The 288358-nt window shown below is 36.4% G+C and overlaps 1 pseudogene; it reads right to left on the reverse strand.

Moving 5' to 3' along the window:
* Positions 1–287865: 287865 nt before the first annotated feature.
* Positions 287866–288358, reverse strand: part of LOC149229255 (protein IN CHLOROPLAST ATPASE BIOGENESIS, chloroplastic pseudogene) — a 922-nt pseudogene continuing 429 nt past the window's right edge.

The following is a 288358-nucleotide window of genomic DNA, read 5'->3' on the forward strand; positions in this document are numbered from 1 at the left end:
TGATCACCCAACTCTGCGGGAAGGTCTCCGTGCTCTCTAGGCCATACAAGTGAAATGAAAAAATGACCAAGTACTAATATGCCTTCAGCAGTATCTTCATCTTATAACCTTGGTTGGGTGTCATCTTGAACTTGGCTGGCTCCTTCACCCAGCTCTTCAAGATATCCTTGGAGTTTGCACTGCTGCTGGGTCTGCTGAAGGGTGTTTCCATTATGATCACTGGCTACAGCAAGTGGTACATCTGCTGATAGTCCTATTCCCTGAAGGTAGAAATATCTGTCCCGCTGACACTTCTTAACACTATCATCTTGGGATCAGTCTACGAGATGATCCAATGTATCATGTTCGCGCATGGAAACGCAGGATACTTGCATGCAATCTGGTATAGGCCAGACTTATGAATATTCACATAGACCTTGCGGTCTTCCAGATCTTCCCCAAATGTGCCTGAGAATGTATCATTGATGTCCTGCCATTTCAACTTGATGTCTTTGTCTACGAGCAACTTGGTGTCTTCATAAATCGGAAAACTCATAGACACTTGTTCAACTGCATCTCCAATTGCACTTCCGTTGGTGTCCTTTGACCCTGCTCTCTTGGAGGCCATTGAACCTGAACTGCTGAGAGACAGACGAACACCTACTATACTTGGAGACATGGTGACATTCATGGCTAGTAATCTCTTAGTTGAAAAACAAAGAAAACTTGAGGACTGGCATGCAACATACTTGGGAGACTGATGGCAAGGATTGCACAATTTTCACCGGGAGGTCAGGACACTCACTGATGGAACTATGAAAAAGACAGTTCGGATTGTCGGGAGGCTGGTTGGCTACTATAATTATGTAATTCTCAATCCAAGCTGACCTGCCGGGGGTTGAGATTGCGCAATGCACAATTTCAATTAGCAAGGTATGCATGCCCAGGGACTGCATTGCGCAATTTCTGGGCCAGCAGAGCAATGCCTCCCAGATTTGTGCAGAGAAGGCCAAGAGGACAGTGCCTATCTAGTTTTGTGCAATTTCTAGGAGGAATGTAGAGCCTTCCCTCTTAGAGATGTGCAATGTTGTCTGGGTAAGGCAAGGCCCGAGCCAAAGTTACCTAGAACTGTCGACGGGCGACTGAAAACATATGAAACTTCGAATGCATGATGAAACTGAGTGTAAGTAAGAGTGAATGATCATGAATTCAAACAACGAAAGCAAGATTCAAAAAACGAGAAAACATGCATGTGTGTGAAACGGGTTGCCGCAACGACGACCGTCGGTGCAAAAAAAATGTCATGCATGTGACAACAGTGAGATGCAAATGAAAAATAAAATGATGCTTGTATAGGCTAACATGCATTCAAATGACAACAAGCATTCACAGAAATCAAGCAGACAACACTCACACAAGCCAAAACACAAAAAGCGACATAAAAGTTGTAAAAGACATGTAAAGCGGACCTACCTGAAAATTGCTGAGTTGAATGTGCCGATGACTCCTAGATACGACGTGGGATGTTAGAGCTCCAAGATCAATGTGAAGAATGAGCTCTGCAACACGTGCATGCCACAAATCTAGGAAAAATCGACACTTGGATGGCAGTGTCTAAAACGATCTTTGCATGTAACCTCTAGCTGCTAAAAATATATCCCTAAAGTCTAGGGATGCTTTTTGCATGTTTCTTTTTTTTATTTCGGGAAAAGCAACCTATGCATGCAAATCAGGTTTACTGGGTCCCAGAGGGAACGGTCAACTTGAAGGCACATGCATTGGTCTGCGAGCCTGGGATGAAAATTTGCGTAGTTTCTGGGTTGAGCTGAGTTAGCTGTCCCTGAGGGATTGCACAATTTCTGGGGTGAGCAGGTGACTGTCTCCCAAAATTGTGAAATTTCTGGGCTGAGGCCCAGTGCCAGTCTAGATTGAAAAGTTTTTTGTGGGAAGCTTGTCTGAATGTTCTGCACAATTTTGAAGCCCAGCAGGCATCCCAATAGATTTGCACAATTTCTAGAGGGAAAGATGGTTCCCCTCAAGAATTGCACAATTTTCTGGGGGAGCTACTCAACCAGTAAATAGCCTAAGTCCAAAACGGTAGCCTATGAAGGGAGTTAAGAAAACTGACATGCACAGGCTGGCAAGCCACTAAAAATCAGCTGAAGCCTATGTACTTGACAGTGCAAGACATGCTGCTAAGGATGGTTGGTAGGGAGGATCCAAAATGAAGCTAAGGAAAAATTTTGGAGGGTGATTGTAGTCGCTACAACAAAATATAGAAGTATATTCAAACCAATCAACGAGTAAGGGAGTATAAAACTCTTCAAGATTAAGGATTAATGTAACTTGTAATACATAAGAAATGACGAGTAATAACAATTCCACTAGAAACAAGTTTTTTAACTCTTATATGGTAAGTTAGTAATGTAAGTCAACAAATTTTTTTTAAAGGGGTTTAATAGGGAGATATTATAAATGGTATCAAAGCTATGGTTCCCACATTGTGGCCTATTTGTGCAGATCAAGGAAATAACAAACTATATTTTTCTGCTCCACAGAGAAAAATAAATGAGGAGATGAAGTGGTTTTATGATGAATACTACACTTGAGGAAAACAACAAGGTCTAGTTCGATACCTATTCTTGGACCTAACCTGGAAATGTGGATCCAACTAGGAGAAGAAACTCAGAATACTACTGCTATGTTATTAGAAACTGTACAACAAATGATAAAAAACATGGCAAATTTGAGGGAAGATAATGAGTTTCTAATGCGAGAAAAATAGTGAATAATGAAAATTTTGATAGATAGACAAAATCATAGGAATTTTGTCCCCTCACTTGACATTGGGCATAGAGCAGAGCCACACTAAAAAAGGGAGGGCAATTTACCTGAAAAGAGTCATACGCAAGAATCAGAAGGGAATAAGAATGTGAATGAGGAGGAATCTGAAATTGTCTCTAGGAAGAAATGGGAAAAAAACAAAACATAAGATTACAAAGTGAATTCAAGAAAATAAAACCTCCAACATTTGATGGGGAATTAAAAGAGGTGGCCAAAGCTTTGTTAATAAATATGAGTAAATATTTCTAGATTTATGAATATGATAATAACTTGAAAGCTCATTTGGCAATTTAACAGCTCCAGGGAAAGACCACCTTATGGTGGGAAGAAGTTAAAATTGTGCATGGAATTGATGAACAAGGAGTAGTTTGGGAGGATTTTTAGAAACATTTTAAAAACAAGTATTTAGTTGAGCGATTTTACGATGATAAAGCAAGAAAATTTCGTGACCTTAAACTAGACCAATTAACTATGGATGAGTATGTGACAAAATTTATTTCTCTGATATGTTCTATACCTATGAGAAGAGAAGGATAAGGTGTAACGTTTTGTAAGTATTTTACTTGCAGCTATGAAAGAACAATTAGATTTTGATAACCCTAAAACTATGAATGAAGTTGTTTGTAAAGCATGAATATGTTATAAACGAATAAAATAGAAAGGAGGTAGTAGTAAGGTTTGGACTAGCAAGAAAGAAGAGAATAATTTTCAAAATGCAAACAGTGCAAAAAAATCTAATACTAAGAATTTATGTATAAATGAGCAAGAAAAATTTGTGGGGAAAATCCAACAAAAGCCTCAGATTCAAAAAAAATCAAAATTAGTGGAATTACCAAGCAAACCTGAGATTGGCTAACCGCAAAAACCTCCATTGTAGTGTTGGAATTGTTTGGAACCACACTATGTTAAAAACTATCCTTATTGTTGGAGAACAAAGTAAGCTTTGAATGTGCAGGAAGAATATACCGTAGGTGAGGTGGCGAGAAGATTGCCTAAAATTAATGTTGTACTAGAAGATCATCAAGATGAATATCAACCTACAATGATTGAGTTTGAAGGTAAGATGTTCAACCATGCTGTGTCTATTTTAATAGATCTCAGAGCAAGTTTGAGCTATATCAGTCCTAAAGTAGTGGAGATGTGTTATTTACAAGCTAGTACATTTAAAAACCCATAGCTAGTATAGTTAGGCACTGGGGAAAGATGAGGGTAACAACAAAAGTGGAAAGTTTCCCTATTGAGTTAGTTAGTTATTCAATAGTAGTAAGTCTGAATATGCTACCTCTAGCTTCTCATGACATTTTGACTCACATGGATTGGATAGAAAGACACCGACCCTTTGTTAATTGCATAGATACGACTATTAGTTTTATTAATAAGGAAGGTGTTAGAAAATAAGTCTAAGTAATAAGGAGGCCTATTAAGATGAGACCCATTAAAACCTCCCAGTTGGGAGAATGTATTAGGAAAGGGAATCAAATTTATGTAGCTCAGGTGGGATATACTAAATTCAAGGATAAGATAGTTACCTTAGAAATTTTTCCAATTGTCTAAGACTTTGTTGATGTATTTCCAGAGGAAATACTAGGGTTGCCTCTTAAGTGAGATATTGAATTTACAATTAAACTAATTCTAGGAACCACCCTAATATCCAAGGAACCCTCTCGTGTGAGCATACATGAACTTACTGAGTTAAAGATGCAATTGCGGGAGTTGCTTGACAAGAAATACATTCGCCCAAGTGTATCACCTTGGGGAGCCTTTGTAATTTTTGTCTAGAAGACAGATGGTGCTTCAAGATTTTGTATTGATTACAGACAACTAAATAAACTAATTGTTAAAAGTAAATACTTATTACCTAGAATTGATGATTTATTTGATCAGGTTAAGGTTGTTGTGAATTCTAAGATTGATTTATAGTCGGATACCACCAAATATGAATCAAGGAGGAAGACATATTGAAAACAAAATTTAGAATTCGTTATGGGCATTATGAGTTTTTCATCTTCCCGTTCGGGCTTACTAATGCGCCAACTACATTTATGAACCTCATGAATGTTATATTGCACCCTTATCTTGATAAATTTGTTTTGATTTTGTTGAAGACATTCTTATTTATTCGAAGAACATGGTGGAACATAAAATACATTTGCATATAGTACTAAAAACCTATGATAATTCCAATTATATGCCAAATATAGTAAGTGTGAATTTTATAAGGACTAGATACAATATTTGGGACACATAATCGCATAGGGAGGAATAACCGTGGATCCAAAAAAAACTAAAACGATTACGAAGTGGTCCATTCCTAAAGATGTTGTTGATATCTGATCTTTTATGAGCTTAGTAAGCTATTACCACCACTTTATAGATTTATTTTCCTAAATTTCCTACCCTATAAATTCCTTGCAGAAGAAAGGAAGGACTTTTAAATGGACATCAAAGTGCAAACATAGTTTTGAATAGTTAAAACATCTACTAACTACAACCTCTATTTTACAAATTGGAGACCATGAAAAATAATTTGGCTTTCACACAGAGGGGCATGACAGGAAGGGATATGAGGCGCATTGATGCAAGAAGGTCATGTAGTTTCCTATGAGTCTTGAAAGTTAAAAGAACGTGAACATAGATAATTTTCTTATGATCTAGAATTAACAATAATTGTTCATCATTTAAAAGTTTGGTGACATTATTTAGTAGGCAAGAAGTTTATTTTAATGATAGACCATAACAACTTGACTAATTTCTTCAAACAACCCAATCTTAATGCTCACCAAGCACGATGGAGCACTTTCCTATGTGAGTTCGATTTTGACATAAAACATTTCAAGGGAAGGGAGAATCGAGTGGCAAATTCTCTAAGTAGGAACTTGAATTGTGTGTATGGAATTTCTTACAGTCAAGTAAAATTTTACTTTACAGTTTTGATTAAAGAATCATCTTTAAAAGACCCAGAATACCAATTCTTATGTCCACAAACTAAACAAGAGATCAAATATGAAAAATAGTGAGATTATGATATTAATGAAGATGGTTTAATGACCTACAGACACAAAATTTATGTTCCCAACCAACAAGCTATCAAGCTAATTACTTAAAGATGAATATCACAAGAGTCCTTATAATGCTCATTTTGGTTATAAAAAATGATTTTTTGCTTGGAATTAAAAAGGATGTAGCTGAATATTTAGCTAAATGCCTAGAGTGTCAGCAGGTCAAAGCTGAACACTAACACCCAACATGTCTACTTCACCAATACCCATTCTTGAATGGAAATGGGAGATTATCACATTGGATTTTATTATAGTTCTACCTAGATCAAAGGGGAAAAATTATTCTATAATGTTTGTTGTGGATAAGTTGAAAAAAACAACACATTTCATTAATGTTCAATCAACTTATAAAATTGTTTAAATCACTAATATATTTATGAGGGAAATCTTTTGTTTACGTGGTATACTTAAAGTATAGAGATGTGAAGTTTACCACTACATTTTGGAAGGTTCTTTTACAGGATTGGGAACATAAGTACAATTTAGGACTGATTACCATCCATAGATAGATGGGCAGTGAATCAAGTGCTGGAAGATATGTTAAGAATGTATGTTATGCAACAACCAACCAAGTGAGAAGATTATCTCCACTTGGTGGATTTTTCCTATAATAAAAATTATCACGCTTCATTAAAAATGAGCCCATTTGAGGTACTCTATGGAAGAAGGTTTAAAACTCATATAAATTGGAGCAATCCTATGAACAAATTGTTGTTAGGACCTGATATGTAAAAGAAATGGAAAACATTGTAAGTATGAAAGCTGCTTAAGATTGGAAAAATACATATACACATAAAATGAGAACCTACTGTTAGTTTCAGGACGAAGATCACGTGTATGTGAGAGTCAAAACTAAGAAGAGCACTCTAAGATTTTGTGTTCCCTTTCAGATATTAGCTCGAATTGGACCTATACCATATCAATTTTCCTTACCCTATCATATACATTTACATAATGCGTTTCATGTTTCTTTGTTAGAGATTATATATATGATCCTAGGCACATGATAGGTTGATAGGATATACATGGAAAGATACATGTGTATGCACATATGAGGTTAAAATGGTTATATATATATATAACCATTATATATATATATTTAAATTGAAGATAATTATTGAGAAAAAACTTATATATATATATATATATATATATATATATATATATATATATATATATATATATATATTTTGAAGATAATTATTGAGAAAAAACTAAGGACAATTTAATGATGTGTTTGCATGAAGAATTCTTGGTCAAACCCTTGCATATTCTTGATCGAAAATAAATCATGTTACAATAGCGAGATATCACCCAGGTTAAAGTCCAATGAGAGCACTTTAGCCCAGAATAGGCGATATGGGAAGATGAGAATTTAATACAAGAATCATATCCTAGCTTGCTCTGAAGGGGCAAAGATGACAAAAATAGGTGATATGGGAAGATGAGAATTTAATACAAGAATCATATCCTAGCTTGCTCTGAAGGGGACGACAAAACAACACTGAGGACGATGTTTCACTTGATGGGGGGATGATGTAATATCCCTTAGTGAAATGTAAATATTTGATTTACTTTTACCGAAGTAACTTGGCTGGCATGAATAGACAATAAGCATGAATGTTTATTTTTATTTTTATTAATTGAAACTGGTTATGGATTACCAAAGAATTACTGAAGGGAAAAAATGCTAATCGAGAGTTTTACCTATGAGATAGTTAAAATATAGTTATTCCTCTCCCTAGAGATAAATTATCTCAGTTAGGGAAAAGAGAGCCAAGAGGGCGGGGAAAAACCCAAGGCAACCTAGAGATTTGGAACCCGGTTGGAGGAGGTCCAAGAGAGGAAATGAATTGATTCCTCAAACAAGACGTTGTTGGTCCAAGAGAGGAAATGAATTGATTCCTCAAACAAGACGTTGTTGAGGAAGGGCAAGATGCTACCAGAGAAAGGGATTCTTGAACAAGTTGGCTAGTAGACTACCCTGTCAGTCCAATAAGGTCTAAACAACCTAGACAGAACTGGTATGGTCAGAAAGTTCTAGGAGGACTTATTTTGGTCCCTATCAAAAGAACTGTTCTGAACGTGGACTGGCTCAGGAGGAGTATGGTTAAAGGTACCTGAACTCATTGGTTGGGTGGAGCAGTGTTTTATTCTTAGTAATTTTGTGGTAGCCTAATTAAATTGAGGGGAGTATGGGTAAAGGATTGGTTGGGTGGAGTAGTGCTTTATTTTTAGTAATTTTGTTAGGGAAAAGAGAGCCAAGAGGGTGGGGAAAAAAACCCAAGGCAACCTAGAGATTTGGAACCCGGTTGGAAGAGGTCCAAGAGAGGAAATGAATTGATTCCTCAAACAAGACGTTGTTGAGGAAGGGCCTAACTAAATTGATGGGAGTATGGGTAAAGGATTGTTTGGGTGGAGCAGTGCTTTAGGTTTAGTAATTTTGTTAGGGAAAAGAGAGCCAAGAGGGTGGGGGAAAAACCCAAGGCAACCTAGAGATTTTGAACCCGGTTGGAAGAGGTCCAAGAGAGGAAATGAATTGATTCCTCAAACAAGACGTTGTTGAGGAAGGGCAGGACGCTACCAGAGAAAGGGATTCTTGAACTAGTTGGCCAGTAGAGTACCCTGTTAGTCCAATAAGGTCTAAACAACCTAGACAGAACTGGTACGGTCAGAAAGTTCTAGGAGGACTTATTTTGGTCCCTATCAAAAGAACTGTGCTAAACGTGGACTGGCTCGGGGGGAGTATGGGTAAAGGTACCTGAACTCATTGGTTGGTCCCTATCAAAAGAACTTTACTAAACGTGCACTGGCTCGGGGGGAGTATGGGTAAAGGTACCTGAACTCATTGGTTGGGTGGAGCAGTGTTTTATTCTTAGTAATTTTGTGGTAGCCTAACTAAATTGAGGGGAGTATGCGTAAAGGATTGGTTGTGTGGAGCAGTGTTTTATTCTTAGTAATTTTGTGGTAGCCTAACTAAATTGAGGGGAGTATGGGTAAAGGATTGGTTGGGTGGAGCAGTGTTTTATTTTTAGTAATTTTGTGGTAGCCTAGCTAAATTGAAATTAGATAAATATTTTTCTACAGTGTTAAGTTTCTATTGGAATGAGAAAATTTCTTTCTATGCCTGTTATATTCTTATTGGATAATAATGGATTTTTTATAAATGAATCTTGGAAGAATAAAAAAAAGAATGTTTCAATATTGTTTATTTACTATATATATGTTTAAAAGTAACCATTGTTTATAAGTAAGGGTACGAGCTAGGTTAGCTCCAAGTCGGAACATGGCTTGGCCCGTTGGCTTGGAATAGTCCAGGGCCTAACTAATATAATCTGGAAAAAAATGCTGGTGGATCCCTGGGTAGGAGCCGACCAAGAAATTCCAGATTTAATATATAATAAGTATATATATAGAATATAAACAATTACTGGCTTATGCACATACAAAAAAATAACATGTACTGGTAATGCAGATACAAAATATAAAACTAATCATATTAACCTTTCGAGAAACAATAAGCCTAGAGCTTCAATCTGATACAATAAATATGAAAGTTGCAAATACGACAACATGCCGAAGAAAAAATAAGTCAATGATCATTACATAACCCTTTTAGTTCTCAAGACAGGACAAGTCTGTAATATAATCGATATTCCGATTCAAAACACAATTAAAAGAGTCCTCAATGAGAGGTTGAAAATAGTTAAACATAAATAATCTGAAACAGAGCCAACGACCAAATTCATAGTAGCATTTCTATAAATTCAATTAACCATTCGAAATTTCCAGCGCCCTTAAATCATGATTGAGTTAAGTCAACCTGTAACAAAGAAGAAGGGAATCCAAGGTTAGATGAACCTGTAAAGAGATACATTAAATATAACTATCGCTTTCAGTAACATTCTCAGTGGATACCTGCACAGTTGTAAAGGAAAAATTAGGAAAACAATACAAATAGTGAAGCGAACGATACATGAAATTTTAGAGAGTGATGCAACTAACAAATACCTAAAAATGGTCTAGAAGCACCCATGAGGAAACCTTGTAGACACCAGTGGAAACGATTAACCTTAAGACCCAAAATAAATACTTGTAGCATCATAAGGTAATCGAGTAGGAGGGTAGTTCGCATTACCCTGGCAAGCTAATTGGAAGAGAAAAAGGTATATGCGGTCCAAGCAATCATGAAACCCTCGACAAAATCTCTGGCAGTTTCGCTGGAACCCGCTAAGGGAGTAAATAAATGTAAAACAAGAAACAAAATAAATGCAGAAAAAGTTAACATTATAGAATCATGACAACATAAATAGTCATTTACTTACCATGATCGGCGGTTTCACCTGACAATGGAATTACTGGAGGAATCAAACCCTAGGTACTTGCCGATAAACCAAATAAAACCCTACAGAGCCAAGAAAAGACCTATAAGCACAGTCCAAAAGAATTAAATCAAATCAAAAGAACTTTTACAAATTGTTTACAAAACTGGATGATCTATGAACTCGTCGAAGCAAATATTGTTTGAAGGACTTAATTCATACCTTCAGAAGCACGTCGTCGAAGAGAGAGGCCTCCCATTGCAATGGTATGACACAAGTATGGTTTCGAGTTACAGATCGATCAGGGTAACAACGAAGGAGAAGAATGAGTTAGAGGGAACACGAAGAGCAAGGTGTTAGTTACCAAAACAAAACCAACCCACACACACCGTTAATCATAACCCTAATTCGATGGGCAGTAGCTCCATCGCCAGTTCCAACAGTCCGTAGATTGGACACATTAAACAATCGATATATGACAACTCACGCATCTAGAGAGTTCAAAAATTAAGACTGTGTCGTGGTAAAAGGACTAGTGGAGTCATAATTTCATAATAGAACATTATACCAGGTATGCCAAGATTATATCCATGCTAACATAACATAAAATCATCTATATCACACATCGGAGTAAAGTGTAGTGGCCAGATCAATATCAATATAAAAGTATATTCAAACTAATAAAAAAGTATGGTAGTATAAACTTTAAAGTCTTTATGATTAAGGATTAATGTAACTTGCAATACAGAAGAAAGGACGAGTAATAATAATTCCACTAGAAACAAGTTTTTTAACTCTTATATGGTAAGTCACTCATATAAGTCAACAAATCTTTTTAAGGGGTTTAATAGGGAGATATCACAATACGATAAATCATTAAAAACATAGCATTTAGTGTTATAAATTTAGTATTTAACCTTCCATTATAGATATTAGATATATATTATTGAACGTTTTTTTAAAGATAGATTATTGAATGTTACTATTATCATGGGGATACGAGATAGGGAGAAGCCAAGATATATAGTCTTCATGGGATGTTTAATATTTATGATATTAGTTCACTATTAGTTGAAGGTTTTATTAACCGTATATTATTAGTTGAATGTTTTATTAACCGTATATTTTCCTTGCTAAGATGATTAAGTATTTTAATTTTTTTTTTACAACTTTTTAATGGACGCACTATGTAAAAGGATTTTCTCTCTTTTAATATAAATATCATTAATGATTATGAACATTTTAATGATGGACATTTCCTTGAAGGTGTTTTAATAAGTAATATGTAATAACGTACTCTCCAAGACGACCAACGTTTAAGTGGTGAAAGGAAAGTTTCATATCTATTGTGTTGAGGATATGATGTAGGAGTATCATTCTAATTTTACAATTGACTTATTGATTTTTAGAAAGTTAGTTAGTTTTACTAATGAGATTGGTTCAAGATGACTTAAAGTTTAAGTGATGAGAGGAAAGTTTAAGAGCTATTGTGTTGAGGATATGATGTAGGAGTATCATTCTAATTTTACAAATTGAGTTATTGATTTTTAGAAAGTCAGTTAGTTTTACTAATGAAATTGGCTCTTATGAATTTAAAATTTATCTTTTTATTGATCTAAATTAAGGGATTTGATTTCTTTCAAATTATATAGATAGTTAATTGATTATGAATAAGGCTAGATAGGTTTTTCTATATTTGGGTAGTAGATCCAATTTCCATAGGTCTAGATATGTTTAAGTTATTTATATATGTACTTGTAAATATTTTTTTGAAAAACGTTGGAGAAAAATGTAGATTTGGGAACAAATGCATTTATAAATGAGAAATAAGATTTTCTTTGTTTTCTAATGAAATTTCATGCTGTCTATAGAATACTTGTATCCTGAAAGAAAAAATGGAAGAGTATTTATGTTACATGTGCAAGAAAATGTATCAAATCCTTTGCATTTATAAGTGGATTTGTGCATTATACAATCTTTGCATGTAACTCAAGGCGACGAAGACCATTTCATAGTGAACTTAGATAATTTTTGTTGTATTATGGTTGAGTCAATGTTACCCGTGCAAGAAAATGTATCGAATCCTTTGCATTTATGAGTGGATTTGTACATGATACAATCTTTGCATGTAGCTAAAGGTGACAAAGACCATTTCATAGTAAATTTCTACAATCTGTGTTGTATTATGGTTAAACCGATTGTTATAGTGGTGAACTATTTATTTCCAAATTCCATTTGAAACACTTGTTGTAAGCGCTGAAATTGGAAAATGCTACTAAAATAAAATGTTTCTAGATTTATTATGTATTGTTGGACTTTGTCAATAAATTGTTCAAATCTAATGAAATAGTTCATTCATAGGAGAACCGCATAAATAATCTCAGGCGTTGATTTTGAGGGATCAACAATAGATAAAGCATACTGTGACGACTGCAATTAAATGATTTAGGGTAGGTCCGATTCCAATAAAAATCCTATTGAAGTAATTCATAACACCCATATTATAAAATCTCGGTCATATGAATTGGAGGATTGAGAAAAGTGTTAGGAGTCAATCATTTTATGTTAATAAAAATATATTAAATACTTATTTTGTTTATCCATGCCTATAAACATAATAATATTAACCAAGATTAGGGAGAGATTCAACAATTTATAACCAAATTTTAGCTTTACTCCTATATGTAGAGGAGAATATATCTTTTGCCTACATCATTTATGGTATCAAAGAAAAAAAAACACCGTGTGTTAATATATAGAAGTGATCATCTGTGATAATTCATGGCCTATAGAGTTTGTAGACGAGGTCAAGTTGGTCAGAGAGGAAGGCAAATAACAAATTGTAGGACTAGAAGAAGAAACAAGAAAACTGCAAGCTAGGTCGAAGACCATTGAAGCTGATAAACAAAGAGATATTGAAATTGGAGATGTGAGTGAGTTAGAGGAGGAGTCTCTAGAAGAAGCGAAGCAGTGGAGGAACTAGTTGAACTCAGAATGCTAAGAGTTGTTCTTGGATCTACTTCAAGGTCCATGCCTAAAGTGTCAACTTACAGTGGCAGTATGAATCCTGAAGAGATTGTGGGTTGGATTAATGAAATGGATATCTTTTTAATATGAAGAGATGGATGATGAAAAAAGGTAAAGTTTATTCTCACCAAGTTGAAGGGGCATGTAACTTTATGGTGGGATGTTATGCAGGCCGAGATAAAAAGAAATAACAAGTAGAATATAAAGAGATGGGGCATAATGGTTGGAAAATTGAGAGGTATTTATTTTTCCTAAATGCTACCAACTTTCATTGTTTAGACAAATGTAGGATCTAAGAATAGGTTATGTAGAAAACACTATAGAAAAGACTATTAGGTAAATAAATGGCCTTATATTGGACATTCAAGATGAAATAAACATGTTGTATCCTAAAATTGTAGAAGAAGCATAGAAAATTTCCTGAAAGCTAAGGAGAAGCTCACGAGGAAGAAGTCTAGAAGAGGAAAGAGTTTTGCTAGTGGAAGATCTACATCAAAATGAGATGGAGATAGTAGCTCAAGTCAACAAGAACAATCAAGAGGTGACTCCAGGTGTAGAAGATGCTCTTCTATAAGAAGAAGTAGAGGTAGAGAAAGAGAGTTTACATGTTGCAAGTGTGGCAAGATGGGACATAGATAATTTGAGTGTTAAGAGAATGAAGGTACGAGTGAGAGAAATTCTATTGTTGCTTAAAAAATATATGGAGAGGTGAAGGCACAAGAAGCAAAGAATGTAAGTAAGACTTAGGAGTCCCTATTGTTAAATACGTTGCTATTGTTGCCTAAAAAGGATGTCATTAAGCTAGCTCAGAGGAAAGATTTATTTAGGATTGTTTGTAAAGTCAAAGGGAAGTGCTGTAAGGTGGTTATTGACAATAGAAGTATAAATAACTTAGTGTCTGTGTAGGTGGTGGAAAAATTGAATTTGAAAAATTTTAAACACCTAACACCCTATAAGGTGTCTTAAATTCAAAAAGGTCATCAACTGTTAGTGAATGGTCAATGCGAAGTGGAGTTGCAGGTGTGAAGCTACAAAGAAAAGATCTTGTATGATGTCATGCCAAGGGATGTGTGCCACATTCTATTGGGAAGAACATGGTAGTTCAATAGAATGCCATGCATGATGGAAATACGAATAATTATAGGTTTTTGAAATATGGGATAAGTCATACAATAGTACCACTATAAGATGAGGGTACAATAGAAAATAATGACCTGAAGGCATTGTTGCTGAGTGAAAAGGATTTTTATAGTAGGTTGAAGAAAATGAGGTAAATTTTTCTTTAGTCTACAAACCTATAGTAATACTTACAACTACTAAAATTATATATTTACCAATTGAAATCTAGGAATTGCTAAATGGGTACAATGATACTATTATGGATTACTTGATCAATGAATTACCACCTTTATGAATCATAAGTCATATTGATTTGATCCTTGGCGCAATTTTTCCAAAAAAGGCTGCATACAGAATGACTCCTTAGGAAAATGAATAAATTAGGAAGCAAGTTTAGGAGTTGTTAGATAATGTGCTGATTAGAGATTGTCTGAGTCCAAGTGTTGTGCCAACAATGTTGACCCCAAAAAAAGATGGTGGATGGAGAATGTGCACAAACTCAAGAGATGTTAATAAGATCACAATTAGCTACATGTTTCCTTTTAACCTCATATAGATGATTTATTAGACTATTTAAGTGGTGATAAATATTTCGCCAAGATAGATCCAGAAAGTGGATACCATTAAATCAAGATTAGAGAAGGAGATGAGTGGAAGACGACCTTTAAAACTAATGATGATTTGCATGGGTGGCTAGTTATGCCATTTGGTTTGTCTAACACACCTAGCACCTTTATGTGATTAATAAATGAGGTGTTAAAGGAATTCATATGAAATTATATGATTGTGTATCTAGATGATATTTTGGTGTATATTTAGTCTAGAGAGGAGCATTTAAGACACTTGGGGTATGTCATGAAAAAGTTGCAGCGGGAAAAATGATTAATTAACCAAAAAAAATCATTTTTGAAATCAAAACTTGTTGACTTGGGATTTTTTATATATAGGGATGATTTAAAAATGGATCCTGAGAAGGTAAGGGAAATTATAGAGTGGCCTTCTCCCAAGAGTACATTTGAAGTTAGAAGTTTCTATGGAATGTACTTGAGACACAGGGGTCCCTATTGTTGAATAATGAGCTATTAAAGCCTAAAAAGGAAGTCATTGAGCCAACTCAGAGGAAATAATTATTTAGGATTGCTTGTAAAGTCAAAGGGAAGTGTTGCAAGGTGGATATTGATAGCGACAATACAAATAAATTTGTGTCTACGTAAGTGGTGGAAAAATTGAATTTGAAAATTTTTAAACACCTGACACCCTATAAGGTGTATTGGCTTCAAAAAGGTCATCAACTATTAGTGATTGACCAATTTGAAGTGGAGTTTAAGGTGGGAAGCTACAAAGACAAAATATTGTATGATGTCATGCCAAGGGATGTGTACCAAATTCTATTGGGAAGGACATAGTAGTTCAATAGAAATGTCATACATGATGGAAAGATGAATACTTATAGGTTTTAGAAAGATGGGATAAGTCATACAATGGTACTACTACGGGAGGAAGGTACAATAGAAAATAATGACCCAAAGACACTGTTGCTAAGTGGAAAGGATTTTTTGAATCAGGTTGAAGAAAATGAGGTAAATATCGCTTTAGTCTACAAACCTAGAGTAATACTTACAACTACTAAATTTGCATATTTACCAATTGAAATAGGAATTTCTAAATGGGTACAATGATATTATTATGGATGAATTGACCAATGAATTACCACCTGCAAGAAGCATATGCCATCATATTGATTTGATCCTTGGGGCAAGTTTTCCAAACAAGGCTACATATAGAATGAGTCCTTAGGAAAATGAAGAAATTAGGAAGTAAGTTTAGGATCTGTTAGATAAGGGGTTGATTAGAGAGAGTATGATTCCAATTATTATGCCAACAATGTTGACCCAAAAAATAGATGGTGGGTGGAGAATGTGCACAAACACAAGAGTTATTAATAAGATCAAAATCAGGTACATGTTTCCTTTTAACCTCAAATAGATGATTTATGACAATATTTAAGTGGTGCTAAATATTTCTCCAAGAGAGATCTAGAAAGTGGATACCATCATATCGAGATTTGATAAGGAGATGAGTGGAAGACAACCTTTAAAACTAATGATGACTTGCATGGGTGGCTAGCTACGCTATTTGGTCTGCCTAACACACCTAACACCTTTATGCAATTAATGAATGAGGTGTTAAAGGAATTCATAAGAAAGTTTGTGATTATGTATCTAGATGATATTTTAGTGTATATTTAGTCTAGAGAGGAGAATTTGAGGCACTTGGGGTATGTCTTGAAAATTTGCAGTGGGAAAAATTATTAATTAACTTTAAAAAAGTTCATTTTTGAAACCAAAACTTGTTTATTTGGCCTTTTTATATCTAGAGATGATTTAAAAATGGACCTTGATAAGGTAAGCGAAACTATAGAGTGGCCTTATCCCAAGAGTATATTTGAAGTTAGAAGTTTCCATGGATTGGCTAGTTTCTATAGAAAATTCATTAGGAATTTTAGTAGGATAAGTGCTCCAATCATAAAAACTATAAAAAAGGATAAACAACCATTATTGTGGATTACAAAAGGATAAAAATGATTCCATTTGTTGAAGAAAATATTGCATATATCCTATCTTAGTGTTTCCATATTTCAATAAACCCTTGTAAGTAAAATGTGATGCAAGTAGTGAAGAAATTGGGGCTATGTTAAATCATGAGGAGAAGCCCATAGAATATTTAAATGAGAAGTTGAGTGAGGAAAGGAAGAAGTACTCATGTTATGATAGAGAATTATATGTAATTTTATAAGGATTAAAGAAATGGAGACATTACCTAATGTCTAGAGAATTTTTTTTGTATACAGATAACCATGATTTACATTAAATAATGCAACAACCAAAATTGAGCCAAAAACATTTTAATTCGGTAGAATTCTTTTAAGGTGTTAAATTTGTATTAAAACACATTAGTGGCCAAGATAATAAAATGTAGATGCCCTAAGCAGAAGAAGTATGAGGACACATGAAAGCCAAATACAGGTAATGGGCTTTGATTTTATGAAAGAAATGTATGAGGATGATGCAAATTTTAAAGAGGCTTATGAGACATGTCAAAATTTAATAATTAGGGATAGAATTAAGTGGATTGAGTATATGTTGCAGGATGTATTACTATTAAAAAAATTCAACTTTGTATTCCAAAGAGTTCTATGAGAGAAAAATTAATTAAAGAGAAACAAAATGGAGGACTAGCTAGGAATTTTGGGCATGATAAGAATTATGAGTAGCTGAAACATTTTTACTTTTAGCCAAAGATGAGGAATAATGTTTAGAAATTTGTGAATAAATGTGAAATTTGTCACTATGGAAAAGAGAAGATTCAAAACATAGGTTTGTATACCCCATTACCAGTCCCAAACAAACCTTGGGATTCAGTAAGTGTGTATTCTATGTTGGGTTTGTGAAAGACACAAAAAGGTAATGACTCTACATTTGTAGTGGTTGATAGGTTTCCAAAGATGAATAATTTTTTTCCTGTTTTAAAACTAGTGATGCTACAAATGTTTCTAACTAGTTTTTTTTAAAGAAGTGGTAAGACTACATGGGTTGCCTAAGAGTATCATATTGGATAGAGATACTAGGTTCTTGGGATTTTTGAGAACCTTATGGAAGAATTTGGGCACAAAACTGAGTTATAACTCAACATACACATACATAATAACATATTGAAGTAGTTAACAAGAGCATGAGGAATATTTTGAGGAGTTTGGTTGGAGAACATCCCAAACAACAAGATAATGTTATTGTTGAGGCAAAGTTTGCCTACAATGACTCTCCAACAGAAGTAAAAAGTTTGAGCCCTTTTCAAATTATGTATGGTATGCATCCAATAGGTGTTTGTGAACATATCAATTTGGTAAAAGCTAATAAGAGAAGTGTAGATGGTGAATACTTTGCTATAGTTATGCATGAGTTGCATGAACAAGTGAAGTGAAAGCTATAGGAAAGTAGTATTAAATACAAAGGAAGATTTAATTTGAAGTGAAGAGAGGTAAAATTTGAAGTAGGAGATCTGGTGTTAGATCATTTAAGAAAGGAAATATTCTGTAAAGCGACAAATATAACAAACTAAAATGGAAGAAGATAGGACCACACATGATTTTGAGAAAGTGTTTAGCTAATGCACATGAAATTGAATTTCCAACTGATGTAGGAATATATCCCATCTTTAATATTGCATACTTATATCCCTATGATGCAAAGGAATTAGAACAATCAATAGAGAATGGTGAAGAAGAACAACAAATTCAATGGAAGAAGTTGTTGCCAATAGCAAATCTTATAGAACCTAAGAAAATTTTAGACAAGAGATTATGTAAGAAGACAAGAGGCAAAGAAAATTTGAAGTACATGGTCAAATGAAAGGATTGTCCAACTGAAGATGCAACTTGGATGACCTCCAAAATGGTACAGAAAAGAGATGGTACCATTACTTTGTCCGATGGAAGTATGATGCAAGAGGAACTTTCTAATTTTACAAATTGGATTCTAGAAATTCATTTTAGTTTTACCAATGGGGATTGGTTCCCATGAATCTAGAATTGATATTTCTATTAATTTGAATAAAGATATTTTATCTCTTTTGAATCATATAGATAGTTGGCCAATTACGAATATAGATAGATATGATTTGCTATATTTTGGTAGTAGATCCTATTTCCATGGATATAGATAGGTTTAAATTCTCTTTATATATATTTGTAAATATTTGTTTGAAAAATGTTGGGGAAAAGTAGAGATCCGAGAACAAATGCATTGATTAATGAGAAATAAATTTTCTTCATTTTCTAGTGAAATTTCATGTTGTTTGTAGAATATTTGTATCTTGAAAAAAGAAAAATAAAAAAATTGGAAGAGTCTTTGTGCTACTTGTGAAAGAAAATGTATAGAATCCTTTACATCTATGAGTGGATCTATGCATGATACAATCTCTGTATGTAGTCCAAGGCGACATAGTCCATTTCATAGTAAGTGTCTACAATTTGTGTCATGGTATTGTTAAATAAGTTATTACAATGGTGAACTCTTGATTTTCAAATTCCATTTGAAACCCTTATTGCAAGCCCTGAAATTGTAAAATGCTACGTCTATAGTAAAATGTTTCCAAATTTATAGTGTATTGTTGGATTTTATCAATGAACAATGTAGATATGTTGAAATATGCCATTCATAGTAGAACCACATAAATAATATTAGGTGTTGATTTTGAGGGATTAATTGTGTATGAAACATACTCTGGCGACTGTAATTAAATGATTTAGGGTAGATTGGTCCAATACGAATAAAAATCCCAATGAAGTCATTAATAACACCCATATTGTAAAATCTTGGCCATATGAACCGGAGGATTCAGAGAAGGGTTAAGAGTCAAGCATATTGCTCTTATAACACATATTTCAAATACTTATTTTGTTTGAGTTTTATGCGTACCTATAAACTTAATAATATTTGACCAAGATTAGGGAGAGATTGGCTAATTTATAGCCAAATTTTAGCTTCACTCCTATCTGTAGAGGGGAATATATCTTTCACCTGAACCAGAATAGCAAAATATAATTGAAACATCTATTTTATATTTTAAAATTTAAATGATATATATATATATATATATATATATGTTTTACTAGAGGAATTGGTAATTGGGCTAGGCTCATACTCACATGACACGAGGTCGATTTGGATAACTACCACTATAATATTTAGGTGAACCACGTCAACACCCAAAATGGGTGATGGGCCTCTAAATTAGACATAAATTAAGGCTCATGCCTCCAAATTAAACATAAATTAAGGCCCATATGACCCATCCTTTTGCACATTAAACCTCTCTTTTTGCATTAGATAATGTATATTTAACTTTAATATGTTCATTAAGAAGGTTTATGGATAATTGCATATTTGTGCCCAATATTATTTATTTTTGTGGAATATTGTGAGAACATTGGGCAGATTATGAAGATTTGGAGGAGGAGATAATTTAGGGACTTGTTCCCTACTACAATAGGATCAATATTAAATAATAAATCAACAATATATTGTGGAATTATGGCACAAATTATGGATCTCCAATGATTGAGAAAATCTAGGAATGTGTTTAGTGCCATTTAATGCAAACTCCTAGTATTGGGAGCCAGATCCACTAATCAAGGGATTTTGGTGGGGAAATATTCCTCTTTTCACTGGGAATGATTACTAATAATTTTGTATAAGTACCAAGTCGAATTTTCCTCTAGGGGTAGATTTTTATTAGTCTTCTCGTGTAGAGAACTTGTATTTTTGCAGCTCCATTGTCATTTCTTGCAGGGATGCAATTGTATTGATTGAAATAATGAATATTGGTGTCATGTTTATCTTCTAAACCTTGGTCTCCTTCATAGGAATATGATTTTCCTTGGGCTTGGCCATCCCAGGATCCTCAAAGCCCTTTTTTATCATTTGCTTTTCTTCTTTTCACTTCATATTCACATGCATCTCTTGTTCTTGTTTCTTTCTATTTCTACATTTAGTATTAATGATTTCTTGTAGTAGGATTGGGTTAAATGGTCCATGTAAGTTATTTTCCAGGATAACTCATCCTTGGAAAATATTTTGAAGGTCATAGTAATCATTGAGCTACTTGGATTAGTTTTCTTATTCCCAATTCTAGATTTCTGGAACTCCTTTGTGGAAAATAACAATAAATTTCTGCTATTTTTTAGAGCATCCTAATGAGCTTCAATCGAGTTGGTTCCACTTGCATTAGATAAAAAAAAACATTATAGTTAATAAAACAAATTACCCCATTGTATTTTCACTTGATTAGGTTAGTCATTTGATAGATTTACTAGCTCACTAGTTCTTGAATTTCTAGATTTTAGATTAGTAAATTTCCGCCATTTTTTAGCATGGGTTAATAGAGGTAATTTTGAGCAATTCCACTTGGAATGGAGACCTAAGGCATCCTAGTAAATAAAATATTCTATCCCATCCAATTTTGATTTGATTTGGTTGGTAATTATATGAATTATAACTCCCTGTAGTAGCCTTCCAACATGAATATTCTTGCCTAGATTCACTCAAGAAGCTTGGTTATTATCCCTTAGGGTTGAATCAAGACCCTAGGCTCTAAATCAATGATTAGGGAAGACTAAAGAACACTTAATACTTGCCTCCTTACCCATGCAAAACATATCATTGATTTGGGTTAATGGACAGATTTATGAATTGGATAATACAATGATGATTTTCTTGATTGCCACATCCAATCAACTCTGTTGATGGATATAAACTCTTTGAAATGTAACGGTTGACATTTATTTCATGATATTTAATTTATGCAATTAGAATAGGTTTCTTTCATTTTATTTTCTATCTTGCAATATGTTAAGGTTTCCATTTCGAGCATTTCATTGTCTACAATCAGTTTGGGAGTTGATTTCATTACATGCACTCCTTTACATCATGACAACCAAGGAATGACACATTGTATTTTGCACATATAGTGCCGATACCTCTTAAGTTTGTACGAACCCCGAGTTGATAATTAAAGTTGGTAGCCTTGGGAGTTGTAGCATTCTTGTTGCAATACCGAGGCTCATCACCTTTTGGCACCGTTATTGGGGAGGTGTCAAAGTATGCATTGTTTTCTTCCCTAGTTGATTCATTTCTTTTTACTTTTTGCAAAAACAAAAAATATTTTCATTAGGCATATTTCAGTTCAAAAATAGATAAGTGCATTGCATTAGTGTTTTTAGTGAATCATAAAAACAAAATAAAATAAAATCTGCGACACCAACCCACCCCCCCATTTGATCACATGGTGTAGTAAGAGTCACATCACCATCCACTTTTTCAGGTAGAAGAAGAAGAGATGGAAAATAATGTACAAGAAATGGATAGACGTGATGAAAATGAGGATGATCCTCTCATATTTCCCATTCAAGATACTGATGGTAGTGTGCACATGAAGAACATCCCTCCATGTTTTCTTCCAAAAATTCATGGTCTAAGGTCAGAGGATCTGGAAACCTTTCTCTCTGAATTTGAAATTATTTGTAGATCTTATGGTTACTTATTAAACACTAAAAAATTGAGATTTTTTCCGGTGACATTGAAGGATAGAGGTCTTAAATGGTTCATGAGTTTAGGGACTAATTCAATAAGATCATGGAATGATATGCAAAATATATTTCTAAAAAAATATAAAGATCATGATCTTAAAGAAGAAATATTTAGAATGAATAAAAAAGAAGATGAGAGCTTTGAGGATCTAATAGAAAGTTTCATGTACAATGTTAAGAGGGGAAAATTACATCATTTAGGATCCAACACACTAAAAACCCTCTTACTTAGAACAATTAGGGACGAGTGGATTGATATTATTGATCTCAAGAGTAGAGGTGATGTATACCAATTATCATTTGAAGAAATTTGTGAAACATGCAAAAACATATCAAGAGGAATGACATCAAGATCGGTAAGTCAAGATAAACTTGAAAATTTTCTTGATAACTTTAAAACATAAATTCTTATCAATCTAACCAAACAAGTAGAAATGTTAAGAATACAAAATGAGAAAAAAGAAGATGCTGATATTTGTGTCGTCCATGCAGAATCACATGATTTTAAATTTTTCTCCTCATTACCAAGGTTGAAGGAAGTTTACCAAGAGGACAATGGAGCAAGTCGATTGCCAATGCAACTATGTTATGTAGCCGCAAGAGGAACGTGGAAGCCTATTCAACCTGATATGATGCAAGAGCCTAATTCACAATTTCAATCTTATGCACATCCATCTCAAAGTAATTGGAATACACCCTTTCCTTGGCAACATTGGCCATCTCAACCCCAAAACCAATCTTGGCAACAAGGTTGGCAAGGAACTTATGAGATCCATCCACAATATCCTCAATATTATCCATACCCAACTCCATGTTATCCCTACCATTCACCTCCACCACAACCACAACCCCAACCACATCCATATCAAATATCCACTCCCACTCAATTACCTGAACCACCATTTCCAAACCCACACAATGAAGTAGCTTAGCCCACTTACAATGCTGAGGTACAACACTTCCAAATATCTCCTCTTGATCTCAATTGTATTCATCTCAACTCAAGAAGAAAATTACAAAAAAGAGGTTCTCTTGATGCCATTGAAGGACAACATGTAGAAAAGGAAGATTCAAAATAGAAGATCAAAGAATCATGGGCTACACTTGATGAAGAGAAGACATCAAAATTAAAGATTGATAAAGCTCCCTCATGGTTACCATCAAACCCTCCATGTGTTCAAGAGAACAATCAACAAAAAGAGGAAGATTTGAAGGTCATGGTAGAAGAAGACATGAAGAATGATCCAGATAAGAAATCAAACCAAGGGAATCAAAGTTATATTGAGGTTTGGTTCCAGACAGTCACTAAGTTACAACAACACTCTCTTCTTTAACTGTGCTTGATATCATCAAAGTCAAAGAATTTGACCTCTCAAATTCAGGTACATGTCAAAACATACATTTCAAGCCTACACATTAGTTTGTATGTCATCTTGATGTGCACTTGGCTCCATTGGAAGTATTCTTATACCTAAAAGAGATTTTCTTTTTCAAGTAGAGTAGGGTAAAAAAAATAAAAAATAAAAAGAAAAATAAGAGAAAAAATAAAAATATCAATTGAAAACCTCCTTTGAGGTGCCTTAGATTGGCTCATTGATTGAAAACCTCCATGAGGCAGTCAATGGGTTAGGAAAAAAGAAAAAGAAGAGAAAAAGAAAAGATCTTAGGTGAAAACCTCCTTTGAGGTGCCTAGGTAGATCTACGAGTTGAAAACCCCATTGAGGCAACTAGTAGGCCTAGAAGAAAAAAAAGGAAAAGAAATATATATTCGCTCCATGTATCTCTTTGATGAATGTAGGTTCTCTCCAACATCTGCAATCAACAAAAACAAGTTGGCACCAAAGAAAAGAAAAAAATGGGCAAAATTCTAGTCAAAGGAAGTCAAACTTGGACTTTCTCCTCCTTTTGTCAGACGCCCCAGAAGGACCAAGTCCATGCAAATCCATCACCCTCATCTATTCTCGTCATCCACTCATCATTCCTAACCTTTTACCACTAATTTTCCTTGCTGTCCTGAAATACTACAAGAATGCTTTGTTTTACTACAGGAAACATAAATACATAGAGCATAAAACTATTTTTGTCATATATTGAAAACCATGCATCCATTTGGCAAGTTGTTTTAGGTAGAGATGTACATGGATGATGGTAACTCGCTTAAGAGATTTAAAAAAATTCCAGTGCACAATTTTCGAGAAATTGGCCTCCATCACCTACATCCATTTTTTAATTTTCTCGGTATTCGTGCATCCATTTAAAAAGTTGTTTCATGAGGAGATGCATATGGATAATGTTAACATGCCCAAGAAATTTCAAAAAATTCCAGTGCACGGTTTCCAAGTTATTGATCTCCATCAACTTTAACTATTTTTTATTTTTCTCGAGGTTTGTGCATCCATTGGCCAATGTTTTTTTATGGGGAGGTGCATAAGGATGATGGAAACATGCTTAGAAAATTTCAAGTCAATCCATTCTACTGTTTGGGAGATATGGACAAAACAAGGCAAATCTGCTCTTTCTTATAGTACTACTATAGGATGTCCTAGTTCTACTATAGGATGCCCTGGTTTACTACAGGAAACAAGCTGAAATATTAGGAGATGGTAGGAAAGGTAGAATTAAGTATGGGAAAGATGTCTAATGGTGGAATAAGGTATAGGGAAGGTGACCATCACCCATGGACAAGCCCATCACTCCAAGAATGCCAGATTTGGCTAGGATAACTTGCTCATGCTAACTGGAAGACAGAGGATTATAATCACCAAGCTACGAAGACTTGTGAAGAAGCAAACAAAGGAAATTATCACCTCCAGAGGACCATGGATCAATCATCAACTCAGCATCAACATGCATGTCTCTCCAACAACCATCAGATAGGTACATGTATGCAATATTCTTGACCTCTTCTCTTGAGAATATTATAGTTAGATTTTTGTTGAAAATGCATGGGAGATGAGGTCTTATAAGCTAAGGATGTGTCAACAGTCTCAACCACCTTCAACTAGTTAATTGCAGCTCACTCCACTCATGCAATGTGGAAAAACCAAATTATGAAGGGTGATGATTTCGAGGAATGGGGATAATAGTTAAAAGAGGAAATTTGTGCAAAGGCCAAGTCACCAAAGCACACCAATCCATCCATCCACTTCATATCCACTATCTATCCATCATTCATCCATCCCATTTCATAAGGAAAAAATTAATATTTTTCAAAGAACAAACCCTACACTCTATCTCACCTTGAAAATTTCTTGAAAAAAACAAACATAGCACATCCTCTCCATTTTCAAAAACCTACACTAATCCCTATGAGCCCTAACATCATACTTCAAACCCTCTACATCATTTCTCATCACTCTCATATAGTTAGAAGACCCTACAAGAGAAGGAATGGTTGCTACAGGAAGACAGAATGCTGCTACAAGAAGGAAGAAAGAAACAAATTGTGCTAAGAACCAAAATGATAGCACCTAAGAGAGACCTAATCAAAACAGAGAAATCCAAGGCCATTAGGAAATCATATAGGCCATAAAAGAGAAGAAGAAGGTAACAAAAGGAAATAAGGCATTCACCATCAAAATAGAACCCAAACTGCAGTGATGAAAAAAGGCTTTCCAAGAGGCCTTTAATCTCTTTTTAGCTTTTGTCCAAGGCCTAAAAGATGTTATAGAAAGGGGAGAAAAGCATGGAAGTAAAGTTGAGGGCCTACCCTAGGCTATGGCTATCATTTATGCTCAAAAAATGTTTAAACAGGGTTTCCTGTAGTACTACAGGAACTGCTATAGGGTTTCCTATAGTACTACAAGAACGGCTACAGGGTTTCCTATAGTTATTACAAAAATTACTACAGGATGTCCTAGTTCTCATCTAAAAGAATTTTGAAGGTTCGAGAGGTGTCCAAATGGTGGAAAAATGTAGCAAAAGGTTGGGAAAGGATGTGGAAGACCTTGCCAAACTGAAAATATTCAAGAAGCCATCTTGAATAAGGGGACAAAGGGAGGCTAATGGTCTCAAGAAACACTGTGATTTTTTCTATGCACAAACAATTTTGGAAAAATGAGTGAAAATGGAATGAAGGTTTCAAGGGAGAGGATATGAATGAAATGGATCTATAAGCCAACAAAGTTCACTTGCAAAGAGGAAAGCTTTATTTTTTTGCTTGAAAGTTTGTTAAACAATCATGAAAAGAACAACTACATTTTTGGGCTTGCCCTTGCAGCACTTACAACCAAGATTCTTAAGAGAAAGGATTGAGGAATGCACAAGAGAGAGGCCACCATGGCCATGAATGAAGCACAATGAGGTCACTAAGTTTCTTAGAATATGAGCAACACTTTCAGTAGGGGGTATGATGGGCCTCTAAATTAGACATAAACTAAGGCCCATGCATCAAAATTAAACATAAATTAAGGCCCATCTGACCATCCTTAAACACATTAAACCTCTATTTTTGCATTAGATAATATATTTTTAACTTTAATATGTTTATTAGGAAGGTTTATGGATAATTGCATATTTGTGCCTAATATTATTTTTTTTTTTGGAATATTGTGAGAATATTAGGAAGATTATGAAGATTTGGAGGAGGAGATAATTTAGGGACTTGCTCCCTACTATAGGAGGATCAATATTAAATAATAAATCAACAATATATTCTAGAATTATGGCACAGATTGTGGAGCTCCAGTGATTGAGAAAATCTAGGAATGTGTTTCGTGCCATTTAATGCAGATTCCTAGTATTGGGAGCGAGATCCACTAATCAAGGTATTTTGGTGGGGAAAGCTTCCTCCTTTCATGGGGAATGATTCCTAATCATTTTTTATAAGTACCAAGTTGAATTTTCTTCTAGGGGTAGATTTTTATTAGTATTCTTGTGTAGAGAACTCATATTTTTGCAGCTCCATTGTCATTTCTTGCAGGGATGTAATTGTGTTGATAAAAATAATGAAGATTGGTGTCATTTTTAGCTTCTAACCTTGATATCTTTCATAGGAATCTGGGTTTCCTTGGGCTTGGCCATCCCAGAAGCCTCAGAGCCATTTTGCATCATTTTCTTTTCTTCTTTTCACTTCTTATTCATATGCATTTCTTGTTTTTGTTTCTTTCTATTTTTGCATTTAGTATTAACGATTTCTTGTTGTAGGATTGGGTTAAATGGCTGATGTAAGTTATTTTGCAGGATAAAAAGCATCATTTAATCCTTAGAAAATATTTTGAAGGTCATAGTAATCATTCAGCTACTTGGATTATTTTGCTTATTCCCAAATCAATATTTCTGGAACTCCTTTCTGGCAAATAACAATAAACTTTTTCTATTTTTTAGAGAATTCTAATGAGCTTCAATGAAGTTGGTTCCAATTGCATTAGATCAAATTTTTTTTATAGCTAATAACAAAAATGACCCCATTTCATTTCACTTTATTAGGTCAGGCATTTGGTAGATTTACTAGCTCACTAGTTCTCAGATTTCTAGATTTTAGACTAGTAATTTTCTGCCATTTTTTAGCATGGGTTAACAGAGGTATTTTTGAGTTATTCCACTTGGGATAGAGACCTAAGACATCTTAGTCAATAAAAATTTTTTCCATCCAATTTTTGTTTGATTTTTTTGGTCATTCGATGAATTATAACTCCGTATAGAAAATCTGCTGTTTCCTGTTGTAGTACTACAAGAAACCTTGTAGTAGTACTACATGAAACCCTGTAGTAGCCTTTCAACATGCATATACTTGCCCAGATTCAATCAAGAAGCTTGGTTATTATACCTTATGGTTTAATCAATACCCTTAGGATCTAAATCAATGATTAGGGAAGACTAAAGACCACTTAGGACTTGCCTCCTTACCCATGCAAAACATTTCAACGATTTGGGTTAATGGACAAATTTATGAATTGGATAATACAATGATGGTTTTCTTGATTGCCACATCCAATTAACTCTGTTGATGGATATAAACTCTTTAAAATGTAATGGTTGACATTTAGTTCATGATATTTACTTTATGTAATTAGAATATGTTTCTTTCCTTGTATTTTCTTTCTTGCAATAGGTTAAGGTTTCCATTTCAAGCATTTCATTTTCTACAATTAGTTTGGGATTTGATTTCATTACATGCACACCATTTAATTCATGAAAAAAAGGGAAGGAAACATATAGTACCGATACCTTTTAAGTTTGTACGAACCCCAAGTTGATAATTAAAGTTGGTAGCCTTGGGAGTTGCAACATTCTTATTGCAATACCGAGGCTCATCGATGGGGTCCCTACCACTATAATCCTTAGGCAAACCATGTCAGCCACAACATGGGGGCATGGATTAGCAATCAGGGATTTGAACATGGAACCTAATACTCACATTTACTTTACATTTAATTAGATTTTCAAGTGAGCTGCAAAAGGTGAGGGTTTAAAGTAGATTTTGGATTATAAATATATATTGTTGGTATATTTTGCATGAGTAAATTTAAATTATTTTGTGGGTGATTATATTTATAATTTTTACTACTATTAAATATTTGAGATAGATTTTGTTGATAGTGCAATTTTTTTATTTATTGTGTCTATGTTTTATAAAGTCGTAGAATCTATTTGTATAGTAAAGATTCTCTTCAACCAATTAATCCCTAGTTTGATGCGTGGTTGAGATATTATCTTATATGATTATTAGTTCACTAAGATATTCCATTTATCAAAAGTTAAATATTTATATATTGATATGTAACATTATTTTATATTATCCAACCTGGATCCATCTTAACTCTGGATCTATCAAGTGTCAAGAGGGATCAAATCTCTCATGGTGAAAGCCTTTTTTTTAATGCAAATGAGATTTGATCCCTTTTGACACCTGATAGATACAAAGTTAAGATTGATCTAGGATAGCTTAATTTCTATAAATAAGGAGCCTTTCCCCATTTAAATAGGCTAAATCCCACATGAATGCCATGGGACATGGGTTCTCATAAACCTGGTGCTAAAAAATCATTGATAACTTAATTGAGTTAAGTTTACCTTAACTACCCAACAAAAAAAATAATAATGATAATAATAACATAGAATTTTTTTATTTTTATGATTTTACTTTGAATTTATTTTTATTTTAATGTAGGGTTATTTTTATTTATTTTTTATTATTAGGTCTGGAGGTGCTCTCTAGCCCAGTATGGAAGATGTTGTAATGTATTGTCCTATCTTGTTATGTAAACATTTTAACTTAGTCAAATTTAAACAAAAAAAATAAAATAATAATAATAATAATATAATTAATAACTAAAATAAAATTGAAGTAAAATAGTCAATTTACCATTAGAGTCTTTTGTGCTCCAGGTTTTGAAAACTCATGGTTTTTCCAATGGAGGTGCTCTCTAGCCCAGTATGGAAGAGATGTTGTAATGTATTGTCCTATCTTGTTATGTAAACATTTTAACTTAGTCAAATTTAAACAAAAAAAATAAAAAAATAATAATAATATAATTAATAACTAAAATAAAATTGAAGTAAAATAGTCAATTTACCATTGGAGTCTTTTGTGCTCCAGGTTTTGAAAACTCATGGTTTTGCCTATGGTATTCTTATATCTATATCTATATCTATATCTATATCTATATCTATATCTATATCTATATCTATATATATATATATATATATATATATATATATATATATATATATATATATATATATATATATATATAACCGCACAAAAGACAAAACAATCTCTCCAACGTCGCCATATCAAGTGTGTTTGTATGAAGTGCACCAATTAGGATTGATTGATTTCCAGGATTACAACAACAAAATTTTCGCTTGGAACGGATTTCACAAAACCTTCTCATTCATGGGGTTCACATATTTTTAATTCTTCCATTTTATTGGATGGGATTCTCGTTAGTTGGGGCTAGAGGAACTCCTATATATATATATATATATACATATATATATATGTATATATATATATATATATATATATATATGTATATATATATATATATATATATATATATATATACATATATATATATACATATACATATACATATATATATACATATATATATATATACATATACATATACATATACATATATATATATATATATATATATATATATATACATATACATATACATATACATATACATATATATATATATATATATATATATATATATATATATATATATATATAACCAACCAACATAGATCCTTCTTAACTTCGAATCTACCAAGTGTTGAGAGGGATGAAATCTCTTTTCACTATAAAAGAGGCTTACACCTCAAGAGATATGATATATGGGTGAACATGGTTGACTTTAATTGACAATGCTTCACTATGATTATCCATTATTGACTATGTTTTGCAATGGCTGACATTGATTAACCACGGTTAACCATATGTAACTATGGATGACCAAGTTTGAATATTGTTGACTATCATTAATTATGTTTGAAAATCGTTGAATATGGATGACTATGTTTGAACATGGTTGGGTTTGATTAATTATGGAAGATATTCATTTATTTTAGTTGAATTTGATTGATCATTATTGAATGCAATTAATTATGGTTAACCATGTTTGTCAATGGTTGACTATAGTTTACTATGTTCAACTATGGGTAACCATGTGTTACTATGGTAAGCTATGTTTGCCTAACGTAAGGCTTTTTTGACTATAGTTGGAAATGCTTGAATATGTTTGAGTATGGTTGGCCATGTATGAGTGTGGTTTACTATAATATATTAGGGTTGACTATGTTTTATCATGGTTGATCATGTTTGACTATAGATGACTAATTGACCATGTTTGGATATGGTTGACTACGATTGATCATGTTTAACCATGGTTGACAAATTTTAGCTATGGTTGACACTAGTTGACTATGGTGGACCATGTTTGACTATGGTTGACCATGTTAGACATTGGTGAATATGGATGACCATGGGTGAATAAGGTTGAATTTATTTGACTACATTTAACCATGGTTGACCATGTTCAACCATTGGAAATCATGGTTGATAGTAGATGACCATGGTTGATAATAGTTTGAGTATGGATGACATTATGGTTGACCATTTTTTACCATATGTGATTATATTTTACTAGGGTTGGGCATGTTTGGTCTTGTTCGACTCTGCTTAATGATGGGGAAAATTGAAGGATCCATACTTGTTTTAAAGTGTGAAAATGTTGGTGAACTTTAGAAATTCTTGAGATTCCAACTATAAAATGTTTAATGACTTCTCACTAAAAATATTCAAATTTCTAAGGATTTGTTATGGTTTTCAAAAAAATTTGGTGACTCTAAAACATAATAATTTTATATTATAGAAATTGGTAGTTTTTTTTAGAAAAAATGGAAATTGGTGAATTTTTTGGGAAAAATCATGGGAAATTAGGCCGTGCATAAAATTTATCCCCTAAAGTTTCCGTTGCTATAATTGCCGATGGTAAAATATGATTAATGATGTTCTACTATGGTTGATAATGTTTGAATAAGATTGATTACGGGTGGCTATTTTTTTATAATGGTTAACCATGTTGGATTATGTTTCACTTTGTTATGACCATGTATAGCCATGGGCGAATAGGTAATGTCCCCAATTAAATTAATTTTGCTAAGATGAATTTCTCTTTTTGTAATTGGGTGTTGGGAAATATTTTGGCATGCAAACTTAGATAAAGTGGATGGAGGGAGTCCCCACTTAATTTTTGGAGAGATGGAGGCCACAAACATTAGGGAAAAGGAAATATTAAATTGCTAGTGGAATATGGGGCCTACATGAAGTACGCACTTAGCGAAGAAGGAATTCAAATTCCTTGAGGAAAATCGAGTTGGTGGAGGGACCCACAAGGAATTCATGGAAAACAATTATAAAAAGGAATGAATGAGGGAGTGTTGTAGTGGCTACAAACACCCTCCAAAATTTTTCCTTAGCTTCGTTTTGGAGCCTCGCTACCAACCACCCTCAGAAACACGTCTTACACTATCAAGCATATAGGCTTTAGCTGTTTCTTAGTGTCTTGTTAGCTTGTGCATGTCAGTTTGCTTTACTCCCCTCACAGGCTATCTTTCCAGACTTAGACCATGTGTTGGCCAAGAAGATCCCCCAGAAAATTGCACAATTATGGAGGGGAACCAACCTTCCCTCCAGAAATTGTGCAAATCAGCTGGCCATCCTGTTGAGCTCAATAATTGCGCAAATCAGTCTATCAGGCTTCCCTAAAAAAATTTCACAATTCTAGAGGGAAACCAACCTTCCCTCTAGAAATTGTGCAAATTAACTTGGCAGCTTGTTGGGCTCTAGAATTGCATAAAGAAATTAGGCAGTCTTCCTCTAGAAAATTGCTTAATCTAACCCAACACTGCTGCTCAACCTAGAAATTGCACAATTTTGGGAGGAAGTCATCTACTGACCCCCGAAATTACACAATCCCTCTAGGGTAGCTAGCCCAGCTCAGCCCAAGAACTGTGTAAATTTCCATCCCAGGCTCGCAGACTGATGCATGTGCCTTAAGGTTGACCGGTTCCCTCTGGGACCGAGAAAAACTGATTTGCATGCATGGACTACTTTTCCCAAGGCAACATGCAAAAGAATCACTATATTTAGGGATCTATTTTTAGCAGCTAGAGGTTACATGCAATGCTCATTTTAAAAACTTCCTGCCAAGTTTCATTTTTCCTAGATTTGTGGCATGCATGTCATAACCTCGATTTTATAAAAAAAAATGAACCGGATGCTACAAAGCTCATTCCTCACATAGATCTTGCAACTCTAACATCCCACATTACATCTAGGAGTCGTCGGCACATTCAACTCAACTGTTTCAGAGTAAGCCCTCTTTGCTTGTCTTGCGTTGTGTTTCTGTCGCTTTTTGTGTTTTGGATTGTGTGAGTATTTTCTGCTTGATTAATATGAGAGCTTGTTTTCTTTTGATGTATGTTAGCTTGTAGAAGCACCATTTCAGTTTTTGTTCACATCTCACTACTGTCGCATGCGTGACACTGTTTTTGCACCAATGGTCGGTGTTGCAGCAACTCACTTCACACACATGCATTTTTTCCCGTTTTTTGAATCCTGGACTTGCTATTTGCATGCATGGTTGTTCACTTTTGTTTACACTTAGTATCACCATGCATTCAAACTTCTCATGTTTTCAGTCGCCTGTCGGTGGGTTTGGGATGCCTTAGCCCAGACCTTGCCTTGCCTGCCTAGCATTGTGCATTTCTAGAAGTGAAGGCTCTGCCTTCCCTCAAGAAATTGCGCAATTCTAGCCCAAAACTAAACTCCAGGCTTGAATTGTGAAATTCTGGGAGGCAGTGCCTTACTAGCCCCAGAAACTGCGCAATGCAGTTTGCTGGTTTGCATGTCATTGCTAACTGAAATTGCGCATTTCACAACTTTAGTCCTCAACAGGCCAGGATGGAATATACATTACATAGTTCCAGTAGTCAGTCAGCCTCCCGATAGCCCAGACTGTGCATTGCACAGTTTTTGCAGTCAGTCTCCCAACCTCCCGTGAAAATTGCGCAATCTTCACAGAAAGTCACACAGGTATGTTGCATGTAAGTCCTCCAGTTTGTTTTGATTTTTGACTGACAAATTGCTTGTCATGTGTGTTTCTATGTCTCCAGGTATCATAGGTGTTCATCTGACTCTTAGCAGCATAGGTACAATGGCTTCCAGGAGAGCATAGTCGATGACACCATTCATAACACAATTGGGGATGTAGTCAATCAAGTGTTTATGAACTTGCCTATATATGAAAGACATCAAGTTGTTCATGGATGAGGATATCAAGATGAAATGGTAGCAGTGTCACATCAAGCAACACCATCAACATTAGCAGAAGGTATCACACCTACACACGACAAATGCAAGAGGAAGGTTGTTGACAACACAAAGGTGGAACAAAGTTGCAAGATCAAGCAGATTCACTTATGATGAAAGAAACTTTGGAGATTGAGGCTATGAGGCGATGTCGGGACAAGAGGATCACACAAAGGCAGAGAGAGAAACAGAGAAGGAGTTGCAAGTGTTGAAGCAACAACTCAAGGAAGAACAAGAGCTGCACAGACGAGATAAGGAGTTGTAGTAGGAACATGTACAACAAGAGGCACAACATGCAGAGACTGATGAAACTGCACCCATATAGGTTATGGATCCACCCAGAAGCTGGCATGGAGTAGACAAGGTGAGCAGTGCTATCGATCGCATTCAAGGGTATTCTAGAGCATGGATGTCATTGCCCGCATGCATGCGATCTCACCCATTTGGCACACTCACCAAAGAGAAGACAAGAAGCAAGTCTGACTAGAGCTGAACATGTATTTTGACAAGTTGATGTGCATGGTCACCAACACACACTTGGAGATCAACAAAGACACTATGCATCAGTATTTGTATGGTCCAGTTGCACTCAAGTCGATGATGCGCACGTTATCAAAGGAGTTTGATAGAGGAGCCATATCAGTGTACCCAGATGCAACGAAGGCAAGAGTTCGCTTTCAATAGGATGTCACCATTGAGCACACAGACACCATCATAGATGACCAAGCTTGGAATCAGTTCGCCACCGTCGGTCATAGCAAGGATGTCAAAAAGTTGGTCTTACCACAACTATCTGAGTGTTAGTGATGTCTTCCATGGCTTGCTCAAGCCTATTTCATCTCACATGGGTACATGTGCAGATTATATGTAATGTCTTGTCAAGTGGAAGTTCAAGTGTCAATAGCTGAATGTAACAGTCATATAGTAGTTGAAGAGTCATGAGGGTAGATGAACAATCACAAAGGGGAATGTCAAGGGCCACCCCACGCTTTGCTATATATAGTACCTCATAACTCATTTTAGATGCTTTTGGTCAGCCAAGCTTCCGATAGGAGTATATTAGAGAAAGCTTGGAGAGTATTACAACAAGCCTTGGCTTCTCCACAGTGCAGAGCTAGTACATCTCTTTGGAGGAGCAAGCGGTAGTGACTCTAACGTTCCACTATCGAGACTAGTGGTCAATCATGGTTGTACTGTACGATTGGAACTTTCACTTCTTAATATAACAGAGCTAGCACGTTTCATGCATATGTTGTTATTACATTTCAAATATCTTGGTTACTCTAATGATATATGTATCTATTTACTTACGCATGCATGTATGGACTCTTTTTGTATAAGTATGTATGAATCTTATTGAGATGTGTTGTTGGTTTAACCATCACTTGGAATTGTTAGCTTACTTGCTTTCCTGTTTGTGATGCATATTCCCTCGTGTGTTCCCTTCCAAGCTGCATGCTTCCACAGGTTTCCAAAGGGTGCACTCACCTCACTTCCCGTGTGTTAGAACTGTTCATGCACCTTCCTTGGCTTGCTGCACATGTCACACCCTTGCTACCAACAAGGAAACCTTACTTGCCTCTATGCGTAATTGCATCCAAGGTGATACCATATGATCCACTTCTGGGAATCGTACACCAAACGGTTGAGGCCTAGTTGGGACTTCTTACTGGGGAGATCCCCTAACATGTTGGCTGGTCCAACATCGTCAACAGGGAGTAATAGAGGTATTTTATCTATTTGAAAATCGAATTTGCCTTAGCTGTTTAGTTGAGCCAATATTGTGTTGTTTAGCACACGAGTGTCTCCGAGTGGAGATCTCAACCCTTTCTTCGGTGGACTTTGAGTGACAGCCCTAGGAGGGAGGTTTACTTCATTCCAAGTTGTACTAGTAGTAGCGAGTCAAGTTACAATAACAGTAAGTCGAGTTACAATCATAGGGAAAGGAATAGCAAGAGGGACGAGTTACAGTCGCAAGGAAAGGAGTAGTAGGAGGGTTGAGTTACAGCAGCAGGGAAAATAGCAGCAAGGGGGATAAGTTTCGGCAACAGGGAGAGTAGCAGTAGCATAAAGTAGGGAGAGTAACATTAACACAAAGCATGGAGAGTAATATGAGTGTAGGGACTATGAAGTCATTGGAGTGATATTTGTTGGGACAACATTATCTCGAGGATTTTGGAGCTTGGGAGCTGGGAGATCATTTGGAGGGCCATTGAGTAGGATTGCTGGAGTTGGGAGTGTAGAGATTGATAGGATCAGTCACAAAAAAATAATTCGTTTTCGTATTTGGAGGAGGGCTAAGCTGTGAAGGCTCAATTTTTGAAGGTTGGAACCAAGGGAAACCCTTTGTGAGTTTTTTTGGGTTTTGGGCAACGATTACAATCCTAAATTCCTAGAATTTTATGGGCACTCTAGAGTGGGCAAATCAAGGGGCGAAGTTAGGCAGCAGTGCGGTTTTAGAAAGCAGTGTCGTTTTCTGGACGAGCTGGTTATTGCAGCCATTGGAATTTCTTGTACTCATCACATGGTGCTTGTATCTTGCCTTGTGTAAGCCCATGTGCACTTATCCCAACTCTTTGTACCACAAGATGATATTATTAATAAAATCTTGGCTAGTTTTGGGATTTGCAGAAATTTTTGGTTCATGTGTATTTGTTTCTAAATTTTTTTGTGTTATTGTATTTGCATGTCTTTGTTATCATTGTAAAATTTCCATTAGGAACATTACAGTGGTATCAGAGCATGATCTTGGCTAATTGTGGAGTAGCTAGCAAGATCATGGAAGATTTGGGCATGTATGAACTATGATGGATGAACTATAGACAAACCCATGGCTTGAGGGAGAGTGAGTATCATTGAGGGAAAAATGATCCTCACCCACTTTGATGGTTCAACTAGGAGTTCTGTCAGAAAATGGGTACAAGAGTTGGATACATATTTCCAGCTAAACCCAGTGAGGGAGGCAGATGCTATTATACATACCACTTTACACTTGGACGAAGATTCTATGGAGTGGTGATACCAAGGGTTGATCCCTTTGGGTCATGCACGTATCACATTGTATGCAGAGTTCACATGGAGGCTCGTGGATAGATTTGATCGAGATGACACCAAACCCCCTCAAAGGGAGTGGATTAGATGGGGATAGTTAGAGGGTGAGACCAGAGGGTGTTTCTGTTGGTGGAGACCAGGATTTAGATGTCAGGATATTGAGGAGGAGTTTGGGCATGAGGACATGCAGGATGGTGAGGGGCACATCGATATACCCGATGTGGCACAAGAGTCACCACTGTTGGAGGCCTCTTTGGTAGCTCCAGCTCATACCTTAGTTGAGGGAGTAGAGCATACACTCGAAGGACCATCTACTGATGAGATGCCAATAGTTGGTGAGTTACCCAGTGCTATGACCCAATTTCTAGATGATGGCTGCCCACAACGAGTTGATGAGGTGCCTGAAGGCATACTTGTCATTGAGGAGGTACCAGAAGAGATAGAGGGGTCTAGAGTGGTGACTGAGTTTATAGAGGATAGTCACCCTCCACAGTTCCATCAGTTCCGGGCTATCCTTTTAGCGTTTTGGAAGAAGGCCATGACTGTGCGAGAGGCAATTTTGTAGCAGAATGAGGAGTTGGAGGGCATGAGAGTGGTTTGTACTGAGTCAGTAGCCAAACTGACTTGCATTGGGGAACGTTTGGTTTCCCTAAAGGTTCAGATAGAGTGCACATTGGAGTAAGGGGGAAACCCTACTCAGACATGCATAGATGAGGCCAGTAGCATAGCAAGTTACCACTACACATTAGAGAGGAAGAGGCAGAGTCACCTCGACATATTTTATGTGTTGAACAGGATGGTGAGATGAGGCAACATGAGTTGCACAGGGTGCATCCTCGGCAGGATGGAGGGTTAGTTATGTGTACATGAATTTTTGCTCTCGATCCTTCCCTTCGATTTGGATGGCGAGAGATTATGAGTTGGTTCTTGATGGAGTGGGATAGGCATATGGAGTTGGTCATAGGTTGGAGTGAGATTTAGTAGGCACATTCAGGCATCGAGGATATTGGAGACCCAGGATGGCATTGGGATCCAGGTGGCACTCCCCATCACTTCATGGATTGGGATAGTCATGGGACTAGCAGGATGGTGGCTCTGATGATCAGACTCACCACCATTTTCATATTCCCATCAGAGATCCAGACCACACCAATGACAGGTTGGGCTGACAGGGGATCCAGTAGACTCTGTGAGTCGTCTTGGCATGTTGGCCATGTATGGGGTCATTGGATGATCAGTGTACCCTTGCAGGAGGTTTTTAGAGGAGGTGGCATCTGCAGGCCACTAGATAGTTCCTCGTATGGAGGGGTGGATTTCCCATGCATATATGGGGCACAATGGTCACCGAGGAGAAACACCCTAGTGACACCACCATAGGCACATAGGGAGATTTTCCTATTAGAAATCTCAGGGAGGATTAAGAGGGAAGGTCCACTCACCTGAGAGTATGGAGATGAGAGGGTGGATATGATGGTAATGATAGGATGTGGGTTGATACTTACAGACATAGTTTTAGGCCATGGCACCCAGGGGTGTATAGGGGCATGCAGTGGTGCACAATGATATGCAGTGGTGCACAATGATATGAAGTGGAGCTCGGAGGTGCACGATGGTGCATAGTGGTGTCCATTGTCACACCAGGTTGTCAGAGGAGCGGTTTGCATCATAGTACTTTACCTCATAGAGTGACAAAGACATGTGCCTCTACTTCAGTAGGGATTGTTGGGATCCTGAATGAGTAGGGGATACTATGTATAGCTGAGGCAATTTTACAATGGGTATCTGGGCTTCAGACACTGTATTGGCACTTTACCGACGATGTAGATGGCATACTTGGTGGTGATGCTTAGATGGAGTAGGTCAGGTCTGCATACACAGAGGCAGTCAAGCGCATCAAGAATCTTTCTATTGGCTGCATTTAGGGGGTTGCTATTTGACACATGTGGTTTCCAACAGTCATCAGTGCTATGCAGTGGTAGACACAAGGCAATTTAGCATGCGTCAGATTAGTTCATGATATATGGAGCCTATATATTGATCACATGTTGGGACTAGAGACAAGGCACAGATGGATTCGAATAGTTGTTAGAGCTATGCTGCAACAGGTCTAGATATGGGATCCATGGGTTCAGTTGGTTGATATATCACTATGTCTCGTGATGAGCAGAGTAAGGGCAGATAGTGATCTAGTTCACTCATGGGCTGACACATGGGGTTTCAGGGAGGCCTTCATTGTATGGCGAGGCAAGCTTTCCCTATTGCTACATAGGTTTAGGGTTAGCTTTGTTTGGGTAGGCTTTGGAATCATTGAGATACATGAACAAGACGTATTTGGTATTTATTTGTATTTCACCATCAAGTTCTAGGAGAGGAGGATACGATAAGGGCACGATAGGCAGTCAACTGTAATTAGAATAATGTAGCATTAGTGTGGTGGCATCCTTTTAAGATTAACATGGGACCTTGGTATCGAGGGATTCATTCATGATAGGATGGTGCACGGATTTAGAGTGACCTGGTGGTACATTTGGGACCCCAGTATTGTGTGCAGTGACTGTTTGGGTCATCTGATCGAGAGGGTGCTTGTTTAGGCATTGCTTAAGGATAAGCAATTTTTGGTGGGGAGGACTGTAATGTCCCCAATTAAATTATTTTTTCTAAGATGAATTTCTATTTTTGTAATTAGGTGTTGGGAAATATATTGGCATGTAAACTTACATAAAGTGGATGGAGGGAGCCCCCACTTAATTTTTGGAGATGGAGGCCACCAACATTAGGGAAAAGGAAAGATTAAATTGCTAGTGGAATATGGGGCCCAGATGAAGTACACACTTGGGGAAGAAGGAATTCGATTTCCTTGAGGAAAATTGAATTGGTTGACGGACCCATAAGGAATGCATGGTCAACAATTATAAAAGGAAGGAATGAGGGAGAAATAGAGGTATTTTGTCTATTTGAAAATCAAATTTGCCTTAGCTGTTCAGGAGAGCCAATATTGTGTTGTTTAGCACACAAGTGTCTCCGAGCGGAGATCTCAACCCTTGCTTTGGGGGACTTCAAGTGCTAGCCCTAGGAGGGAGTTCTACTTCATTCAAAGTTGTACTAGCAGTGGTGAGTCGAGTTACAACAACGGTAAGTCAAGTTACAGCCGCAGGGAAAGGAGCAGCAGGAGGGCTGAGTTACAACCGCAAGGAAAGGAGCAGCAGGAGGGCCGAGTTACATCAACAGGGAAAATAGAAGCAGGGAGGCTGAGTTCTAGCAGCAGGGAGAGTAGTAGGGAAAGTAACAACAACACAGAGCGGGGAGAGTAACAACAACGCATGGACTGCACAGTCATTGGAGTGAGATTTGTTGGGACAACATTATCCCAGGGATTTTGGAGCTGGCAAGTTGGGAGATCATTTGGAGGGCCATTTGAGGAGGATTGCTAGAGTTGAGAGTGCATATATTGACAGATCAATCACAACAACATAATTCATATTTGAAGGAGGGCTAAGTTGTGAAGGGTCAATTTTTGAAGGTTGGAACCGAGGGAAAACCTTTTTGGAGTTTTCTAGGTTTTGGGTAAGGATCATAGTCCCGGATTTCTAGAATTTTCTAGGCACTATAGAGTGGGAAAATCAGGGGGCGAAGTCAGGCAGTAGTGCAGTTTTGGAGCAAAAACGCAGTTCTCTGGAGGAGTTGGTTATTGCAGCCTTTGGGATTTCTTGTAGTCATCACCTGGTGCTTGTAGATTGCCTTGTACAAGCCTAGGTGCACTTACCCCAACCCTTTGTACCACAAGCTGATATTACTAATAAAATCTTGGCCAGTTTTGGGATTTGCAGAAATTTCTGGTTCATGTGTATTTGTATTTGAGAATTTCTGTGTTATTGTATTTGCAAGTCTTTGTTATCATTGTAAAATTTCTATTAGGAACATTACAAAATATGGTTGAGCATGCTTGTTTTGGTTAACCATATTTGACTATATGTGGACATTGTTGTTAAATATAGTTAGATTTGGTTAACTATAGTTGTTTACAGTTGAATTTTATGAAATATGTTTGTTGTTTTGGTTTATTATGATTAACATTTATTGATCATGGTTGATTATGTTTAATAAAGTTGAACTATAGTTTATTTTAGTCGATGATGTGGTTGATAATACAATAATGTCACATATCAACACTAAGAGAAACATGATAATAATAATTACAATATTGGTTGTTCAACTTTCTATCATATCTAGAAGATTTGGGGCTAATAAGTATGTTGATGGTGAATAGAAATTTTGGTATCACTCCAAAATTTAGCGATTTTTACACTAAATATCCTAGATATTGGAATTGGTGGCTATCCATTATGTATACAGGTTGGTTATTTATCATTCATTATATGTACATCTAATTATTTCTTATTTATATAAGATTTGGTTAAATTATCTTTGTTAATCACCCAATAAAATTGGATTTATTGTTTGTACTACATTACGAAATTCACCTTGGCTAGCTTATGTTGAATTGCTATATTCCTTAAATGTTATGTCATATTATGCCATTCATTAGCTATTATGTTATATTATGACATTCCTCAAGGGTTATGTTAGATTATGATGTTGTTAAATGGTTATGTCACATTTTAATATACAACTTGGTTAACTTATCTCAAATTTTTATGTTTATTAATAGTTATACACATTGAAATGTTCATCAAGGGATGTTGCATTAAACAATCAATTGATGGCTATATGGTATTGTAATATTTCTCAATGGTTATTTCACATCATAAATTTCCTTAATGGCTATAGAACATTATGACATTCATAAATGTTTAAGCGACATTGCAATATTCATCAAGGGTTATGTCCCATTTTGGCTTTCATCAATGGTTATATTGCATTATTACCTTCCTTAATGGACTATCACATTTGTAACTTTTATTAATGGTTATGTCACATTATAATTTTCCTCAATAGTTATGCCATATTATGACATTTCATGAGGGTTTTGTCATATTGTAATGTTCATTAATGATTATGTTTCATTTCAGCATTCATTAAGGGTTATTTTATATTGTTAATTACTTAATGCTAGGTTGCATCACAATGTTGGTCAACAATTATGTTGGATTAAGTTATGTATCATATTATACATTTTTTTTCGATAGAGGAGAGTTGATTTTGACTTGCTCGCTGCATTTCTACATAGTGAAGAGTAATAAAATAAGAGGTTATATTTAAGGTTGATATCACTGTTATGACACATTGTGATATTAAGTGGTTGACATCATGACGCTATGGTTTTCCATAATATTATATAACATTGTGGTGTTAACAAGTTTACTATAATATTATATCACATTCTGATGTTCATCAAGGGTTGGAATCCATTCATGAAGATTAACTATGGTTGATTCCATGTTAATTGGTCAACTTTGAATCACTTTGGTTGACTATGGTTTTTATAGTTAACTATAAGGTTTCTTTTGTTGTTGAGTATGTTTCAATATGGTTATATTTGGTTGATTATTGCTTAATGTTGATTATCTATGCCATTAACTATTTAGAGTGTTTATGATTGGTTATAGTTGAATTCAGTTAATTATGCTTGACATTAATTAATTATTATTATAAATGTATATGATTGATATTTGTTGATTATGAATAACTCCAATTAATATTTATCTCTATTATTGGATAAATAATTTGTTAAATATATTTATTTTTGTTGGATTATTTATTATTTTGGTAATATCATTATAATGTAATTTTCTAGGGAAATAGTTAAAAATTGTTGTAACAATTCAATTGATTTTACAATTATTAATTGAAGTCAACTTTGTTACTTTGTATATATATATATATATATATATATATATATATATATGATTGATTTTGGATAAATATATTTATATTTTAATTTATCTTTAATTTAATAAATATATTCAATGTAATATAAACAAATTTACTAAAAAATATTCTTTCATATTATTATTAATAATTAATAATAAAAATGATTTGAATATAAAAATGTTATGATCATTTTTCCTTAAAAATGATAAGAAACCAATAGTTACAATCCTCTTTTAGGAGGAAACCTCCTTTTACAATGAATATTATATAGAAGACAATATTTCATGATCCTAAGAGTAGGTCTCCTTAGTGTATATATGTTAGATAAACGGTACATTTATAATAAAATGAGGCCATGAGGAGTTCTATCCTACATAACAATATAACAATAGAAATGTAATCACCCAATATGTAGGGCTTAATAAGTGGTTTTTGGGTTAACGAGGGGTTTAACACCTTATAGGGGCAATAATACCTCAGAGCTAATTTATTATGTTTCTTTTGTTTCTTGAGGGACATTTATTTATATGGTTTTATTCTCACAAATATTCAATCTTCTACTTCAAATTCTATTTCACTATGATGTTGACTTCTTATTTCATCCTACTTTTTTCTATAACCAAGTTTCCTTTCAAGGGTTTAAGAACCTATTTTTGGTGTTCTATGTGATCCTCTATTGCTTGAGCCCTTATAGTCCCTTTCAAGGTGATGTGATGGATGGATGATGATATCCATAAATTTCCATAAATGGTGACATTTTTGATGAATATATATGGAAGGATGTGTTTAACCACCATTATGCCAAACAAAACCATTTGATCCATTGTTTCTGTTTATAAGATGTTAAGCAATTTAGATATCTTTCTAAACATTTATTCACAATATGAATTTTCCCATTATATTGAGGATGGTAAAGATGAGCCAAGAGCCAATTGAGTACCCAAAAATTAAAATAATCCAATAAAAAAAATCAGTGAAAAAGTGATTTCTGTCACTTATAATAATCTTCATTATTCCATGTAGTTTTGGACTATTTCCATGAATGCAAACCTTTTCCCAATGTTTCCTTGGTATGGATAATGGGGTCTTGATAGTCTCTCGTTTATTTTTTTGGCATACCACACATTCCACCTCAAACTTTTGCACATATTCTTTAAGACCTTCCCAAAAAAGATCTTTCTTGATCCTATGGTATGTCTTTAAGAACCCTGAATGTTCTCCTATAGAAGAAATGTGTAATTGCAAAAGGAACTTTTGTTTGAGTTGAGAATTATTACATAAGAAATCTTGATACCATAACAAATCAAAATTTCACTTAAATTTTTCTACTGCATCGGGGTCCTCCTGTAATTATTGAATGATCTTGGATATCTTCTCATCTTGCTTCCATTCTATCCTTTCTTCTTCCACCAAATCGAATTGTGAAATGGAAATAACACATAGTAAACCATTTGTGTCTTCCTCTTTCCTTGAGAGTGTATCTACAACAATAATTTGTTCCCTTTTGTTGATAATTTCAAAGTCATAACCCAACATCTTTGTGAACTGCATTTATGTTTCTCTTCTGAAGACATTATTTTCTCCAAGAAGTACTTTAGACTATCATGATATATTTTTACTTTGAAGTGTCTTCCTATTAGATATGGATGTCATTTCGTAACTTCTTGTAGTATGGAGAAAAATTCTTTTTTCATAGATGTGTCTCAATAATTTATTTCCTCCAAGTTCACTAATTTAAAAGTAAATGGAATTCCTCCTTGCATAAAAAATACACCAATTCCATGTCTTGAGGCATCACGCTTGACAATGAATAGATTTGTGAACTCAAGTGTTACTAGATGGGAGTTGTACACATAACCTATTTAAGTTCTTTAAAATCTTTGGTTGCTTCTTTAGTCAAAGAAAATGCCTCCTTCTTCAATAATTTTGTTAAAGGTGCTGCTATTTGACTATTATTCTTAACGAAATTGTAGTAATATCTCATCAATCATAAAAATCCTATGAGTTTCTTCAAGTTATTGGGGATTGGCCATTGCCTCATATCTTTGATTTTGTTAGGATCCACCATGGCACCATCATGTGGTATAATGACCAGAGATTTCTACTTTTTGAACCCCAAAGGCACACATGGAAGGATTTGCATATAGCCTTTTGTCTTCTAATAATGTCAAGACCATGTCAACATGTTATACATGCTCTTTTCAATTCCCAATATTTTCTATAGATTAGTATGTCATAAAAAATATTAGCACCAATTTTCTAAGGGTGGGTTTGGAAACAGAATTCATCAAGCTTTGAAATGTTGAAGGTGAATTTATAAGTCCAAATGGCATAAACAAAACCTCAGAATGACCTTCATGTGTTCTAAAGGCTATTTCGGGAATTTATTCTTTCCTCAGTCTAATATGATGATATTCAAAACAAATATCCAACTTAGTAAAAAAATTATTCCATGCAATTCATTTAATAATTCATCAATAACTGAAATAGAAAAATTATCTTTGATTTCTATTTTTTTGAGTTATCTATAATCCAATCACATACATCATTAACCATCATTTTTTATAACCATCACCATTAGCGATGAGAAAACACTTTGGGTAGGTTTAATGATTCATGCCTTTAACAGTTCTTGAACCATACCCTCAATATCACTGTTTTGTGCACGTGGATATCTATAAAGGATAATATAGGTGGTGCACTTTTAGGCTGTAAATGAATAACATGGTCATGATCTCTGAATAGTGGAAGACCCTTCAACATTTCTCTAAATAACATAGCAAAATTGTTGATCAAATTTTGGAGATCCATTGGAGCAATAAATATAGATGTTTGAACATCTAATGAAAAAAAATGCAGAACTACATCTTGGTGTCCCTTTTCTAGAAATTTGTCATTCTATTAGATCTTATCACTATATTGAGTTTCCCTTCCTCAATTTCCTTTCCTTTTGAGAAAAAACTTATGAAAATATCTTAAAATTAAGGGTCGTTGTTCCAAAATTTGATTATAACCATTGCAACTGTAATAGAACATAAGCAATACCCATTTGGATTGTAATCATCAGACCAACCAATAAATACTCTTGGATATTCAACTTAGTAGTATGGCACTTCCATGAATAGTTTATGGTACCTCTATTTGTAGTCATCACTTGAAATTTTGATGTTGGATATACAAAGCAATTAAGATTTTTTTCCAATTTTTAATTGATGAAGTTATGGGTACTACCTAAATCAATCAATACTTTTACCTTTTTATTTTTGATATATCCTTCTATCTTGAGGTATTTTGGAGTATTGATGGCAACCAATTCATGACAAGATATTATTGGAGTAGTCCCTTCTAGCTCCAGGTTTTGTGAAGTTTCCACTTCTTGATCTTCATAGTCTATGTAGAATAATTCCTTCTTATTTCATTTATGCCCTTTATTATACTTGTCATAATTGAAAAATAGTACCTTTTCTCTTCTTTCATCCACTTTCTAAGGAGTCAACCTTGTCAATTTAGGGAAGGGAGCATGATTTTCTCTATAGTTATTAGTGACCAAATTTTCTAGTGGCCATATTTCTGCTTTCAACTTTCCTTTCTATATAGAAATCATGCTCCAAACATTTAGTTTCAAGATATGCACCTCATTTTGGATGCTTTCTTTTAGTGGTCGTACAAATAGGTCTAACTGATTATCCTTTGAAATATTCTTTACTTTGAGGCTCAATTTTTGGAATTATTGAATGTGCTTTGTAACTTGACCTTTCTGTCAAAGATTACCAATTGAATAAAGAATGTGTTGCTATTAATATCCCCATAATTTGATATCAAGGCTTTCGTAAAAATGGACCAGTATACAAAAAATCCTTTTTTTTTTCTTTCACAAAGCCATTGATACCTTACATATTGGTCTTTTTAGAAAAACATGGATGTGATATTTACCTTTTTTAAGGATGCCACTTGGTGTATATCAAAGTATTTATCCATCTGAAATATCCATGTTACAAGTTCATTACCATTACATTTCCTCATACTGATCTTTAGAATGCAATATTTTCTTGGTGTTGGCTTAAAACCTGATGATGTGGATCATGGATTGACAATTCATAATTATGGTTTCATGATTCAAAATTTGTTCTCTCCAATTGTAATAACATATTATCCATATGAAATTGATTCTAAACAAATTGTTTCTCCTTATGTTCATGATTTATTTGGATCTCCACATGCCTTTTAGGAAGCCTCTCCAAGAGAATATTTTCCCTGGAATTCATGGATTTTTATATTTCTTCCTTATTTTCATTCTTCATCTTTTATATTTCTTCTTTATTTTAGGTCACATTGTTTCCATTCCTTCCTTATTTTCATTCATCTCCTTTTCCCTTTCTCATTTAATATTTCTTAAGAACCTAATAAATCCTCTTTTTCAACATATTGCCATCCATTTCATTAACTTTCCTGTCTAATTAAGATAACCTAAATTCTAAGTCACTTTCTTCATGAGTCTAGGATGGGCCTTTAATAGATTTAATTGGTGTAGTAGCTTTATTTGGAGGCATGTTGGAAAATAATAATATCACTCCTCTTTATTACAACTTTCAGCCACAAAAAAAATCTTCTAACCAACAATTATGTCACAACTAAGTTATGTACATTAATTTAGAGAATAACATAGTTACGGAAGTTTTATTGATATATCTCTAAGATTTGAGGTCTTCTAGATGTGAAGTTTTTTTCTATAATACTATTATGTGTATTTTCTACAATTCCACATGTGTGAAATGAGTTTGATGTGTCAAGTGAAAGTTATGGTAACTTTCCCAAAACTTTCTTATATTTGGCCTCTTCCAATGATCAAACTTGTATAGTGTGCCACATGTCCAATTATTCAAATATAATTTTTAATTTTGTACTTGAGGTACTTCTATATGTCTCTAGAAATACCTAAATATTTCATAGTATGAAAAATATGAGATATTAAGAAATAGCAAAAACACCAAGCTAATTTGATTAAAATTTATTCTAGGACTATTCACAAATCCTAACTTCCATAGGGTATAACTATGAAATTATATTGAACCAAATTATAAAAAATTGAACCAGAAGTTCCCCGATATTTCTTCTTAATATGGTCCAAACTTCACTGTTTAAACCATCACATAACAAAAATTATTGCAAAAATACCAAATTGGCTTACTGGAAACTAATTTTAGAAGTACACAAGAACCTTTACTTCCTTAGAGCAGATATCAAACATAATCGTGAATGAAGATATGATATGTGAACTAGATGTTCACTAGGATTTTTCCTCAATGTGATCCAAGTTTGACGGTTTGAAACCTCATAGAAAAAACATCATAGAAAAATATTGAATTGAATTTTTTGAGACAATTTTCTAGAGCATTCATAAACCCTAACTTCCTTGGAACATATATCCAAAAATATAGTGAAAGAAGATATGAAATTGAACCAAATATTTCTTGATATGTCTTCTAAATATTTTCCAAGTTTCACCATCTTAATCTTACCAGAAAAAATGTTATAGGGAAAAATCCATGATAACCTACTTGATGTAGAAAAACCTAGGATCATGAGCTCCAATGCCAAATGTTATGAATAAAAAAACCCATAATTCCTCTTCGAGGGGGGAACTTTCCTTTTGCAATGAATACATTGTATAAGAAAATATTTTATGATCCTAAGACTAGGTCTCCTTTGGTGTATGTATAGTAGACAAAGGGTAAAATTATAATAAAATGGGACCATGAGGGGTTCTAGCCTACACCACAATATAACAATAGAAATGTAATCACTCAATATCTATGGCTTAAAAAGGGGTTTTTGGGTTAACTTGGGGCTTAGCAGTAATCAATATAAAAGCTTCCAATTTATCATTTACTTTATCATATAGATATGAATGAATTTGAATAAAGATATTTTAATCTACCATTAAATTAATAAATAATGATGATGATTAATATTTATTGAGATTATATTTGATATGGTGAAGCTTAAATAATGTAGGGAATCACTTGGGTTTCTTTAGAATTTAATTTTTATGCTTAAGAAGCATTAAGAGAAGTGTTCCCAAATCCCTTAGTTTTAACGAGTTAAAATGTTTGGAAGGTGAAAATTGTGACAAATGTTTTGAAATTGTGATCCAATGTGAGAATACATTAGACGATATAAGATAAAGTACTTTACATCTTCAACTCCCTTTGTCTCTCAAATATGACAATGATTTTCAACCCATAATGTTTTGGGAAATATCCAATATCCCATTAGAGTAATTTTAAGGTAAAAAATAGGTCTTAAAATAAAAATGTACCAAGAAAAACAACTTTAAAAGATCCATTGGGATCCAAGAAGAAGATGTCAACCATAAGCAGAAATAGTTTTGGAAGGAAAGGAAGAAAACTATATATTTTTAATTTTATTTTTGACTTATATCCTTATGATTTTACTAAAATTTCAATTTGTAATTTTGTAGCAACCACGAGTTAAAAGTTAATGTAATAAAGGTTAATAAAGGAAAAATAAGACCAAGGTCATGGGACACATATTCCAAGCTGAATGTTGGGAAAAAAATCCTAATGGGTGTCACATTCAATCTCTTTTTGGCTAAGGAAATTGGCAAAGGCATTGGAAAAGGCAAAGAGGCAGTATTTGGCATTTTCTTTATGAAAGTAAAGGAATATAGGAGAAAAATGAGATGAAGGGTCACAAATTTGCATGAGATGGAAATTGAAGGAAAATGAAGAAATTAAAGGAATCAATAACAAAAAGACATTAGAGGATCAATTTGGGGAATTTTGCTAGTTTTTCTTTAGAATTAGTTTTAGAGAGAGAGAGAAGAGCACCAAGAGTAGAAAGAAAGAAAACAAAGGAAAGACAAGGAAATAAAAGGAAGGAAAAGGAGAAGCAAGGAAAGCAAGGAGAAGGTTGGATAATCGGCTTCAGTAGGAATATTTTGCAATGGTTTTAGTCTTGTGTTGTCATTTCCTGGATAGACATTGTGTGATGGGATTATTTTTTGGTTGAGCTTTGGATTACAAGAAGGTTTCGGAACTAGGTGAGATCGTCTCAGGAAAATTCCCAAGGATTGGGGGTGGAGGTGCTTTAATCTCCTGGAAGCCCTTGGCAAGTGGGTGGAGACAAGAAAATTCCTCAACATAATAGTGAAGAAACTCTGAGGCATCCAAGCTTATTTTGGCTTTCTGATCTCTAGATTGGTTTTGGTCAGATCACGATAGCTTGAGGGTGGAGGTGGTTTAATATCAGGGAGGCTCTAGTTTTTTATGTATCGAGATCCCACATTCATGATTGGAATATGGCACGGGGGTGATTGGATGAAAGAAAGATTTGGTTAAGCCAAATCTATGGTCGAGTGGTACATGGAAGTCCCTGACTTGGTTGGATTTTGCATAAGTCAATAAGAGTTATTTTCCTATCATAATATATGAACACTTGCACTTGTTATTACAATGATTTGATGTGTGTTATGTCATGGGTAATAATATGGTTATATGTTGGTTATAAGCATGGATTTGCAATGTGCTCTAGTTATGATTTCTTCAGGATTTGATAAGTATCTGTTGGTTAATGAATAAATGGGATAACACGGGTTATTTTAGCTATTATGAGAGGGAATTAGACCTTATTTTTGATTCTCAGATAAGATTAAGACTCCTATAATCAGATATGAATTCATGACATATAGCCTGCATTTTCATTATATGTTTCATGAAATGATTGTCATGGTTAGACTTGGTTAGGTCAAGTTCTTGTTTAGGTTTTGTATGTTGAGCATTATCCTTATGTCATTTATCCTTATGAGAAGTCTCAAGCACTTCTGGGAAGGGGTGTGGAGGCTATCCTAGAATTGTGGCTCAGATATCGTGACCATAGGCACTGAATTGAGCAATTTAGGTCACAACTGCATGTAGCAAGGCTTGTGAGTGTGGTTGGAGGCCTTCAAATGCATGCAGGAAGTGTTAAGGGCATGGTTGGGAGTCTAGGTCATTAAAACAAAGTTATAACTCAGGGATTGACCACCTAGGGTGTTTCTTCAACTCCTGGTGATCTATAGTCCTTGTCTGATGTCAGCTTGTGGTTAGTAAGTCTCAGTTGTAGGCCCCACTTCCTTAATTGGAGCTAGGAGGTTAGGTCATGTCATAGTGACACTTCATTTCAACTTTACCCAGAGGGCTTGTAAAAGCAAGTACATGTGGGAGGGGGCATTTCAGAGTGGTACCAAAGCATGGTTCAAATACTTGGACTAGATGGGCTAGATGCAGGTTGCTATGCATGCATTGTCATGGTTATGGTTTTCATGCATAAGGTCCTTGTATGCAATTAGTGTTATCATGCATGACGTTTATATTGATATAATCATATGTGTGTGTGTGTGTGTGTATATATCGTGATAATCTAAGATGATTTTGCAGATGAGATAGTCTCCCCTGAACTTCATTGAGGTATGTTGATTATGTTTATATTTGGTTATCTGACATGGTATGTTTGTAAGAAGAAGATAAAAGATGACTAGCATAATGGTGGATTATAGTTCATGAGACTCTCCTTATAGATAGATCAACAACCAAGAGATGAGTACTCTCCTAACATAGAATATACCTTGAGAAGTTTAAAGGCAAAAATAAAAAGTTACAAGGTGGATAGTGACATAATAATTCTGTCGTAGGAAAGAAATTCCAGGGCATAGGAAAAGAAAGCAGAAGTCAATGTAGTGATCCTTAAGAGCTATTCATATTTGCAGAGATAGGGACAACCAAGGATTAGTTATGGACATGAGGACAGGACAAATGGGGCATATGGTATTAGGTATCATGGATGGTACATGTTGGAAAGGGATGACACAGTCAGAGATGGTAGGTTCTTGGATACATCTGACATGAGAGGTAGTGGTTATGGGTTATATTATAGTTAGTGTTCATACATGTATGATGGTCATCATCTCTATCATCCTTACATGAGGAATGAGAGGGGATACTTGCTAGATGAGTTCAAGAAAGCCAAGCCTCCTACATTCGATGGAGAGATGAAGAAACTGAAAGACGCAGTGGTAAGGTTTCTTGGGATGAAGAAGTTCTTCAAGATGGATGACTATATAGAGAACATGAAGGCCAAGATAAATATTTTTAGTCTCAAGGGAAAGGCCAATATTTGGTGCAAATATGTGAAGCATGTCAGAGGCATCACAATGGAGGAATTGAGTTGGCATGAATTCAAGATACCTTCCAAAAGAAGTATTTGTCAGAGAGGTACTATGACGGTAAGGCTATGGAGTTCTATGAGCTGAAGATGGGATCTATGATGGAAAAGGAGTACAAAACTAAGTTCCTGGAGTTGTTGAGGTGTGTGACTTATCTCAAGGATGAGAAGAAATTTTTCAAAGGCTTATTAGTGGACTGCCATTAGCATTCAATTATTGGATTGAGCATGATGAGCCTTTATCTCTGGAAGAAGTCATTGGAAAGTTGAAGCACTATTATGAGCAATCAAAAGGCCTAAGCATGATTGGAAAGGGAATGACAAGACAAAAAGAAAGTGGCCACCAAAGTGAGAAAGACCTCAAGATGCAAGCGAGAAGGAAAATGTTGCTCCTTACAAGAAGTTTAATGCGGTAGGGAAGGGACATGGACCTTAGTCTGGAGAGCAATAGAATAAGGTGGTGGAAGAGAACCATTAGAGTGTTTTATTTATGGCAAGGATCACCACAAGAAGGATTGTTTGTTGTATCAGGGTGGTAGACCTCAGATCTATAGTGTTAAGGAGGTGTAGAAAGTTGGGCATGTTGGCCAGAGCATTCCTCGGATCTATCCAACATTTGATAACAAGAAGGAAGATCACCAGGAATCCATTATTAAGATGGAAGGTAAGCTCTATGATCAAGTTGTTTCCATTTTCATTGACCTTGGATTTAATGATAGTTATGTTAACCCTGACCTGGTGGATAAGTGTGGTTTAAGAAAAGAAGTGCACACAGAGTCTTGGTTGGTGTAGTTCGATATAGGTACTAAGAAAATAGTTCATCATTGGGTGAGAGCTTATGAATTTGAGCTGAATGGTGTTGGGTGCAGGAATTGCAGTTCAACAAACTCATTCAACGCTTAATTTTTCAACCCGGGGTTACGTAAACTTAGAGGCATAGCACAGGAAATGCCAAGAAATGATATGAACATTCACTAAATCTATTCCTATCTTTCCTAATTACATTTTTTAGAATAAAAAAATATCACATGACAAATAATACCAAGAGAATGCTGGTGTTGGAAAAAAGTAAGTATTTTGCAGAAACTTAATAAAAGGAACTTCAAATCAATCCTGATCAATGAAAGGTAAATATTTGAGATTAAGTTCATTGTAGTCATAAGACAAAGAAATAGTTAAACTATTAAGAACATTTGTCTTTGTTAAATATTTTCCTTCCTGCACTGGACCATTGTTCCTGCACCGCATCATCGTTCTTGCACTGGAATGATGTTCCTGTACTAAAGTGATGTTCCTACACTGGAAGTATGTATTGTGCATGCATTGAATATTTTGACCCTTATACAAAAGCTCTGGATTCTTGTACCAAATCACTCTGTTCCTATACCAGGATATCAATTCTTGTATCGAAACAATGGTTCCTGTACCAAGAAATTAGTGTTCCTATAATGGGTTTCCAAACCACTTGCAGAAAATGAAAAGGGTGTTAACTAAGATTAAATACAAGGCAAACAAAGCTGAGAAACTTTTTCACACATCTGATCCTGATGATGAACCACAGAGGTTGGTTCGAAATGTTGATACAATAAAATCATGGATGCGATGACTCCAGAAAATAACACTACACAAAATGAAGATCGCGAAAGCCTCAAATCTACAAATCTGAGAAAGTAAACACTCATACGAAAAATACCCTTTAACTAATCATGCATTCAGAAATGAAAGGTACTTCGAAAGTTAAAGAGAAAATATTTGCTATAACAAGGAATTTATTTCATGTGAAAAACAACTATCTGATTTGAATACCAGTAGGCTTCTTCCTGAGATGGCTATTATTATGTAAATTAGATCTGCACTTATTATAAATAAAATTTTTAGCTTAAAGGTCCCTTTAATAATTTCAATGTTAAACTGAGTTACTTCCACAAAGGAAATGAGTGCAAGTATAGATCTATATAGTGCAAAAAGTGTTTCATTAGAGCTCATAAAGATAAATTCATTCTAAAATGAACTTCCATGCTGAGAATGCTTGGAGACTCACTCAGAAATAAAACACAATTTGCGAAAGAAAGAAAATGAATCTTGCAGGAAATAAAAGATCTTGCAGAAGTAAACTAAGAAACCTTCGCTTGTAGAAATGAAAATGCACCGGTGCAAGAAACCAAAATGCACTTGTTTTGTGGAAAGGAAATTAATCATGCACCAAAGGAAAGCAGGGTTAACCCAAAAAGTGGGAAGTAAACACACCCAAGCTTGCACACTTTGGATCTGAATCACAAAACTTACATAGAATTTAAAGCCTGTTAACTATGAAAGGATGAAATACAATATGCTCAAACCTTGCATAAAAATAATTTTAACATGCCTTACGAAAAAGGGAGAATGAGCTGCGTTGGCTGGGCCCTAGCCAACTAACTTGTTTCCCTAGTATGAGATCTGGAACTTTAGGTACTAAAATAACACATTACAAATACATTGAAATAGGAAAATGCATAACTGGTGCAATCCTTTGTATTAAACTCCAAGAGTTGCAAATATACATCGTGGATTCTAGATCCAGTGCATAAGATATGGCGACACAAAAATATTACAATGTCTATAAAAAATTCCTCAGTGTATCTCTTCCTAGCTTCCACTAGAAACCCTACTAATATATAGTTTTGGCTCAAGGCCACAACAGAAAGTAAAACAAGATTTTAAATTGGGCCTCTCGGCCGTTTAAAAAAGACTAGACAAGGGCTTTCGGTCGAAACCCTGGTCTTCACATCTCGCGTATTCCTCTATGCTCTGAGCCCAACAAAGATGACTGATATTTTGGCAAAGAATCCACATAGTTTGTCAAGTTGTCTTGACCGTAAGTGGTGAACCAAGTTGAAGTTGACAGCTGCCTCAGAAGTGCAAGAATGACAGATGGTACAAGAATCATTCATGCACCAACCAATCTTCCACATTTATTAATACTTTCGCCTTATCGAATTACTTTAGGAAAGAGAATATATCAGTTGTAAAGGAAAATAAGATATTAAATCTATTTAATTAACAATCAAGTTCATATATAGCCCTTAATACGAAAACCATGAAAGAAGTGTAGGAATGAGTACAAGTTTAAGAGAAGTGCAATAATAAATAAGCTTCCAAGGTTAAAACAAAGGCTTAGGTAATGTGTTTAGGCTAGGATAGAGGTTAAAAATAGTACAATTTTGCTGACCAACATCCTCCCATCCCCATCTTGTTGTGTGTCCTCACACAACCTTACCTTCTGCAAAAAAACGGTCAAGAGAACTCCCTTTAATCCTTTATCTGAAAACGGATCCCTGTCTTCCTTGTCTTCAACTTCTTATTATGAGCCTTCTTAATTTGTTTGACCACTTTCCTAAGGCGACCATAGCATTTAGATTCTCAAAATTTCCACACCTTTCCCTATCACTTTCGCTCTCACACCTCCTCCATTAATTCAACATTCCTTCTCTGCAACGCTGTGCTTCATTCCTTCATAGCCTGGTTCAATATCTCAAGTCCATAAATATGTTGTTTCAGTTCCTCGACCTGGCTATGCATGTAGAGAGCAGGATCTTCCTTATTATACTCCTTTGGTGTCGGAATTATTTCAGTAGTAGACTCATAACAAGTGTCAGTGTCATCAAGGGAAATGTCACCTTGTGTTTCAATACACTACGTTTCAATGTCACCTTGATCCAGTACTGGTTTCTTCCCCGTGCTCGCATCAAGTGTCTCCAAAGTCTTCCTTTTATTCATTTTTCCAACCAAAAATGATATAGGAGTGTTATGGTCCTCCTCTATATAACCTGCACTAAACACCGAATGAACTGCAACAACTGTAAGAAGAGAGAGATTATTTTCATTTCGTGAACTAGGATATGAATTTTCTATATTTATTGGAGAAGTTGATATAATATTGCCTCTCTTTGAGGAAGCAAACCTCTTTTTGACATAGCTTCTGGTTATTCTTCTTGACGGGCCTGAGGTTTCAATCACGGGTTCCTACTTTTCCTCCAGTACTAGTTTCTTGGACATGGTTTCCTTCTCCTTGGTCTTACTAGTCTGCGGGGTTAAGCATTTACCCTTTCAGTCAGGTTTCTCTTTAGTGACCTTTCCCTTATTTCCTGATGATTTCACTGTGCGCCCCTCTTGGAATTATTTCATGAACTCTTCCCAAGTCATGTTCTTCCCCTCTAACTCCTTTTTAACGAGAATTTCAATAAACCCATAATGACATAATTTGTACCCAGTTTGGTTTTCCCAACTTTTCTGGATGCTTTTAGACATATTTTATAAACTCTTCAACAAGAAATAGGGGAAGTTAATTAACTTACCCAATTCAAAATGCAGTAGCAACCAAATGTGGTACAAGAAGGTTAATGAATATCGACCTTCACAAGTGAGAAACTTTTGCAAGATATATAGCAAATAATTCCACTTCTCTATCATTGCATTTCACTATAACCCAACCTTCCAGTCCACCTTTCGATTCTTATTGACCATGAATCAACGCCAAGCTCCTTTCTTGAGTTTTTCCTTTTTGAACCACTGCTCCCCCATGGCCACTAATCCTGTAGCTTGTGAAATGGATTTCTCAGTTACTTCGAACTCCAAGGATCCCACCTTAGCTCTTCTTCCATCAAAGGTTCGAGCAAATTCGAGTGCAATGGAACAGACCCATTTCCCGCAACAGAGATAAACTATCCTTGTATTCAAATGTTTGCTCTAATTCTCTTGCAGACCATGGTTCAATTCGAATGGGTGCCATAATTGTTCAAGCTTTACTTGATTTCTCAAAATTATGAAAAGCAATCAGTAGGAGAGTTAGGACTAACACAATGTTTGAAATAATTTGCAGTTATCGAATTAGCTATATTAGCATTTTTCAGTGGTCACACTCTCATTGTGGGAATTTCAGTCTTGAAAAAGGTGCAATACAACAATGTGCATGCAATTGATGATTGGTAGAGGGCAACAGTCATGGAGAGGATTTGTTACATAAACAACGCAAGGTGTCATTTAGGATCAGGTCATCATTAATTATCGATAAGGCTCAAGGGTGAACGTTAGATTATAAAAATATTTCTCACACACCCCCAATCAAATCATGATTTCACATAGGGTACATATGATACTTATATAGAGATAAGATTTCATAACTAAATTCCTTTTTACTTAAAAAAAAATTCTTTCCTAATTAGTCATAATAAAACAAAGTCTAATCAAATGTAGGAAAAATTAATGCTTGCTGTAATTTAAAATAGTGCATCCATTTATGCATGAACAAGTTACCTGTACTGAATGAAGTTAATATTTCCCTGCTCTTGGACCGAACTCTTGTTCCAAGAATGCATTCCTATAGCAGACATTCCTGTACTACAATGCGCGTTCTAACTTCTTGCACTTAGGAATATTTGGTTCTTGCACTAAGACACACATTCCTGTACCGAGGACTACCATCGTTCCTGTACTAGAACACATGTTCTTGCACCCGGGAGTGCACAACAATGTGTATTCTTGCACTAGAAATTCCAAAATTCTTGCACTGAAGCACACATTCCTGTACTGAGGAATATCGTTGTTCCTACACTCGAAAGTGTTGCGACATATCTGAAGAAAGAGCTTTCTAAAAAAATACAATATACATGCGAAATCTTGGAAAAATTGTAGAGTTTTTCAAAGGAGGTTTTATTCGCCAGTTCTTGGTAATATCATATGCCTTCCAATCTGATCCATGAATTCTTATCAAATCTTGCAATACAGTCCATGAAGGAAATAAATAAGCAGTAAAGGGGTAAAGTTTAGAATGGTAAGGAGATCAATCAAGGGATTCAAGAGTGAGACCAATCCAAGAGGGATATGTGGAAAAAGGGATAGGGAAATTTTTTTCAGTGAAAAGAGGGAAAAAACGAAATCGGATAGGGACCATTTCATTTGAAGAAAGGGATGGTCAATATCAATAAGATAAAAGAAGAAGAATTAGAGGGACATTTACAAAAAATGAATAGAAGAAGGGCATATTTTCACCTCAAAATCTGTCTGAATAGTGCTGAACCAAAAAAAATAACTGCAGCGAGAATTAAGTGTTCCTTGCATAAATTTTTTTGTGTTAGTTGTCTCGAACTTAGATAAGGGCTTCGTTCCTACACTTGAAAACTTGCTTCTTCTCAGTGACAGTTACAAATATAAAGATAAAGAAACATTCCCATTTTATTAAAATTTGATCCTCTCACCATCATGTTGGTTTTCAGGCTGATCCTTCTGTGATCATGTCAGTAAACTGATTTTCACAATCACAGGAAAATTTGTTTCTTATTTTTTATTTTTTTTTAATTTCCTTTTTATTTTATTTATGGAAAAGAAAGAATAATATTTGCAATAGGTTGGAACAACCACCTACCATATTTAGTTCAGACTGCTACTACACTTGTCGCATGAAATCTTCCTTTGTGAGAGGCTAAAAATATACTTTAAGTCTATGCCCATTCACAAGGAATACTAACTCTCACCCATCAATAGTTTTGATTTCTACAACCCCGTTTTCAAAAACTTTAACCACTTCATAAGGTCCCATCCAACGTGTATGAAATTTCCCTTTAAAATGTTTAAATCTAGAGTCATAAGGAAGTACCCAATCACTTAGTTGGAACTGCTTATTTCTGATCAACTTATCATGCCACTTCCTGCATTGTTGCTGCACTAACACATTCTGTTGAACAACATCTCTTCAAAATTCATCTAACTCATTTAATTGCAATAGACAATGTTGTTGTGCTTCTGAGAGATCTAATCCCAATTGAATTGCAGTTTAGAAAGTTTTTATCTGGAACTCGATTGGTAAAAGGACTTGTTTCCCGTATACTAGGTCATATGGTGTATGCCCTGTGTTGTTCCTCCAAGTGGTTTGATAAACCCATAAGGATTCAGGTAATCGGCTGGCCCAATCCTTTCTATGAAGGTTCACTATTTTGGTAAGGATGGATTTGATCACCTTGTTGGTAGATTCCACTTGGCCATTTGCTTGCGGGTGATACGGTGTGGTCTTCCTATGCCGAATTTTATATTGATCTATAAATTCCTGCACCAGATTAGAAACAAAATATGGTGCATTGTTAGAAACAATCTCTCTAGGAACAATAAATCTAGTAAACATTTCACTAAACAAAAATTCAACGACATTTTCAGTAGAAAAAAAAACAACTTTAGCCTCTACCCATTTTGTAACAAAATCTGTACAAACCAAGATATGATTTTTATTCAAATATGTTGGATTTATAGGTCCTAAAAGATCAATAGCTCATTTTTCAAAGGGCTCAATCATAACTTGAGGAAATACAGGCATCTCATTAGCTTGGATAGGTTGACCCATTTGTTGACAACTATCACATCGCTTGACATATTGTTTGGCATCCTTAAACAAGGAGGGCCAAAAATAGACAACTTGTAAAATTTTATATGTAATTCTCTTATCAACGAAATGGTCACCATAAGGTTCATCATGGGTATATTTAAGAATGTCAAACACTTCTTCCTCTCTTACACATCTACGAATAATGAGATCTGGTCTGGTGTAAAAGAGGTCTCCCTGAATCTAGGAATATCCAACACTTTTCTGTATGATATTCCACTTTTCACGAGTGGATAAGTGAGGTGGATTTTTTCCAGTGACTAAACAGTTCACAATGTTAGCAAACCATGGTGATTTTGTTGACACAACAAAAATATGATCGTCAGGAAAATCATCATCAACAAGAATTACTTCACCAGGATTATTTAATCTAGAAAGATAATTAGCTACAACATTAGATTTTCCTGGTCTATCAACAATAGTAACATTAAATTCCTGTAAAAAAAGTAACCACCTAGTCACTCTACCACTAGTCAATGGTTTATTCATTAAATATTTTATAGCAGAATGATCAATATGCACAAAGACTTCATATCCTGTAATATAGTTCCTGAATTTATTTATAGCAAAAATCACGGCTAAAAATTCCTTCTTAGTTACTGTGTAGTTTAATTCGGCAGGTGACAAGTTTTTATTGATGAAGTAAATAACATAGGACTGTTTGTTCTCTTCTTGTCCTAGAGCTGTGCCAATGGAAGTATTTGAGGCACAGAGGAAATATGAAATGGTAGGGACCAGTTGGGCCCCCGCAAAATTGGTGCTTGTACTAATTTTTCCTTTAATGTCTCAAAAGACTGTTGGAAAGTTGTGGACCAAGAGAACTCACTATGTTTAGCTAATACTAAAAAAAGGGGGGTATCTATCCTAGAAAAGTTCTCAACGAATCTCTAGTAATAGCCCACATGTCCTAGGAATCCTCTCACTTCCTAGTGTGTTTTGGGTGTAGGAAGATGCAAAAAAAATTCTATTTTAGCCGGGTCTACGTAGATACCTTTGTCAGAAATCAAATGACAAGGAACTATCCCTTCTTTGCATATTAACTTGCATTTTTTTATCACTCAAAGCAAGGTGAGCTTCTTAGCAACGAGAAATTACTTTTTCTAAGTTTTTGAGGGCTTCTTGGAATGAGTCACCAAACAGTGAAAAACCATCCATGTAAATCTCAACACACTCGAGATCAGTAAAAATAGCCAACACTTCCCTTTGAAAGATGGGTCAGGCATTACATAGCCCAAAGGGAAACACTTGGTAGGAGAATGTCCCCCATGGGCATATAAAGGTGGTCTTGTCTTGATCTTCAGGTGTGATTTGGATTTGGTTATATCCGCTAAAGCCATCTAGAAATAAAAAGTATTTTTACCGGTAAGGGTATCTAGCACCTGATCGATAAAAGGAAGGGGAAAATAGTCCTTGAGAGTGGCCTTATTCGATTCCATGTAATAAATGCAAATGCGACATCTCCCATCTTTTTTCAGGACCATCACCAGTGGAGAGACCCATTGGCTATCTGATATAGGATAAATGAAATCAATGTCTAAGACTGTTTATAATTCTTCTTTCGCAACTTCTCTTAGCACAGGGTTCATGTGCCTTTGGGGTTTTCAAACAGGTTAGGCCCCCTCCTGAATATAGATATGATGAGTACAGGTTTCGGGAGGTATTCCTTTCATATCCTCATAACTCCATGCAAAGGCATCAAGGTGATCTCGCAACAAGCTAACAAGCTGCTCCTTTTGGGATCAATCCAGGTCTGAGATGATGTGTAAGGATTTGCCTGGACTAATCTCAACAAGAGTGGTATCAGGCTCAAGAATATAGGAAGATGCTGTTGGAATCTGCAATAAGGGAGGTTGAGAACTATAACTTTCTTGAAAATCTAGACTAAAGATTTGACGAAGTATGTCGAAATTTGGCATTGTGTCTTGATTGTTCAAGAAGTCCCATAACTCATCCTCCTAAGTGGACCTGGTACGATGATGGATCAAAGACATAGATCAAGTCTTCTCATCACTACTATCATAATATATCCATAAAGTATCTTTGAGCTCCTGAATGGATCTAGCTGGTGGGTACAAGGTGATTTTCTTCCTATTGTTTCCATGGGAAATGTACATATCACCAGAGCGACATCTAATAGAAGCATCGACTGTGGCAAGCCATGGTCGTCCCAGGATCAAGGGATGTCCACCCACAGGAATTTTAGGATGAAGCAGAATAAATCCGTAGGATATTCCAACGAATCAATAGAAATGACCACATTATCCAACACACCTTCTAGATTTATTTTGGATCTATCTGCAAGTTCAAGCACAATACAAGTAGGACAAATATGGACCAACCCAATTTGATCCATGGTCCACCTAGTCATTACATTAATGGCCACCCCCAGGTCTATTAATACACTAGGGACAAGGATGTCACCTATTTGGAAAGAAACAACTAGGTTTCCAAGATCAATATATTTCTCCATTTATGCACATCCTATCATCAACTCGGCTACTCTGCCAACAAACTGAATGGTCTGGGGTTCTACTCTCTTCCTTCCTGGCTTCTTAAGACAAATTTTCCTAATGATTTTTTTTTACAGACGGGGATTTCTTTAATATCTTGTAGCAAAGGGACCTTTATGCAAAGATTCCTAAGCTCAGAAGCCAGACTAGACGCGGGAGTGTGGTCATTTTTCTCCATAACTAGCCTCTCTGGATAGGGAGGTCATTTTGAAGAAGATAGCAACTTCGAATGTGAAGGAATGGGTCGAACGATGACATCTTCTTTCGAAAAATCAAGAGTTTCCTCCTAATCATCGTGGATTGTTTTTGTTTTTCTGGTTGTACTACCCTTCCCGATCTCAATTGAAGCTCATGAATCTCAACTGGCAAGGTATTATAAATGGGAGAAGGGAGCAATCCAATATAATGAATCAATTGTACTACTTTATTATTAGGATTCGGTACTAGTTGAGTAGGTAGTTGGGGTGGTTGAAAGGGTGGTGGTAAAGGTAATGTTGGCATTGGTTGACTTTGCTGAGGTAAGGAGGGTAAAGATGGTTGTGACATGGGATAAGGTGTATATGCAGGAGTATATGATTGCATAGGTGCAAGATGGGAATAGTGAGAATGATTTGACCCCCTCCATCCTTGTTGCCAAGGTTGAGGAGGTTGTCCATATTGAAAGTGATTCCCATGCTGCCAAGGTTGAGAGTGATTTGCATTATGATAGGAATATGGTGCTGCATTATAACCATAAAAATGTGGTGGAAGTTCAGGAACCATACCTACACCTACCTGAGGCCAATTTCTTCGTGCTCCCATAGCATGCAATGGCTCAGGTTTAGATTTCTCTCCTTCGAATGCTACTTTCAGTCTCGGTATAGAAGGGCACTCCTCGGTGGCATGTTTTCCTACACAAATCACACATTTATTAGCACCTTTAACATCAGTAGGACATTCTCTTAAAATATAATTTTTCCTACACTTTAGATAATAAATAAACAATGACTCTTGTTGTTCTACCACTTTCTACTGAAATTTCAAAGAGTCTATTGGTTTGCTAATAATATTCATAATTTCAATTTTCATATTGTCCATTTTATTTTTGAAACCAATAATCATAACATCTGTAGATCCAAGTTTATTAGTTATACTTCGCTTTCCTCTACTGGATCTAAATTAGTTCTATGAGAGCTTCCTGCACAAGTCACAAATTTGATCAATTTTTTTTTGGCAATATCCCCTTGTCCTAATAAATTCAAATTATGTCTAGAATCTTTAGTAAGCCCACGTAAGAAAAATTTCTAATAGTACTTATCTCAAATTTATGTTTTGACCTTTGGAGGATGTATAGAAACCTCTCTAAATAATCCTCCAAGGTCTCATCATCACCTTGCACAATAGTGAAGATCTCGTCCTGCATTTCTCTAGTTTTACAATATTCCTGATATTTGGTCAAAAAATTCTCTTCATTTGGTCCCAAGAATTTATAGTATCTCCTCCTAATCCCATGAACTAGCGTAAAGCTAAATCCTTGAGAGTTGCAGGAAATAACTTTAATTTCTGGGCATCTGTAGAGTAATCATAGCTTCTGCATAATATATCAAATTCAAACAGAAAAGAATCTGGATCCTCATGTACCTTACCATGGAAATGAGGAAGAGATGATGGTAGAATATTATTCATTTGTACAACTGTTCCCGAATTCATGATTGGAAACCCAAAGGTGGATTGTTCCTCATTTACCTGATTCTCGCCTATTCCTTCAACATGGTCCTCATTTTATTCCATTTTCGTACCTCCAATCAGACCACTCCTAACAGAATCAAAAGGTTGACTATGGTTTAAATTAGTCTTTTGATCACCACTAGTTTCCTTCTTCCCCTTTTTGGGTTGTGTCACACTTGAACTGTGTTTCCATAATCCAAGTAGACAGTTACCGTGTGGTGGGTTTGTGTCTATTTGGACTTTATACCTATAAAAGAAGGCCCAAAATGAGAAAAATATTTAGATTTATCAGTGTTTCTTTGGCCCTTATTGGGCTTCAGACCCCTACCCTTTTTAGGCATTCATCTTAACAAAAAGAATGACAAAACTTTTAAAATTACAGAAAAGAGAAAAAAATCTCAAATCAAATGTTGCAAAATAAAAGATCAGCACTAAAAAATCCTTCAAGCAATAGAAGCACACTATAGAAAAAAATAATAGTAGACTTATCCCTATTGCAAAAAAAACAGAAAGTTCTTACCAATCTTAAATTCCTCCCCAACAATGGTGCAAAATGTTGGGTGCAAGAATTGCAGTTCAACAAACTCCTTCAACACTTAATTTGTCAACTCGGGGCTACATAATATTAGAGGCGTAGCACAAGAAATGCCAAGGAATGATATGAACCTTCACTAAATCTATTCTTGTCTTTCCTAATTAAAGTTTGCAGAATAAAAAAAGATCACACGACAAATAATACCAAGAGAATTTTGGTGCTGGTAAAAATAAAGTATTTTGCAAAAACTCAATAAAAGGAACTTGAAATCAATCCTGATCAATGAAAGGTAAATACATGAGATTAAGTTCAGTGTAATCGTAAGAAAAATAAATAGTTAAACTATTAAGAACATTTTTCTTCGTTAAATATTTTCCTTCCTATACTGGACCATTGTTTCTGCACCGTAACAATGTTCCTGCATTGGAAGTATGTATTGTGCATGCACTGAGGATTTTGACCCTTATACAAGAGCTCTGGATTCCTGTACCAGAGCACTTTGTTCCTGTACCAGGATATCGATTCATGTATCGAAACAGAGGTTCCTATACCAAGAAATCAACGTTCTTGTACTAGGTTTCCAAACCACTTGTAGAAAATTAAAAGGGTGTTAATTAAGAATAAATTGCAAGGCAAATAGAGCTGAGAAAGTAAACACTCATAAGAAAAATACCATTTAACTAATCATGCATTCAAAAATGAAAGGTACTTTGAAAGTTAAAGATAAAATCCTTGCTAGAACAGAGAACTTCTTTCATGTGAAAAATAACTATATGATTCAAATACCAGTAGGATTCTTCCTAAGATGACTGCTATTATGTAAATTAGATCTTCACTTATTATAAATAATTTTTTTAGCTTAAAGGTCCTTTTAACAATTTCAATGTTGAAATAAGTTACTTCCACAAAGGAAACGAGTGCAAGTACAAATCTATATAATGCAAACAATGTTTCATTAGAGATCATAATGATAAATTCATTCTAAAATGAACTTCCATGCTGAGAATGCTTGGAGACTCACTCAGAAATAAAACAAAATTTTTGAAAGAAAGAAAATGAATCTTGCATGAAATAAAAGATCTTGCAGAAGTAAAGTAATCAACCTTCGCTTGCAGAAATGAAAACACACTGGTGCAAGCAACCAAAACGCACTCGTTTTGCATAAAGGAAATTAGTCATGGACCAAAGGAAAGCAGGGTTAATCCATAAAGTGGGAAGTAAACACATCCAAACCTGCACACTTCGGATTCGAATCATGCAACTTACATAGAAGTCAAAGTTTGTTAACTATGAAAGGACGAAATACAATATGCTCAAACCTTGCATAAAAATAAATTTAACACACCTTATGAAAAAGGGGGAATGAGCTAGGTTGGTTGGGCCCTAGCCAACTAGCTCGTTTCCCTGCTATGAGATCTGGACCTTCATGTACTCAAATAACACATTACAAATACATTGAAGCAAGAAAATGCATAACTGGCACAGTCCTTTGTATTAAAATTCAATAGTTGCAAATATACATCGTGGATTCCAGATCTAGCCTAGAAGATATGGCACATAAAAATATTACAATGTCTATAAAAAATTCCTCAGCATATCACTCCCTAGCTTCCACTAGAAACCCTATTAAATATACAGTCTCTACTCAAGGCCACAACAGAAATTAAAACAAGAGTTTAACTTGGGACTCTCGGCCGTTAACAAAAGACTAAACAAGGGCTTTCGGTCGAAACCCTAGCCTTCACATCTCACGTATTCCTCTATGCTCCGAGCCCAACAAAGATGACTAATATTTTGGCAAAGAATCTGCATAGCTTGTCAAGCTATCTAGACCGTAAGTGGTGAACCAAGCTGAAGTTGAAAGTTGCCTCGGAAGTGCAAGAACGACATACGATACAAGAATCATTCCTACACCAACCCATCTTCCACATTGATTAATAATTTCGCCTTATCAAATTACCTTAGGAAATAAAATATATCAGTTGCAAAGGAAAATAAGATATTAAATCTATTTAATTAACAATTAAGTTCATATATAACCCTTAATAGAAAACCATGAAATAAGTGTATGAATGAGTACAAGTTTAAGAGAAGTGCAGGAATAAATAGGCTTCCAAGGTTAAAACAGAGGCTTAGGTAGTGTGTTTAGGATAGGATAGAGGTTAAAAATAGGAAAATTTTGCTGACCAAAAAATGGTATGCCTACACTAGTGCATCTAAATTTGCTTCCTTTGGGTTTTTATAGTATGCTTTTGGGTATGGATTGGTTGTACCTTCACAAGACTAAGGTAGATTGTTACGAGAATGCTATAGAGTGTTTGGATGATGATGGAGAGAAAAGAATATGGTTGGTTAAAAAGAAGCCTACGTCAGTGAGAATGGTTATAGATATGTAGGCTAAGCACAATTGTAGGAAATTATGTGTATTATTTGTAGTGCATGTTTCCAGTGAAAAAGGGAAGGATTTTGAGGATGTTGAAGTATTGAAGAGGTATCTGGTTTTGTGATAATTTCAGGATGTAATTCCAGCAGATATTTCAGAGTTTCCTCCTCATAGGGAAGTGGATTTCTCTATTAAGTTGGTTCCAATAGTAGCACCAACATCAAAGGAACCTTATAGGATGATCACTCTAGAGTTAGTGGAAATGAAGCTATAGTAGAAGGAAATGCTTGACAAGGGATACATAAGGCCAAGTATATCATTGTGGCATGCACCAGTGTTGTTTGTGAAGAAGAAAGGTGATACTCTTAGATTGTGGATTGATTACATGTAGTTGAACAAGGTGATGATCAAGAACATATATCCTTTGCTGCAGACTAATGACTTGTTTGATCAGTTGAAGGGAGCAACAATATTATCAAAGATTTATTTGAGATCAAGATATCATCAGGTATGCATCAAACAATAAGACATTTACAATACTACTTTATGGACTAGGTATGGGCATTATGAGTTTGTTGTGGTTCCTTTTGGTTTGACTAATGCTCCAACTACTTTCATGTGTTTGATGAATAGTTTTTTGTGTCCTTACATGGACAAGTTTATGATAATATTTATTGATGGCATATTGATATATTCTAAGAATGAGGAAAAGTATGATGAACACCTAGCATTAGTGTTAAGACTATTGAGAGAGAATCAATTGTATGCCAAGCTTAGCAAATGCAGTTTCTTTTAAATAGAAGTTCATTACTGGGGACATGTTGTATCCAAGGAAGGTATAACAATGGAGCCATAAAATATAAGAGCTATCATGGAGTGGGTAGCTCCGAGGAATGTGGATGAGGTCATATCATTCATAGTGTTAGAAGGTTATTATAGGAGGTTCATCAGGAACTTATCACAGATTTCCTATCCTATTACATCATTGCAGAGAAAAGGAAAGAAGTTTGAATGGACATGGGAATATGCAACTAGTTTTGAGTAGTTGAAGTAGTTTCTTACAAACGCTCTAGTTTTAAAGATTACAAATCCAAATAAAGAGTTTGTGGTATGTATAGATGCTTACAAGAGAGGACTTGGTGGAGGCTTGATGTAAGAGGGATAGATGATATGCTAGGAGTAAAGGAAGCTAAATGAGCACAAACAAAATTATGTGACTCATGATATGGTGTTGGTAGCGACCATTCATGCATTGAAGATGTGGAGGAACTATCTTCTTGGAAGGAGGTTTGTTTTGATGAGTGATCACAAGTGGACTGAGATACTTATTTGACCAACCTAATTTGAATTCTAGGAAAGTTATATGTTTTGTCACACTCATTGATTTTAATTTCTAGACCAGGTACATTAAGGGAAATGAGAACAAGGTTGTAGATGCCCTTAGCAGAAGAGTGCAGATAAATCACACTGCAGCTATGAGTTCATATGGAATAGATTTGCAGGAGCAGATCTTACAGGCAGGGAAACATGATGACAGGTACCAAAAACTTAAGCATAGTACAACAATATATTATAAGTGATTAGGATATGGATTATCATCTCATGGCAGATGGATTGGTGAGATTTAGGGACAATATTAATGTGTCGCACATTAGTGATATCAACAAGCTTATCTTGAGGGAGTTTCACGTCAAGACATATTCAGGTCACTCGAGATATCAAAAGACTTTAACAACTATGAAGAAGTTATACTATTGGCCGAATCTAAAGAAAGAGGTAGTTGAGTTCATCACAGGGTGTTTGGATTGTTAATAGGTAAAAGTAGTGTGCAAGTAGCTAGGTGGTTATTGTAGTTGACTCATATTCTAGAATAGAAATGGGAGATCATTTCCATGGATTTCATCACAGGTTTGTTGAATATATCTAGACAACATGATTCCATCATGGTTGTGGTTGACAGGTTAACCAAGGTAGCTTACTTCATTCTAGTGAAGTCTACTAATTTATCTAGTGAGGTAACTCATGTCTTCATCAAGGAAATAGTGAGGTTGCATGGTGTTCCTAAGAAGGTTGTATTTGACATAGATGCCAAGTTCACTTCTAGGTTTTGGAAGGATTTGTTTGCAAGTTTGGGGACATAGTTGGAATTTTGTACAAATTATCATTCACAGATAGATGGAAATATGGAGAGGGTCACTGTGATTCTTGAGGACATGTTAAGGGTTTATGTTATGCATTGGTAGTAGAAGTGGGGGGAGAATCTTCCACTGGTAGAGTTTGTGTACAATAATGGGTATCATGAATCCTTGAAGATGACTCTGTTTGAGGCACTTTATGAGTGGAGTTGTGATACTCCTATTAGTTGGAGTGATCTAGTGAACAAGGTATTGATTAGACAAAAATGTTGGTAGAGATGGAACATGAAATGCAAGTTATCAAGAAGAATCTAAAGACAACGTTAGATAGACAAAAGAGTTATGCAGATCAACGCATGGTATTTAAGGTATTTAAGGTTGGGGATCATGTGTACTTGTGCATCAAGCCCAAAAAGAGATCCTTGAGGATTATATCATGTGACAAGTTTTAACCTTGGTATTGCAGACCTTTTGAGATGCTTAAGATGATTGGACCAATGGCCTAGAAACTTGCACTGCTGCCAACAGTGAAAGTCCATGATGTTTTCCATGTTTCATTTCTTAAAATATATGTGAAGGATCATGATCGTGTGATTGACCAATTTGTATTGTAGGTGGAACCTAAAGAAGAATTCGAGCTCGAACCTCAATACATATTGCAGAAAAAGCAACTCATGCTCCAGAACTGAGAAATCTATCAAGTTAAAGTTTGGTGGAAGCACTTTGGGCCAATGAAGCTAAATGTGAGATGACTGATCAGTTGCGGGCTATGTATCCTTCATTATTTTTGGTTGAGGCAAACGAGTTTTGGTATATGTACATATCTATGTATGGTTGTTGCTGTAGATACCACGATGAGCTGTGTTATACATCTCCAATAAGCAGTATGATTGTCATGTTTCTCATAGTTTGCAGTAGATGTTAATTGTAAATACTGCATCGAGCTATATTATAAAGATACATAGGTAGTATATTTTGGCTTTCAATGATTTTGCTAGTTATAGGTGTCATAGAAAATTGAGGACGATGCTCTCCTAAGGGGGAGGGGTTTGTAAAAACCCCAGGTTAAAATTTCATGTAATAAAGGTTAATAAAGGCACAATAAGACCAAGGTCATGGGACACATATTCCAGGTTGAATGTTGGCGAAAAACATCCTAGTGAGTGTTACTTTCAATTTATTTATGGCTGAGTAAATTGATAAAGGCAAAGAGGCATTATTTGGCATTTTGTTTACAAACATAAAGGAATATAGGAGAAAATGGAGATGAAGGGTTAAAAATTTGCATGAGAGAGAAATTGAAGGAAAAATAAAGGAAAATGAAGAAATTAGAGGCATCAATAATAAAAAAGCATTAGAGGATCAGTTTGGGTTTTTTTTTTCCATTTTTTCTTTGGAATTAGTTTTAGAGAGAGAGAGAAGAGAAACAAGAGGAGAAAGCAAGAGAGTAAAGGAAAGACAAGGAAAGGAGAGGAAGGAAAAGATAAGAAAGGACAAGCAAGGAAAGGAAGGAGAAGGTTGGATCGACAACTTTTACAGGAATATTTTGTAATGGTTTTAGCATTTCCTTGCCATTTCCTGGATAACCATGGTGTGATGGGATTCTTTTTTGGTTGAGATTTGGATTTCTAGAAGGTTTTGGAATCGGGTGAGGTTGTCTCAGGAAAAATCCCAAGGGTTGGGGGTGGAGGTGGTTTAATCTCTGGGAAGCCCTCAATAGGTGAATGGAGATAGGAAAATTCCTCAAGGTAATGGTGAAGAAACTCTGAGGCATCCAAGCTTGTTTTGGCTTCGGGATCTCTTTACTAGTTTTGGCAAGATCACGACAGCTTGAGGGTGGAGGTGGTTTAATCTCTGGGAATACATGGTTGTTTATGTCTTGATATCCCACATTCATGCTTGGAATATGGCATGGGGTTGATTGGATAAAATAAATATTTGGTTCAACCCAATCTATGGTCAGGTGGTACATGGAGTCCCTGACTTCGTTGGATTTTGCATAAGTCAATAAGAGCTATTTTCCTATCATAATCTATGAGCACTTGTACTTGTTATTATGATTATTTGAAGGCTATTTTTTCATGGTTAATAATCTAGTTATATGATGGTTATAAGCATGGATTTGTGATGTGCTATAGCTATGACTTGTTCAGGATTTGATAAGTATTTGTTGGTTAATGAATGCATGGGCTAACAAGGGTTATTGCAGCTATTATGAGATGGCATTTGACCTTCTTGGCGATTCTCAGATAAGTTTCAAACTCATATGATCATATATGCATTTATGAACTATAGCTTACATGTTCATTATATGTTTGACGAAATGGCTATCATGGTTAGACCTGGTTGGGTCAACTTCTTATTCAAGTTTTTTATGTTGAGCATTGTCCTTATGTCATTCATCATTATGAGAAGTCTTAGGTAGTTCTGGGTAGGGGTTTGGATGATGGCCTGGAATTGTGGTTCAGATCTCAAGACCACAAGCATTGAATTGAGTAATTTATGTCACAACCACATGGAGAAAGGCTTGTGAGTATGGTTGGAGGCTTTCAACTACATGCAAGGAATTTAAAGGGTGTGGTTGGGAGTCTAGGTAACTGAAACAAAGTTCCTGCTCAAGGATTGACCACCTAGGGTATTTCTTCAGCTCTTGGGTGATTTGTAGTCCTGTAGGATGTAAGCTTGTCGTAAATAAGTCTCATTTGTATGCCCCACTTCCTTAACTAGACCTAGGAGGATGGATCATGTCATAGTGGCACTCTGTTTCACATTTACCCGAGGGGATTGTAAAAGCGGGTAAACGTGGGAGGCGGAATTACACAATTTTAGTCACTCATTAGATGAAAATTAAATCTTCCATCCAATGAATATTCACTCTACATGCTTTTCATAAACCCAAAGTGAGATAAGTTAGAAATACATGAAAAATATATTTTCAATTTATCTCACTTTGGGTCTACCAAAATTATGTAGGGTGGGCACTCATTTGATGGATTTTGCATGCAATGAGTGCCCAAACTTGAAATTTGAGTAATCCTATAAGGAGATAAGTTGATATCATGAATACAAGTAGTTTTATTTCTTATTATTTGAAACTTCATGAGATTTATTTCATTATTATATTATTTTCCTTAGGAGGACCATTTTAGACCTCAAAGTTCCTCTAATGTGATTTATTATGGAGCTTGTGAGAATTTGTTCTTATTTTGGCAATGATAAACTTTTTTTTTTATTTTTTTATTTTTTTTATTTTCATTTATGCTAGTCAAAACAAATAAATACTTTTGATCTTGTAAATTTGGGATGATAATCTCCTTATAGTATCTTAATTTTTTTAACCATTTGATTCCATATTGCACCACAATTATTCCTAAATTTAGATGTAATAATATTTCTAATTTTATTTGATTTTCCATCCCTGCTTGAGTTTTAGTTGGTTTTTACTAGAGTTTTAAGGAATATTAAGAATCCTCTTATATTTCATGTTGTTTATCCCATTATAGTACACTATGTTCTTAGTTATAGTTGTTCTATGAATGGGGGAAAGTCCCACTTATATAAGCTAGATAGGAAATCGTTTATTACCTTTAGTTTCAAGATCACAAGTTATAAAACATTGTTGGGTTTGCTTTATCTTTTTATATAATTCTCTAGAGATATTGTAACTCCAAATTTTACAACCGTATAAGATAGCAAGAGTGAAGAGAGTCTCAAAGAGGAGGTTCTTCTTATCCCATAGCCAAAGGTACACTATTTACAATTATTTTCAAGTTCATAATAAGCTTTCTTCCCTCCATTTATTGTTTTCTCAACTATATAGTAATATTCAAGTTTGCATTGAAAATGAATTTTGAGATGTTTGTACAAAGTCACTTCCTTAGGTTGTTCTCGAACATGAAATTATCATAAGTAATGTTTTTGAATTAAATTATCATAATGTTTTCTTTTTGATGTTAATAGTCAAGTTGATCCATAATCTACCACATATATTCTAATGGATAGTTTGTCACAATAAATATAATAAAATAACACTAAAATTTGAAATTTATATGATAAGGATTATTTTTTCCTTAGATTTCTAGATTTTTTTAATGCTTATGCATGCGATATATGAAAATGCATAAAAGAGGGAAAAAATAAAAAACAATCATAGGCATAATAATTTCAAGATATGATTTAGAAACTCTTTGAGGAGAAAACACAACTAGAATGTGAGACTGCTCTATTCTCTTTCCTCTAAATAGAAATGGTGAATGAACCATTCACAATACATATTCAAGATGGAGGTGAAAATTGACATCATGCCATATGAAGGTGATATTGATGATTTGAATTTAAATCACTAATTCTAGAAGTTAGAGGTTTATTTTAGCATTCTTTACATAGAGGAATAATACAAAATTTCATTTTCCTGTTTAAAACTGGGGGGTTATGCCTTGACTTGGTGGGAATGCCACATGAAAAACTTGAGGCTAGAGAGATATCCTCTAGTAACTAAGAGGGAGGATTGAAAAACTCTAATAAAGTAGCAATTCTACCATATTAGGTATGTATAGTGGTAGTGGATCTAGTCACATTACTTTAGGAAGAGATAGGGGAAGAGTGTTCATGAGTACACCATAGAATTTGGTAAGATGGAAATAATGTTGGGTCTCTCCAAAGAAACCAAATGTACTCCTCAATTATTTGGGGGGTTTTCATAGTCATGTGCAAAAGAAAGTGATGTTTCTCAAATCTAGAATGGTGGATGAGGATTGTGTATAAGAATTGTACCTAGAATACATAGGCTAGAGGAAAGGGTAGATAAGTGGTTCAAAGCACAAGGAAAACCAAGAAGCTTCTAGATAACAGAAGAAGAAAAGGAAATATTGGAAGGAAAAGAAGGTAGAAGCCACAAAACACCAATACATATATCCAACAACCACTCTAACCATCATAACACTGATTGTCACACAAAAGTGAAGTGTTAGAAACTACATCAAGAACTCAACCTCAATAACTAGAAGAACTCATGGAGAAAAATAAATTTCATGGCCATATATTTGAGCAAACAAATGGAAAATAGTTCAAATGTGGCTGAAAATCTTGTCGGCACATTAGTGTAGAAGGAGGCGAATTTGAGTATCCTTCAAAAACAATAAGGGAAGGAGATTACCAAACTCTTCCATATAAAGATACATGTAAATAAGATAAAAAAACAATATTATGTTTGACTTAGCATCACAGGTGAATCTAATTGTTGCAGAATTGGTTAAAAAATTAGATTGTAGGTTTGAGATAATATTATTCGTAATGTAACAACCCTGAGTTTATTTTCTATGTAAATGAATTAAAACATGGTCATGGGACACATATTCCAAGCTAAATGGAGGGGAAAGCATTAAAGTGGGTATCACTTGTGGTTAATTAATGGCTATGGAAATTGGCAAAGGAAAAGAGGAAATAAATGATAATTTAATATGAGAAATAAAGGAAAATAGGAGAAATGGAAGTTGAAGAGACACAAATATGCATCTAAGGGAAATTATAGAGGAAATGAAGGAAAATAAAAGGAAAAGAAAAAGGAAAGGAAGAGACATTATAAATCAATGATAAAAAGGCATCTAAGAAACAATTGGCAACTTTTGTTAGTTTAACCTTTGATCACTTTCAGAAATAGAGCTCTAAGAGAAGAGAGATTAAGCACTTGGACACAAGCAAGCAAGCAAATGATAGGCAAAGAAAAATAAGGGAGCAGAAGGAAAGGTTGGAAGAGTAGCTACAATAGGAGGACATTGCAGGTAACAGGTTGCATGTGTGATTAAATTGCTGAGATTTGGATGCATGGTCCATGAATTTGTTTATTTGGTTGCTTTTTTGTCATTGGCATGAGATTTTATTGGATTGACAATGGTTTTCAACCTTGGATTTCCATTTCTTGGATATCCATGGTGTTGTGGGTTCCTTATTTTGGTTTAAGCTTTGGATGGTTGGTAGAATTTGGATCTTGGTGAGGTTGTCTCATGAAAATTCCCAAGGGTGAAGGGTGGAGATGGGATTTCTCTTGGAACTCTTGATAGATGGGTGGAGATAGGAAAATTCCTCTAGGTATGGTGAAGAAAGTTGGAGGCATCCAAGATTGTTTGGTGTTAGTGATTTCTGGATCGGTTTAGGTGAAATCATTGTCATTGGGGGTTGAGGTGGTTTGGCCTTTGGAATCCCTGTTTGGTTCTATTTTGGTTTACCCCATGATATCTCTCATTCATGCTTGGAATATGGCACAAGGGTGATTAGATGAAAGGGAGATTTGGTTCGGCCGAATCTATGGTCGGGTGGTACATGGAAATCCCTCACTTGGTTGACATTTTCATATGTTAATATGAGTTATTTTCTTATCATGATCAATGAGAACTTGTACTAGTTTTTATGTTGATTTGATGACTAGTTTATCATAGACTCATTATGGTTATATGTTGGTCTAGGCATGGTTAAATGATGTGCTCTTGTTATGGATCCTATTTATGATTTGATAAGTTATTGAATGGTTATGTGAATGCATGGGCTAATAAGTGTCATTATAGTTATTTAGAGAGGGCATTGAGACTTCTTGATGATTCCTTGATGAAGTTAAGGAGACATTGAAAATATATGCATTCATGTCTTATAGTTACTATGCTTACCATGTGTTTAATGAAATGTTTCTCATGTTTTTGACACTTCTAAGAAAAATCTAGCTTTAATACTTGTCATATATACTTGTAATCAACTTAAACTTGATTCTAGAAAGTTTTGGGTTGTTCTAGGCAGCGGTTTGTAGGCTAGCCCTAAAAGTGGCACCGATTTCGCAACCGCATGCATGGAACTAGGAAATTTTGGTTGCATCCGCACGGAGAGAGGGTTGGTCTACTAGCTGGAATTTACAAGGAAAATTTTAAGAAAACCCCCCAAAAGTACATGTACAATAAATTGGCAAATCCCCATGGTACACATAAAAATGTACATACTATTTTTTCAATTATATAATATGTATATATAGCTTTTTGGTGAATATTTTATTGAATTATAATTTTTTGTTAAATCTTGGCAAAATTTTCACTAAATTATAAAACATTGTAAATTCATTTCAAATAGTGCTACTTCTCAACATAGTGTTTTGGTGGCCAAGTTAGTGATGCTATGTTTAAAGTGTTCAATACCTTCACAAGTTATATTTTGGCAATGATTGAGATTAGTGCAACATCTTGGAAAAGTTCAAAGGACCATTAATCTATGTGACATTATTTCGCTACCCGCTTGTTTCAAGTTTTGGGATTGCTCAATTTTAGGAGCATTTTCTCCCCTTGGTGAGTTGTAGAAGGGTTGGTTTGGTGGCATTTGGGGGCAATTAGGCTGGTTAGGAGTTATTCTTTTGTGATAAATATCAAACCCTTATCGTGACTAGTACTAAAAATTAGTGTAGGTCAAATCATTCCACCAAATAACTACTGATAATTATATTAAAATTTAAAAAACCTATTTTAAAAAAATACATATATAGACATAATGATTAATAAATAATATTAAAAATATTGTTATTATTATTTGAATAATAATAAAATAATAATAAAAAATATTTATTATTTTGTTTTTATTATTTTTCAATATTTACAACCATAGATAGAATGTTATATCATGTATATAGTTTTTATATTAAAACATAAATTAAAATAAATAATATTTTCTCTATAAATACTTTTAATTTTTTTTGATTAATTATATAAAGCATTACTAATATTTTATATGTTTTTATTTATATTCTATTTTATATTGAGTTATATAAAGAATATGGTGAGAATTCTAAAATAATATTTTGAATTATATAAAAATATCATTATAATAATATTTACTATATTTAAATAAAACTTTGAATATAGTAAATATAAAAATTGTATCTTACATTTTTTGTTTTTGGTCATAATGAAATAGTTTCATTATATTGTTACACTTATTATTCTTTAAGCATTATATGTTTATATGAATTTGAGTCACTTACAAGTGTTATAGAATTTTTTGTTAAAAGAAAATATACATAGATATAAATATTTTTGTAAAATCAATAATGTTTTAATTTTTATCATCATCATATATATATATATATATTTCATAATAGTCATATAAGTATAATTTTAAGTGCATGTATAATTGAAAAAAAAACATTCCTTGTAATTTTCTAATTTGATCAAAATATGTTATATTATCAACATTTTAAATATATATATTCATTAATTATTTATGAATTATAAAAAAATTTCTAATCCAATCAAAATATAAATTATATTATTAGTATTTTTTTAAATTCATTTTATATCACTTATATTTTTAATTATAAAAATAATTAAATAAGTATGTGCAAATACATACAAAGCAAATTAGACAAGTCAATTTAGACGATGACATTGAAACATATATATATATATATATATATATATATATATATATATTGGAAAATCACTAAAAAAAATTGAGATTGTTTAATTAGTATCTTAAAAAGGAAAACTTACCCTACTAGGTGTTTTCAAATTTATAAAACTATTAATTTTAAATGAGAAGATTAGTGAAACACTTGCTTTTTTGCTCAAAGTAGTGCAAATAATAAAAATGCCAAAATTAATAAAATAAATCACAAATATTATTAATATGAGCAATAATTTTTTTTTTTTCAAATACAATACAATAAAATGAAATGGAAGAAGTCAATTGATTAAGAAAAATTCACACTTAGGTGTTACTATATTTTTCATCAAAACCCATTTAAATTTTTAATATCAAAATCTATTTAATCACAGGACTACAACGTATATATATATATATATATATATATGATTCGACATATTTATATAGTTGTAGGTGAGAAAACTTGAAGTTGAATTTTAAACAAATTGATCTAAATTGTACTAGAAAACATAGTCAATCTACCTTTACAAATAGAAGGAAGGGAAGGAATAGCCCCCACTTCGTCTCTACCAACAAATCATCTACATAAATAATTATATATTTTTTATTCCATACACGAACTTAGTATCTCTTTCATGTGTATAAGTAATTAATTTTTTTTATTCCATTCACAAAATTAGTATCTCTTTCATCTGTATAAGTAATTAATTTGTTTTATTCCATCAACAAACTTACTATCTCTTTCATCTATATAAGTAATTAAATTTTTTTATTCCATACACAAACTTAGTATCTCTGATAATATTTTGTAAAAAAAGTTTAATTATTATTCTTTTTATCTATATATGTTTGTTGATGATATTTTTTTACTTATATACATGAAATTTTACCAAAAAACTACAACATGTAAGCAACAAAATGTTTCTAAGCAATGAGGAAAACTAATATCTGCAACCTATTTTGCATAACTCTTTAAAATTTATGATTTATAGTATATACCTTAAACATGAATAAGATTTATGATTTATAGTATATACCTTAAACATCAATAATATTTTAATGGAACATATAAAACCGTGGATGTAAAATCAAAGGAATTTAGAGATTATTATTTTTGAAGGTGATTTCAAACATTTAAAGTTGCATGAAAATGAGTTAATGTGAATCTCAATGTGTAGAAACTAACTATTTTGTAACCTTTTCAAAAATGCTATGGTAAGTAAAAGAGAGACATTACAAGTTAGTATTTTTTATATCTACATTGGAATATAACTCCACCACCCTCATTGCCATCATTTATAACTAATTAAATTAGAAAGGAGGGATTTCCATAGTTATGACAACAATCACCTTTTCATGATACATGGTGGATCAAACCCTTTGAATGTCCTCCTGTGTCCATGTTAAATGAATTTGTGAACTCCCACAAAAATCTTCGTTAGATTACTATTTTATTGATTCTTGAACAATTTTGATGGCTTGATGGTGAATGTAGTGCATCTACAATTATCTCTCTCTTACAACCAAAGTATTTTAGGCTTATAAAATTGGGTGTCTCTTTTATATAAAGGATTAAATGATTTAATAGATGAAACAACTTTTCAATCTAGACATATAAAAATATAAAAAAATTGTACATCCTCTAGTATTTATATAGAGATTTATTGATAGTGTCTACTATTACAATAAGAAAAAATTATAATAGTCTATCTAGGTAAAAAATAAAATAAAAAGTAAAATTTAAATAATCATATTCATATTTTTATGAGAGGGTTTTTCAATTGAACATTTAAAGAACACGGATGTGGGTGAATGCTTACCAAATTAAAACTGATCTTTCAATTGCAATGGTTGTTTAAATAATGATAGAATGAAATTCATATAAACCGCCAATTCTCATAAACCCATGATTCCACATTCCATAAAGTGTGGGATACATTTTACTAGAAAAAATTCCAACAATTTTGGGTTAATAGAAAAATATAATAGAGTGAAAATAAATTCCACGAGGAGAAACAAATCCAAATAATTGGTATTCCCATAAAAATAGGGTGAAATATATCTTGATACTTGCCATTACCATAAAAATAGGGTGAATGGGAGAATGAAGTTTGAATTTGCTAGAAAAAAACAAAAACAATTTTGGGTTAATAGAAAAAATAATAGAGTAAAAATAAATTACACTAGGCTAAACAAATCCAAATAATTGGTATTCCCATCAAAATAGGGTGAAATATATCTTGATACTTTCCATTAACATAAAAATAGGGTGAATGAGAGAATGTAATTTGAATTTTGCAAGGCGAAATAATTTCTTAAAATCTCCCCATTAAACTCCCATGGTTTAATGGTTTACAACTTTTTTTTTTAAATAAATATTGGGCGATGCATATTCAAGCCCCTATTTGTAAAAACTTTTCCCAATCAAAATAAATAACCCCCTAATTTTTCCCATGGCTGAAATTTCGCCCTTAAAATTTCTATGATCGGAAACTTACTAAAACCTTTCAGGAACACCAGATCACCTAAGTGTCAAATAACAACCACTAGTGATCAAACCCTAAGTTGAAACTTATATTTAATTTAATTCACAACCCAATCGCATACATACCGTGTGTGTGTGGCTAAAGATTTCTAACCGCACTCACAACTGGTATGCATGTAACTGGGTTGTGAACTCAGTTAAAAAGAAGTTCCAGCTTATGGTATAATCACCACTAGTTGTTGTTTGACAACTAGGGGATCTAGTGTCCCTAAGAGGCTTCATAAAGTTTCCAGTTAGTAGACTCCACTTCCATAACTAGAACTTGGATGTTAGGTCATGTCATAGTAAGTCTCAACTCATGTTTACCCTAAAGAGCTTGTAAAAGTGTGTAAATATGGGATGGGGAGGTTACACATACCAATTGGAATGGGTAAATAGGGGATGGGGAGGTTACACATACCCATTGGGATGGGTAAATAAATATGCAAAGAGAAAGATAAAATCACAGTGTAAAATCAGATTTACTATTAGTGTTTATTTTATTAATGAAGTAGATTTGGATGTAGTTCCACTTTATGTATATGTGGATTGGTGTTTAGGAGTCCTTATATGTACATGCCTGATGCAATATTCATGAGGAAAGCCAACCAATTCTTCCTTATGAAGGATGGAAAATCCTTCACCATTAATGTGCATAAGAGAAATTCTAAAATTTCACTAGAGGTACCAACCAACCAAGCCAAGAATTTGATCACTTCAAGCAAGAAGTACGTTTCACTATTTTTAAGAGAAATGTGACATGTGGAAGAGTCAATGAAAGTAAATGCATCCCTAGAATGGTGCATTAAGGAGAAAAGACATCAATTGGGAGAGTTTCTATATGCATACATGGTAGTGTTCTAGGATCCTAAAGGGATACCTCCCATGAATGAAGTGGAACATGAGATCCAATTGTTGCCAAAGTATCCATTTCCAAACATTATGCTATGCAAATAGTCCATAATAGAATCAAATGAGGTGAAGAACCAATTTTAGTAGTTGCTAGAGTAGGGTCTCATTCAACCAAGTACATCACCATCTAGGTCACCCATCATAATTGTTCCTAAGAAGGATGGGACTTGGTTAATGTACTTCGATTAAAGGACCTTAACGAAAATTATGCTCAAGAATGGTCAACTCCTATGAAGGATAAATGAACTATTGGATTAGTTGCAAAAATAAATTTTCTTCACCAAGCTAGACTTAATATTATGGTATGATTAGGTTCAATTTAAAGAAGAAGGTACCGGGAAAGTTGCCTTCAAAATTAGACAAGGTTTGTATAAGTGGTTAGTCATTCCATTTTCTCTATGAAATACACCAACTAATTTCATGATATTAATGAATGACATGATGTTCCCTTCTCCAGATTAAGTTTTTACTATGTATTTAGATGATATACTAGCATACAAGGTCACCTATGAGTGCACATCTCATATTTAATGCAAGTTCTAGAGATATTGAGGAAGAATCAACTACTAGAAAATATCAAGAAACATGAATATTCATGATGGAATTTGGTGTATTTAAAATATGTGATTTTGGGAGGAGAGTAGAAGATATATATTCCCAATATAGAGGCATCGTGAAGTGGACAGTGTCTACCAATGTTTCTAAGGTCAAAAGTTTCACTGGGGCAACTTTGTACCTAAGGAAATTCATAGCCTCAGTTTCATTAGTATCAACACCACTCCATGCTATAAAAATGCGTGTAAAGATTTTATAGTGAGGTAAGATTCAACAGAAGTCATTTGAGGAATTAAAGAGGAAAACTAGTCAAGCACCAATTCTTGCATTACCAAACATGTAGCATCCATTTGAAGTGAAGCAAAATGCAAGTGGGTGTGCAATGGGGGTGGTGTTTATATAGGGGGGAAGGATTTTATGCTACTTTTATGAAGTATTCCATGGGGAATTTATCAACTACCCTAATTATGAAAAGGAAGTATATGCCTTGGTACAAGTTATCAAAATGTGAAAACACCATTTGATGGGAAAGGAGAAAGTAATCCACACTTATATCCAGCTACTATAGTACCTGTAGTCTCATAGTAAGTTTTTTTGCTCAATTTTTACAATAGAGAAAATGTGTTATTGACCCATAGATGTGTAGACTATGGAATCAATTCATTGGCCATAAATCCTACTCTTCATCTATATATCTTGCTCCAACACTTTGAACCTACCATGTACACATAGTAATTGACAAAACAAGGATGATTTGTTGTTCCTAATAAAAGGAAAGTATACATAAAATAATCAAACATATAAATGCATATCATGATCTAATATAAAACAACATGTAAGAGAAGGAAACAGTTCAACAAAGGGGCCATAAATCCAACTCTTCTGTAATAGCCCCAGGTTGATTTTCTATGTAAATAAAATAAGACCAAGGTCATGGGACGCATATTCCAAGTTGAATGGAGGGGAAAACATTATAGTGGGAATCACTTATAGTCTGTTAATGACTATGGAAATTTGGAAATGCATTGGGAAACGAAAATATGAAATAAATGGTAATTTAATATGGGAAATAAAGGAAAATATGAGGAAATGAATATGAAGGTACAAAAATATGCATGCAAGAGAAATTAGAGAGAAAATGAGGGAAAATGAAAGAAAAAGGAAAAATGTAAGGAAGCGACTAAACATCAATGATAAAAACACATAGGAGAAACAATTCACAACTTTTTTCAGTTCTAACTTTGATCAATTTTAGAAATAGAGCTCTAAGAGAAGAGAGAGGAAGCACTTGGACAAGCAAGCAACCAAACGAAAGAAAGGGAGCACAAGGAAAATGTTGGAAAAACAACTACAACAAGAGGACATTATAGGTAATAGGTTACATGTGTGATTTCATTTGATGAGATTTGGATGCATGGTACATGCATTTGGATATTTGGTTGCTTTGTTGTCATTTCCATGGGATTTTCTTAGATTGATAGTGGTTTTCAACTTTGCCTTTCCATTTCCTAGATATTCATGGTGTTTCTTGTGCCTTATTTTGGTTTAATATTTTTATGGACAATAGACTTTAGATCTTGGTGAGGTGGTCTCAGCGAAATTCCCAAGGGTCAAGGGTGGAGATGGGATTTATCTTGGAACTCTTGACCGATGGGTGGAGACAAGAAAATTCCTTTGGATGTGGTGAAGAAAGTTGGAGGAATCCAACATTGTTTGGTGTTAGTGATCTTTGGACGGGTTTAGGTGAAACCATTTTGGTTTAGTATTGAGGCAGTTTGGCCTTTGGAAGCTGTGATTGGTTCTATTTTGGTTTAACCCATATGATCCCATTTTCATGCGTGGAATATGGCATGGGGGTGATTGGTTGAATGAGGGTTTTGGTTTAGCCCAATATATGGTCAGGTGGTACATGGAAGTCCTTGAATTTGTTAGCATTTGGATATGTTAATATGAGTTATTTCCTTATTGTGATCAATGAGCACATGTATTGGTTATTGTGTTGATTTTATGACTAGTTTTTCATGGTTTCATTTTAGCTATATGTTAGGTATAGGCATGGTTAAATGTTGTTCTCTGGTTATGGATCCTATTCATGATTTAATAATTTATTGAATGGTTATGTGAATGAATGGACTAAATAGTGTTGTTGTAGCTAGCTTGAGAGGGAAATCGTCCTTCTTTATGATTCCTTGATGAAGTAAGGAGACTTAAACATGCATTCATGACCTATATATTATCATGTTTACCATATGTTTGACAAAAAAATTATCATATGTTTGACTTGTCTAAACAATATATAGCCTTAGAATTCATCATATTGACTTGTCATCACCTTAGACTTGATTCCAGAAAGTTTTGGGATGTTCTCGGTAGTGGCCTCTAGGTTAGCCATAGAAATGTGGCACTGATTTTGCAGCCACATGCATGGAACTGAAAAATTTTGGTTGAAACTGCATGAAGGGAGGCATGTACATGTAGATGGAGGTTTCTAGCCACACTCACAATGAATAATGCATACAATTGGGCTATGAGTTCAATTTAAAATAAGTTACATCTCAGGGTCTGAGCACTTGGGGTTGTGGTTTGACACTTAGGTGATATGATGTCCCTGAGAGGTTTCAGTAAGTTTACGGTTAGTATACCCCACTTCCATAAATGGAACTTAGATGTTGGGTCACATCATAGTAACTCTCAACTCATTTTTACCTGGGGATCTTGTAAAAGTGGGTAAATGTGGGATGGGGTGGCTACAAGGGTGGTATGAGAGCCAGGTTGCAGTGCTGGACATCGGGGTAAATGTAGATTGTTATTCATGCATGTAAATTATGTATATGTTTATCATGCATGCATTTTGGTTATTTATTGTTATGGTTATGGTATCCATGTATGAGTTGGTATACTTGTGATGTTGTATCGTGCTAATCTAGATTAGACTGTGTAGATGTAATAACCTCCCATGAGATACCTTGAGGTAAGTTTTTTAATTATGGTTTACATAGCTAACAATGGAATATTGTAGGCATAGAAGGAAAAAATATGAAGAGTATAATAGTTGAGTACAGTTCATATGACTCTCTGTACAGGCTAAAGATACGTTGGTAGGATGGGAGAGATCAGTTGAGTAGTAGGGAGAGGGACATTCTCCTAGTTTGGTATACAAATTGAGAAGTTTGAAGGAGGAAATTGTAAGTTGCAAGGCACAAAATGAGTGATTTCTTGAGGAACAGGAAAGGATTTCTATAGCTCAGGAAAATCAAGCTGAGGTTAATGCAATTATCCTTTAGAGTCTTTTAGATTTACAGAAGTAGGGACAATTGGAGATCAGTCAAGGATAGGAAGAAAAGAAAAATGGTGTAGATGGAAGTAGGTCTCAGAAAGAGTACAAGATGGACAAAGATGATACAGTAAGAGGTGGAAGATCCTTGTATACACCTGACAGAAGGGCTAGCACTTGTGGATTTTATTCTAGATCTAGTTTAGAGGGACATCATCATTATCATGGCCATAATCATTATAGAAGGAGTGAGACAGGGTACTTTCTAGAAGAGTTAAAGAAGGCTAAGCTTCTTATTTTTTATGGAGAAATGAAGAAGTCAGAAGATGCAGAAGAATGGTTTCTTGAGGTGAATAATTTCTTCATATTTCATGATTATTAAGAGAACAAGAAATCTAATATAGCCACATTCAACCTTAAGGGAAAACAAAAATCTGGTGGGAAGTTGTTAAGCATCTCAGAGGCATCAAAAAGAGGAGCTAATGTGGGATGAGCTTAAAAGACTTCAGGAAAAAGTTTCTATCTAAGAGATATTACTATGGAAAGACCAAGGAATTCTATAAGCTTAATATGGGTACCATGACATATGATGAGTACACAACCAAATTTCTAGGGATGTTGAGGTATGTTCCCTACCTCGAGGATGAGAAGACAAAGGTCCAAATGTTCATCAATGGACTGCCATTAGCATCCAAAGATTTGATTGGGTATGATGAATCATGAGCCTTGGACATTAGAGGAGGTCATTGGAAAGTTGAAGCATTGTTATGAGCAGTCTAAGAACAATTACGAGTTCAAGTGGGACTGGAAAGGTAATGAGAATATGAAAGGAAAATGGCCTAAGAAGCAAGGAAGATCTCAAGATGCAGGTGAAAAGGAAAATGTGGGACCTCATAAGAAGTTTAATGCAGCTGAGAGAGGACACGGGTCTTAGCCCAAGGAGCAGTAGAATAAAGAGAATGGAAGGAAACCTTTGAGGTGTTGGACTTGTGGTTGAGAACATCGCAGGAGAGATTGTCTGTCACATCAGGGTGGTAGGCCTAATATTTACAGTGTTCAGGAGGCACATAAAGTTGGAGATGTAGACTCGAGTATTCAACAAATTTATGCAACAGACGATAATAAGTAGAAAAAATACCAGGAATCTATTATTGATATGGAAGGTAAGCTTTGTGATCAAGTTGTCTCTATTTTGATTGATCTTGGATCTAATTATAGCTATATTAGTCCTGAATTGGTGGATCAATGGAAGTTGGATAAGGAATTGCATGAAAAATCTTGGTTGGTGTAATTAGCTACATGAACCAAGAGAAGAGTTCCTCACTGGGTGAGATCTCGTGCATTTGAGCTTAATGGTATTCCTACATTAGCACATCTAAATGTGCTTCCTTTATGATAATATAGCATGCTTTTGGGCATGGATTGGTTATTCATTCACAAGACCAAGGTGAACTACTATGACAAGGCCATTGAGTGCCTGGATGATGATGGAGAAAGTATAATCTTTTAGGGAAAGAAGAAGCATACGTTAGTGAGAATGGTTGCAACTATGCAGGCCAAGCACAGCCCTAGGAAATGATGTTTATTTCTTGCAGTACATGTTTCTAGTGACAAATGGAAAGATGCTGAGGATGATGAAGTCCTAAGGAAGTATCCTATCTTACAGTAGTTTCAGGATGTGTTTCCTACAGAGATTCTAGAGATGCTGCCTCATAGGAGGTGGATTTTTCTAATGAGTTGGTACCATGAGCAACACCAACATATAAAGCACCGTACAAGATGAGCACTCCAAAATTGGTGGAACTGAAGTTTTATCTAAAAGAAATTCTTGATGATGGATAAATAAGGTCAAGTGTGTTGCCTTGGGGTCCTCTAGTGTTGGTTGTAAGGAAGAAGGATGGTACTCTCAAATTGTGCATTGATTACAAGTAGCTAAATATGGTGACTATTAATAACAATATCCATTGCTGGAAATTTTATGATTTGTATGATCAACTCAAGGGAGCTACAAGGTTTTTGAAGATTCATTTTAGATAAGGATATCATTAGGTCTGCATCAAAGAATGAGACATCTACAAAACTACATTTCGTATAGGGCATGGGCATTATGAATTCGTGGTGGTTGCTTTTGGTCTTACGAATGCTTCAACCACCTTCATGTGTTTGATGAATAGTGTGTTGCACCCATATCTATATTAGTTTGTGATAATATTTATATATTGGTATATTCCAAGAATGAGGAGGAGCATGCAAAGCACTTGGCAACGATATTGCGATTGTTGAGAGAGCATCAGTTGTATGCCAAGCTCAACAAGTGAAATTTCTTTCAAAATCAAATTCATTACTTGGGACATGTTGTTTCCAAGGTAGGGATAACAATGGATTCAAAAAATATTAAAACTATCATGGAGTGGACAACTCCAAGGAATGTTGATGAGGTTAGATCATTCATGGGACTAGAGGGTTATTATAGGTGGTTCATCAAGAACTTCTTAAAGATTTGATATCCTATCACATATTTGTAGAGGAAAGGGAAGAGGTTTGAATGGATAGAGGAGTGTGCAAGTAGTTTTTAACAATTGAAACATTTGTTTAAAAATGCTCCAATTTTGAATATCGCAGATCATAACAACGAGTTTGTGGTTTGTAGAGATGCATGTAAGGAAGGAATTGGTGGAGTCTTGATGTAGGAAGGGAAGGTGGTTTGCTATGAATCAAGGAAGTTGAATAAACATGAGAAAAAATATGTGACTCATGATATTGAGTTTGCAGTGATCATTCATGAATTAAAGATGTGGAGACATTATATCCTTGGAAAGAGGTTTGTTCTGATGAGTGATCATAGTGGGCCAAGGTACTTGTTTGACCAACCCAATCTGAATTCCAGGCATGCTAGAAGGTTGGCTACTCTAAGTGATTTTGATTTTGAGATCAGGTACATCAAGGGAAAAGACAATAAGGTTGTATATTCTCTTAGTAGGAGAGTGTTGGTGAATCACATTTCAACAATAAGATTTTATGGGATAGATTTGTAGGTGAAAATCTTGCATGCAAGGCAACATGATGAGAGATATTAGCAATTGAAGCATAGATTGCAGCAACAGGGTGAAGGTGATAGGGATAAGGAGTATCACCTCACAATAGATGGCTTGGCGAGATTTAAGAGTAAGATTTATGTGCCAAATAACAATGAGTTGAAGAATATTATTTTAAGAAGGTTTCATGACAATCCATATTCGGGCCACCCAGGATATCATAAGAATTTGACAATTGTTCAGAAGTTTAATTATTGGATGAACATGAAGAAAGAGGTGGTTGAGTTTTTTGCAAGGTTCTTGGAATGTCAGTAGGTGAAAGTTGAATGAAAGCATACAATTGGTCTATTGCAGCCTGTTCTGATTCTAGAATGGAAATAGGAGGTCATTTCCATGGACTTCATTACAGGTTTGCCAAGGACATCGAGACAACATGATTCCATCATGGTTTTGGTTGATAGGTTGAGAAAGGTAGCTCATTTCATTGCAGCGAAGTCTATTAATTCAACTAGTGAAGTGGCTCAGATCTTCATAAGGGAGATATTGAGATTGCATGGATTTCCCAAGAAGATTATATTATATAGAGATGCCTAGTTCACTAGACATCAATGATAAAAGGGAACCAGAGAAACAATTTACCACTTTTGTTATTTCTAACTTTGATCACTTTCAGAAATAAAGCTCTAAGAGAAGAGAGAGGAAGCACTTGGATACACAACCAAGAAAAGGAAAGCAAGGGTGTAGAAGGTAAAGGTTGGAAAAGTAGCTACAATAGGAGGACATTGTAGGTAAAAAGTTGCATGTGTGATTTCATTACTGATATTTGGATGCATGGTACATGCATTTGGCTATTTGGTTGCTTTGTTGTCATTGGCATGGAATTTTTATAGATTGATAGTGGTTTCCAGCCTTGCGTTGCCATTTCCTGGATAGCCATGGTATTATGGCTGCCTTGTTTTGGTTTAAGATTTGGATGGCTGGTAGACTTTGGATCATGGTGAGGTTGTCTCATGAAAATTCCCAAGGGTCAAGAGTGGAGATGGGATTTCTCCTCGAACTCTTGACAGATGGATGGAGATAGGAAAATTCCTTTGGATGTTGTGAAGAATTTTGGAGGTATTCAAGCTTGTTTGGTGTTAGTGATTTCAAGACCAGTTTAGGTGAAATCACTGTGGTTGAGGGTTGAGGCGGTGTTTCCTCTAGAAGTGCTGATTGGTTATATTTTATTTTAACCCATATGATCCAACATTCATGCTTAGAATATGGCACAGGGGTGATTGGTTGAAAGAGAGATTTTGTTTAACCCAATTTCGAGTCAGGTAGTACGTGGAAGTCCATGTCTTGGTTGGAATTTGCATATGATAATATGATTTATTTCCTTATTGTGATCAATGAGCACATGTATTGGTTATTTTTTTGATTTTATGACTAATTGGTCATGGATTCATTTCGGCTATATGCTAGTTATAGGCCTGGTTAAATGATGTGCTCTAGTTATGGATCATATTTATGATTTTATAAGTTATTGAATGGTTATGTGAATGCATTGACTAACTAGTGTTTTTGTAGATAGTTCGAGAGGGAATTGAGCCTTCTTGACGATTCCTTGATGAAGTTAAGGAGACTTGAATATATATGCATTCATGACCTATAGATTATCTTGTTTACCATATGTTTAAAAAACCTGTTTACCATATGTTTGGCTTGTTTGTGCAAGATCTAGCCTTAAAATTCATAATATTGACTTGTCATCAATTTAGATTTGATTCTGGAAAGTTCTGGACAGTGGCCTGTAGGCTAGCGCTGAAATTGTGTCACTAATTTCGTAGCCGCATGCATGGAACTAAGAAATTTCGGCTAGACTGCACAAAGGGATGCCTATACATGTGGTTGGAGCTTTCCATCCTCCAATCACAGTGGATTATTTTTGTGGTTGGGTTGTGAGCTCAATTAAAAAGAAGTTTCAACATAGGATGTAAGCAACAGGGGTTGTGTTCTGACACCTATGTGATCTGATGTTTCTGAGAGGTTTCAGTAAGTTTCTGGCTATTAGACCCCACTTCCATAACTGGAACTTGGATGTTGAGCCACGTCATAGTAACTCTCAACTCATGTTTACTTGGAGATCTTGTAAAAGTGGGTAAATGTGGGATGGGGTGGTTACATATTCATCTAGAGATCTTGATCCAACACATGGAACCTGTCACCTACACATAGTAATAGACATAAAAAAGAATGATCCTTTATGCCTAATCAAAGGAAAGTATATATAAAATAATAAAATATATAAATGCGTATCATGATCTCATATAAAATATCATTTAAGAGGGGGAAACAACTCAACAATATATATAAATGTATATCAAAGTAAGTACAGTCACCTTGAAATAAAAGTACTCCTATGTAGTTCCTCAATCCTAAACCTTCCTTGACTTAGAAATATAGATTTGTCTCATCCATGTAGTATGGAAAGGTTTCTAGGTGACAATTATTTGTCTTTATAGGCCAATATACAATCTCTCTTGTCCCTACACCCTTAGTTTGGTATGGCTATGTAGGCTTTTTGTAGATCTAGGACCCTATCTCAAGGTTAGTAGTCATTATTATTTTTGTTTTAGTAATAATAAAATGTTATTGTTAAAGGTTATGCAAATAAACATATGGATAAAGGTGTGGATACTAGAAAGTCCACCAATGGTTATTTATATACTTTTGTAGGTGAAATAGTGTCTTGAGTGTCTAGGCTATAAAAGGCAATAGCCCTCTCCACAACATAAGTGGAACACATAGCTTCCACAAAAGCCTATAAATAGATGTTGTAGATATAACAATTTTTAGTAGAGATAGGAGTAGAGAAAGATAAATATTTTCTACATTATGATAGTTAGAGCACCATTTATTTAGAAAAAAAAAAACCCAACATATGATTCTATGACAAATCTGGTTCAAGGGAGAAATCATTAGATTCATCAATTGCTAGATGATAGGATGCTACACTTGGAGAAAATACAAACAAAAGATAATCCAGTTGATATGTTAACAAATATTTTTCCAAGGGATAAGAACAAGTTTTGCAAAACCTTGGCTAGGCTCATGCAAATGGGATGAAAGGCATCTTGGAAAAGGATAAGTAGTATAGAGAAAAAATATTCATTGAAGCTTTTATTTGGTCTCAGGTGGGAGATTACTAGATGTGAGACTAGATCAAATTAAATTGAAGTATATAATATTTTGAATTCTTCATGATTTTGGAATGTTAAAGGATTCAAATGAGTTGACGTTGTTTTGGGAACATGGTATTTCCCTATTGTGTTAGATCATAGTATTGTAACAAAGCCTATTTATAGGCTATTAATCATCTATAGTAAAACTAGGTGTGAGCAAGTGAAAAGTGAGTGAATAAATTATTTTAAGTTTATTTTTATTCTCTACTACTTCATTATTAACAAACATGACCACATATCTCCATAATAAAAAAATAAAAAATTATATACAGTATTAGTTTAGTAAAACATAAAATCATCAAATATAAAATATAGGTAATTCATAACAACCTTTCCGAAATTACTATTTATTTTAATTAAAAATATAGAATAAAATAATTCAACACAATTTTTTGGATAGTCTAACGAGTCAACATTTCACCCCTCGGGTTACTCATTGAATCATCATTGGTAAGCTGCTTTGGCAAACCCTCCACCCATAGACAAACTCGTGGGCCCCGTATCATTTACAAAATTCGTCTCCTGCTCGTATGCATCCTTGCTGTCAACACTCCATCTCCTTCTTCATCCAAGGCTCTATTTACATCTCTATCCAAGGCTCTATCTACGTCTCTATCCAAGGATTTGTTCCCCTAGCACCACCTCCCATGGAAATGACATGACACCTACAGAAAGATGGAAAATTAATGGAGGATATATGGACCATTCTGGCGAGCCTTCTCGCCTCCTCTTTTTTGTTTTTTTCTAAATTCCATGTTATCGAGCTTGTTCAATACCCTACACGTTTAGACAAAATCCACTACTTTATAGAAGTGTTGTTCTTTGGTATTTGTTATTTTCATTTTCAAATCCCCTGCACCATGGCATAGAATCCAAAATTTTCCCAAATGGGTTTGTCGTTTCCATTTGTACATGCTTGTAACCAGAGCAACGAAGGTATGTGTTTCCCACATTGAAGTGAAACAATAAGTTCAATTCATATCTCACTCCTGCAATCATATATACTTTGTCCTCCTTCTCAGTCTTGAACTCATGTTAGCTCCTCGCTCCATCTTGGATGTCTATTTTTAAGGTAATGTAGTTTTTTCTTTATTCTCTCAGACATTGGCCTTTGTTAGTTCTATTTCTACAATATCACCAGGCTTAGTTAACTATGGTAATTTATTTCTTATAGGAATTGGTGGACATTGTTGGACCATTAAGTTTAATAAATCTAGTCAAGAGGATCATTGAGTTCAATAAAATCAATCTATCTAACAATTATGCATGTAAATTTGTGGTTCCATATAAACATTTTCTGAATAAAATCAATATAGCCAACACTTCTGTAAACTTGCAATATAACCAACCATTATATAAACTTATTTTTTCCATATAAAAATCTATGGATATAAATTTAACTATGCTTTCACATATGAATATTTTTTTTATCAATGGTCATTTGATGTTGTTTCATTTAACTAGACTGTTTAATAAAACTAGCCTAAATCCATTAAAGAGGGATGAAATGTGCAAACCTTTTCATAATTTTTACACTCCAAACAAAATGAATGTTGAATCTATTATTGGATCTATCATTTTTTGGGAGGGATGATTGGATCTATCAAGAGGGATCAAATCCTTTGAGGAAAAGTTTTCCACAATTTCTACACTTCAAAAAAAAAGGGAATAATAACAATAATAAACTTTAAAAAATACATGTCAACTCCAAGTTGAGCACTGATTAAATCATAGATCAAACTCATACTAAATGTAGAATGGGCCTCTATCCATATTCCTTTTTAAAACTATTTTTGCTACAATTATTTTCACTATACCTTCTATCTAATAATATTTAGGCTAGAGTCATTTGTCTGAAATTAAATACTGAACCATAAAAAAATACAAGGGTTGATCATGCTATCAATTCTGTTACAAATATGATCATCCAATGCATTTGTTTCTAAGAATTATATTGTTGGCCTTGCTGTATATTATAGTTTACTCTAGAATTCATAAGTCAAGTCTTATGCATGTACTGCAGTTTTGTCTAAGTTACATATCCATATAGCAACAATTTTATCAAAATATACATGAAGTGAGGAATACTTTTGATGAAAACACATCTAAAAATTCTGGAAAGGGAATGTTGATGGTGGGTTACTTTTTGAATTTATACACTCAATTCTATGGGAAAGCAAAACACATCTTACTATTTTGGAAAGGAAATGTTGTTATGGGTTTCTCTTTTAATTTATGCATAAAATATTGTACTATTTGACCAATTCCCTAGCAGTAAGAGGAGAGTAGCAAACTTGATTGCCAAAAATCCATTGGTTCACTATTGTAGCAACAAACTATTTAACCATTGTGACAACTTGCTAGTTTACTGTCTTACTAGGGAAACTTGTTGGTTTAGTTTTGCAACAACTTGCTAGTTGAGCATTGTAGAAACTTTTTAGTTGAGCATTGCAACAACTCATTGGTTCAATTTTGCAACAACTTGTTGGTTGAGTGTTACAACAAGTCACTGGTTGAGTGTTGCGGTAACTCACTCATTCATGTTTGCATCAACTTGTTGGTTGAGTGTTGTGGAAACTCGTTGGTAGACCATTGTAGAAACTCACTGGTTCATAGTTGTGGCAACTAACTGGTTGAGCATTGCGACAAATTGATGGTTCATCGTTGCAACAAATTTCTGGGTCATTGTTGCAACAAATACTTTAATGGTATAAAAATTCAAATGGGAAACTATCATTGCCCTTCTGGTGCAAGACCCTAAAGAAAAGATAATCTTTTCTAGAAAGGATTTAGATTGGTTTGAAGTACATGGAAATAACATGGAAATTGATTGGATTGCAAAAATCCCTTCACATATAATTCTTGACTTTATTAGAGGAGAGGAAATGAACCCAAAATCTCCATGTTATTTCATCCGGGTTCAAAATAAATGACCAGGCTCAAGGCCTACTGCTTCCATGCGATATGAAGTGTAAGTTTTTTAGAGATGCATTGCTTCTAGATGTTGGTATCAACCATGCTTTATCATTTTTCATATGGATTAAACTTTCAAACATTTTTATGTACCTATGCTTGTTCATATGGCCCAAAGGATAGAAGAGGACAAAAATAAATTAAGAGAATATCCTTATCTATGAAAAAGAGGGGCTGCCAATGCCATTTCATTGTAAAAGTTATGGTTCAAATCTCCGACGTAGAGATAATAACATATAACATGTATGAACATTAAGATAGCCAAGGATGGCATTGTTATGGCCAACATGACACTTCGGGCGATGCTAGGTCCCTACATCAACCTAAGTTGTCAAGGGACACAATTTCCTATGTAGAGAGTTGTTTCTTCTTGGAAGTTCCGATTGACTCAGTTTGTAAAATGGATGTTAAGAAACATGTTGACATGGATGCCACAACTTGAGATAGGTATTTTTTTTTTTTTTTTGCGTAGGAAATATGTTGTTAACATCTATAATAGTCTAATGAAAGGATATTACATGTTTGGTAAGAAGGATGAAATGAGTGTGAACCTTTGGTATAAAAAACACCAGGATTATTTTTTCTTTTATCAAAATCCGAATGGTGGAGAGTTTACTTTTATAGTTAGAATTCAAATGAAGTGGATGTTGGATACCACGGTCAAGCTATCAAATAATAGCTTAATAACCATGGATTCAACATTCAACACACATAATTATGGGGAGACTGTATTAAGAATGATTGATCTAGTAAAATAATTTGATTTGTAGTGATTGATAAAGACTAATGAGCTAAAGTTGACTTCATATTTGTTTTGAATGTGATAGTATCATGTGTACACACTCATTGTGTTTGTTGAGTAACAAAGTGGGGTGCCATTTTCATGGGTGGTGGTATAATGTAATACATCACATGAAATTTCACTATGGTTGGAGTACCTTATGCATAGGTGTCACTAAATTGATCATAATTAGAAAGTGAATGCATTCATGGTTGATGATGCATTGGCGGAATTCAATGCTTTAAGGTAACTTCAATATTCTTATTTTAAAAAGAATACATTTGAAATGAATTGAATGTGGCAGGAGAATCACATGGTGCAATGTTATCTTGTGTGTTTTTCATGTACATCGAGCATGACTAAAAAATGTCAATCGATTAGCTAATAATCCATAAATAGAGAAAGACATGTTTAGTAATTTGGGTTTGATTATGGGAGATTATTCTAGTTATGAAGTGAGCATTGCGATTAATGTATTATTCAACAAAGTTTCTAATGAGGACAAGGTTTTAGACTATTTCTGCAAGAATTGGGTTGCCAGTGATAAGATTTTTAAGTTCACATTCTCTTTCTTACATTTCTCTATTTGGTTTTCATACAGATGAAATATCTTCATTAAACCAACTTTTCTGCAATTAGAGATGTGGGTAAAAGGCTGTTAGGATTTTCCCCATGCAAATAAGGAGACAAATATTGTTGTGGATTCATATCACTGTTACCTAAAGACAAACTTTCTATTTGATAAAAGAAATAAATGTGCTCGTAGGATGGATTGGTTGATATATATTCTTCTAACAAATGTTTAACCCTGTTATCAGTTTAAGGAAATTCTAAAAAATGAAGGATATTTGAATAATTACAAGAAAGAGAAACAATTTGAATCATCATTGGAAAAAGAAAAAAGAATTCCAGATAGTGATTGTAGCCCTCATGAGAAAATGTCTCATGCTTTTTGGGTGAGGAGTGAATCTAAATCTAATAAGAAATATCTTGTCACTTGTCATCGCACAAATTTCATAACTTGCGATTTCCCATGGTCTATTCTTGCAACATTTGTAAGCATGCATAATGGTGGGTTAGTTGTATTCCCATTCAATGGATTCAAACCAATTATTAAATCATCAAAGCACAACTGATTCATACAATGAGCCTCTTAATATAAATATAGAGGCATCGAATCTTCGTGAAGATGCAAATGCAGTTGCCATGGATATTCATAATGTTGATGCAAATGTTGAATGACTTGAGTTGGACAAAGAGGAGTTATTTGGATACTTAGACCTACTTCGAAACAATCCTCTTGCTACTTTGACCATGTCTGAACAATTGATTGCCTTGGTTAAAAAATTGTTGGATGATGCCAACAATATTCTTATTATGGATTATGAATTCACATGTGGGTTGGGTGATTTTTAATCATCCTTGAAGAGGAAAAAGAGTTTCTTGAGCCCCAAAAAGAGAACCAAAAAAAAAAAAATTATGCAAGATTGGAAATTTATTTGACTATTGTTGCAGATGGAGATGAACCATTTGACTTTGAGCAACTCAACAAGTGAGGTCACCCTCACTCCAACAATGCATGATTTTCCAGGTTTGTTGTGATATATTTGTTTTAAATTTTATTTTAATATTTGCTAGTGTATTACATGTATTATTTTTGTGTTGAATATGTTCATGTATGTTTGGTAGGTGGTGAGCCTATGTTTACTGATTTGGGAAATTTGTCCCAATTGTCAATTAAGGTCACTAAATAACACCATGCATTTACATTAAGTCTTGCAATACATTGATTGTTTAATACGTTACAAAAGATATCTTTCCCAGGGTTGTTTCATACTTGCTTTGTGCTTGCATACATTGATGTCTAATAATGAATATGATATCTATATTGGAAGAAAAGCAATGTAAATGTAACAAAATTTGCAATGGAAATGCACTAGAAATGTAACAAAACATGTAAAACATAATTTTACTAGTATTTGATAACTGCTAATTGATAATGATGATATATTATTGGAGAATAATATATATTAAAATAACACAGATTATGCATTTGTTGACTACGAGTTATCACAACAATGGAAATGAGTGTCAACAATGGTGAGCCAGTGGCTGTCAGCAACGGTGAGGGGGAGAATGTCAGCAACAGTGAGGGAGTGAATGTTAACAAGAACACATTAGTCACTCTAAATTTGAGTTCGAAGGGAGATATTCACGAAGATTACTTATACTATAATCACTATGTCCTTATTCATTAGGACGAAGATACCTTGCTCTTACCCAAGTTTACTTCCAACATTCAAACTCTTTTCTTCTTCTTCAAGTTATAGGACTTTTGATATACCTTTGTTGGAAACAAGATCATCAAATAATGAAAATTAAGACTGTTCCAGTTATTCCCACACTGTTGCATGCAAGAAATATAGTTAGCAACCCTTGTTAAGGCTATCCTTAGGTTATTGTGGGGAAATCAATCTCTAATTTCGGTTTGTTTTCCTAAGGCATCCCACCTTGCTTTACATCCTTCTTCTATGATAGTATGCAATATTTGAACCTGGTATTTGAAATATGCAATTTCTTTTTTCCTTCTCTCAGTGATAATCTGTGCTTCCTCTAGAAAATTGGCCCACTCTTGCTATTCTTGTTTCACGTGTCGAGATACTTCAAATTCCCCTATAACCTAAAGTTTTCTCTCAAAATTTTGCTTATTTATTTTAGGAGTGTCCCCCCGATTGGCCTAATTTCTCAAATATGATACAAAGACTCTAAAATGGACATCCCCTATATAAGGGTTGGGATTCCATCTTTTGTTAAAAGGCAACAAAAAATTGTGTTGGTATAGTTTATAGAGAAAGTATTTTTTAGATTTGTATAGGCCATGTATGCTTCTATGAATCCATTTATGGTATCAATATAGAAAGTCTTATTGGTGATGACTGAATTCTTTTAAACATTATAAATATTTCCGTCAAGTACATGCTGTAATTGGTTGAAGGAGACCTACAACTAAGTAAACCATCCATAAAATATCTGAGTTGTTTCTTATCATACTCCATCTTAGTCACCTTCCTTTACAGCTCAACCACTATGTTTTTATATTCTGCTTTAAATTTGTTTATATATTCTTCCCATTTCTCACAAAGGTTACTAATTATCTTTTCGTGCTTTTGAAAAGGTATTAGTTTTTCCTTATAATATGGTATCCATAAGGTTAATTTATCCTTTGTTTCTTTCATCAAAGGATCCGGTTTCCTCACCTTAAGAACCTTTTCCTCTACCATCTTTTTTTCTGGTTCTCGATCCTTTGTTTGCACAACAATGTCTTTGGTTAGTTTCTCGTCATGTTTCTCATTTAAGGCCATAAACTGGGACAATTTATCATTTGATTTCTTTATCAAAGGATTTGGGATGTCCACCCGAACAACCTTTTCCTCTGCCATCCTTCTTACTATACAAGTAGAATTGTGAGCTATGTCTTGTTCCCAATTCTCTGTTTGCACAACAATGTCTTTGGTTAGTTTCTTTCCTTGTTCCTTAGACGAGGCCATCAACTAGGCAAATTTATTATCTGATGCCTTTATCAAACGATCTAGGATACCCACTTGAATAACCTTTTCCTCTACCATCCTTCTTACTGTACAAGTAGAATTGTGAGCTATGTTTGGTTCGTGATCCTTTGTTTACACAACATTTCCTTGTGCCTATTTTTTTCTAAGGGGTATATTTTCTTGGACCCCAAGAGAAGATATATCTACACCAACCATGCTTATTTGAGCCTACAAGAATGACCGAGAAATTTATTTTTTCAAAACGTTATTTTTTATGAGCTCATATGTTATGGTTTTAATTGTGTTTTGAAGTTCTATGTCTTTCATCTAGAGAACCCTATTCTTCCTTAAAGATGAAATATATAGAGGAAAATATGAAGGGGTACTTACTGTTTTAATGCACTTATTTTTCAATTCTGGTGCAGTTGATTTCTTCTTTTTCAATTCTGGTGTGATTGCATTTTCCTCCTCATTGCTCCCATATATCAGTGGAATTTAGGCGAAGGCCTCTCCTCTATACAATGGGCCTACTTCTCGTATGTAATCATCAACTTCGAATAATGTTTGTAGTGGTTCTTGTTTATCAATATGGGAAACCTCCTCAACTGGTTCTTCTATGTCAATAAGGGGGCCAAATCTTTCTTCCATGAATCCTTGCTCCATGAATTCTTGTTCCATCAATAAATCCTGTGGATTTTCTTGTTTAAAATAAGTGGAAATCTCATCTGTTGTTTTTCCTGTAATAATGGGGAGGGTTTCAAGAAGTGCAACAACATGGGGTCACTTTGTCTTCCTCTTCTTGGCTATTGGCAAAGTTTCCCAATGCTTCCTGTATCCTCTCAATCTTCTGGTGGTAGGTTTACTACCCTATATTTCTACATCATCATCACCATCTTGTATGTCTCCTTTATGTGGGTAATTAGTAGAAGAAGCCTTAGGAACTCTTGTAATTTTAAAATTGGATAGCTCGTTTTCCATATGGCAAGGTTCTATGGGAATTGTTGTAGCTACAAGGTTATAGGGTGGAGTTGCAATTGTGAGGTCATGGGTTAAAGTTGCAGTTGTTAGGGCATCGTTTGGCGAGAAACATATAGGTGCAATGGCCTTCCAACTATGTCATCCCAAGTTCTCCCTTCATTTTGTAGTGCACTAACCACCAAAAGTTTAATGAGGCCATGGTGAGAAAAGGTTTTCAATGGTCGCTTATATTTCTGTACCAATCGGGACATATGCTCTAGGGTTTTTGCAAGAGAAAAAGGCATTTTAACCAACTGCCATGATGCAAGTGGTCTAAAAATCGTATGTGCTATTAGTAAAAAACTACATAACTCCCTTCGCACATGAATAATATCTGGACAAGGAATGCAACATCATCTCAGGTTCGTGGTAATGCCTTCCTCTAAAATCCTATGTTTTTCCTCTCTGACCATTCACCTTCCTTAAGGAATTTCCGCAAAACATCAGGTTGGGGTTTTTGGGGGCCATAACACTGTTCTCCCATACGGAGAAACCATGTCACTCCTGAAATTGCTTCTTCTATTGCATGCACCACTGTCCCTTCTACCTAAGATCTTACCTCCCTAAAATGCATGAAAATTCTAGAGCTATCCCCTCGTCAGACCCCTGCAATAAATGAATATACTCTATCTAGCCGACCCATTCAAATATTTGTCTAATGTGTTGGTATTTGTGTAACAATTATTTAGTAGTTTCACTGTGAATTCTTGGGTCTCCCATCTTTAATCAGAGTTCCGCATGGCTATGGTTGTGTTTGGAGAGTGGATTAGTTTGAATGTGGGAGAAAGGAAAGTAATGGTCAAGTATATGCTAACGAAGGTCACTATCATGAATTTTAATAATGTAATCATGCAGTGTCACTTAATGTGGCCGCCATTTTGCATCAAACATTCCTTGTTGTTGTGCTTAAGGGAGATTCCCCTTGTACGCAGTCAGGAGTTTCTGCAGTGAAAAAAATGGAATGGGAGGGAAATAGGAATTATGAACAACAAATGATTTGTGACCATGAATTTCCATGATTATAAGCCAAAATAAAATTTAAAGTTTGTTGACGCGCAAAGTTTTGGGCACGTGCACCATGTTGAAAAACCTCAGATTGATTACAATCACTCCTTAAATTAGGTGTCTTAAAAAGTTAAAAAGTTCATTATTGGTTACAATTTGTTATTTATCCTTGATTGCATATTATAATTTTGCAGGCTTATCAAATTATCTTCATTGATTTGCAGAATTTTCATATTATCTTCATTGTTTTGCAGGCTTAGTTGTTGTTGCAATCATGTATGTTAAAAAATTTCTTTAATTCAATTCACTTGATCATGAATGGACTTATTTATTGATCTTGTGGCTGAAGATGTTGATAATGGAGAAATTAACAACAATTGAATGGTTTGTTTGGTTATTTATACAAATCTCTACCTTAGATGAAGTTGGATCTATTAAATGGTAAAATTCAAGATATCACAATTGAATTTTGTATATCACCATCCATAATGGAAAAATTAAATAATAATGATTGATCTGTAAGCTATCTTAGTTGGATTGTAACCAAGGGTATCTCACATAATTTATTTTTTATTTTTTATTTTTTATGTTAGGGGCTTCTTCTTTTTAAGAATTAGAGCTCATTAGAGTTGTATAAATAAGAGACTTGTATAAAATTTTCAGGTGTTACTCATGGATAATGAATGGATGAATGTTCCTATAATTTTTTTTTCATATTGCATTGTTGAAACTCCATTTAAAAACCCTAGGTACATTTTCTAGGAGAAAAACATAAGCACAAAACCCTAGGTGGAAACCATTGCATTGTAAAAGATGATAACCTTGTGTAATGAAACTCTAGCATTACTTGTTGAAGATGAAAGCCCTAGGTGCATTAAAAATCCCTTGTTAAAGAAATCCCTAATATGCATTGATGAAACCATAAGATGACCTAAGAAATGAATGCATGAATGAAGCCCTAAATGAATATGATAAGTGCATGAAATCCTAAGCATTCACTATGCCCTTACTGTAATGGATGAAAAACACATGTGGAGAAACCCTAGCATGAAATCTTCCTTAGAAATATAATATGATAAAGCATATATAAGAAGAACAAACATTGTCCAAGGCATGCCAATATGATGGAAAAACACTAGCTACAAGTTTAGAACCCTAAGTGAAAAACCTTAGGTGTAAAATCCTAGGCGCATTATCTACGAGGAAACCCTAGGTGCATTGTCAAGGAGAAAACCCTTTGTGAAAAACCCTATGTGGAAACCCTTGCATTGTTAAAGATGATAACCTTAGGTAATGAAACCCTAACATTTCTTGTTAAATATGAAAACCCGAGGTGCATTGAAAAGGCCTTATTAAAGAAAGCCCTAATACGCATTGAAGAAACTCTAAGATGACCTAAGAAATGAATGCAGGTATGAACCCTAAATGGATATGATAAGTGTATGAAATCTTGAGCATTCACTATGCCTTTACCCTAATGGATGAGAAACAGATGTGGAGAAACCCTAGCATGAAATTTTCCCTAGGAATACAATGTGATAAAGCATAGTTAAGAATCACTAACATTGTCTAAGGCATGTCAATATGATGGAAAGACAATAGCTACAAGTTCAGAACCCTAAGTGTAAATTGCTAGGTGCATTATCTATGATGAAACCTCAAGTGTAAAACACAAGGTGCATTTTCAAGGAGAAAATGCTTAGTGCAAAACCCTAGGTGGAAACCCTTGCATTGTTAAAGATGATAACCTTGGGTAGTGAAACCCTAACATTGCTTGTTGAAGATGAAAACCTTGGGTGCATTAAAAATCCCTTGTTAAAGCAATCCCTAATATGAATTTATGAAACCCTACAATGACATAAGCAATGAATGCATGAATGAAGCCCTAAATGAATATGATAAGTGCATGAAATCTTGATCATTCACTATGCCCTTACATTAATGGATGAACAACACATGTGGAGAAACCCTAGCATGAAAGTATCCCTAGTAATATAATGTGATAAAGCATATATAAGAAGCACTATCATTATTCAAGGCATGTCAATATGGTTGAAAAACAATAGCTACATGCTCAAAGCCCTAAGTTCAAAACCCTAGGTGTAAACCCCTAGGTGCATTGTCTATGAGGAAACCCTAAGTGAAAAACCCTAGGTGCATTGTCAAGGAGAAAACCCTTAATGGAAAACCCTAGGTGGAAACCCTTGCATTATTAAAGATGATAACCTTGGGTAATGAAACCCTAGCATTGATTACTGAAGATGAAAACCCTAGGTGAATTGGCATTCCCTTATTAAAGAAAGCTCTAATATGCATTGATGAAATCCTAATATGATCTGAGCAATGAATGCATGAATGAAGCCCTAAATGAATATGATAAGTGCATGAAATCCTAAGAATTCATTATGCCCTTACCCTAATGGATGAACAACACATGTGGAAAAACCCTAGCATGAAATCTTCCCTAACAATACAATGTGATAAAGCATATATAAGAATCACTATCATTGTCCAAGGAATGTTAATATGATGGAAAAACACTAGCTACATGATTCCATTGATCCATAAAAGAAAACCCTAAAACAAGGATGTTATGGAAGAGATTCATATGATGAAAATAAAATTACAATTTCCAACTATAGAGATCATTTATTGGAAAAAATATTAGGCCAACTTATAGAGGGAATTATTCCCTTGTTGACTGAGCCAAATAAGTCAGACCTCTTTAGTGGAAGTGTGTCTTCATTGAGGGAGATTCATATCACCATTAGAGTTTGTATAAGTTTTTGTATATGATAAGATAGAAGAAAACTTGAAACATCTATTTAACACTCATCGAGAGAATATAACATGTATGGATTCATTTTTTCATCCAATTCTAGAAAAGTTTCACTTTCGCGTCTCTTTTATGAATAATTATTTGGAATTTCCAAATGAAATTGTAAGTTTCCATCATGCATATAAGAGGAGCCTATTTATAACAATTAGACAACATTTTGTGTAGTGTGCTATTTTTCGTAGTATAGTTTTGTCACTCCTATCAAGGGTAATTTTTGACAAGTTATGTATGGTAGATTGATCACTATATTGAGGAACATTGTTCTGTATACATAGTTATATTTTATATTATGTGCGTGGTATCTTTGATTACGTGTATAAGATGGTTTTTGGTTAAGTAAAAGTATACAAATGTTTCTCATTTTGCATCTGAATCGTGACACAGGTGCGTTGGGCCTCAAATATGCCCATTTTTCCACTGTACAATACCACTATTCATAACCTAAATTCCTATATTTTTAACTCATTTCATACCATAATTCCACAACTTGCCGCCAAATACACATCTTACACTTTGTGGTTGATTATCATTAGTTTTCTTGAATTTTCTATGATTAGAGATGATTTTGTCATGATTTTCTAATGATGGTTTTTCCAAGTTCATTTACCACAGGGATCCATTGCCGAAATTATTCATAAAGAAAAATGCTATAGGACTAAGTACAAAATGTAGTACAAAATGCAGAATTCCTATAGGTGAAAATATAAAATTTGTGATCAAATGAGGAAGAATATTGAGATTCTAATATGTGAGTTTTGTTTAGAATACCCTCATTTAGGTAACCCAAATATCATTTGGAAAAATTCATCATCACGAAGAAGTTATGGTTAAGGGAGTATTAAGTACATAATCCATGGGCTTGAAACAGTTCACGTTAAGTACATAAAATCTGGGTTTAACAGTTTCAAAAATCAACCATGCAGAGGACCACGATTGGGATAGTTGGTTGAATCCTCTAGAAGTTTTTCATTTGAATTATCTTTGATATGTTCTTTTACTCTACATACATTATTTCCTTTAATCAGTTAATTTGTTATAACTATTTCTCCATCAGTTGAACTCTTTAAAAAGCCCGATGTTTTTGTATGTAAGGGAGGAGAGAAGGAGGTATATTCTCAGATTGGATTGGAGATTCGTAACACATTTCTGGATTATGTTTGAATTGATGTTTTATTGAACTATAATATAACTATTGTCTCAAAATTTATTGTTTCCTGTAAGTTCTATGTCTCTTTAATATGCAAGTACTGAATTAGATTGGGCTTGCTCTAGGTAGTGGCAAGGGCCCACCACAACCTGGAATCGAGTCCAGTAATTAATATAAATTGTAGGAAGTGTGTTTGGTTGAGTTTCAAAGGTTTGGCATGTATTGATTAATGATTTATGTGCATGAATGCTTTCTTAATCATATTTCCATGATTAGGAATATTTAGAAAACTTTCCAATTTCAATAATAATTGTGTCATAAGTTCAAATTGGATTTAGCTTTGTAATCATGAATCATGTACATTTCTCAATAGTACAAAATTCTTGTAGCATCGTATTTTACATGAGAGCACCCAAAAATAGTAAGGCAGGACATTAGTCATTAATGGAAATTGTAGCATAGCTCTAGGATTCGATATAACTATAGTGAGATTGCATTGGGATCACAGGTTAATACTCTTTTCATAAAAGGCTACTTACTTAGAATATTTTTTCTAAGTTTATTTGAAGTGGTTTCAAATTAGAAATAAACTTTGATCTTTGAAGTCTTTCAAATTCGAGTGTGTTAATTTAGGCAGTGTAAGAATATTAATTTGAAATGTCATTTAGTTCCCTTTCAAGCCTTGCAAAGTTGAACGTGTGAACTAGATAGGAATAAGAAGTTAGTTTGAAGTTCTCTTCAGCTTGCCTTATATGCCCCAAGGATTGGAATTTGTCTTGTTTGGATTGATCTTTCCATTACTTAGATTGAGATCAAAATAATTTGAATAGTAATATTTATTGTTTGGATTGAAGATTTCTATTACTTAGATTGAGATTAAAATTGTTTGAATGGAAATTTTTATTTCTTGGGTTGTGATTAATATTGCTCAAATATTTATTAGAGTTAATTTCATTTGAACAATGATTAGAATTTCTTGAACAATGATTGGTATTTTGGAATAATCACATCATTAGGATTTGGTTGACATTTCAAAGCAACCAATGTGGTTCATCCTTAGGACAAGGTGAAAGAAATCATACAATCTTCAGCAATAAATAGTAAGGATGCATCATTACCCCAAGTTAGCCATTGAAAACTAGTCGTTGGAGAATAGTCAAACAAGTAAATAAAATATTACTTTTATTTAAAAAGTTTTAATATTTTAATATTATTTAAAATCCCAATTTTTTTATATATTTTTATTTAAAAATAATTTTAATAGTTTAATATTCTTTAAATCCCAAAAATTAGATATAAATTATTTAATATTCATACAATCTTTAGGAATAAATAGTAAGGATGCATCATTACCCTAGGTTAGCGATTGAAAACTGGTCGTTGGAGAATAGTCAAACAAGTAAATAAAATATTATTTTTATTTAAAAAGTTTTAATATTTTTATTTAAAATGTTTTAATATTTTAATATTATTTAAAATCCCATTTTTTTTATATATTTTTATTTAAAAATAGTTTTAATAGTTTAATATTCTTTAAATCCCAAAAATTAGATATAAATTATTTAATATTCTTAATTTGGTAATAAAAAGTTTTAATATTTTAATATTATTTAAAATCCCAAAAGCTAGATATAAAAAGTAGTTTTTGTATTTTAATATTATTTAAAACCCCAAAAATTAGATATAAATTATTTAATATTCTTAATTTAGTAATAAAATAGATGTTAGGGATACAGACGTTGTTAAGAAAATTAAGGGGGGTTAAAAATAGGTGTTTAATAAATACAAACAAAGTTATAAGGGGGGGATAAATTAAAAATAGTTGTTTATGTAATATTAGATGATGATTATGGTAAGGATAAGAGATTTGGTTCCAAAATATGGTAAAGAGAGGTTTCTAAATGGGGATAGGAATGAATAAATATCATAAATTTATAAAATAGTAATAAGGAGTAATATAATGATAAGAAAACCCATAAATTAATTGGGGGGGGGGGGGGGGTAAGGATAACCTATAAATTTTAATAGGTAGATTATAAGTAATATTAAAACTAATAGGGTTTGGATCTCAATAATATGTATTACAAGGAAGAAAGAGGTCAAATACTATAGAAGTAATTAGGAGTTCAATAAATGAAATTAAATAAGTTAAAAATAGCGTTAAAAATGATGAATCAAAATAAGGATATATGTTATAAATAAAGGGAGTATGAGCATTTATTTTAATTAAGTTACAAATAATATGTTATACATAAATAAAAAGAAATCCTGAAATCTTGAGCATTCACTATGCCCTTACACTAATGGATGAACAAAACATGTGGAGCAACCCTAGCATGAAAGTTTCCCTCGCAATATAATGTGATAAATCATATATAAGAAGAACTATCATTATTCAAGGCATTTTAATATGAAGGAAAAACACTAGCTATATGTTTAGAACCCTAAGTTCAAAACGCTACGTGTAAACCCCTAGGTGCATTGTCTACGAGGAAACCCTAAGTGAAAAACCATAGGTGCATTGTTAAGGATAAAACCCTTAGTGAAAAACACTAGGTGGAAACCCTTGCATCGTTAAAGATGATAACCTTGGGTAATGAAACCCTAGCATTGCTTATTGAAGATGAAAAACCTAGGTGAATTGAAATTCCCTTATTAAAGAAAGCTCTAATATGCATTGATGAAATCCTAATATAACCTGAGCAATTATGAATGCATGAATGAAGCCCTAAATGAATATGATAAGTGCATGAAATCCTAAGAATTCATTATGCCCTCACCCTAATGGATGAACAACACATGTGGAGAAACCCTAGCATGGAATATTCCCTAACACTACAATGTGATAAAGAATATATAAGAATCACTATCATTGTCCAAGGAATGCTAATATGATGGAAAACAACTAGTTACATGATGCCATTGATCCATGAAAGAAAACCCTAAAACAAGGATGTTATGGAAGACAATAATATGATGAAAATAAATTTACAATTTCTAACTATAGAAATCATTTATTGCAAAAAATATTAGACCAACCTATAGAGGGCATTATTCCCTTGCCCACTGAGCCTACATAAGTCGGACCTCTTCAGTAGAATTGTATATTCATTGAGGGAAATTCATATCACCATTAGAGTTTGTATAAGGTTTCTTATATGATAAGATAGAAGAAAACTTGAAACCTCTATTTAAAACTCATTGAGAGAATATAACATTTATGGATTCATTCTTTCATCCAATTATGGAAAAGTTTCACTTTTGTGTCTCTTTTATGAATAATGATTAGCAATTTCCAAATGAAATTGTAAGTATCCATCATGCATCTAATAGGAGCTTATTTATGACAATTAGACAACATTTTGTGTAGTGTGCTATTTTTCCTAGTACAGTTTTGTCACTCCTATCAAGGGTAATTTTTGACGAGTTATGTATGGTAGATTGATCACTTGATTGAGGAACAATGTTTTGTATACAAAGTTTTATTTTATCTTATGTGTGTGGTATCTTTGATTATGTGTATAATATGGTTTTTGGTTAAGTAAATGTATACACATGTTTCTCTTTTTGCATTTGACTTATGACACAGGTGTGTTGGGCCTCAAATATGCCCATTTTTACACTGTACAATACCACTATTCATAACCTAAATTCCTATATTTTTAACTCATTTCATACAATAATTACACAACTTGCCTCCAAATACACATCTTACACTTTGTGGTTGATTATCATTAGTTTTCTTGACTTTTCTATGATTCGAGATAATTTTGTCATGATTTTCTAATTATGGGGTTTCCATGTTCATTTACCATAGGGATCCATTGTTGAAACTATTCATAAAGAAAAATGCTATAGGAATAAGTACATAATGTAGTACAAAATGCAGAATTCCTGTAGATGAAATCTAAAATTTGTGATCAAATGAGGAAGAATATTGAGATTCTAAGATGCGGGTTTTGTTTAGAATACCCTAATTTAGGTTGCCCAAAGATGATTTGGAAAAATTAATTATCACGAAGAAGTTATGGTTAGGGGAGTATTAAGTACAGAATCCATGGGCTTGAAATAATTCACATTAAGTACATAAAATCTGGGTTTGACAGTTTCAAAAAACAACCATGCAGAGGACCATGTGTTATAGACATTTTTGTGCCTTACAGCATTGAGCATGAAATGTCCATAATCTAAGGGATCCAAAGTCCCTAAACATGTTGTTCCTACCCCTAGAGGAACAAGGCCAACTAACCACAGCAATTCACTGAAGTTCTCCACCTGAAAACACTCAAAAACAAGCCAATTCTAGATCATGTCAACTGCTCCACTGAGCATCTGCGCTGAATGTCAACTGCTCCACTGTCTACCTACGTTGAATGTCAACTGCAACAAAGGCTACCTGCGCTGAGCGAGTTTGGACAAGTGGCATAGTCATTTCTCAAGGTGTCAATGCCCATGAAGCTTCCAAAATGACACTTGGATCAGGGAATTCGACTGGTGATGAGTAAGAGGTTCCAAATCTCCAAGTGGAAGCAAGAACCTCCAAGTGGACTCAAGAACTATGAGAGGGAGAGGACACTAGTCAGTTTCATACCAGTCTCAAGCTGACTCATCCTCTCCCCAATATCCCTATATATAGATCTCTCCTACAAGAGGTCAGGGAGGCTGGAATTTTGTGAATGCAAAGAATTGCTGTTAGTTTGTGGCTGGAAACATTGGGTGCTTAATGCTTTGAAGGGAGCTAAAGAGGGAATTCCATTCTGCTGGGAAGGAGATGCTGGATTGGAGCCCTATGGGTTGTATCTCTTCCTAAACTCTGTTACTTATCAATAAAGCTATCTTGATTCTTTCCTATATGCTGGTGTATTTTGTATGATTGCATTAGTATATTTGATTTACTTCTAATCCTGAATCATTTATGAATATGTATATGTGCCTTTGTATTGTGTTCTTCTCTTTTCTCTTGTCACAGGTAGCTGTTCTCTTGTGACCTCGTGGGATTCAAGTAGCTGTTCTCTTGAGCAAGCGAGGAGACGAGTAGCTGTGGACACACAAAGGGAAGAGGATCTAGATCGAGGGACAACCGGAAGACAACGGTAAGTCTGCCAATCTCCCCTCTTTCACATTTCATAAAGGAAGAAATCATAATAGCTGTATTCGTTTGTTGCTAAGGCGCTGTCACACCTTAGGTGGATAGGATCGTCCTGCATAGGCATTTTTCCCCACAACAAATTGGCGACTCCACTGGGGAAGAACTTGTTTATTCATTTCATTTGTGTTTCCATCATTTTTTTACTTCATAGACTTGACAGCAACTTTGAACTGCATCTTTCCCGGATGCAAAGTAAAAAGTTGCTGCTTTGATCCAGTGGTTGGACTTGTCTATGATCTAAACTAGATCCACAAATGAGTTGATGATCCTTGTGATAGTCTTTAGTACCCTATCAAAGTATCCCTCTGTTTATACCTTGCCTGTGTTTCTGATTTGGCCTGAAACAGTTGATTTTTGAGCATTTTGTGACCCAGAAACCAAGGGAAACGAGAGTTTTCCCTTTCAGCGCAGACACTGTGAAGGCAGTCTGCATTTCAACGCAGGTCCCGAAGGGGCTACCTACGCTGAATGTCAAACTGACAGTGTTGGACCTGCGCTGAACCAGTGTGGCCTTGTGCAGCTGGGGTTCTTTGTCCTTTGTTGCCCTGTTTTGATCTCTGTTTTTGCAGCCTTTAACCAGCATAGGTACCAGCCTGATAAGCTTTTCTTTGCTTAGATTCTGCCTCATTTTTGTACAAAAAGATTGTGAATGTTTTTTATGTGTTTGTGGCGTCATTTACAGTCTTCCTTTGCATGAGTAAAGTAGTCATCCTGTAGCCTTTGATTCAGATTTGATTATAATCTTAGAAGAGAGTTCATTGGCTGTTTGCAGATTGATTATAGATTTACTTTTGCTTATTGGTTTGAATTTGTGTCTTTTAAGTGTCAAAACAAGTCTTTATTTCGAAAAATAGCAAAGTTATTGTAATCTCTTCTACCCTTGTTGTTTTCGAAAAGAGTGAACTTGTTTGTATTGATCATTTTAAAAGCAAATTCAAAGTTGTGCAAAAAGCTTTCTTTGTAAGCATTTATACTAAGAAAGTGGAAAACAAACACTTGCATTGTGCATTTTGCATTTGATAGTTTGCATGTTGGATTTAGGGAAAGTGCATTAGAGTGTGCTGATTGCTCTTTGAGAAAAGATAGTGTTATTCTTTTCCCTTAGTAGCTAGGATTTTCAAAGTTGAAAGATAATAAAGCTTGCTTATCATCTTAGACTGCATTTAGGAATTTGTATCATACATCTCGTGGTGAACCTTGAAAGGCAAACTTTAAAAAGATCAACCTAAAATAAACTGAATGAACCTAACAATGCTTTGTAACATAACGCACAACATAGAGGTCTAGGCTAGAGACGTGTTCCGGCGTCGTTAAGCATAGTGACTGTCGATCTCGAAGAAGGTGGGTGATTCCTCCTGAGAGACGGTAGCGCTAATACGGATTGTGCTCCCACGTACCGTCGTGTATATATTGGGAGACCCCTATAGGCATATATCTTTTATCCTTAGGAAGCCGTGTCGGCCGCCCTACTGATCGCAATGCAGTGAACACAGCATTCACGAAGATCGACCACCCGTACCGTAAAAAGTATTCTGTGGTTTTGCGAAAAGTTTGGCACACCCTCTGCCTAGATCTCCAGAGCAGTTTCTTTTGGCCTTTTTCAGACTCTATAACAGAAAAAGTCCATCCGAGCATTTGTCACTTCGGGCTTGTTAAAACATCGAAGGAGACTAGAGTCATCTTTAGCTTTTTCTCGACTCTTTAAAACTGAAAAAGCACGTTGTGTATAAAGCATCGTTAACAATTTATTTTAAACGGAATAATCACCCTTTAATCCTACGTTGATGTTTAGGTTGAAAAGATGGAGCATACCAACCAAGGAATTCCCTTGGGTGGAAATCCTAGTCCCTTCTCCTCTTGGGGAGATGTTGGTGCGCCCCACATGGCCACATTGTCGCTTCCAGGACTGACAATTGGCCTACCAGTTTAGCTCTTTTCAACCAATGTCGTTCACAAATCCACCATTCCTGAACAGTCTAGTCAACAGTTAGATCAGACTAGAGTTGCCTCCCAGCCTTCAACTTCATCTTCCTCCCCTCCTTCCTCTTCGCTTGACGGAACTGGTCGAATTAAAAACCAGGTTCCTAAGGAGAAGAAGGAGAAGAAGAAGAAAGAGAAGAAGAAGAAGGAGCCTAAAGCGACTGGGGGCAAACAAGTGTCATCTAACAAAAATCCACACACCACACTCGTAAGGCCTAAATCGCCATGCGTCATATGCAGGGGAGACCACTTCCATAGAGATTGTCCCTGTATCCCGCGGATACTAAGAGACTGGTCCCCCCGTCTGCACAATTCGGTAGCGTCGACCTCTGATAGCCATGTCGACTGCTCACCGTCAACTAGTGGGAGTGAAGCTCCAGGACAGAGCAGGAAAGCTAAATTTCCCTGCAGACTGTGTGAAGGCGATCACGCCATCCACCATTGTCCCTTCTTAGATGAGGCAAAAAGAGTTCTGGAAGATCGCCCGATTTTACGAGCAAATCTCCCTCCTGGATATCAAAGACTCCTGCCAAGTCCCTCACTAGTTGAGAATCCGGCTGAGCCACTTAGATGGTCAGCCGAAGCACCTGTCATTGAAAATGAACCATCTGGATCCATGCCTGGTGAAAGTCAAAAGGTTGATACGGCAGTTGACCCGGTTTTGCCTTGAGAGGCTCCATCTTCGAATGACACCATCACAGAGGAGAATCAAGACGACACCGTCCAGATTCTCTTCATCAGCACTGACTCTGATGATCAAGGGGGCAATGCCACCATTCCTTTATTGCAGGAAGGAAGTTCATCAGAGCGCTATCCGGCCGTATATTCGGTCCCACCACCAAGCAACCTGGTTGTGTCCTTTGATTGGAACCAACTAGGCAGACCCCGGTTGCCAGCCAATATACCATTCAGAATTATTTTTCAAATATATAGAATGGTAATGGCTGGCACTATCATTGATGAGGGGGCATCTGTGAGTATCCTTTCCTCTATTGCCTGGAGAGCACTTGGTTCGCCAGCGCTCTTACCTGAGATAAGAAATCTATCAGGTTTTGATAAAGGAACCAGTCGACCTTTAGGGATCCTCCCCAATGTGCCTATAACATTGAAAGGGAAGACCGTTCAAATGAACGTGATGGTCATTCAAGGACCCTTGGATTATAACCTACTCCTTGGATGAGACTATATATATTGCATGGGAGCTGTAGTCTCCTCACTCTTTAGAGTAATGTGTTTTCTGCATGAAGGAAGAATGGTCAAGCTCGTAGACCAACTTTCGTTTCCCGGATCACGCATCGCAAATAGTCATGTGCCATCCCTAAATGGTCTATTCATGCAAGAAGTGTCTCAACCCACGGTCCGTCCTCTTGATGAGCGCGAGTAATCCGGGAGGATACGACCGGAACCCAGGGGGCATGCATCCTGGCCTGCTTCGGCAGGGAAACTTTGGGTATAGGATAGGTTTCCGCGGGAGAATATGACTAGTCCGTACCCCGTCCGTGGGTGGAAGAGGGGTTGTTCTAGAATAAGATTCTTTTGTCAAAGTTACGTGTTTGACAAAGGTCATTCACCCTTGACTATTTCGGTAGACATTGCCGAGGAAGTGTTTTGTTGAAAGAATAACAGAACAATCTTTGGGTAACCTGAAAGAGGTAAGCCTCTCTCGATTAAAACAAATGTTTTAGCGGAGGGTAAGTAGAGGTAACCTTGAAACTCTGTTTTATACCTGGGGGCATGCAACCTTTTGGAGTGCAAGCAAGGGGCGACTATTTATTTTTTTAAATTTTTAGGTCCTCCCTTTAAACCTGTAGGTCTAACCCTTTAAACTCGTAGGATTAACCGTTTCCAAACTTGCATAAAGAAAGGAAGAGTGAGCATAGCTTTGGTAAGGCGCAAGCTCTATAAAAAATGGGATCTTTCATGAGACGCTCTTATCTTATGACTGGGTAATCGAGCAGTTTTAGCATAAAGTTCATGCTCGTTAAAAAATAAACGCAAGATCCGAGCAGTTTCAACGCGGTCTTCATGCTCGTTAAAAAATAAATATAAGAAGTGAGTAGAGTTTCCTCCAGTGTTTAAGCTCATTTTTAACTAAAAAATGAACCTATCCCGGTAAATAACCACTGTGATCGTAAATTTATCAGCCATAAAAACCTTGGTCGTGTTTGCACCTGCCACCTCCACTTTTCATTTGGCCGATCGTTCACCCCCATATGATTGTTTACCCATTCTGAGGAACAGCTGTGAAGAGTGATTTCACCTAGCCATCCTTGTGACACTGCCGTGATTGGAAAATTCCAACCTGTACCTGGAATCAGCTGCTAACCCTGTTCATCACTCGTTCCTCAGAAGACGAGTCTTCTTTAAGCTCTTTTCAACTGACTCGTAAAATATGAAAAGATTGCCAAGTTTTGGCCTTCCAGCTCGTTAAAGGACAGGAAGAGCTATCCCTCCTCTAGATTTTAATCTTTTTGGACCTGAGGGATTATTGCACAAAAAGGTCGAGCGCTTGTTTTATTCGGCTCGTTAAAATTATCGAAAACTCATCCCTTCTGTATTGTTTTATACTTTTTCGGACTTAAGGGATTAGATGACGAAAAAGGAATTTTGGAGTTGACTTTATGTACCTTTTTAGAGTCTCTAAAAATGAAAAGGACCGAGTTATCCTTGTCGTTAGACTCGTTAAAATTATTAAATAGCGACAAACTTGTCTTTAGACGAGAACGAGTTTCCCTATCCCTAGGCTCGTTAAAACATAGCGATGGGCTTGCTCGAAGGGCAGGTTATAGAACAAGCATATGTTATCCTCCTCAAGCTTGACAAAAATAAAGAGGTACTGGTCAGCAATGACTGGGGAAAAATTGGGAAAAAATCAAGAAAACTTTAATGGTAGCAGGTCGCTCTTGAACATGACACTTTTCTTCCGTACCACATTCGGGTTGGGTTGTTTCATTCACCGGCCACATCACCATGGTCTCGCCATACCATCCATATTTGGGGTAATGCTACCAATCCATCGCATCAGTGTCGCCATATGTTCAAGAGAAGTCGTTCAGAAAGAGTCAACCGGGTCCCATCCACTGCCATACATTATCCTTCATCCATTCATAACCGCCACCCTGAATCATATGTCACAGATCGTTTTCACCTCCATTAAAATCATTAGCTCCGTTCCATGTCACTGATGTGGGATTCATTAAGGCCCTCCTGTGACGGATCGCTTCTTGTTGACATCAGCTCATTATCCAAGAAGTTGATCTAGGAACAACCCCTTCAGTACTTTGAAGCTTGCATGCCTCAATGGCAAGTTTCTCACTTCCGGCGAGAGGTATACATTAATGAACTTCGACCAGAAGATTTTGCGTGGTGTTCGACGCCAAGTCCTTTATTCACACCACGCGAATTGTACTGCAGTACCTTGAGGGTCATTATCATTATCGGTGATTCCTCTCGCGCTTGTTAACGGTTCACATCATTGACCAGTAATCAAGCGATGTCTTTCCATGTTCGACTTCAGCGCAATTCTCACATGGATCGACTTGTACTTAGAGTGAAGATCGAACGAGTTTGAAGACCTCGGATCTAGTTTCATCCATCCGGGCTACGATATATATTCAGGGCAAATAAAGACATTTGACATGTACATCATTGCAGCAGATGATCATCCTACTCAAAGGATGATAATTCCGCCAAAATTATCAGTCTATCATCCGACGATCGTCTGTTCTATGTACTAAAATGAATTTATAAAGCTGAGCATGGGAATTCCCGCCTTAGCTAGATCATGAAAGTAGTATGAATCATAATGTATTGTATTGTATTTTATTACAGGTCTCCTCCCAGCAGATGGATGAACTTCGGACCCTCCTGGATAAAGCATTTCACCCGATAAACGGCCTCATACTTTAGGGGGCAACTGTTATAGACATTTTTGTGCCTTATAGCATTGAGCATGAAATGTTCATAATCTAAGGGATCCAAAGTCCCTAAACATGTTGTTCCTACCCCTAGAGGAACAAGGCCAACTAACCACAGCGATTCACTGAAGTTCTCCACCTGAAAACACTCAAAAACAAGCCAATTCTAGATCATGTCAACTGCTCCACTGAGCATCTGCGCTGAATGTCAACTGCTCCACTGTCTACCTGCGTTGAATTTCAACTGCAACAAAGGCTACCTGCGCTGAGCGATTTTGGACAAGTGGCAGAGTCATTTCTCAAGGTGTCAATGCCCAGGAAGCTTCCAAAATGACACTTGGATCAGGGAATTCGACTGGTGATGAGTAAGAGGTTCCAAATCTCCAAGTGGAAGAAAGAACCTCCAAGTGGACTCAAGAACTATGAGAGGGAGAGGACACTAGTCAGTTTCATACCAGTCTCAAGCTGACTCATCCTCTCCCCAATATCCCTATATATAGATCTCTCCTACAAGAGGTCAGGGAGGCTGGAATTTTGTGAATGCAAAGAATTGCTGTTGGTTTGTGGTTGGAAACATTGGGTGTTTAATGCTTTGAAGGGAGCTGAAGAGGGAATTCCATTCTGCTGGGAAGGAGATGCTGGATTGGAGCCCTATGGGTTGTATCTCTTCCTAAACTCTATTACTTATCAATAAAGCTATCTTGATTCTTTCCTATATGCTGGTGTATTTTGTATGATTGCATTAGTATATTTGATTTACTTCTAATCCTGAATCATTTATGAATATGTATATGTGCCTTTGTATTGTGTTCTTCTCTTTTCTCTTGTCACAGGTAGCTGTTCTCTTGTGACCTCGTGGGATTCAAGTAGCTGTTCTCTTGAGCAAGCGAGGAGACGAGTAGCTGTGGACACACAAAGGGAAGAGGATCTAGATCGAGGGAAAACCGGAAGACAACGGTAAGTCTGCCAATCTCCCCTCTTTCACATTTCATAAAGGAAGAAATCATAATAGCTGTATTCGTTTGTTGCTAAGGCGTTGTCACACCTTAGGTGGATAGGATCGTCCTGCATAGGCATTTTTCCCCACAACACCATGATTGGGATAGTTGGTTGCACCCTCTAGAAGTTTTTCATTTGAATTATCTTTGATCTGTTCTTTTACTCTACCTGGATTTAATACATTATTTGCTTTAATTAGTTAATTTGTTATAACTATTTCTCCATCGGTTGAACTCTTTAAAAAGTCCGATGTTTTTGTATGTAAGGGAGGAGATAAGGAGATATACACTTAGATTGGATTGGAGATCATAACGCATTTCTGGATTATGTTTGAATTGATGTTTTATTGAACTATAATATAATTATTGTCTTGGCATTTATTGTTTCCTATAAGTTCTATGTCTCTTTAGTATGCAAGTACTGAATTAGATTGGGCTTTCTCTGGGTAGTGGAAAGGTCCCACCACAACCTGGAATCGAGTCCTATAATTAATATAAATTGTAGGAAGTGTGTTTGGTTGAGTTTCAAAGGTTTGGAATGTATTGATTCATGATTTCTATGCATGAATTCTTTCTTAATCATATTTCCATGATTAGGAATACTTAGAAGAACACTTTCCAATTTCAATAATAACTGTGTCATAAGTTCAAATTGGATTTAGCTTTGTAATCTTGAATCATGTACATTTCTCAATAGTACAAAATTTTTGTAGCATTGTATTTTACATGAGAGCACCCAAAAATAGTAAGGCGGGACATTAGTCACTAATGGAAATTGTAGCATAGCTCTGGGATTCGATATAACTATAGTGAGATTGCATTGAGATCACACGTTAATACTCTTTTCGTAGGAGTCTACTTACTTAGAATAATTTTTCTAAGTTTATTTGAAGTGGTTTCAAATTAGAAATAAACTTTGATCTTTGAAGTCTTTCAAATCTGAGTGTGTTAATTTATGCAGCGTAAGAATATTAATTTGAAACTATCATTTAGTTCCCTTTTAAGCCTTGCAAAGTTGAAGGTGTGAACTAGATAGGAATAAGAAGTCAGTTTGAAGTTCTCTTTAGCTTCCCTTATATGCCCCAAGGATTGGAATTGGTCTTGTTTGAATTGATAATTCCATTACTTAGATTGAGATCAAAATAATTTGAATAGCAATATGTATTGTTTGGATTGAAGATTTCTATTACTTAGATTGAGATTAAAATCGTTTGAATGGTAATTTGTATTTATTGGGTTGTGATTAATATTACTAAGATATTTATTAGAGTTAGTTTCATTTGAACAATGATTAGAATTTCTCGAACAATGATTGGTATTTCGGAATAATCACATCATTAGGATTTGGTCGATGTTTTGAAGCAACCAATGTGGTTCATCCTCAAGACAAGGTGAAAGAAATCATACAATATTTAGGAATAAATAGTAAGGATGCATCATTACCCCAGGTTAGCCGTTGAAAACTAGTCGTTGGAGAACAGTTAAACAAGTAAATAAAATATTATTTTTATTTAAAAAGTTTTAATATTTTAATATTATTTAAAATCCCAAAAATTTTAAAGAATTTTTATTTAAAAATAGTTTTAATATTTTAATATTATTTAAAATCCCAAAAAATAGATATAAATTATTTAATATTCTTAATTTGGTAATAAAAAGTTTTAATATTTTAATATTATTTAAAATCCCAAAAGTTAGATATAAAAAGTAGTTTTTATATTTTAATATTATTTAAAATCCCAAAAATTAGATATAATTTGTTTAATATTCTTAATTTAGTAATAAAATAGATGTTAGGAATACTAATGTTGTTAAGAAAATTAAGGGGGTTAAAAATAGGTGTTTAATAAATAAAAACAAAGTTATAAGGGGGGATAAATTAAAAATAGTTGTTTATGTAATATTAGATGATGATTAGGGTAAGGATAAGAGATTTGGTTCCAAAATAAGGTAAAGAGAGGTTTCTAAAGGGGGATAGGAATTAATAAATATCATAAATTTATAAAATAGTAATAAGGAGTAATATAATGATAAGAAAACCCATAAATTAATAAGTGGGGTAAGGATAAGCTATAAATTTTAATAGGGAGATTATAAGTAATATTAAAACTAATAAGGTTTGGATCTCAATAATATGTATTACAAGGAAAAAAGAGGTTAAATACTATAGAAGTAATTAGGAGTTCAATAATTGAAATTAAATAAGTTAAAAATAGGGTTAAAAATGATGAATCAAAATAAGGATATATGTTATAAATAAAGGGAGTATGAGCATTTATTTTAATTAAGTTACAAGTAATATGCTATACATAAATAAAAAGAAAAAGAGAAAAAAATATAAAAGGGAAAAAAGAGACAAGAGGATCATAAGGAGAGGGCCAGAATCCAACTTTTACTCAATTTCCAACCATCATCTCTGTTGAGATTCCTAACATGCCTTTCAATCTCAATAGCCTCTCTAAGCTTCCTATGGTGGAAATGGTCAACCCTAGTGAGGACTTTGGAATCCTCAATACAAACATGGTGTTTGGACTTCTCCGCATGCTCAGCTAGAGCCGAAGAGTGAGAACGATTGTGCCTTATGTTTGTCGCGTGTTCATGGATCCTCTAGTTGATCGATTGACCTGTTTCTCCAATATATGGAGTACTGCATGAACATGGAATCAGGTAAACACCTTTCATGTCCATTGGGTCAATAGGATCTTTAACTGAACCAAGATAATTTCTTATGGTCATTAGAGGATCTTCGTTCATACCTTCATAGAGGATCTTCATTCATACCTTCGTTCGTTAGATGCTCTGATCCCGCGTTACCTGTGGTTGTGCCTCTAAGTCTTACGACCCTGGATTGATGTTGGGTCCTTATAATACTAGTGATTACCCCATTACTATTGTAGTTATACCCGTTATTAATATTGTTGTGCCCCTATTGCCCCCATATTTTTATTACTGTGCCCCATAGAATCCCTCTATTGTTATTTTTGTGGCTTTATATTATTATTATTAGGTCAGCTGGATTACATTGTGACTCCTTAGACTCCTATATATAGAAAGGAGGTTTTGTCATTTGAATCATCCAAGAATTGTTCATTTATGTAATGTAAAGGAGGTTTCCCCCTCGAAGAGGCTGAATTCTAAGGCATTGATCTATCTTTTCTATCTTTTCTTGAGCTGGTTCCATAACATTTGGTATCAGAGCTTTGGATTCTAGGGTTTCGCTTCTCCAAACAGGTCATCATGGAATTTTCGCTATAACTTTTTTTTTTTTCTGCAATGTTTCAGAAGTTGAAAAAAAACCCATTTGAGAGGAAATCGCGCTGAACCTTGGGTCCAAATTTCAGAGCTTTGTGCGCTATATTTTCAGAGATATGATCTGAGGAAGTTGGTCTTTTTGCAGACTCCTGAATTACATTCCAAACAGGTGACCTGGGGAAAATCGTCATAAATTTCTCTCTAGGGATCAGATTGAAATCTTGTAAGAAGGTACAGAAAGAGGACGGACTGTACTTTCTTGTATGCATTTTTTAGATCCAAAAGTCGAAACAGTGACTCGTGGCACGTCGTACAAGTTTGCTCTACTGAACTAGTCTATAATGAAGTCATTCTGGGAGATTTCGCATAACTCTTCCTTGGAGAATCCAATTTGGGTCAGACTTGTGGTATTCGAAAGAGGACACAAAGGGCTACTACAGGTCACAAATTCAGAACTAGATGATCAGAAAGTACAGAGATACATCAGAGTCAATATCGAGCTCCTACAAAGTGAAAAAAGGTGTGTAGATTTTCTTAAATTTTTGCTTAAGCTTGGTTTGAAAATTTATTTTGAACGAATTCAAAGGGCATAATAGAGCATTATTATCGGTAACTGATGCCCCGAGGAAAGAAAATGCAAACACCTAGTAAGTAACCTGAAAGCTCTAGCATGACTCATGAAGAAGAAGAAGAAATGCTATATGATATATCAAAATTACGGGAACAAGTGCAACAAGTGTCACTTGCACAAAAAGCAATAGAATCTAAGATGGATGGTTTAAAGAAAGATGTAGAAGCTAAGAAGGATTGTTTAAAGAAAGGCATAGAAGCTAAAATTGATGGCATGGATGATCAGATGGAAGAATTGAAGATAAATATGAATAAGTTGCTACAAGAAATGGTCACTAAGGGTGAAAGGGTACTAAAGGAAACTCTGAGAACAAAAGAAATGTTAATCATGATTCCATAGAATCTAATGTTGGATCGAAGACTCACCATATTCCAAAAATCGATATGAGGAAGTTTGATGGCAAGGATCCCGCCACATGGATATTACAGATGGAGCAATTCTTCGATATCAATAATGTGCAAAACACACAAAAGGTACGTATGGAAACTTTATATTTGGAACCAAATCAGTTTGTATGGTATCAAAGGCTTTGCTCTCATAAAAAATTTATCACTTGGGCAATTTTTACGGAAGAATTGATAGCACATTATGAGGATACAAAAAGCAACACTTTTTTTAGCCAATTGATAAGTCTCAAACAAAAGGGTTCAATAATGGAGCACATTGAGGAGTTCCAAAAATTGAACATAAGGGTAAAAGATATTCCAGAGGAGCATAGGATTGATGTGTTCATAGGGTCTTTAAAGGATAATATCCAACATGATGTTCGCCTTTGGGAACCTGATTCATTAGAGAAGGCATTCAGGTTAGCAAGAAAAATGGAAAGCAAAATTATGGCAACCAGGAAGCATACCACTCACAACTATAAAGACTGAAGTGTTGTTGCCCCTAGTCTTCCACAACCTATAAGGTTGACACCACAACAATTGGAAGAAAAAAGAGCAAAAGGGCTTTGTTACAGTTGTGATAGAAAATACACTAAAGGTCATAAGTGTGCTGAGAAGAAATTATTCTACATAGATTGTGAAGAGGAAGAAGAAAAGGAGCAAGAAAGGTCAAAAGAAGAGGATATACTCCAGAAAAAAAGCCTAGATGAAGAAAAAATAAATACGACCATATCTTGTAATGCATTGGCAGGAATTACCACTCCTCAAACCATCAAGATAGAAGGACAAATCAAGAAGAAAAAGGTAATAGTGTTGATTGATTCAGGAAGCACCCACAATTTTATTCATTGTAAGGTAGCAAAAGAATTGAATTGCTTCCTATATCCAGCACCAGAGTGTCAAGTGATGATTGCAAATGGAGGAACAACAAATTGCTCTGGAAAGTGCCATAATATCAAGCTATCCATGGGAGAATATGTATTGACTAGCCCAATGCTTTCCATTCCAATGGGAGGTGCTGATGTTGTACTAGGAGTCCAATGGCTACAATCCTTGGGTACAATAGCTTTTAATTTTCAAGAAATTTTCATCAAATTTTCTACGGAAGGAAAGGAAGTTGAATTAAGGGGTATTGCAGGGAAAACAGGAAAGATAATTAGCTCTAATGGTATGACAAAGCTTCTAAAAAAGGAGCAAAGAGGTGTAATTGCACAATTATGTTCGCTAGATGTTTCCACATCGGAATCATCTATTTCTCCAGATCTCCAAGAAGTCCTGGACAATCATTCCAAGGTATTTGAGACTCCCAAAGGTCTCCCACCTATGCGTGATCATGATCATGCTATTCATATGATTCCAGGAAGTGTTCCTCCAAACATTAGGCTGTACAGATATCCCTATGTCCAAAAGAGTGAAATTGAACGTATGGTTGCAGAAATGCTAGAGGCTGGTATAATTCAACCGAGTCAAAGTTCTTTCTCTGCTCCAGTAGTATTGGTGCACAAGAAGGATGGATCATGGCGCATGTGTCCAGATTATAGGGAGCTCAACAAGCTCACTATTAAAGATAAGTTCCCCATTCCTGTCATTGATGAATTACTGGATGAATTGCATGGATCAATTTACTTCACCAAGTTGGATCTTCATTCAGGGTATCATCAAATCAGAATGAAGACTGAAGAAATTCCGAAAACAACATTTAGAACTCATGAGCGTCATTATGAATTTTTGGTCATGCCTTTTGGCCTTACCAATGCACCTTCAACATTTCAAGGTTTGATGAATTCAATTTTCAAACCATTCCTTAGAAAATTTGTGTTAGTATTTTTTGATGATATACTAATCTACAGCAAGTCTTGGAAGGATCATGTTGAACATGTTGACAGGGTGCTACAACTATTGGAGGAGAAACAATTATATGCAAAAAGATCCAAATGTTTCTTTGGAGTCCAGGAGGTGGAATATCTGGGTCATATTGTATCTCATGAAGGAGTTAAGGTAGACCCTAGCAAAATTAAAGCCATTAAGGAATGGAAAATCCCCACATCCATAAAGCATCTGTGAGGATTTCTCGGGTTGACAGGGTATTATCGCAAGTTTGTTAAGAATTATGGGAGAATAGCAGCACCTCTAACAACATTATTGAAGAAAGATGCATTTTCATGGACTCTGGAAGCAACAAAGGCCTTTGAACATCTTAAAGAGGCAATGTGCCAAGCATCGGTCTTAGCTACACCGGACTTCACAAAAACCTTTATTGTGGAATGTGATGCTTCAGGAAATGGAATTGGTGCTTTTCTAATGCAAGATGAAAGACCCATTGCTTTTGAAAGTCTTCCAATCAAGGGAAAGTTTTTAAGCAAAGCTATTTATGAGAAGGAAATATTGGCAATACTCCATGCACTTAAGAAATGGCGAACCTACCTAATGGGAAGACACTTCAAGGTAAAAACGGATCATGATAGCCTTAAATACTTTTTAGAACAAAGATTATCCTCTGAAGAGCAACAAAAGTGGGTCACAAAGATGTTGGGTTATGACTTTGAAATCATCTACAAAAAAGGGAAGCAAAATGTGGTGGTAGATGCACTCTCAAGAAAGGATGAGGATGTGGAAGCATTGTTGTGCGCCATTTCTATTATCCAACTAGATTGGATAAACGAAGCAAGGGAGGAATGGAAGAATGACGAAGAAGTGTGGGCACTTATTCGAAAGTTACAACAAGATTCCAGTACGTTTGATACATTTAGCTGGCAAAATGATTCGTTATGGTACAAAGATCGCTTATACCTCTGTAATAATTCCCAGCTAAAAAAAAAGATTCTTATGGAATTGCACACTTCTCCCTTAGGAGGGCACTCAGGATTTTTAAAAACTTACCACAGGGTTAAGAAGGATTTTTTTGGGATGGCCTTAAATCAGATATTCAAAAGTTTGTGGCGGAATGTTTGGTTTGCCAACAAAATAAAGTTGAAACAATTAAGACACCGGGTCTATTACAACCTTTATTCATTCCAAGCCAATGTTGGGAGGAGGTTTCAATGGATTTTATCACAGGTTTACCCAAGTCTAAGGGAAAGAGTGTCATCATGGTGGTAGTTGATATACTTACCAAGTATGCACACTTTTGTGCATTATCACATCCATTTAAAGCCAGTACAGTTTCTACTGCATTTATGGAAACAATTCAAAAGCTACATGGAAACCCAAAGATTATTGTAAGTGACAGAGATCCCATTTTCACTGGAAAATTTTGGATAGAATTATTTTCTTATCTTGGTACTCAGTTAGCTCATAGCTCATCTTATCATCCTCAATCTGATGGGCAAACTGAGATAGTAAACAAATGTTTGGAAGGATATCTTCATTGCTTTGTATCTGATAAACAGACACAATGGGTTAAATGGTTGCCTCTGGCTGAATGGTGGTATAACACTTCCTTCCATACAACGAAAAAAATGACCCCATTTATGGCACTTTATGGGTATCAACCACCATCCATCACATCATATTTAAGAGAAAATTCTAAGGTTCACGCAGTGGAACATCACATCAAGCATCAACAACAAGTCCTCCAACTCTTAAAGGATAACCTCGTGTTGGCACAGAATAGAATGAAACAACAGGCAGATCAACATCATAGTGAAAGAAGTTTTGATGTAGGTGATTGGGTAGTCCTACGGCTACAACCATATAAGCAAATGTCCCTCAAGCAAGCTAAGAAGGATAATAAATTATCACCAAAGTATTATGGTCCGTACAAGGTGTTGCAAAATATTGGTACTATGGCATACAAATTGGAGCTTCTTGCAGCTTCTCGATTGCACCCAGTTTTCCATGTTTCATGTTTAAAGAAGGTTATAGGCGACAAGCTCCCAGTTCAAACAATATTTCCAGAACTTGAAAAGGAAGGAAAAATTATATTGGAACCGGAAGAAGTCACAGAAACAAGAACTCGACAACTACGAAATCGATCAATTTCAGAGTATCTTATCGACTAGAAGAACTTATCTGCTGAAGATTCCACATGGGAGGATGAGAATTTTATGCAGAAGTATCCAGAACTACTCAAGCGTTGAGGACAACACTTTTTTGAAGGAGAGGGGCATGTTGGGTCCCTATAATACTAGTGATTACCCCATTACTATTGTAGTTATACCCCTTATTAATATTGTTGTGCCCCTATTTCCCCGATATTGTTATTACTGTGCCCCATAGAATCCCTCTATTGTTATTTTTGTGGCTTTATATTATTATTATTAGGTCGGCTGGATTATATTGTGACTCCTTAGACTCCTATATATATAAAGGAGGTTTTGTCATTTGAATCATCCAAGAATTGTTCATTTATGTAATGTAAAGGAGGTTTCCCCCTCGAAGAGGCTGAATTCTAAGGCATTGATCTATCTTTTCTATCTTTTCTTGAGCTGTTTCCATAACAATTGATAATTTAATGTTGGAATTATAATACATATAATTTCCCCAACATTTTTGGCACCGTTTCTAGGGAGGTTCTAAAGGGATTGGAGTGTAGTTGTTGTGTGGTGAGGATTTTGTACGACAATCAAAGGGCGAAGAGCGTACAGTAAGACGTGAGTGAAGAGCCACACATCCACTATGGTGGGGTTGCTCCAAAGTTTGGTTGTCCAAGGAAGCAAGGAGTTAAATTCTGGTGAGTTTTATTGCAATTAGTATTTTTAATTAATTTAGATTAAAATTTCAAGATCTTTAAGGATAAACCATTTTTGGGGTGCTGTAAGAACCCCTGTGTACTAATTAATGTTGCTAGAAAAGTATCATCCACCAATAGGAGAAATTCAAGAATGATTGGGAGCTTGAAGAATGTCCCTCGAAGTAATTTCTCAAATCCTAGTAGTTGTTAGGATATCCCCCTCTCAGGAATATTTTAATCTGACCACATTCAGGAAATTATCTATCTCTCCACAACCAGAAAAGGATTTTGAAATCTCCCTTGATTCCTCTTGCCTATCTACCAAAGAGATTGAGAAATCATGTACCAAATCTGATGAAGAGCATCCCACTGAACCTGATATTGAGGAAATTTCACCTTGCCCAACAATAAGCCTTGTATGCATTCCAGAGACCAATTATCCAAGTTTTCCTGGCATGACTGAGAAGGGATTTCAGAGTGGTCCAAATGAAGAAATGGGCCAATACCACCAAGATTACATCGAGCATTGGTTCCATATCACAATCCAGTCAAAGCACCACTTTCATCTTCAAATACTCTTTGTATCACATCTTTCAAAACTATTTACTTTTCATGCTCATGTACCTTCTAATGTTTATATGTTAAATCTGGGCATGAATATATCTTTGTACCTGATCTGCACATAGATTCATTGGAATTTCTCTTTCACTTGAAGGAGGATATCTTTTCTTGAGTATAGTAGGAAAGTTAGTATTGTAATAAATCAATAAATGAAAATAGTAAAAAGAAAAATAAGTCCTTTTGTGAAAACCAACTTGTCTGGCGCAACTGGGTAAGGACTTTTCTTGAAAACCAAGTAACTGGCGAGTAAAGTTCCCAATAAAGTTTGTAAATTTGTATGAGTTCTTCAAATCATGCATCTTTCAAGTCATTATGTTTTTACTCGATTTGGTTCATGTGGGATCCCTTAAGGCCCATTTTCCAACAAGCCTTGTCCCATCGACATCAGCACATTATCTAGGATTAAGGTTAGGGTTAGATAAGATAGCTAGGAGCCTACATGCCTTAATTGTAGGTGTCCTTGTCATCCACTAAGGAAATACATCAATGTTTCTTGGTGGATGAATTCTGCAATCCATTCGACTTTGAAAAATTCATTCATGGCTAGTAGAATGTACCTAGTGCCTTGATTCTAATTGACATAAATGGTGGGATATCTCACATTCATTAACGACATCCTCCATGGTCATTGATCCAATGATTCTTGCTTATGTTCAACATCGACACCATTTATTCACATATGAAAGATTGCACATGAGTGTGTAGCGGTTGAAGACTACATGGTTTTGTGATGTCAACACAAATTTGTGGCAGTTTGGATCTTTGTATCAACATTCCCATTTTCATTTTCAGCTGTATATTCATTTCAGTACAGGCTACCATATAGCAGCCTGGTCATTCGTTTGCAGCAACAATCACCTTTCCTCAATTGTTTGGGGATATACAACTCATCAGTCATGGGGGAGAAGGGTACCTTCAGTTCATCCTTCAACCTTCTTTCGTAGATCAAATTAGTAGTCATATAATCTCTAACCATTCCATCCTTTACTTCATCTTGCAGCACCAAGCACATCGATGGCAAAGGTAAAACTTGAGGTAAAGTTGGTTTAAGATTCCCTAATTCATTAGAATGTTTAATAAACTTAATGGTTCACCACTTCTCATTCCATGCATTTTATGTTTCATAATGATTATCCTTATGTTTCCTTCCATTCACCACTCATAATAAAAAGACTTATACTCCAATTACAAGGCCATGTTAAAATAAAATCCTTATGATATATTAATAAATGCAGCCTCTATAGTGTCTTCTCCTCCTGTGATAACAAGCATTCTATTCAAAGGATGAAGTCATTACTATCATGAAATGATAAATAAAACAACCTATAAGATTTTGGCCTTGCGATGTAAGATTATGCAAGTACCCATCCACCCACATACCTACCATCTCCATCACCACCTCATTTCATCCATCATCTCTTGCTCATCCATCCATTTCTTGTCCTCAATTTGTATTTCTCAGTAAATTAATATGCTATGTTAAATGTGAAAATTGCTATTCCATAAGAACCAACACCTCCAAATATTCAAGCAGTGCTGCTCCATAAGAACCAACACCTCTCAATATTCAAGAAATGTAGTCCCACAAAGAACCAACATTTACAAAAGAATGTTAATAAATTGTCAATGAGCAAGGGATTTGCTTGCATGAGGACATGCAAATCCATAGGCGTGGGGGGGTGTTGGGCCTTAAATATGCCCATTTTCCACCATATAATACCACAATTCATCACCTAAATTCCTATATTTTTAACTCATTTCGTACCATAATTCCACAACTTTCCGCCAAATACACATCTTACACTTTGTGGTTGATTATCATTAGTTTTGATGAATTTTCTATGATTAGACATGATTCTATCATGATTTTCTAATGATGGTTTTTCCAAGTTCATTTACCACAGGGATTCATTGCAGAAATTCCTCATAAATAAAAATGCTACATGACTAAGTACAGAATGTAGTACATAATGAAAAATTCCTTTAAGTGAAAATATAAAATTTTTGATAAAATGAGGAAGAATATTAGGATTTTGATATGTAGGTTTTGTTTATAATACCCTCATTCAGGTAACCCAAAAATTGTTTGGAAAAATTCATCATCACAAAGAAGTTATCATCAGGGAAGTATTAAGTACAAAATCCTTGGGCTTGAAATAGTTCACGTTAAATACATAAAATCTGGGTTTGACAATTTCGACAATCAGCCACGCGGATGACCATGATTGGGATAGTTGGTTGCACCCTCCAGAATATTTTCATTTGAATTATCTTCAATATGTTCTTTTGCTCAACTTGGCTCTGATACATTCTTTGCTCTACTTAGTTAATTTGTTATAACTATTTCTCCATTGGCTGAAATCTTTAAAAATCACATTGTTTTTGTATGTAAGGGAGGAGAGAAGGAGATATATGCTCAGATTGGACTAGAGATTTGTAACACATTTCTGGATTATGTTTGAACTGATGTTTTACTGAACTATATTGTAATTATGGTCTCGAAACTTATTGTTTCCTGTAAGTGCTATGTCTCTTTAATATGCAAGTACTAAATTAGATTAGGCTTGCTCTAGATAGTGGCAAGGGCCCACCACAACCTGGAATTGCATCCTATAATTAATATAGATTGTAGGGAGTGTGTTTGGTTTAGTTTCAAATTTTTATTTCTCGCTTTAAAGTTGCTTCTCAATAGATCTTAGATTTATTGTTTCTCATTTTGTACTTAAGTCATTTGCTCTATTTTCCTTAGATTTGGAAGAATGAATTCTTTCTAGGCCTTTGCGAACAAACTGACAGTATTGATTAATGTTTTCTATGCATGAATTATTTCTTAATCATATTTCCATGATTAGGAATATTTAGAAGAATTCTTTCCAATTTTGATAATAACAGTGTCATAAGTTCATATTGGATTCGACTTTGTAATCTTGAATCATGTAAATTTCTCAATGGTACAAAATTCTTGTAGCATCGTGTTTTACATGAGAGTGCCCAGAAATAGTAAGGCATGGCATTAGTCATTAATGGAAACTATATTATAGCTATGGGATCCAATATAACTGTAGTGAGATTGCATTAAGATCACAAATTAATACTCTTTTCATAGCAGGATTCTCACTTACAATAATTTTTTTGAGTTTATTTGAAGTGGTTTCAGATTATAAATAAACTTTGATCTTTGAAGTCTTTCAAATCTGAGTGTGTTAATTTAGGCAGCATAAGAATATTATTTTGAAATTGTCATTTAGTTCCCTTTGAATCCTTGCAGAACTGAAGGTGTGAACTAGATAGGAATAAGAATTCAGTTTGAAGTTCACTTTATCTTACCTTATATGCCCCGGGGATTGGAATTGGTCTTGTTTGGATTGAGATTTTCATTACTTAGATTGAGATCAAAATCGTTTGAATGGTAGTTTGTATTGTTTGGATTAAAGATTTCTATTACTTAGATTGAGATTAAAATCATTTGAATGGTAATTTGTATTGCTTAGGTTGTGATTAATATTGCTTAGATATTGAATAGAGTTAGTTTTGTTTGAAAAGTGATTAGAATTGCTTGAACAATGATTCATATTGTTGAAACAATGATTAGTATTGATTGAGCATGTTTTTATCAATAGATTAGTCTCAAACTAGGAATATAAATTCCATACTTAATTTAGGAATAGGTTTCAGGTTTCATGATGTTATTTTAGGTTAGACGTTCTAATCATGCGTTACTTGAGTTTGTGCCTCTAAGTCTTATGACCCCAAATTGATAATTTAATGTTGGATAACACATATAATTTCCCCAACAAGGTGTATGACACAGATGGTGATATGGAATTGAGACACATAGACCCATGGATGATAATGGTTATGTGGAACATATGGTTAATTATGATTTATAGATGATACATAATTTGTATGATTATATATGTGTACTATTGTACTGAGCAGGATGTGGTAGTGGACCTGGTCATTTTCCAATAAGGATGTTTAATTATGAATAATTGTGGAAGTCATTTCTTCAAAACCAAAATGATTATGGAAGTCATGCACAATTATTAAGTTAATTTCATTATGAAATTCATTTGAATCCTTGGATCTATGAGATTGTGATGTGTACATGTCTTGGAACAAAGCCTTGCTAACTAACCATCAGATGGGTAAAAACTTACCATTAGTACCATAAGGAGAAACACAAAGTTTCAAAGGATAGTATATGAGAAGGCATGGAAATTAAGGCTTGGAGTCCTATATCCAAGAAAGATAAAGACATGGAGTCTTGCATATTTAGGGCACGAAGTCCTAAATATTTAAAAGATAAAGGTGTGGAATCTTGGATCTTTGGAGTATATGAGGGCGCAAAGTCCTTAATATACTAAGGCACAAAGATGCATGCTATAGGGGTGTAGAATCCCTATTCTCTGAAATCAAAATACCACTCATGGGCAGCCCAGGGATGAATTTCCTTAACAAAAACTCATTTCTAACAATCCTAGGGTGGATTTCTAAAAATAGAAAGTCATGTCTCACATATCAAGCATGACTTTCCAAAAATAGTAAATCACCTTGCATAAATTGGTAACCAAGTGTACTTCAAGGAATATCACTTAACTTATCGTTAATCAATCCTAATAGTTTAATCTTGAATAAATCATCATCATCATCATCATCATCATCATCATTATTATTATTATTATCTTTTATGAGAATATGATATTATTATTAAAAAGGAATTACAAGTCACCTTCATCTCCTCAATCACTTCACACCTACCTCCTTGATGACTCTCATGGCTCTATGTAACTCCCTCTCTCTTAATGATACATTATACTCTCTCTTATGCACTCATACAAAAATATCATATTCCTCTTACACTCTCTTTATTACATATGTTACACTCTCCTCAACTAAAGCATGCATTCCTCTCCTTAATGGCATGAGTTACACTCCTCTAAATGGAATATGTTACTCTTCCTCAAGGCATAAAAATTTGTTGTTCTTTATGACAAGAATTGGTTTCTCCTTCTATATATGTGTCTCATATCTTCTCACTTGAGAAGGGTAGTGCATTGTGATGCCAAGAGTGGGGAAGATTTGAGGAAAATTGTGAGAGGGAGAGATATGGAGAGTAGCCAAATGTTGTCGAAATGAATTTGAAATTCTTACTAAACTACCAAGTAGCTATAGCTAGTGGAGTTGAACATGAGTGGTATTGAGAGGAAGTGAAAATTATCTTCCTTAATTTTCCTTGTATTTCTCTATACTACTTTAGTTTGGTACTACTTGTGAGCTTCTACATTTTGGGGGTTCCAAGGGGAGAAGTTCTTCCTGGATCTGGTTGGGAGAAAACTAGGATGGTTCACAATGAGTTGTTAAGGAGAATGGAGTTGGAGCATATTCTCATCTAGGACATTGGAGTTGGACCATAATCTCATATTTTGGAGTCATATATATACATTGTCAAGTACATTCATAAATACTTTTGAAATTTTAGTTTATTATTAGCTTAAAGTGTTGTATAACTTTCAAATTATTGGAAATTGTTATTTGTGAATGTTTATGAGATATTTATTGAGTTAACTTTGAGCTAACCAACAATGAATGGCAACTATAGTTGAGAATGTACATGCAAGGGGATTAAAACCATAATGTGTTGCCAAAGTTTTTAAGTTCAAATTATAATGATTTTTTTTTGTAGTAGGTTTCTAGGAGTTTGATGAAAAGATCATATTATTATAAATTTTGTTTTTCTTTATCCATGTACAGTTGCAAATGAAGTTTGCACACTAAGTATTTGAAAAAAGTGATAAATGAGATATTAGGATTTTTTTTTTTATTGTTTTAAAGAATCACATCCCTGGGCTTTTTTCTTGTGATTTAGCTCAACCTCAGGGGGTATCCATACCATTTGACCATGTAACCCCCATTTTGATTCCAAAAAATAGGTTTCTAGGCTTCGATTCTCTAATCTGGTTGATTTTATAGATTTGTTGTTGCTCGTATGGAATTTATATTGTTTGGTTTTGCTAGATTCTTTTTTCACCTTGGATTTACTTAGTGATCTATGTTGATGACACTAACCTAGTTTGTGCACTTTGAAATTGTTGTTTTAAAGTCTCAATGGTTAATACCTTGATATTTTAAACAACTTTATGGCAACTTATTTATGACCGCTAACTATTTGTCAAAATTATCCAATGGTTTCAGGTTACATAGCTGCAACTTATTTGCAAAATTTCCTGAATCTCTATAGTCATTCATGTTTTTGAAGTTGTTGAAAAATGCAAAAAGAAATTCTCAATTTGGTTTTGGCTTGATTAAATTGAGAAAATTCGAATTTCCACATAAATAGACAACTTGGATGTAGTTAACTTGTGTGACATGGCTTGTGTCACCTAGTTTACTCAGTGAATTCGAGTTAGAGGAGTTAGAGTTCAGTCAAGCATGTGTGATCACTAATTTGTAGCAATTAAAATTAGTTATTTTTTAGAGGAGTTAGAGTTCAGTCAAGCATGTGTGATTACTAATTTGTAGCAATTAGCATTAGTTATTTTTTAGAGGAGTTAGAGTTCAGTCAAGCATGTGTGATTACTAAGTTGTAGCAATTAAAATTAGTGTTTTTTTTTCTTCAGTTAAACTAGTTGCAACAGTTGGAGGAACTAGTGGATGGTCAATTGTGTAGTGGGACTTCATTCAAACTCAACGATCATCCACTTAACTAATCAATCAACCCAAAATAGGTAGTGCATGCAAAGAATTTGAGTTCCCTAGTTGTGGTGGAGATTCCAAGGTAGTGTAACATCAGTTGTAGACTAGTCTAGAGTGTACAAGTGTTGCATGCAATCAGATGATAAACCTTGGGAATTGTGTAATTAATTGGAGGAATTTCCTAAATAATAGGGGCTTAATTTCTCAAGGAATTGTGCAAGGAAATAGGAGCTCAAGAAGAGGAAAACATTGATTAATTATGGGTCAGATTTTCTCAGTGAGCAGAGATATAGGTTATTCACTTACAGGTTATGCTCATTTGAGCAAAGAAATTGTAATGCATATGTATTCATCAGATTAATGCAAGCTAGCATTGGGGTTTTTAGAAAATTACTTTCCCCAGGAAAACTACTGCATGCATGTGTATTATTTCTTATTACATGTCTAAATGTTTTATTCTAGATTGTGAATTACTTTCTGTAAAGCATTAGTGTAGGTTTGTGTCTTGTGATTTTGATTAAAATTTCATGAGAAGTTGAAAATATACACCATAATTTCTACATCGTACCAAAGCAGGATTCACACTAGAGCAGGAATTTCAAAGTTATGTCTCGCGAGGATCGAATTTAGAGTTCAGTGTAGCAGGATATCTTCAGAGCTGAGAAGATGGCCTTCAATGGACTGAGGCTAGAGTATGCCTTGGAAGGAAACTCTAATTTTGTTACATGGAAGGATCACATGGAGGCGGTATTGGATGACAATGGATTGTTAGAATACATCAAGACAAATGTTGCAAAACTAGCGTAATCTGATTCCTAGAACCTTGCTAAGTGGAAGAAATATGTAGCCAAGGTGAGGAGGATAATATTGGAGGAAGTACGAGATAAAATTATCTCAAATCTCCATAGAAAATAAATTTCATTCACAATGTAGAAGGCATTGATAGATTTTTTCAAGAATAGTAGTGACGACAAGAAGTTGGCACATAAGGATAAACTTCAAAGTATCAAGATGCAGAAGAATGACACTATTCCTCATTATCTGAGTAGGTACACAGAATATTGTGATGAACTTGGCAGGATTAGTTTTAATGTTCCAAAAAATGAATTGGTAAGCCTAGCCTTTCTAGGCCTTCCTAAGAGATGGCATAACTAACAAGATTCGGTGAACGGGAGGGAGAAACTACTAAATTGGAAACACTTATGGTCCAATTTGGTATAGGAGTAACTAAGGAAGAATACCATAGATAGGACTTCATCTAAGGGAGAGGATGAAGAAAAAATTGCATTGTTTGGAAAGGGGAAAAACGGAAAAGGTAAAAAAACCTTAATCCAAACTAGAGTCTAGCCAAGGGGGAAAGAAGAAATATTTATCCAAAATTAAATGCTTCAATTGTCATGAATTAGAGCACTATGCCACAAAGTGTCCACAAAAAAGGAAAGTAAGAAGACCTCAGGAGGAGTATCCGGTGAGGCCTTGGCTTCACAGTTTGAGCTTGACTTTACCCTTATCACATGCATGGCCAACACAGTGATGAGGAGCGTGTGGTACTTAGACTCAGGTGCATCGTTCCACATGACAAGGTGTAGAAAATTTTTCAGTCGCCTTGAGGAGAAAGGCCTACAAATGCACATTCAGATGGATGATGGAAGGTATGATGTGACCGAGGTTAGTACAATCAACTTTTAGAGGGAGTCGAGTTCCCCACTCAGACTCAAGGATGTGATGTTTGTTCCAAGCCTAAATAAAAATCTCATCTTTGTTGCAGTTTTGGAATATCATGGTTATGATGTGATCTTCAATAAAGGAAAATCATTCTTAACACACATAACCAAGGGACAAGTGAAGTAGATCAGGGTTTGTGTGAATAACCTGCATAAGATAGATGTGGAAGAATGTGTTGCATTAAACACAAAGGAAGAGAAGGTGCATAGTCGTGATGTCATTGAACTTTGGCATAGAAGTCTTGGCCATTTTAATCATGGTGTGATAAGGATTATGCAACAAATAACCACATGCCTCCCTAAAGGAGCACTTGAGAAACATGATGTATGTAAAGGATGTACCTTGGGGAGGTACACAAAATCCACATTCCATGAGAGGGACAAAAAAGAACATGTAGTCTTAGAAATGATCCACTCTGATGTCTGTGGACCTTTCTCGACAACCTCCACTGTTAGACATAATTTTTTTTTCATTTTTATTGATTGACTTCTCAAGGAAGTGATTTATCTTCTTCATGCGAAAGAAACATGAGACATTCTCCAAATTCGTGGAATTCAAGACATTGGTTGAAAAATAAATTGGAAATAAAGTGAAGGATGTCAAGACATGTAATGGAGGTGAGTACTTTTCGAATGAATTTAAAAAAAATTGTGCGAAAGAAGGCATTCGATGAGAGTTGAAAACACCCCACACCCATATCAAAATGGAGTGGTTGAGAGAAAGAACCATAGAATTATGGGAGAATCAAGAGCAATGTTGCATGACTAAGGCCTATCTTTGCATTTGTGGTCTGAAGCATGAAACACAACAGTATACTTGTAGAACCAGAGTCCTCGTTGGATTCCTGGCATGATTATGCCCGAGAATGTCACACTTCAATATTTTTTGGAGCCTTTGTTTAATTCCATGTCTCCAAAGAATTAAGGAAGAAGCTTAAGCCGACAATAGAGTTGGGGGTATTTGTAGGTTACACAAAAAATCCACACAACTACCGTGTGTACTTTCCATCCCTCATAATGAAAATTGTGTGAAGGGATGTAAATTTTGATGAGGAGAAAGTGATGTGGTGCTCTCTTGAGCTGGAGCTTCTATTCCCACCAGAACAATATATTTTAGCTCCAAAGGAAGAACCTCATGAAGTTGTAGAGTAGCTAGAATTTGAGGAGAAAAGAGTGGATACAACCACTCAAGTAGAACCATCTAGAGAAGGAAGGAAAAGAACTAGGGAAGCTAAGATACTTGTGTAGGATGCGAGGAAGAATGTGTATGCTCCTTCAAATCAGTGTAGGTAGAGAAGGTCCCCTGATTGTACACTAGCTAGATGGCTCTAATGACTTGGCTTGCAGAGACTAAGCCATCCTCTTTTCGAGGAATAAGTAGAGAAACCTATATGGTTTGATGCAATGGTGGAGGAATATGAATCCATTGTAAAGAAAAGTGTTTGGGAAGTGGTCCCAAGAGTAGAAGTTAAATCAGTAGTGGATTTGAGATGGATCTTCTAGGTGAAATAGGTAGCAGATGGAAGCATAGAGAAGTACAAGGCCAGATTTTTGGCTAAGGGGTACTATCAAGTTGAGGGAATTGACTATGAGTATATATTTCCTCCTATAGAAAAGTACTCAACCATTAGATAAATTATTTTTCTGACTACATAGATGGGGTGGAATATCCACCAGATAGATGTAAAAACAACATTTCTTAATGGGTTTATTAAGGAGGAGGTGTACATCAAGAAACCAAAAGGTTTTGAGACATTTGATAGAGAGAATCATCTATGAAAACTCAAGCTAGAATTGTACAATCTCAAACAAGAACCCTATGCTTGGTACACTAGGATCAATAGTTATCTCATTGGTTCGGGCTTCAACAAAAGTGAAACAGATGTAAACCTGTATCACATCTTGGTAGAAGGTAAATTTCTTATTGTTTTCGTATATGTTTATGATTTGATTTTAATTGGTGTTGAGCAACTGATTAGATGTTTCAAGGAGGACCTTGCAATGGAATTTGGAATGAAAGACACGGGTCTCATGCACTACTTCCTCAAGTTGGAAGTATTGCAAGGAAATGGGGAACTATTTTTCTCTTAAGTAAGTATGCAAATGGGATACTACATAAGTTCTACATGGAGAGTTGTAAACCAATGGAGACACCTCTAGTGACTAATTGGAGGAAGGAGGATGCCACTTCAGGTGAAGAAGTGGATGCTACCATTTATAGGAAACTAGTGGGTTCACTCATGTATCTTGTGAACATATGGCCATATATGTGCTATGAAATCAACCAGCTAAGGAAAGATATGGGTAGGCCAACCAAATTATTTTGGAAGGCAATTAATCATGTTTTACGACACCTCAGAGTAACTACCCAGTTTAGACTATGGTACAGATAGACAGAGGGAGTGAATTTGTGTGTCTTCATAGATGAAGATTGGGTGGGGATTCCATCAGACTAAAAGAGTACATAAGGTGGAATTTTCAGTGTTGGGTTCGCAATTTTTTCCTAGTACAACAGGAAGTGCAGATCTGTGGCACTCAACTCGACAAAACTAGAATAAATGGCTGCAATTCAAGCAACATGTGAGGTGATCTAGATGAGAAAGATACTTGTTAGATTATTTGGTCAGATGATGGATCCAACTATGATCTAATGTGATAATATAGTTGCATCAAGCTCTCTGAAATATAGTTTTTCATGATCGATCCAAGCATATAAATATCCAATATTTCCATTTACAGGACTTTGTGCAGAGGAAGATAATGTTTCTTTAGTACATTTCGATAAAGGAACAAGATGCTAACATTCTGACAAAGGCATTGTCAAGAGGCAAGTTCAAGTTCAATAGGTGAAAGGTAGGGGTGGTCGATACTCCCTTTCTTGTTGAGAGGTAGTGTTGAAAAATGTAGCAAGAAATTATCAATTTGATTTTGACTTGATTAAATTGAGAAAATTCAAATTTCCACATCAGTAGATAACTTGCATGTAGTTAGCTTATGTGACATGGTTTGTGTCACCCATTTTACTCAGTAAATTCAAGTTAGAGGAGTTAGAGTTCAGTTAAGCAATTATAATTGCTAATTTGTAGCAATAAAAAATAGTTATCTCAATTTGTTTTCGATTAAACTAGTTCCAACTGTTGGAGGAACTAGTGGAAGGTCAATTGTGTAATGGGACTTTAGTCAAACTCAGTGATCATCTAGTTAACTGATAAACCAACCTAAAATAGCTAGTGCATGCAGAGAATTTGAGTTCTCCAGCTATGGTGGATCTTCCAAGGTAGTGTAACATCAGTTGTAGAGTAGTCTTGAGTGTACAGGTGTTGCATGCAGTCAGATGATCAACCTTGGGAATTTCACAATCAATCTAACGAATTTCCTAAATAATAGGGGCCTACTTTCTCAAGGAATTGGGAAAGGAAATAGAGGCTCAGGTAGAGCCAGAAATTGACTAATTCTAAGTCATAGCTTCTTTGTGAGTAGAGAGACAGGTTATTATCTATTCATCAGATTAATGCAAGGAAGCATTGGGGTTTTTAGCAGATTTCTTTCCCCAGGAAAACTACTATGTGCATGTGTGTTATTTCTTATTGCATGTTTGAAATTTTTGTTCTATATTGTGAATTAATTTCCGCAAAGAAGTAGAGTAGGTTTGTGTCTTGTGATTTTGATTAAAATTTCATGAGCAATTGTAAATATACACCATAATTTCTATGAAACTATTGGTAGAGATGCATCAATGAAGATGCCTGAAAATTATACCTGTGTGTTAAGTTCAATTCAAGAATTATTAGCATTACTGACAATGAAAAATGAAGTTATGCAATCTTAGTTTCATGTTATATAATTATTGTGAAATTCCCTTAAGAAATTATGGTTGTCAAGTGTTTGAAAAAATGCCTCAATGGTTGTACATTACATGCTTGCAAACTATTTTCATAATGCTTCAATGGTTGTAGTTAATTACATTTATGAATTTCTTGTAAAAATGCCTAAGTGAAATTAGGATTTGTAACCAAGGTGTTTTAGGCAATGTCTCAATGAATATGGGTGATAATTCCATTGAGTTAAAATTCATGTTGATATAGTCAAATTCGAGTAAGTGAATTGTTGTAATGTTATCTTACTTATGATTTCATAATTATTGGATACCACTCCTATAGAAGTTGAATTCCCCTTTTAAGTAAATAATTCATAGGCATGTTATTTAGAATGAAATAAAGTTGGTCACTCTTGAACAAATTTAATTGTAACAGAAGTAACAATTAGCTTGTTAGAAATTGTGATTCGTAAAGTTTGATATTTATTCATCCCACTAAAGTCTCTTTCTTTTAAATAAGATCTTTGAGCTTGAGAAGAAAGTATTATGGTTGTCAGTTTTGGATTTTGATGAAACCATTATCCTAGTAGCTTGATGAAAATATTAAAATTAACATGGGTTAGTTAATAGAATTTAGTATGTAGTGTAAATGATACCAATGAGAAAATTTGGCCCTGCATTAGTTTTTATGTCAAAATACAAATAAAAATAAAAATAAAAATATCGCAATTTGAGTCTTAGTGTTCAATTTTTCTCTCATATAATAATGATGATTGGTTAGGTGGGACCTTACATATGGTATCAGAGCCAAGTTAAAACTCTAGGACCTAGGTCTTTCCTGGTAATAATATGAGTTAATTACTTTGATTTATTTACTTACTTGAATTTTCCTTGGTCAGGTTAAGTAATCATGGAGAGAACATCAAGGAGGAGGAGGGAAGTCTCTTCTCCACATCCCCAAGCTAAAAAAACAAAGAAAATATCCATAAGGGAAGTAAGGGATATGATGTTATATTTCCAAAAGATTACTAAAGTATTGATTAGTAGGGTTGGGGGAAATCCTTTAGTTCTTGGTTCTTCATCTCAAGAAAAAAGGCAAGAAATACCATATGATGGAGATGTACATAGAGATTTGGAAACATTTACGCTTCCTATCTTTAAGGGTACCACAAAAAGGGAGGTAGAAAAAGATTGGTTGGAAAACATGCGCTCATTTTTTCAGTTTTGAAACTATTCTAGCAACCAAAAGGAAAAGTTGGTTATATATCAACTTAAGGAGAGTGCACCATTATGGTGGAGGAACTTAGAATCCCAATTGGGATACTCCATGTCTACCTTGACATGGGAACAATTTGAAGAGGAATTTCAAGCAAAGTACATTTCCACTGAACACTTGGAGAGGAAGTTGAATGAGTTCCACGATCTTAAGAGAGGAACAAATATAATCCTTGAATATGAGGCGTGGAGTTCCATGATCTTAAGAAAGGAATGAAGATAATCCTTGAATATGAGGCATGATTCATGGAGTTTCTTAGATATGCTACCCATCTAAATACTTAAGTCCTCAAGGTAAACAAATTTGTGTATGGGTTGAATCCTATTATAAAGGAAAAGGTGCCCATTTTAAGGCCTACTACGTTGCATGCGGTAGTACAAAAGGAAATTATAGTTGATGAAGAATTGTTGGGGAGAAAAGGTGCAGATAAAACACCAAATCTATTATTCCATGGGAAACCTCCTTCAATGGGAGACGAATATGTAAAACATAATTGAGGTGGTTCACATCATCAGGGATTTCAAAAGAATCATAATTTTAAGAACCAAAGGAATAATCCAAGGAAACATCTTCAGCAAAGTAATGCTCGCACTCAAGAATGACCTAACAAAAGGGTCAAATTGATGAAAAATTCTCCTAATAATGGTTGTTGAACTTGTGGAGCACCTTATTATGAGTGAGATTTCCTCGGAAAGAAGACTAAAGCACAATGAGACTAGAAATAGGCCACGGTTAGAGATATGGTCAAAGCCCATAGGATTCACGTAATTGTGCAAAATTGTCAAGTCGAGCATTAATCTACAGTGCTTGAAGCATCCAGTAAGATGAATGGTATGGTTGTTACTATTTTGATTGATCTTGGTGAAACATAGATTTTTATTTCTCCTAATTATTTATTAAATTGTAACTTGGTGGCAATAGAGAAAAATGATTTTGATCAGGTTGAGATGGCCTCAAGATGATCTAAAAGGGTTGAATTCTTTGCACAAGAGTGCCCTTTAGACATGGGAGTGTGTTTCACACATGTGAATATTTATGTGACGAAACTTGGTAAATATGATGTGATACGTGGATGGATTGGCTCGAAACCCACTGGGTTGTGCTTAACTATGGAAGTAAAACCCTTTAGCTTTTGAGTGATGTGGTGTGGGCCAATATATGGTTCTCCACATTGGGGAAAGGGGACCTGTTTCTTTAAGACTTATCTCATTCTTGTAGATGAAGAGAAGTCTTAAGAAAAGATGCCAAATGTATGTTGTATGAATTTAAATGAGGGAGAGATTTCATCCTTTGAGAAATATCCTTTTCTTTCAGAAGTCAGTGATGTGTTTAGAGAGGAGTTTCTTGGTGTATCTCCCAAATGGGAGATTAAATTCTCCATAGAGATAAAGCCTATTACTGAACCTATATCTAAATCTCCCTACCAAATGTCTGTTGTTAAAATTCATGAGTCTTAAGTGCAACTTCAAGAGTTATTAGACCAAGGTATGATTAGACTTAGTGTTTCACCTTGGGGAGATCCTATGATATTTGTAAAGAAGGAGTACAGATCTCTTTAGCTCTGTGTCGATTATAAGAAATTGAATCAAGTAACTATTTGAGATAAATATCCTTTACTTTGGATTGATGATCTATTTGATCAAATGAAGGGAGCCACTATATTCTCCATGATCGATCTTCAATATGGATATCATCAGCTCAAAGTTAAAGAAGAGGATATTCCCAAAACTGCTTTTTGAACTTGTTTTGGTCATTTTGAGTTCATGGTTTTTCATTTTGGGCTATCTAATGCCCCATAAGTGTTTATGAGTTTGATGAATGGTGTATTTAAAAATTACTTGGACAAGTTTGTTCAAGTGTTCCTCGATGACAGCTTAATCTATTAAAAGTCCCCAGAAGAGTATGAACAACACTTGAGATTGGTCTTGCAATGCTCAAGAGAAAATAAAATCTATGCTAAAATGTCCAGATATTTTTTATCCAATCAAAAATCCAATACCTTGGACACATTATCTCCAGTGAAGGAATTGTTTTTGACCTAACAAATATTGATGCATTTTTAGAATAGCCAACACCCTCTAATGTGCATGAAGTGCATAGTTTTATGGGTATGGAAGGGTACTATCAGAGATTTGTGGAAGGGTTTTAAAAAATAGCCAACCTAATAATTCATTGCTTATGAAGGGAGAATGATTTAATTGGAAAAATGAGTGTGAGAAGGTTTTTTCCAAGTTCAAGCAATATTTGGCTACAACTCTGATACTGAAGGTTCCATATATGGATAAATCATTTATAGTATGTACGATTCATCAAAAGATGGATTGGGTGCAATATTATCACAAGATGTTAGGGTGATTTCATATGTCTATAGGAAGTTAAGGACGCATTAAGAAAACCATGCAACCCATGATTTGGAACTTGCAACTATAGTTCATGCCTTGCGACTTTCGTGACATATCTTGTGGGAAAGAAATTTGAATTGAAAACAAATCATAGAGGTTTGCAACATATATTTACTCAAAATGATCTTAATACTAAACAAATATGGTGGTTAGAACTCCTGAGTGAATATGATTTTCACATAACCCACATCAATGGTACATTAAACAGAATAGCTAATGCACTCAGTCGAAGACCACACATCTGTTCAATAATTCCATTGAATATTGATTTATAGAAGTGTATCTTGAGAGCACAATATGTAGATGAATGGTGTAAGGAAATTAAAGTTTCTCTTTGTGGGGAAGAGGCTAAGAAAAGCAAGGTGGAGGGGTATTTTTGTGATGACAATGATATGGTGAGATTTGTGCAAAAGATTGTAGTTCTAGATCAAGATGAGTTTCATGAGTTCATTTTGAAATAAGCTCACCGTGCAGTAAATATGGCTCACCCAATAGTCTGAAAGATGAATGCTAATTTAAATATTTTTGTTTTGGGTAGGCATGAAGGAGGATGTAGCAAATTTTGTGGCAAAGTGTTTAGAATGACAGCTAGTTAAGGCATAACATGGTCATCTAGCAGGATTGTTGTAGTCACATAACATTCCCGAGCCCAAATGGGAAGAAATATATATCGATTATATTATTGAGTTACATGAAACAACCAAAAGGCATAACTCCATTTTGGTGGTGGTAGAAACGCTTAATAAGGGTTCCCGTTTTATGACTATTATAGATACTTACAAAGCATATGAATAACACAAATATTTATCAAGGAGATTGTTAGGATTCATGGCTTTCCTAAGAAAATCATATCAAATAGGGCCTAAATTTTCACAAGAATATTTTGGACTGGTTTTCATGGAGCCCTTCAAACACAATTAAATTTCATTACATCTTACCATCCAAAAATTGATGGTCAAAATGAAAGAGTAAATAAAGTGTTGGAGGACATGCTTATAATGTATGTAATGGATCAACAATCTAAGTGGGAATATTAACTTCCTTTAGTGGAATTTATGTACAACAATAGTTATCACGACTCTCTTGGTATGACACCTTGTGAGCTATTTTATAGAAGACCATGAAAAACACTTTTATGTTGGGATAGGTTGGAGGGAAAAATCTCAGTAGGTCCTGAAATGCTTCGATAAATGGAAGAAAAAGTGTCTCGTATAAGACAAATATTAAAGGAGGCACATTATATACAAAAGAGCTGTGCTGATATGCATATAGTGGATCATAGTTTTAATGAAGGGGTATTTTATTTTGTACGAGTAAAACCTTAGAAAAGTTATATTAGATTTGGGAAAGGATCTAAGCCCTCTCCTCAATTTGTTGGGCCTTTTGAGATCATTGAAAGGATTGGACCTGTGGCATATCATCTTGCTCTACCACTAGTTTTTCATCGTATGCATCATTTATTTCACATTTCGGTATTGTGTAAGTATGTTCATGATCCTTCTCACATTTTATATTGGCATCAATTACAGGTAACAGATGAGGGGACTCTGAAGGCAGAGCTATTTTTCATTTTGGACCATTGCACTCGACAACTCAAACATCACATGGTGGACCAGGTATAGGTCCAATGGGACCTATACAATCCTAGTTATACCACTTAGGAAGATGCATCTACTATGCATCTTGAGTTTCCTTTTTTGTTTAGTCAAACTTCAAGCCAAGTTTACTCCAAGAGGGGGAGTATGTAGTGTCCTATTTTACCTAGTATAGCTTTTTCACTCCTATCAAGGGGGATTTTTGACGAGTTATGCATGGAAGATTGATCACTTGATTGAGGAATAATGTTTTGTATACATAATTGTATTTTATCTTATGTGTGTGGTATCTTTGATTATGTGTATAAGATGGTTTTTCGTTAAGTAATTGTATATACATGTTTCTCTTTTTGCATATGACTTATGACGCAGGTGTATGGCACAGATGGTGATCTGAGATTGAGACACATATATCCATGGATGATCATGGTTATGTGGACCATATGGTTAATTATGATTTAGGGACGATACATGGTTTGTATGATTATATTTGTATAATATTGTTCTGAGCAGGATGTGGTATGGGACCTAATAATTTTCCAATAAGGATGTTCAATTATGAATGACTATGGAAGTCATGCATCATTCATAAGTTAATTTCATTACAAAATTCATTCGATTCCTTTGATCTATGAGATTGTGATGTGTGCGGGTCTTGGAACAAAGCCTTGCCAATGAACCATCATATGGGTAAACACTCACAATTAGTACCATAAGGAGAAACACATAGTTTCAAAGCATAGTAGATGAGAAGGCATGGAAATTAGGGCATGGAGTACTAAATCAAATAAAGATAAAGGGGTGGAGTATTGTATATTTAGGGAATAAAGTCCTGAATATTTAAAATATTAAGGTGTGGAATCTTGTATCTTTGGAGTAGATCAAGGTGCAAAGTCCTCAATCTACTAAGGCGAGGATATGCATGCTATAAGGGTGTAGAATCCCTATTCTCCAAAATAAAATACCACTCATGGGTAGGCCAAGGATGAATTTCCTTAATAAAATCTCATTTCTAACAATATTAGAGTGACTTTCTAAAAATATAATGTCATGTCTAGCATCTTAAGCATGACTTTCCAAAAATAGTAAATCACCTTGCCTAAATTGGTAATCAAGTGTAGTTGAAGGAAAATCACCTAACTTATCATTAATCAACCCTAACAGTTCAATCTTGACCTAATCATAAATATTACTATTATTATCAGTATTATCATTTATGAGAATATGATATTATTATTAAATAGGAATTACAAGTCACCTTCAATACCTAAATCACTTCACACCTCCCTCGCTGATGACTCTCATGGATCTATGTAACTACCTCTCTCTTAATGATACATTACATTATCTCTTATGCACTCAATAAAGAATGGATTTTCCTCTTACAGTCTCTTTACTACATATGTTACACTCTCCTTAACTAAAGCATGCATACCTCTCCTTAATGGCATGAGTTACACTCCTATAAATTGAATATGTTACTCTTCCTCAAGGCATGCACATTTATCCTCCCTTATGACAAGAATTGGTTTCTCTTCCTATATATGTGTCTCATGTATTCTCACTTGAGAAGGGAAGTGATGATTGTGATATCAAGAGTGGGAGAGAATTGAGGAAAATTGTGAGAGGGAAAGATATGGAAAGTAGCCAAATATTGTCAAAATGAATTTGAAATTCTTACTAAACTACCAAGTAGATCTGCCTAGTGGAGTTGAAAATCAATGGTATTGGGAGGAAGTGAAAATTATCTCCCTTAGTTTGCTTTGTATATCTCTCTACTACTATTTTCTGGTACTTCTTGTGAGCTTCTATAACTCAGGGGTTCCAAGGGGAGAAGTTCTTCCTGAATATGGTTGGGAGGAAAATTAGATGGTTCACAATGCATTGGTAAGGAGATTGGAGCTGGAGCATACTCCCATCTAGGACTTTGGAGCTGGAGCATACTCTCATCTTTTGGAGTCATATATATACATTGTCAGGTACATTCATAAATATTCTTGAAATTTTAGTTTATTATTAGCTTGGAGTGTTATATAACTTTCAATTTATTGGAAATTTCTACTTGTGAATGCTTATGAGATATTTATAGAGTTTTCGGAGCCAACCAACAGTGAATGAAATCTATAGTTGAGAATGTACATGCAGGGGGGTTAAAACCAAAATGTGCTGCCAAAGTTTTTAAGTTCAATTTATAATGGATTTTTGTCAATAGAAGGTTGCCATGAGTTTGATGAAAATATCATATTAGTATAAATTTGGGTTTTATTTCTCCATGTACAACTGTAGATGAAGTTTGTACACTAAGTGTTTGACAAAAGTGATAAATGAGATAGTAGGATTTTTTGTTGGTGTTGTTTTAACGAATCACATCCCTGGGAATTTATATTATGATTCAACTCAAGATCAGGGGGTATTCGTACCATTTGACCATGTAACCCCCACTTTGATTCCAAGAAATAGGTTTTAGACTCCGATTCTCTAATTTGGTTGATTTTGTAGATTTGTTGTTGGTTGTATGGACTGCTTATTACTTGGTTTTGCTTAATTTTTTTTCCTCTTGGATTTACCTAGTGATCTATATTAATGATACTAATCTAGTTTATGCACTTTGAAATTTTTGTTTTAAAGTATCAAAGGTTGATACCTTGATAGTTTAAAGAACTTTATGGCAACTTATTTATGACCATTAACTATTTGTCAAAATTCTCCAATGCTTGTAGCTTACATAGTTGCAATATATTCAAAAAATTTCCCAAATGTCTATAGTCATTCAACGATTTCTGAAGTGTTGGTAGAGATGCACCAATGAATATGGTTGATAGTTATACTTGTGTGTTAAGTTCAATTCAAGAATTATTGGCATTACTGACAATGAAAAATGAAGTTATGTAATCTTAGATTCATGTTAGCTAATTGTTGTGAAATTTCCTTAAGAGATTATGGTTGTCAAGTGTTTGACAAAATGCCTCAATGGTTGTACATTGCCTGCTTGCAAACTATTTTTCATAATGCTTCAATAGTTGTAGTTAATTACATTTATGAATTGTCTGTAAAAATGCCTAAGTGAAATTAGGATTTGTAACCAAGGTGTTTCTAGAAATGTCTCAATGAATATGCACGATAATTCTATTGAGTTAAAATTCATGCTCATAAAGTCAAATTTAGGTAAGTGAATTATTGTAATGTTAGCTTACATATGAATTCATAATTATTGGATACCACTCCTATAGAATTTGAATTCTCCTTTTAAGTAAATAATTCATATGCATGTTATTTAGAATAAAATCAAATTAGTCACTCTTGAACACATTTAATTGCAACAAAATTAACAATTAGCTTGTTGGAAATTATGGTTTGTAAAGTTTGATATTTATTCATCCCACTAAAGACTTTTTATTTTAAATATGATTTTTGAGCTTGAGAAGCAAGTATTATGGTTGTAAGTTTTGGATATTGATGAAACCATTATCCTTGTAGCTTTGATGAAAAGATTAAAATTACCATGGGTTAGTTAGTAGAATTTAGTGTGTAGTGTAAATGATACCAATGAGAAAATTTAGCCCTGCATTAACTTTTATGTCAAAAAAATAAATAAAAATATCTCATTTTGAGTCTTATTATTCAATATTTCTCTCATATAATACTGGTGGTTGATAAGGTGGGACCTTATAGTTTGTTAAAATAGTTCACCACAAAGATATTTTGTATAGGTGTTTGTTTTGGATAGACATCTCTTAAAAACTTCCTTTTCTTTTCATGTTGACCAAGAAGAATATTATCCTTCTAGAAAACATAAATAAGAGATGAATGAATCTTTCTACATTTTATTGGAAATAAGAAAGAAGGCTTACCATTTGAACATGCTTTAGTCTTCGTCCAAGTTTTATACATTGTTGCATAAGCTACTAATTTGATCACAATATTTGGATACCCGAAAGGAAAATCGTAAACCTAATTTTCTCTTGTTGCACGACTATCATTTCTTATATGGATAATGTTATCTATATGTCACTGGTTTTTCCATGATTTCTCACAAAACCTCGTCTTCTAGAAATATTATAATATCCCCAGGTTTAAGTGAAAATACCACACTTTGCATCGAGTTACCCAATATATAGAAATATAGTTGCCAAAATATTCAAAGAAATAACAAATTTTCAAGGAGAAGTATGTAAAAATTATATCTCTCTAAAAGCAGAGAATATTGCAAGGGATTAAAAAATTACATTTCTTACATAAACACTGTGTTGAGATATCAAAAAGGTACCAAAAAATAAATTGAGCTCGTATATAAAAAACAAAGCTTGTATAAGTACATAAAAAAGGATGGACATAATGATTGTTTATCTTGCTACAATAACATAATAAGAAATAAGAACACCATAATAACCCCAATAACAACCAAAATAAGAATGCCTTGATTAAGAAGCCACCTATATTGATAATCGTGAATGAAAATTGGTGGAGCACATGCTGATTGCTACATGTAACTTTCACATCCACCCGCATTGGACGCTGCTTCATAGAGTAGATCATCAACAACCCTTTGAACATCTGACCAATAAGTTATGGTAAAGCTTTGAAACTGAGAATAAATGTTTTTTGCTTCTCTGTGAAGGGGTTTTAGATTTTGACTTCTAACTTGTTAAGTTTTGGTCATTTGATCGCATATCAACTCCAAATTGGTGTAAATGACAATGTCATTTGCACCATAATTCCTCGTTAATGTTAGCCCATCAACTAGGGAGATATAATAAGCCTCATTGTTTATGGTTCTCCTGAGACTTTCTGTATTGTTTTTATATATCTAACTAAGTGCTTCATTATGAAATTCATCATCCTGCTCTTCATCAAAGCTGCTCTCATAGTCCTTAGAATTAGGACTAACTGGACACTGTGACACTCCATACTTTTGAAATTCATCATCATGCACTTCATTGCTGTTGCTCTCATAGTCCTTAGAATTAGGACTAAGTGGACACTTTGACACTCCATTCTTTTCAAATTCGTTATCACGCTCTTCATCACTGCTGCTTTCATAGTCCTCAGAATTAGGACTAAGTGGACACTGTGACAATCCATTCTTTTGAAATTCATCATCATGCTCTTCAACACTGTTGCTCTCATAGTCCTTAGAATTAGGACTAAGTGGACACCGTGACACTCCATTCTTTTGAACTTCACCATCTTTCTCTTCATCATTGCTGCTTTCATAGTCCATAGAATTAGGACTAAGTGGACACCGTGAGACTCCATTCTTTTGAAATTTGTCATCAAGCTCATCATCACTACTGCTTTCATAGTCCTTCGAATTTGGACTAAGTGGAATCTGTGACTCTTTATTTATTTGAAATTCTCCATCCCCTCTTTCCAAGTGCTACTCTCATAGTCCTTAGGATCAGGACTAAGTGGAAGAATTGACTTTCTATTCATAGTGGAAGAATTCCCGCTATATTCATCCATATGAATAGAGTTGTTACACGATGAAGATGTTGATGCTGTATAAATCGAAACTTCACTATTAGGACAATTCATCCCTTTCAAATAGAAGATGTTGAATGATACAAATGGAGAGTCTCCTAAAGATATTATATAGCTTAGAGAATGAAATTTTCCCTCCAAAAATTCCCCCCCTCCCAAAAAAAAATTTCGCAAAAATATTTCCCTCCAAAAATTTTCCTCCCAAAAAATTTCGTGAAAATATTTCCCTCCTAAAAGTTTGTGAGATTTATTTCACTTCACTATTTTATTCTGCAATTTAATGAAAAATGTGAACTTAATTTTTATTTATTTATGAAATAAATCATTAAAGTTAAAATTGTAAACTACAACTTCTAACTAAATTATTTTAATAGTCAAAGGATATAATATTTATTAAACAATTGAATGTTTTTTTAATTTTTATAATACATTTTGAAACAAGTTAATCCCACATTCACCCTGCTGTAAAACAATTCCATACTGTTCACTTTATCATATTTTTATTCATCACCATAAAAAAATTAACATGTTAAAATTTATTAAAACTAATTAATCCTGCATTCACCGTGCTGTAAAACATCTCCGCAGTCTCACCTATATATTCCATTATCACTATTACTCATGTTACATCAAGGTTTTCTGAGGTTTGTTGAAAGACTTGGAGCAAATTTGTGGAGCAGCTACATTGGGATCAACAACATATTCAACGAAGAATTCTTGCAATTGAAAGGTCAGTTAAATTTTAGTTTAACGAAGTAGATTTTTTTTTCTAAACTTAAAATTTTTTGTCAACCAAATTAACAAATATTTCCATCATGAGCATGGTGGGCCCAAGGCAACCCCATCCTGCAATCGGCCGGCCACCAGATTTTTTTTTCTAAACTTAATTTTTTTTTTCAACCAAATTAACAAATATTTCCGTCATGAGCATGGTGGGCCCAGGGCAACCCCATCCTACAATCAGCCAGCCACCCACTCCTTCTGCACACCCTTCCAGCCCCCTCCCCAAACTCAGCCACCCCTTTCCCCCTCACCCCTCAACCCCCCTCCCGTCCCACAACCCCTATCCCACCCCACCTCCCTACCCCCCAGGACCCCCTCACCCCTACCCGGCCCCCCTACCTCACCCCCTCGGACCACCCACCTGACCCCCTACCCAAATCCCCTTCCCCCCCCTCCCTCTACCTGGCCCTCCCCCTCACCCCTTGTCCCCTCCTCCCTCGCCCCCCTCACCCAATCCCTCCCCCTCACCCCTCATCCCCCCCCCTCACCTCACCCCTCGTTCCCCTCCTCCTCACCCCTTGTTTCCCTCTCCCATACCTTACCCTCCCTACCCCTACCCCTCCCCCTCCCCCTCACCCCTCGTCCCTCCCTACCCCTCACTCCTCACCCTACCCTCCCTACCCCCCCTCCTCCCCCCTCATCCCCCCCTTCCCCTCACCCTTCACCCTAACCTCCCTACCCCTCCTCCCCCCTCGTCTCCCCCCCTCGTCTCCCCCCCTCGTCCCCCACCTTCGTCCCCCTCCCCTCATCCCCCACCTCTCCCTACCCCTCCCCCTCCCCCCTCATCCCCCCCCTCCCTCCCCCTCTCCCCTCATCCCCCACTCTCCCCGTCCCCCTCCCCCCTCGTCCCCTCCCCTTCCCCTCCCCCCTCATCCCCTCATCCCCCACTCTCCTCGTCCCCCTCCCCCCTCATCCTCACCCCTCCCTCCTCCACCGCCTCCATCTCCCTCCCCCGCCCCTCCGCCTCTCGCTCCCTCCATTCCCTGCCCCTCCCCATCCCCCTCCTCCTCCACCGCCTCCATCTCCCTCCCCCGCCCCTCCGCCTCCCCCTCCCACTCCCCCCTTGTCCCCCCCCCTCCCTCCCCCTCTCCCCTCATCCCCCACTCTCCCTGTCCCCCTCTGTTGTAGGGAAAAGTATCCGACTCGGATGACCCTATCCCACTCTAAGGGTGATAGTACCTCAGCAACAACTGTAAAGAAAACTACTTAAGGTTTACTTCTTTACGAAAGCAAGAGAGAATGAGGAAATGCACTAACCGTTGCCTTGCGCTTAATGTCGAATCCAAACTCTTCTCTTTGGCTGCTTGCTCCCAGCTCCTTGCTCTTTTGCTGGCCCAGCTACAATGAGATCCTGCAAAATAACAAAGAAGGAAACTACAAGAAGCATGCAATCATAACTGATTCAAGGATTAGCATAAATCAAATATACAATTATCACAATATATCATTGAAACAAGTGCATATAGAAGAACCTCAATAGTTTTTATTAATGAAGAAGTAAAGTTCTAAGAGAGTTACAACCATTGAAGACCCCAATCCAGCAACACCTCCCAGCATAAAGAATTTCTCCTCTTCACCTCCTTCAAGCAATCACCCAATAGCTCTATAGTGAAACCAACAGCATATCATTACTTTGCACAAAATTCCAGCCTCCTGAGCTCATAGGAGAGAGCTCAATATATAGATGAATTGAGAAAGGATGAGTCAGCTTGCAACTGATGTGTAGATGCCTTGTGTCCTCTCTCTCTTCAGTTGATCTTCAGTTCTTGAGTCCACTTGGAGAACCTTGCTTCCACTTGGAGAAACAGAGCCTCTGACTCATCACAAGGCGAAATCCCTGATCCAAGTGTCATTTTTGGAAGATTCCAGAGCAATGACTCAGTGTGCCACTTGTCCCATCTCGCTCAGCGCAGGTGGCCTTTGTTCCACTTGCTTTGCAACGCAGGTACACCATGGAGGAGTTGAGTTTCAGCGCAGAAGCCTAGTGGAGCACCTGCTTTGATTTCAGGATTGCTTGTTTTTGAGTGTTTTCAGGTGGAGAACTGATCTGAGCGCTGTTGGTTTGCTGACCTTGTTCCTCTAGGGGTAGGAACATCATGTTTAGGGACTTTGGATCCCTTGGATTATTGACAATTCATGCCTGATGCTGCAAGGCACAAAATTGTCTATAACAGATGCCCCCTAAAGTATGAGGTCGTTTATCGGGTGAAATGCTTTATTAAGAGGATCCGAAGTTCATTCAATCTGCTGAGAAGTGTCCTGTAATAAGATACAATACAATACATTATTTTTCATTCTTTTTCATGATCTAGATGAGGCGGGCATTCCCATGCTCAGCTTTATAAATACATTTTGGTACATAGAACAGACGATCGTCTGATGATAGACTGATAATTCTTTGCTGAAATTATCATCCTTTGAGAAGGATGATCATCTGCTGCAATGATGTACATATCAAATGTCTTTATATCCTGAATATATATCGCATCCCGGATGGATGAAACTAGATCCGGGGTCTTCAATCTCTTCCGATCTTCACTCGATGTACAAGTCAATCCATGTGAGAATTTCTTGAAGTCGAACATGGAAAGACATCGCTTGATTACCGGTCAATGATGTAAACCGTTAACATGCGCGAGAGGAATCACCGATAAGGATGATGACCCTCAAGGTACGACAGTACAATTCACATGGTGGGAATAAAGGACTTGGCGTCGACCACCATGCAAAATCTTCTGGTCGAAGGTCATTGATGTATACCTGTCGCCGGAAGTGAGAAACTTGCCATTGAGGCATGCAAGCTTCAAAGTACTGAAGGGGGTGTTCCTAGATCAACTCCTTGGATAATGAGCTGATGTCGACAAGGAGCGATCCGTCAAAGGAGGGCCTTAATGAATCCCACATCAGTGACACAGAACGGAGCTAGTGATTGTGATGAGGTGAAAACAAACTGTGATGTATGTTTCAGGGTGGCGGTCATGAAATGGATGAAGGACAATGTATGGCAGTGGATGGGACACGGTTGACTCTTTGCAGAACAACATCTCTTGAACATATAACGACACTGATGTGATGGATTGGTAGCATTACCCCAAATGTGGATGGTGTGGCGAGGACCATGGTGATGAGACCGGTGAATGAAACAACCCAACCCGATGTGATACGGAGGACAAAGTGTCATGTTCAAGAGCGACTTGCTACCATTAAAGCTGTGAGGTTCTCCCAATTTTTCCCCAGTCATTGCTGACCAGTACCTCTTTATTTTTATCAAGCTTGAGGAGGATAACATATGCTTGTTCTATAACCTGCCCTTCGGGCAAGCCTATCGCTATGTTTTAACGAGCCTAGCGATAGGGAAACTCGTTCTCGTCTAAAGACAAGTTTGTCGCTCTTTAATGAATTTAATGAGTCTAACGACAAGGATAACTCGGTCCTTTTCATTTTTAGAGAGTCTGAAAAGGTACATAAAGTCAACTCCAAAATTCCTTTTTCGTCATCTAATCCCTTAAGTCCGAAAAAGTATAAAACAATACAGAAGGGATGAATTTTCGATTGCTTTAACAAACCGAACAAAACAAGCGCTCGATCTTTTTGTGCAATAATCCCTCAGGTCCAAAAAGATTAAAATCTAGAGGAGGGATAGCTCTTCCGGTCGTTTAACGAGCTGGAAGGCCAAAACTCGGCAAACTTTTCATATTTTACGAGTCAGTGAAAAGAGCTCAAAGAAGACTCGTCTTTTGAGGAACGAGTGATGAACAGGGCAGCAGCAGATTCCAGGTACAGGTTGGAATATTCCAATCACGGCAGTGTCACAAGGATGGCTAAGCGAAATCACTCTTCGCAGCTGTTCCTCAAAATGGGTAAACAAGCATATGGAGATGAACGATTGGCCAAATGAACAGATGGAGGTGAGACTGCAAGAACACGACCAAGGGCTTTAATATGGCTTACATTTACCAAGGTTATTTACCGGTTCATTTTTTCTGAGTGAGCTTGAACTCTAGGGGAAGATTGCTCACAACTTATGTTTATTTTTTAACGAGCATGAACTATGTGCTAAAACTGCTCGGATCTTGCGTTTATTTTTTTAAACGAGCATGAACATTGCTAAAACTGCTCGAATATACCAGTCTTAATACAAGGAATGCCTCAGGTGAGGTAGTCATATTTAAGGAGCTATACCTCACTAGTTACTCCGATTTGGCAAGTTTTAACTTTTGCCCCACATCCTTTCTTTATGCAAGCTGGAAACGGCTAATCCTACGAGTTTAACGGGTTAGACCTACAGGTTTAAAGGGAGGACCTAAAAATTTAAAAAAATAAATAGTCGTCTCGTGCTTGCACTCCAAAAGGTTCGCATGCCCCCAGGTATAAAGTATAATTTCAAGGCTACCCCTCCTCTGTCCCACCTCTGTTTTTCTACTTGTCGTCTTGCTATATTTTTAACGATACTTGTCTTCTCGTTATTTTTCGGTGCCGACGGTACTTGTCTTCCCATCAGTTCACTTTTTGATTTTTGCAAGATCGCAACAGATAAAACATTGGCGTTACGGAGGGAGGTTTGCCTCTTACTTATTATCCGAAAAATGGTTTTATTCGCTGCCGCAAACTAAACTCTCTTTTCGGCGATGTCTATCATTAGGTTGCTAAGGATGGTGACTACTTGTTGCAGCAATTTCATCTCTTTCTTTGGAGGCTGCCCCTACTTATCCTTCAAAACATATGTTTTAATGGGTGAGGCTTGCCTTCAAAGATGGTGGCTACTTGCCGCCACAAATGGATCTCCTCCCTCAGGAGAGCCTACTTTTTAGACAAAGGGAGCGAGAAGCTGATTATCTCACTCACATAACTTTGACAAAAGAACTTTATCCTAGAACAACCCTCTCTTCCTTCCTTCGGACGGGGTACGGACTAGTCCCATTCTTCTGCGGAAATTAACTTTATACCCAAGGTTTCCTCTGCCCAAGGCAGGCCAGGGTGCATGCCCCCTGGGTCCCAGTTACATCTTTCCGAATCACTCGCATTCATCGGGAAGTAGAACCGGGGGTGGAGGCATTCCTTGAGTGAATAAACCGTTAAGGGATGGTATTTGACTATTTGCGATGCGTGATCCTGGAAATGAAAGTTGGTCTACGAGCTTGACCATTCTTCCTTCGTGCGGAAAACACATAACTCTAAAGAGTGAGGACACTATCGCCTCCATGCAATATATATAGTCTCGTCCAAGGAGTAAGTTATAAACCAAGGGTCCCTGGACGACCATGACGTTCATATGAACTGTCTTCCCCTTCAATGTAACTGGAACATTGGGGAGAATCCCTAACGGGCGACTGGTTCCTTTATCAAAACCCGATAGATTTCTCATCTCAGGTAAAAGCGCCGGGGAACCCAGTGCTTTCCAAGCAATAGAGGAAAGGATACTCACAGATGCCCCTTCATCAATGATAGTTCCAGCCATCACCATTCTGTAGATTTGGACGATGATTCTGAATGGGATACTGGCTGGTAACCGGGGTCCGCCTAGTTGATTCCAATCAAAGGATACAACTAGGTTGCTTGGTGGTGGGACCGAATACATGGCCGGATACGACCCTGACGATGTTCCTTCCTGCGATAAAGGAATGGACGCATTGCCCTGATGCTCATCAGAGTCCGTGTTGATGAAAAGAATATGGACGGTGTCATCCTTATCCTCTTCAGTGAGGGTGTCATTTGAAGATGGGTCTTCAATGACGGAGTCATTTGAGGATGAAACCTCTGAAGGGAGAACCGGGTCAACTGCCGTTTCGACCTTTAGACTCTCGTCTGGTCTGGATTCAGCAGGTTCATTCTCAATGATTGACACTTCAGCTGACCACTTGAGCGGGCCAGCTGGATTTTCAACTATCGAGGGATTAGGCACGAGTTTTTGGTATCCAGGAGGAAGTCGTAACGGTGATACCGGACGATCTTCCAAAACTCTCTTCACCTCATCTAAGAATGGACATCGGTGGATGGCGTGATCGCCTTCACACAACATACAGGGTGATCTTGGTCTCCCTTTTCGTCCTTCACTCTCGCTAGTTGACGGACTGCAATCAACATGACTACCAGAGGTTGATGCTACCGGATTGTGCAACCTGGGGGACGAGTCCCTTAGTATCCGGGGAATACAAGGACAGTCACGGTGGAAGTGGGTCCCTTTGCAAATGACACATGGCGATTTAGGCCCGGTCGGTGCAGTGTGTGGATTTTTGTCAGATGTCTTTTGCTTGCCCCCAGTCGCCTTCGCCATAGGCCCCTTCTGCTTCTTTTCTCTCTTCTTCTTTTCCTTCTTCTCCATGGGAGGCTGACTTTTGCCGGATCTACCTCGCGAAGATGAAGGATCAGAGGAAGAATTGTAAGAAGTGGAAGGCTGGTGGGTAGCTCTAGAGTGGTCTGACTGTTGATTCGACTGCTCAGGATTAGTGGTGATTTGAACTACATTAGTTGAAAAGAGCCATACAGGTAGGCCAATTGTCAATCCTGGAAGTGACAATGTGGCCATATGAGGCGCACCAACATCTCCCCAAGAGGAGAAGGGATTGGGACTTCCGCCAAGGTGACTTCCTTGGTTGGTGGGCTCCATACTTTTCAACTGAAAGATCAACGTGGGAATAACAGGTGATTATGTTCCGATTAAAATAAATTTTATTAACGACGCTTTAGACACAACTTTGCTTTTTCATGTTTTAAGAGTCGAGAAAAAGCTAAAGATGACTCTAGTCTCCTTCGATGTTTTAACGAGCCCGAAGTGACAAATGCTCGGATGGACTTTTTCAGTTATAGAGTTTGAAAAAGGCCAAAAGAAACTTCTCTGGAGTTCTAGGCAGAGGGTGTGCCAAACTTTTCGCGAAACCACAGAATACGTTTTACGGTACGGGTGGTCAATCTTCGTGAATGCTGTGTTCACTGCATCGCGATCAGTAGGGCGGCCGACACGGCTTCCTATGGATAAAGGCTTTGTTCCTATAGGGGTCTCCCAATATATACGCGACGGTACGTGGGAGCACAAGTCTGTATTAGTGCCACCGACTCTCAGGAGGAATCACCCACCTTTGTAGAGATCGACAGTCACTATGTTTAACGACGCTGGAACACGTCTCTACCTAGACCTCTATGTGTTTGCGTTATGTTACAAAGCATTGTTATGTAAATTGAATTTATTTTAATGTTGATCTTACTTAGTAGTTTGCCTTTAAGGATCACCACGAGATGTATGTAACAAATTCCTGAATACAGTCTAAGATGAGAAGCAAACTTTTCAATCTTTCAACTTTCAAAATCTTAACTACTGAGGAGAAGAAAGGCAAATCTTTTCACACAGATCATAGAGCACACACTAATGCAAAATTTCCTAAATCGTCATGTAAACAGTCAAATGCAAAATGCACAATGCATGTATTTTCTTTTCCCTTTCTTAATGTTGATGTATTACAAAAAGAAAGTTGTTATATAACTTTGATTTCGATTTCAAGCGAAAACAAACAAGTTTGTCCAAAATCAAAAGACACCTTAAGATTTACTTGTTTAATCACAGGAAATACATGAAATCAAACCATAATGACGAAAGTAAAAAGACTAATCAGCTATGGACAGCAAACAAGCTAACTCTTTAGACCAGCAAAAATGCCTAACACAGGTTCAGATCTAAGAGGCCAAAGCGAGACTAGTTCACTTTCGTTATGGGAAATTGTAAATGATGTAAGAAATACAAAAGAACAAGTACAATTTCGTTATATAACAGAGGCGGAATGATGGCAAGTAAGGTTGGTTTCAGAATAGGTACAAGACTGACAACTAGCAGCAAAATCTATAGTGAAAACAGGCAAGAAAAAGGGAGGAAACCCCAATTGCACAAGGCAAAATTGGGCCAACGCAGGTGCTGCACAGCCAGTCTGGCTCTCAGCGCAGGTAGCCCCTTCGGGACCTGCGTTGCAAAGCAGGTAGCCTGTGTACTACCTGCTTTGGAAAACGAAAGTTGCGTTTTCTCAGTTTCCGGGTCACAATTTTCTCAATAATGCACAGTTTTTGCTCAAATCAGAAGCAATCAGTCAAGCACACAGTAAGGGATGACAAGGAAGATGAAAAGATATCACTAAGAGCTTACAAGGATCCTTGTAGATCAGCTCTTCAAATCATGAACATGCTCAGAAATGAGCTAGAGTAGCTGCCCTCTACTTCGCTTTTGATATAGTCAAAAGCTTTTCGATTTGGTACTCTTTTGTTCAGGAAATGAATAGCAAAATACTACAAACAATCAAACAGATACGATCCCCAGTGGAGTCACCAGTTTGTTGTAGGGAAAAGTATCTGACTCGGATGACCCTATCCCACTCTAAGGGTGATAGTACCTCAGCAACAACTGTAAAGAAAACTACTTAAGGTTTACTTCTTTACGAAAGCAAGAGAGAATGAGGAAATGCACTAACCGTTGCCTTGCGCTTAATGTCGAATCCAAACTCTTCTCTTTGGCTGCTTGCTCCCAGCTCCTTGCTCTTTTGCTGGCCCAGCTACAATGAGATCCTGCAAAATAACAAAGAAGGAAACTACAAGAAGCATGCAATCATAACTGATTCAAGGATTAGCATAAATCAAATATACAATTATCACAATATATCATTGAAACAAGTGCATATAGAAGAACCTCAATAGTTTTTATTAATGAAGAAGTAAAGTTCTGAGAGAGTTACAACCATTGAAGGCCCCAATCCAGCAACACCTCCCAGCAGAAAGAATTTCTCCTCTTCACCTCCTTCAAGCAATCACCCAATAGCTCTATAGTGAAACCAACAGCATATCATTACTTTGCACAAAATTCCAGCCTCCTGAGCTCATAGGAGAGAGCTCAATATATAGATGAATTGAGAAAGGATGAGTCAGCTTGAAACTGATGTGTAGCTACCTTGTGTCCTCTCTCTCTTCAGTTGATATTCAGTTCTTGAGTCCACTTGGAGAACCTTGCTTCCACTTGGAGAAACAGAGCCTCTGACTCATCACAAGGCGAAATCCCTGATCCAAGTGTCATTTTTGGAAGATTCCAGAGCAATGACTCAGTGTGCCACTTGTCCCATCTCGCTCAGCGCAGGTGGCCTTTGTTCCACTTGCTTTGCAACGCAGGTACACCATGGAGGAGTTGAGTTTCAGCACAGAAGCCTAGTGGAGCACCTGCTTTGATTTCAGGATTGCTTGTTTTTGAGTGTTTTCAGGTGGAGAACTGATCTGAGAGCTGTTGGTTTGCTGACCTTGTTCCTCTAGGGGTAGGAACATCATGTTTAGGGACTTTGGATCCCTTGGATTATTGACAATTCATGCCTGATGCTGCAAGGCACAAAATTGTCTATAACACCCTCCCCCCTCATCCCCCCCTCCCTCCCCCTCTCCCCTCATCCCCCACTCTCCCTGTCCCCCTCCCCCCTCATCCCCCCCTCCCTCCCCCTCTCCCATCATCCCCCAGTCTCCCCATCCCCCTCCCCCCTCGTCTACCCCCCTCCCTCCCCTTCTCCCCTCATCCCCACCCCCCCTTCCCCCTCCCTTGCCCCTCCGCCTCTCGCTCCCTCCCTCCCTCGCCCCTCCCCCTCCCCCTCCCCTTCCCCCTCCTCCTCCACTGGCTCCAGCTCCCTCCCTCGCCCCTCCGCCTCCCCCTCCCTCCCCTGCCTCTTGCCTCCCGACCTCCGCCCCCTTGAATGGCCACCCGGGCGGACTGCAGGGGTGGCGCGGGGTGGGCGGCCGCACTGCACCCCGCACCACCTTGGCGCCCAGTGGCCCGCCTGGGGTGGCTGTCCAATTCCAGGAATTGGATGGCCACCCCGGGCAGGCTGCCAGGCTACCGGGGTGGCACGGGGTGGGTGGCGGTGCCCCACCTCGTGCCACCCTGGTGGCCTGCCGGCCCGCCTGGTTGCTTGTCTGATTCCCGGAATCAAATGGCCACCCTGTGCGGGCCAGCGGGCCGCCGGGGTGGCACGGGGTGGATGGCGGTGCCCCACCCCACGCCACCCCGGTGGCCACCCAGAATCAGATGACCACCCCGCTCGGGCCAGCGGCTGCCGCCCACCTCGCGCCACCTAGGCGGCCTGCCGACTCGCCCGGGGTGGCCGTCCGATTCCCGGAATCGGATGGCCACCCCGCGCGGGCTAGCGGGCCGCCAGGGTGGCACGGGGTGGGGCGCTACCGCCCACCCCGTGCCACCTCGGTAGCCTGCCTGGGGTGGCCGTCCGATTCCGGGAATCAGATGGCCACCCTACGCCACCCCGAGAGGTGTAGGGAGAAGGGGGGACGAGGGGTAGGGAGGTGAGGGAGAGGGGTGGCTGGGTGAGGGGGAGGGTAGCATGGGGGGTGAGGAGGAGGGGTAGGGAGGGTAGTGGGGAGGGAAATGAGGGGTGAGGTGGGGGGGGTGGGGGGATGAAGGGTGAGCGGGGGGGCTAGTGTGAGGGAGTTGGGGATGTGGGGTGGGGAACGAGGGGTGAGGGGAAGGTTCGGGTAGAGGGGGGAAAGGGGATTGAGGGGGAGGGGTAGGGAGAGGGGGGATGAGGGTTGAGGGGGAGGGTCAGGTAGGGGGGGGGGGGGAAGGGGAGTGAGGGGGAGGGGTAGGGAGGGGAGCAGATGAGGGGGGAGGGGTAGGGAGGTGGGGGTGACGGGTGAGGAGGAGGGGTAGGGAGGGTAGGGGGAGGGGTAGGGGAGGGAAACGAGGGGTGAGGGGGGGGGCTGGCCGGGGGGGGGGGGGAGGGGAAGGGGAGTCAGGTGGGTGGGTCCAAGGGGGGAGAGGGGGGGCGAGGATAGGTGAGGGGAAGGGCTGGGTAGAGGGGGGGAAAGGGGAGTCGTGTAGGGGGGCAGGTGGGTGGGTCTAGGGAGCTAGGTAGGGGGGATGAGGTAGGGGGTAGGGGAGGGGGAGGTTGGTGGGAAGGGCGGGTTAAGGGGGGGTTAAGGGGTAGAGGAAAGGGGGTAAGGGTCGGGTGGGGTGGTCGTCTGATTGCGGGGAGGGGTGGTTTGGTTGGGGGCGAGGGTGTTAGGGGGAGTAGGTGGAAGGGGTTAAGGGTGGGCTGGGGTGGCCGTCTGATTGCGGGGTGGGGTGGCTCGGTTGGGAGGGGAAGGAGGTAGGCTATTGGGGGTTGGGGAGGGGGGAAAGGGGGTGAAGTGGCGTGGGGGTTGTGGGCCGGTAGGGGGGTAGGGGGTGGAGGGGAAGTGGCTGGGGGTGGGGTGGCGTGGGGGTAGAGGGGAGGTGTTGAAGGGGGGTAAGGGTGCGGTTGGATGGCCGTCCGATTGCAGGGTAGGGTGGCATGGGTCGGTTGAGGGGGAAGAGTGTTGGGTCCCTATAATACTAGTGATTACCCCATTACTATTGTAGTTATACCCCTTATTTATATTGTCGTGCCCCTATTACCCCCATATTGTTATTTCTGTGCCCCATAGAATTCCTCTATTGTTATTTTTGTGGCTTTATATTATTATTGTTAGGTCGGCTGGATTATATTGTGACTCCTTAGACTCCTATATATAGAAAGGAGGTTTTGTCATTTGTATCATCCAAGAATTGTTCATTTATGTAATGTAAAGGAGGTTGCCCCCTCGAAGAGGCTGAATTCTAAGGCGTTGATCTTTCTTTTCTATCTTTTCTTGAGCTGGTTTCATAACATTTGGTATCAGAGCTTTGGATTCTAGGGTTTCGCTACTCCAAACAGGTCATCGTGGAATTTTCACTATAAATTTTTTTTCTGTGATGTTTCAGAAGTCGCAAAAAAACCCATTTGAGAAGAAATCGCGCTGAACCTTGGGTCCGAATTTCCGATATTTTCGCGTGATATTTGCGGAGATATGCTCTGAGGAAATTGGTCTTTTTGCAGACTCTTGAATTACATTCAAAACAGGTGACCTAGGGAAAATCGTCATAACTGTCTCTCTGGGGATCGGATTGAAATTTCGTAAGAAGGTACAGAAAGAGGACGGACTGTAGTTTCTTGTATATCGTTTTCAGAACCAAAGGTCGAAAATTGTACACGTGGCACTTCATACAAGTTCACTCTTCTGGAAAGGTCTATAATCAGGTCATCTTGGGAGATTGTGCATAACTCTTTCTTGGAGAATCCAATTTGGATCAGACTAGTGGCATTGGAAAGAGGACACAGAGAGCTACTACAGGTCACAATTTCAGAACTAGATGATTGGAAAGTACAGAGATACATCAGAGGCAATATCAAGCTCCTACAAAGTGAAAAAAGGTGTGTAGATTTTTTAAAATTTTTGCTTAAGCTTGGTTTGAAAATTTATTTTGAAGGATTCAAAGGGCATAGTAGAGCATTATTATCGGTAAGTGATGCCCCGAGGAAATAAAATGCAAACACCTAGTAAGGAGCCTGAAAGCTCTAGCATGACTCATGAAGAAGTGGAAGAAATGCAACATGATATATCAAAATTACAAGACCAAGTGCAACAACTGTCCCTTGCACAAAAAGGAACAGAATCTAAGATGGATGCTTTAAATAAAGATGTAGAAGCTAAGATGGATGGTTTAAGAAAGGTGTAGAAGCTAAGATGGACTGTTTAAAGAAAGGCGTAGAAGCTAAGATGGATGGCATGGAAGCCAAGGTGAATGGCATGGACACTAAAATTGATGGCATGGATGATAAGATGGAAGAATTGAAGATGAATATGAATAAGTTGCTACAAGAAATGGTCACTAAGGGTGAAAGAGTACTAAAGGAAACTCATGATGAGAACAAAAGAAATGTTAATCATGATTCCATAGACTCTAATGTTGGATCAAAGACTCACCATGTTCCAAAAATCGATATGAGGAAGTTTGATGGCAAGGATCCCGCCACATGGATATTACAGATGGAGCAATTCTTCGATCTCAATAATGTGCAAAACACACAAAAGGTACGTATGGAAACTTTATATTTGGAACCAAATCAGTTTGTATGGTATCAATGGCTTTGTTCTCGTAAACAATTTATCACTTGGGAAATTTTACGGAAGAATTGATAGCACATTATGAGGATACAAAAAGCAACACTTTTTTTAGCCAATTGATAAGTCTCAAACAAAAGGGTTCAATAATGGAGCACATTGAGGAGTTCCAAAAATTGAACATAAGGGTAAAAGATATTCCAGAGGAGCATAGGATTGATGTGTTCATAGGGTCTTTAAAGGATAATATCCAACATGATGTGCGCCTTTGGGAACCTGATTCATTAGAGAAGGCATTCAGGTTAGCAAGAAAAATGGAAAGCAAAATTATGGCAACTAGGAAGCATACCATTCACAACTATAAAGACGGAAGTGTTGTTGCCCATAGTCTTCCACAACCTACAAGGTTGACACCACAACAATTGGAAGAAAAAAGAGCAAAAGGGCTTTGTTACAATTGTGATAGCAAATACACAAAAGGTCATAAGTGTGCTGAGAAGAAATTATTCTACATAGATTGTGAAGAGGAAGAAGAAAAGGAGCAAGAAAGGTCAAAAGAAGAGGATATATTCCAGGAACAAAGCCTAGATGAAGAACAAATAAATCCGACCATATCTTGTAATGCATTGGCGGGAATTACCACTCCTCAAACCATCAAGATAGAAGGACAAATCAAGAAGAAAAAGGTAATAGTGTTGATTGATTCAGGAAGCACCCACAATTTTATTCATTGTAGGGTAGCAAAAGAATTGAATTGCTTCCTATATCCAGCACCAGAGTGTCAAGTGATGATTGCAAATGGAGGAACAATAAATTGTTCTGGAAAGTGCCATAATATCAAGCTATCCATGGGAGAATATGTATTGACTAGCCCAATGCTTTCCATTCCAATGGGAGGTGCTGATGTTGTACTAGGAGTCCAATGGCTACAATCCTTGGGTACAATAGCTTTTAATTTTCAAGAACTTTTCATGAAATTTTCTGTGGAAGGAAAGGAAGTTGAATTAAGGGGTATTGCAGGGAAACCAGGAAAGATAATCAGCTCTAATGGCATGACAAAGCTTCTAAAAAAGGAGCAAAGAGGTGTAATTGCACAATTATGTTCGCTAGATGTTTCCACATTGGAATCATCTATTTCTCCAGATCTCCAAAAAGTCCTGGACAATCATTCCAAGGTATTTGAGACTCCCAAAGGTCTCCCACCTATGCGTGATCATGATCATGCTATTCATCTGATTCCAGGAAGTGTTCCTCCAAACATCAGGCCGTACAGATATCCATATGTCCAAAAAAGTGAAATTGAACGTATGGTTGCAGAAATGCTAGAGGCTGGTATAATTCAACCGAGTCAAAGTTCTTTCTCAGCTCCAGTAGTATTGGTGCACAAGAAGGATGGATCATGGCGCATGTGTCCAGATTATAGGGAGCTCAACAAGCTCACTATTAAAGATAAGTTCCCCATTCCTGTCATTGATGAATTACTGGATGAATTGCATGGATCAATTTACTTCACCAAGTTGGATCTTCGTTCGGGATATCATCAAATCAAAATGAAGATTGAAGACATTCCGAAAACGACATTTAGAACTCATGAGGGTCATTATGAATTTTTGGTCATGCCTTTTGGCCTTACCAATGCACCTTCAACATTTCAAGGTTTGATGAATTCAATTTTCAAACCATTCCTTAGAAAATTTGTGTTAGTATTTTTTGATGATATACTAATCTACAGCAAGTCTTGGAAGGATCATGTTGAACATGTTGACAAGGTGCTACAACTATTGGAGGAGAAACAATTATATGCAAAAAGATCCAAATGTTTCTTTGGAGTCCAGGAGGTGGAATATTTGGGTCATATTGTATCTCATGAAGGAGTTAAGGTAGACCCTAGCAAAATTAAAGCCATTAAGGAATGGAAAATCCCCACATCCATAAAGCATCTGCGAGGATTTCTTGGGTTGACAGGGTATTATCGCAAGTTCGTTAAGAATTATGGGAGAATAGTAGCACCTCTAACAACATTATTGAAGAAAGATTCATTTTCATGGACTCCAGAAGCAACAAAGGCCTTTAAACATCTTAAAGAGGCAATGTGCCAAGCACCGGTCTTAGCTACACCGGACTTCACAAAAACCTTTATTGTGGAATGTGATGCTTCAGGAAATGGAATTGGTGTTGTTCTAATGCAAGATGAAAGACCCATTGCTTTTGAAAGTCGTCCAATCAAGGGAAAGTTTTTAAGCAAAGCTATTTATGAGAAGGAAATGTTGGCAATACTCCATGCACTTAAGAAATGGCGACCCTACCTAATGGGAAGACACTTCAAGGTAAAAACAGATCATGATAGCCTTAAATACTTTTTAGAACAAAGATTATTCTCTGAAGAGCAACAAAAGTGGGTCACAAAGATGTTGGGTTATGACTTTGAAATCATCTACAAAAAAGGGAAGCAAAATGTGGTGGCAGATGCACTCTCAAGAAAGGATGAGGATATGGAAGCATTGTTGTGTGCCATTTCTATTATCCAACCAGATTGGATAAATGAAGCAAAGGAGGAATGGAAGAATGACGAAGAAGTGTGGGCACTTATTCGAAAGCTACAACAAGATTCCAGTACTTCAGATACATTTAGCTGGCAAAATGATTCGTTATGGTACAAAGATCGCTTATAACTCTGTAAGAATTCCCAGCTAAAACAAAAGATTCTTATGGAATTGCACACTTCTCCCTTAGGAGGGCACTCAGGATTTTTAAAAACTTACCACAAGGTTAAGAAGGAATTTTTTTGGGATGGCCTTAAATTAGATATTCAAAAGTTTGTGGCGGAATGTTTGGTTTGCCAACAAAATAAAGTTGAAACAATTAAGACACCAGGTCTATTACAACCTTTATCCATTCCAAGCCAAAGTTGGGAGGATGTTTCAATGGATTTTATCACAGGGTTACCCAAGTCTGAGGGAAAGAGTGTCATCATGGTGGTAGTTGACAGACTTACCAAGTATGCACACTTTTGTGCATTATCACATCCATATAAAGCCAGTACAGTTTCTACTGCATTTATGGAAACAGTTCAAAAGCTACATGGAAATCCAAAGATTATTGTAAGTGACAGAGATCCCATTTTTACTTGGTTGGGGGGCCGTGCGGGGTAAGGGGTGGGGAAATCGCCCGCCACTCCGCAAATGGACGGGGTGGTGTCAGTGGTCTTCTGCCATTTCTTGGTGTTAATATTTTTTTAATTTCAATTATCTGATTATCCAAATTAAAAATTTAGGATATATTTTTGTTGTTGATTTAAGTTAATATGTTTTCATTGTTTTCTAATTTATGTGTTTCTATTTTTCAAGAAAATGGCATCAAAGAAGATTTCTGTGAATATGTCTGGACCAAAGACATTTAAAGGTGCATCTTCAAAAAACATTGGTGAACGAACTCCACTTGAGGTCATGGCTACAAATCTTTCAAGTGCCTCAAATGATAAGAAGATGATTTCAGACTGGAAGAATTCAAAAGAGGTGAAATTCCCATCAAGAATTTGGTATGTGAAAGAAAGAGAAAGCCAAAATGTGAACATATATCTATATATTGATATACCGAATTAAAATGGAATTTTTGAGCTGATGGGAAGAGTCATAGATATGTGTTTGGTACCAGACACTGAAGTTGTTTACCTACTTACAAAAGCTCCTAAGTCACATGAGAGGATTAAATATCGACTAACATATTCATTGTATGAAACGAGAGAGGTATCTACAAAGTTGTGTAAACAGATCGTAAATGAGATGAAACAAAACATCATAACTATTGTTATTTATATTTGTATTTTGTTTTCTTGAAAGCGTCTCACTATATTTTTCTTAATTTTGTTTTTATTGACATATGATATTTTGTTTGGCATCTTTTTGTTGGAAGTTGTTCAAGTAGGTTGGGAGGCATTCATTTCATAGAGCATGATATCATGAAAGTTGTCAGTAGTTTTTACTCAGTGTCAAAAGAAGATATGGAAGAAAAGCAAAATGTAGTAATTGATGATGCTACAAAACTACATCCAAAGGATCAGAAAAAAAGGCCTCTAGTAGATAAATCTAGCAAGGGTAAACAAGTTACTTTTGAGGGCAATGAAGTTGAAACTGATAGTGAAGCATATGTTGCTGTTACTGAAGATGACATTGGAACTGAGAAGAGTTGTAAAAGACCAAAAGTAACAACACCCAAAAATAAATCTATTGAGAATGTTATGATGAAGAAAAGTAAAGTTGAAGATTTTGAAGTAGTCATTACTAGCAGTCAAGAACCTAGTGAAACTTCAAAAGAAAACAGAGAAATCATTACACCATGAGCTGATTTAGAGGATGGCATTATCAAAATAAAACAAAATGCCATTCGACAAAATTTGACAAAGAAAAAATTAATTGATGGTGGCCGTACATTTCAGCTTAATGTCAGACAAACCTATAAGGCAAGTGAAGGACAATGTCAATATCAAGTCAAAAAGCCACACCATTTGCATGTTCACAACTTGAAGACATTAATGAGGTATAATCCATATGCTCATGTGGTTAATTATGTGCTTCTTGTTGATCTAGTTCAAGTTCCCAGCAAAGAAGCATTTGATAAGTCAAAATGTTTTGAATACAATTATTATGTGCTTGGTGGGAACCATTCTATAGAAGCTCAAAGACAATTGATGGAGGAATATCCCAATAACCCATGTTTTGAAACAATGTAATGTATCATTTATGCTGGTTTATCGGATACAGAAGCAAAGTTAGTGGCATAGGATCATAATTCAGATAATGAATATAGGATGTCTATGACTTTCATCCAAAGGGTTAGTTTATTCATAGTGAATTTCAAGAAAAATGTGGTGGGGATTGGATAAATGTTACTGCAGATTTCTGAAGGGAATGTTGTATGGAAATAGGCTATCAAATTGAAGAGAAACCCAATTCAAAAGGTGGAAAACACAACCTTCCTAGTGATATATTCAGAGGTGTTGATAACATTTTCCAATTGGTATTTAGAATTGGAGATGTTTGGAAAATTTTAGCATGTGGGAAAACATTGGCATTAAAAACCAGAAGGTAAAAAAGTCTAAGCCATTGATATGTGGCGGCAGTAAATTAGGTCCTGACTTGAAGCAACTTCCAAAAGATATGACTGTCACACCTTCGAGAGCAATGCAAGGAGTGAAAGATGTCAAAATAATATTATCTTGTGTGATGTCAGGGGAATTATCATTGGAGGAAATGTCCGAGGAATTTCAAAAGTAAGTTTGTTGAATTATTTTTATTTATTTCTAGATTATAATTTTCTTTTAAATAAAACATGTTGTTCTTGGTAGTATTTGTTATACATATCATTATATTGACTTTTTGTTACTTTATCTATGTAGTCACAAAGTTTACATGAAAATTCAAGAACAAATGGTTAAATTTTTGAATGAAGATAGTTGGGATGATGTCGTACGCAACTATCCAGATTCAAGTTCTACATCAACATTAAAAGCTTTTTATCTTGCATTTAAAAAGGTATCTTGATTTACACATTCATTTTTATTCATCTGTGTACTATTTTTAATTTATAACTTGCACATATATATTTTTATTTTATAAAAGATGAAGAAGGATGATAATGGAGCGCCAACTAGCTTTAGAATCTTTATTGAAAAAATAAAGACCAAAAAACTAAGGAAGCAACGCGTTAAGAATGTTGAACTTGATCCAACACTTACTCATTTCATTTGGAATGGGCTAGACACTGTTCAATATCAAGTAATACAAGGCGGCTGTGAAGACATTGCTAAACTCATGTCTAAAAGGGAGTATGCCCTAGTTATTACAGATATTCCCCATGGTTTCAATATTCCAAATATTGACTATGATAGTGACCCTTATACTTATCAAGCTCTTAGTAAAGTGGTTGCGGGATTTGTAGAAGTCACGTCATCACCATTATGGAGATTTGTGACATTTCATTTAGACACACAATTGGCAATGATATTGTCAAGCTTCAAAGGGAAAACAAATTCAAGGATGCAGCTTACACGGTAAGACGTTTAAAATGTATATTTGATTAATGTTGAAAAATTCATTTATGTACAAGTTGATTGAAATTTTACTATTTCATGTTACAGGCAAAAGTCAAATCTTCTTAACCGTGATGATCAAGTATTTATAAATGATTGTGAGTTCATTCATATTAATAGTTGGGCAAAAGATGATAGCTATATGTCTATGATTTTTAATCGGGTGGATGGAAAGAGTCAGCCAAATACCGAGTTATGATGATGTTGTGAGAAAACTAACATATGAAGACAAAGAAGCAAAAGAAGAGATAGTTAACATTTACCAAAAAATCACAATTATTGATTAACTATTTTATAGACTTATGTTCAAATGAAGGAGATTGGGTTTTGGATTTATTTTCTGGCTCAGGTAAGTTTTATTATATAGAATTGAATTTCAATATGTTATTTTTTTAATTAATATGTCATTGTACTAATTTACTTCATTATTTCTTTTGTGCTTGATAATTAGGTACAACACTAGCATGCTGCCTTCAAAAAGGAAGAAATTGCATTGCAATTGAAAAAGATCCATTACAATGCAATTTCATTCAGCAAAGAATTAATGCTCTTCAATTTCTTCCATATGCAATGCAAGAAATTAGGTTGAAGAAAGGGGACTTTAGTGATTCACGTGTAGCAAAAAAGCCAAAGGAACCTCAACCACCATTACATGGGATGTTTGGAAAGACATACATTGGGAGATTGGCAAACATGAAAGATCCATTAGAAGATGAAAATGAGCAAAAGGAAACAAAAAATATTGAGGAAGAAAACAATGATGAAATTCTAGAAGACAAAGAGTTTGGATTACGTGACATTGTTGATTAATTTTAAGTTATGCTTGGAAATCAAGCTCATTTTTTGTAACTATTAAGTAGTTATACTTGCAATGGTTTGTCTCTGACATTTTATGAGAAGAATATACACTCAATTAAGGTTGTTATGTGTTCAATATTTGTAATATGTGATTTTCGCATTAATTTTTAAGTTAACCATTATTTTTTGAAAAAAAAGTGATTATTATTATTTTTTTGACATGAAATTCATAAAAAAACTATTATTTAACTACTTTAGTTAAAATTTCATATAAAAATTGTGATTTTCACATGTCAATTGTAGCAAAAAATTATCAAAACATGTAGTTTTTTAATTATATTTATGTTAAAAATGGCTATTTTTATGTCAATTGTTAGAAAATATTGTTTTTTAGAAACAATTATTTCTTGTGGATTGAAAAATTAATTAACAATGTATAAATATGTAGAATATTGAAAATTCAAAATATCAACCTTCTTCTTTAAATATGCGAAACAATAAAAACCTCAATACAAAAAAAATAAAATAAAAATAAAAACAAGAAAATATGAAGAAGGATCACCGTTCCGAGGCGCAGATGACTATGGAGGACCTAGAGACCGTCGATTACTCTGCTGACCCCTTGGAGGGGGTCTCCATCTGGCGAACCCCTAATGCCAGCTCAGAAGGTATGTATTACGATGATTTCTCTGGGTTTTACTCTCAGTATTCGCATGGTGAATCTTCCAGATCTCTGCCGGTTGTTCTCCCGGATGAACCCCCCACCTGGCCGGCTCTTTCGACGCCTCCCCACTCCCCGACGACCCTGGGTTTTGTTGCTGGCAGCCTAAACCCTACCCTAGGGTTAACCCCTCAGACTGTCGGTTCATCTCACCGCCTTCCTCACAACCCTAACCTGGTTCTTGCCTCTTCCGGCCCCCTGGGTTACCTTGGTCCCTCATCAGGCTGTTTTACTTCCGTACCCCCGCTCTCGGGCCCCATTTCTGGTTTCACTCACGATTCTCCTGCCGGTATCCCTGCAACCTTCCAACCCTCGGTACCGGCTCATTTCTCTCCTCCGGCATCTGGTCATCCGCGGAACCCTGCTCCTCCGGGTGGCCCTAGAAGGAAATCAAAGTGTTTCAAATCAAGAGAAGTTGATTATTTCCTCAGACTGGAAGAGGACATACAGTGGGGCGAAGCGATGGATTTTGCAGATCGGGTTTTGGTCGGGCGCATCAGGGGTCGCAGCTATACGGCGGCACGTTTGAAGGCTTGGGCTTCCGAGATTTGGGGGCATCACTTGGTTGATATCCCATTTGTGCAGACTTTTGTGAGGGGATGGTTTGCACTGAGGTTCGCGCGTGCCGATCACACAAACTGGGTTCTGTCCTCACACTGGCACTTTGACCATGCGCCTGTGCTCCTCAAGCGATGGACACCCTTATTTGATCCTGAGACAGAGCAGATTGGGGTTGGACCTATTTGGATTCGACTGCCCGGTCTCCCTCTCCAATACTGGTCTGAAGAAATTTTCAAACGCATTGGCAATGCACTCGGCACTTACATGGGCTATGACAAGTCCTATCTTCAGACGGGCATGATGTCTTATGCCAGGATTCTCATATTCATGGATACCAGGGGAGGACTTTACGAGTACATCACTATTCAGTGGAAAGATACGGCGAGAAGGCAGATTATCGACTATGAGGGCATCCCATATCGCTGTCGCAGATGCCACAAAGTCGGACATCTCTACAGGGATTGCCCGCTTCTTCGGAAATCACAAAGGAATGATAAGGAAGAGGTCGCTGATATCAACCGGTCGACCCCTCTGGATCACCATCCGGTACAGCCTCCTGAGACTCAACAGCGCTCACCAGAGGAAGGTGCACCTCAGGATGGATCAGGACCTGCAAGTATAGAGACTGTTGCACCTCCCCCGGCACCGCCATCGTCCTCAGAGGCTCAGGAACACACACTGACCCCTCCGGCGGACTCAGCGGTTACGGGTATGTCATCTCCTCTTAACTCTTTGACATCTTATGCATCCTGCACTTCATCGGTCTCTACTCACTCTGTTCCCCCTGTTACACATTTATCACTCTCTCACTCTCATTCATCACTCACTTGCACGATCCCGCCCCCTCCTCCTTTGGCTCCCCCCTCTCTGATCACTTCGACCTCGGCACTATCCAAGCCATCGCCCCGATATTCCCTCCGTCCTCGGATCAAAGACCGAGGCCCGGATGTTGTTGGTCTTGACCCTGTTAGTCCCCCCACCTCCCACAAGACCTCACGAGGTCGTCCATCTCGTATTACTAAAGCTAGGCAGACTGCGGATGAGGAGGTCGCCCTTGGGCGACAACACACCATTTTTGGGGCCCTTAGAGCGAAGGATGGCCCTCCCCCTCCCCCCTCATGAAGTTCCTCTCATTCAACTGTAGAGGGTTTGCTAGTTCAGCCAAAAAACTAGCACTCAGGAGGTTGCTAACCTCGGATCGACTGGATATAATATTTCTTCAGGAGACTCTCTGCCAAGCAGACCATCTCATTCGCACTCTTTCCTCTTGGCTCCCGAATTGGACATTCCATGCACTTGATGCTTCAGGCAGATCTGGGGGCCTGGCATTAGGGGTTTGTAACAAGTCTGTGGACATCTGCAATTTTTGGGGAGGCAAAGGTTTCATAGGCCTCGACATATATGATCATACACTTGAAAGGGATCTCCGCATTATAAATGTCTATGGACCCTGTACTGATCGTGTTACATTTTGGAGATCCCTTCTTGAAAGAGGACTCTTTCAAGCAGATAACATAATATTGGGGGGGGACCTTAATTTCTCCCTGGGCTATTGCGAATCCTGGGGGCATATGGCACAAGTGGATACTCTCTCTGATACCATCTCCTCCCTATTGGAGGACCACCACTGGGTGGACATTCCTTCTGCTAGACTACAGTATACCTGGACAAATAATAGGAGTGGAGATCAGAGTTTGGCCAGAAGACTCGACCGCTTCCTCATTAAAGAACAGTTATACATTGATCTACCCAGAGTTCGTCAATGGGTAGGATCGGGTGGCTTATCAGATCACAGACCTATCTTCCTGGAGGTAGATGGCCTCACTCGTAAAATTAAGAGCCCCTTCAAATTCAATGCTTCCTGGCTACAAGATCCTTCATACATTCAGCTGGTCCACGAATACTGGCAAAACAACCCAATCCGGGAAGAAGAGGAACTTTCTACAGGTTTTGTCAGGAAGCTAACTGAACTCAAGCTGATTACTAAAAAATGGGCACATCAGAAGAGGATCCAGGATAACCACACCCTCATGGAGGCTGAAAGGATCATCACGGAGTATGAAAACTCTACAACAGGAACTTTCAACACTCCGGAGAGTAAGGAACAGTATAACCTGCTGCTAGCTAAACGATCTCAAATATTGAAGGCAAGAGAAGAAAGCATGAGATTGAGAAGCAGGGCTATTTGGCTCACTGAGGGAGACAACAACACAAAATTCTATCATAAATTTGCCAATGGCCGGAAAGCCATCAATACTATATGGGAATTAAAGGATGAACATGGCATCACCATCTCTAATCAGCAGAATTTGGCCAGGCTGGCCACTGAACACTTTAGAGGTATCTACAAGGCGCCAGGGAATGTCAACATACTGGAGATCATGAGAGTAGCCGAGCTCTTTCCCAGATATGTGGACCAGGACATTTCGGAAGAGATACTGAAGGAGGTGACCATGGATGAGCTGGAAGCCACTCTGAAATGGTTTAAAAAGGATAAAAGCCCTGGCCCGGACGGATGGACCATTGAATTTTACATCTCTTTCTTTGACATTTTGGGCCATGATTTATTGAGTATAGTGGAGGACAGCAGGAGAAGAGGTCGGATATCATCAGCTATCAAATCCACCTTCATCGCCCTCATACCTAAGACTGATGATCCGATCTCCTTCGATGATTTTCGGCCCATATCACTCTGTAACTGTCTTTACAAAATCATTGCTAAGATTATTGCAAACCGCCTCAAGCCCATCCTCTCACAGCACATATCATCTGAACAGTTTGCCTTCTTACATCACAGACAAATTCATGAAGCCATAGCTACAGCACAGGAGCTTATGCATACTCTACAGATCAAGAAGCAGAAAGGAATGATTCTTAAAGTAGACCTCTCCAAGGCATTTGACAGAACAAACTGGTTGTACCTTAGGCTGCTGCTTACTCATCTTGGTTTCCCATATGATTTTATCAAATGGATGATGAGCTGCATCACTGATGTATCTTATAGTGTCCTCCTCAATGGAGAAGCTACTCCCTTTTTCACTGCTGAGAGAGGGCTCAGACAGGGATGCCCTCTCTCTCCACTGCTCTTTCTCCTTATTATGGAAGGTCTGAGTAGGATAATCTTATCCACCAGAGATCGACACCTAATCACTGGAATCAAAATAGTGGATAATTTCTTCCTTACTCACCTATTATTCATTGATGATATTCTCATCTTCCTAAATGGCAGTATCGGTGACTCCTCCTCTTTACATAACTCCTTCCTTCTTTTCCAGCAGGCCACGGGGATGCAGATAAACAATAACAAGTCCACTATTACATCAGTTGGATGCTCGGCACACGAAATCAACTATGCCTCACAGCGCTTCCCTTTTGTCACCTTGGAATTATCGGATGGAATTAAGTATCTTGGATTTAGATTGAAACCATCTGGCTATAAAATTGCAGATTGGCTATGGCTTATCTCCAAAGTAGAGAAGAGGCTACAAGTCTGGTACCACAAATATCTTTCGAGAGCGGGAAGACTTGTACTCATTAAAGCGGTCATTGAAGCCACACCTGTGTACTGGATGGCCCTGGCTTGGATTCCAAGAGGCATACTGAACAGGCTCCAGAGCATATGCTGCAGATTCCTTTGGAAAGGACACCAGCCGGGGCGTATATTTGCATGGGTGAAATGGGAGACCATTACTAAGCCTAAGAGCTGGGGAGGATGGGGCATTAAGAGGCTGGCTATCTTCTCTAAAGCTCTGGCAGCAAAACTTGGCTGGAGTTTACTCACAGCAGACAGTCTCTGGACCCGGGTGGCTTATTCCAAGTACATTAAGCCACTGCCCATATTAGACTGGATTTGTACTAGACATGGACACAATAATCTCTTCTCCAACATCTGGAAAGTTGTCATTGACTCAATACCCTTGCTTCGAGACGGCATCACTTGGCGGATTAAAGAAGGGAATGCTGTTCGTATTGGAGTGGACCCTTGGGTTGGATGCGGGAATGCTCACAGACTGCCAGCTGATCTTATTCGCTATCTCCATGACAGAGGAATCACACATATCAAACACATTGGTGACCAAGCTAATTCCTCTTTCCTCCAGCAGGCTTGGTTAACAGCCAGAGCTCTAAACCTGCCCAACCAATGGTCTGATGATTGGAAGGAATATACTTCTGCTCTCACACAAGCACAAATCAGACTTATGGAAGGACCAGATGAGATTATCTGGGCACATGCAAAACATGGAGTGTACTCACCCAAGTTGGGATACCTCAAACTTATGGAGCCACATAAACCACCTGACATCCTTCCCACTTGGAAGTCGATATGGAAATTCAAGGCTGCGCCCAGGACGAGACTTCTGATGTGGAATATCATCTTTGATAAAATCCCCACAGGTTCTAATCTCATGAAGCGATCCTTCTATGGACCCTTTCGCTGTCACCTTTGTCTTAATGCTGATGAGAGCACAGAGCACCTGTTTCTATCTTGCAGCTCGACCATTAACTTCTGGCAGTCAATTTCATCACATATCCCGCATCTGAAGCAATGGCATGGGAACACCCTACAGGAGGCTTGGTCAAACTGGTGCTTAGAGCATACAGGCAAGGCCAAGAACCTACCTCTGCTAATTTGTTGGGCTATATGGATAGCCCGCAATCAGTCCATCTTCCAACTGAAGATGCCACACTGGCCTTCGATTATTCTACATACTGTGGCAGAATATAATTTATTACCGGAAGAGGACCTCTCCAATCCACCGAGAACTCTCACTCCTATCCCCATTGATTATACAAAGCCCTGGGCTTTCTTTGATGGCTCAGCCCAAGATGATGGGTGCGGGGGGGGAGCCATACTTCACCTAAACGACAGACACTGCTACAAGATTCAAATTAACCTAGGCAGAGGCACAAACAACTTCGCAGAACTTATCACAGCCAAGCATATCATTCATTTTGCTATCCTTAAACATTGCAGACACTTACAGATTTTTGGTGATTCCAAAGTTGTTTGCAATTGGCTCAATAATGCATCACATTGTCATGCATTTGCTTTGAGACATATTCTTGATGAAGCAAAGAGATTGATTACGTCTTTTGAATCTTTTGTCTGTCATCATATCTACAGGGAACAGAACACCACTGCAGATCAGCTCTCCAAAGAGGCAGCGCACAGAATAGGGGAGGAATGGTGGATCCAGGAGGAAGTCGATGGCACCTTTTATCAGTACTATCATCGGCCATTTGATGAACAATTGGAATGATGGGCTATAAGCCCATATACATATGCAGTATTTTGTTTTTTTTTTCAGTATGTAGATACAGCTGAACAGTACATCTTTTTGTTATATTACAGCAGTATATATTGCTCTCTGCGAAGAGCCAGCATAAATTTTGAACATAGCTCTGACTTATTTACATGCTCCCTGTGTGGAGACTTTTTGTATATAGCAGTTAAAAAATGAACTCGACAGGCACAAGCCTGCTTTTGAATATGCTTCGGCATCTGCAAAATGTAATTTTCTTAACCTTAATGAAAATTACGACTTTTTCCCAGGGGAAAAAAAAAAAGAAAATATGAAGAAAAAGACCACTTCAAAAATTATTAAGTTTACAAAATAATTATTTACATTTTGTACATTAAAAAAAAAAGAAACCTTTTAAAAAAGGGCTTGGTGCAGAATTACCACGTTTTTAAATCAGCATAAAAAACACTACCATTATAAAACACAATGTACATAAAAAAATTTATAGTGCCAAAAACTAAGCTTTAAAAAACACATGTGTTCTGCATAACCCCTTCTCGAAATCGGGTCACTTTTTTGCTATCTCTACAAAACGGGTAACACTATGGGTTCCCATTTCAAAGTTTACATTGTTTTAGTATATTGCTTAAAAAGAAATTCAAAATGTTAAGTTCGGATATGGATGAAAAAGAAAGGTGAACAAAAAATGTTAGGAAACTTGTATATTTTATATGCATCCATATCAAATAAAATGTTTGGAGTTAGTTGCCTTAAAGAATGGAGGCAAAAGAAAAACAAAAAATGTTAGGGAAGCAAAAGGAAAATAAAGGCTTTAGTTTCAAAATAGAATAAATGTAAGGGCTGCTAGTTTAAATGTGGCACATTAGAAATGTTAATTTTGTTTTAATTATTGATTAATTTCCTTAATAGGGATTAATATTTGTTGTAAACCTTTGACATTGAACTTCATGATATATGGCACACATATTTGATATAGGCCAAAGTCAATAAGTGAAAAAACACCATATTGGCCTTAAATAAAAGGTGCGCATCATTCAACGGTCGATCTACTCCCCGCCCAGAACAACGACAGGGAGAGACTTTGCACCCCCCCCGACCGTTTCTTTTTAACGCGATGGGAGGGGTCCGCAAAGAGCTTTTAATGGCGAGTGCCCCAACCTTATGTGTCACCACCCTATAGCTCCGCACCCCCTCGCTCAAAACCATAAACCATTTTCTACCCCCTCCACAATCTACTCATGGTTTTCCTTTGCCAATAGCCCTCCATCCCACACCTTGATCGTTATTCATTGACCAATCCAATGTTGCCAACTCACATGCCTGTTGTCAAGCCATCTTATTTGTTGCCACCTCACATGCCCGTTGCCCTGTTGTCATGTTCGTTCCTATTCGTCCATTGTAGCTTCACTCCTATACATTAAAGCCGATATGGTCATAAATAAAACCGTTAGCCCATCCCTACATGTTATAAAAACACCTAAACCCACCTCTTTGTCACTTTCCTCTAACTCTTTACTGTTATTTGTAGGTGAAACAAATTTCTCCAGAACCTTTTCCTATTTAATCAATCTGTCATCAGAGTTTCTCTTTCTTCTTTCTATCAGCATGGCCCCAAAAGGGAAAGATAAAAATCAGAGTACAGAAGAAAAAATTGCTACTACCACCCAACCCAATCTTGACCATGTTCCTCTCGTTGACTCTCTTTTCAATATTGCAGATGCCAAGTGTGAGCTCAATTTCCATGAACTACGCATATGGCTCAAAGAGAAATACCTTGACCAACAAGACCTAATCAAATTCTAGGAATCACTGTTGCCTTTCTTTAGTTTTCCAAAAACACATGATTTTCCTTACCTAATTACTCGGTGCCAAGAAAAATATGACCCTGTAAAAAGAGCAGTGGTGGCTCAGAATGAAGACATTCTAATCACCATCTCTACTGAAACAATAAAACAGATGCTCTTAATCCCTCAATTAGACTCTCTCAACCATTTTTCACTAGCAGCACTTATGAATATGTACCATAAGTTAATCTTTCCACAGAGAGCCCAAATCTTTGAAATCTTTTTACCTGAGGATGCAGAATTACCAAAAAGGAATCCACCCTACCCATCTTCCATGTTTCCTGAGGCCTCTAGACATTGTATCTCTCTGCTTTCATACTTGTTAGGATATCCAGATGACTAGTCTATTGATGAAACCATCCTTGGATTCCTTTCCATCTTCAACAAATATCAACAACCAGCATTCATGTATAATTACAGCCAATTCCTGGCTAATAATATACATGAAAAATTCATGAATTTTACTATATAGGTAGTATTTAGTTACAACTTTGTAATTTTTCACATGTTTCTTTTTCCGCAGGGAGATACCAGAATTATATAGAGATAAGGGTATAAGTTAACCAAATATGTTCCTATGAGAATGTTTTATATGGAATATATTAGGCAGGTGATCAACATGGATGACTTGCACTTTGTGTCAGGAAAAAGGAAATCTCAATTCAAGGTCAAGGAAAATATTGGATCATTCATTTGCAACACCAAATCAGCTAGTAGAGAGGTAGATGCATTGTTAAAGAAGATGAATTTCCAGCCTAGATTTACATGGTCTTATGACCCTTTTGGTATTATTTCTGCCTTGAGAGTTGAATTAAAAATCACTCCTTATAATCATACTCCAAGACCATAAATAGAGAAGTTCATGAATCAAGAGTAGTGGGTTGATGGGACACTTCAAGAGGTAGATGAACAGGTTGTATCCACCCCCACTGAATAGACTCCAGTTGCTTAGAGCAAGAAACAAAAAAGGGTGAGAGAGGAGACTTCATCTACTGAGAAGATTACGAAAGGATTCATTTTCAACAGAAGAAGCCAAAGGTTGGCTTGGTCACATCAATAGAAGAAACTCAACCAGTAATAACTAATCTCGGAGATTCAGAAGTTTCTACATCAATAGGAGTTAGTGTTTCAACAACTCCTCCAACAACTAGTGTTTCAACAACTCCACCTACAACTTCACCTTCTAGGGATCCTCTAGAAATCATTTAGTCCATAGGAGCCAGTTCCTCAGATGATCGTAACATCTTCTTAATGTTCCTTGAGATTAAACAGAAGAATGAGACCTTGAAGTCTACTATATATAGCCAATTCTGGAAACAAACATCAACTTCTCAGCATAGGCTTCTTTCTACTTTTGACAGTGAGAAAGGCAGAATGCAAATGGCTTTCTTTTAAGCCCAAATTTCATTTCCTATGTCTCCATCACATTATAAAAATATTATGTTTTCATTTGATACTAGTCAAATCCATCCAATTCACCAGATGGATATGCACAAACAGATTGATGAGATTTTGTTTTCCACCATGACAACTACAACTATGTCCCTTTCCAAACTTAGGACTACCCTATCCAATGTTCAGTCTTTGCTGAAGTTAGAAAATATTTATTTCTTAGCCAAAGATAACAGAATAAAGGCATTGGAGGAATTTGTAATTATAGTAGGATATGATCCCAAATATGTAAAAGCTACAAAGTTACTCCTCAAAAGGAAAGATGTAGAAATTATTGCGCTCAAAAAACAATTGAAGCTACCTTCTACAGAAGATCCTTTAACAAAGGACATAGAAAACGAATGGAAAAAGGAGGACATGCTCAAGCTTATCATTGAGAAAAATATACATATAAAGGAAATGGAAGAATAAATTGAAGAGTTACTAAAGAAGAAGGAAGCAACACAACTTGCTATGGTTCCAGTCACAACAGTCCCAATAGCAGTTGTAGGTACAAAGCCTAGTTCATCATCAACAACCATTGAGTCTACATCAACAGTAGCTGATCCAACAATATTATCACAAGAATTGGCCATACAAAAACAGGAAAATGAGAAGTTACTGCAAAAGTTCCAAAGTTTAGAATTGCAGAAAGTCAAGAATGATACTTTGTATGTGTAAGAAATGCAGAAGTCCCACAAATTGGAACTTAAGATCTAGAAGTTGGAAAGTGAGTCCCTAATGGCAGATACTTTGGCTTGTGCCAAGGAAAATATTTGAACACATATCAACCAATCTATGAAAGATGTTTGGTCATCCATATAAATTACTTTTGAACAATAAGAACTCATCATGAGATGCAAAGTAGTGATAAAAGAACTGAAAGTAGCCTTGAAGACCAAGCCAACAAAAGCCACAGATATGATCAAAGTGTTAAATTCAAAAATCAGAGAGGAGCTAGAAGGAATAAATATTTATGATAGAACAACTACCATCTTAGAGATTAAGAAGGTATTACAGAAGAGAAATTTGATTAACCAGTTAGAAACAAAATGTCAAACCTTGGATATTGTTGTCCAAAGGTTTCATTCAAAGTTTAATGTTTTAAATTGAAAGGGACTACCATGATTGGTAGATCTAAATGATAAGTTGATCAAATTAGAAGATTATTGCAAGAAATTATATACTCTTGTAGTAGATAGAGTCAAGTTTGCAGGAATCAAAGGAAAAATAACAGGGAAGGCCTTTCTGGAAGTCTTGGAGTTTGATTTGACCATCAACCATGAAATTAGCAATTTATTCCTCACCAAGCCAAATTTCAAGAGGTATATAGAAGTGGATGAAACATGTATAAAGATGGTGAATTTGGAAATCACAATTGAACAAAGATGGGATCAATTGTGTGAAAAAATTGAGTAATTTTTAATCCTAATAGTAGGACAGCTCATTAGTTTTTCAGGCCATATCGTCAGCAAATTCCCAAAAGATAGAGAGACCTCTTCAACAGTTTCTCGGTGCCTACAATATTGTCCTATTTTTGTAAATTGTGCCCTATTTTGGTATACTGTTCCAACAACACGTAGATCTTTTTCAGTTTTTTGTATAAATAACTCCTTCTTTGAGTTATTATCAGTTGAACCCTTGAAGAAGCTATCAAGCATATTTGTACTAAGGTGGAGAATTTTTTTTGGAATAATAAAGGATTTTGGATTTATCTCATATGGTCTATTTCTCAGTGAGTTCTATTTCATGTTATCCATTCATTATGTTTTCTTCATATAAATTAAGTCTTTTACAATTATCTGATTCAAAATTTAACTGAGTTTCATTCTCATTTTGAATCCTCTGTGAAGTTGTGATTATAAATAAGAGAAAATTTTATAGAACTGTTTGTTATTATAAGTTCCTCTTTAAATATAAATTACATTAGATTTTTGTAACAATTTAATTATATTTTGTTGATTAAGTAAATAATGTTTTCTTAATTTCTTCTTATAATTGGTTAAATTTTCAGTTTGAATATTAAATGAACTATACTCCTCCATGCTATAAGTTTTCCACCCCACTAAAATCAAATTAACTATGTGCAATTAAATAACAACCTTTTATCTTACTTGGAAATCTATCTAAGTTTGAAGCACCTGTTTATAAATTGTTCACTGGCCACCCAAACATTCAAAACAACAAAACATTATAGATGCTTTGGCATAACTAATTGACTTAGAGTTATCTCAAAGGACAACATGAGATTGGTGTCGTTGCTGGGGAACGAAGGATTGAAAGATTTATTTTCCTTGGGGCAACAATTTTTCTCTTTTTCTTTAAGGTGAATAAAGGATTAGATATAGGTCAAAAATTTTCACCTGGAGATTATACTTTTTAAAGCTAGCTCCTTTTAAGCATACTAGATCACACTCTCATTATGAGATTGTTAACCATCTACCAAATCTAGAGAGACTTGTTAGGGGAACCTCTTCAAGGAGAAGACTTCAAACCCCTTCTTCTTCTTTAGCATTACACCCTGAAGATATATCATCTGTAGATCCTTTTTCATTTGTTCCATCTAATCCTGATTGGACTGAACTACCTCCTAGGGTTTTTGCACTCCATTCAAAAGGAGTAGATCTTTCATCAACCTTTTTAATTCAATCACTTGAGTCATGTAAATTTCCATCCATTTCTATAAAATCACCTTCATATGAGGAATAATTGGGTTTACATTTACCTGAATTCAAGCCTACAGATTTCATCTTTCCAACCCCTTATTCTGTTCCATCAACCTCTACTAATCTTGAAGAGATATTCTCTGTCTATTCAAATCCTTTGTTTGATAATAAGGAAGATTTTCCATTGGGAGTTCAGAAGTTGGTTATTAAAACCCCTTTGAAATCCTCAAGGAAGTCTCCTCCTTCTTTATCTCCTCCACACACCAATACCCCCACTGAGTCTTCTTCTTCACCTTCATCTTCATTATCTTCCTCTTCTTCTTCATCATCTACTCAATCACCCCACACCCCACCTTCCACTATGGATTTTCAACCCATTGTACAAGCAAGATATGTTGCTTCAGTCTTTCCTCATAACTTAGCAAATTTTCTTGATGGATATCTAAATCATTTACCAAGATTCAATGGTGAAACTGGTCCTTCAACAGAAGATCATGTAGCTTCTTTCTTACATTTTGTAGATAATATGAACATAGAACATAATTTTTTTTATATGAGATTATTTACACAATCCTTAGAAGGAAATGTTAGGATCTGGTTTAGACAACTTAGACCTGACTCTATTAGAACATGGAATGAGCTCATAACCATCTTTAAGAATCAATGGGGGATAAAGAAGGATCATGTCTACTTTCTCACTGAATTTGAAGAATTGAAGAGAAACCCTGGTGAACTAGTGGAGGAATTTATCAAAATATTTAATAAACTCTATCATAAAATTCCTGTTGAGTGGCAGCTGCAAAATTTAGATTTTCCAAAGAATTTGAATATGACTTTGCAGTCATGTTAAGAGAAAGAGTGTCGAATACATTAGAATGTATGCAGACAAATGCTATAGAGATTGAAGATAATAGGTTTGCTTCTAGAAAACTTAAAGCTAAAGCAAAGAAAGAATAAAGAAAACTAAAAGCTAGGATGGATAACTCATCTTCTTCCAAATATAAACCTGAAGATCAGAAAATTGATGAAATCACATCTTTACTTAGAAATATTTCCAATAGGATTTCTAAAATTGAATCAACCTAGAACTACTCAGCAAACCACTGTTAAGCCTCAAGCTCAAGCTCAATTTCAAATAGCTCCTCAAATGCAGATCCTTCAGAGACCAGGTTCTGATCAAAACATCCAACCACCATTGTTGATTGATGATTAACAACCTCAGGGTGTAGGTCCTTTAATGATTGAAGATATCAATAATATTGATTCTTCAGCAGTACAAATGACAATAGTGCCTGAATCTTCCCCTCAGTCTTTTGAACAAGAGCAGGTTGATGCTCAACTTTCCAAATATCAATCATTTTCGAAATTTTTGATTGTATAATTAAATAAGAGATATGATCTAAGACCTAGATTAGGCCCAGGTAGACCTCCAAAATCTACAACTATAATTGAACCTACAATAAAATCTACCCAAACACAAACTCCAACACCTCAAACTATAGAGTCATATATTGAAATCTTTTCATTTGACAAAACCATTTTGACAACTTTTAATATTGAGAAAGACTTGGAAAGAGTCAAGATTCCTACTCCTTTAGCTTAACTTTCCAAGAACCCTGGTTACAAAAATCAAGTGTCTAAATGGATACAATCCTCTAGTGTAGATGCTAAGGGAGATATTATTAGTCTACAAGATGAAAAACCCTCAGTAGTTTTTGGCCCTACGAGATTGTTCCACCCTTTTATGTAACTTTAAAGGTCCATGATTTTCTCTTGTATAACTGCATGTTGGAATCTGTACCTTCTCATAACGTTATGCCAAAGGTAATTATGGACCAACTCCAGTTAGAAGTTACTCATTCCTATCATTAACTCTACACCTTTGATTCAAAGAAAGTACCATGCCTAGGACTGATAAAAGACCTAATTGTCACATTAGCCCAAATAAATATTAAGAGTATAGTATTAGACATAGTTGTCACTGATATTCCTGCCAAGTTTGGTATGCTTATATCTAGATCATGATGTGCTAAACTTGTAGGATCACTTCATATGGACATGTCTTTTGCTACCATTCCAGCCTATGGAGGTGAACATTTAAGGTTATATAGGGAAGTTAGATTCCTCCATACTATTTGTAGGTCCGATCAAGCAAAAAATCACCCCATCTATGCAGTAGATTAGGATTTTGGTTTCTTTCAGTTGTCATTAAAAAATTCATCAAACACTCAACTTGTCATTGAATATACTATTTCCAAGCCTAAAATTGTAAAATTAGACATTTGGAAACTTTATTTTGATGGATCTTGCTCAAAGGAAGGAGTAGGAGTAGGGATAGTGTTAATCTCACCAAATAAAGAAAATATTATTCAGTCATGTAAACTTGAATTTGAAGTCACCAATAATGTGGCTGAGTATGAGGTTTTTCTCCTTGGTCTTGAACTAGCTAAGAGTCTAAAGGTTCAAAACTTGAGTGTATTTTATGATTATGAACTAATAGTCAAGAAAATTAGAAACTTATGTCAAATAAATCACCCAAGACTTATATCTTATAGAAATTAAGTTTGGGATACAATTGAAAATTTATTTCAAGGATTTAACATAACTTTTATACCTAAAGATGGCAATATGCATGCTGATTCACTTGTTGTTTCAACAAGCTCTTTCAAGATCCCTGAGCTAGTATTGTTGGAATATCAAATTCAAGTCAAGTATAGACCATCAATTCCCAATAACCTTAAACACTGGCAGATTTTTGAGGATGATGAATAGTTAAAATCTTTTCTTCAAGTCATTGGCGAATTTTCAAATATGAAAATTGAAGAATATCAAAAAGAGTTCCAAGAATCAAATCAACAGAGCTCATAAACTTCATTTAGTCCTAGAATTCTTGATCATGATATCATTCAATTATCTAATAATTTTATCCAAAGGATTAGTTCCATTGGAAAATCTATTTGATAATAATGATGTCTCCAAAAACCCCTTGTTTAATTCACCTGAAGAAGAAATTGAAGAGTGTAATATTGGGACTTTAGACGAAGTTAAAAATGTTAAAATATCATCATCTTTGGCTTTGGATGTTAAAAACAAATACTTCAATCTTCTTAAACATTACGAAGATGTTTTTTCCTAGTATTATAATGAGTTAAAAACTTATGATACATCCTTGATTGAGCACAAATTTCCTTTAAAACTAGAAGAAAATCCCTTCCAACAAAAATTAAGAATCAATCCAATACTTATTCCAACCATTGAGAAAGAAATTAAAAATCTACTTGATGCTCATATCATAGTACCTTTGAGGTATTCTGACTGGGTGGCTAACCTAGTTCATGTTAGAAAGAAAAATGGTGAAATTATGTTAAGTGTAGACTTTCAAAATTTGAACAAGTCATCTTTAAAGGATAACTACCCATTGCCCAAAATCGGTCATCTACTTCAGAAAGTTTCAGGTGAAAATAGGATTTCTATGTTAGATGGATTTTTTGGTTACAACTAAATTATGGTAAGTTAAGCTGACCAAGACAAAACTGCTTCTACTACTCCCTGGGGTACATTCATGTATGCCAGGATTCCATTTGGACTGACAAACATTGGAGCCACTTTCCAGAGAGCCATGGATCTAACATTTGTTGGTAAGACATATGAATTCATTGTCATTTATCTATATGATTTAACTGTTTTCTCTGATTTTGATGAAAATCATTTAAAGCACTTGAGAAAGGTTTTTGATAGGTGCAGAAAATATGGCATATCCTTAAATCCAAAGAAGTCTTTATTTTTTGTAAAGGAAGAGAAATTACTAGGGCATATTATCTCCAAGGAGGGAGTTATCATTGATCCAAAGAGAGTTTTAGCTATTTAAACTCTGTCTCTGCCTAGAAACAAGAAGGAGATACAAACCTTCCTTGGGAAAATTAATTTTCTGAGAAGATTTATCCCTAATTATGCAAAGATAGTAAAATATATAACTTATAGGTTAAAAAAGAACAATGAAGTGAAATGGATAGTTTTTTCTAGATATGCTTTTGATCAGATAAAAAAGGCTATATCTGAAGACCCTACATTAGCCAGTCCTAATTACTCTTCCCCTTTTAGGATATTTTCTTTTGCATCAGAGACAACCTTAGCTGTTGTACTTTTATAGAAGAATAGAAATGGTGATGATCAGCCCATAGCCTTCTTTAGTAAAGTCATGAGGGATGTCGAGCTTAGATATGAGATTATTGAAAAGGAAGCTTATGCTTTAATCAAGCCCTTAAAACCTTTAGAACCTATGTTTTGCATTCACACATTACGGCCTATGTCCCTAATCATGTTGTCAAAACTGTTTTGACCCAACCTGATACTGATGGAAGAAGAGGCAGATGGATTGCCAAAATTATTGAATTTGATCTTGAGATCAAGACCACAAAGCTAGCGAAAGGTCAAGTTTTGTCCAAATTGCTGGATGAATCCAATTGCAAAGTATTGGGAATACATTTCATTTTTGAATTTTCATCTGAGAACAATCCACAAGAACCTTTTCTAAATGTAGAAGGGGAGAATCCACAAGAAACTTCTGAAAATTTAGAGGAGAATCCACAAGAAACTCCTTCTTCAGATCAAACCATTCTCATTGATATAGATCAGAAATATATACTCTCTGATTGGTATTCTAATATTGTGCAGTTTATTATAAATTTTCAATGTCCAGTTGAACTTGACTTGAAGCAGTGTAAAGCCCTGAAGCTTGAAGCAGTTAAATACTATCTTATCAATGGTAATCTAGACTGGAAGGATCCTCTCAATATCCTTCTTCTCTATTTGAATGAAAATGAAATAGAGGGAATTATAGATCAGTTCCATGCAAGGTTTTGTGGTGGACATTATGCCTGGAGAGCAACATGTTACAAAATTTTAAAAGCAGGTTCCTACTGGCCCACACTATTTAAAGAAGTTGGAGCAAGAGTTAGATGTTGCACATAATGTCAAATGTTTGTAGGGAAACGGAAGCTGTCAACACTCCCTCTTGTTCCATTATTGGTTCAAGCACCTTTTCTACAATGGGGTTGGACTTCATAGGAGAGATTCATCCACAATCAAGTAATCAACAAAGGTGGATTCTAACTGCTACAAACTATTTTACCAAATGGGTAGAGGTTATACCTGTTAAAAATGAAACTGATACTGTTGTAATTAAATTCCTTGAGGAAAATATTTTATCAATATTTGGATGTCCTCAACAGATTGTTACAGACAATGCAACAACTTTTAGCAGTGTTAAAATGATTGAGTTATGTCAAAAGTATTCAATTTTGTTACATCATTCTACACCATACTATCCATAGGGTAATGGGCTAGTAGAGTCCTCCAACAAGAGCTTAGTTAAGGTCATTAAGAAGACTCTTGAAGACCATAAAAAGAGTTGGGGCAGTCACCTGATCCATGCAATTTGGGCAAACAGAGTTTCTCCTAAGAGGTCCATAGGCAAATCTCCTTTCCAATTAGTCTATGGTAAGGAAGAAATTTTTCCCACTCATTTAGATTTATCTGTTATGAGATTCCTTCAGGAATCTTATGAAGAAAAAGATGATTTCTCAAGAAGGATTAATTAAATCATTGAATTAAATGAGAACATGGATGAAATTCAATAAAAGTTAAGGAAATATCAAAACAATATGAAGGAGCTGTTTGATAGAAAGGCCAGAGAGAGAAATTTCAAGAAAGGAGGCCTAGTGCTTAAATGAGATACAAGGAGGGAGGATAAAGGCAAGCATGCAAAATTTGAAAACTTTGGTTTGGCCCATTTAGCACTACATAAGTCAAAGTAAATAATACATTCATCCTACAAAATCTGGAAAGACGGTATTCCTCATTACCAGTCAATAGGAAATACTTGAAATATTTTATCCAGTATTATATTTTCATCCATTCATTCATCATTCTGAATATCCAGAGAGTTCATTTTATTTTGAAAAAATTGCAAGTGTGTAATTATTTCAGCAAAGACTCCATAGCCCGAGGAGAAGACACTTGGATCTTCTTGTTCTCTGCATCCCATAGGGGGAGGGAGTCCCCAGTTGGATCCGATGTTGTAACATTATTTGGTTTTGATAAGTTAGTATATTAGTTAAAAAAGAAAGGTGAATAAAAAATGTTAGGACAATTATATATTTTATATGCATCCATATCAAATAAAATGTTAGGAGTTAGTTTCCCTAAGGAATGGAGGCAAAAGAAAAACAAAAATGTTAGGGAAGCAAAAAGAAAATAAAGGCTTTAGTTTAAAAATAGAATAAATGCAAGGGCTACTCGTTTAAATGCGCCACATTAGAAATGTTAAATTTTCGTTAATTATTGATTAATTTCCTTAATAGGGATTAATCTTTGTTATAAACCTTTGAAATTGAACTTTATGATATATGGCACACATATTGGATATAGGCCAAAGTCACTAAGTGAAAAAACGTCATATTGGCCTTAAATAAAAGGCGTGCATCATTCAATGGTCAATCTACTCCCCGCCTAGATCAACGGCAGGGAGAGACTTCACACCCCCTGATCGTTTATCATTAACGCGATGGGGGCGGGGTCCGCAAAATGGTTTTAATGGGAGATGCCCCAACCCTATATGTCACCACCCTATAGCTCTGCACACACCCCCCTTCTCAAAACCATAAACCGTTTGCTACCCCCTCCGCAATCCACTCATGGCTTTCCTCCGCCAACCAATCCAATCCAATGCCACCACCTCACATACCTGTTGTCAAGCCATCCTATCCGTTGCCACCTCACATGCCCATTGTCAAGCCATCCTATCTGTTTCCACCTCACATGCCCGTTTCCCTGCTTTCATGTCCATTCCTATTCATCCGTTGCAGCTCTGCTCCTATACATTAAAGCCACTACGGTCATAAATAAAATCATTAGCCCATCCCTGCATGTTATAAATACATCTAAACTCGCCTCTTTGTCACTTTCCTCTAACTCTTTACTATTATTTGCCGGTGAAAAAAAATTTCTGGAACATTTTCCTATTCGATCAATATGTCATCAAAGTCACTCTTTCTTATGTTTATCAGCATGGCCCCAAAAGGGAAAGCTAAAAAACAGAGTACAAAAGAAAACACTTCTACTACCACCCAATCCAATCTTGAACTTGTTCCTCTTGTTGACTCACTTTTCAAGATTGCAGATACCAAGTGTGAGTTCAATTTCCATGAACTACACCTATGGCTCAAACAAAAATACCTTTACCAGCAAGACCCAATCAAATTTTGGGAATCACTATTTCCTTTATTTAGTTTTCCAAAAATGCAAGATTTCCCTGACCTAATTACTTGGTGCCAAGACAAATATGACCTTGTAAAAAGAGTAGTGGTGGCTCAGAATGGAGACATTTTGATCACCATCTCTGCTGAAACCATAAACTAGATGCTGTTAATCCCTCAATTAGACTCTCTCAGCCATTTTTCACCAGCAGCACTTACGGATCTGTACCATAATTTAACCTTTCCACAGAGAGCCCAAATATTTGAAATCGTTTTACCTAAGGATGTAGAATTACCAAAAAGGAATCCACCCTACCCATCTTCCTTATTTCCTAAGGCCTCCAGAAATTGTATTTCTCTGCTTTCATACTTTTTAGGGTATTCAGATGACCAATCTGTTGATGAAACCATCTTTGGATTCCTTTCCATATTCAACAGAGATCAACAACCAGCATTCATGTATAATTACAGCAAAATCCTCGCTAATAATATAGATGAACAATTCATGAATTTTACTAGACAGGGAGTGTTTAGTTATAGCTCTGTAATTGTTCACATGTTTCTTTTTCAGCAGGGAGATCTTTTTCCTATCACGCCTAGCAAACAAGATAAACAAGGAGTGAATCAATCAGTGATTCATTGGAATGAAATAGTCAGGAAAAATTCTACCAGCCCTTCATTTTCATATTTTATAGATAGATTCATACATCCAATGGAACAACTTCTCAACAGTCAAATAGAGCCAAGGATTGGAGATGAGATAAAAAGGATTTTACACTTAAGTAAGCAGACTAAAACTGGTGACTGATATTTATGCCAGAATTATACAGAGATAAGGGTATATGTTTTGAGCTTGCACCATATAAGCTACCCAAATATGTTCCTACGAGAATGTTTTCTATGGAATATATTAGGCAAATGATGAACACGGATGACCTTCACTTTGTGTCAGGAAAAAGGAAATCTTAATTCAAGGTCAAGACAAAGATTGGATCATTCCTTTGCAACACTAGATCAGCTGGTAGTGAGGCAGATGCATTATTAAAGAAGATGAATTTCTAGCCTAGCTTTACATGGTCTTATGACCGTTTTGGTATTATTTATGCCTTGAGAGTTGAATTAAAAATGACTCCTTATAATCATACTCCAAGACCAGAAATATAAAAGTTCATGAATCAAGAGTAGTGGGTTGATGGGAAAATTCAAGAGGTAGATGAACAGGCTGTATCCACCCCCATTTAAAAAACTCCAGTTTCTCAGAGCAAGCAATAGAAAAGGGTGATAGAGGAGACTTCATCTACTGAGGAGATTATGAAAGGATTCATTTTTCAATAGAAGAGGCCAAAGGTTGGTTTGGTCACATCAAAAGAAGAAACTCTACCAGTAATAATTGATCTTGGAGATTCAAAAGTTTCTACATTAGCAAGAGTTAGTGTTTCAACAACTCCTCCTACAACTTCACCTTTTAGGGAGTCTCTAGAAATTATTGAGTCCACAGGAACCGATTCCTCAGATGATTAGAACATGTTCTCAAGGTTCCCTAAGATTAAACAAAAGAATGAGACCTTGATGTCTAATGTATATAGCCAATTTTGGAAACAAACATCAACTTCCCATCATAGGCTTCTTTCTTATTTTGACAGTGATAAATGCAGAATGCAAATGGATTTATTGCAAGCCCAAATTCCATTTCCTAAGTCTCCATCAGATTATAAAAATACTATGTTTTCATTTGATACCAGTCAAATCCATCGAATTGTCTAGATGGATATGCACAGATAGACTGGTGAGATGTTGTTTTCCACCATGAAAACTATAGCTATGTCCATTTCCAAACTTAGGACTGCCCTATCCAATGTTTAGTCTCAACTCAAGTTAGAAAAGTTTTATTCCTTAGCCCAAGATAACAGAATAAAGGCATTGAAGGACTTTGTAATTAAAGTAAGATATGATCCCAAAGATGTAAAAGCTGCAGATTTACTCCTCAAAAAGAAAGATGCAGACATTACTGCGCTCAAAAAATAGTTGAAGTTGCCTTCTACAAAAGGTCAACTAACAAAGGACATCACAGAAAATGAAAAGTAAAAGGAGGACATGCTCAAGCTTATCATTGATCAAAATATAGAGCTAAAGAAAATGGAGGAGTAGATTGAAGAGTTACTAAAGAAGAAGGAATCAACATAGCTTGCTATGGTTCCAGTCATAGTAGTCCTGATAACAGTTGTAGGTACAAGGCCTAGTTCATCATCAACAACCATTGAGTCTACATCAACAACAGCTGATCCATCAAGATTATTGATTGAAAGAGAAAGGTGAATAAAACATGTTAGGACAATTATATATTTTATATGCATCCATATCAAATAAAATGTTAGGAGTTAGTTGCCCTAAAGAATGGAGGTAAAAGAAAAAAAAAATGTTAGGGAAGCAAAAAGAAAATAAAGGCTTTAGTTTCAAAATAGAATAAATGCAAGGGCTACTGGTTTAAATGCACCACATTAGAAATGTTAATTTTTTGTTAATTATTGATTAATTTCCTTAATAAGTATTAATATTTGTTGTAAACCTTTGACATTGAACTTTATGATATCTGGCGCACATATTTGATATAGGCCAAAGTCACTAAGTGACAAAACATCATATCGGCCTTAAATAAAAGGTGTGCATCATTCAATGGTTGATCTACTCCCCAACCAAATCAACGCCAGAGAGAGACTTCACACCCCTCCCCCCCGACCGTTTCTTGTTAACACAATGGGGGGTGGGGGGGGGAGGGGTCGGCAAAATGGTTTTAATGGCGGATTCCCCAACCGTACATGCCACCACCCTATAGCTCCACACCCCCCCCACTCAAAACCATAAATTATTCGCTACCTCCTCCGCAATCCGCTCATGGTTTTCCTCCGCCAACGACCCTCCATCCTGCGCCTTGATCTTTATTCCTTTACCAATCCAATGCTGCCACCTCACATGCCCGTTGTTAAGCCATCCTATCTGTTGCCACCTCACATGCCCGTTGTTAAGCCATCGTATTTGTTGCCACCTAACATGCCCATTTCCTTGCTGCCATGTCCATTCCTATTCATCCGTTGTAGCTCCACTCCTATACATTAAAGCTGCTACAGTCATAAATAAAATCATTAGCCCATCCCTGCATGGTATAAATACACCTAAACTCGCCTCTTTGTCACTTTCCTCTAACTCTTTACTGTTATTTTCCAGTGAAAAAGTTTTCTCGAGAACCTTTTCCTATTCGATCAATCTGTCATCAGAGTCGCTCTTTCTTATGTCTGTCAGCATGGCCCCAAAAGGGAGAGCTAAAAATCAGAGTACAAAAGAAAACACTTCTACTATCACCCAACGCGATCTTGACCATGTTCCTCTCGTTGAATCTCTTTTCAAGATTACAAATGCCAAGTCTGAGTTCAATTTCCATGAACCACACCTATGGCTAAAAAAAAATACCTTTACTAGCAAGACCCAATAAAATTCTAGGAATCACTGTTGCCTTTATTTAGTTTTCCAAAAACGCATGATTTCCCTGACCTAATTACTTGGTGCCAAGCCAAATATGACCCTGTAAAAGGAGCACTGGTGGCTCAGAATGGAGACATTCGGATCACCATCTCTGCTAAAACCATAAACAAGATGCTCTTAATCCCTTAATTAGACTCTCTCAGCCTTTTTCCACTAGCAACACTTATGGATCTTTACCATAAGTTAACCTTTCCACAGAGAGCCCAAATATTTGAAATAGTTTTACTTGAGGATGTAGAATTACCAAAAAGGAATCCACCCTACCCATCTTCCTTGTTTCCTAAGGCCTCCAGACATTGTATTTATCTTCTTTCATACTTGTTAGGATATCCAAATGACCAGTCTGTTGATGAAACCATCCTTGGATTCCTTTCCATCTTCAACAAAGATCAGCAACTAGCATTCATGTATAATTATAGCCAATTCTTATTTGATAATATACATGAACAATTCATGAATTTTATTGTAAAGGGACTGTTCAGTTATAGCTCTGTAATTGTTCACATGTTTCTTTTTCAACAGGGAGATATTTTTCCTATCAAGCTCAGCAAACAAGATGAACAAGGAGTGAATCAATCAATGATCATTGGATTGAAATAGTCAAGAAAACTTCTACTAGCTCTTCATTTTCATATTTTATAGATACATTCATACATCCAGTGGCACAACTTCTCAATAGTCAGACAAAGCCAAGGATTGCAAATGAGATAAAAAGGATTTTACACTTAAGTGAGCATACTAAAATTGGTGACTAGTATTTATACTATAATTATACAAAGATAAGGGTATATGATTGTGAACTTGCACCATTTAAGCTGCCCAAATATGTTCCTATGAGAATGCTTTCTCTAGAATATATTAGGTAGATGATCAACATGGATGACCTTCACTTTGTGTTAGGCAAAAGGAAATCTCAATTCAATATCAAGAAAAATATTGGAGCATCCATTTGCAACACTAGATCAGCTGGTAGTGAGGCAGATGCATTGTTAAAGAAGATGAATTTCCAGCCTAGCTTTACATGGTCTTATGACCCTTTTGGTATTATTTATGCCTTGAGAGTTGAATTAAAAATGACTCCTTATAATCATACTCCAAGCCCAGAAATAGAAAAGTTCATGAATTAAGAGCAGTGGGTTGATGGGACACTTCAAGGGATAGATGAATAGGTTGTATCCACCCCCACTGAATAGATTCTAGTTGCTCAGAGAAAGCAATAGAAAATGGTGAGAGGGGAGACTTCATATACCGAGGAGATTATGAAAGGATTCAGTTTTCAACAGAAGAAGCCAAAGGTTGGCTTGTTCACATCAACAGAAGAAACTCAACCAGTAATAATTGATCTTCAAGATTCAGAAGTTTCTACATCAGCAAGACTTGGTTTTTCAACAACTCCTCCTACAACTAGTGTTTCAAAAACTCCTCCTACAACTTCACCTTCTATGGAGTCTCTAGAAATCATTGAGTCCATAGGAACCAGTTGCTCAGATGATCAGAACATCTTCTCAAGGTTTCGTGAGATTAAACAAAAGAATGAGACCTTGAAGTCTAATGTATATAGCAAATTCTGGAAACAAACATCAACTTCCTAGCATAGGCTTCTTTCTGCTTTTGACAGTAAGAAATGCAGAATGCAAATGGCTTTCTTTCAAGCCCAAATTCCATTTCCTAAGTCTCCATCAGATTATAAAAATACTGTGCTTTCATTTGATACTAGTCAAATCCATCCAATTAACCAGATGGATATGCACATACACACTGGTGATATGTTTTTTTCCACAATGAAAACTACAACTATGTCCCTTTCCAAACTTAGGACTGCCCTATGCAATGTTCACTCTCAGCTCAAGTTAGAAAATATTTCTTCCTTAGCCAAAGATAACAGAATAAAGGAATTGGAGGAATTTGTAATTAAAGTAGGATATGATCCCAAAGATGTAAAAGCTGCAGATTTACTCCTCAAAAAGAAATATGCAGACATTACAATGCTAAAAAAACATTTGAAGTTGCCTTCTACAAAAGATCATCTAACAAAGGACATAGCAGAAAATGAACAGTAAAAGGAGGACATGCTCAAGCTTATCATTGATCAAAATATAAAGATAAAGAAAATGGAAGACAAGATTGAAGAGTTACTAAAGAATAAGGAAGCAACACAACTTGCTATGGTTCCAGTCACAACAATCCTGATAGCAGTTGTATGTACAAAGCGTAGTTCATCATCAACAACCATTGAGTCTACATCAACAACAACTGATCCAACAAGATTATCACAAGAATTAGCCATACAAAAACATGAAAACGAGAAGTTATTGCAAAATTTCCAAAGTTTAGAATTGCAGAAAGTCAAGAATGATACTTTGTATGTGCAAGAAATGCAGAAGTCCCACAAATTGGAACTTAAGATCTAGAAGTTGGAAAGTGGGTCCCTAATGGCAGATACTTTGGCTTGTGCCAAGGAAAATATTTGGACACATATCAGGCTATCTATGACATATGTATGACCATCCATAGAAATATTTTTTAAAGAAAAAGAACTCATCACCAGATGCAGAGCAGTGATAGAAGAACAGAAAGCAACCTTGAAGACCAAGCCAGCAAAAGCCACATATATGATCAAAGTGTTAAATTCAAAAAGCAGAGAAGAGCTGGAAGGAATAAATATTTCTGATAGAACAACTACCATCTTAGAGATTAAGAAGGTCTTACAAAAGAGGAATTTGATTAACCAGTTAGAAACAAAATGTCAAACCTTGGATATTGTTGTCCAAAGGTTTCATTCAAAGTTTAATGTTTTAAATCAAAAGGGACTACCAGGATTGGTAGATCTAAATGATAAGTTGATCAAATTAGAAGATTATTGCAAGAAATTATATACTATTGTAGTAGACAGAGCCAAGTTTGCAGGAATCAAAGGACAGATAACAGGGAAGGCCTTTCTGGAAGCCTTGGAGTTTGATTTGACCATCAAGCATGAAATTAGACATTTATTCCTCACCAAGCCAAATTTAAAGAGGTATACAGAAGTGGATGAAACATTTAGAAAGATGGTGAATTTGGAAATGCCAAGTGAAGAAAGATGGGATCAATTGTGTGAAATAATTGAGTAATTTTTGATCCTAACTGTATGACAACTCATCAACTTTTTCAAGCCAGGTCATCTAAAGGTTCCCAAAAGATTCTCGGTGCCTACAATATTGTCCTATTTTTTTAAACTATGTCCTATTTTGGTATATTGTTCCAACAGAACGTAGATCTTTTTCAAATTTTTGTATAAATAACTCCCTTTTTGGGTTATTATGGGTTGAACACTTTAACAAGCTATCAAGTAGATTTGTACTAAGCTAGAGCATTTTTTTTGGAATAATAAAGTATTCTAGATTTATCTCATATGGCCTGTTTCTTAGTGAGTTTTATTTCATGTTATCCATTCATTATGTTTTCTTCATATAAATTAATTCTTTTATAGTTATTCGATTCAAAATTTAACTGAGTTTCAATCTCATTTTGAATCCTCTGTGAATTTGTGATTATAAATAAGAGAATAATTTACATTACTGTTTGTTATTGTAAGTTCCTCTTTAAATATAAATTACATCAGATTTTTGTAATAGTTTAATTATATTTTGTTGATTAAGTAAACACAATTTTCTTAATTTCTTCCTATAATTGGTTAAATATTCAATTTGAATATTAAATGAATTATACTTCTCCATGCTCTACTTTTCCACCCCATTAAAATCAAATTAACTATGTGCAATTAAAGAACAACTTTTTATTTTACTTGGAAATCTATCTAAGTTTGAAGCACCTGTTTACAAATTGTTCACTGGTCATCTAAACATTCAAAAAAAAACATTATAGATGCTTTGGCATAACTAATTGACCTAGAGTTATCTCAAAGGATAATAACTGGCATGAAGAAAGGAGGTTCAATTGTCAATCGCCTAAACTGTGAACCTGAAAACCCCATGGAACCTACCCATTTCCTTGATTCTTCCCCTTTATAGGAAGATGTGACACAACCTGCAATGCCAACAACAACAAATAGCGATGGCAGCCATGGATGCGCGCAAAGAGAAAAGTGTTGCAAGCATCACTGTCATGAAGAAAGGAGGTCAAGTACCATCTTCTAATCGCTATAGAGAAATGGAAGCCCAAAGATTTAGATAATGATGATTTTTGGGGGTATTGATTTTGAGACGAGTCTCCCTCAGGCTCTGAAGAAATGGCAATCATTCGAGGAAAAAAGAGCAAGTGGATTGGATGATAGCCATGGAAGTATTCCAACACATCCAACTGGGTTTGTTGATTCACTCACATCTTCTGATGGATGATAAAACTACATGGAAAAAACTTGGATCCAAACAATTGGTAAATCTATAGAAATGCATATATAGGACAATATGAGGTATTATGTTTTTTATGTCTGCAATGTCTATTATTTTTCTCGAACTACTACTTCTATGTTAGCAGCGAATGTGCATGGATCCTTTTGAGTTCTATGTTGTGTTTGAATTCTATCTAGTGCCTTCAATTCTCTCTTGAAAAAAAATGTTGTCATGAAGCCTCTTAGCCAAGTGAAATATTTGGCTTCATTTTGAAGCTAGATGTTGTTCAAGGTCGGAAGTTTTAGTGAAGTGAGACTGTTCATGTATGAGAAGTTGGGTTGAATATTTGGGTGTAGACCATTTTGGTTTCTGCGTTTTGATGTCACAATAGAGTAGACAATAGAGTATTTATTATCTAGAGAGATGATTTGATCTGTGTCCACCCAATAGTTACATAAAGTTATTGCCTAGCAAATGTGAATGTGTGGGTTGGCAAATGAGCTACTAGTTTGTCTATTGTTTTTAGGCAAGTATTTAAGGAGATCTGAAAAGTGTGAAACATTGAATTAATTTTGAAAGCAATCCAAATTATTCCATCAACAATATTGTCAATTATATTATTAATAAAATAAAAATAAAATCAATAAAATATTTTATTTAATTTTTAATGTTAATTAATATTTTTTAAAATACAAATTAATATCCAAACCAGTTAAATTATTTTTAACTTTTTATAGCCAATTAATATATTTTCAAATTTAAAATTGGTATAATATGGATTTTAAAATTTATTTTAAATCACTTTATTTAGTAAAGAATGAAGAATTTTGTGGAGTTATGATGCTTTGCCTAATTCCAATGTCAAGAGCTTTTTATTATCTCCGGAAACCCTAAATCGTGATATATTCTTAAATTTGTCTTCATGATGTTTTATTATTTTTATTTTTAAAATTTAATAATCAAGTATTTATTTTTTGATATTATATATTTGTTTTTATATATATTGTATATATTTGTGTTGAAATTGTTTAAAATGGTTATATATAATTCGGTGTCGAGAACACTAAACTAGGATGTATTTATATTATTTATATTTTTTATGGTTTTGTATTTTTTAAATTTAATAATTAATTTTATTAGGAAGAGATGTGACATTTTTTTTTTCCATTTAGTTATGTGTAAATTATTTAAAATTATTATATATAATTTTATTTTTAGTCGAGATGTGTATTAAATATTTTATTTTTTTAATTAATAAGTTGTGTGTTTTTTTTTTAAATTGCTATTTAATTGATAAGTTAATATACTATTACATTTGAAAATAAAATTTAAATTTTACTTAATATAAAATTTTAAGAATTGAAATATCAAATAACTGGAATGTTTTTATATGTTTTGTAAATTCAGATTATTGTAACAATTTGATTTAATAAGACAATATTTTTATAAAATGTTATTGGTTTAAATATAAAGGGGATAGACTATTTACAACTTTAGAGGTTTTAATTTTTATTTAGTTATATGGAGACTAGATTTAAAATTAATCTTCCATGTCCATGACATTGACATTATTTTTTCCAAACTTTTGGAACCATCCAATATGGTTTCATAAATAAGAGAAGCAAATCTATAAACAGTCTCATACACTAATTTGATATCTAACTTAACTAAACCTTAAAATTAGATTATTATTATTTTATCACAACTTAAGTTTTTTTACTTTACCCATTATCCATTTTACTATGTTTTTTAATTTATTTACCTTACTTTACCTTTTACCCATTTTATTATGTTTTTTTTAACTTATTTACCTTACTTTACCCATTTTATTATGTTTTTTTAAATTATTTACCTTACTTTACCCATTACCCATTTCATTATGTTTTTTAAGTTATTTACCTTTATGTTTTCATGAATTATGTATTTAAAGCATGAAAACATATTTAAAGTATGGAAATGTTTTCATGAATTATGTTTAAAATATTTCAGACACTGATTTGATATTTAGCTTAACCAAATCTTAAAATTAGATTATTATTATTTTATAATAACTTAAGTTTATCACAATAATATAATTTATAAAATATTTAACAATAAAAATAAATTTATATTATTAATATAATAAAAATAAAAATAATAAAATATTTCATTTAATTTTTAATGTTAATTAATATTTTTAAACTACAAATTAATATCCAAACCTGTTAAACTAGTTTTAACTCTTTTGCGAACTGGTTAATATATTTTCAAATTTAAAATAAGTATAATATGTATTTTAAAATTTATTTTAAATTACTTTATTTAGTTAAGAATGAAGAATTTTGTTATCACATTTTATATTAAAAAGTTTAATTCATATTTCTTCTTCTTTGACTATACATTTAATAAATATTAAATATTTTAAGTGTGTTAATTTTTATTAATGATGATGATGAGAGTCTAACCTAAATTTTATTTATATTTTTTTCAATGATATTTTTCCTATTGAGCTTCTGATGGATATTGAGTTGAAGATATTTGAATGAACTACCTCTAAGTTATTGTCATCATGTATCAAGTATCATATGTGATATTTCTAAATTTAACCATCTTAGAACATAATTTTTGCAGATTCTTAGTTTCTTGCCAAGATTATAACCACTCCTCACCAAAAGAACAATATTATCAACATAAAGAATAAGAGTGATGACTATACAAGTGAGGGTGGGGAAAACACAGCTAGCTTCTACCAAACACTTAATAACTTATGAATGTATATGCTAAAAAGGGTAGGGGAGAAGGGACACCCTTACTTAACTCCAATATTGTTGTTAATTTCTTCTTACCAACCTTTAATGATCTTAAGTTTGGAAAAATATTTTCATACAACATTGTCACAATCCTTGGTAAAACTTTCATTTTCTTGACATAGTTTACTCTATTCTAAGCGATCTCTATTAATGTTTCTTCATAAGTTTTGGGGTTTGTATTAGGTCTCTTGATTTCACTTCTCCGCATACTACTATGGAGCCTAAGCTAGCACTTAGAGACATGTGCAGATACATTGTGGTCTCGAGTTGTTGATAGACACTTGAATATTTGAAAAAGACATTCATGAGACAACATGCTAATAAGATCTTTTTGTTCTTGCTTTCGGTTCGTCTCTCTAAATGGTATGATGAAATTGCCATGGATCCTTTTTCGAGGAGGGGAAATTACCTCCAATTGAGGTGCAAGAAACAAGAAAAGATTTGTTTCCACATGACCATAAAACTTAGGCCTTTTAAAGTCTTCATCACCTTCATATCAACTTAGGCCTTTTAAAGTATTCGTCACTTGTAGATCAAATACATAGTACCATTAGCACAAAAGATATAGCACCAACCATTTCTTTACTTTTAATTTTCTCTACAAATGTGATTGAAATGCTCAATATTTTATGTGGCCATTCAATTTATTCCATTAGTTTTGGATAATAACATTTTGTTGCTTTTTAATTACAAATAATTCTGATACCTATAAATAGATTCTCTGCATACAAAGTCTCTACAATTCCATTCCCAACAAACACTCAATAAATTTTATTTTCTATTTTTAATAATATATTAAATGTGTAAGTTGTTTGTATGGTTCATTTCTTTTTAGTTGATAAAATCACAACACTTGTCATGAAGAAAAAATAATAACACCAGTCATGGTTTAATATATAGAAAGAAATTAATTGACATAGAGTCAAATAACATCATGTTATGATGGAAGATGTTGTTAATTCATCACCGATATTGCAACTTACAATGTTGGATGAGCCCTTCAAGGTATTTTATGGAAATGATCCTGTTCGTAGGGAACTTGCAAATATGATACAAGATATAAGGTTCTTGAATGACGTCAATGTAGTGCTATCATTGGTCAAGCTAATTAGGATGATGGTACAAGACATTTAAGCTGGTAGATCTTTGGTAGGACAATGCCTACCACTTTGGGATGAATTGAAGGAAAAGGTTAAGGATTCGTGTGGCAAGTATAACATCAACAAGGGACCTATGAAAGAGATAATTGAAAAGATATTTTCCAAGAATTACAACCCAACATTGAAAACTGCTTTTATTCTAAACCCTCTCTATCTTGTAAGGGATAATAGTGGGAAGTATTTTCCCCTTTTCAAATGTTTGAAAACCGAGCAGGAAAAGGATGTTGAAAAGATTATTACTAGATTGGGATTTAGAGATGAGGCCCATATTGCACTGATGGAGCTCATGAAATGGCGTGCTAAGGGCCTATTTCCCTTGTATACACAAGTGGTTTAGGTAAAACAACCTTATCCTGTCACTGGTAAAATGAAAATCACAAATCCTCAAAGTAGAAAACTTGTGTGGGAAACATGCTTACTTGTAAGTACTTGGAAATATTGCTATCCACCTGATATTTATCCATGCAACTTCTTGTGGTCTAAAATGTTTCTGGTCATTCATGAGATCACTCTATACTCATGGGCATTCAATGGATGCAATGGATAAAGATCAGAAAATGATATTTATTTCTTCACATGCTAGACTTGAAAGGAGAGATTTTTTGAATGAGGAGGAAAAATATGCATAATTGTTCGCAGATGGCAACGATGACTTACTCAATGATGTCTTAGCAGATCCAACAATGTAACGTATATTCCTAGGAGTTTTAGGACTAATTATTTGCCTCTTTCCCTATCTTGTGGCATGGTTCATGGAGGATGGTAAAAAATATTAACTCTATTAGATTCATGTGCTCTAATGTTGATTCTATACATCACATCTATCATTGATACTCAAAGAGTCTTTCCATAATTTATCCTCTTATTTCTAGACATGAATGTAGGTTCTTGTGTTATAGATTATCCATGACTTCCACTTCTATCTTGGATCAATGGTTGTCATACACTTTATTACTTCCGTGACTTGTCTTATAATTGAATTTAAGAAGAATGGAAGCTTTCATTTTTTAGATTTAAACAATTTTTGGAATTAAAGTCATATTTATTATTGGTTTGGAGTAAGTTTCAAAAATTGGTATAATAGTTCATTAATATGCATGAATATATTATTATGAAGAAATTTAAAATATGGACATATGCATGTAGTACTTGTTTTAGTTGTTGGAGCATTTGGACATAATTTCAAGTGTACCATGAAGAGGGATCTCCTTGTGATTGTTTAGCCTCATTTGCTTGCTTCAAATAATGTTAGTGTGACTATAAAACTTAAGAGACAAAATTAATCTAATAATGTAGAGACAGGTATGGAAACACCATAATTAACATGGCATCCATGCTTGACATGAATAATCTTTATGCTAACAATTTAAGAGAATTTAAGAGAATGAAAAACGAATTAATAATAATGATTAAAATGTTATTGTTTCTAATACATATTTTATTAGTGATGAGTAGAAATCTATCTTGAATGAAAAACACAAATTTATTCTTAATACAAGTTGCATATTATTTTATACGTTCCCTTTACAATATTGGGTACAATGACTGGTATTTAATACAATCATAAATCATCATAATAAGAGAAATTTTTGGCCGAGGTGTTTTGAACCAACAAGTGTGGTTCATCAAACATAATATATTATGTATCTTCTATTTTTTTTTAAAGTAAAAACAATGTCTATTTTTTTGGTCGATCAACATATTTTATTAATTATGAAAATATTTACAAAGGAAGATTCTGATCATCATTTGATTCCCAATGTCATTTTGAACAATTTTTTTGGGCATGGGAGGATTTCAAAATTGACAAAAAACCAACATAAATATGGGCATTGATATACCAAAGATAAAAAGTTCACCAAAAAACATACAAAATGTATATGAAACCAAACATGAGAACCAAGACTAAGGGACATGGTCCTGACGCTGCTTTGGATGGGCTAGTGGATGAATTGGTGGGTGTTGACCACCATGGACATGGAATTCCAAATGATCCATCCTACTTTCAATGACCTCCAACCTTTCAGATATCCATCTTATTTTCTCCTCAGTGACAACACCCTGTCCAAAATATCCCATTATTGCTGCAAAACATCGTTGAAGGAACCAATGACTTCTAAGCAGATCTCCTATTGAAGACGAATGAGCTACATTAGATAAGACAAAATATATTGAAGATTCCCCACAAAAAACAAGAAGAAGAGAGGTTCTCTTTCTTGGCTCAGAGCTAGGCGAATTTCATGGGTCAACTAGCTCGCGTCGAGCCTGCCAACTCTAGCACCATCCTGCCCGCCACTACTCGCACCAACACACCCTCCCAGGGAAAGGCCTCCTTGATGCTCACAAGCTTGCTGGTGGAGCATGGAGACCAACACCCCAGACCATTGAGGACAGTGCATCCACTTTACACTTAGACACCACCTCAAAGAAAACCTAACACTTACCCCAACACAAAAATCCTTATTGTTGGAGACCTTCTCACCCCCAAAGATAGGAACAAAGGCAACACCAACATAACAACGACACTACATAGACCGACCAAATCCCATACAAGAATCAAGATCATTACCACCTACCTAGAAGAGCATGACCTCTGACCAAGCACCATCAACCGGCTCACCCCCACCCTTGGGATGAAACTTCTTAGCACAATGAAATTTCACCAAACACCCCACGAAAATACCCCGAAACTCCTCGAAACATGAAACAAGAACCGCATGGGAGCCTAACAACCCATGTTGTAGGCCCCCATGCTCAAAGTTAATCCTCTAGAATAGCACAATGAACTTGCACCAAACACCCCACAAAAATACCCCAAAACTCCTCGAAACATGAAACAAGAACCGCATGGGAGCCTAACAACCCATGTTGTAGGCCCCCATGCTCAAAGATAATCCTCTAGAATAGAAGACAAAACCTGCTGGGAATGTGGTGTAATTGCCAATACGACCATCAATTTGGAGCTTGTAGAAGCCTTGCTCCTTTCCCAAAACAAGCCCCTTTCCAAAGCCTCAAATTCCACCATGTTATTACTAGTCCACCCACAATACCCGATGTGAAAAAAGGGGGGAGCCTTGATCATCTCGAAAGATACTTCAATAGCCCGATGGACCTGAGTTATCTTTGGGTGCCCTCTCAAAGTTTAATTTAATGAAATGTCAGGGGGGAAGAGAAAATTGGGCCCAAGACATCGGCATAGTTTGGGCAAAGCTTGCTGAAGAGGGAACTGCTAAGCTTGATCCAATTCATGGGCCAAGCTTGCTGAAGAGGGAACTGCTAAGCTTGATCCAATTCAAGGAGATGCAAAATCCCGGCCTCCTCATGCTTTCCAATCATTATCTCCCCACTTGTCAGCCAAAATGGATTCCTTGAGGTTCCTCCAAGTTAGGAGCCAAATACCCTTTACCGAATTATTTCGGTCCTTCCAGACATTCCACATTAGAAGACCTAGAATCAGATTCTAGGCCCTATGGACTACTGGTCACTCGAAAAGGGACAATCTCTAGGCTGAAATGGTTTCTAGTAAATTTTCTCGAAATTGATCCAAATGGCCAAAAGTATCTCTTACCATATTCCACATGGCCTCAATGCATGAAAAAGAAAGAAATAGATGATCCAAACTCTCTTCTTACATCTGATAGAGAGGGAACAAGGATGGGCCTTCAAATCCGTTATGACACAATAGATCCCAAGTGAGAAGGTTCTTACTCCCAATTAGCCATAAGAAGTTAGCAACTTTAGGCCATAATTTACTATGCCATATCTTTTGCCAAATTGGGTCCATCCAGACTCCTATGATTGGCCATTAAGCCATATGATTCCTTGATTGTGAAAGTGCTCCATTCTTGGTATCCCCATCTCAACTTATCCTATTCATGTTCATCCCAAATCTTCTGATCCTTTAACATAGTTTCTAGCTCCGTGTAACCTTGGACTTCTCCCAGCTGCCAATCTACATGTCCTTTCCATTTTATCCATTTCTCTTTATTGGCCCCTTCTAGCTATCATCCACTACTATTGCTCCCATGTTGGTGGTGCTTTCTCGTATGGTTTTCAAGGCCTCATTATCCTTAATCTTAGGAAGTTCAACTAGGAGTCATTCCAGAATTTAGCACTCAACCCATTTCTGATGTCCCAAAATGCATGTTCCCTAACAAAAGAGGACTCACATTTGGCAAGGTTCCATATAGCTAACCCTACCAGCCAAGATGAGATCCACAGAGGATCACTCTGACCCATACCTTGATATTGCTTTTTGTGCTAAATTTATTTCCAAAGTTTGTGGTCTCCCTGCAACCAACACCACCAAGCCTTGGTACCCATCACCTTATTCAATATATTTGGATCACACATTCCTAAACCACCCACTCACTTTGGCCAGCACAATTTATCGCAATTTACCAGAGCCAATTCTTCCTTTAGAGTGTTGCTACCATAGAAACTTCTAGAAATGAGACACCAAATCCTTGTACACCTCCTTGAGGGTGGAGAGCACCAAGAGTTGATAGATTGGGAGAGCATATAACATGGATTTAATAAGAATGATGTGGCTTGGGAGATTCATAGGTATGAGAGGCCAAATATTCAACTTTTTCTTGATTTTCTCCTTGATGTCTTGGCATAAATTGATCCTCATCTTGCTAGTTACCATGGGAATATCTAGGTATTTAGCAGGAAGAGAGCCAATTTGGAAACCAATTCAGTGGGAAAGATGGCATTGGATCAATTGGTTAACATTGAAAAAATATATATTCAACTTACCTTGCTTTGAAGAGCAATAAAAATATCTGGTGTGGTCAATTACTTCCATGGTACAGATCGAAGAGTAGTTGGATTTTCATCATCCAGGAGGAGAGAGTATATTGCAGAGATTTGTGTAGAAGTAAGATCCGAGGAAAAATGAGTGTCATGGAAGATATTCCTGTTTAGCCCAATCCATAGGCCCCCACATGTGAGTAGTGGAATGTTTCTTTGCTTGTTTGTTGTTGACTCATTCCACCAGTTTTCCCATGCTTGTAATAGATTCCCTCCCTACTATTTTATGGATATGGATAGCCCTTGGGATATAGAGTTCCAGATGTGATAGGATCCTTCACAAGTTAAGAATAGGTGTTTAGTTATTTCCTTTGATTCTCTTCATAATGCACACCATGAGGGGACATAACATGATTTCTTTTTTAGACTATCCCTTGTGGGGAGTTTGTTTTCCAAAATACACCATAATAGAATTCATGATTTTGCAAGCCCATTTAACTTTCAGATGTGCCTCCACCACTAACTGAGTGTGGCGTATTCCTTAGAGGCGATTGTGAAAAGATAACCCTCTTTTGGAGAGTAGGTTCCTCGTTTTGAGGATGCCCACAATAGTTCATCCGAACGATCAATTAATCGAATGTGTGTTGATGACATTGCCCTCATATATTCTCCCCATACATCATGCCATTGCTAAGGTATTGGAACTTCAGTTTCTAAAAGGTAGTTTTATCCCCACATATCAGATCATGTCAGGTCCCCAATTTGGTTAAGATATTTGATCCTGTGAAATGTGAGGAAGGTGACCAAATATGGTGGGAGAATATGATTTTTTCCACAGCCTGACTAAGGGTCAATTCCAATCCAAACATGGTTCCGTGAGCCTATACACTAGACCAAACATGAGGCAATGGTCAGAAAGGATTTAAGAACTTCTTTCCAAATGATGGAGATATTTTTTCTCGTTTTATTTGGAAGCTAGATCGAGTTCTCAATCTACAATGAAAGGATGTATTTTTGCTGCACCACATTAATCCAAAGGCTATGTGTTGTGAGGAGTCTCCAGTTGACCTTAGCAGCTAGAGCTTGTGAAAAATTGTGGAGGTCATTTAAGCCTGAGCCTCCCCAAGATTTGGGAAGGGAAATTTTGTCCCATTTGACCCATGCAAAAGTACGTCCCTCCTTTTCACCCCGCTAGAGAAACCCACAACAGAGCCTTAGAATGATGTTCAGTATGCCTTTGGGGATCCATGAAATGGACATCCAAAATAAAAGAGTGGCTTCTATTACACATTTGATGAGTACAAGCATGCTGACTCTAGACAACCACTTGTGACACCAAGATTTTATTTTCTTTTCAATTTTTTCCAATAACCACATCTAGTCTTCCTTATTATAATCATTTGGCTTCATCTGAAAACCAAGATATTTTATCCCTTCCTCGATTGGAAAGGAAAAAGATTACGAGCATGTGTAATTTCAAGTTCCGAACATTCAAAACATGTAATGGTGGATTTTTGTTGATTTGGAGACATACTTGTAGCAATGCAGAAAGTGTCTAAGATAGATTTGAGTTCATCCACGTCACTGCACAATCCATCCAAGAATATAAGGAAATCGTCAATGAACAAGAGGTGAGAGAGGATCGCTGAACCCCCGATGCGAATCCCCTTGAGAGTACCTCGACTGATCAATCTGTGTAATAGTATTTTGAGTCCTTCAATAATCAACAAGAAAAGTAGGGGAGATAGTGGGCATCCCTGCCTGAGCCCTCTCTCAGCATGGAAGAAACTAGAAGCAACATCGTTGATTAATACCACAAAAGAATTGATGTGATACAACACATGATCCAATTGATAAAGGAGATATGGAAATCTAGGTGGGTGAGGAGCAATCTGATATAGAGCCAGTTCGATTTGTCAAAATCCTTGGAGAGATTGATTTTGAGGATCATACCCTTTAATTTCATTGTTTTAATATTGTGTAGCCCTTCCTATGAAATTCCAATAGCTTCGTTATTTGTCAATCTTCCAGGAAGGAAAATTTCTCCTGAGATATGTGTCGAGAGAATATTGGTTTGAGCTTGTTGGCGATGATTTTGGAAAAATTATTGTATATGACATTGCAAAGGGAGATTGACCAGTACTCAACAAAAAAAGATGGGGCATCAAGTTAGGGATGAGTGCAATGAATGCGAAGTTGAAAACATTGTACATTTGGCCAGATGTTCGACATTCATCTACTACATTCAATAGGTAGTAACTGATAAGTTCATAAAAACTGAGGAAGAATTTGATAGCCATCCATCTAGACTAGAGAGTTTATCTTTTTTAAACCAATGTAGAATAGACTCCAGTTTCACAAGGGAGACTGTCTGCTATAGACCATCATTGTCTTCATCTATGGAAAATATGGGAAAGGCTTTGGCAGTATGCATGATTTACCCTAGGGTGGCTTTTCGAGGGGCCAAGAAAAGCAATTGAAATGATGGACTCCCATCTGGCCAGGTCCTTCAAATTCAATGGTGTATTACCTGCTCCATCAACGAGGTACCGAATGGTGTTGTAAGACTTCATTGCCTTGGTCAATTGATGGAATAATTTTGTGTTATCGTCCCCTGCCTGTAGCCATATAGCCCTGTTCTTTAGTTTCCATGTCTCTTCTCTAGCTTCCAAAAGTCATCACCTCTCCATTTCTAGTTGAAAGAGGTGAAGTTTGGATTCATTTGATGAGTATCCCCCAACCCCAGGTAGTTCCATCTTTTCCAGTTCATATTTGATCTTCTTTAGGGCTTCCTCATCCCTTTGTCATTTTCCTTTAAGCCACTCACAGGTTTTTCTTTTTATGATACACAAATTCTCATTGAATTGTGAGGCCATCATTCTGTTCTCCAGTAACTCACACTTCCTCCAATTATCATTCATTATTATTCAGAATTCCTCCTCCTTGATCCAAGTTGAGTTAAATTTGAAGGGGGCTCTGGGTTTGTCAAAATTACCTGTCATCTGATGGCAAATGGGATGATGGTCGGATTGTCCCCCTAGACCTACCCATTTCTTGAAGTGGGATAGGTGCTCTAGGAAAGGTTCCTTAATTAAAAAATGATTTAATCTGTGGGAAATCGATTCCTCCCCCAAATGATGATTTCTCCAAGTTGGTAAAATTTTGGTGACGTCAATGTCAGTGAGGTGCTGAGAGTCCATAACTCAGTAGAAAGAATATGAGAGGGAATCCTCTTATGCATTGTGGCCCCAACATTCCACCCCACCAATGGAGAAGTTCAAGTCTCCTATGATAATAAGGCTATCACAATTCATGAAGGACTTGTTCATTAATGCATTCCAGAACACACGATTATGACATAGACAATAAATATTAACGATATGGAGAGATACCTCGAGCTCTTCAGAAAATATATCATCTGCAATATAGTATGTGATGTCCCCAGATATTGAGAATCTGCAAAGTTTTAGGTTTGAATCCAATAGAAACCCCCTTCCCCCCCCCCTTCCCCCCACCCCTCCCCAAATTGTCCCATTGCATTAATAACATGGAAGGTCCATCCCTTGAATAAAGTTGACAGTGTATGCTCAACCTAGAGATAAGTCTCCAGGGTCTCTTGGAGAAGAATGATATCAAGAGAGTCTGATAGGATCAACTGTTTGAGAGCTAGCTTTTTTTAGGGGCTAGCTAACTCTTAGCAGTTGTAGGAAACCCAATTCATGGGGGAACCAAAGATGGGGCATGAATGGCTCTAAGGAACCCTTATATAGATAGTTTTTTGCAAGCAACTATATCTAGGCTAACCTGATTCATGGCTTTGGAGATATGAGATTTTCTTCCATAGGAAATATTGGGAATTTTGGATAGGGTTAGGGGACCCATAACAGTCCCATGTTTGGTGAGGGAAACAGGTCCAGAGAGTGGACGAGTTAAGGATTGGAGGAAGTATCTATGCCCATTGCCCAAAGTTGATGAGGATTTCCTTTGTACTGGGAGAGTAGGAGAAGGAACCAGACAACAAAAGGGTAGGGTTTTAACTAAATAGGAAATAGCCCCCAGATGATGCAAGGGGATGTGGCGACCTAAATAGATGGCTGAAGAAGTCGATAAAGATACAAATACTAGTGATACCATGCAAGAAGAAAAATGTGGGGAAGAGGAAGAATTACGCGGCAGAGTAGATGCCGATGGATGGAGAGACCTCATACTCGCACCATCTTTGAGCACTCCAGTCTTAGTAAGATGTGTAGCCTCCCTAGTTGCCATGCCCTCGTATGAAAAGGGGACTTGGCGGGATGTAACATGAGGTCCAGGTGTGTGGTCTGTTGCTGTTGACAGGCCACGAGTCTTCGAAGCATCTAAGTTGCTGTGGGGGACTCCCTGATACTACTGAAGAATAAGAGGACAATATTTGTATACATGTCCCACCTAGTGACAATGACGACATCAAAATGGAACACCCTCAGAGTTAAGGATTTGATTTCAGACGAACCCTCTATAGTGAAAAATTATATTCTCCACCAAGCCCTCTCGGCTATGCATATAAACCAAGATTCTTGCAAAGGACATCCCTCTAATCTCAAAAAATTATCTTTCATACTCCAAATACTACCCAAGCTCATCATTGATGATACAGAAAACATCCTCAAACCAGAGTTGTAGGGTTAATCCCGAGAGACTTTCTGATATATGGCGCACATATTTAATATAGGCCAAAGTCACTAAGTGAATAAAACATCATATCAGCCTTAAATAAAAGGCATGCATCATTCAATGGTCAATCTACTCCCTACCCAGATCAACAACAGGGAGAGACTTCGCACCCCCTGCCCCCCGATCATTTCTTGTTAATGCGATGGGAGGGGTCCGCAAAGTGGTTTTAATGGTTGGTGCCCCAATCCTATGTGTCACCACCTTATAGCTCCGCACCTCATAGGTCAAAACCATAAACTGTTTGCTACCCCCTTTGTAATCCGCTCATGGTTTTCCTTTGCCAACAACGCTCCATCCCGTGCCTTAACCAATCCAATGCCACCACCTCACATACCCTTTGTCAAGCCATCCTCTCCGTTGCCACCTCACATGCCTATTGCATTGTTGTCATGTTCGTTCCTCTTCATCCATTGCAGTTCCTCTCCTATACATTAAAGCCTCTACAGTCATAAATAAAACTGTTAGCCCATCCCTGCATGTTATAAATACACCTAAACCAACCTATTTATCACTTTCCTCTAATTCTTTACTGTTATTTGTAGGTGAAACAATTTTCTCTAAAACCTTTTCCTATTTGATCAATCTTTCATCAGAGTTTCTCTTTCTTCTGTCTGTCAGCATGGCCCCAAAAGGGAAAGCTAAAAAGTAGAGTATAGAAGAAAACACTGCTACTACCACCCAACCCAATCTTGACCATGTTCCTCTCGTTGACTCTCTTTTCAAGATTGTAGATGCCAAGTGTGAGTTCGATTTCCATGAACTACACCTATGGCTCAAACAAAAATACCTTGACAAACAAGACCTAATCAAATTATGGGAATCACTTTTCCCTTTCATTAGCTTTCCAAAAACACATGATTTCCCTCACCTAATTACTTGGTGCCAAGCCAAATATGATCCTGTAAAAAGAGCAGTGTTGGCTCAAAATGGAGAAATTTTGATCACAATCTCTGTTGAAACCATAAACTAGATGCACTTAATCCCTCAATTAGACTCTTTCAGCCATTTTTCACTAACATCACTTATGGATCTACACCATAATTTAACCTTTCCATAGAGAGCACAAATCTTTGAAATCTTTTTACCTGAGGATGCAGAATTACCAAAAAGGAATCCACCCTACCCACCTTCCATGTTTCCCGAGGCCTCCAAATATTGTATCTCTCTGCTTTCATACTTGTTATGATATCCAGATGACCAGTGTGTTGATGAAACCATCCTTGGATTCCTTTCCATCTTTAACAAAGATCAGCAACCAACATTCATGTATAATTACAACCAATTCCTGGTTGATAATATACATGAACAATTCATGAATCTTACTATACATGGAGTGTTCAGTTACAACTTTGTAATTGTTCACATGTTTCTTTTTCCGTAGGGAGATATTTTTCCTATCAAGCTCAACAAACAATATGAGCAAGTAGTGAATCAATCAGTGATTCATTGGACCGAAATAGTCAGGACAACTTCTACCAGCTCTTCATTTTAATATTTTATATATACATTCATACATCTAGTGGCACAACTTCTCAACAGTTAGACAAAGGCAAGGATTGGAGATGAGATAAAAAGGATTTTACATTTAGTGAGCATAATAAAACAGGTGACTGGTATTTATACTAGAACTATATAGAGATAAGGGTATATGGTTGTGAGCTTGCACCATATAAGTTGCCAAATATGTTCCTATGAGAATGTTTTCTCTGGAATATATTAGGTACATGATCAACATGGATGACCTACACTTTGTGTCAAGCAAAAGGAAATCTCAATTCAATATGAAGGAAAAGATTGGATCATTCATTTGCAACACCAGATCAGCTGGTAGCGAGGCATATACATTGTTAAAGAAGATGAATTTCCAGCCTAGCTTTACATGGTCTTATGACCCTTTTGGTATTATTTCTGCCTTGAGAGCTGAAATAAAAATAACTCCTTATAGCCATACTCCAAGACCAGAAATAGAAAAGTTCATGAATCAAGAGCAGTAGGTTCTTGGGACACTTCAAGAGGCAGATGAATAGGTTGTATCCATCCCCACTGAACAGACTCCACTTGCTCAGAGCAAACAACAGAAAAGGGTGAGAGAGGGGACTTCATCTACTAAGAATATTATGAAAGGATCATTTTTCAATAGAAGAAGCCAAAGGTTGGCTTGGTCACATCAATAGAAGAAACTCAACCAGTAATAATTAATCTAAGAGATTCAGAAGTTTCTAGATCAGCAGGAGTTAGTGTTTCAACAAATCCTCCTACAACTAGTGTCTCAACAGCTACACTAGGGAGCCTCTAGAAATCATTCAGTCCACAGGAACCAATTCCTTAGATGATCATAACATCTTGTCAAGGTTCCTTAAGATTAAACAGAAGAATGAGACCTTGATGTATAATGTATATAGCCAATTCTGGAAACAGACATCAACTTCTCAGCATAGGATTCTTTCTACTTTTGATAGTGAGAAAGGTAGAATGCAAATGGATTTCTTGCAAGCCCAAATTTCATTTACTAAGTCTCCATCAGATTATAAAAATACTATGTTTTCATTTGATACTAGTCAAATCCATCCAATTGATTAGATGGATATGGACAGACAGACTGGTGAGATGTTGTTTTCCACCATGACAACTATAGCTATGTCCCTTTCCAAACTTAGGACTACCCTATCCAATGTTCAGTCTTAGCTCAAGTTAGAAAATATTTCTTCCGTAGACAAAGATAACAGAATAAAGGCATTAGAGGAATTTGTAATTAAAGTAGGATATGATCCCAAGATGTAAAAGTTGTAGAGTTACTCATCAAAAAGGAAGATGTGGACATTACTGCGCTCAAAAAACAGTTGAAGCTGCCTTCTACAGAAGATCCTCTAACAAAGGACATAGCATAAAACAAACAGAAAAAGGAGGACATGCTCAAGCTTATCATTGAGAAAAATATACATCTAAAGAAAATGGAAGAGCAGATTGAAGTGTTACTAAAGAAGAAGGAAGAAACACAACTTGCTATGGTTCCAGTCACAGCAATCCCGATAGCAATTGTAAGTACAGAGCTTAGTTCATCATCAACAACCATTGAGTCTAAATCAACTATAGCTAATCCAACAAGATTATCACAAGAATTGGCCATACAAAAACAAGAAAATGAGAAGTTACTGCAAAATTTCCAAAGTTTAGAATCGCAGAAAGTCAGGAATGGCACTTTTTAGGTGCAAGAAATGTAGAAGTCCCACAAATTGGAACTTAAGATCTAGAAGTTGGAAAGTGAGCCCCTAATGGCAGATACTTTGGCCCATGCCAAGGAAAATATCTAGACACATATCAACCAATCTATGAAAGATGTTTGGCCATCCATACAAATTATTTTTGAACAAAAAGAACTCATCACTAGATGCAAAGAAATGATAGAAGAACCGAAAGTAACCTTGAAGAACAAGCCAACAAAAGCCACAGATATGATCAAAGTCTTAAATTCAAAAAGTAGAGAGGAGCTGTAAGGAATAAATATTTCTAACAAAACAACTACCATCTTAGATATTAAGAAGGTCTTACAAAAGAGGAATTTGATTAACTAGTTAGAAACAAAATATCAAACCCTGGATATTGTTGTGCAAAGGTTGCATTCAAAGTTTAATGTTTTAAATTGAAAGAGACTACCATGATTGGTATATCTAAATGATAAGTTGATCAAATTAGAAGATTATTGCAAGAAATTATATACTATTGTAGTAGATAGAGCTAAGTTTGCAGGAATCAAAGGACAGATAATAGGGAAGGCCTTTCTGGAAGCCTTGAAGTTTGATTTGACTATGAAGCATGAAATTGGACATTTATTCCTCACCAAGCTAAACTTTGAGAGGTATACAAAAGTGGATGAAACATGTAGAAAGATGGTGAATTTGGAAATCCCAAGTGAACAAAGATGGGATCAATTGCGTGAAACAATTGAGTAATTTTTGATCCTAAGAATATGAAAGCTCATCATATTTTTCAGGCCAGATCATCAACAAATTCCCAAAAGATAGGGCGACCTCTTCAACAATTTCTCGGTGTCTTCAATATTGTCCTATTTTTGTAAATTGTTCCCTATTTTGGTATACTGTTCCAATAAAACATATATCTTTTTCAAATTTTTGTGTAAATAACTCCATCTTTGAGTTATTATGGGTTGAACCCTTGAACAAGCTATCAAGCATATTTGTACTAAGCTGGAGCATTTTTTTTGGAATAATAAAGGATTCTAGATTCATCTCATATGGTTTGTTTCTCAGTGAGTTCTATTTCATGTTATCCATTCATTATGTTTTCTTCATATCAATTAAGTATTTTACAATTATTTGATTCAAAATTTAACTAAGTTTCAGTCTCATTTTGAATCCTTTGTGAAGTTGTGATTATAAATAAGAGAATAATTTATAGAACCGTTTGTTATTGTAAGTTCCTCTTTAAATATTAATTACATCAGATTTCTGTAACATTTTAATTATATTTTTTTGATGAAGTAAACATTGTATTCTTAATTTCTTCTTATAATTAGTTAAATATTTAGATTGAATATTAAATGAATTATACTTCTCCATGCTCTACTTTTCCACCCCATTAAAATCAAATTAAATATGTGCAGTTAAAGAAAAACCTTTCATTTTACTTGGAAATCTATCTAAGTTTGAAGCACTTATTTATAAATTATTCACTGGTCATCCAAACATTAAAAACAAAAAAACATTATAGATGCTTTGGCATAACTAATTGACCTAGCGTTATCTCAAAGGACAACAACTCACATGAAGAAATGAGGTTCAATTGTCAACTGCCTGAACTGTGAACCTAAAAACCCCATGGAACCTACCCATTTCCTTGATGCTTCCCCTTTCTGGGAAGATGTGACACAACCCGCAATGCCGAAAACAATAGATAGCGATGGTAGCGATGTATGTGTGCAAAGAGAAAAGTGTTGCGAGCATCACTATCATGAATAAAGGAGGTCAAGTCCCATCTTCTAATCGCCATAGAGAAATGGAAGCCCAAAGATTTAGATAATGATGATTTATGGGGAATTGATTTTGAGATGAGTCTCCCTCGGTCTCTGAATAAATAGAAAGCATTCAAGGACAAAAGCTCAAGTGGATTGGATGATAGCCAAGGAAGTCTTCCAACATGTCCAACTGGGTTTATTGATTCACTCACATCTTCTGATGGATGCTAAAAATACATGGCAAAAACTTGGATCCAAACAATTGGTAAATCTGTAGAAATACATGTATAGGACAATATGAGGTATTATGTCTGTTATGTTTGCATTGTCTATTATTTTTCTTGAATTGCTACTTCTATGTTAGCAACGAATGTGCATGGATCCTTTTGAGTTCTATGTTGTGTTTGAATTCTATCTTGTGCTTTCAATTCTCTTTTGAAAAAAATTGTTGTCATCAAGCCCCTTAGCCAAGTGAAATATTTGGCTTCGTTTTGAAGCTAGATGTTGTTCAAGGCCGAAGGTTTTAGTGAAGTGAGACTCTTCATGTATGAGAAGTTGGGTTGAATATTTAGGTGCAAACCATTTTGGTTTCTGCATTTTGATGTCAGAATAGAGTAGACAATAAAGTATTTATTATCTAGAGAAATGATTTGATCTGTGTCCACCCAACAGTTACATAAAGTTATTGCCTGGCAAATGTGAATGTGTGAGTTGGCAAATGAGCTACTAGTTTGTGTCTACTGTTTTTAGGCAAGTATTTAAGGAGATCTGAAAGGTGTGAAACACTAAATTAATTTTGAAAGCGATCCAAATTATTCCATTTATATTATTAATGAGATAAAAATAAAATCAATAAAATCTTTTATTTAATTTTTAATGTTAATTAATATTTTTTAAAATACAAATTAATATCCAAACAAGTTAAACAAGTTAAATTATTTTTAACTTTCTGATAACCAATTAATATATTTTCAAATTTAAAATGAGTATAATATGTATTTTAAATTACTTTATTTTGTTAACAATGAAGAATTTTGTGGAATGATGATGCTTTGGCTAATTCCAATGTAAAGGGCTTTTTATTGCCTCCGGAAAACCTAAATCGAGATATATTCTTAAATTTGTCTTCATGATGTTTTATTATTTTTATCTTTAAAATTTAATAATCAAATTTTTAATTTTTGATATTATATATTTGTTTTTATATATATTAGATATATTTGTGTTGAAATTTAAAATGGTTATATATAATTCGGTGTCCATAACCCTAAACTATGATGTATTTATTATTTTATTGTTTTTTATTTTTTAAATTTAATAATTAATTTTATTTTGAAGAGATATGACCTTTTTTTCCATTTAGTTATTTGTAAATTATTTAAAATGATTATATATAATTTTATGCATAGTTGAGATGTGTATTAAATATTTTATTTTTTTAATTAATAAGTTGTGTAATTTTTTTTAAATGCCATTTAATTGACAATTTAATATACTATTACATTTAAAATAAAATTTAAATCTCAATTAATATAAAATCTTAAGAATTGAAATATCAAATAACTTGAATGTTTTTATATGTTTTGTAAATTCAAATTATTGTAACAATTTGATTTAATAGGATAATATTTTTATAAAAAGTTATTGGTTCAAATACAAAGGGGATAGACTATTTACATTTTTAGAGGTTTTAACTTTTAATTAGTTATATGGAGACTATATTTAAAATAAATCTTCCACATCCATGGCATTGACATTATTTTTTCCAAATTTTTGGAACCATCCAATATGGTTTCATAAATAAGAGAAGAAAATCTATAAAAAGTCTCGTACACTAATTTGATATCTAACTTAACTAAACCTTAAAATTAGATGATTATTATTTTATCATAACTTGAGTTTTTTTAACTTTATCCATTATCCATTTTACTATGTTCTTTTAATTTATTTACGTTATTTTAAGTTTTACCCATTTTATTATGTTTTTTTAACTTATTTACCTTACTTTACCCATTCTATTATGTTTTTTAAAATTATTTACCTTACTTTACCCATTATCCATTTCATTATGTTTTTTAAGTTATTTACCTTTATGTTTTCATGAATTATGTTTAAAATATTTCCTACTCTGATTTGATATTTAGCTTAACCAAATCTTAAAATTAGATTATTAGTCAAATATAGTTGTTGGATGATCTTCTCTCTCTATTTAACATGCATCCATGATCTGATTCTTCAATTGCTTCGAAATGCCTCGACAATTGATTGATAATGTGATTTAGGCCAAAACCCCTATTATATATTATTTTATCATAACTTAAGTTTTTCACAATAATATAATTTATAAAATATTTAACAATAAAAATAAATTTATATTATTAATGTAATAAAAATAAAAATAATAAAATATTTCATTTAATTTTTAATGTTAATTAATATCTTTAAACTACAAATAAATATCCAAACCTGTTAAAACCTGTTAAAGTAGTTTTAACTTTTTTGCAACCTGATTAATATGTTTTCAAATTTAAAATTGGTATAAGATGTATTTTAAATTACTTTATTTAGTTAAGAATGAAGAATTTTCATTATCACATTTTATATTAAAAAGTTTAATTCATATTTCTTCTTCTTTGATTATACATTTAATACATATTAAGTATTTTAAGTGTGTTAATTTTTATTAATAATGATGATGATGAGAGTCCAACCTAACTTTTATTTATATTTTTTTCAATACTATTTTTCCTATCGAGCTTATGATGGATATTGAGTCGAAGATATTTGAATTAACTACCTCTAAGTTATTGTCATCATGTATCAAGTATCATATGTGATATTTCTAAATTTAACCATCTCGGAACACAATTTTTGGAGATTCTTAGTTTCTTGCCAAGATTGTAACCACTCCTCACCAAAAGAACAATATTATCAACATAAAGAATAAGAGTGATGACTATACAAGTGAGGGTGGGGAAAACACAGCTAGCTTCTACCAAACACTTAATAACTTATGAATGTATATGCTAGAAAGGGTAGGGGAGAAGGGACACCCTTACTTAACTCCAATATTGTTGTTAATTTCTTCTTACCAACCTTTAATGATCTTAAATTTGGCAAAACATTTTCATACAACATTGTCAAAATCCTTGGTAAAACAACATTGTCACAATTCTTGGTAAAACTTTCATTTTCTTGACATATTTTACTCTATTCTAACCGATCTCTATTAATGTTTCTTCATAAGTTTTGCGGTGTGTATTAGGTCTCTTGATTTCACTTCTCTGCATGCTGCTATGGAGCATAAGCTAGCGCTTAGAGACATATGCAGATATGTTGTGGCATCGAGTTGCTGATAGACACTTTAATATTTCAAAAAGACATTCATCAGACAACATGCTAATAAGATCTTTTTGTTCTTGCTTTGGGTACGTCTCTCTAAATGGTATGATGAAATTGCCATGGATCCTTTTCCGAGGAGAGAAAATTACCTCCAATAAAGGTGCAAGAAACAAGGAAAGATTTGTTTCCACATGACCATAAAACTTAGGCCTTTTAAAGTCTTCATCACCTTCATATCAACTTAGGCCTTTTAAAGTAATCATCACCTATAGATCAAAGACATGGTACCATTAGCACAAAAGATATAACACCAACCATTTCTTTACTTATAATTTTCTCTACAAATTAGATGGAAATGCTCAATATTTTATGTGGCCATTCAATTTATTCCATTAGTTTTGGATAATAACATTTTGTTGCTTTTTAATTAAAAATAATTGTGATACCTATAAATAGATTCTATCAACGGACCACTTCAAATATTTTATCCACAACAATCTGCTAATAGACATGCAAACCTGCAATGGAATGCATACCTGGAGCAATCGCAGGGCTGGGCGGCATCAAATTGCTTCAAAAATTGATAGATTCCTCATCTCGGATAATGCAGTGCATCTCGGAGGCGACCTAACAGCATCCATCCTTCCATACTCTGGATCCGACCACTGGCCTATCTCTCTCCAATGGCAACGGCCAGGCGACTCAACCAGACGTCCATTTAGATTTGAAGCATTTTGGTTATCCCATCCCACTTTCAACGACTTCATCAAATTCACCTGGAACAACTTCTCTATGCCAGAGGGATAAAAAATTCTCCAGTTTCAACAGAAGCTCAAATTCCTAAAAGCCCAAATCAAAAGCTGGAACAAAGAGACTTTTGGCAACATCTTTCAGGCCCAACAAGACCTCAACAAGGAAATGAAAGATCTCTAGCAACAGATAATCACAGAGGGATACAAGGACGGGACTCTGGAACGGGAAAGGCACATACATAATCAATTGGAGGAGAGAAGAAAGTAGGAAGAAATTCTCTGGAAACAAAAATCTAGGATTAGATGGCTGAAAGAAGGCGAAAGAAACACTAAATTCTTCCACAGAACTACTATTCAAAGAAGAATGCACAACACTATCTCTTTTATACAAAAGCAAGGGGGGGAAAGAGTGGAAAACCATGCAGAGATTGAACAGGAATTCATCAATCACTTCCAGGAGGTCCTAAAAGAACCCCAGATTGATAGACGGCATGCTACAGAAAAGATCACTCAAAATGTGCCAAAAGTTATCACAAAAGAACACAACCAACTCCTTCTACGACTTGTAGCACCCGAGGAGGTGGATTTGGCCATGAAGCAACTTAAGGAGGGCAAAGCTCTGGGACCGGACGACTTTTCCACAACTTTCTTCCACTCTTTCTGGGAACTTATAAAAGAGGAAGTGTGGCAAGTGGTGGAGGAATCACGCTCTCTTCATTGGCTTTTACCATCACTCAATTCTACTTTTATCGCCCTCATTCCCAAAGAAGAAAGTACTATCACTCCGGAAAAATTTCGCCCAATCGCTCTTTGCAACGTCATCTGCAAGATTATATCCAAAGTCATTGCCAATAGGTTGAAGCCGCTGCTGCCCCTGCTCATATCTCCTGAACAATCCGGTTATGTTGAAGGACGTCAAATTTTGGATGGAATCATCATCACTCATGAAATCATCAATTCCCTCAAGATTTCCAAACAGGCAGGTATGATTCTCAAGATTGACCTTTCCAAAGCTTTTGACAAATTAAGTTGGACTTACATTCAAAAAATGTTATGTGCCTTTGGTTTTTCACCAATGTGGGTGTGCTGGATTCAGAGTTTAATCTCCTCTACCTTCTTTTCAATCCTCATTAACAACATTCCCTCTCTACCATTCAACCCCTCCAAAGGCATCAGGAAAGGGGACCTACTATCCCCTTTCCTTTTTGTTTTAATGGCTGAAGGGATAGGTAGACATATCAAGCATGCCCTTCTCTCCCAACATCTCAAAGGAATTTCAATTCACAATTCCCCTGCTACCACCCACCAACAATTCGTTGATGACAACATGCTCTTCGGGTACCCATCTGTCCAGAAAGTCACCACTTTCAAAGCCCTTCTGAAGGATTTCTCAGACGCCTCTGGCACAAGCATAAACAAAGCCAAATCGCAAATCTTCCTTTTTCACACGCCTCCTATCACTCAACAGGCTATTGCTCACATTCTAGGTTTTTCCATAGCATCTCTGCCTTCCAATTACTTGGGCACTCCTCTCATAGACTCTGCTATCAAGCACGCCTCCTAGCGTAGGTTCCTAGAGAAGCTCGAATCTCGTCTCTCTTTATGGACTCATAGAACTTTGAACATAGCTAGTAGATTAGTACTTATCAAAGCTATGCTTCAGGCAATGCCACTCTATCTCTTCTCAATCCTGGCAGCGCCTAAATGGGTCTTAAAAAAATTAGAGATCTTCAATGCAACTTTCTGTGGGGGGAACATGGAACAAATCGCAAATGGGCCCTCGTCAAATGGACTAAAGCTTGCAAGCCAAAGGAAAAAGGGGGCATCGGTCTGCGAGATCCTAATCACAGTAATGAAATCATGGGTGCAAGAATATGGTGGCAATGGCTTTCTGAGCCCAATAAGCCTTGGGTTGCCATCTGGACAGCCAAATATGCCAACCACAGACCAGCGGAGGAGCTTATCAGATTCACTCCTTCTGAGAAAGGCTCGCTAATTTGGAATGCGGCCAGTCAACATTTCTTGCTGATCCAACAACACAGCTTTTGGGAGATTAGAAGTGGCAGCACAGCTCGATTCTGGATGGACGCATGGAATCAGCTTCCAAGGCTTGATCACATTCTCAACCTACCACCCAGCCAAGATTGGGAGGAGCAACAAAAGGAAACGGTCAAGCAACAGTGGACTCAGGAGATAGAACAAGGATACAGACAATGGAACCAACTCGACAGGCTCATCAGAAGTTGACAACCGGACTAAAGAAATCTTGGGAAGAGAGCTCCAAAAATGTCAAATCAGATACTCCGAAGGCAAAGACATCTTGAGATGGGGATACACCCCAAGAGGATCCTTTACCATGAAAAAGGCCTACAAAATCAAATGCCAAGACTCTGCACCTCAAGACCCTATCTAAGGAAGAATCTGGACTCCAGGAATTTGGCCCAAAGTTCCCTTATTTATGTGGCTCACTGGGCATCGCAAAATCCTAACTTGGGACAATTTAAGGAAAAGGAACATTCACGGGCCCTCCATTTGCCCCAACTATCAGTCTCAAGAGGAAACGTTACAACATCTCCTCGACTCCTGCTCTCTGGCCAACCTTCTGTGGGAGAAGACCAGTTTCCGCTGCCAAAGAAATTGCCGAGAGTCCGAGGACATCATCAACTCCATACGCCTCTGGCACCAAAACCCTTATAAAATCACACTTCTCAGCCATCTATGGAGAATCATTCCTGGACTCCTCCTCTAGACTATATGGAAAGAAAGGAACAAGCGTATTTTCAAAGACCAAAGCACTCCTTCAGAAATCATCTGGGGCAACTTCTGTCATAACCTGAAAGAGACATTGGCACTCAAATCTTGGCACCTGGATGAATTTTCCATGCAGGCAAGTGAGATAGCCATATGGGAAAATTGGAACATTCAAATCCCTCAAGGAATTCCTGCTTGAAAAACTTCAGAAAGCTTGAATATCAACAAGCACTCCTGGTGCCCCCCTCCAAGGCATAGATTCAAACTCAACTCTGATGGAGCTTCTAAGGATAACCCTGGGAAAGCAGGATTTGGTGACATTTTCAGAGATCATAAGGGCGCCCCTCTTCTGATCTACCTCAGCAACATTGGATGGGACATGAATAACTCAACTGAGCTGGAGGGGCTCTGGCAAGGATTACTCCTATCCCAACACCATGGTTTCCAGCCTCTCGAGATTGAAGGAGACTCCCTCATCCTCATCAATCTGGCCAAATAGCTGCTCAATGGAGCTCATGCGAATAAAATCTCCAGTAGCTAGAGACTTGAAGCGTGGCTGGATGCCATAGAAAAAACACTCAACACCAATAGAGCAATCATATTCAACCATGTTAAATGGGAAAGCAACAAGGTTGCGAATCTATTGGCTAACCGGGAGTGGAAAATAGGCATTCTCTTCTCACTGGAGCTCTAGAAATAATTCAGAATCATGAACAAGAACAGGAATGCAATATTCTGGTCCAAAAGGACGCAGCTCCCTCGGATGCGGGTGCTTATACCACTGGTTAATGCGATGGGAAAGGGGTGCGGCGAGGCTAAATGACACCTGCCGGCCCTGTACCACTTGGTTCATTACCAGACGAAGTTTAAACAGAGGCATTGGATTTCATTTGGTCTCACATCATGTGGCTCTGATATGCACAACTTGTACACCGATTTCTCCATCGCTTCCGCATGCTCTGACCTGAGCTGGGCCTCGGCTCTCTTCAATGCTGGAGTTATGGCGGGTGCAATCCGAGGAAGGGAGGATGAGGCTAAATACAGGCTCAGCTCTGCAATCGTTTGGAAGCCTCCGGTGCTTTGCTGGTCTGGTAAAGTTGCGTTTTGGTATGCTGTCTGGTTATTCTTGGCCAACTCTGCGACGCTGCCTCTGTCTTCTCCCAATTTCCCTATCAATCCCTCCTTCGCTTACTCCAGCGCTATCCCCGCTCTTCATTCCACCATGGTTCGCCAACATATGCTCAGCAGACGGGGCGACTCGTGGGGTGGTAACTCTCGGCCTCAGGCCACGCGGCATAGTACCTCGGACTCTCCATCTTCTTCAGTGGAAAACCCCCAATATCCTAACACAAGAAGTGGTCGTGGTCAAGCAGGCCTTCGCTCCGCTCCCTTCCCTCTACCCTCGCATCCCACCCCCCATACCATGCAATTCCAGTTTAGAAGCTCCCTCAATAAACCGATCATCATCGCCACTCTTTCCATCTCTTTTTCTGAGGAAGCAGAGCAGAGCATCCCGATGACCTTCTCCAGGGATGAGATGCACAAGGCTGGACCAAGTCGAAACAGAGACAAGGAAGAAGCCCATGGAGGTCATGGTGGTCAGACCAAACGGAATGGGAAGGTCGTCGTTGGCAGCCTGCATGAGGATTTGGAACCGCAGAATGACACGCAAGTTATGGAAGGGCGCAGGATGGATGTGTCGAACCCGCAACTGAACGTGGCGGACCTACAGCTGGACACAAGCAGCAAAGAAGGCGAGCAGCAAGCCATGGGCTAAACTGAGCCAGACAACCCAGATGACTGGGGTTTCCCGATAGTGGAGGAACCTACCACGGAGGATTTCATCAACCGCATCACGAATGCGAGGTGGCACTTCATTTAACTCCTGGTTTTTTATTCCTCTTTTTGTCCACGTAGGCGACTCAATGAAGATGTATCACTAGGTTTATGAGTGTCCACTGTTCTTGGGTAGATTAGTTGGGGTTACAATGTGGGTTTACTGGCTCTCTTCAGAAAACTGTGGTTAATTTCCAGTGTTGTCTTCTTTTTTGCATCTCCTTCTCTATCAGACTGGTTTCCCCTCTGTTGGGGCAGTCTCAGATCTAGTTAAATGGCAGCAAGCTGAGATAGGCTGTGTTCCTTCACGGCCAGAACACCTTTGTAAATACCTTTTTATTTTCTTTTAATAGATTACTCTTACTTAGAAAAAAAAATAGATTCTATGCATACAAAGTCTCTACAATTCCATTCCCAACAAACACTCAATAAATTTTATTTTCTATTTTTAATAATATATTAAATGTGTAAGTTGTTTGTATGACTCATTTCTTTTTAGTTGATAAAATCACAACACTTGTCATGAAGAAAAAATAATAACACCAATCATGGTTTAATATATAGAAAGAAACTAATTGACATACAGTCAAATAACATCATGTTATGATGGAATATGTTGTTAATTCATCACCGATATTTCAACTTACAATGTTGGATGAGCCCTTCAAGGTATTTTATGGAAATGATCCTGTTGGTAGGGAACTTGCAAATATGATACAAGATATAAGGTTCTTGAATGACCTCGATGTAGTGCTATCATTGGTCAAGTAGATTAGGATGATGGTACAAGACATTTAAGCTGGTAAATCTTTGGTAGGACAATGCCTACCACTTTGGGATGAATTGAAGGAAAAGGTTAAGGATTGGTGTGCCAAGTATAATGGCGACGAGGGACCTGTGAAAGAGATAATTGAAAATATATATTCCAAGAATTACAACCCAACATTGACAACTGCTTTTATTCTAGACCCTCTCTATCTTGTAAGGGATAATAGTGGGAAGTATTTGCCCCTTTTCAAATGTTTGAAAACTGAGCGGGAAAAGGATGTTGAAAATATTATTACTAGATTTGGATTTAGAGACGAGGCCCATATTGCACTGATGGAGCTCATGACATGGCGTGCTAAGGGCCTATATCCCTTGTATGCACAAGTGGTTTAGGTAAAACAACCTGATCGTAAAATGAAAATCACAAATCCTCAAAGTAGAAAACTTGTGTGGGAAACATGCTTACTTGATAGTACTTGGAAAGATTACTATTCGCCTTATTTATCCATGCAACTTCTTGTGGTCTAAAATGTATTTCGTCATTCATGAGATCAGTCTACACTCATGGGCATTCAAGGGCTGTAATGGATAAAGATCAGAAGATGATATTTATTGCTTCACATGCTAGACTTGAAAGGAGAGACTTTGTGAATGAGGAGGATAAAGATGCATAATTGTTTGCAGATGGCAACGATGACATACTTAATGATGTCTTTGCAAATCCAACAATGTAACGTATATTCCTAGGAGTTTTAGGACTAATTATTTGCCTCTTTCCCTATCTTGTGGCATGGTTCATGGAGGATGGTAAAAAAGATTAACTCTATTAGATTCATGTGCTCTAATGTTGATTCTATACATCACATCTATCATTGATACTCAAAGAGTCTTTCCATATTTTATCCTCTTCTTTCTAGACATGAATGTAGGTTCTTGTGTTGTAGATTATCCATGACTGCCACTTCTGTCTTGGATCAACAGTTGTCATACACTTTATTACTTTTATGATTGTCTTATAATTGAATTTAAGAAGAATGAAAGCTTTCCTTTTTTAGTTTTAAACAATTTTTGTAATTAAAATCATATTTATTATTGGTTTGAAGTTTCAAAAATTGGTATATTAGTTCATTAATATATGTAAATATATTATTATGAATAAATTTAAAAGATGGATGTAGTATTTGTTTTAGTTGTTGGAGGATTTGGACATAATTTCAAGTGCACCACTAAGAGGGAGCTCTTTGTGATTGTTTAGCCTCATTTTCTTACTTAAAATGATGTTAGTGTGACCATAAAACTAGACAAAATTAATCTAATAATGTAGAGACAAATATGAAAACATCATAATTAACATGACATCTATGCTTGACATGAATAATCTTTATCCTAACAATTTAAGAAAATATAAGAAAATGCAAAACAAATTAATAATAATGATTAAAATGTTGTTGTTTCTGATACATATTTCATTAGTAAGGAGTAGAAATCTATCTTGAATGCAAAATACAAATTTATTCTCAATACAAGTTGCATATTATTTTATACGTTACCTTTACAATATTGGGTACAATGGCTAGTATTTAATACAATCATAAATCATCATAATAATATTATAATATTTAACATAATATAATATAATACAATCATAAACCATCATCATTTGCCTCGGTGTTCCACCCAGCCGTAAACGCGCTCCACCTTTGGTTGGTGAGCAATCATTGCAAAGAAAAGAGGTTCGTCTAAATGAGTTGCCCTTTATGTCATCCTAACCCTGCCGTCTGCACTACAAAATTGTGCTCCGTAGTTGAAGAAGGTGGAGGAATCTTTGCAGGTGTGCCGTGGGAAAAGGCGTTTCAAGATTACGAATGCAGGTTGGCAGTGATGCTCATCCCATTTGTTTATCTACGTTTCAAGAATATTGACAGGTATTGCCGTACTTTTCGTTAAGCCTGGCAAATATTTAACAATGGGCAGGTTACGAACGACAATGACGGGCATGTGCTCTTCCTTAATATATTCTTTGAATATGTTCCCATCCACCTGTATTTGTCATTGACTGATATGATCAACTATATAAATTCCAACAGCCATCGTTTCTGATGGATATCTAGTTTAAACGAAAATTCGTCTGCAGACATAGTATTAGACAAGCAATTATTCCAAGGAGTGGTGCCTAGCAAAATGGGTAACTGCGTGAGCGACTCTACTCGTAAATATGTCGAGGCAGACGATGAGAAGACAACCATGAATGACAGCAGCAGCGTACTGCAAGGCTTAATGGAGCAAACGATCAACATCAAATACGTTTCCAATGGTGATGATATTAAGAACAGGTCAGCTTCTCCTACTGATTACATAAATGGTTGCCCTAGGAGAAGCTTCGCGTTTCCAGACAATCAACAATTCCTGTGCGGGCAAGGAAGCTCAGAATACAAGAGGATTATTGTTATGCCTAACCCTAAATTTTCACATTCTGAGAGAAAGTCCAACAAGCCTGCTAAAAGTGATTTCAGACGTAATATTGCAGCTACCTCGCATGAGCGACGTGCAGGCGGGGGTAGCGTTCATCGATTGAAGGTGGTCATATCTGCGAAGGAGTTGTGTGAACTGCTTATAAATTCTCAAAGTGCACCGCATAATTGTAGAGAGGGACCCTCGGCATCGCTTGTGTTGGAGAAACTGTCCGGGAGGTGTGGTAATGGCGGTGTAATGAGAATGGATTCTTCAAGCAAATCAGCAAGATCAGCTGTGCAGGGCAAGGGTAAGAAAGATGATAATAACAATAATCGTTCATGGAGACCGTCATTAGAGGATATTCCTGAACTCTTCACAGAAGAATGAATAAACTGCTGCTCATTACCTTATCTCCGCCACGTTTCCATTTCTCTATTTTCGCAGTTATTGCATTATTTGGGACAATTTTTGCAGAATTCAATGGCGATAGTTCCTCGATATCATATTTGCTCGGAGTTTTAAAAATTCCGCACGTATTTCAACCATTGCGTGGCTACTAGCTCGTGTAGGTTGTAACGTTGGGTAATTAAATGAATTATTGTGCTTTCGAGCAAAATTTTTGACTTGAAAGGATACGCTCTTGTGGTTTCGCGCAAGCAATGTTGTACTCTCGGCCTGCCATCGAGCTGGTTTTTGGTTTAGAACTCCCCATGGAATCTTAGGGATCTAAAGAAGATATTAATAGAAACCATTTTTTTAGTAGATGTATAATGTATAAGGGTTTTGTTTTTCAGATTTCTATTTTATTTTATAGGTAAGTGTGATAAGGGATGTGAAGTTTCGATGAAAGTTTTTCTTAAATATAGCATTAAGAAACAACTGAAATTGAAGTGACCAGGAAAGCTTCATTGCTCGCATAGAAAAATTAAAAGATAAATATTTATACTAGATTTGTTACATAGATTAAATGGGTTGGGTAATTATTGTTATTTGAATAATCTTCATCAATATTAATATTTATTTTATTCTCTATTTTATATTATAAAATTTTAAAATTAGATTTTGTTGCAATATTATGACTAAACAATACTATCCTCTTATATTTCATATAAAATTTGTTTATATGATATTTTTTTTTAATAATTTCATATATATATATATAACTATTTTTGTGAATACTATTAAGCATATTGTAAAATATTTTATAAAGGATAAATCACTACCATCCACTTAATAATTGTTAATAATTAATTAAAATTCTCAAAATCTTATTTCAAAACAGACACACCTATAAATATAATTATTAAAAAATTAATTAAATAAAGATATATTTATGTTATAAATATTTATAGTTGGTGGTATACATGCTAAAAAGAGTAATTTTATTTGTGCTTATATTCATAATAATAATAATTATTATTATTGATTATTATGAGATAAATTATTATTATTAATTATTATGAGATAGAGTTTGTTTGAGTAAAAATCTTTTTATGTGTTTTTATTTTATTTTTTGTTTTAGATATTTAGAAATTTCATTAACTAATTGATTTTTATTTTAATATGTCATTGGAATATTCTTTTCAAAATTATTAATTTCTATGATTCCTAATTCTTTTTTATCAGTCAACATATTCTATTAATATTCTATTAATTTTGGTCGTTAGTATTGCCAATCACTTCGACCAGAATTTTTGATGGTGGGAGGATTACAAAATTGACAAAAAAGACACCACAAAGATGGTCATTGATAAACCCAAATATCAAAAAGTCACCAAAAACATACAAAATGTATATGAAACCAAACATGAGAATCGAGACTGAGGGACCTAGTCTTGATGCTGGTCTGGATGGGCTAGTGGATGGAACTAGTGGAAGCTAACCACCATGGACATGGAGTTTCAAATGCTTCATCCTACTTTCGATGACCTCCAACCTTTTAGATATATGCCTTTAATTTGTCCTCACTTACGAGATCATGTCCAAAATATCCCACTACAAATATAAAACAACATTGAAGGAACCAGTGACTTCCAAGCGATCCTCTTTTCGAAGGCGAATGAGCTTCGCTAGCCAAGATGAAATCTCTAGAAGCTGCCTCGCAACAAATGAGAATGTGGGAGGCTCTCTCTCTTGGCCCAGAGTTGGGCAAATTTCATGGGCCAACTCACCCGCCAAGCCTGCTAGCTCGAATGCCATCCTGGATGTCACCACCCACACCAGCATGTTAGCTCTAGCGCCATCCTAACCACCACCACTCGCACCAGCACGCTCTCCTAGGGCAAGGCCTTACTGACAAGCACTACACTGCTGGTGGAGCATGGAGACTAGCATCCCAGACCATGAAGGACTACACAACCATTTTACAATGAGACACCACCTCCAACACAACCCAACACTTATGCCAACATAAAAATCCTTAATGTTGGACACCTTCCATCCCCTGAAGATAGGAATAGAGCCAACACCACCACAATGATGACACCACACAAACCAACCAAATCCTGCACAAGAATCTAGACCCTTACCACCTACCCAGAAGAGCATGACCTCCAACCAAGCACCGTCAACCAGCTCACCCCCATCCCTGGGATGACACTTCCCAACAAATTGACCATGCACTAGACACCCCATAACAAGACCCCTAGACTCCTAAAAACAAGCAACACGAATCACATTGGAGCCTAGCAACCCAGGTTGTAGGCCCCCATGCTTAATGCTAATCCTCCATAACAGAAGGCAAAAACTCGTCGGGAATGTGGTGCAACTGTCAATACCACCACCCTACCAACTACTTTGTCCATATGAAAGGGACCTAGAGAAACCAAACGACTCTAATGTATAAACACCACATAAACACCGTACTAGATATTTGGGCAACCACTTCTCTCCTTACTGAAGTCGAGAGGTCGTCGAGGACCAAAACACCTAGCTCCTCCAGCCCAAAGTTTCTTCTCTCTCTGTAGTCCTAGGATGCTAAAAATGGAGAGCATCCAACAATGAACCAACTGAAACCCATGACACTCGACTGTGTGGAAGCTTCACCGACGTGAAACACAGGCTCCCAAAAAGAACTAGTTCAAACTCAATGATGACCTCACCAACTCAAGGCACTCCCATTCCCAGATGACCTGTAAACAATTTCCAAAACTGATGACTCTCAATAAACCTTACGTGTATGGCAGAAATAACCACAGATCTGAAAGGACCCTCAGATTTAGACCATATGTTTGATGCCTTAACGTTATTGTAACACCCCCATTGTAAGTAAATAATTAGTCATGTAATGGTTACCATTCTAGTGACTTTGATAGGATGAAAAAAAATTATTATAGTTGGAAATGATGTTTAAGTTTTATAAATAAAGTTGTTGAATTTATTTTGGGAATTACATTGGCTAACTCCAAAGTAGATGATGAAACTTGCTAGAATATGTGAGGAATCATATTCATCTTGATTTTCCTAAAATTAAATTATATATATGTATATATATGTACACACACACACACACACACACACACACACACACACACACACACACACACACACACATACATATATATATATATATATATATATATATATATATATATATATATATATATATATATATATATATATATATATATATATATATATATATATACATACATATATACATACATATATACATACATACATACATACATACATACATACATACATACATACATACATACATACATACATATATATATATATATATATATATATATATATGAGTGGGAGATAAAGATCGGGAATAAAAGTGATGCAAGGAGAAAGGCAAGCTTTCGGTTTTAGGAAAAAGAGTGAAAAGCCTAGGCTAAGGGGAAACATAACCCCTGAAGGAAGAACATTGCCAAGGAAAAAATATGTGAACATGATAATGTTAAATAAACATTATCAAGGCTTAGTAGTGGTTATTGAGGCCTGGCAAGTTATCATTACTTGGGCAGAATCAGAGGTGATTCATGGTTGGGAGGTCTGGTGCAGTCAACCATTGTTTTCCCTGTCTAAGAGTACTGGTAAAAAATTCTGAACCCTATTAAGAATCTCAATGGTTTTATATTAATGAAGTATAGTGGAATTATTGTACAGATTAGAACTAGTGTAAATTTTGTTATGTTCTCATCCTTAAATGCATAACCTCATATCTCTCTTTGTTTTTCTTGCCAAAAGGACCGAATGGTAACATAGCAAAGGGGGAAATCAAAAACGCGGCTAGGGTTAGGTTGGAGAGATCTGAACTGTAGATTAGCTAGGAGGGTGTCTCCACCTTTAATCCCATCTTGAAACTCTAACTCTCGAGACCCATACCCACCAACTGATGCATGAATCCATTTGTTGTGTGTTAAAGGGTTTCATACCTTTCGAGAAGGAGGTTTCCTAGCATATTGTCCTAACTAGCGAATGGAAAGAATGGGAGTGAGCTACCATACCTTAAGAAAATTTAAGACCCACGTGCCATTTAAGAAAGGTAAGTGTGAACAGGTGGAAGGGCGAAAAATGGGTATGGGCTAGAGTAAAGATCAATAATTTACCCGTGCAAAGTATATACATATAAAAAAAAAAATTCCTACAACCAAATCAAGGGTTCCACTATACTGACCACATAAGTTTAACTCATTCATAACCTTGTTCACCACACATAACATGTCAGAATTGATATTACACATTGCCATTAACCAAGGAAAACTCTAGTGTATGCTACCAAGACTTGAATATAGTGATAAACCACATATGTGAATGGGAAGAAACAAATTTATCTTTTGGGTGAGATTTATGTTCATTACAGATGGTATCAGAGCACAATTTCTACTCTAGAGCATGTGGAGGGCATCTACACTAGAAATTGTGTGCGCAAAGAAAGGAAATATATATATATATATATATATATATATATATATATATATATATATATATATATATAACTAAAATGATAGTTGTTCTTATCTATTTTGAATTGTGATGTAGGAAATTGAAATTTCGAACAATTATGGAAGGACCTCTACCGCCTAGCACTAGAGGAGAAGAACTATATGTGGAACTGGGGGAAGAGGGTAGTACTACCATATCCTCCCAGTTGGTGGAAATGGTAAAGACCCTGCAGCTGGAGTTGGTTCAACATCGTAGAAGTAATGAGAAGTTGTTGAAAGCCAGTGAAGAACAAGAGAAGTTAATCAGAGAATGGACAAAGAAGTCTAGTCACAAGAGTGTAGACATTGAAGGCATGAGGAAGATAGAGTCCAACAAGTCAGGAAGTGGAGGGGAATCTGATCCCGAGTCACCAAAAGTGTATAAGAAGCGAAGGAAAGCAGAGTTACAAGGTGAATTTAGAAAGATCAAACCACCAGTATTTGATGGAGAGAAGGAGGAGGATGCAGAGGCATGGCTACTGAATATGACTAAATACTTTCAAGTATATGAATATGAAAGTAACTTGAAAGCACGATTGGAAATTTATCAATTGCAGGGTAAAGCCACATTGTGGTGGGAAGAGAGGAAGAGTGTTCAAATGCTTGAAGAAAAAACAATTTCATGGGAGGAATTTCAGAAGCAATTCAAGGCAAGATTTCTGAGTGAAAGGTATTATGATGATAGGGCTAAAGAATTCCATGAGCTAAAGTTGGGGCAAATGACTATGGATGAATTTGTAAAAAAATTCACCAACTTGTTGCATTGCATATTGTATCTAAAAGAGGAAAAAGATAAAATCCAGTGTTTCTTGAAATGATTGCCAATCTCTTACAAGGAGAGAATTGAGTTTGATAACCCAAAGACCATGGACGAGGTGGTCAGAAAGGCTAGGCTATGTTACCAAAAGTTCAAAATTAAAAATGAAGGTGGAAAATTGTGGAGGACCAAGGAAGGAAGCAAAATGGGTGGGGGCGTGAAGAAACAAAAACCACTCTACCTGAAAAACTTTGGTAGAGATCATCAAAGAAGGAAGGGGTTTAAAGGAGAAGTACCCTTTCCAACTCAATCATATACGGGTTCGATAGAGACAAAGAAGAACAACAAAAATAATGGTGCTGCTAAATAACCGTTAAGGTGTTGGGGGTGCGGAGAGCCGCATATGTTAAGAGACTGCCCACACAATTCCCGGTCTATCCAGAACATCCATGCAGTTCGTGAGGCCACTACAGTTAATGATGTTGTAAGGAAAATACCAAGGATTAACACAACCTTGGAAAACCGATAAGATGAACATGAAGCCACTGTGCTGGAAATAGAAGGTAATATCTCAAACTAGTATGTGTCTATTTTGATAGATCTGGGGGCTACTCTAAGTTATATTAACCCCGAAATTGTAGAAAAATGCAATTTGAAAATAGAAAAATTCATAAATGCATGGTTTGTGTAGCTAGCCATAGGAACCAAGTGGAGAGTAACCCAACATGTGAAACAATGCCCTATTGATTTTAATGGATACTCCTCAAAGGTAGATTTGAATCTCCTTCCACTCGAGTCATATGACTTATTAGTAGGAATAGACTGGTTAGAACAATAAGTCAATGTTATAAATTGTTTAGAAAAAATAGTGACATGTGTTGGGATGGATGGGGTCCCTAGAGTAATAAGGGTAAAAGTGAAACCGGTATCGATTCAACAAATTTCAGCTTTACAGCTGAAAAGAAGCACTAGAAAAGGATATTAATTGTATTTGGCATATGTTGAAGTTAGAACCCAACTGTTTGAAAGGGAGGAATTGGAAATGATCCTAATCATCAAGGAATTCCTGGATGTTTTTCAAAAGGATATTCTGGGATTACCCACATCTCACGATATAGATTTTACCATAAATCTGGTGCCCAGAGTTGTTCCTGTATCCAAGGCTCCATATCATATGAGTACTCCAGGATTATTGGAGTTAAAAATGCATTTATAAGAATTACAACATAAAGGTTACATTAGACCTAGCGTCTCTCCCTGCGGGGCACTGATTCTGTTTGTGGAAAAGGAAGGTACATACAGAATGTGTATTGACTACTGACAAATGAATAAATTAATAGTGAAAAACATATACCCCTACCAACAATAGAAGATCTATTTGATCAAGTCAGAGGAGCCATAGTGTTTTCAAAAATTGATTTGAGAACAAGCTATCATCAATTGCTTACTAAGTAGGAGGATATCCAAATGACGACTTTTAGAACATAATATGTGCATTATGAGTTCATGGTGCTACTGTTCGACCTCACCAATGCCCCTACGACTTTCATGTGTCTCATGAACAACGTGATACACCAGTACTTGGACTTCTTTCTGTTGGTTTTCATAGATGACATTCTTGTGTACTCTAAAAACAAGGAAGAACATCAATAACACTTATGGTTGGTACTGCAGATATTAAGAGAACATAAACTGTATGTAAAAGGCAGTAAGTGTGAATTTTTTAAAACCAGGATACAATACTTAGGACATGTCATATCTGAGGAAGGGTTGGTAGTAGACCCTGAGAAGGTTAAAGCCATTCTAGAATGGCCAGTACCAAAGGATGTATCTGCAGTTCATTCCTTTATGGGAATTGTAGGATAATATCGTAGATTTGTAAAGGAATTTTCCAAGTTGGCATACCCCATCACCTCGTTATAGAAAAAGGGAGCAAAGTTTGAGTGGATGGAAAAATGCCAAGAAAGCTTCAATAAACTTAAGAAAATGCTAACCACGGCTCCTATCTTATGGATAGCAGATCCGAATAAGGAGTTTGTAGTATGCACGGATGTGTGCCTTAAAGGTTTAGGAGGGGTAGTGCTACAGGACAATGTTGTAGTAGCATATGAATCCTGGAAATTGAAGAAACATGAGCAGAATTATGTCATGTATGGCCTAGAATTAGCTGCAGTAATTAATTTTGAAAATAGCAACAAGAAATGCTAAAAATAGCATTGCTATAGATAGCATTTCAGGATATATTCCAATTTTAATTATTCCTTGAATTAAAATTCGAATTTAGTCTCAGCAGCTGTTTGTAAAATAATTAATTAATTCATCTTGAGTTAATTAGTTGGGGAAAATCAAACATGAAGTCTTTTTGAAGTCATGCAATAGTTATCCCTTTGATTGAGGAAGTTATCCCTTAATTAAGGAGATAAGGATGAGTTGTATTTGAGTTGTAATTAGTTAGCTCAGTTAACTAAGTTAAGTCCAGTTAGATTAGTTCCAAACAGTTTGTGGAACTGATTGTGAGTTCAATTAGTTAATGCATGCATGCATGAAACTAGTGTACTTCAGATAACTGAATATTCTCTCGTAAATAGCTCATGCATGTCAGTTCAGACAAAGACCCAGTTGAGATTAAAGGAAGGGATAGTGTATTATCAGTTGCTAGAATATTCCCATGTGAATATCTCATGCATGCAGAAAGAATTCATTCGTTGAGGATTGCGTAGTTACTACAGAGGTCATAGCAGTGTGTGAGGTGAGAATCACACAAGTGGTAGTTGGAGGACCCAGGAGAAACTGCACAAAGAAATAGGAGGCTTGGAGGACAGAAGGAAGGCATATGTGTTGTCTATTCAGTCTATGAGCAACAGTGAGGGATTGTACTGAGAGCTGGATAGCTTGACAGCTAAAGCTTTGTGTAATCCTGAGATATTTCCACTTGTATGATAATACAGATAGTGGGATTTTTAGCTGAGGCTTTCCCTAGAGTATTCTTCTGTGTTTCATGTGTGTTTGTTTCTTCTTCTCTATTATATGTGTTCTGTATGATCTTGCTCAAAATTGATTAAGCTTCCATAAGTTTGATTGTAGTAGTAGATTAAGTATTTTTCTTTAATACATTGCATAATCAGTTTAATCTACAGTGAGAATTTCTACATGGTATCAGAGAAAAGGAGATCAAAGCAGAGAACAATATACAAAGAAGGGAGAAGTTTTAAGTTTTAAGTTCTTGATTGTAGGTACATAATTGATTTCTTATCACATCTCAAAGTTCACCAATGGCATTCAATGGATTGAGACTCGAGTATGCCCTGGATGGCAGCTCAAATTACATAGCCTAGAAGGATCGCATGGAAGCGGTATTAGAGGACAATGGTTTGAAGGACTTCATTAATCAAGAAGCCCCCAAGCCAATAGCAACTAATGCCAAAGAATTGGCGGAACGGAAGAAATGTGTGGCGAGACTGAGGATGATTCTACTAAAGAGAGTTTGATACCACATTGTCTCGAGTCTTCATGGGAGGAGACACCGTTTTTAATGTGGAAGACATTGAAAGATCTATATCAGAACATCAGTGATAAGAGGAAGCTGGCACTGAAAGACAAGCTTTGGAAAATAAAGTGTGAAAAGGGCAACACGATTTCTACATATCCGAACAAGATCACCGCCTACAGAGATGAGCTTGGAAGTGTAGGAATCATAACAGCTAATGATGATATGGTGAGTCTTTCTCTCCTCGGTATTCCTAAGAGTTGGCATAGCTATCAGGACTCAGTGAATGGAAGAGAGAAACTGCCAGATTGGGAATGACTGTGGTCGGATCTGATGCAGGAGGAGATTAGGAGAAGTACTAGAGATGGTTCTTCATTAAAGCATGATGATGAAGAAAATCTAGCCTTAGCAAGTAAGGCACGTAAAGGGAAAGGAAGGCTTCCCATTCCAAATCAAGTTCTTCCCATGGTGGGAAGAATATTGACAAATCTAAAGTGCGATGCTTTAATTGTCATGAGGTGGGCCATTATGCAACAAACTATCCATTGAAGAAATCCAAGAAGGGATCCTCGAAAGGATCAGATGTTGAGGCACTGACCTCATAGTTCGAATTGGATTTTACCCTCATCACATGCATGGCTTCATCGATGGTGGGTTGTGTTTGGTACCTAGATAGTGGAGCCTCATTCCACATGACTGACGATAAGAGTTTATTTAGTACCTTGGAGGAGAAGGACCTCCAGATGCACATAGAGATGGGAGATGATGGAGAGTGTCTTGTTTGAGGTGAAGGTATGGTTGTGTTTTAGAGTGAGCATGGAGCTCCTTTCACCCGACTGATGTAAAGTATGTGCCTGGATTGAAGAAAAACTTGGTATCGATCATGATGTTGGAAGACAAAGGTTATGGTGTAGTCTTCAGTAAAGGAAAGGAATTCTTGAGACACATAGCCACGGGTCAGACCAAGAGGATTGGGATTCAAGTGAAGAATCTCTACAAGATGGAGGTAGATGACTATGTTGCGTTGAGTTCCAAAGTAGAATTGGTGCAAAGCTAAGATATTGGTGAGTTATGGCATAGAAGGTTGGGCCACTTGTGTCATGGGTCCTTGAAGATAATGCAGAAAATTTCTACCAGACTTCCTGAAGGTAAACTTGAGCAAGTGGACACATGCAAAGGTTGTACCTTGGGTAAGTATGCAAAATATTCCATTCATGATCGAGACAGTTGAGCTGAAGCAATCTTGGAGCGAGTTCATACAGATGTGTGTGGACCATTCTCGACAGCTTCCACTGCTAAAAAAAGGTACTATGTTATTTTCATTGATAATTTTTCTCGTAGATGCTGGATCTATTTCATGCAGAAGAAGGATTAAACCTTCTCAAGGTTTTGTGAGTTCAAAGCCTTGGTTGAGAAAGAATCAGGAAAGAATATTAGGGCCTTGCGAAGCAACAATGGTGGAGAGTACGTCTCTCAAGAGTTTAAGGAATTTTGTACAACAGAAGGAATTAAACGGGATTTGATGGCACCCCATAACCCACAACAGAATGGGGTTGTCGAAAGGAAAAACAGAATGATTGTGGGAGTAGCTCGGGCGATGCTGCATGACTAAGGCCTACCACTTCATTTGTGGACTGAGGCATCCAACACAATGGTTTACTTGCAGAATAGAAGCCCACATCACATACTTGGGATGAAGACACCAGAGGAAGCTTTCTCCAGGAAGAGACCAGATGTGAGTCACTTCAATATCTTTGGCTTATCGGTTTATTGCCATGTGACCAAGGATGCCTGGAAGAAGCTAGAGCTAACAACAGAGTTGGGTATACTTGTGGGGTACACTGATACTTCCCACAACTATTGGGTATATTTGCCTACTAGTCAAAGGATAGTGGTTTGCAGACATCTTAAGTTTGATGAGCTGAAGGTCATGCGAGTTTCCCTTGAGATGGAGCTTAAGATGCATGTAGAGGAGGAGCTTTTGGTTCCTAAGGAGGAGGAGCCTCAGACTGATGTGGAGCAGCCGCATGTAGAGGTTCAAGGAGTGGAGACATCCAATCATGCAGAGTCTTCCAGAGATGGGTGGAAACTCACAAGGGAGGTGACAGATTGTTGATGGATGCGAGAGAGAATGTGGGAGTGCCATCTTCTCAGTGCAGAAATAGGAGGTCACCTGAGAATTACACTGGTTACATGGCCCTTGTTGGGGAATGTGTAGAGACTGAACCATATTCCTTTAAGGAAGTAGTGCAGCAGCTAGTTTGGGTTGATGCTATGGTGGAGGAGTATGACTCCATATTTCAGAACAGTGTTTGGGATGTTGTTCCAAGACTGGAGAACAAGTCAGTTGTGAGTTTCCGTTGGCTTTACAAGGTAAATCATGCTGCTGATGGTAGTGTGGAGAAACATAAGGCAAGATTTGTTGCTCGTGGTTTCTCATAGGTTAAGGGGATCGACTATGATGAGACTTTTTCTCTTGTAGCAAGGTACTCATTTATCAGATCGATGTTGGCACTATCAGCACAGATGGGTTGGAAGATCCATCAGAGTGATGTGAAGACTGCATTACTCAATGGTAATATTGAGGAAGAGTTGTACATAGAGCAGCTAGAAGGATTTGAGACCTTTCATCATTAGTCACATGTGTGCTGACTCAAGAGAGCTTTGTACAGGCTGAAGCAAGCACCTCATGCTTGGTACACCAGGATCGACAACTACTTCACCGTGTTGGACTTCACAAAGAGTGAAGCGGATGCGAACTTGTACCACATCATGGTGGAAGGTAAGCAATTGATCATTGTTCTTTATGTTGATGATCTGATATTGACGGGTGATGACCAGTTGATCTTGTATTAGAAAGGAGGATCTTGCAAGAGAGTTCGAGATGAAAGACATGGGTCGCATGCACTAATTTCTAGGCATGGAAGTGTGGCAGAAGGATGGGGAAGTGTTTGTGTCTCAAGGCAAGTATGCTAATGAGATACTTAGGAGATTCCACATGGAGAAGTGCAAGCCAGAGTAGACTGCTCTAGAAGCTAACTAGAGGAAGGAGGATGCTACTTTAGGTGAGGTAGTAGAGGCTACTATGTATCGATAACTTGTGGGTTCATTGATGTATTTAGTGAACACATGACCAGATTTGTGCTTTCCGGTGAACCAGCTGAGTCAAACTATGGTTCAGCCTACAAGTTGTTTTGGAAGGCAGCGAAGCATGTTTTGAGATACCTCAAAGGCACATCTAAGTTTGGATTATGGTATAGAAGGTTGGAGGGAGTGAAGCTACAGGGCTTCACAGATGCAGATTGGGCAAGGAGTCCATCAGATCAGAAGAGCACATCAGGAGGAATTTTTAACCTTGGTTCAACTACAGTTTCTTGGTATAGTAGGAAACAGAGGTTAGTTGCACTTAGCTCAACAGAGGTTGAATACATGTCTACAAGTCAAGCATCATGTGAGGCCATTTGGATGCGGAAAATTCTAGTTGGTTTGTTTGATCAAAGGATGGATCCAACTATGATCTATTGTGATAATCATAGTTCTATAAAACTCTCTGAGAATCTAGTATTTCACGACAGGTCCAAGAATATCGACAATTGGTATCATCATCTCAGAGACTGTGCAACGAGGAGGATCATGTTGTTGCAGTATATTTCGACCGAGGAGTAAGATGCTGAAATTTTGACTAAGGCATTATGAAAGTGTAAATTCAAGTTCCACAGAGACAGGATTAGGGTGATAGATAATCCCTTTCTTGTTGAGAGGGAGTGTTGAAAATAGCAACAAGAAATGCTAAAAATAGCATTGCTATAGATAGCATTTCAGGGTATATTCCAATTTTAATTAGTCCTTGAATTAAAATTGAGAATTAAAATTCAAATTTAGTCTCAACAGCTGTTTGTAAAATAATTAATTAATTCATCTTAAGTTAATTAGTTGGGGAAAATCAAACATGAAGTCTTTGTGAAGTCATGCAACAATTATCCCTTTGATTGAGGAAGTTATCCCTTAATTAAGAGATAAGGATGAGTTGTATTTGAGTTGTAATTAGTTAGCTCAATTAATTGAGTTAAGTCCAGTTAGATTAGTTCCAAACAGTTTGTGGAACTGATTGTGAGTTTAGTTAGTTAATGCATGCATGCATGCAACTAATGTACTTCATATAACTAAATATTCTGTCATAAATAACTCATGCATGTTAGTTCAGACAAATACCCAGTTGAAATTAAACGAAGGGACAATGTACTATCAGTTTCTAGAATATTTCAATGTGAATATCTCTTGCATGCAGAAGGAATTCATTCCTTGAGGATTGTGTAGTTACTACAGAGGTCAGAGCAGTGTGTGAGGTGAGAATCACACAGGTGGCAGCTGGAGGACCCAGAAGAAACTGTGCAAGGAAATAGGAGGCTTGGAGGATAGAAGGAAGGCATATGTGTTGTCTATTCGGTCTATGAGCAACAGTGATGGATTGTACTAAGAGTTGGATAGCTTGAGAGTTAAAGCTTTGTGTAGTATTGAGATATTTCCACTTGTATGATAATACAGATAGCGGGATTTTTAGCTAATGCTTTCCCCAGAGTATTCTTTTGTGTTTCATGTGTGATTGTTTCTTCTTCTCTGTTATATGTGTTATGTTTGATCTTGCTCAAAATCGATTAAGCTTCCGCAAGTTTGATTGTAGAAGTAGATTAAGTATTTTGCTTTAGTACATTGCATAATTAGTTTAATCTATAGTGAGAATTTCTACAATTCATGCATTGAGAATGTGGAGGCATTATTTGTTGGGCAAGAAGTTTGTTTTGATGACCGACCACATCAGTATTAAATATTTTTTCAGTCAATCCAACCTGAATGCAAGATAGGCAAGGTGGTTAGCCTTCCTTAGCGAATTCAAATTTGAAATGAAGCATATTAAAGGAAAGGAGAACAAGATTGTTGATGCATTAAGTCAACACGCTTATGATTCAATTGCATATATGGGAGTAAGTGTAAGAACATATTTTGAGGAGCAGGTAAGGTTAGCTGGAGAAAACGACCCACAGTATCAAGAATTGTAGAATAAAATACAGTAAGGGAAAAAAACTGGGTATGGGATTAATCCTCAAGGATTAATCACCTACCAAGGTAGATGGGTCATTCCCAATGTACCCATTTAAAAAAGATAATTTTTGATGAGAAACATAAGAATCCATATGTTTGCCACCCCGGATAGCAGAAAATGATATCTTCTCTACGAAAACAATTTTTCTGGGCCGGAATGAAAGAGGAGGTAGCAGATTACTTAGCAAGGCACCTGCAATGCTAGCAAGTGAAAGTAGAGCATCAACATCCGCAGGCCTGCTGAATTTGTTGAAAATAGCAACAAGAAATGCTAAAAATAACATTCAGAATATTCCAATTTTGATTTGTCCTTGAATTAGAATTGTGAATTAAAATTCGAATTTAGTCTCACTAGCTGCTTGAAAAATAATTAATTAATTCATCTTGAGTTAATTAGTTGGAGAAATTCAAGCTAGAAGTCTTTGTAAAGTCATGCAACAATTATCCCTTAAATTAAGGAAATTATCCCTTAATTAAGGAGATAAGGATGAGTTGTATTTGAGTTGTAATTAGTTAGCTCAGTTAACTGAGTTAAGTCTAGTTAAATTAGTTCCAAATAGTTTGAGGAACTAATTGTGAGTTCAGTCAGTTAATGCATGCATGCATGAAACTAGTGTACTCCAGATAACTGAGGATTCTCTCATAAATAACTCATGCATGTTAGTTTAGAGAAAGACCCAGTTGAGATTAAAGACAGGGACATTGTACTATCAGTTGGAGGAATTTTCCTATAAAGGAAACTCATCCATGCAGAAGGAATTAACTCCTTCAGGATTGCGCAGTTATTTCAGAGATTAGTGTTGTGGGTGAGGTGAGAATCACACAGGTGGTAGCTAGAGGACCCAGGAGAAACTGCGCAAGGAAATAGGAGGCTTGGAGGACTGAAGGAAGGCATATGTGTTGTCTATTCTATTTATGAGTAGTAGTGAGGGATTTTACTGAGAGCTGGATAGCTTGAGAGCTAAAGCTTTGTGTAATCCTGAGATATTTCCACTTGTATGATAATACAGATAGCGGGTTTTCAGCTGAGGCTTTCCCCAGATTATTCTTCTATGTTTCATGTGTGATTGAATCTTCTTCTCTGTTATATGTGTTCCGATTGATATTTCTCAAATTGATTAAGCTTTTGCAAAATTTGGTAGTAGAAGTAGATCAAGTATTTTGCTTTAGTACATTGCATAATCAATTTCATCTACAGTTTCTCTACAAGATGTGTAGAGAGCATAATTTCTACAGAATTGATTACCCATTCTGGAATGGAAGTGGGAAGTGATTTCTATGGATTTCATAACTGGATTATGAAGGACCCGATACTAGCACGATTCCATTATGGTGGTAGTAGATGTACTGACAAAGGAAACACACTTTATTCCTATGAAATCCACCTTTGGAACAAAAAAAATTGCAAATATGTTCATGAAATATATTTTTAGACTTCATGGTGTACCAAAAATGATCATATCAGATCAGGACGCAAAGTTCACCACAAATTTCTGGAAATCATTATTTGGAAATTTTGGTACCAAAATGAACTTGAGTACTACATATCATCTGTAAAAGGATGGGAAAACCGAAAGAATGAATCAGATCTTGGAAGTTCTGCTTCGAATGTATGCAATGGACAGACCCACAAAATGGGAAGACTATTTGCATCTAGCCGAGTTCGCCTATAACAACAGTTATTGGGCTTCCATCAAAATTACCCCCTTTGAAGCTCTTTATGGTAGAAAATGCCATACCCTCTCAGTTGGAGTCAACCAGAGGACATATTGGTCCTTGGACTTGAGCTCTTGGTTGAAATGGAAGAAATAGTGCAAAAAATTCAACAGAACATTAAAACAACTCAAGATCGTCAAAAGAGCTATGCAGATAAGCAAAGGATTCCTAAATAATTTCAAATCGAGGAACATGTGTATTTGAGAATCAAGCATCACAAAAGTACTTTGAGTACTAGAAATTGTGCTAAATTGGCACCGCAGTTCTATGGGCCATTTGTAGTAATGGATCGAATAGGTCTAGTAGCATATCGATTAGTTGTACCTACGCATGTTAAAGTACATAATGTGTTTCATGTGTCACTATTAAAAAAATATGTGCATGAAAACTCTCATATAATTGACTAGCATCTTTTACAAGTTGAGCTTGAAGGACATTTCTTGCCCGAACCACTATACATTCTAGAGTGGAGGGAAACTGTATTGCGGAATCGGGTCATTGCTCAGGTTAAAGTGTAGTGGCAACACTTTACTGCTGAGGAGGAAACCTGGGAAAATGAAGATGTTGTTTGGTCAATTTAGTGTGTTATAAATTGCTATTTAAAATGTCAATCTGGGATTCGTAAACTGACGAAGTGAAGTGTACTATATGTACAAGATAACCATTTTCTTAGTCTTTTGTCGTTTTTGAGTTTTTTTAGTTTGTTTTTGGATTTATCTTTTATGGATTCCCTAGTGTGTGATGGCGAAAATGAAAGTTAAGTGTGGATGGTAATGGTGATTTCTACAATGATTTTCCAAACTAAAAGTGTTCAAAAAGAAAGCTCTAAAATAACTGTAATGAAATCAATTCTTAAGAGGAAGTAAATGTGTCAAACAGTGAACTAATGACAATGGCCCAGTATCCTTACTGCTGTATGAAAAACAAAGTAAAAACTGAACTTAAAGCAACTCAAAAACTAGAAGCAAAGCAACTAATTCACACTACTTCAACTCTTCTGATCCTTTACCCTTCAGCTCAGTCTACCTTATGGGAAGCAATCATGAACAAGTTAAGCAATATGATTTCTAAATTGTAGGAAATTAAATTGCATAAAGGAAACTAATCACACTACTTCAACTCTTCTGATCCTTTACCCTTCAGCTCAATCTACCTTATGGGAAGCAATCATGAACAAGTTAAGCAATATGATATCTAAATTGCAAGAAAGAAAAATAAATCACACTACAATAAGTAATATTCTGATTCCTTACTAATAGAGTCACTTGACTATAGAAAGAAACCATAAACAAATGAGTAGTATGATGTCTAAGTAGCAGAAAAATAAATAAGCAAAACACAATTTGAAAAATGACAGTGCTGGAATTAAACTTCAGAAAATGAAAATTAGCAGGAAGGACAAGATGATCTCATATGTCAGTAGTTATCAAAAAGATGAAAATTTGCCCGGGCTGCCTAAGAAAACCTGTAGAAAAGCACTGATCAGTTGACAGCTATAAGAAAACATAAATGAAAATGTAAACAGTAGTGAATTAAAAACATCAAAACAACAGGTTATATACAAGCTAATAATTATGAAAGTAGAGACATAAGAAAATTAAATGAGAACTATACAGGGCTTTATTCTGCTGCTGCTTTAATACATGAGAAGACTACTTTCATGAGCTTGTTTTTGTGACTGTTTGTTGACTGGATGAGGAGTGTAGTGGGGTGATAATAACAACAGTTCAAAAATTACATCTCCAAAAGCTTCTATACAATGTTTATCAGCGTGCTATTTATAATGAAAAGTGTTGTAACTAACTCCTAAATCCTATGTTGTTAACTGTGTTGCCAGAGACACATAGATCTCCTCAGCCCGAGATCTAGTGTAATGGTCATTATGTCCATTAAATCTTCAGAGTGGTAGCTACTGGATTCAGGTTACGGGTTGATCTCCAAGTGTGACGATATCTCCGTGAGCTGAGGACTGTGCCACGTAAACCTTCACGTGCTCGAAACAGAGACGTGCCATCACTAAATTCCTTGGTTGGCTTTGCCTTTGACCTTTGTTGACTGTGACCTTTTATGGATGATTTGGCTGATCTGAAGGGACACATTCCATGTACACGTCACCTGTAGCTTGCCCATGTGGCTCGTTTCTTCATAGGACACCTGTAGCATAACCTTTAACAAAATGGCTGCGAAAACCTGTGCTGGCTGCGGAAACTGACAAGTTTCCGCAGCTGCCTGAACAAAAATCTAAACCAAACAACAATCATAAGCATAGTTAGAAAACCATGTCAGAAGCTCTTTTTAGACTATAATGCAATGATTTAACAGTTTGGTGGATGAAGTAAGTGGAAAAAGAAGGTTGAGAGGGTGTATAGGAAGGTGCAGGTTTGAGGCTCAACATACCCCCACTGTGAAGGTGTTGCATGTCATCATGCAACCAAAATTTAATCATTTCCCTCTAATCCATATGTTCTGAGGCTTCTACTAGGACATCTAACCCTCTTTTCTTCTTCTTTGGTGCTAACATCATCCTGGTTTCCTGACTAGACATTTGAACTTGAGATTAATCAATGCTCTTCTTAACTTTTTGCACTTTTTCTTTAGTTTCTTGTTTTTCTTTTGCCACAGTCCTAAATGGAGCATAGTGTTATCATGGATAATCTTATCTACCTTGCTCTGCTCTTTGAGTGCTTCATTTTCCTGCTTGATATGCCTATTTAGGACTTCTAATTCAAATACCTCTTGTTTCAAGGACTGAACTTGTGCATCTAGTGGCAGAGTGGTACTCGGACCTACAGCTGATTGTTCTAAGGATTCCAGGTAGTTATATACCTCTTGCTGATTGGGATCTACCTTAGGTGTCTTTCTCAGGCTAAGCTCAAAATCTGGTGGAGGAGGAGGACTGCTCTCTCTTTCCGACTGAAAAGGGCTTTCATCATGTGGAGGACTTGGTTCAATGCTTGGCTGAGCTGGAGATTTCTCAAGTGTCTCTTCACCTAAATCGATAAAGTGAGGCTGTTTTTCTTGGGTTTTACTCACCTTTCCTCTTAGCCTAGTGCTCCTCCTTAAGTATGGACTAGTACTCTTTTCTTGTGTACTCTGTTTTCCTTTTTTCTTTTTCTTTGCTATAGCAGCAGCTTGAAGATGTACTACTCTTTCTGACAGTGGTTGATAATCCTCCTCTATGGATTGCTCAGGGGATGGATAAACTTCTTGGATGGTTCTTTTGCCTTTTTCTTTCTTCTGTTTCTTGTCTTTAGCTCTATATTCTTCTTTTTTTTGGTCAGTTTCTTGAGTTTCTATAGTAGGGGAGTCTTGGAATGTAGTGTTCTTTTCTCTCCTCCTACTTTTTCTTGGAATCTTCGGTGGACTACTTCCAGAGGCCTCAGATGGCTCTTGGAAGTAGTTTCTTATCAAGAATTTCTCCCAAGTATCTTTAGTTTTCTTCAGCTAATCCTCAATAAGAATTTTTATGAGTCCATGATGGTAGAGATGAGGTTCAATGTTGCCTATGCGTTTTTTAACTGTAATACTCATATTTTTCAAACTCAATAGCAGAAAATGAGGCAAATTAAGGGTGTGACCCTCTAAGAAATTCATCATCAGTCTAGCATGATACATATACATAGAACCAAAACGTCCTTCACACGTGATAAATTTTTGGATAACTAATAGCAGACTAGACCATTCTTCTTTTAGTGCATGAACAAGGATGCCTCTTGTAAACACGATGGTATCCATACCTTGGTTTTGCAGCATAATTCTCCATATCTGATCATCCATACTTCTACTTTTGAACCACCTCTCACCTTCCTGAGGTAGGCCTGTGGCAGCAGCTAATGTGGCTTCAGTCACCGTGAACTTCAAGTCTCCAATCTCCACTGTTTTTCCATCAAAAGACCGTGCAAAAGCTTTGGTCACCTCCTTGTTATGGCCTTTAAAATTTTGGATAAATCGTAACCATTTGGCTTTCTTCAACAATTCTTTAGTTTGAGGATAACCTTCCAAGTATTTCGGTCCTTCTAGCTCTACTCTCAGTAATTTTCCCATCCTCTGTTTTGAATTTCAACTGAGAGCTATTCTGCATGTGAGGGTTTAGAGAAAAAAATGGCTCAGTTACAGGGTTTAGGATAGATTGTAATGGCTGCAATCAGGGTTTGGAATAAACTATAGTGGCTGAAATCGGGGTTTAGGATAACTGTAGTGGTTGCAATCGAAAATGGAGAACATGGAATGGAAATAACTGAATTATAGGAGGAACAGAGGGTGAGCAGCAGTAAACAAGTTCATAAAATAAAATGCGGATGCATGCGAGGAGTATGGTATTAATGGAGTGGTAAATGAATGGAGTAACGTTAGGATTCTTTTGAATCGGATGACTGTGTATGAAATTTTTACACGTCTCAATGGACGGCTGCGGAAAATACGGCTAAGAAGAACCGTAACAAAATAGGTCACTTCTCAAGAGTACGGGTAATAAATGAAAGTGCAGTCAGTCTTGAGTTTAAACTTGAAATAATCATGAGACCGTTGGAGAAATGAATGCAAGGTGTGAGGAGTGATATCGTGGAATAGGAGTGGTAATGGAGCTATCGTATCAAATCATTGCACATAGTAGAACTTTTTATGGTTTGATAACTATGCGTAATTATGAATTGAATTTTTATTTGATCAAAAATTTTGATCATACCTTTGGAAACTTTGTCATTTCTTTCTCAAGGCTTCTAACCAATTGCTCTTCCTTGATTTCTTGGAGATGCCCCATGTCTTTAGCTCAATTACACCTGCATTTCATGATTATTGCACTAACAGTTGACTGTAAATTTGAAAATAGAGTGATGTTGGCTGCAGAAATCGTTTCTGGCTGCGGAAACTGCTTCTGGCTGCGGAAACGACTTCCAGCTGCGGAAACTGAGACAGCACCCACTTAACTGAACAAAGATAGTTAGAGAAGAACTAACTGAATGAAAATAGTCCTGAAAGGGACTTTTATTGATGAAATGAAATGGAATGAGTGGAATGAAATGAAAATGAAGTGGAGTGAAGTGAAATGGAAATGAGAATGAGATGGAGGTGAAGTGAAATGGCAAATGAAATGGAGTGAAGATGGAAAGAGAAGGAGAGGGGATTTTTTTTTTTATAGAAAATATAGAGTGTCAAGTGTCCTTGATGTTCACTCCATATTTTCTGTATAAGACTGCCAATCTATGATTGATTTTCAGGCTTATACAATTTTTATTTATTTTTTTTATTTTTTTTTAACTGAAAGAATAAAAGGCTAGGCTGATGGGGGAGAAGGATTCTTCTCCACCAGCCTTATTGCAGAATTCTCTTGGAACATTTTGACAAATTCCTCTTTTGAGAGTGGCTTATGATAAATTTTCAATCGGTGGCCATTCACAATGAGAGGAGTTCGAAATTCATCAATGGTCTTGATTCTTACCGCTCCATTGTTAAAGACTTTGTCAATCTCATATGGCCCAAGCCAATGAGTCTGAAATTTTCCTTTGAAGTCTTTAAACTTGGAATCAAATAGTAACGCCCAATCTCCCTCTTGAAACTTTCTCTCTTTGATGTATCTGTCATGCCACTTAGCTCTTTGATGTTGAACTAGACCAGTCCTTAAAATTGCTTCTTTTCTGATCTCATCTAGCTCATTCAGCTGCTCCATTCTGTGCTTTTGGGCTTCTGATAGATTCATCCCCAATTGGACTGCCATCTTGAAATTCTTGACTTGAAACTCAATGGGGAGCAGGACTTCTTCCCCATAAACAAGTTCATAGGGAGAATGTCCTGTGGTGTTCCTCCATGTAGTTCTGTAGGACCATAAGGCTTCAGGAAGCCTTTCTGCCCAATCTTTTCTGTGTAGATGAACAATTTTGGTGATGATGCTTTCAAGAACTTTGTTTGTAGACTCCACTTGGCCATTTGCTTGCGGATGGTAAGGAGTAGATTTTATATGCTTGATTTTTTATTCTCCCATCAGCTTCTCCATCAAGTTATATGTAAATTGACTTCCCTGATCTGTCACAATTTCTCTTGGGACACCAAAACAAGTAAAAATATCCTCAAAAAGAAATTGAACAACTGAATTTTTAGTGGCAAAAGGCAATGCTTTGGCTTCTACCCATTTAGTGACATAATCAGTGCATACCAATACATACTTTTTCTATTTAGATGGTGGATTAATATGTCCAATGAAATCTAAAGCCCATTTTTCAAAGGGTTCGATGAGTACCTGTGGTTGTAATGGCATTTCATTTGAAAGAGTCGATCTCCCAACTCTTTGGCAGCTGTCACACCTTATGACATATTGTTTTGCATCTTTGAAAAGGGAAGGCCAATAATATCCTAAAGAAAGGATTTTATAGGCCGTCCTTTTGTCAGAAAAGTGTCCATCGCATGGTTCATCATGACATGCCTTGAGGATGTCAGGCATTTCATCTTCCTGAACACATATTCTGATCACACAATCTAGCCCTGTTTTAAACAATTCATTAGAAATTCATGAATAACTTGAACTCTCCTAAATAATTTTTCTTTTTTCACCAAGAAATAGATGTGGAGGTAGCTTCCCTGTAACCAAATAGTTAGCAATATCTGCATACCAAGGAGTCTTAGTAGTTACTACAAACAAATATTCATCTGGAAACTTATCCTCTACAGGAGAATCTTCGTTAGTATTTTGGATTCTAGACAAGAAATCAACTACTATATTTTGTTTCCCTGGTCTATCCAACACAGTAATATTGAATTCTTGTAAAAGTAAGAGCCATCTTGTAACTCTGCCGTTAGTAACAGGTTTATTCATGAGATATCTAATTGCAGAATGATCAGTATGGACAAAAGTTTCATAGCCAGTTATATAGTGTCTAAACTTATTGATTGCATGAACAACATCTAAGAACTCTTTCTCAGTCATAGTATAGTTTAACTCAGTGGGAGTCAAATTTTTACTGGTGTAGTAAATGGCATAAGGAACTAAATCCTTTCGTCCCAACACAGCTCCTAGAGCTGTATCTAAAACATCTGTGGAAATATGGAAAGGAAGTTTCCAATTCGGACCTCTCAAAATGGGTGCTTCAAATATTCTTGTTTTCAAAGTTTCAAATGCATATTGACAATCAGGATCCCATTTGAATTCACAGTCTTTTGTAAGTAATTTGAAGAGTGGAGATGCTATTTTGGTGAAGTTTTCAATAAATCTTCTATAGTATCTAGTAAATCCAAGAAAACTTCTAACATCTTTCTGACAATTTGGAATAGGCAACTTGGAGATGACTTCAATTTTTGATCTATCAACTTTAATCCCATCTCCTAAAATATGATGTCCTAAAACAATCCCTTCAGTAAACATCATAAAGCATTTTTCATGACTTAATGATAGGTTTGTTTCTTTACATCTTATAAGGACTTTTTTCAAATTCTCTAATGCCTCTTCAAACGAATTACCATAAACTGTAAAATCATCCATATAAACCTCTACACAATCATAGATTAGATCAGAAAAGATTCCTAGTACTGCCCTTTGAAATGTTGCGGGTGCATTACATAATCCAAAAGGAAGTACTCGGTAAGCAAAAGTTCCCCATGGACAGGGAAATGTGGTCTTGCCTTGATCTTCAGGTGCTACCTGAATCTGATTGTAACCACTAAAACCATCCAAAAATGAAAAATACTTTTTGCTTGCTAAAGTATCTAATACCTGATCGATAAAGGGTAAAGGAAAGTGATCCTTCAAAGTTGCTTTGTTCAATTCCCTGTAATCAATGCATACCCTCCATTTACCATTCTTTTTAGGTACTATAACCATAGGAGAAACCCATCGGCTATCTGAAATTGGATAAATGAAGTTTAGATTAAGTAACTTTTGGAGCTCTTCTTTCACTATCTCCCTAAGGTTTGGATTCATCCTTCTCTGAGGTTGTCTGATTGGTTTACTATTTTCCTCAATGTAGATGTGATGAATGCAAGTCTTAGGGTCAATACCTTTCATATCAGTATATTCCCATGCAAATGCAGTAGAATGTCTTTGCAAGATTTTGGTTAGTTCTTCCTGTTGTGATCTTTCCAAATTTTTGTTGATATTCAATGTTTTTCCTGGAAAGATCTCAATCGCGGAGCTACCAAACTCTTCCATAGAGAAAAGAGACATTTGTCTAGATGATAAATACTCAATGTTGGAATCTAACTGAAATTGTGTGTGGTCATATTCTAAAGATGTTTCAAAATTTTCTAATGTGTTCAGAATTTGACTATCTTCACTAACTTCAGAAATGGTAAAGACAGGTTGTATAGTATCTTCATCATCAATCCACTCATTATCTCTTATTTCTGTAATTTCTTTTGTTGGAGGATACAGATTGAATTTCTTTGTCGAATTACCATCAGAAATATACATATCCCCAGACCTACAACTGATGAAAGCATTGGTTGTGGCTAGCCAAGGTCTTCCTAAGATGAGAGGGTGTCCTCCTAAATTACTCTTGGGGGTTAAAATCATAAAATCTACTGGATATTCCCAAGAGTCTAAGGAGACTGAAATGTCTTCTAATACACCATTTGGTTTAATAATTGATCGATCTGCAAGTTGCAGTAAACTAGGTGTAAAGAGAAGATTAGGAAGTTTCAGTTGTTCCATAGTCTGTCTACTCATAATGTTGATAGTAGCCCCTAAATCAATCAAAGTATTTGGAATTTCTACCCCATTGATATGTGTTTTGACAATTGGACTACCAGGATCTACATACTTCTGCATAGTAATTTTTCCCATCATGATGTCTGCAATTTTCCCTACCAGGTGGATTCTTCTTATGTCTCTAGGTTTCCTTCCTGGTCTTTTAAGACTCAACTCCTTTATTGTTTTTGCTATAATATGAATCTCTCTAATGGCTTGTAACAAGGGAATCCTGATACAGACATTCTTCAATTCATCTAGAAAATCATAGTCAGGCAACAAGATTTGTTTTTCCACCCCTTTGTCAATTTGTAATCTTTCAGGAAAAGGAGGTGTGGATGAAGATGCAGGTTGCTCAACTATAAGAGTTGTGGGGGATAGCTCTTTTTCTTTTTCTTTCTGAGTGTTTGGGTTTTGAAGAGATGCTTCAGAACCCTTATTGGCTTCAAGAGATTCTTCCTCAGAAATGCTTTGATTTTGGTCATCTATAGAAGGTTTATCTAGAACTCTACCAGATCTGAGTTGTACATCATTGAGAGGAACAATCATATAGGCAGGAAATTGTTGACCTTCTACCATGTAAGCATTTTGAGGGTTTTTATTATTGGGGTTTGGCAATGGCTGAGAAGGAAGTTGATTTGACTTCTGTTGGAATGGAAGCAAGAGTTGAGAATTTAGGTTTTGTTGAGAGGGTTTTTGTTGTTGAAATGGAAATGATAGTTGTGGGTTTTGATTTGGAAGTTGTGGAGCTTGTTGGTTTTGAAAAGATGGAGGATATTGATAAAATTGAGCAAATCTCCCATAAGGATTTTGAATACCTTGTACCCATGATTGAAAAGGATTTTGAGGTTGGGACCAAGGTTGTTGCCAAGGATTCCAATTTGGTGGGGGTTGAAAGTTCATAGAGTTGTTAAACCCTTGATTTTGTTGCCCTTGCCAAGGTCTCCTTGCAACAAAACAGAGAGACTCAATTGTATTTGGATCTTCTTGAAAGACAGCTTTGAGCCCAGGAATTGAAGGAAAATCCTTGGTCTCATGATTCTCTGAACAAATCGAACATGTTTCTACAACTTTTGCATCCAAGGGACATTCCTTGAGAGCATGTTTTTTCTACATTTTGGGAAAAAGAGGGCTAAAGCTTCAGCTTCTACTTTCTGCTTATTGTGGATCTTAAGAGTGTCTAGTTGCTCACTAAGACTCCCTAAGATATCATTTTTGAATTCATCAAGCATATTGTCAATCTCAGCCCTACTTACTGATCCAACTGCAGATTTGTTTGCCCTGATGAGAGAAGGATCTCTAGGCCCTTTTCCAGTTTTAGATTTTCTTCTTGAGAGATGGACACACAGTTCTGCTATATCATGAAGTGGAAGTTGAGATATGTCTCCTTTTCCCATCATGTTCAAAATTACTATCCATTCATCTCTAATGGCTTTTAATAGAAGGGCTTTCAAGGTTTCCTCATCTAAGTTACTCATTTTTTCTCTTTTCAGATTGTATTGGAATCTTTCAATTAAATCCTCCAATTTTTCATCTTCTCTTTGTACCATTTTAAATACTTCATCCTTGTGGTTGGTAGGCATACAGTAATCCATGTATCTATCCAGAAATGTTTGTTTCATATCATTCCAAGTCCTAATGGATTGAGTGAGTAATCCCATGAACCATTTAAAAGCAACTCCTTTCAATGTTGAAGGAAACAGTTTGAGTTTTTGAGAGTCTTCCAGATAATCATAGGTTCGACACATGACCTCAAACTCAAATAGAAATGTTTCAGGATCTTCATTTCTTAACCCATGAAAGTTTGGGAGGACAGATGGTGAAATATTTTTCATTGTTGCTCGAGAATCCTCATCGACTATAAGAAATCAAAATGAGTTATCTCCATTCCTATTTCCCCCATTGTTACCTCTACCTCCTCCATTATTTCCTCCTCCCCCTCCTCTACCTCTACCTCTACCAAATCCGTTAACTCCCTCTTCTATCATGGTAGTTTTCTTAGAGATTTCAGAGTCCTCTGGTTCCTCTACTAATGGAGAACGAGGAGGAATTTCTCCCTCTTCTTCCTTAGATGATTCTACTTCTTCAATTACAATGTGTCTCCCTGTAGAAGAAAAGAAATGATCTTTTCCTAATTCAGATTCGATGGATGGTGAGGAAGAGTCTCCTAACTCAACTACTATCTCTTGAATTCCAGGAATCCTAGGGCTAGGAGTGTAGGTTGGAGATGATGGAGGTGTCTCTTGTCTACTCCTTGAGGTAGAAGGAGTTGTAAAAATCGAACTCTTGGCTCTAGCTAAAAACCTTCCCCTAGAATCTCTTGCTCTATGCATGTCATTTTTTTTTATTTTTCTTCAAGTCGGGCTAATAATTCTCTTTCTGATCTTCCAAGTCACTCTAGGTGCAAGAAGAGAGCATACTCAAGAAACTATTAAACCAATAACTTTCTCTTTTCTGATCCTCCAGATCACACTAAGTGCAAGAGGAGAGCATACTCTGAGAAATTATCAATTTTTACCTTCCTTGAAATTTTCTTGTTTTTTTTTTTTTTTTAAGAAATGGGCTACCTAATTTCACTTCCCCGACAATGGCGCCAAAATGTTTGGTCAATTTAGTGTGTTCTAAATTGCTATTTAAAATGTCAATCCGGGATTCGTATACTGACGAAGTGAAGTGTACTATATGTACAAGATAACCATTTTCTTAGTCTTTTGTCGTTTTTGAGTTTTTTTAGTTTGTTTTTGGATTTATCTTTTATGGATTCCCTAGTGTGTGATGGCGAAAATGAAAGTTAAGTGTGGATGGTAATGGTGATTTCTATAGTGATTTTCCAAACTAAAAGTGTTCAAAAAGAAATCTCTAAAATAACTATAATGAAATCAATTCTTAAGAGGAAGTAAATGTGTCAAACAGTGAACTAATGACAATGGCCCAGTATCCTTACTGCTGCATGAAAAAGAAAGTAAAAATTGAACTTAAAGCAACTAATTCACACTACTTCAACTCTTCTGATCCTTTACCCTTCAGCTCAGTCTACCTTATGGGAAGCAATCATGAACAAGTTAAGCAATATGATTTCTAAATTGCAGGAAATTAAATTGCATAAAGGAAACTAATCACATTACTTCAACTCTTCTGATCCTTTACCCTTCAGCTCAATCTACCTTATGGGAAGCAATCATGAACAAGTTAAGAAATATGATATCTAAATTGCAAGAAAGCAAACTAAATCACACTACAATAAGTAATATTCTGATTCCTTACTAATAGAGTCACTTGACTATAGAAAGAAACCATAAAAAAATGAGTAGTATGATGTCTAAGTAGCAGAAAAATAAATAAGCAAAACGCAATTTGAAAAATGACAGTGCTGGAATTAAACTTCAGAAAATCAAAATTAGCAGGAAGGACAAGATGATCTCATATGTCAGTAGTTATCAAAAAGATGAAAATTTGCCCGGGCTACCTAAGAAAACCTGTATAAAAGCACTGATCAATTGACAGCTATAAGAAAACATAAATGAAAATGTAAACAGCAGTGAATTAAAAACATCAAAACAACAGGTTATATACAAGCTAATAATTATGAAAGCAGAGACATAAGAAAATTAAATGAGAACTATACAAGGCTTTAGTGCGTAGGGGCCCTCTGCCACCTCAGCTAGTCAATGAACAGTCACAAAAACAAGCTCAGGAAAGTAGTCTTCTCATGTATTAAAGCAACAACAGAATACGTAAAACAGAGTGCAGTGGGGTGATAATAACAACAGTTCAAAAATTACATCTCCAAAAGCTTCTATACAGCGTTTATCAACGCGCTATTTATAATGAAAAGTGTTGTAACTAACTCCTAAATCCTATGCTGTTAACTGCATTGCCAGAGACACGTAGATCTCCTCAGCCTGAGATCTAGCGTAATGGTCATTATGTCCATTAAATCTTCAGAGTGGTAGCTACTGGATTCAGGTTACGGGGTTGATCTCCAGGTGTGCCAATATCTCCGTGAGCTGAGGACTGTGCCACGTAAACCTTCACGTGCTCGAAACAGAGACGTGCCACCGCTAAATTCCTTGGTTGGCTTTGCCTTTGACCTTTGTTGACCGTGATCTTTTATGGATGATTTGGCTGATCTGAAGGGACACATTCCATGTACACATCACCTGTAGCTTGCCCATGTGGCTCGTTTCTTCATAGGACACATGTAGCATAGCCTTTAACAAAATGGCCGTGGAAACTTGTGCTGGCTGTGGAAACCTGTGCTGGCTGTGGAAACTGACAAGTTTCCGCAGCTGCCTGAACAAAAATCTAAACCAAACAACAGTCATAAGCATAGTTAGAAAACCATGTCAGAAGCTCTTTTTAGACTATAATGCAATGATTTAACAGCTTGGTGGATGAAGTAAGTGGAAAAAGAAGGCTGAGAGGGTGTATAGGAAGGTGCAGGTTTGAGGCTCAACAAATGTCATGAAGGAAGCTTATCCAGAATTATTTTCTTATGAATAATAACTCCGAGGACGGTGTTAAGTTTGAAAGGGGGGATGATGTAACACCCCCATTGTAAGTAAATAACTAGTCATGTAATGGTTACCATTCTAGTGAATTTACTAGGATGAAATAAACTTATTATAGTTGGAAAGGATGTTTAAGTTTTATTAATAAAGCTGTTGATTTTATTCTGGGAATTACATTGGCTGACACTAGAGTAGAGGATGAAACTTGCCAGAATCTGAGAGGAATCAGATTCATCTTGATTTTCCTAAAATTAAATAATATATATATTTTGATATATATGACATCTCGGTGGGAGATAAATACTAGGAATAAAAGCGCTACAAGGAGAAAGGCAAGATTTTGCTTCTAGGAAAAAGAGTTAAAAATCCTAGGCTAAGGGGAAACATAACCCCTGAAGGCAAGACACTACCAAGGAAAAAATCTGTGAACATGATAATGTTAAATAAACATTATCAAGGCTTAGTAGTGGTTATTGAGGCTTGGCAAGTTATCATAGCTTGGGGGGAATTAGAGGTGATTCATGGTTAGGAGGTCTGGTGCAGTCAGCCATTGTTTTCCCTATCTAAGAGTACTGGTCAGAAATTTTGAACCCTATTAAGAAATTCGATGGTTTTATATTAATGAAGTATAATGGAATTATGGTACAGATTATAACTAGTGTAAATTTTGTTATGTTCTCATCCTTAAATGTGTAACTTGTATTTACAACTGTGTGAAGAAATGTTACTGAAGTCTGGGTGAAGTAAATACACTACTTTTGCTAGATCATTGTTATTATAAATTAAGAAAATGAGATGTGTATAATTGAGTTATAAATTCCTTACAACATTATATAGTATATGGAGCGATTCTAGCATACTATTGCAGGATGGAAAGTAGTCAAAAGAATTAAACAAAAAATTGATGCATGAAGATTTAAGTAGTTTTCTGTAAGCATTTAGCCGACAGTTTATCTTATCCCTTATGTTTTTTTAAACAACAAGAAGACTTTGTTACCATGCAACAGAGAGAGTGTGCATAGTAGCATTGATAAATCAAACAAATAAAACCATGCCGAGTAGTATAATTAGAATACATGCATGGAAATAAATAGAGTATATGCATGGTAGCATGAATGGGTTAAACAAGTAAAACCACCTATCGAATAAGCACAAGCAGGACACATGCATAGCTATAAGGATAAGATGAAAAAATAGAAAATCAATTGTCACAAGCGCAAGTCGAATATATATATATATATATATATATATATATATATATATATATATATATATATATATATATATATATATATATGTGACCCTATTAATAAGTAAATGAGCAACATTGGATGAATCATAGGAATGAATATGCAAAATCATTTATTTCTTAGTGCAGACAGAACATAGATATAACAATACAAACCAATGATTCAACAAGATTATCATTCTATAAGAACTATGGAGTGGCAGTATCGACTCCCTGAAAGTAGCAACGATTCTAAGTGCATGCAAGGTTAAGCCTAAATAGGAAACCATGTTAACCATTTTGGATACATGCATCGACATTGATTATGATAAGATTCTATATCGTAATGGTAGTATATAATCTCCCGGAAACATAATAATCCAACACAGTGGATAGGTACAGTCAGTCTCGTAGGAAACCCTTTAAAAGATTAAGGACGCATGCTTGTGGGGAACCAAAAAGGAGTAGGGTGGTACATTTCAACAACTAGAACTGGGCACGCCAGAGACGTAATGGACCTGGAGAAGCATTGACTAGAATGATATGAAGGAGAAGGGCCAGCCTATTGCATGTAGTATTCTTAGAGTGCAAACTAGTAGCAGAGAGTAATACTGATATGAGATGTAGGGTAAAAAGAAGAAGAAGTAATGCTTAAGCCCAAACCACTGCAACAGATATGAGGAAAATTTGTACAAACAAAAGACATTTGGAAAAAAAAAAAAAAATGAGATATGTAATGAATAACACATGCTTGAAACTGAGAATGTGAATGTAAATCCTCCTGTAATCATTTTCCATAATAAAGTACATACATAAAACTGAGGAAAGCTTGTCAATCCTGGAAAAATAATTAACAATATGAAACTGCATGTAAACTGAACAAATCTCATTACCATTAAAGGAAGATTAAAAAGATAAATCCATAACACATCAGTAGGATTCCACAGTTTTCATTCTTGCCAAACTTAGAAACAAGGAACATGGCCAACCCAGCGAGGGCAACCTCCAAATCATCATACATATAAATAGAGTCACCGATTAATAAATTAGTCTTAGACTAAAACTATAGGCTATCCAAAGCCTTAACATAAGAAACAACTAATGCAGTGAAACAATTATGTAAATCTATGCCCAACAAGGGTCAGTAGAAGCCAAAAAGTCTCGAGTCGGTGACCTAGAATGCCCAAGCAAGCCTGGAAGTGAGACATCCATACAAAAAATCATCCATACTCAATGAATTTAGAGTGAGTGGGGAGGAGCTACAAGTGGAAAACCCCATGGGAAAATAATGGGAGAGCCTAAGAAGCCACCAACCTGGAATAAGATGACAAACGATAAATAAGGTGTGTCTAGTTCCATTGTAAAGGTGCAAACAAAACCCAGTCGCCAGTGAAGCTTACCTTAGCCATCATTGAAAATACACATTTAGCAAAGTAAAATGCATGTACTTGGCGAAACCCTGACGAAAGGGAAAGGGAACTAAAATATTTACCTATTGAGCCATCAGAACCTACAGCTGCATTCCATTCCTACATAGGAGACCAATAACATGAGTTGAGGGATAGGTCTAGAAAAAAAAAAAAAAAAAAAAAACCCAACTCAGAACTATATAATTGCATAGAGAATCTAGTGAGAAATCTTACCTAAGTCCCAGGGAGCACTCTCGTGCCAAGGAAAATGACAGTCATGGAACTATTGGATTTTCCCTACATCGAAACTGCTCAAATTCATTATTGGAAAATAAATAAAAGAGTTCATAAAAAAAATTAAAGATAGAGGGTTGTCGAATGGAGGAAAGATAGGTACCAGAGTTCACAAGGAACTGGAGCCAAGTCGAAACTAATACCACCAGAGTTGGAAACCTTTCATCAAAGGGCCAATCAGTGGGTACAATACTATAAAAATGTTGACTCTTATCATAGGAAGTAGCTGCAACACTACGAAAACGAAGAGTTAACTTCAAACCTCTCTCTGTTTTGCTTGCCAAAAGGACCGAACAGTAACATAGCAGAGGAGGTAAATCAAAAGGCGGCCAGGGTTAGGCTGGAGAGATCTGAACGTAGATTAGCTAGGAGGGGATCTCCACCCGTAATCCCATGTCAAAACTCTAACTCTCAAGATGTGTACCCACCAACGGATGCATGAATCTAGTTGTTGTGTGTTAAAGGGTTTCACACCTGTTGAGAAGGAGGATACCTAGTGTACTATTCGGGGCAGTGAATGGAAAGGATGGGAGTGAGCTACCATGCCTTAAGAAAATTTAAGACCCGTGTGCCATTTAAGTAAGGTAAGGGTGAGTAGGTGGAAGGGCAAACAATGGGTATGGGCTAGAATAAAGATTAATAATTTAACCATGCAGATTATATACATATATAAAAAAAAATTCCTACAACCAAATCAAGGGTTCCAAATACAATGAGGGTGTGTATATAACAAATGGGGTGATCCTCCACCTCCATTGTGGCTCTTGGAATACCCTTATGACTCTTTGTCTTCTCATGAGTTTTCCACTTCCTACATGACTTTTCACAGTTTATAGATGACTCTTGGACTTCAACTTTACATTACATTTTCCAATATAGAATTACATAATCCATGAATGCTGTGGCACATTATGGATCATGACGTGACATGACATGACACTGATGACATGGACTGCATGATGACATGGAAATCTCAAGTCACTTTTTCTTACTTCTTTCTTTGTGTCTTATTGAAAAGATGGTGTGTGTTCTTCTTCTTCCTCCTCCTTATGACTTGAAGATAAGGAGTCTTCCATGTGGTCTTGATATTTCATCTTCTATTATAATCTGGTGTTCCTTTGTCTTCTTTCTTAATGTTCATCTTATCTCCATAGTTCCTTAAGTGTCTTATAGAATGGTATCCTTCTCCATGTCCTTCTTCATCATCCTTTCATGACATAATAAAGTGTTGTGACTGAAGTCCACCCATGACAAGACATCACCAGTCCAATAAAACCCTAGTCGAGGATTCTTCATGAAATCACTTGTTAGGATTGAAACTAGTGACTGGTTTAGTGAATGACTTAGGGATTGCACAGTTCCAAAGGCCAAGGTCTGGAATTGAGGCTTGAGACTAGGCAATGCATAGTTTGGGATAGCCAATGCTACAAGATTACACAGTTGAAGGACTCAAGGACATAGGGTAGAGCATTGAGCCTTGAGACTACACAATGAGTAGTTTTGGAGGCCTGAGCAAAGTGATTGCATAATTGAGGGATTCAAGGACTCATGTTGGAGGCTTCAGCACTGATTTTTCCCACTGTGTAGTTATGCAAGGAAATGGAGGCATGGTGATTGAGAAATTGTGTAGTTTAAGAGCTCAAGTATGAGGCTTGAGTGTTGATACTTCGTAATGCGTAGTTCAGGCTTGGCTAGGGGGAAATATTACATAGTCTTAGAGCTTAGGGGCTGGGCTTGAGCACTAAGATTGTGTAGTGAGAAGTTCTCGGAGGAGTAAATGGTGCATTGCATGGTTCCAAGAGACAAGGCTACTACTTGAGGTCTGAGACTACACAATGCATAGTTTAGGCTAGCTAAAGGAGGATGAGTAGTCTCGTCGAAGAGGTTTCCCAATTTAACTAAGTGTCTGATCAGTAAGAGGAAGATAGGAAAAAGCCTGACTCTGAACATGACCACACACTTATATCAATTGATGACACAACATGGAACACTTAGAACACATGAACAACATCATATACTTAATGCAACAACTTTTTGATGACCTACACCAAGTGTGGTACCAGCTATACACTTTCTAATGACCATGATGACACTTGTTGCTTGAAACATTGGAAATGAGTGCGATACATGTTTACATTGTAAGAATAACTCATTTACACAAAGGTTACCCATTGAAACCCCCAAAAAAAATTCCATGCATTGTGAAATAATCCACATGCTAAAATATGACATTTAGTATATGAAGAGAAAAGTGTGAACAACACTTGCGATAGGAAAACAAAAGTAAAATTGACACATGCTAGGGTGAAGATAACATGAAAATGACACTAATTAAAGTGAAAGAAATCAAAAGCAGTAGTCAAAAGCATGAAAAGCGACACGCACAAAAGTGAAGGTGCACAAAAATGACATTTTGAAAAACTCACCAAAATAGAAGTATAAACACAACCAAAAGTGAGGAACTGTCAATGACAGTGTGCACTAACTGTCAACATGGGTTTAACATTGGATAGGAACTAAATTGATGTAATGTGCTATGCTTTTTCAATATTACGTAAAATAATGCCCTCATGAACTTGTTGCGAACCAAGCAAGTGTGAGAAAGTGACTTCGACTGATCAAGAAGTGACCATGGAATGACTGATCACAAGATACACAGTAGGCTCCAAAATTCAAGTGTAAGAAGAGTTTTGGAGGGTGTTTGTTGCAGTGATAAAAACAAGATAATGGATGAAATGGAGTGAAAAATCATGGACATATCCTAATTACCTTAGGGAGCATTCCCACCAATTCCAACTACGAGAAATGAATGCACCATTGTAATGGAATTTACATGGAGCATCATGAAGTTATGTGATAGATTAAATGGAGGATGGTATGGCCACAACTCTTGCCTCACATGCATGGGTTGATGATAGTGGATCTAGCCTTGCTCCCTTGCTCATTTGCATGTGTCCAAAATTTGGCTCATATTTGTCACCTCATTTATGGTAGAAATTTAGGATGAGTATATCCTTATAGTATATATTTTTTAATCCTTTGATTCTTTATTGCATCACAAATTTTTCCTAGTTTTAAATGTAATAATATTTTTAATTTTATACTTTTTCCATTGCCACTTGAGTTTTAGGTGGTTTTGACTAGAGTTTGAACATTATTAAGACACCTATTTTCTTCCATGTCGTTTTCTTGTTCTTATACAATAGGTTATTAGTCATACTTGTTGCCTCAATGGGGGAAAGACTCACTTCTATTAACAATATAGGATAGGGTGTAACCTTTAGTTTTTATATTATAAGTTATGAAACACTCTTCATTTTTATTTATCTTTATCTAGAGTTATCCAAAGATATTGCGTCTACAAATTTCACAACCATGTAAGACAACACGAGTGAAGAGAATCTCAAAGATTAGTTTCTTCTTATCCCATAGTGAAAGGTCCACTAATTTACAATTGATTCCAAGTCCATAATAAACTTTCCACCCTCAATTGATCTTTTTTCAACTCTATAGTTCTAGTCATGTTTGTATTAAATATTAGTATTGAGATGTGTATATGAAGTCATTTCCTTCAAGTTATTATTATCAGACATGAAATTATCATAAGTGATGTTTTTCAATTTAATTATCATAATGTTTAGATTTCCAACTATGGTAGTCATATTGATCCATAATCTACCATGGATAATCCAATGGACAATTTGTCATAATAGGACTAAAAAAATATACTAATAACCGTAATTTATAGTATGAGGTTTGATTTTTCCTTAGATATTTAGATTTATTGAGTTATTTTTTATGATTATTCATGAAATATATAAGAATGCAAAAAATAAAGAATTCATAAAAAAAATCACTCAAAAATCCATAATAACACCAAGATATGATGAGGAAATATTTCAAGAGAAAAACCGAGATAGAATATGAGGTTGCTCCTTTCTTTTTCTCTGAATGGAAATAGTTCATGAAACATTCATAATTCATATCCAATATGAAATTGAAGTTTGACACCAATCCATATCAATGTGATATTGATGCTTTGAAATTAGATCACTAGTTGTAGTAGCTAGATTTTTATTTTAGAGTTAATTACATAGAGGAAATATAGAAAATTTCATTTTCTAATTTAGAACTAGAGGGCCATGCCCCAACCCAGTGGTAAGGTCACACAAAAACCTTAAGTCTAGATAGAGATCCTCTAGTACTTAAGTGGGAGGATTTTAAAACTCTCATAAAAGTCCCAATTCTACCATATTAGGTTTGTAGAGGAAAATTGGATCTTGTGGCATTACTTCAAGAAGAGAAATGGGTAGAGTGTATTGGACTACATTACAAAATTTAGGAAGATGGAAATAATGTTGGGTATCTCTCCCAATAAACAAAACATACTCCTCAAGTATTTGGGGATTTTACAAAGACATGTGTGAAAGCAAAAGAGGTTATTCAAATCTAGAATGGTGGATGATTCTTATATATAGGAAGTGTACTTGGAAAAGAGAGGCCAAAATAAAGGCCAACCAATTGGTTCAAATAAGAATGAACACCAAAAAGATTCCAATTAAGGGAAGAAGAAAAGAAAAGGGGGAGATACAAAAGGATAGAAGACAAAACACAACATTAAAAAGATACATATAATTATTACAATCATTGTAACATTAATGGCCACAAATAGGAGAATTGTTGGAAACTACATCCAGAAATCAACTTGAAAAACTAAAAGAATGACGTGAAGAAGAGAAAATTCATAGTCATAGAATTGAGCAATTAGGTGGAAAGTAGATTGGATATTGATGAGAGGATTATATGCACATTAGTTTAGAACGGGGTGAATTTGAGTATCCTTCACCAATAGGAAGATAATGAGATGATCAAACTCTTCCATATAAATATATAGGTCAAGAAGAGAAAAATTAATGCTCTGTTTGACTTAGGATCGCAAGTGAATCTAATTGTACTATAGTTGGTTAAGAAATAAGGATTGGAGGTTCAAGATAATCCTATCCCATACCCATTGGGATTGGTAAATAAGGATGTAAATATCAAGGTAACATAGCAATTTAAAATCAATTTTTTGGACAATGTTGATTTTATTAATGAAATTGAATTCAATGTAGTTCCACTTCATATGTGTGGAGTGGTGTTTGAGAGTCACTAAATGTACATGTAGGATGCAATATACATGTGGAGATCCAAACAATACTACCTCATCAAGGATGGAAATCCTTCACCATCAATGTGCATAAGTGAAATCCTAAAATTTTGCTGGTATATGTTAAAAAAGCCAAGAAACTGATCACTTTTAGAAGGAAGTATGTTTTACTACCTTTTAGAGAAACACAGCCGACACAAGACTAAATTAAAGAAAATGAATTTTTAGAAGGATGCACTAAAAAATAATTACAACAACTGGGTGAGTTGTTATAGGAATAGATGACAATGTTATAGGAGCCTAAAGGGCTACCATGCAAGAGGAAAGTGGAACATGAGATCCAATTGTGGCTAGACTGTCCATTTCCAAACATTGTGCTATACAGATAGTCTATAATAGAAGAAAATGAGGTGATGAAGTAGTTATAGTAATTGATGGATTAGGGTTTCATTCAAAAACGTACCTCACCATGTGGGTAACCCATCATAATTGTGCCTAAGGCTGGATGGGCTTGGAAAATGTGCATTAATTATAGGATGTTAAAAACAATTATGATCATGAATAGGTACCCACTTCCAAGGATAGATGATCTATTGGACCAATTGTAACAAGGAAAAGCATTCACCAAGCTAGACTTAAAATTGTGGTATCACTAGGTTCAAGTCAGAGAAGAAGATACTTGGAAAACCATCTTCAAAACCATATAGGGCTTGTACGAATGATTAGTCATTCAATTTTGTATATGCAATGCACCAAGTAGTTTCATGAGATTAATGAATCACATGATATGTTGTTTTCTAGATTCATTTTTTATTGTGTATTTGGATGATATACTAGTATATAGTGCTACTTGGGAGGAGCACATATCACATTTAATAGAGGTGCTAGAGACATTGAAGAAGCACTAACTACTAGAAATTCTTAAGAAATGTGACTTGGCACAACATTGTTTAGTTTATTTAGGATATGTGATTGTTGGAGGAGACTTGAAGATAAATCTTGCCAATACAGAGGCAACATGAAGTAGATAGTCCCTAACAATGTTTTTGAGGTTAGGAGTTTTATTTGGGTAGCACAATACCAAAGGAAATTTGTTGCCTCTTTTTCAGTAGTAGAAACACCACTCCATGCCATAAACATGAGTGGCATGAGTTTTTAGTGAGGTAAAAGTTAGGATAAGGCCTTTGAGGAGTTAAAGAAGAAAATTTGTTAAGCATTTATTCTTTCATTTCCAAACTTGTAGAAGCCAATTGAAGTGGACACAATTGAAATTGAGCATGATATGGGAGCAATGTTTGTATAGGTGGGAATGCTTGTATGCTACCATTCTGAAGTATTTCATGGGGTAGTTCTCAACCACCCTACCCATGACAAAGAACTCTATGCCATGGTATATGTTATCAAAATGTGGAAACACTATCTAATGGGAAAGAAGAAAGTAAGCCAAACAAATCACCATCCACTACATAACTTGCATTATTGGAGTAATTTTTTTTGCATCTTTTTCAAACTATAGCAAAATGATAATTGTCCCATAGATCCCTCCTCAACATCTACCAAACTATGGACAGAAAGCTAAAAGTATCCCCTAGATCTTTATGCACACAAACTTTCATATAGAAATAGAATAAATGGAAGGAATGGAATATGCACTTGGTTATCCTCACCTACCAATGTATATTATGGACTTAATTCAATGACCATAAATCCTATTGTTCATCAAGGATATTGTTTCAACACTTATAACTTATTACCTACACACAATTATAGATAAATAAGGAAAATCCTTGATCCAGGTGGATATTGGTGGCCACTCTCCTATTCCACATAAACCTCTAACCGATGTCATCAATTTTCTTAATTGTAGTAGCATTTATTATTTTTAGCAGTTTTTCAGGTCCTGAACTTTTGGCACTGTTTTGACCCCCTAAACGACATTTTTTTGAGGTCTACCATAGGTCCATGACTATAGGTAGGGGCCTACCACAAATCCTCTAATAATTAGAGATATTTTTCTAACGAGGTATCGTATGTGCCAAGCAGAGATCATATGACTAAGTTACAACTTTCGAAATTTGGTTACCCAACTAACCCCAACGAGGTCCAGAAACTCTTGGCGTTCCATCTCCTAGGGTTAGGTTTTTGGTTTTTTAGGGTTTCCCTTGTTGTTCAATAATAAAAAGGCCCTTGAGCCTCATTATAACACAATTCATAGGCATGTAGCTACCACATCTCTTCTTAGACATAAGCTACGATCACCCAAGCTTGTTTATTTCCATTCTGTATGTAAGCATATTTTTTTTCTCTAATGTTAATGAAATGGAGTTTTATTTATATTGCATACCTATTATTATGTTTATATCTGTGCTTTGTTATGTTCCTACATAAGTCTGGATCAATGGTATCAGAGCAGTCTACTCTTTCTCTATTTTTCTGTGCATGTCCCCAATGAGCTTATGGTATAAGGAGTTGAACCTTTGTAAGACTAGCCTCACAAACCCTACAGACCCTCATGGCAGAAGAAAAGAAAGACGAGGGAGAAAGATATCCTTTTAAAATATTGCTTGAATATGCCCTTGAGCAACAAAGCAACGTGTTGATAGACAACTTTTCCCAGATCCTTTGGCGACTACCCACATGCAACACATCTTCATCCAGTAACCACTCTGGAGGTGCCACTCCATTTAAGGTACAAGTCAACTTTGACATTCCCATATTTGAAGGCTAGATAGATACAAACATTGTATATTGATGGTTAAATCTGTTGGATAGATATTTTTCAGTTCATGATTTTAAAATAAGGAAAAAATTACTTTTGCACTCCTCAAAGCCTGCCCCCATGTCAAGGATTGGTGGGAAACCTATTGTGAACAAAAGGATGAGAGAGAACCCTCACTGTTTTCAGCCTCACCCACTTGGAATTATTTTTGAGACACCATCAGGGAACAATATTAATCTGTCGGGAGCTATGAAGATACATACATAAAGTGGAATACACTACGACAGGGAAGGGACCAAGACGTGTGAGAGTTCACAAATATTTTTCATACCCTTCACATGAAGTTTGGTATCAAGGATTTTGAGTGACATTTGGTACTCAAGTATTGCGGCTATCTACACAATTACATCCATGACACGATGGAGTTCTTGGACATCTCCTCGCTTGGTGCCACCCTTCGATACACTATTAATATCAAGTATAAATTTTAAAAAAATAAGCGAGAGTTTGGATCTGTGAATCCAAAGCAAGGGAAAGGCACCCCCAAACTATAGAAAAAAGAAAAAATCCAAGGTGAGGCAACCCAAGATAATTTTTTGAAGCCACAAGAAAAGAACAAAACCACAAAGACAAAGAAGGACACAGGAAAATGGTGTGAGATTCATAAGAGCCCCACTCACAACATAAGTGAGTGTCAAACCAAACAATACTAGTGACCGAGTTGAAGGCTTTTGAATCAGATGCATGTTATGACTTCAAGTCAGAACCCGACAAGGGGAATGGCAAAGCGAAGAAAACTGTTGATGCAGAGCTAAGTGCCACCATTACCACCACTAAGATCCAGAAGATTGAGCCCAAATATCCAGAGGAGGGGGAGTGTCTCTTCCAATCATAGATGTGGGTGAATGGTTCTCAGCGGTAGTTCATTGCTGACAGTGGGAGCCAAAAGAACCTAATTTCAGCATATGTCATGAAACGGTTGGGCTTATTGACCACACCACACCTGTAGTCATATGCCATCAGGTGGCTTAACCAAGGACAATATCTTCACATAAGCCAATAATGTCACCTTCCCTACAACATCAAGCCCTTCATAGATGAGGTACTGTGTGATGTTGCTCCTTTTGAAGTTTGTAATGTATTATTAGGCCAGTCATACCTGTGGAAGCATCATGTTGTGTATAAGTCTGGGTCTTACACTATTATTATTACTTTGGGTAATAAGTTATACAGGATACCGGAGGTAGCACCATCTATCACCATATCTTTGATCTCTAGGAAGCAATGTAGTAAGATCATTTCCTAGAATGGTAAATTTGTCTTCCTTATGATTCATCCTTAGGGCAAGAAGAAGATTGTTTCCACATCCACATCCTTTAGATAGGGCTCCTCCAAATGACAACAACATATGGAAAAGGTCATGGAGGAGTACATGGACATCTTCATCTCACCCACAGGGGTACCCCTACATTGTTAGGTCAAGTACTCCATTGATCTGACCCTAGGCACGTCGCTACCCAATGGACCAATCTATCGATGCTTTATTCTAGAGAATGATGAAATCAAGAGGCACATTCAGGAGACATTAGGCTAAGTTCATCACCTTATGGGAGCTTAATCGTGTTGGTATAGAAGAAGGACCAGACTTGGAGACTCTATATTGACTATCAGGCGCCGACTAAGATCAATTTCAAAAATAGGTATACAATCCCATGGAAAGATGACCTTTTGGACCAACTCAAGGTGGCCAAATATTTCAGCAAGATTGACTTGAAGTCTGGTTATCACAAGGTCTCAATTGAACCCTCCGATGTGTGGAATACTACCTTCAAATTCAAGGAGGGCCTTTTGAAATGGTTGGTCATGCATTTCAAGTTGACAAATACCCCATAACCTTCATGACGCTGATGGCTGACATCTTGTGGTCATTCACCAACTCATTTGTGGTAGTGTATTTGGACGACATCTCGATATTTAGCGAGATTTGGGAAGAGCACCTTCACCATATTTGACAGGTCCTCTAAACTCCGCGTCAACACAAATTGTATGCCAATTTGGAGAAATGAACTTTTGGTATGACCCAGGTTCAATATTTAGGGTACATCATTAATGGGTGGGTATGCATGTGGACCCAGCCAGGATACAAGTTATTTGGGCTTGGCCAACCCCAACCAATCTGACAGAGCTGTGAAAATTTCTAGTTCTTTCTAATTTCTACCATAGGTTCGTGTAGGGCTTCTCTTGTATCACTTGGCCCTCGAGTCAATTCACCAAGGGTGGAGCAAAAGAAAAGTTATTTTGGTCCAAATACCAACAAAAGGCATTTTTCAAGTTGAAGCATCACCTTTTCTCTGCACGAGTGCTCACGTTACTAGACCTACTATTATAGCTCCAAATATCACCCTTTGTATTTGTGATGCTTGGTTTATGGCCTAGGGCAACCCCTCCTTCCAGAGTTGGTCCAAATATTTTAAAAACAGTGTAAAACTTCATATATGCACCTTTGCCTATTTATAGAAGCGTACACACACTTGTTTCTATGAACTAAAACCGTGTATACGCGAGTTTTTTTGATAGAAGTGCATGTACACGCACCTGTGTATGGACATAGTCGCCTATACAATTTTTTGCATGCTTTTTTCAAATATTTCTGCCCAGAAAGATTTATTTCTTGGTCTGTGTGGTTTCTGAGTGGTTATTTTCTGTCTTCAGAATTTAATTATTCAATGAGCTTATTGTTTGGAATTCTCTCCTACTTTGAAAAGTTTTTTGCATCGGTTTGCTTTACAGTGAGTTTTATGATTTGTGTTTGGACACACAAGGCTTCTTATAGAGGTTCTTGATTGTTCTGGCCTTCCGGAATAGAAGATTGTTTGCAATCTTTATGTCAAAATTCATTATTGGTCTGCTTGCTTTGCTTCTCGTCATTTTTGTGGGCATACACTTTTTCTTGCATTTTGAAAGTGTGTCTTTCTTGATTTCTTGATCAGTTTCTCAAAGCTTTTTTGCTATAGGATCGTTTAGTGCAAGTTGAAACACCTTTTTGTTCAAGTTTTCATTCATGTTGAATTGGTAACTTACAAAGTTTCCTTGTGCTTTTCTTTCGGTCTTTGAGTCTTTGGTGGCATTTTAAGTGCTTTTGAAAAGTTGTTTTTATTTCTTATTGAAAACGAAAAGTTCTTCAAAAACATTTTTTTTTCTTTCTTTTGCCGAATTTGATTTTGGTTTCTTTGGTTTTGAGAAAGTGAATTGTGATTTTTCGAGATTTGCCTTGCTTATTTGAAGGAAAATTTGTATTTGAAACTTGCATTCTCTTCAAACATTTAAGTTGGCTTATTAAAAAGTTTTAAACAATTGCTTTCATCTCTTTTTACAGTAATATAGAATTTTACATTATCATGTACACCTTGCATTAGGGTAGTTTTGCATTATTAAAGCATCAATAGTCTTTTAGTTTTTGTGAGTGTGAAGTTTGCTATAAGAAAAGAAAAGAAAAAAGTTTTTTCTTTATAGAAGTTTCTTAGAACCCAAGTAGAAGTTGCTTTTTATCGAAGAACAAACAAGTGCATTGCATATAAGTTAGTTTTTCATTAATTTCTTTTGCATCATAAAAACACCATTGGTTTCATTTCCATATTGTTCCTTTGACTTAAAAGAACAACCACTTAAAATCAAGCGCTTAATAAAATAAAATAGAACTTTTTGTATTGTCAATCAGTATACGCCAACAAGTTTTAGGTTTATTTAGGGCCTTGGATTAGGCGAGAGGAGAGTAAACTCTTCAAGGCCATTCTAAATTGTAAATCATAGATGTTTGAATAAAGAGTGAAATCCAGCAGCATCAGGGAGACCGAGAAAGCTTCGTAATTGGGAGTTAAACATGAGCGTTTGTGAAGATAAGGACGAGAGATACCCCATCTCTTACTTGTCGGATCTTACCTCACGACTGTTTCTCTCGGCTTCTAATACGAGTTGGTATCTTTAGTTGCCTATCCTAGGGATCTACATAGGTGGTTGTGGAGGGGAATCTCATGGCACCGAATGTTGACGTTGCATCACGTTCAACAGTACTTCTGGAGGGAACCCTTGCAAAGCTTGGGGGCTTGCACCGGCAAAGGCTATTGTCTGGAGGTCAGCGTAACTACCTCTGATACTTTTGCTAGTAGACCTGGTGCGTAATTACCCTAGTCTATTTGCGGAATGCCCTTATTATCAACTTTCTTGTATTTTGGTGTCCGGTCCTAATCACCAGGAGCGGAAATACTTGGAAGTTGTTTGATTGTTGAATTCTTTAGGGGCATTTTTAGTGCGTGTTATGTGCTCCTAGTCGGCCTAACATTGAATTTTCTTGAGTCTTTAAGTAGATCTTATAAAATAATTCAAAGTGGTTGACCGACCACCTCGACGGTCCCATAGACTTCATGGGCTTTCACCTGTGAGTCCAGACCCCTCTCCTAGAAGGCGTAGGAGTGATTTTACCAGTGGTTTTCAACCAGTGGCAGCAGGCGCATCGAAGATTGATCCTTCGCTTGGGGCCATTAGTTCATAAGATATACCTAGTACTACTACAGAGCTAGAGAGGAACACACCAGTTCTTTATCGAGTGCTCTTCCAATCAGAAGATAGTATTGAGGTAGAAGTGCTTTCAGAGTCAATTGCAGCTCCGAATTCTCCTCTCCCTTCTGATCATCCTGACGTATTGTCATACATTGGAACTCCGACTCACCGGCCTTTAAGCGTAGGTCCACACACATCTATCCTTTCGATGACCGCTGCTGGAAGCATGGCATCCAACACAAGTGCTACAAGTATGCAAACTCCGATGTCAATGCAAGGGGGAGGAATTATTTCCATCCCCTCTACATCCTTATTTGGGTCTACTGATAGCACATCCTTATTTGGGTCTACTTCCATTCTGTCGATGAGTGGAAGTTCTCAAGCCAATGCATCCAGTTTTGGATTCTTGCCTTTTCGAATGCCCTCTCAAGGTATTCCTTCAGTTCCACTAAATGTACCATTAATCGCCTCCATGTCCATGATGAGTGGATCAGCTTCTTTCAGGGTTTCCCATTTGGAAGTGGTCATATACCACATTCGAATCCAAAAGTAGGGTCTATGCCTTTTCCTTTCATAGGTCAAGGTAGTAATCCTTTTCAGAGTTGGACAAACCCTGCGATTAGTGGAATAGGAACTGGGAATCAAATTTTCGACCAATAAGGGAATGTTCCATATTTCGCAGTCAATTCATTTTGAAGTTTTCCACCCTTAGCTAATGCTTGGAACCCTTACCAGGGGCTGTCAGCTACTTAGAATAATTCGTTAGGGGGAAACTTTGCTAGTTACGGAGGTTTTTTGGTTGCAGTTGGTCAAAATCCGAGTTTTGCTAGACCACAATGGTCACCTTTTGGTTCAGTAGGTTCTACTAGTTACTTCAGGCAACCTGGTGCCTTTCAAAATCTAGGTCATTCTTTTCAGACTTTTGGGAACCCCGCCCAATTTGGGTGGAATCCCCAAGGTCCTCCACAACTTCCTTTTCTGGCCACGCTTAATCTGCCAGACTTGAATAAGTTGATGAATGATCCAATTAGATACAATCCGGCTTGGTCTTCAGTCCCTACCAAACTTCCATTGGATATTCCAAAATTCGAAGGGAAGAGTGGTGAAGACCCGGGCGACCACGTAACCACGTTCCATTTATGGTGCTCATCTAACTCCCTAATCGATGATTTGATTAGGTTGAGACTATTTCAGTGCACCTTAACGGGGAATGCGTCTAAGTGGTATATAGAGTTGCCAGGGGGAACCTTTACATCTTTCGCCGATTTGGCTAACATTTTCTTAAACCATTTTCAATTGCCTGTCCATTATGAAGATGGAACTAAACTTCTGGCCAATTTTTATCAGGACACGGCTACTCACATTTCAAATCATATCCAAGAATGGAGACAGAGAAAGAGGCTCATCAAAGCTGAAATTCCATCTAAATTCTGTCTTGAATGGTTTTTAAAATCATTACAACCTGAGATCTCTAAGGATGTTTCTATGTCCTGCGTGTATTCGGAAGGGTAGGCTGTTGGGTCCCTATAATACTAGTGATTACCCCATTACTATTGTATTTATACCCCTTATTTATATTGTTGTGCCCCTATTACCCCCATATTGTTATTTCTGTGCCCCATAGAATCCCTCTATTGTTATTTTTGTGGCTTTATATTATTATTGTTAGGTCGGCTGGATTATATTGTGACTCCTTAGACTCCTATATATAGAAAGGAGGTTTTGTCATTTGTATCATCCAAGAATTGTTCATTTATGTAATGTAAAGGAGGTTGCCCCCTCGAAGAGGCTGAATTCTAAGGCGTTGATCTATCTTTTCTATCTTTTCTTGAGCTGGTTTCATAACATTTGGTATCAGAGCTTTGGATTCTAGGGTTTCGCTGCTCCAAACAGGTCATCGTGGAATTTTCGCTATAACTTTTTTTCTGTGACGTTTCAGAAGTCGAAAAAAAACCCATTTGAGAAGAAATCGTGCTGAACCTTGGGTCCAAATTTCAGAGCTTTTCGCGTGATATTTGCGGAGATATGATCTGAGGAAGTTGGTCTTTTTGCAGACTCCTGAATTACATTCAAAACAGGTGACCTGGGGAAAATCGTCATAACTTTCTCTCTGGGGATCGGATTGAAATTTCGTAAGAAGGTACAAAAGAGGACGGACTGTAGTTTCTTGTATGTGTGTTTCAGATTCAAAGGTTGAAACAGTGACTCGTGGCACGTCGTACAAGTTCGCTCTACTGAACCAGTCTAAAAGCAAGTCACTGTGGGAGATTTCACATAACTCTTCCTTGGAGAATCCAATTTGGCTCAGACTTGTGGCATTGGAAAGAGGACGCAGAAGGCTACTACAGGTAGCAATTTCAGAATTGGATGATCCGAAATTACAGAGATACATCAGATTCAATATCAGGCTTCTATAAAGTGAAAAAAGGTGTGTAGTTTTTTTTTTTTTTTTGTGTAAGCTTGGTTTAACGGAATTCAAAGGGCATAGTAAAGCATTATTATCGGTAACTGATGCCCCGAGGAAAGAAAATGCAAACACCTAGTAAGGAACCTGAAAGCTCTAGCATGACTCATGAAGAAGAGGAAGAAATGCTACATGATATATCAAAATTACAAGAACAAGTGCAACAAATGTCACGCTCACAAAAGCTAACAGAATCTAAGATAAATGGCGTGGAATCTAAGATAAAGGGCATGGAAGCTAAGATGGAGGATTCGATGGCAAATTTGAAGATAGATTTGAAGACAGACATGGAAGAATTGAAGAAGTTGCTACAAGAAAGGGTCACTAATGGTGAAAAGGTAGTAAAGGAAACTCATGATGAGAACAAAAGAAATGTTAATCATGATTCCATAGACTCTAATGTTGGATCGAAGACTCACCATGTTCCAAAAATCGATATGAGGAAGTTTGATGGCAAGGATCCCGCCACATGGATATTACAGATGGAGCAATTCTTCGATCTCAATAATGTGCAAAACACACAAAAGGTACGTATGGCAACTTTATATTTGGAACCAAATCAGTTTGTATGGTATCAATGGCTTTGTTCTCGTAAACAATTTATCACTTGGGCAATTTTTACGGAAGAATTGATAGCACATTATGAGGATACAAAAAGCAACACTTTTTTTAGCCAATTGATAAGTCTCAAACAAAAGGGTTCAATAATGGAGCACATTGAGGAGTTCCAAAAATTGAACATAAGGGTAAAAGATATTCCAGAGGAGCATAGGATTGATGTGTTCATAGGGTCTTTAAAGGATAATATCCAACATGATGTGCGCCTTTGGGAACCTGATTCATTAGAGAAGGCATTCAGGTTAGCAAGAAAAATGGAAAGCAAAATTATGGCAACTAGGAAGCATACCATTCACAACTATAAAGACGGAAGTGTTGTTGCCCATAGTCTTCCACAACCTACAAGGTTGACACCACAACAATTGGAAGAAAAAAGAGCAAAAGGGCTTTGTTACAATTGTGATAGCAAATACACAAAAGGTCATAAGTGTGCTGAGAAGAAATTATTCTACATAGATTGTGAAGAGGAAGAAGAAAAGGAGCAAGAAAGGTCAAAAGAAGAGGATATATTCCAGGAACAAAGCCTAGATGAAGAACAAATAAATCCGACCATATCTTGTAATGCATTGGCGGGAATTACCACTCCTCAAACCATCAAGATAGAAGGACAAATCAAGAAGAAAAAGGTAATAGTGTTGATTGATTCAGGAAGCACCCACAATTTTATTCATTGTAGGGTAGCAAAAGAATTGAATTGCTTCCTATATCCAGCACCAGAGTGTCAAGTGATGATTGCAAATGGAGGAACAATAAATTGTTCTGGAAAGTGCCATAATATCAAGCTATCCATGGGAGAATATGTATTGACTAGCCCAATGCTTTCCATTCCAATGGGAGGTGCTGATGTTGTACTAGGAGTCCAATGGCTACAATCCTTGGGTACAATAGCTTTTAATTTTCAAGAACTTTTCATGAAATTTTCTATGGAAGGAAAGGAAGTTGAATTAAGGGGTATTGCAGGGAAACCAGGAAAGATAATCAGCTCTAATGGCATGACAAAGCTTCTAAAAAAGGAGCAAAGAGGTGTAATTGCACAATTATGTTCGCTAGATGTTTCCACATTGGAATCATCTATTTCTCCAGATCTCCAAAAAGTCCTGGACAATCATTCCAAGGTATTTGAGACTCCCAAAGGTCTCCCACCTATGCGTGATCATGATCATGCTATTCATCTGATTCCAGGAAGTGTTCCTCCAAACATCAGGCCGTACAGATATCCCTATGTCCAAAAAAGTGAAATTGAACGTATGGTTGCAGAAATGCTAGAGGCTGGTATAATTCAACCGAGTCAAAGTTCTTTCTCAGCTCCAGTAGTATTGGTGCACAAGAAGGATGGATCATGGCGCATGTGTCCAGATTATAGGGAGCTCAACAAGCTCACTATTAAAGATAAGTTCCCCATTCCTGTTATTGATGAATTACTGGATGAATTGCATGGATCAATTTACTTCACCAAGTTGGATCTTCGTTCGGGATATCATCAAATCAGAATGAAGATTGAAGACATTCCGAAAACGGCATTTAGAACTCATGAGGGTCATTATGAATTTTTGGTCATGCCTTTTGGCCTTACCAATGCACCTTCAACATTTCAAGGTTTGATGAATTCAATTTTCAAACCATTCCTTAGAAAATTTGTGTTAGTATTTTTTGATGATATACTAATCTACAGCAAGTCTTGGAAGGATCATGTTGAACATGTTGACAGGGTGCTACAACTATTGGAGGAGAAACAATTATATGCAAAAAGATCCAAATGTTTCTTTGGAGTCCAGGAGGTGGAATATTTGGGTCATATTGTATCTCATGAAGGAGTTAAGGTAGACCCTAGCAAAATTAAAGCCATTAAGGAATGGAAAATCCCCACATCCATAAAGCATCTGCGAGGATTTCTTGGGTTGACAGGGTATTATCGCAAGTTTGTTAAGAATTATGGGAGAATAGCAGCACCTCTAACAACATTATTGAAGAAAGATTCATTTTCATGGACTCCGGAAGCAACAAAGGCCTTTGAACATCTTAAAGAGGCAATGTGCCAAGCACCGGTCTTAGCTACACCGGACTTCACAAAAACCTTTATTGTGGAATGTGATGCTTCAGGAAATGGAATTGGTGCTGTTCTAATGCAAGATGAAAGACCCATTGCTTTTGAAAGTCGTCCAATCAAGGGAAAGTTTTTAAGCAAAGCTATTTATGAGAAGGAAATGTTGGCAATACTCCATGCACTTAAGAAATGGCGACCCTACCTAATGGGAAGACACTTCAAGGTAAAAACGGATCATGATAGCCTTAAATACTTTTTAGAACAAAGATTATCCTCTGAAGAGCAACAAAAGTGGGTCACAAAGATGTTGGGTTATGACTTTGAAATCATCTACAAAAAAGGGAAGCAAAATGTGGTGGCAGATGCACTCTCAAGAAAGGATGAGGATGTGGAAGCATTGTTGTGTGCCATTTCTATTATCCAACCAGATTGGATAAACGAAGCAAGGGAGGAATGGAAGAATGACGAAGAAGTGTGGGCACTTATTCGAAAGCTACAACAAGATTCCAGTACTTCTGATACATTTAGCTGGCAAAATGATTCGTTATGGTACAAAGATCGCTTATACCTCTGTAAGAATTCCCAGCTAAAACAAAAGATTCTTATGGAATTGCACACTTCTCCCTTAGGAGGGCACTCAGGATTTTTAAAAACTTACCACAGGGTTAAGAAGGAATTTTTTTGGGATGGCCTTAAATCAGATATTCAAAAGTTTGTGGCGGAATGTTTGGTTTGCCAACAAAATAAAGTTGAAACAATTAAGACACCGGGTCTATTACAACCTTTATCCATTCCAAGCCAACGTTGGGAGGAGGTTTCAATGGATTTTATCACAGGTTTACCCAAGTCTGAGGGAAAGAGTGTCATCATGGTGGTAGTTGACAGACTTACCAAGTATGCACACTTTTGTGCATTATCACATCCATTTAAAGCCAGTACAGTTTCTACTGCATTTATGGAAACAGTTCAAAAGCTACATGGAAACCCAAAGATTATTGTAAGTGACAGAGATCCCATTTTCACTGGAAATTTTTGGACAAATTATTTTCTTGTCTTGGTACTCAGTTAGCTCATAGCTCATCTTATCATCCTCAATCTGATGGGCAAACTGAGATAGTAAACAAATGTTTGGAAGGATATCTTCGTTGCTTTGTATCTGATAAACAGACACAATGGGTCAAATGGTTGCCTCTGGCTGAATGGTGGTATAACACTTCCTTCCATACAGCAACAAAAATGACCCCATTTATGGCACTTTATGGGTATCAACCACCATCCATCACATCATATTTAAGAGAAAATTCTAAGGTTCAGGCAGTGGAACATCACATCGAACATCAACAACAAGTCCTCCAACTCTTAAAGGATAACCTCGTGTTGGCACAAAATAGAATGAAACAACAGGCAGATCAACATCGCAGTGAAAGAAGTTTTGATGTAGGTGATTGGGTATTCCTACGGCTACAACCATATAAGCAAATGTCCCTAAAGCAAGCTAAGAAGGATAATAAATTATCACCAAAGTATTATGGTCCGTACAAGGTGTTGCAAAAGATTGGTACTATGGCATACAAATTGGAGCTTCCTGCAGCTTCTCGATTGCACCCAGTTTTCCATGTTTCATGTTTAAAGAAGGTTATAGGTGACAAGCTCCCAATTCAAACAATATTGCCAGAACTTGACGAGGAAGGAAAAATTATATTGGAACCAGAAGCAGTCACAGAAACAAGAACTCGACAGCTACGAAATCGATCAATTTCAGAGTATCTTATCAAGTGGAAGAACTTATCCGCTGAAGATTCCACATGGGAGGATGAGAATTTTATGCAGAAGTATCCAGAACTACTCAAGCGTTGAGGACAACACTTTTTTGAAGGAGAGGGGCATGTTGGGTCCCTATAATACTAGTGATTACCCCATTACTATTGTAGTTATACCCCTTATTTATATTGTTGTGCCCCTATTACCCCCATATTGTTATTTCTGTGCCCCATAGAATCCCTCTATTGTTATTTTTGTGGCTTTATATTATTATTGTTAGGTCGGCTGGATTATATTGTGACTGCTTAGACTCCTATATATAGAAAGGAGGTTTTGCCATTTGTATCATCCAAGAATTGTTCATTTATGTAATGTAAAGGAGGTTGCCCCCTCGAAGAGGCTGAATTCTAAGGCGTTGATCTATCTTTTCTATCTTTTCTTGAGCTGGTTTCATAACATAGGCTATCTTTTGCGCCCACCTGTTAGAATTGATATATTCTCAGTCTAGGACTCTTCAAAAAATCTTTCTTGATGCTCCTAGAATCACTATTGATATAGCCAAACCCAAGCCAAGCCCTCATGCTGATGGTATTTTTGGATCGATTGATGCAAATGTGGTGAACCTTTTAAACCAATTGCAACAATTGTCTCTACAAACTGCTTCTCCAATTAGGTTGCACTGTCTACTCCTTTGCCTTCCCAATCTTCTTCTGTAAACACCATTCAAGCTTATAACCCTAAAGGAAATCAAAATTCTAATGGGAAGAAGAAGGGATGAGGTAAAAAGAAGAATCAGGATGGGAAGAGTAATGTGAACAAGCCTGACAATGGTGCTGGTGAGGGTGGAAAAGGGTTTAAGAAGAAAGTTAAATTTCCATGCAAGTTATGCAGTGGAGATCATTTGACTCATCTCTGCCCGAAAATTCAAGATGCTTAGCACTTGTTAGTGCAGCAAGGGTCTTCTAGCTCCTAAGTTGTCTTAACTAACCCTTTCCCCCAAGGGCATCAATTGCTTGCTGGTGCGAACTCTAACCTTGGTACCTCTGCAGGGGGCAACCAAGAGGGGGATAATTCCTCAAATGTTCTAATGATGAGTTCTCATGTCAATATGGCTACATGGTCACTGGATTATGGTGAAGCAGAAACATCTAAGGATACATTTGTTCCCGGATCTACGGATCCAGTTCATATTGAGCTACCCTCTGTCGAGTCTATACCTCGGATACCGAAAGGTTCTGCCAAGCGCGCGACTATCAACCCAAATGGTAGGGAAGTATAGAATTACTCCATTTTAGAAGATCTAGCTCAAAGTCCTTGCGCTATGTCTGCTTTAGAGGTACTCCAATCGTGTCCTGCTCAACAAAGTGCTTTGCTTTCAGTGATTGGGGCGGTTGATCTAAACAATTCCTTAGTGCTCACTTTTGATATGCTCAATGTCAAAAAGAGACTTCCTCGACATATGGCTTTTCAAATAAAGTCTACTTACTAGAAAACTAATATTTTTCGAACAGTTATAGATGAGGGAGCTTCCACATGCATAATGTCTATGTCATGTTGGAAGGCCATTGGATTGCCTTTGGCTATTCCTTCACCCACTCTCTTGATAGCATTTGACGGACATTCTCATATGCCACATAGGATTATCCTGGCCTTTCCTATACGTGTTGGAGGAAAGGTTGTTAATATCGAATTAGAAATCGTTTATGGAAAGCTCGATTACAACCTGCTCTTAGGAGGGAATTGGATTTATGAAATGGATGCCGTAGTTTCAACTTTGTTTCGTGTCCTTTGTTTTCCTCATGAGGGGAGAATTGTTAAAATTGATCAATTGGATTATTCTCCAGTTGACCCTCGTACAACTTCAGATTCTACTATTCTGTTGGTGGATAACCCTCGTCAACCTATCGAGAACCTAAGAGTTGGGATGTATTATTCATTAATGGATACATTTGATCTTCCCACTCCTATGGCTAGAATCAATGCCATTTCGTCCTCCAAAGAGTCTTCACTAGAAGAGTTCTTGTGAACTCGTTAATTTTTAGACCCTTGGACGTTACCTTTGCCTACAACCACATTATATGAAGGACAAGTTGGTGGAATGGCATTCCCTATGTCTGCAGCAAATCTTAGATATCAGTCTATCGTTAACTCTGTAGATGACCATCCTACTCCTTTTTCAGAGGAAGAGTTAGATGGTGATGTGGCCCCAGGTTGGACCCTTGACTCTACTTTTCCTTTGGATTGCTTAGATATGGTTTTACCATTTGAGGAAGAAATCTTAGAAGCAATGATGGGTGTAGATCGACCATGGGAAGATTTACATCATCGTTCATATTTTCTTCCCCCATTGCAAGAAGTCGAATCCAGGTTCTCCAATCTACTTACTAGTGATGTTTGTACAGTTTCAAACCCTTTGGCTCCAGCAAACATCTGTGTCGAAGGTAATATGTCGGTCATTTCAAAAACCATATCGATAAAAATCTTTAGGAACCCTAATGTGATAGAAAATGTCTTCATTGGAGCCGAGTGTTCCCCTGAAGAGATTCAAATTTACACTAACCTCTTTAAAGAGTTTTGGGATGTATTCACTTGGTCTTATGAAGAAACGCCTAGTATTGATCCATCCATCATTCAGCATGAGATCAAGACATATGAAAACACTAAGTCAATCCGTCAAAAGCTTCGGCCGGTCAATCCTATGAAAGCAACAACTATTAAAGCTGGAGTAGAAAAGTTGTTCAAGGAGGGTTTCATACACCCCGTTCCTCTAATGGATTGGGTTTCTAATCTAGTCCCAGTTGATAAAAAATAAGGAACGATCCGCGTATGCATTGACTTTAGGGATTTGAACAAAGATTGTTCGAAAGATAATTACCCCACACCGTTTATTGATCAGAGAGTTGATGAATGTGCGGGTAATGAGATTTTCTCTTTCATGGATGGATTCTCTGGGTATAATCAAATATCTGTCCGTCCAAAAGACCAGCATAAGACAACTTTCATTTGTCCCTGGGGTACCTTTGCATACAAAAGATGCCTTTTGGTCTTAAAAATGTTGGAGCCACGTTTCAGCGGGCCATGTCTTACGCTTTCCACGACATCAAGCATGTCATTGAAGCATACTTGGATGATTTAGTTGCTCATTCTTGAAAGAGAATCGATCATCCTAGTCACCTTCGGTTAGTTTTTGAGAGATGTCGATTTTACAAGATCCGGTTGAATCCAAATAAGTGCATTTTCACGGTTACATCTGGTCGATTGTTAGGGTTCATTGTATCAACTGAAGGGATTCAAGTTGATCCCTTCAAGGTTGAGGCAATAATTCAGTTGCCTCCCCTGTCTTCCATCCGACAACTTCAAAGTCTTCAGGGGAAGGCAAATTTCTTGAGACGGTTTATAGCAAACTATGCTGAGATAACTAAAGGATTTATGCATTTGCTGAGGAAAGGAGTTCCATTTTTATGGGACAACTTTGTGCAACGATCTTTTGATGCCTTGAAGCAGGCGTTAATCTCTACCCCGCTTTTGAGTCCACCGGATTATGGTAGAGATTTCCTTTTATATCTTGTAGCCACAGAATCAACCATAGGTATGGTTCTAGTTCAGGAAGATGATGCTCTCATGGAGCATGTGATTTACTACTTGAGTTGAGGCTTGGTAGGCCATAAACTACGCTATTCTCTAGTTGAGAAATTGGCCTTGGCAATTGTCCATGCTATCCAACAACTTCATCATTATATTCTGCTATGAAAAGCATTTGTCTTAGTGGCGGTCAATACTTTCCAATTTGTCCTCAGTAGGTGAATGATTGGGCAAATACAATCAATGGATTGTTATTTTACAAGAATTCGATCTCGAGTTCTTGTCAGCCAAGTCTAAGAAATCATTGGTTTTTGCGGAATTAATTTCCGAGCTGCCTTGTGGAGAAGATACCATTTATGAGGAACGTTTCCCAGACGAACATCTATTCCTCATATCTTCACAAGATCCCTGCTATGGATATGTCATAATCTATCTCCAGAATTTGAAGTTCCCTCCTTCTTCCTCCAAGGACGAACATCGAAAATTACGTCACCTGTCTAAGAACTATGTCATTATTGGTGATACATTATATCGCCGAGGGGTTGATTCAATCCTTAAGCGGTGTTTAACCTTAGAGGAGGCAGAGTCTGTTCTTAATGATTTCCACAATGGAGTTTGTGGTGGTCATCTATCTGGGCTTGCAATAGCCCAAAAAATCTTGCATGCCGGCTACTTTTGGCCTTCGATTTTGAAAGATTGTGTTGAAGAGGTCAAACGTTGCCACACTTGTCAAGTATATACTAGGAAGATGCGCATGCACCCAGCTCCTCTTTTCCTTGTTATCACTGTCGGTACTTTTACAAAGTTGGGTATTGACTTTACTACTTGTAATCTGCCTTCAGTGGTGAATCACAAGTACATTATAGTGGCCGTAGACTACTTTACGAAGTGGACTGAGGCCATGCCTACTTATAAAAATGATAGTGACATAGTGGCATTGTTCCTCTTCAATCAGATTATTTCATGTTTTGGTATCCCGAGAGAGATTGTCATTGATCATGGTAGTCACTTCTAGAACCAACTGATGTCTGAATTGGTTCTTAAATTGGTCTTCTGTCAGGAGCATTCATATCTGTATTATCCTCAGTCCAATGGGCAAGTCAAAGTCGTGAATAAGTCCCTCAAGACAATCTTGCAAAGCACAATTGACAAAAATTTCTCCAATTGACAAAAATATCTCCAATTGGCATCTCATGTTGTATCTAGCTCTCTGGGCATACCGAACCTCGGTAAAGACTACCACCAGTTTTACACCTTTTTAGTTAGTTTATGGACTGGAATCTATTTTCCCTGTTGAATGTGAGATTCCATCCCGTAGGCCAGCTGTTGAGCTCCATCCAGAGAACTATAGTCTTGAAGAGCGCCTCTTTCATTTGGAACATCTCGATGAGTAGTGTTGAGATACTGCCACAATCAATGAGGCTCATAAGGAAATGGTTAAAACTCAGTACCATAAAGCTGTCCGTCCTCGAGTCTTTTCTGAAGGCGACCTTGTCTTGGTTTATGACCAAGATAAAGATGCCTTGGGGGCAAGAAAATTGAAGTCTATGTGGTATTGGTCCCATTATAGTGGAATGAGTTTTAGGAAAAGGGGCTTATGAATTAGTCAAGTTTGAAGGGAAAAAGTTAGCGGAGCTCCGAAATGGGCTCTACCTCTAGAAGTACTTTGCTTAGGCTACAGCTAGGCAATGGCTTCTTTTTATATTTTGTATTTTTATACATATTTCATCTGGAGTTTTTGTGATATCGACTTTTTTTTGATCTGCTTTGGTAGGTGTTGATGGATGACTTGGTCTATTTCGGATTCGTCGATGGTGCTAGCTGGCACACTCAAAATCTTGCTTCCGCAGCTTGGGTGATTTATTATCCATCTGGTTAGTTGATGGTGTCAAGGGGAGTATGTATTGGTTCTGCGTCAAATAATATTGCCAAATATACTGCAGTCATTAATTTACTATCCGAAGCTATTTCTTATGGAATTGATTCATTGGTAGTGTATCTTAACTCACAGTTGGTAGTGTCACAATTGAATAACATTTATCGAGTTTGGGATACTTATTTATATCACCAATTTTTGAGAGTGAGGATGTTGCAATGATAATTTGTTTTTATTACTTATTTTCACATTCCATGATTTGAAAATTCATTAGCATATTCTATCACTAATCAAGCATTAGATTGGCATATCATTCATTCATCAAGATAACGAGGATAAAAAATTAGGAACTATATATATATATATATCATAAAACTACCCGTGTGTACATAAAGTGTTTCAAAAATAATATGCAAAATTGGGACTAAATTCCCATAATCATGTCCAGTCTATCTATGACTCGGCTCAGGATGAGCGGCTAAGAAGGTGACTACTGCATTGGCCACATGCTGAAGAATGCGAACCTAGTCTCATGGTACTCCTATCACGCGACACTGCATCTCCTCAAGTAGGTCTTCTATGGCCACCATCGGTACCACGTGAGTCAATCTCACCAAGTTTCTTTGGACTGTGTATAAGACCCTCTTTGTCTCAGCAGCCGCCTCTTTGGCATCTCTTCTGCGATGCCTATGCCACGAATATCCGTCTGGTCTTACCAGACCTACATCTAGAACATGATCATTATGTTAGTATTTTAATCCCATCAAAAATATCTTTAAGTTCATTTTCATATTTAAAAAACATAAAAAAAAAATTAAAATTTGATAAAACCTTAAAAAATGGTTACCTATCTCTCCCCATGCTGCATTTGCTGGTAGCACCAAATCTAGATCTCCTCTGAAATCCATGCTAGTATAGGGATAGTCATCCACAACGACGATTTGTTGTTCCCACCAGGAGAAGAACTCATCATCGAAAGTAGTCCTCGACATGTCCCCACCTCCAAGGCGTTTCATCAGGTTGGCCCAACTACCCGTCCAAGGATATCGGGGGCTACTGATAGAGACTGATACTTTTGGACGTAGCCCAGGAACCTTCTCGAAGAAGGAGAAAAAAATGGTGCGATATTGGTGGGCTCCAGTATTGTAGCAATAATGCTACAACTCCTGGAGCTTCCTTCTCTAATTTTATCAACCCGGTAGTTCGTAACAAACTTGGAAGCGACGGTGCTGTATGCACAAGTACTAGCTCTTGCCGCAGCTGTCACTTGGTCAGCTGGCACAAGTCCGCTAGGGCTCAAGCCAACTTCTATGAGCTCTTAGAAGAAGCTTTTTAACTGATGGACGAAAGCTAACTCAAAGGAAGCTAATCTACTTGCGGAAAGAAACTGAAAGCCAAAAAGAAACACAAACCCTAGCAAACCCTAATTCTACCAGCTAGTCCTACTAATGCAAAGGAGAGAATGAAAACTAAGAAAAGAGATGCCATTACTTCTAGGAAGGTAAAATGCATGTATCTAAGTTATCACTATCTGAAGAAAACATCTTTTTGTATTTTTGTTTAAGTTATTAGAATGATCATGCATGTGCTTTTAACTAGTTTTCCACTGTGCAGGGATGGATCAAGGGATGAAATGCTTTGGGAAAGGTTGGGATGGTACAGAGAGGGTCTAAGGGATCCACAACATTCTTTCTGAGAGTTTCACAAAGTCTGGATGCCATGCAACCGTGTTTATGAACTTCTACAGGAAGTCTGCAGGGGTTTCTACAGGAAGTTCTGTAATTCTTCTACAGGATGTTTCGTGATTGGGTTTTTGACTGATAGGTGAGTGGGAGAGAATGCATGAATGGGTAGGGAGGTAGGGTAGGGGCCTGGAATGACCCAATGACTGAGGGATGAGGTGATGAGAGGGTGTGGAAGTCTAGCTTGCATCAAAGAAGGTTTAGGCAATGGAAAGGCAAGAAGGTAGGGTTATGTGGCAAAGGAGCAGATGGGAGATGAGGAAACAGACTTAGTGATGGAGGAGCTGATCTGGACGAGGCTCAGATGAACGAGGAGGTGATGAAGGTGCCCTGCATAGTGTTTACCTGATCAAACCAACTACGTCTTGCATACAATCAAAATATTAGATGATCTATCTAACAGTTTAATGAGATCAGTGAACAACAACCTTATTCATGACAAGAATCACGTACAACATGTGAACAAAACATTATCAAAGAGATATAAACGCATGACTAACTCCTACCAATCCATCCTAAACATAAAAAGCTACTTCAACCATCAAAAGCAACCTAAGTAACAAAGCACGAATTAAATCTAAAGAGCAGATTTTATTTTAAGAATGCAGCGAACACACATAAAGATAAACAAGGGAGGTATTGGGAGCTTGAGATGGGCCCAACCCCAAGAGCTATAGCCTCCCAAGAGAGATTTAGAGCTGGTGCAAGGCTGGATTCATCTTTATTAATCAAGAATGAAGAGTTACATTAAAACTGTCCACAAGGAGAGCTTGAGAATGAGCTGAAAGCAAAGCTAATCTATTGCCTACAAATCGAATTACAAAATTACTACAACAAGGCTATGAAATGACTAACTACTAGCCACTATCTACTGGCTAACTAGCTAACATCCACTGGCTACACTGGCTAACCAAAATGAGGCCCTAAGCCTTCTTATTTATACAAATTGAGGACCCAACAGTCCTCCTAAACTTTAGGGACTCGGCTGCCCAAAACTTGGAGTTAACAACAGTCCTACTTGACTTGCTTGGCTGCCCTTGTGCTGATTGATTCGGTGGCCCTTGAACTCCGAGCTGATGGTGGAGAATTCGAGGTAAGGGCCCATAAATGAAGGGGACACCTTCCTACAAATCCTCTAGCTTGTTCTCCCACGAATTTGGCTGCCAAGTGCTCATTAAGACCTTCAATTTTGTGTCCAAGTTGACCAAAAAGGCTACACAAAGCACCCATTAGACTTGTTGGCATAATGACTAACCAAATTCACTCTATTAGCATAAATATAATCAAAAACATGCAATAAACCAATGAGAATGGTGGATTAAGTCAAATTAGGAGGTTGAATGAGCCCAAATAATTGTCCATTTTTGGGGCTCATCATCACCCCCCTACTGAAAGTGTTGCTCATCCTCTGAGCAACGAATCTCTCTCCTCATCTTTCTCCTTTGGCTCCCCTCTTTTCAAACTTCCTGTAGAAACAGTTCACTGGCTTCCTGTAGAAACAGTCCTCTATCTTCCTGTAGAAACAGTCTGCTAACTTCCTGTAGAACCAATTTTCTCTGATTTTGCTTGCTTGGCTGGGGGTGCCTTCTCCTTGAACTGTGATGTGGCTGTCTTGGGTGTGTCCCTACTTGTTTTTTTATGACCAGTTTTCTGTATCCTTACTTGGCTCTAGCTACTACACTTCAATTTCAATTGGTGGAACACTGATTCAGACGTGCGCTCTAATTTTATGATACAAAGATTGATCCCAAATCAAGACCTTTCTGTTTCCTTGAGAACAATGTGTGTGGATTTGCACTTAATTTTAGCAATCATAAAGTATAAAGCGAGCTATTGTATCTAACCCAGCTTCCTTGTAGTAAGCTGCAAGTTGATCCTAGATGTCATGCCAGGATCCATCAAGAAAAGCTAAATCCATAAAAAATGCAGCCTGGTCAAGAGCCACCTGAGCAGGTGCCTTCCCCTTTTGAATATCCTCACGCCTTCCCTCATCTGTAACTCTTTCTCTCATGTATTCAATTTGTTCGTCTCCCCAGCCTGCAATTTTAGCAACTTCCTCATATCTGCAGCCTATTGTCCACCACGGTAATTTTAATGCTACTTTGGCAGCATCCTTAGCTTCAAGCTTACGACCAATTTTTAGAAAAAAGCTCTGCATTAAACACAAATGGCCGACCAAATCCAGGAAAGTGCTTCCTATTCACGTAAAGCTCTCTTGTCACCAATGCAGAAACCTGGTCGCCTCTTTCCAAATGACCCAATGCAATACGCTCAAATACATTTGG

Source organism: Pinus tabuliformis, chromosome J (assembly GCF_031772625.1).
Source record: "Pinus tabuliformis cultivar Carrire ecotype Pingquan chromosome J, CPIR1, whole genome shotgun sequence".
Taxonomy (NCBI): Eukaryota; Viridiplantae; Streptophyta; class Pinopsida; order Pinales; family Pinaceae; genus Pinus; species Pinus tabuliformis.